The 288,358-nt window shown below is 39.9% G+C and overlaps 1 protein-coding gene across 2 annotated transcripts; it reads right to left on the bottom strand.

Annotated features, from left to right (window-relative positions):
• Positions 1-52,845: 52,845 nt before the first annotated feature.
• Positions 52,846-170,578, bottom strand: mdy (midway). 2 transcript variants are annotated; one of them, XM_067150644.2, is made up of 12 exons: positions 170,392-170,578; positions 152,478-152,606; positions 149,978-150,072; positions 125,385-125,437; positions 119,053-119,161; positions 117,542-117,691; positions 101,977-102,148; positions 101,773-101,881; positions 99,106-99,150; positions 98,847-99,025; positions 78,149-78,299; positions 52,846-54,232 (listed from the first exon to the last, which is right to left on the bottom strand). In XM_067150644.2, exons 1-12 carry the CDS (start codon positions 170,514-170,516, stop codon positions 54,056-54,058), a joined length of 1,494 nt encoding a protein of 497 aa, XP_067006745.2. In that variant the 5' UTR covers positions 170,517-170,578; the 3' UTR covers positions 52,846-54,055. The 2 variants fall into 2 exon arrangements, with proteins under 2 accessions (XP_067006745.2, XP_068084665.1); XM_068228564.1 differs by lacking the exon at positions 101,773-101,881 and having other exon boundaries at positions 99,106-99,121.
• Positions 170,579-288,358: the final 117,780 nt, after the last annotated feature.

The following is a 288,358-nucleotide window of genomic DNA, read 5'->3' as shown; positions in this document are numbered from 1 at the left end:
ATATATTCTAGGATTAACTTCAGAAGATGGTAATGAATATCCTATAGGATACCTCGTAGGTATGCCAATTTCCTACATTCTACTGTTGTTAGAAATTCTCGTTCAACATAGCCTTTCATTAGCTCTTCTTCATTAGACTTTTGAGCTGTCTATGGATTACGAGGTATTCTCCTATGAAGCCACAATTCAAATCCTTCTATTCGGCTTGTTGTCTCTAATTTTAATGTATAGCTTCAAATTTAGATGTGCATTACACAACCAAACCAATGCCAAACCCCATGGCGCAAGAGCCCCGAAGGGCCATGGCCTACCAAGCGACCACTGCTCAGCCCGAAGGCCTGCAGATTATGAGCTGTTGTGTGGTCAGCACGACGAAACCTCACGGCTGCCATTCTTGGCTTTCTAGACCGGGGCTGCCAACTCACCGTCAGATAGCTCCTCAATTCTAATCACGTAGGCTGAGTGGACCTCGAACCAGCCCTCAGGTCCAGGTAATAATCCCTGACCTGGACGGGAATCGAACCCGGGGCCTCCGGATAAGAGGCAGGGAGGCTACCTCTACAACGCGGGCCGGCACCCACATTACACAACACTGATTTTATTTTAAGAAAATTTGCTCCTGCTATCTCTATTCTTTGTTTAATTTACTTGTCAGAATCTGGTTGGTTGGCGAAACAGCAGTCCAAGTATATATATTCATTCGTCTCCTTTAAAGTGCAATACACTAGCTGATGTACCCGTGCTTCGCTACGGAATTCTTCACTGTATACAGAATTCTAGGTTAGGTAGTGTACATGTTGTGAGTAGGATTGTATTAAACTGCATAGCTCTTAACTTCACCTTAGAAACGCGACGGGGAAGTCACCAAACTTCTTTTCTTATGTGAAGACTGGGTTAGGGAATTTTCATTGTAATGGTAGGCCCTCTTGCGTACCATCAGTCACAATCAAGTTGGGGAGTTTTCAATATAATGGCAGACACTCACTCTCCACCTGCCTTTTTACGTACTCAGAAAGACTGTATTTGTGGTTTTCCCAACTGAAATCAACATAGGTCATTACAATGATACCAGTAGGAATGTCGCGATTAAAAGCAATGCTCTCATATGAAATACTCGATCAAATGAAAAACCACACATTTTCTCGGTTTTAACGAACAGTACTACGCTGCCAGTCTAACAGCCCAAAGTTCCAGAGCTGGGATGACCAGGCAAAAGACAGCCGTGAACCGTGAACACTCTTTAATTTAGGGGGATGGGGGAAGGGAGGAGAATAATGTAGAGTCCCTGGGCAAAAAATATGCCATTTTAATCATCCGTTTAATAAAGTACCCGATGATCGGAAAATCTCAATTCACTACACTGGCGGGGAAAGAGCTATCTGACTTCGAGGCAAATGTTTCCTCCAAGCCAGAGGAGAAACCCCACTTCGCTGCTAATTTGGAATAAAAGTAATGCAGAATTTAATAAAAGTCAAGATGAAGAGGCTTTTCTTAAGAACAGCTCTTTTCAGGGTTGAATTTTGAGTTATTTAGTGAATTGTGATGCTATAATTTGGTATAGCCTTAAATTGTCATTCTAGACCAGGTCATAAGTGAGCCTCTGCTATTATTCCGTTAAGTGTGCACACTGATCATTCCAATCAGCCTCAGCGTGTCAGAGTAGGGATCGGAAAGCTGGAATACTACGATGAACCAGTGTGTAACGTACCAGCGGTATCAGAAAATATATGAACCGGAAGAATGACACGCTAAAGGAGAAACTTATCTAACTCCCCAGGTATTCAATCAATCACTACTGATCTGCATTTAGGGCAGTCGCTTAGGTGACAGATTCCCTCTATCCGTTGTTTTCCTAGCCTTTTCTTAAATGATTGCAAAGAAATTGGAAATGTATTGAACATCTCTTGTGGTATTTCCCGCCAGTATTCAGGCAGGCTGTTATACTCGGTACGGAGCAGTAATCCCATCTATCGGAGATGAGTGACAGCATAAGAGACAAAGAATATCACAAATTAGAAATTATAAATAAGTTGAAATTTATCCGACTCCTTGGCTGAATGGCCCTTTAAGGCCTTTCGTTCACAGGGTCCCGTGTTCGATTGCCGGCCGAGTCGTGGATTTTAATCGCGTCTGATTCACTCTTCTATCTCGGAAACCGGGATTTTGTGTTTGTCTCAACACTCGCTTCTTCATATTCAGACAATAAAATAAGCACACAGAAATACGCAATAGTGACTGAATCCTTTTTATTTTTGAAACAGCACATGTCAATAAATCTTAGTTTGGAGATATCCACCTAAAACCTACAGGAACGGTAAACAATATACACGTTGTAAAAACACTATGCTTTATAGGTAGAGGACATTGAAATCTATGTTTTTATTGAAAAATAAAGAAATTAATATTGCAGTAGTTTAGGTTTGTCGGAAATTATATCCCCTTGGCATGTGCTGCTTTACCAAAAAAAAAAAATGGGCGACAAAAATTAATTTTACCGAGGTCGATAGCTGCAGTCGCTTAAGTGCGGCCAGTATCCAATATTCGGGAGATACTAGGTTCGAACCCCACTGTCGGCAGCTCTGAAAATGGTTTCCCGTGCTTTCCCATTTTCACACCTTAATTAAGGCCACGGCCACTTCCTTCCCACTCCTAGCCCTTCCCTGTCCCATCGTCGCCATAAGACCTATCTGTGTCGGTGCGACGTAAAGCAACTTGCAAAAATTAATTTGTTAGAAAATATCTTTATTGTTGCTGTTTTACAAAACTGTTTGGTCAGTATTCATTCTAGTCATCACCGAACACATTATCTTTGGTAACTGGCCAATTAATAATCTCATTGTAGAAATCAAGATGCTCTTCTGGAATATACTGCATTGTTTTCCTTTTATCCTGTATTTTCTTCTCCTGAATAGGCAGTCTTTCTCCTGGATATGCTAACTTTGTAGGGAACGTTATGACACTCATTGAATTCCTGATATCTACATTGAACGTATGTTCCACTAGACCGTCAATGAAATCTCGAGCTTGAACAGTATTCGGCATTTCACTTGAGTGTGTGAAGTGACTGAAGAACGATATCTGGAACGATTGTTTTTGATCTCGTGGAAGTCCGCGATTCATTGATTCCACAGATAGGCATTTCTTTTAAAAGAATGAAGGCCACCAATATTTGAAGTCAATAATATCTTTGGATTCAACCATTTTAACTGTAAACTTTCTTTGACTTGTGGACAGTACAATCATCTCTATATAATCTTTGGGAACGTAAATTCTGTCATTTTTCCTTACCTCCCTTTTTACTTCAGCAACATGCCTGTCATTGGGTAAATAAGTGTCCTCTTTGAGGAAAATACTGATTAATTGTCTGAAATCTGCCCATAGCCACCATAGCTAAGAAAAATCGTATGACCGTGTGGTAACGATTTTTTCCAGGACAAGAGTCTGAAAACACATGGAGGTGTTGTACCGAATTAGGCATTTCATTGTTAATGAAGTCCAAAAGAAAAGAGACAACCTCATTCGGACCTTTATGTCCTTGCCCCTCATATGTATAAAACTTCGTCTAATTAGGACCCAGTGATGTGACGCTAAATACATTCACTGTTAACTGTCGGAAGTAAAAAATATCTTGCACAGGGATATCTGGCAGGGGCAAATTTTGCATATAATCGAATGTAATAGCAGCAATTGAATGGTCTTCCAAGCATTTCTCTTTGACAGATTTCATTTTGGAGTCTTTGCCCTCCTTTTGTGTATAAGTACACTGACTGACAGAGCAAATGCAACACCAAGAAGGAGTGGTCAGTACTTTATGCCAATTGCAGGGTAGACTGACGTCACTGAGGTATGCTCATGATGTGAAATGCGCCGCTGTGCTGCGCACGTAGCGAACGATAAATGGGACACGGCGTTGGCGAATGGCCCACTTCGTACCGTGATTTATCAGCCGACAGTCATTGTAGAACGTGTTGTCGTGTGCCACAGGACACGTGTATAGCTAAGAATGCCAGGCCGCCGTCAACGGAGGCATTTCCAGCAGACAGACGACTTTACGAGGGGTATGGTGATCGGGCTGAGAAGGGCAGGTTGGTCGCTTCGTCAAATCGCAGCCGATATCCATAGGGATGTGTCCACGGTGCAGCGCCTGTGGCGAAGATGGTTGGCGCAGGGACATGTAGCACGTGCGAGGGGTCCAGGCGCAGCCCGAGTGACGTCAGCACGCGAGGATCGGCGCATCCGCCGCCAAGCGGTGGCAGCCCCGCACGCCACGTCAACCGCCATTCTTCAGCATGTGCAAGACACCCTGGCTGTTCCAATATCGACCAGAACAATTTCCCGTCGATTGGTTGAAGGAGGCCTGCACTCCCGGCGTCCGCTCAGAAGACTACCATTAACTCCACATCATAGACGTGCACGCCTGGCATGGTGCCGGGCTAGAGCGACTTGGATGAGGGAATGGCGGAACGTCGTGTTCTCCGATGAGTCACGCTTCTGTTCTGTCAGTGATAGTCACCGCAGACGAGTGTGGCGTCGGCGTGGAGAAAGGTCAAATCCGCCAGTAACTGTGGAGCGCCCTACCGCTAGACAACGCGACATCATGGTTTGGGGCGCTATTGCGTATGATTCCACGTCACCTATAGTGCGTATTCAAGGCACGTTAAATGCCCACCGCTACGTGCAGCATGTGCTGCGGCCGGTGACACTCCCGTACCTTCAGGGGCTGCCCAATGCTCTGTTTCAGCAGGACAATGCCCGCCCACACACTGCTCGCTTCTCCCAACAGGCTCTACGAGGTGTACAGATGCTTCCGTGGCCAGCGTACTCTCCGGATCTCTCACCAATCGAACACGTGTGGGATCTCATTGGACGCCGTTTGCAAACTCTGCCCCAGCCTCGTACGGACGACCAACTGTGGCAAATGGTTGACAGAGAATGGAGAACCATCCCTCAGGACACCATCCGCACTCTTATTGACTCTGTACCTCGACGTGTTTCTGCGTGCATCGCCGCTCGCGGTGGTCCTACATCCTACTGAGTCGATGCCGTGCGCATTGTGTAACCTGCATATCGGTTTGAAATAAACATCAATTATTCTTCCGTGCCGACTCTGTTTTTTCCCCAACTTTCATCCCTTTCGAACCACTCCTCCTTGGTGTTGCATTTGCTCTGTCAGTCAGTGTAATTTCGCTACTGCAACTTTCTTTGCTTTGTCATTTAAAGATGCGTTGTTGATTTTTACTGAGAGAGTTTTTCACAACGGGAACATGTATCCACTTACGGACGACCAAAGGACAGGGTGAATCTTTCCATAAAAACATTTCTGTATAAGCTATAAGATACATTCATGCTAGGATGTTTTTTCTTCAAAACGTTTGTGCATCAATACTAGTGTAAGTTCAGTTTATGATTAAGATATTTCACTTCTTTGCTTGTATAATGCGCTATTTTTGTAGGAAAACTCTTGATATGGTCAATTATTGCTTGTATAACATCACCTGGTTTAGCATTGGCTGGAGTAGACTTTCCTCTTCGATCAATGCCTGAGTTGAGAGGGCAACATGGCTACAAATCCTACGTAGTCGTCCAGCGGTGACAGCTAAAATATGCATAAGTGCCTTTTTTGTATACCTGAATTCTACCATGAGAAGTAGTTACACTATATACAAACGTGTGTCCTTTTGGTTTCTCCCTGTCCCCATGTCTTGGATGTTTACTTTTAACGTTCATTCTTGCAACAAGCCCCAGCAGAAATGCGTCTTGTTCATCCTTTGTTTGGAACTGCCGGAACTGGGTATGGATCTGTTTCCTGTCTTCAGGAGTTGTACGCTGGAAACACATCCCACGGCACCTATTTGAGAACAGTAACATAATGTATTAGATGGCTATAAAGGCATTTAACACGTTATTTATGTTGTACAAAGAATATACCCTTAAAAGTCTTACCTGCAATCTCCTCCTAGTTTTCTTTCAGGTACAATGTTGCATCGATAATTAGCATATTCTTCTCCAGAAATCCTAGCCTTTTTAATTACTTCTCATTTATATATCTTCCTCTTTCTTTTCACATTCATTTCAACGATTTCCGCATCTGCACTGCACTCCACGTCTGTATACTGCACGTTCCCGCTCATTTCAATAATAGGTGCAATGTCTGCCAGCTGGATGCGTGGAACTGCCGATTGGATACAGCAAGCCAGTGCTGTTTCTCCAACAAACTATTATTACCAGGCAGAGCTACCGGATAAAGCAATGCAGTGACGTGTGTAGTTTCTACAGAAAACGATAGATCTATACTAAAAGGCTGTATTACTTGCCTTAACTCAATTGTGGCAAAATCTTGACATGTGTCGTTTAAAAAAAAAAGATTCGATTATATTTTTTCACAAAGAGTTGACGTCACGAAGGGCATCCGGCCGTAAAACTGGACCAAATCACCATGTGCAACCCAATTTGCAATTTTTACATCGCTTTATTAATTCATTTAAATTTTTATTTGCACAATAGTTAGCAATTATCAACATTTTATTGAATAACGGTGTGAGAAGTAAGAGATGTGTGATACGCACTTGTCTAACTTGTCACTTGTTTTTTACGAGAACCCAACACTGCAAGGTGACGTTTGCGACGATCCTGTAGTCGTCTCATTCGTCCGCAGATGTACCTTTGGTCTTATTCGATCACTTATTGAGTTTAGTTCTTTTACCCGCTTATTAGTCTTATATTTAGACATTTTAGTCGAGTATGCTAAAATTCTTTTTCATTCACAAAACCTTTAATACAGTATTTCCTTTCTTTGTGGTCACATTTAAATTTTCTGGTGTTTTCGGATAGATCTTGACGAGATAAATTAAATGTCACCTCACTCGCCTCTGTACGATGTCTATAGTTGGGCCCACGAGAGTTGAAGTCTGACATTTGAGCGGCGGAAAGCAGTAACTAAGAAGTTCGCTGCGTTGTCGTAGTTACCTCAAGCTGCGGCATATCACACGTTCATACAGGCTGAATATTTAATCAATTATGTTGGCCTAATGCAATTCAATAAAAGTTAACCCGTTCCTAAGCTCGTGCTAATAATTCAGGCATTTAAGACAGAACACGTCTTTTCCGATAAATATGAGATTTCATATTCACTAAACTGACAATAACCTCAACCAATGCACGTCATGTTAAATAGTGAATATAAATGCACAACTAGCAACTGATTAACTTACAAAAAAGTAAACTAACGGCGAAAATAATATTCAGGAAAAAAAACACGTGAATAATTACATAAACCAGCAATAATTAACACAGCTAACACAGTACCACTCCGAATAATATCACAAAAACGACTGAGGGCAAGCCAACGTACGTGGCGATAGCTTCCTTAAATGTGGCATCTCTGTTGTCGCTGCCATAGCAACAGACCATTTTGGAGCAGCGTTAGTCAACTTTTTCTCGGCGGTGGCGTTAAACGTCAGACTTCAACTCTCGTGGGACCAACTATACACTCCAAGTTACACCACGCAGTAAGTGACTTTCGACTGCCAAAAATCATACCTTAATTTGGCGGCCATCTTGTGAAGGCGCCATGCGTATTACATTATCTACCATGGTCTTCTACTTTAAAGTAATATACAATCCATTCCTGTAAATGTAATACTTTTTGAGCTGAGATATTTTGAAAAGCGATACATCGATTTTTCGACTGAGACAAATTTGAAAGATTTTTCACTTTACAATATGAAAGCTGTTAGTTTCATAGTTTCTAGGATAACAGACAGTGACAGACTTCAAGGTGTCATTATAGAATACTTCACAGTGCTCGATTTCTAGAAATAGAGGTGCCGGAACTGTAACATTCTGCAGAGTGTGGAGGGTATTCCAAATTATTGGCCTGAAAAAAAAGAATTTTTGGTTACACAAAAGTTTGAACATTTTATTTAATTCCAGATTTCATTTTGCAAAACAAGTACAAAAATGTGTTATATTAAAGTAATAAAAGCAGTAAAAGAAGCACAGTTTCACGATTGTTAAAGTTGTCTGCCAATCCTAAAAGATTGTCCAAAACTTCAACGTGTTTATATCATACGTTTTGTCTCTTGACCTCTCCTCACTCTTGACGACTAATGCTGAATGGTGTCCAGACAAAGTCAACATACTTTAGCTGGGTTAAAGAGCCGAAGAGGAGGTCCATTGATCTTTACATACAACAGACCAGAGATTGCAATATTCAATGATGATCTCGTTAGAAACCTCTTTCACATTCACGCGACGATATGGCTATCGAATTGATTGACTGTGTCAATGGGGTAAGACTTCCCGGGAACACTATGGAGCGGAGATACTCTCGGAATCCTGTAATTAGTTGACTTTCATTGAGTTTGAATTTGGAGGCAAGTTTCCTGATTTCATTTTCCCCAAACGTTGTTGGGTCATTTTGTGGCCAGTTTCTTCATCCATTACTTCCATGGTGTCAGAAAGCTCAAAGTCTTCTTCACTGAGCAGTCTTGTTTCAATAGACTTTTTAAGCGCCTCGTAAAACTTTTCGGGGTTCAAAGGCTAGTTGTCTTTCCTACCTTCTTTCTCGCGGAGAGGAACTCCGAAAACAGACAAGTTGTTTACTGTTTCTTGAGCCATCGACGAATAAAATCCTGGAAGTGATTTTCTTTCCCCAAACAAAATAACTGTAATGTTTAACCTTTTGTTGATCAACGTTGCGATGTTTCAAAGCTTCACTTAACTCTGAGAGCTCTTGCAATGCATCAGCCATCAAGCCAAAGTCTAGCATGAAATTAGTTTCAGTAATCTTTTCGGGGAGGCCTTCAAGCCACACTACCACCCGCTACTAGTCGAAGTTCGCAGCACTCAGCAGTAACGCAGTACAAACTACCCCAGCCACACATCATAATCGATCGTTACGATCTGCGAATGGTTCTTTTAAGTGAAGTGTAGCAACTATTAGGCCAGGCCCAATCACTAACAACAGAGCAATGCGTGATTAAATAAATGTTTTTAACAGTGGCGTGTGGTGAACATATTCAATACTCCAGCTGCAAAAAAAAAAAAAAAAGTATAAATCGTAGCCCCACTACACTTTCTAAAGTCAACATTACTATTTTATAAGGCTGCATTTTTCATGGAAAGGTCTACCTGAGAAAGATCTTTCAAGAATATTTTCAGCCACACGCTCGCACATATTTCCAAATAGATATTCACGGCAGTGACGACACCATCGTAACTTAATCTATAGCAGATTTTAAACAATGTACTTACAATTTCATCCGGTGACGCTTCGCGATAGTACAGTCATGGTTATCAGAAAAAAACATTGGGACTAAGTATATGTTTTTACTTAAAAAGCCTAATCTAAACTAATCACCAAAATGTAACTGGTATTTTACCGTCGTTGAAGTTTTATAGTTCACTCGCTTACTGAGTGTACGTGCATCAACGACAAACGAGGGGAAACATTTGTCACGACGTATAACACGCGTTATATTCATGAAGAATGCCACAGAACTCGCGAAACCTTCACCTATAATCCTAGAGGAACACTACAAAAATTCACTACACACCACCATCACAGACAACCATTCGCGCTTAACTCTGTGTTCATGCTGGACAATCTAAATATTTTTCTGCACCTATCGGAACACATACTCTGGACGTGCCATCAATGAATTGCTCGAAAAAACGGTATACATCCCGAAACCCAAGACTAAAATATATTCTTCTATATTACAATTGATTTCATATAATGGCCCTTTTTCTTTTTTTTTCTTTTTTTTTTTTTTTTTTTTTTTGCTATTTGCTTTACGTCGCACCGACACAGATAGGTCTTATGGCGACGATGGGACAGGAAAGGTCTAGGAACGGGAAGAAAACATCCGTGGCCTTAATTAATCTACAGCCCCAACATTTGCATGGTGTGAAAATGGGAAACCATGGAAAACCATCTTCAGGGCTGCCGACAGTGAGATTCGAACCCACTATCTCCCGCATGCGAGCTTACAGTTGCGCGCCCCTAATCGCACGGCCAATTCGCCCGGTCTCTACTTTTTTTATTAGCAACACGATGTGCAAGTGGCTATACTGTTAAGATGTTGATATTTTTCTTGCAGTCTCTAGTGTGTGGTGCTGAAGACTTCAAGAGTCAAGTATTAAAACTAACACCCCTTACCTAAGCTAGCTGGCCTGTCGCCGTAAATTGCTGTCGGGGGAGGGGCCGAGGAAGCTTCAAGTGCATGCGTCACACAAGGGACCTTCACCTTCGCTGAACCGGGCAAGTTGGCCGTGCAGTTAGAGGCGCGCGGCTGTGAGCTTGCATTCGGGAGATAGTGGGTTCGAATCTCACTGTTGGCAGCCCTGAAGATGGCTTTCCGTGGTTTCCCATTTTACACAAGGCAAATGCTGGGGCTGTACCTTAATTAAGGCCACGGCCACTTCCTTCCAACTCCTAGGCCTTTCCTATCCCATCGTCTCCAGAAGACCTATCTGTATCGGTGCGACGTAAACCCACTAGCATTTTCGCTGGGGGTAGCTCTCTATCGCGCCGGCAAAGAAACCCAGCTCGCTGGAGAAGCTGAACTGCAGTAGTGCGAGCGGATTGTCGAGACAGCTGTACCTGGCGTGGCTTAGAGATGTTCGCATTTTTTTAAACATTATAAAAAGCGTTCTAAGGAATAATTAGAAAATGTTAATACAAAGTTATTTACCCCAGCAGCGCTGAGGTAAATGGGGTTCAGTGCACGCCACTGGTTTTTAACTATCATGTGTTTTCTTCTCTAAAGGGAAATATCGGAACGCTCTTCCGGCGCGTTCCGCCTCAAATGGAGTCCTGGTTCTTCATAGGATCACTGCTCTCTGGAAAGATGAAAAAAAACTATGTTATTCTCATTATGTTTACATGGGGCTTTTAGTCCTGATTAAGGTTCGGAAGGTAAGTAAAAGTCGTATTCCTTTCCTGAGCTCATTTTACCCGAAATCTTAAAAATAAGTTTGAATGGCGGGTCTCTGGCCACGTTTAAAACAATTTGATGTTGCATATAAGTGCATATTTCGGCCATTGTCATTATTTTGGTCAGATTTTGCTCATTTCAATATTTTTGTTTAAATTGCGGCGTCGTTAACAAGTTGCGTGTTATTGCATGTTATAAGTCTCATTCCGTAGTGACGGCTATCACTTTACAAGAGAATAATCTTTATGTTATCCTCCTTTTCAATACAAAAGTGTCCATCTGTGTTAGATTTTGTAAAACGATACGTGTTTTCTGCGTCGAGTTTCAAACACAGGATTTCCAAATAGTGCAGTAGATATATTTGTATTCATTTTCCCGGAACAGACATGTAGCGGGTTAAGAAGAACTGATTCTAAGAAGGAGCTGTTGTACGGACGTCTTTTAACACATCTTTCTGGACAGGTTAGCTTGAGACACTATACGCATGAGCACACGGAACGTGACATATTGCTTCCGCCTTTCAACAGGATGTCACTGCAGTAGATATGCAGCGTTGCCAACTTAGGGGTTTTACCCCTAAATTTAGGGGGATTTAATCGTCCCAGAGGGAAAGTTGGGGGATAGAAGAGTTAGGGGGACTTTTAGAAGGAAATTTATTTCTTGAGGAATTTTGAGAGCCTGTGGGAGTCCCATAATTATTTATTTCATTGCAATAGCATGCTTAGTTCCGCCAGTGTGTTGGATTTATCTTGATGTTTATGTTTTAGACACTGCAATCAACGTCATAATTTTCTTTTCTAGAAGGTCTTAACGTACAATTCCTTCACGTGCCTTGGGATTCCCTCTTCTCGTCTTTTTTTATGAACGCAGCAGTCTCCTTATTCTTACATCTTGTATTGACTACGAGCAAATAGGTGTATTTATATAAAATCGAGCGAATTTTTAAATTAATAATATAATATATTAAAACCCTGAGACATGCAAATCTCTTGCCTTCTCTCTCTGTCCATTCTTCTGCTCGGTAACCGCAGCAGCATATGTTATTTTTGGTAGATGCTGAGGAGAATCACCCACTTCAGGTCTCGTACATTCTTCATTGGTCCATTTGTAGAGTAAATGTTACTAGTTGTCAACGTCAGATCCCCGCAGTAGATGAATGTAGCGGTCTAATCGCGTAACTTGATGCATTTTTCACTCTGACTGTACAGTTCATGCAGTTGTAAGGCTATTTGCGTGATAGGTTAACAAAGTAAGGCGATAGCTGTGATGTGTGAATAATTATGTAGAGTGATTTATTGTTTTTTAAACAATGGCAATGCTATTATTATTATTATTATTATTATTATTATTATTATTATTATTATTATTATTATTATTTGGGGGTCATTGCCTTATTTAGAGGGATTTCTGAAGCGATCTGGAGGAATTTTAACTTAGGAGTTAGCGACACTGTAGATATGTTTAGCTGAGAAGCAATTAGCAAACAAGGAAATGCCATGCTATCTCTCGTCCAGTTCTTCCTTGACGGGCCAGTTACAGCAGCCTTCCCCTTTCACCACCAATGAATTAGTCACACTTGTACTGCAGTGAATCCCATCATGCCGAAAGTGAAGTTCAATGAAGGTGTAAAATTAAGAAATTATATGAAATAGTTCGGTGAAGTGATCTTCAGTACTAACGGAACAGTTACTGTTTGTAAAGCGTGTAAACAGTAGCGGCGATTGGGAATTAAAAGTGCGAGGGCCAAAAAACACAGACAACAAACAGTACCCGGGTTTGCGGGATATAGCGCTTGGTTGGAGGGGGGGGGGGGGTATTTCATCAAGAAGCTAAAAAGTGGTAAGCTTTTTGATGCTCTCTGAGCGAATTTCGGCAGAGAGGTAGAGGTTGACAGTTTACCAATTTAAGTGCGGTAATAACAGTTTTGTGAGATTTTGATTCAATACTATACAATAACACTTTCACCAAAGAAACAATATTAATACAATAACACTTTCACCAAAGGAACAATATTACACATTTATTACAATTAAATAAAAGTACGGCGTGATTATAGAATTAAAATTAATTAGTATTTGACTACACACTAAGAAACTAACAGACACTAAAGAGACTTGCAAACTGGCGAATGCGCGCGTTAAGCGGGTGAATCATACCTCAGTGTCCATGACCTTGGTAAAAAATGTACCCTGCTACCATTTCTAAGTGCAAATGCGAAGTGTCCACTACGGTACTTACTACGGCGCTATACAAATCGGTTATCCGGGACGAACGACATTTTGTGCGTATTTCTCCTAATAATTTTGTTAATAATTAAAGAAAATAAAGGAAAGAATAGGCTGATAAGACAACACGGCTTGTACAAATTGCTTTTTTTAATAATACCTAGTTTAAGCTGGCTGGAATTGAATCAAAATGTAATATTTTCTTCACAAAGTGGGGGGCAGCTGCCCCCCTCGCTCCCCACCCCTAATCGCTGCTACTCCGTGTGAAGTTAACCCATTTGTTCCCGCTGTTCCAAAAATGGAACATTTCTTAAAAGCTGTTGTGTAGGTGTATTTCATAATTTTGAGGGAATATTTACTTCACATCGTTTAGAGTTGGCAAGACTGTGTTGCTTAGAGTGATAATCAATTGTTTCTCAGCTGTTTGTTTACAGATGTGTGCTTTTAAACATGGCTTCCCCATCAGCAGCATGCAAAGGGTAAGTTTTTTTTGTTTGTTTCATAAACATGAAATGCATTCTCATCAACGTAGTTATGGAAATAGAAAGACTAGAGTTGTAGTTAACCGAACATAGCATTAAAACTCTATTACTCGAGTTAATAATAACCTTCCTGAGCTGCTATAATGCCACGTTCCATTTTTGGAACATTCCGAAAAACGTACTACGAATATTCGTAAGATAATTTTAACTACATTACTGTAGTTTTGGGACCCTCTATGTGCAAAAGCGTAATAAATTTTCAAACAAATAAAAAATAAAATAATTTGGGAACAAATGGGTTAAGGTAGCGGCGGTAAAGCGTTATAATGTGCAACAGCACTCCGCTACGGCTAAGCATAAAAGCTGCGCGAATCGAAAGTCTTCCGAAGCCAGGCTCTTTTGTTTAACACACTGAAATCTTCCTTTACCAAACGTTCCGATTTCTCAAAAGACCAGTGGAAAATATCGGTATCTACCAATACTCCGCTTAAACAAGTGAACAACGATAATTCTTAACTAAATACACGACGCAGTTGATCCCGAACGAGGCAACATTGCGAAAAATTTATTTGCCCTCCTGTTATGACAACGTACTTCCAAAAATTAGAATGAGTACAGGCAACAATAGCGTCTGGGTATCCGTTGATGAAACTACGTACGCTTGTGGGAGGTATGTTGCGAATGTTATAATAGGCACGATTCTCTTGGATCGTCCAGGCGATGTATACTGTATTTACTTCATTCAGAGGTTCCAGATGCAGCTAACCATTCCACAACTGTAGTATATTTTGACAATGCCATGAAGCTTTTGTGGGAGCGAGAACGAATCTTGTTATTAGTAACCAATGTTGCACCATACATGGTGAAAGCAGCAAGGGGACTTAAGGTACTCCACCCAAAATTCGTCCATTTAACGTGTCTTGTTCACGGGTTGCACAGAGTTGCTGAAGAAATACGGCAGAATTTTCTTGATGTTAACCGGTTAATATCAAACCATGACGAATAGAATACCAAGTGCGATCACTCCGCTTTCTTAACATTGCAGTTGGTGGTCCTGTCGGAGTGTGGCGCTGCAGTCTCAACGATCCAACTGCAACGACACTTGCGTCCAATTGCCGGCAAAGGTGTAGCGAGCGTGTGTGAAGTCGTGGTGATAATGTTAACGCCTATTTGTTTGTTTTAATATTTTCTGAAAGTCCGTGTTAGTATCCGTGCAGTGCTTTGTGTGTGCAATCAACTAGTTTTCTAGTATTTCGAGAAAATGTCGTACTGTTTCGTTCCTGGTTGTAAATCGGGTTACGGAAGGAAGCCTGATGGTAGACGATATTTTACACCGCCAAAGGGAAATAATCTGTTAGCGAAATGGGCTAGAGTTATTCCGCGGAAAGATAAGCAATTGTCGGCCAAAAGCAGAATATGTGACCTGCATTTTTCGGCAGATTTAATTATAAAGGCGGACTGTTTCGTTGTGAATGGTGAAAACGTTGAACTTCCTAGTGTGAAGTGGAAAATAAAACCAGGAGCGGTGCCTCATATATTTTCAGATTTACCGAAATACCTATCCACTGAGGTAAAATCGCGAAAGGCACCCAGTAGCAAAAGGAGTGAGGACAGTATCAAGAGGATAAGGAACGAGAATCACGAAGTGAGTGAAGCAGTGATAACAGTAGGCGCTGAAATTCAAGTTGTAGTCAAATTCAGGGTCAGTCTATTCTCTTACCGATGCCTAAAATATAATAATATCTCTCAGAAAGCAACTAAAGAATGCAACTCGTAATTTAATGCGAGCTAAATGCAGTCTTTCCTCCGCCAAAGCTAGGATGAATTTCCTACAAGGCAGATTAAGGCCACCGAATTTCAATTTATAGATTGTAAATTTCTTAGTAAGAAGCAGGAAATTATTACACTGTGTTAAAGAAATGTCAAGTAAAATCTCCCAATGGTATGAGATACAATAGTGATTTTCTTTTAGAGAGTTTATTACTTAGAATAATATCACCTAGAGGATAGGATATAGGCATAATTTGTTACCCCTTCCCCCACAAAGCCATTTGAGGAAACTCTGCAAAGGACTTAAATGCCCCTATGGTGTAAATCCTCATTGCTTAAGTGCTATTTCAGATTATTTTAAGGATGAAATGGACGAGAATAAACGGTACGCGATACTTATATTCGATGAGGTTAAACTAAGAGAAGAGATTCAATTTAATGTGGGGCGATACTTTTTACGAGTGTCTTGACTAGATTGAGGCGATTTCAGTTGTGCCATCAGGAGCTGGCTGTTGTACTGAACACTCTTTGGACATTATTCCAAAACTGGTCTCCCACTATAGTGCCGATTCTTCTTCAGAGAGGAAGAAATCCGCAGAGAAATGCAGGCTCGACAATCTGCTAAGTCTACTCGTAAACTATCGAAAGCGGCCTCAAACTAGTTTTGGTGAGTAATTTACTTCATTTAATTTATTTGAGAAATGTGTCAGTGTTATTCAAAAAGGATTCTTTAAGTATGCAAAGCACAATATTGCTTTCGCTTTTCGTAATGTTTCATTTTATTTCGTGTGTTCTCTTATTAAAGTTCAAATATATTTCTTCGTGCGGACTGATAATATTATTTATAACTCTCTGACAGTGTTATTCATGTGTTGTATTTGATTATTTGCGTATCAATGTAATTTCCATTAAATCAGCTGACCGTGTAGCGTTGGTGTTAGGCTCTACTAGCGCCGCTCTGCGGGAGAGCGCTTGAACTCGGTGAGTGATCTCACTTGGTATTCTATTCGTCATGATCAAACGTTAAGAATGCTACGAACACGACACTACCAACTGATTTTATTAAAAATAGAACAATTACACTCTTCAAAAAAGGAAATGCATGCGATTGTTCGAATTATAGAACATTTGTGATCCTTTCTCACGTTTCTAAGATTGTATTTATCATCATTAAAAACAGAATTAGAAAGAAAAAAGAACAACAATTTATTGGGTAACGATCAATATGGCTTTAGAACACAGAAAGGAACTAGGGAGGCTATATTAGCATTACGTACAATTTTAGAAAGGAGGAAAGAAGTTATCAGGAAAACTTATATATCTTTTACTGACTTGGAAAAAGCCTTCGATAACGTTGAGTGGAAATTGCTTTTTCAAGTAATGGGGTATATGGGACTGGACTGGAGAGACAAGTGCCTTATTCTGTATCTATATAAAGCTCAAACCACGGAAATCAATATTAATGTTACTACAAGAGAAGCAAAAATCAGAAGAGGAATACGACAAGGCTGCCCACTGTCAACATATCTCTTCAACCTGTTCATGGAAAATGTAGTTAGAGGAATGAAAGAATATACTAAGAGGCAGTGGCGGCTGGTGCAGAAAATTAGTTGTGTCCTGTAACCCAACCCCACTCCAAAAAAATAAAAATTTTTAGAAACATACCGGTATGTGGGTTACAAGAGGCTCTCCACTGAGTTTTCCGCACTGAACAAACACGCAAACATCCCCAACACATATACATATTCCTCATAAAAAATAAAACTATGTAATTAAACACACAATAACACCTGCAATGGCAAAATATTCACGATCTCAAACACTTGACGTGAGCGCGCAATAACAGAACTTTCCAATGTTACCAACATCATTGAAATAAAACGAGCAACGTCGTAATGTAAAATTATATGTTATGTTTTTATAGTGACATTTATAAACTAGACATTAATTACAGAAAATCACAATATCATGTCCTTATTTTGACAACATAAAAAGTACAATTCTTATAGTTCATCGATTTACAAATGTGGCTATGGAATAGGCAAGTTGGTAGTATTCTATCCTCTTTGGTGTTAAAAGACCTGGTGCGAACAGCTCTATAGTATTTTGTTTTCCAGTTTGCTTTGAGCGATCCCCTCTTAAATACTACCGCTGAGTCAAGAGGGTGCCACCTACCACGTTCTCATATCGGTCGTAATGCAAGTGTGACTAGTACAAGTGCTGCCTCTCTGTGGTCGAACGAAGAATCGCTGTGAAGTGATGTCTTGGCTGTTGTTTCCACAGCCTATCGGAACACATTCTCTTTGTACCGGAAAAGTTCGGCACGCATGCGCAAAAGACAGAGTTCCTGGTTTCTGGCTAAAAGCTCGCTGAGCTGTGATCATACAGCACCCGGCTTGGAGCGCACCAGTAGTTACCTGGTTATGAGGGGAGTTGAATAATTTCCTATTCTTTGGCTGACGTCTTTTTCAATGCACTGTATTTGATTGTAGATAAAACTAATTTATTTTCCCAATAGGCAATGTGCTGCAGCACTTCAGCACATAAGGTGCGGCCGCTCCTGCTAAGAGGGTGAATTTTAATGGTTTTTAGTATGCCTTTGCTGGCAGGATGTAATGTTTACAGTGCACTATGTCTTCCGGTATGGGCTAGAATAAATTTGTTACTTTCATTGACCTGTCTCAGCCACATCCTTGGCTTTGACAATATGAAAGTGACCGAGGTTTGAGCGATGCCCGGTATTCCATTCCTTATGCAGCCAGTCCCTGTTATGAATGGTGTGAAAATATCGCTCATAGGGTCGGTTGGGGCATGCATTTCAGTGGTCATGGCAGACTGATATGTAATAGAAACTTCTGACTCAGTGAGGAAAGCAACGGGAATCTACCTCACTCCTCATTTCCCTAGTATATCTCTTCAGTGACACCTAGGCTATTTATGACAGCTGTTGGTGGGGCTGTAGAGGATCAAACCAGCCTTTGGGCTGAATACCCAACATACATACACAGGTGCACAGTATCCGCTTTGCAGATGATATTGCTATCTTAGCTCATTCTGAAAAGGATATCAGTAAGATGCTAAGAACATTGAACAAATCTTTAGAAAAATTTAAACTAAAAATAAATATAAACATACAAAATTCATTATAGTAGACAAAGGAAGCCTACAGGTAGAAAAAAAAACTAAAATTAAATAACACGCTGATAGAACAAATCACAGATTTCTCCTATGTTGGTAGTGTCAATTACCTCTGATAACAGGTCCCTTTCGGAAATCAAAAAAATAATAGTGGTAGCAAAACAAACCTTCCAAAATAAGGAAAATTTATTGCTAAACAACTGTCTCAGTTTGGAGACCAGAAAATCAATTTGTTAGGAGTGTGCAACTGTATGGATGGGAAATCTTAACATTAGGGAAACAAGAAGAAACAAAACTTGAGGCTTAAGAAATGTTGTTTAGGAGAAGAATTTTTAAAAAACGTTAGATGGATAAAAAATGAATGACCTTGTTTCAAAGAACGTAGAAGAGGATCGGTGTTTATTAAATACGATAAAGAATAGGAAAACAAATTCCTTGGACACGTACTGAGGTATGAATCTCTTCTCTAAACCATCATTGAAGGTAAAGTACTGGGCGGGGAAAGAGACGCATGGGACGATCAAAGATGTCATGCACCAGGAACTCCGTCGGTGAACTAGCATGTGGTTCATGTAGCAACATGAAGAGACTAGCAGACGATCGTCAGATGTGAGTACAGTGACAAGGCATTCTATTTACTATTTTTTTTTTTTTGCTAGGGGCTTTACGTCGCACCGACACAGGTAGGTCTTATGGCGACGATGGGATGGGAAAGGCCTAGGAGTTGGAAGGAAGCGGCCGTGGCCTTAATTTACTAGATAATGATGATGAAATTATTTGTGAAGGCTCCAGTGAGGATGGCAAAATTGAAAGATCGCACGCCTTCACTTCCTCTTCCTCCTCAGCCAGTGCTCACGGGGAACGTAGTTGATGCAGTGGAGTATACTGTAAAAACTACAAAACTGTGCGATAAATTGTTTCTGCTTTTGACAGTACTGTAGTATAATAATAATAATAATAATAATAATAATAATAATAATAATAATAATAATAATAATAATAATAATAATAATAATAATAATAAACAGTCTTTGCTGAGCTGAGCTAGTGAGCAGACGTGCGTGGTAACGGTGCGGAAGTGCAGGAAAAGCAATATGGGCGTAACAGTGCAGCAGTATAGGAGTGTGATAGGGCGATGGCACAACCGGGTCAAGTGGATCAAGACGGACTGTAAATCAGGATTTAATAAAGAAATAGGACTGACAGAACTGTTGATGGCGGCAGCTATAGTGGCTACTCTATTAGTCATCGGGGGCGTCGAGATGAACCCAGGCCCATTGACATGGGAGGACATTGAGAAAATCAAGGAAGTTGTCCGCGATGCTTCTCAGGCTGACCAGACCAAAGAAATGTTCGAAGCACAGTTCGAACAAATCAACGATATGAAGGAAAGCATAACCAAGGATCTAACAGAAATAAAGGCGAAGATAAGAGAAGACAAGGAAGAAAGAGCTATAATAAATCAGAGGATACAGGAGCTAGAAGAACAAGTACAGGTACTTCAATGGCGAGATAGCAGAAGAACGGAGGAGGAGAAGAGAAGAAATATTATTATTTACGGACTAGATGAAACGGAAGGAGAATCTAAGATGGAATTGATGAGCTCAGTCCTTAAGCTAATGAGAGAGAAATTAGGCATTGAGTGTACCGAAAGGGAGATAGATGATGTGTATAGGATGGGAAAGAATAGAGGAAGAAGACCGGTTAGAATTAAGTTTGTTTCCTCATTAATGGCAAGCCGAATTTTGAATAGTGCTAGGAATTTGAAGGGCAGCAGAATTTGGATAAAAAGGGATATGGACAGAAACAGCCTCCAAGAGCAAAGTTCTACAATTCCATTTACGACAAGCAAGAAAATCGAATCTACGAGCATTTATAAGAGGAAACCGCTTGCATGTGATGGGAGATACCTGGGCGAGAACGTGGACGGTCAGTGATCTGGGTGATATGTTTAAGGAACGAAGTAAGCAGTTTGGGTCATCAGCGGAAGTGCATGGTGAAGGAGTGATGACACAAGAGATTCCAGAGTATACGTGCGATGCTCGGGTTGATAACCCCGGGCAGGTGATTCAACAGCCTACGTCAGATCTTCCAGCGGAGTTAAATAACAGTGGGAGGAACGACCAGGCGAGCCGGATGTCAACAGCGGCGCCGCGTGGAGGAGCTGAGGATACTTCCAGGCGTAGGTCAGTGAGTCTAAAAGACTTTTTTCAGAAGAAGGGGATGGGTTCAGGTAGTAGATTAAAACTCACAGAAGAACTATCTGAGAAGGACGTTATTTGTTCTCCGGAGGGAAGTATAATGGAAGTGGAAAGATCTAGAATAACTAGAAGTAAGTCAGGAAGTTTAGAACATAGAAGTAAAAAATAACTAGAGTTAAAGGTATCATGTGTTAACATTGAAGGAGTATGGAGCAAAATAGGTAACGAAGACTTTAAAGAGCTACTGGAAGAAATGGACATCCTTGGGCTTGTAGAAACTTGGGCTGATTACAAGAAAAACTTAAAGATAGAAGGGTGTATCGTATGGAGTCAATATGGATCAAGGAGATCCAATAGAGGAAGGATATCGGGCGGAATTTCAGTGGTTATCAAAAACAACTTAAAAGATAGAATACAGCTGTTAGAATCTGAGTTTAAGGAATTAATCTGGATAAGAATATTAGATAGGGTCAACTGGAGGAATGAAATATGTATAGCTTTTATATATAATCCACCTTTGAGCTCCCCATTTGCGCAGAATGATTTTTTTGAGAATTTAGCGACAGAAATTAGACGAATGAGAAGTACGTATGATCAGGCAAGCATTATTATTATGGGCGATCTTAACGCGAGGATAGGGGACAAGAAACCAGTTTATAGTCAACTTGAGGACGGGGTATTACTAGTTAATAGAAATAGCCAGGATAAAGAATGTAACAGAAATGGAGAAAAACTACTAGAGTTATGCGCGGTAGAGGAGCTTTATATATTGAATGGGTGGTGGTTTGGAGATGAGAGTGGAAAACTAACCTATATAGTAGAAATTGGGGGCAGTACAATTGACCTAGTTGTATGCTGTAGGGATAGTTTGCAAATTATCAAAGAGATAAGCATTAAGGATTGGGCAGATGCAAATCATATGCCAGTATCTATAAAATTAATTATTCAAGAGATAGGAGCGCAAGAGATCGTTTACGATAGCGTACAGGAGAGGAAAATAGCTAGGTATCGTTGGAGAGAAGAATTAGGAAATGAATTCAGAGAGTACTTCAATGGAGAAAATTTTGAGATTTGGAAAATAGGTATTGTAAAATTGATAGAAGAGAATAGAGTGGAGGAAGCCCTAACCAGGATAGAAAATTTAATAGGAATGGCAGGAAAAGGTATGAGGCAAAATCTAAGTAAAACGCAGATAAGAGGTGGATGGTATAATCCAGAATGTGTAAAGAAAAAGTCACAAGTTATGAAGGCACTTAGGAGATACAGGGTGGATGGTGGTCAAGTAGCTAGAAACGAATTTTGTAAAAAAAGGAAAGAATACAGAGAATTGTTAAGAAAGACGAAGTTGGAATGGCAACAAAAGATGGCTGCAGACATAAATAAAAAGTGTAAGGAAAATGACAGTAGGAAAGTATGGGATAAAATAAATCAAATAACAAAGAAGAAGTCGGGCTCTGGAGGGACCAATATAAGTTATAGTACATGGGTCCAGTATTTCGAGAAATTATTAAATAAAGAAGACAAATGGAGAGCTCAGCATGAGGGGATTACTGTTTCGAGAGGTTTGAGTGTCACTCTGCCTGAATTAGATGAGGCTATCTCGACTCATGAAATAAGGAACCTGTTACAAGGAGCCAAAAAGGGAAGATCAGGAGCTATTTCAGGTATCACATATGAATTTTGGAAAGAGGTGGGAGAACGAAGCGGCATGTTGGAAATTTTGACAAAGATATTCAATAAGATATTCGAGAAAGGGATATTTCCAAAAGCTTGGAAAGAGGGGATTATATGCCCTATATACAAAAATAAAGGGGATAGATTAAATCCAGGAAACTATAGGGGAATAACCTTATTAGATACATTGGGGAAAGTATATACGGGTATACTAGCAAATAGACTAAGGAACTGGGCAGAGAGACATTCAATCCTCTCGAAATTTCAAAGTGGCTTCAGAAGAGGGAGAACAACACCAGATAATGTTTTTATTGTGGGAACTCTTATTGACAAATATGTAAAGAAAAAACGTGGAAAGCTCTATATTACATCAATAGATTTAGAAAAAGCATTCGATACTGTGAACAGGGGGGCAGTCGTTACTAGATTGAGACAAGTAGGAGTGTCATGTAAAATGATAAGGGCTATAGAAAAGATATATGCTGAAGTAAAGTGTACTGTGAGAGTCAAAGAAGGAGTAGTAGTAGGAGATATTATTTCTAAAATGGGTTTGAAACAGGGATGTAAATTGTCACCGATTTTATTTTTATTGTTCATTAATGATATACTAGAATTTGAAGTTGAGGAAAGATTAGCACTGCCGTGTTTAGAAAATCAGGATATTCCTGGTCTTGTCTTTGCTGACGACATACTCCTGTTCACACTAACGCCAGTTGCAATGCAAAAAAGTATTGATGGTATCGAGAAGTACTGTAAAGAGTGGAATATGAAAATTAACGCACAGAAAACTAGAGTAATGGTGTGCAAAAACGGGAACAAATTAGCAAAAAAGGAAAAATGGTATCTTGAAGAAGTAAATCTGGAAGTAGTTAATAAGTTAGAATATTTAGGAATTATCATATCAGGAAATGGAAATTGGTCTGAACACGTCAAGAGAGCAAAACTGATTGGTACAGCAGCCCTAGCTAGTATAAGAATATTAGATAACAGGATGCCTAATATTGATTTTAGGGTACAAAGAAATGTATACAATGCTGTGATTAAATCTAAAATGACATACGGTTCAGAAGTATGGGGCACAGAAAAGGAAATAGTAATGCTCGATTCAGTCACTAGTAGATTTATTAAAATAATTACAGGCTTACCAATATGTACAGCGAATAGTGGAGCAAGATTAATGCGTACTGACATTAATATAAAAGTGGATATAATTAAGAGATTAATAAAATATTGGTTTAGGTTAAAAAGGGGAGGAGGGGGAGAAATTCTAGATATAGCTTACCGACACCAAATGAGGTATCAGGATGGGTACTGGGCGGGCAACTTAAAGAAAATACTAGAAGGAATTGGGGTGGGGAACTATTGGGACAACGATTTAGAAGAAAGAAAAGTCTGTGGGAGAGTGGCACAGAGGGTAGCAGATATAGAAATACAAAGGCTAAGAGCTGAGGGTAATAATAGGAGAACTCTGGAGGAATTCATGAATATATACCCAGGTATGAAAATAATACATGATAAATTAACCAAAAGAGAATACAGGGGAATGATATGGTGGTTGATGGGAGTTTATAAAAATAAGGCATTTACAGAGGTTGCAAATACAAGTTTATTGTGTGAAAAGGAGTTAGGAAATGCACATTTCTTGAGACAGTGTGAAAGTACAAGAGCATTACGGGTTAAATACTTGGAAGCGGAAGAGATAAATAAAATGGAATGAGAATCTGAGTACTATACTCTTGTCAAATTAATAAACAGGGAATGGAGAAGGCCAGGGAAACTATCAAAACTATTCACAATTATAAAAAGCTTGTGGGAGAAAAAAATGAAATTAGTGCATGAGGGAAGGGGCACATGCTGCTAGAAAAAAAAATGAAACAGCGAAATTAGCACGAGTACACATGGTTGAAAGGATATTATGGGACACTTAAGCTACACATACAGGAATGCATGCTAGTATTTCAGGATGAACCAAGTCTCGGCTCTCCTACTTCGGACGACCGAAGTTGGAAGAGGGAGACTCCAAATCGACCAGTTACCCGTACACTGAATAAGAAGTTTAAAATCATTATAGTCAGTAGAAGAAAACATACGGAAAGTAGTTATCTCTGAAGTATCATCTCTGTATGGGTTAATAATAACGAAGTTTTGTAATCATGTATGTACATAAAACAACTTTGATTCACAGATATGGAACATTATGAGCCGAGTTATGGAATCCGTCTCGGCAGTGAAATATAGGTGTGACAGCCTACATGTAGAGCTAGGCAATCCGCACACAAGTGAGTTGTTACAGGAAGGAGTGGTGAGGAAATAACATTGACAGCTTAAAGGGTCTATGAGGTATCGGTTTCCGAGCCTCATGAGACATGTCTGGTCGTGACATCCCAGGGAAGGGTGGTAGCAGTTCCTCACCAGGGGTGATGTCGCGACCAGACAGATTTAGGATAGATTTAGTATATATCCATGTAGTAAAGTAGTGAGTTTAGTTAGGTGGTGTGTTGCATGTGGAGCCGGCGATCCGCCCATGTGCAAGATGCTACAAAGTAGATTTAGAAGTAGTTAAGTAGTAAGTAGTTAGTGTCTAGCTATAGTCTGTGAGTGTTTATTTTATTGGAACATTGTAACTGGGCGAAAGCCCGTTATGTTCAGTTCAATAATAATAATAATAATAATAATAATAATAATAATAATAATAATAATAATAATAATAATAATAATAATTTCGTGTGGCTATTTCTAGCCGAGTGCAGCCCTTGTAAAGCAGACCCTCCGGTGAGGGTGGACGGCATCTGCCATGTGTAGGTAACTGCGTGTTATTGTGGTGGAGGATAGTGCTATGTGTGGTGTGTGAGTTGCAGGGATGTTGGGGACAGCACATACACCCAGCCCCCGGTTCATTGGAATTAACCAATGAAGGTTAAAATCCCCGACCCGGTCGGGAATCGAACCCGGGACCCTCTGAACCGAAGTTCAGTACGCTGACCATTCAGTCAACGAATCGGACAGTACTGTAGTGAGGCGTCGTCAATAAAATGTGCACAGATTTGTCGAGAAAATTAATATATATTACTTCAAATTATTGAGATCTGCCGAAAACTATCTCTCGCCAAGAAACTGCTGGTTTAGAATCATGTGAGAGTTTGGGAATAGTAAAGGACATGGTATCCAAAGTAGCACTAGCAAGAGGTATTTATAGTGTCTGTTGCGGTGAAGAACAATCTCAGTAAGGTACTGCGTGCAAGTGAGAGATACGCAACAATGTGCAGAAAAAGTGCCATTTTAGAAGGTAGTTGATCTACTTTAGGCGCAGACGAAATGAAAATACGCTCCTGTGACGTGTTGTGACGTAGAAAGGAGCTTCTCCCAGTACATAAAAATACTGAGCGACCTTCGAAGGAGATTTCTTTTCGACAGCCTGAGAATGCACATGGTCGTAATGTGCAATGCTGGCAGACAAGAAGATTAAGAGGTACGTACGACAATGAACTTGATACACTTCCTGTTAGGCAGTGTCTTCTAATTTACGCCGAAAGTTAACATAAAACATGCTAATACTTAGTTTTTCGTTTTCTTTTAGGAAAATCGAGCCAGAACTGCACCTCAAGGCTCTGACACTGAACGAATGTTGACAGTTTTTATGGACTGTATCTCTCTGTCAGTTTGTATGATTAAATTAGTACTTCAATTAAATTAGTAATATTTGCTACTTATCCCAAACATTAATATCATATTTTAACGCTTCAAGGTCATATTTTATTGTTTTAGGGCATATTTGCTTGCGTATTTGGTACTTCTTTAGGTCATAAACTTCGAACCCCTAGTCATGATAAAGGGCCAAGCACTTTTGACCAGTAAGATCTAAGTTATCATGGGGATGGAAACCAGGCCTATGAAGCAGTATTGACCACTATGTAGCATCTTGTACAGTACCTAGCATCTCTTGCTGTTTGCTGCGCGAGTCCTCTGGGAGTTACCCTGTCAACAGTTCTTAATTAAGTTCCATCCAATCGATTGTAGAACAGCTCGGTGTGTACTCCGAGCGTACAGCGGCCGTCAACATGAGGGACTGCGTCGCAGACCGCAAGGAAACGGGAGAGAAATAATTGATAAGACAGGCAATGGCGTTCCCGTAATATCACGTTTTGTACTACTAGGGCCTATTCCCGGTAAGATATGGAATTACTGAGCATTCGGTATGGGAGGGCGCGGTCAAAAATTGGATTCGAGCAAGTCGCGGATATCAGCATAATTGAATATTCTGTAATGTGATATCTCCCGGCACCCGTTAAACTTTTAAAAATTGCTATCACATCAATCCATCAACAACTGGTGTCACTCTCAAACATTCATCTAAGAACGATACAGTATTTTAAAGACTTTTAATTACATTTATTCACACATATTTTTAATTTTTGTAACATTTAATATGTAGGCTACTCATCACCATAAAATGCCGATTTAAAGACTAAATATTTTGCAAACATTTCAAGAACAATCGTATTTTGCTATCTTAAGATGGTCCAATTCGAGCCGAAACATGTCTTAGTTATTACAATGACTGACTGAATATGAAAAGTATTGAATAGGTGGATCCGGAAGTGTTTATTCTATTAAGGAATAAAGTTGTTTATACTAGTGTCAATACGAAACCCAAAGATGTTTAAGTTTATCAGTTGTAATGTCACTACTGACTTAAACCGTTCCCTACGTGATATACAAGGCCTGGAAGAACGGGCGATTTTCCGCCAGAATAGCGGGACACTTTAGGTTTGTAGTCTTACCGGTAGATGTCAGGGTTATGAGCTGTTGTCAGTGAATTTAGTGCCGTAACTTGGTATAAGATTCGTATTACATGTGTAATAAGTTTGCAGTTTATCAGTGGTTTTCGCGGTATCTTTTAGCGTGCTATAGCTGTACGAATAATAGAACGCTTATAGATACATCCTGTTATCGTATTTCCTTCATTAATTACAACTTAAATAATGTTAAATATTATTCCGTCTATAAGTTAGTTTCATTCTGCTTGGTTATATTGTAGTTTGATGATGATTCTTGTTGTTTAAAGGGACCTAACATCTAGGTTATTGATACCTATTTATTTTGTAGTTTATTCATATAATTCATATTGACTGTGAAGAGTAGCCTTCAGCTCAACAGCGGCTAGCCTTGCAGCTCTGCAGTCGGGAGGCAGAATGTCTGGTTCCCACCGTCGGCTAACATTAGAATGGTTCTCCGTGGTGTTCCATCCTCCTGCACTAAAGCAAATTTTGGGACATACATTTTTATAGGCCACGGGCGCCACTCACCGTCTCCACCCCTTAAATCACGGCTTCAAATGTCCTTGGCCTGAGAGAGTGCGTAACCCCCTAGGAGGCCCGCCTTACTCCATCAGGGTACAGAATTAATAGCAGTAAAAATTTACAGGTTGTTTCTTCGACTACTTCTGTACCAATAGCGGTAAATAGTGTGGTGTTACCGTCAATACTGTGATAATTATTGTAGGGCCAAGTCATGTAATGTTCATTTCTTACACAATATGGGAATGGGAGTAAAGTATAAAAATGGTGCATTGCTTTGATCCAAGTTGTACTTCAAACGGTACAATGAAAGAAAAAATGTGATGTTCCATCTGTTTCTTACTGATCCAACCTTACTAGAGAAGTGGAAAATTACAATTTCGAGGTGAGATAAAAACAAAGTTTTCTTATGGTTACCAACAAACCCATCGAAAGTGTATAGCAAGCTTTTCCTTGAATCTGATTTTAGTGTTAGCCCCACAGAGAAGAGGCTTATTCCAAATAAAATATGATCCATATTCAGTGGTTATCCCACTCATAAACAAATATGTGTCAAATGCAGAAGTGATTCTACCCCGGATTAGATTTATCTAACCAGAAATAGTTCAATCAATGGCAGCTACGGGAAAACTCTTCAAAATCCTATGACAAAAGTCACAATTTCTAGTATCCACCCCAACTCCAAAAGCATCCCGAAGAGCTAAATTTTGTAGAAATAGAAGGAAATATATCTTGATGAGGGAGTCAATTGATAGATATAAGAAAGTAATTTACCGAGCGAGTTGGCCGTGCGGTTCGGGGCGCGCAGCTGTGAGCTTGCATCCGGGAGCCCTGAAGATGGTTTTCTGCGAATTCCCCATTTTCACGCCAGGTTAATGCTGGGACTGTACCTTAATTAAGCCCACGGTCGCTTCCTTCACATTCCTAGCCCTTTCCTATCCCATCGTCCCCATAAGACCTAGTTGTGTCGGTGCGACGTAAAGCAACTTATAGAAAAAACAAAAAAGATATAAATAAATGTATAAGCTTCGAAATAACTGAAAGAATTAAAGTCTGAGAAGAAGGTGAAAACAACAGAATTACAGAAGAAAGATCAGCTAGACCCGTACGAAAAGAAAAAACATCAAATTTGGTGAGACTAATTTGAAAAAAAATCTGTTTTGCGGCATACAAAAGCACCTAATGGTTACATTTAAATTAGATGGTTGCTTAAAACTTCTGTACAGGAATACATACAAAAATACCTTGGCTACACTAATGGAGAGGCTGGAACATTTTAAAAATTTAAACGTTTCTTCGAAATGTTATAGACTCTCAGGTACGGAATAAGTATTATGTGATTTAAGCAGATTAATTTTTTGTAAATGTTCCCCTTCCTTATAGTATTTTTACGAATGTATCAAGTGAATGTCAGCATCAGAAGGAAGTAGCTTCTGCAGCCGTCAGGAAAGATAGGACTGACCAGGAGGGGAGGGGATCAAAAGAGGTGGGTAGGGTTGAGGCTCTGGTCATGGGGGATTCTATCATTAGACATGTCGGGAAAATGTGTGGAGGAAAGGGTACCATGGTAGAGTGTTATCCAGGAATTAGGTTAAGGCAGATGTTGAGGAAAGTAGAAGAGTGGGAGGAGGGAAAGGAGAAGGTGGTAGTGTTTCACGTTGGTACTGACAACGTAAGACAAACATCGTTGGGGATGTGTGGGACCTGGTAAATGCAGCACGGGTGAAGTTTAAGGAAGCGGAGATTGTTATCAGTGGAATACTGTGTAGGAGGGATACTGACTGGAAGGTGATTGGGGATTAAAATGAGACTATGGAGTGGGTATGTGGGAAACAGGGAGTGAGATATCTAGATCCTAATGGGTGAGTAGGATATAAGGATCTGCGCTCAGATGGCCTTCACTTAAACCGCAGTGGTACATATAAGTTAGGAAATTTGTTTAGAAGGGTAATAGGGAGGTACATTCAGGGAAACAGGGTGGCCTAGGGAGCGGTGTTAAGGGAACAGGAAACTGGAAATCAAGTAGGGATGACATAAAACTGTTAGTGTTCAACTGTAGAAGTATTATAAAGAAAGGAATAGAATTAAGAAATTTAATAGATATATACTTACCAGATATTGTAATAGGAGTTGAATCATGGCTGAGAAATGATATAATGGATGCAGAAATTTTCTCACGGAACTGGAGGGTGTATCGTAGAGATGGGATAGAAATGGTAGGGCCTAGTTGTGTCGGTGCGAAAGAAATAAGAATTTGTAAGCTACGAACAAGTTAAAGATGAAGAACACGAAATTCTAGGTGTAAGGCTCATCTCTAAAGATAATAGGCAACTTGATGTCTTTGGAGTGTACAGACCAGGAAAGGGTAGCGCAGATGCTGATACAGAATTATTTGATAAGATAATCAGCTATGTGGGAAATGATAAGGAAAGGAACGTGATTGTAGCGGGTGACCTCAATTTACCAAATGTCAATTGGGAAGGTAATGCGAACGACAGGAAGCATGACCATCAAATGGCAAATAAGTTAATATGGGAAGGGAACCTGATTCAGAAAGTGATGGAACCAACTAGAGGGAAGAATATTCTGGACGTGGTGCTGGTAAAACCAGATGAGCTCTATAGAGAAACCGAAGTAATAGATGGTATTAGTGATCACGATGCTGTTTTTGTGGTAACTAAAAGTAAATGTGAAAGAAAGAAAGGAAGAGATTAAAATTAGGACTATTAGGCAGTACCATATGGCTGATAAAACAGGCATGAGGGAGTTTTTAATAAGTAACTATGATCGGTGGAAAACGGTAAATAAAAATGTAAACAGACTCTGGGATGGGTTTAAAGCAATTGTTGAAGAATGTGAAAATAGGTTTGTATCTTTAAAGGTGGTAAGGAATGGTAAAGATCCACTATATTATAACAGGGAAGTAAAGAGACTAAGGAGGAGGTGCAGGATGGAAAGAAATAGAGTTAGAAATGGCTGTGGAAGTAAGGAGGAATTGAAGGAACTTACTAGAAAATTGAATCTAGCAAAAAAGTCAGCTAAGGATAACATGATGACAAGCATAATTGGCGGCTATACAAATTTTAGTGAAAAATGAAAGAGTATGTATAGATACTTTAAGGCAGAAACAGGTTCCAAGAAGGACATTCCAGGAATAATTAATGAACAAGGGGAGTGTGTATGCGAGGATCTTCAAAAGGCTGAAGTATTCAGTTAGCAGTATGTAAAGATTGTTGGTTACAAGGATAATGTCCAGATACAGGAGGTGACTAATACTAAAGAAGTATTAAAATTTACCTATGACAGCAATGACATTTACAGTAAGATACAAAGTTGAAAACTAGAAAAGCAGCTGGAATTGATAAGGTTTCGGAGGATATACTAAAGACAGTAAGTTGGGACATAGTACCATATCTGAAGTACTTGTTTGATTATTGTTTGCATGAAGGAATTTTACCAAATGAATGGAGAGTTGCTATAGTAGCCCCTGTGTATAAAGGAAAGGGTGATAGACATAAAGCTGAAAATTACAGGCCAGTCAGTTTGATATGCATTGCATGTAAGCTCTGGGAAAGCATTCTTTCTGATTATACAAGACAAGTTTGCAAAATTAATAACTGGCTTGATAGAAGGCAGTTTGGGTTTAGGAAAGGTTATTCCACTGAAGCCCAACTTGTAGGATTCCAGCAAGATATAGCAGATATCCTGGATTCAGGAGGTCAATTGGACTGTATCGCGATTGACCTGTCTAAGGCATTTGATAGGGTAGATCATGGGAGAATACTGGCAAAAATGAGTGCAACTGGACTTGACAAAAGAGTGACTGAGTGGGTGGCTCTGTTTCTAAAAAATAGAACTCAGAGAATCAGAGCAGACGAAGCTTTATCTGTCCCTGTAATAATTAGGAGGGGAATTCCTCAAGGCAGTATTATTGGACCTTTATGTTTTCTTATATATATATCAATGATATGTGTAAAGAAGTGGAATCAGAGATTAGGCTTTTCGCAGATGATGTTATTGTGTACAAAGTAATAAGTTACAAGATTATGAGCAACTGAAAAATGACCTCGATAATGTTGTGAGATGGACATTAGGCAATGGTATGATGATAAACGGGGATAAAAGTCAGGTTGTGAGTTTCACAAATAGGAAAAGTCCTCTCAGTTTTAATTACTGTGTTGATGGGGTGAAAGTTCCTTTTGGGAATCATTGTAAATACCCAGGTATTAATATAAAGAAAGATCTTTTTTGGCGTAATCACATAAATATGATTGTAAATAAAGGGTACATATCTCTGCACATGGTTATGAGGGTATTTAGGGATTGTAGTAAGGATGTAAAGGAGAGAGCATATTTGTCTTTGGTGAGACCCCAACTAGAGTATGGTTGCAGTGTATGGAGCCCTCACCAGGATTACTTGATTCAGGAACTGGAAAAAAATCCAAAGAAAAGCAGCTTGATTTGTTCTGGGCGATTTCCGACAAAAGAGTAGCGTTACAAAAATGTTGCAAAGTTTGGGCTGAGAAGACTTGGGAGAAAGGAGACGAGCTGCTTGACTAAGTGGTATGTTCCGAGCTGTCATTGGAGAGATGGCGTGGGAGGACATTAGCAGACGTATAAGTTTGAGTGATGTCTTTAAAAGTAGGAAAGATCACAATATGAAGATAAAGTTGGAATTCAAGGGGGAAAATTGGGGCAAATATTCGTTTATAGGAAGGGGAGATAAGGATTGGAATAACTTATCAAGGTAGATGTTCAATAAATATCCCATTTCTATGCAATCATTTAAGAAAAGTTTAGGAAAACAACAGATAGGGAATCTGCCGCCTGGGCGACTGCCCTAAATGCAGATCAGTAGTGACTGATTGATACTTGTCTTCTTTCCCATTTAAAAACATTGTGTAGGTCAGCCCATAAAGATGACATCTAGCGGCGTATTTTGAATCTCTCCGCGACCCCATCAGCTGGCCAGCATTTCTAGGCCTTGTATATCACGTAGGCAACGGTTAAACAGGAGCGAATGCTGAAGCTGGGGTGGTACAATGCGATCCTAGCAGTGACTGGCGGAACTTGAAGGAGCATCATTTTAAGCCCAGAACTAATTGCACTTCCCACTAGAGCGATGACAGTGACCATATACTTCCCCATGTACTTGTAGTCTATCTTCGGTGGTTTGGACAGCATAAGACAAAAGAATGCATGGTTGACCGTGGTTTCTTTTATCTTCCCTCACTAAAATCGCCACTGCTCAGCTCCCCTTTCTTGTACATTAATGCTCCATAAACCTAAACCTCCTCCATTGTATGCTCTATACATCGGTCAAGTGGTCTTAAGAGGAAGTATGACTGGGCAAGCAGCCTCTATTAACACTAAGCAGAGGGAAAGAATTGAAGAGATCCGACACTTCGAAAAGAACGTTTCAGCAAAAGAACGAGAAGGGCCGCGAAGGGCGTGGAAATGAAAGACTTCCTAGCCCTCGTAAACCTACCACCGTCGGGGTCGGAAAAGAACAAGAGGTCGGATAAGAGTGATGACGGTGAGAAGCCTGACACAAGTGGAGGGAATGTAAGACTCAGCCAAAGTAACTATGGTCACCAACTCACACTCTCAAGTTGAGAGACCCTGCTCCCCTTTTGTCACCTCTTACGACAGGCAGGGGATATCGTGAATCAGTTGTAATCGAGCTAGCGAAGCGAGAGGTTGTATTGTGCAGTGAGTGCTGAGTGAGAAGTATGAATATTGCTTTAGAGCAATATCGCGCGGCCATAGGTCGATGGCACGGGCGAGTGAAGTGTGTGTGTACGCCAAGTGATAAGGTGCATTTAAGAAAATCTGGGCTTGAGGGAACTATGATGGTAGCAGCAGTGGTGGCAATTCTTCTGATAATAGGGGGCATAGAAATGAACCCTGGACCAACGGGTTCATTGAGCTGGGAGGACATAGATAAGATTAGGGAAATAGTCAGAGATGCTTGCCAGTTTGAGCAAACGAGGGAGTTAATTCGCGAGCTGAGAAATGACATGACAGAAATGAAAGACTGCATAAAAGAAGAGAGAAGAATTATGACAGAAAAGGTGGTGGAAAACTCTAGGGAAATAGAATTATTGAAGTCGAATATGAAGGAGATTGAAGGAGAAACTGATAAATTAAAGTGGCAACTGAAAATGACTATCCAGGACGCAAAGAGGAAAAATATTTTCATATACGGCATTCCAGAGAAGGAAAAGGAGGATTCGAATGATCTAACGAATAAAGTGTTGGATATTATAAATAACCATATCAAGATAAATTGTAAAGAAGAAGATATTGATGAAATATATAGGCTGGGGAGAGTCAAAGGGAAAAGACCTATTAAGGTTAAGTTGATTTCTGCTTTGAAGGCGAACAAAATTATCCTCAATGGGATATCGTGAATAGTATTTTACTGCTCCCTCCCACAGGAGGAAGAATGTCGGCGTAAACAAATACTATACATACATCTAAATAATGCTGGGAGTATTTGCGTACATTAGAAAAAGCTCGTTCATCTATTAGGCTGAAGGGAACGCTGACAGGTTCACATTATGTGGACATTGTTTCACACCATCTCCATCCCTTTCTGGTCCTATTGTAGCCTGGTGCAGATACCATATTTCAAGAGGACTGCGCCATGTCACCGCTCTGTGGTGGCACGCAGGTGGTTGGAGGAGCACTCCACTGAAGTTACGATCATGGATTGGCCCTCCAGATCCCCGGATCTTAATCCAATGGAGCATCTATGGGATGTTGTCGATGCTGGTGTACGTTCCATGAATCCCGCACGAACTACACAAGACCAATTGTGGGTAGGAGTGCAAGACGCGTGAGTCCAGAGCCCTCCAGAACGATTCCAACACATTGCAGCGTCGATGCCTCGCAGTATTGCTGCCGTGTTGAGGACTCCCGGAGGGGCAACTCGTTATTAACATCAGATATCACATTCAGTGTCTTCCAATGATGTCTGGCCACTCAGTGTAAATGAGACAGACTTCAATAGAAGCCACATTTTGGTCTGATCTGGACCAAGAGGTAAATTAAAATATACACCATACATCAACAAACAGCAACACAAATAGCTATGGAATATTAAAATCCGAGCTTAATCCCTTAGTAGTAGAAACTAAAACGAGTGAGTAAAGTTACATAACAACATTTTATAAATGAAAAGATACACGGCAATAGTGTTGGCTACTGAATGCATGATTCGAAGCAGTGTATCGTTTCATTCAAGTGTCCGAGTGAATCGATTCACAAGAACGGCGAGCTCACGGCACACGATTCAGCTTACTCCCAGCGGACAGTGCTGAGTGGCGCACTCACTGGACGTTGACGGGGAGCCGAGCTTCCGCTGCAGCGAGACAGTGAATCATGGCACATCGAATCGTGAACGAGCGCGGCTCAGTGAGACACAAGGTACACACGGCTCCTTATCGGCTCACTGGACACTGGCGGTGGCGGAGAGCCGAGCTTCCGCTGCAGCGAGACAGTGAATCTTGGCACATCGAAAGAATCGTGAACGAGCGCGGCTCAGTGAGACACATGATACACACGGCTCCTTATCGGCTCACTGGACACGCGGAGAGCCGAGCTTCCGCTGCAGCGAGACAGTGAATCTTGGCTCATCGAAAGAATCGTGAACGAGCGCGGCTCAGTGAGACACAAGGTACACACGGCTCCTTATCGGCTCACTGGACACTGGCGGTGGCGGAGAGCCGAGCTTCCGCTGCAGCGAGACAGTGAATCATGGAACATCGAAAGAATCGTGAACGAGCGCGGCTCAGTGAGACACATGATACACACGGCTCCTTATCGGCTCACTGGACACGCGGAGAGCCGAGCTTCCGCTGCAGCGAGACATACAATGAGCAATGCTACACTAAAAGAATCGTATCCTATAATGGACTCTCGAGCTCAGCTCATTTGAAAATAATACCCATTTGCACTCACTGTCCTCTTCTTACAGGGAGGTTTCAATAATAGATGGATTTATTTGCAGTGTTAAAAAGGTAGTCACAACATAATTCTGAAATAGCTAGTAAGTAGGTAGGCTATTAGGTTATACTATTTATTAGTTTAATGAATCTTAGTATTATAACTTGGTTGACATTTGACAATTAAACTCGACTCTAGCCTGCCGTATGACTATGAGTCATGCTCATGACCACTCAAAAGTACCTGTTTTATATTGGGAAGAACGGCTCAGTATTCTCTCAGTTCACATGTCACATCGTTGCACAAGACTTCAATCATATGTGGACAGACGCAATAACAGTATGTTGAATCAGAAAACCAGCGGGCTACTGTACATCTCAGGTAGCCTATACAAAATATTACGATTAAAAAAAATCCTCAGCTGATAGAAAAATACTTTTTTTTGAAATGACTGAGCGAGTTGTCGTGCGGTTAATATCGCGTGGCTATGCGCTTGCATTCGGGGAATGGTGGGTTTGAATCCCACCGTCGGCAGCCGTTAAGATGGTTTTTCCGTAGTTTCCCCATTTTCACACCAGGAAATGCTGGGACTGTACCTTAATTCAGGCCATAGCTGCTACCTTCCTAACCTTTCCCACCCTGCGTCGCCGGAAACCTTCGATGTATTAGAGTAACTAGCATTTTTTCTAAGAAAGGAGTTCACAGTATGAAGACCAGATGGCAGCTGCGAGCAATGAATGCTGTTGCTGCTGTCTTACCAACATACTACACAGATGCAGTAGGAGCGGTGACCAATGAGCCGTGAATCGGATCACTGTATCGATTCAGTAACGTGAACGGAATCAAATGAATCGATTCAGTAAAATGAATCGAATGTCCCATCACTACACGGCAATGTATAATTTCATTATTACAAAAAATATTCTATCCATGACGTTTTCGGGATCTCGGCCAACCAAGGATGGGCAAGGTCGCCGTAATTAAGGGAAATGGAAAATCACAGAGCCATATTCAGGGTTACCACAGTACGGATCGAACCCACTATTTCTCGAATGCAAGCGAATAGCTACATGATCCGAACCGCGTACCTATCTCGCTCATTTGATATTTTTATCTTCGAACCTTATTAAATAACAGGCTCAAGGATGGAGGTCTGTGGGCGAATTCTAGAGGCACCTAAAGAGCTAACTCCACACTACAAGGACATCCTGTTTTTACAAGGAAAGGGCGCATACCGAGGAATCGCCGATCTTACGTACATTTTGCACACACGTTAAATGACCCAAGAATAATACAACGGCCAAAATACTTCTTTCGGAATTTAACTCGTGCGACCTTAGCTCTGCTGAAGTATTTTGCTTCTTTTGAATACACAATACAGTGGGTGTGCTTTGAGGCATCTCTTCAAAATAATTCCAGATCCTTCATCGTACTGAACGCGTCTTCTGGCAACTGTCAGAACTACGTTTGTTTTCAGTCTAACGAACACTCTTACGCCATAATCTGTCACGGTGGTTCATAACTACTTCAGAACGTGGTCAGCCAGGCGGACCGAGTAGGGTTTCGCGAAATTTCACCTCCGAACTTTACATCATATCTCCTTGCCTCGTTTCGAGGTTCAAAACTCAATTTCTTCTTGGAGTCTGGCAGTATCCCCCTCATTTCGAGGTTCGAAATCCTATTTCTTCTTGGGTTATTTCACCTCACATCGAGGGCAGGATTGCCGGTGACGTTCCCCCTCATCTGCTCCCCTTTCTACAGGTACCATCATGTACTCGTATTCACACTACACCCCAGTCACTACCACCACGTCCAGCCGTGGTCAATCGAGCAACGGCTGTAGCTTATCATACGGCATTAATGCCGTCTTATGACCAAACATCTTCCCGTGCCCACTGTCCCTCAGTACACTCCAGACGGACAGTATAAGCGCCCAGCATCTCGCACCCCTCCTGAAGCTGCACCAGCCTCTCGCTGTATTGCTACAGATCTACCACCGCAGCAAACCTCAACTCAGGAAGAACAACTCGGTATGGAATTGACACACGACAACTAAGGCACCTTCGGATTCAGAACATCCACCCTTTCCTCCAGTCCAGCGCTCAATCACTTCCATTCACTCCATACAACTTCGCCCACAAGGCTCCCAAGCATTTCTTCTAGTGAATCCCACTCAATTCCGCTGCGCTCGAAAGATTCTCGCCATACTGCTCCAGTTCAACATGAAGAAAGAAGAGATAGTGAAGATTCGACCATTAGGGAATGGCATCGTAATCAAAGTGAACGGCGAAGAAGCAGCACATAAACTATCAAATACAATTGGCAAAGCACAACTAGGTCTTTCTGCACCCTTTCAACCTCTCAAACAGCCCGCATTCAAGAATCAACCTCAATCATTTCGCCGTCGTCTACTCATCTGTGTGGTCAGAAGTGTTGACGCTACCATTACGGAAGAAGTCATCGTACAAGAATGAAACGCAGATCGAATTCCCGTCCGAAAGGCATTCCGATTAAAGAACTCCTCCGAACCGACCATCATGATCTGACTACTGCTCCCGACCATCGAAGACGTCGATCGCCTGCTATCGGAAGGGGTTTACATCTACCAGCAGCACTATCGTGTGGAGCCATCACATGCTCCACCACCTCAGCCCCAATGAAGTGAACACTACTTGCAGTACAACAATCATAGCACCAAACACTGTCGTGCAGAGCGCCCATACTACGGACACTGCAGCCAAGCACACTCCACACCCAGCTGCCCCAAAAGTCAGGCACCACCTCTATGCACATTCGCGGCCAGGCTCACGCTACCAACTCAAGAAAATGCAAAGCTCGCCCTGCATCACCGATGGAGGGTAATTGACACCTCCACGCCCACAACAGACTCTTTACCCACCGCATACCATTGAAGAGAAATCATGCTCACCACTCTTTCGCTCATGGACATTTTTCCCTGTCATCGTCCATTTATTTAAAGTCACCTCCAAGCTGCAGCCAACCAAGCACTAAATTTTCACTTTCAGACAATACACTCTCGTCTGCGTACCCATTTTCTATTTCATCGTTTAGAAACCCTGGTTTAATCCATTGTATATAAGTTGTTTTTGAAAATGACAGAAGGATCAGCACCATAGTACTACAAGACGTTAAATAACAGCTCATCAAGAAGAATTATCCCTCCATTCATATCCTCCTCTAATCATTCATTCAATCATATATCATCCTATCGCCCCTTTCTTGCAGTTATACATGCATCCTCTTTTATCTCCACATGATCTCATTCTTCCATTTATGAATTCATTCGTACATCCATACCGTAACTCATCAGCCAAATTAAAATAAATAAATAAATAAATAAATAAATAAATAAATAAATAAATAAATAAATAAATAAATAAATAAATAAATAAATATATCAAGCTTCCAGTTATTGACTCAATCAAGCCTAGCCAAGAGCCCAACAACGTTCCTACCACCTTTAATATTCACACCGCTCCCAATCACCTCCTTCAACCCTTCACTTTTCCATCTAACATGCCGAATCTCTTGGTGGGAGAGAGGGCGTTACCATCTGAGTAGCCTGCCTCCCTCTCCAGGGGAGAAATGAAAACTCTTATGATGATGATCACGAATAATCTCACGTCCTCGACTTAGGTGCGTTTCGGGCATGGTCTTAATGTTGCCGCGAGCAGTTAGACACAATTACACATTATTCCGTCATATACCGAAGTACCTAATTATGACGCGAATGTCCGGCTCCGTGGCTAAATGGTTAGCGTGCTGACCTTTGGTCACACAGCTTCCGGGTTCGATTCCCGCCAGGGTCGGGAATTTTAACCATCATTAGTTAATTTCGCTGGCACGGGGGCTGGGTGTATATGTCATCTTCATCATCCATTAATCGCCATCACGATGCACAGGTTTCCTACGGGCGTCAAATCGAAATACCTGCACCTGGCGAGCCGAGTATGTCCTCGGACACTCCCGGCACTAAAAGCCATATACCATTTCACTTCATGAATGCTCTAACATTGTAAGGAATTATTTCCTTCATAATGTCAGTAAACACAAGTACTGGTCAAGTGGATATTGAATGTGGGGTCTAATAAATTGAAGAGGTGGATTCCAAAACGCACTAACAAGGGACATCTTTGACTTCGAACGCTCGGAACCGCACATAACCATGCTTAAAATAACAAGCAATCATAAGTAAAACAGTGGCGTGCGTCATTTCCATACAAAACGTTGCATTCTACCCAAGTAACATTTGAACAGAGAGAAACAAAGTAACAAGGTATCAATACCATAGGAATTTATTGGCGTCAGTGTATCATTACATTTTCAATCATCAGCACTAAAAAACTCTCTGCTTAAAGTACTTATAATAGCGCAAGACACACATATGCAGCAGTACCACACACCTGAAAGTGCTTATATTAGTCCTCAAAGTGCAGGTGCGGGATTTCGATGAAGTGGTTAAAACAAAGTGGGAGAGAACAATGTGCACACCTCACTAAAGCCACGTTACCACATTCCAAATCACTTTCGCATTCACGCAGTCCAATATCAAAAGCCACACGAATTACATTTTCAAATGATGATGTTGGTATGTCAATGTAATAACCTGGCTTTCGCCAAGCATACTGCAACATAGGCTTATACGTAGGTGCAGCAAACTGACTGTAAATCGCAGAGTGAATTTTCACGATGAAATAACTTGTGGTTTGGCACCTTGTAGTCTTACAAAATCAGTAATCCTTCTGATATAGAGTTCATATTATCGAAAGAAATATACATCAAGGGGTTGGCAATATTTTGTTGTTTTCGGTGGTAATATCTTCAGCGTAACATCTTTGGAAAACTTGCACCTAGAAGGGTACGATCTGTATGACCTGCCCAGGAATCACACAACAATAAGCTCTTTTCATTTATTACATGTTCGCCAAGGACTGAAGTTTGAAAACATTCCAGGTGTTCTTTAGTCATTTTTCCACTTTTGCTTGCCTCCACATGAATGTTTCGTGGACAGGTTGTTTCACGTTTCTTTAAAATATTTGGACCGAAAGTGCCTTGTGTCTCTTGAAAACAGATGCACAACTTGTTTGCGAGCCTGCCTACCATTGATAAAACCACATCAATTGTGTAGCTGTGGGAAGAGCTATGTACAGACTGCAACACACTACCTGTAGTTTTCTCTCCTCTGTAGGACAGTGTTGATGATGAAGACATTTCATACTGGAATTGACTCTGGTCACTGTTCCAAACATTACCTTTCTCCACACCCTCCTCTGTTATAAATATGTTCACTTCTTCCACAAACTGTTGTGCCTTCTGACGTATAACATTATCGTCTTCTATGTCCTTACGTGTGACAAATGTAATGAAATGCCTGGATGAAATGCCATATTCAGCCTTGAGATGGTCCATAAAGGAAATGGAAGCTTTGAAATTGACCAAGCCAACCATTTTGGCCCCTTCTAGTGTCTACATCTGCAGATGCCAATAGTGAACTGTAGATCCATACCTCCTGGCATAATCAAACTACGATATTACATACTCTTTTACAGTTTGTAATTGCGACAGTCTGTTTCCTTTGAAACGAGCACCTGCTCCCCGTTTCCTAGACACATAATTTAGAATCAATGTGCAATTTTATTTACTTTGGATGCACTTATAGAGCTTCATTAGTTTGCTATAGGAATTGAAACTACGATTGTAGTAGTCATAAATATTCTCTAGTACGCTGTCATCAATATCTTTTAGTACACTGTACCTCGTCTTTTTGGGTGGAGAGAGTTCGTACTCACTTTGAATTGACTGTTCCTATTGCTCTGGAGATGAATGTCGTGTACTGCTTGAAGAGCCACCTTCAGGTTCAGGTTCCTCCTGTCCTTCAAAATCCGTATATCTATCCAGCGTAACGTCGTGTATTTCTGTATCATCGCCATTATATTTCGGAATTATTATGTTATAGTATATATCCGCGAAGAGGCTGCCTGGCCGAGGCGGTAAAGGCGTGCTCGGTTCGCCCGGAAGTACGTGGGTCTTAAAATTTAAGAAACGAGATTTCCCTTCCGGAGGTGCATATGGCCCTGAGGTTCATTCAGCCTATACCAAAAATGAGTACCAGGTTAATTCCTGGGGGCAAAGGTGGCCGGGCGTAGAGCTACCACTCTACCCCATCACGTGCCGACGTTAACAATGGTGGATGCCTTTACCTTCCACTCCTCCAAGGGCCTTCATGGCCTGTACGGAGGTGACTTTGCTTTGCTATATATCCGCGAACTCTATATCCTCGGCCCCGATATCATTTCCATATTCAGCACGTCACAACTTGGTCCCTAATATTTGGACCACATGCGTACCACAACTGCACACAGTTTACTCAGTAACTCGCTTGCGAACACTCCAAGAGACAAGTACGTACTGCAGCTATACCACTCGCGCAACTGGAGCACTGGTTAGTGCAGCTACACTATGCCACCGTCTAGTGGCGCTAGCAGACAAGTGAGGAGTTTTGCATGGAAATGAAGCACACCACTGTTTTGTTTATGACTGTTTGTTATTCTAAGCATGGTTTCGTGCGGTTCCGAGCGTTCGAGGTCAATTTTCTGTTATTTTGCATTTTGCGTTTGATATTGTTTAGAGGCATAGATTTATCATTTGAGAGAATAATATTTGCCAAGCAGTTCTTAGTCACGTAGATGATCAGGTGGAAAAATGGAGATTTTTCCAAACTGTGCTAAGGCAGTTGATGTAATATTCCAATAATGTTCTTAGTCACAGTCTCCTATATTTCGCATGAGCAGTAGAACACGCACTAGTAATATTTTACCACAACATTTCTTGTGGAACTGTGAAACAATATGTGATTTTGATTTAGAGTGCACAGAAAAATGAGAAGAGTAGGAAGAGAAAACAATCCAGAAAATTGGGACAAAAGCAAACGCAAGTATGCTCGGAATAGTAGTAGCGCCCAGGGCGTTCCTAGCAAAGACTGGAATCATTATATAGCGAAGCAATGCATTGCAGGGGATTTGAATAAAGAAGACATTGTTGATTTTCACAGCAAGTTGTATGGTTTAAAAGCCAAACCTGAGCAAGACAATTTTCTTATCACCTACACCAGGCTCTTTGTGGAGATCCTGCTCAGAAATCGAAGAGAAGGTAAGATAGGTGAGTTAAAGAAGAAGGATGTGGAGAAACTATTAACATTTGTGCAGCTCAATCCAAAGGACAAAGCCTTTTATGATAAAGCTCTGGGCCACTGTACATCACTAGCTAACGACAATAACGATGTTCACTGGGATGAAGAAGAAACTTTTCTGTAATATAACCCTGATGTCAAGCTGTAAGATTACTTTAGTTGTGTTCCAATGAAAGTGGCACTCAGCAATGGTTAGGTTTTTATAATGTATGTACTTAACCAGTAATTTTTTTCCAAGTCATGACTTAATGCATTTTGGAAAAACCCAGTACTTTTCCGGGAATGGATGTTTATATTATAAGAATAATAATCATTCTACCTTTAAAAGCCAATTAAGAAAGGCCGTGGCACAAACATTATGAATAATACCTAAATATATTTAAAAATGCTTCTCCTGAAAAATACTATTTTTTTTTTACTTACTGCTTTTTGGAATCCACCTCTTCAATTATGAGTGATAATAATGTACACCTAGAGTAGCCGTCCTTTAATGAACGGTCTATTCACTTGTTGACACATATTTAGGGTATGGAGAAGGCCCGTGGTTGGCTATTCGCATACTCGGCAAAAAAACAGCATTCAACTCCGTCTACCTGCAGACCTATAACACGACGCGGAGACAACGCTCTCGAGATTTCTGGACATTTCTCGCGAGAAACAGACGCTTGCACTAGTCTCGAGAAATCTCGACACCCCATCTCAGATCGTCAATTACTTTTTATTTTATTTTTTGCTAGTTGCTTTACGTCGCACCGACACAGATAGGTCTTATGGCGACGATAGGACAGGGAAGGATTAGGAGTGGGAAGGAAGCGGCCGTGGCCTTCATTAAGGTACAGCCCCAGCATTTGCCTGGTTTGAAAATGGGAAACCACGGAAAACCATTTTCAGAGCTGCCGACAGTGGGGTTCGAACCTACTATCTCCCGAATACTGGATACTGGCCGCACTTAAGCGACTGCAGCTATCGAGCTCGGTGATTGTCCATTACTAACAACAGAGTTTGTGCGTACATCAGCATCAAAGTAGTAGGAGACCAAGACAAACTGTGGGCACCACATAAGGCTTGTAGGACCTGCATACAGCATTTACGGCAGTGTGTGAACGGTGAGCAAACAGAGTTACCATTCAGAATTCCAATGGCGTAGTGACAACCTACAGACTACAGTCCGCAAGGCGCACTGCTACTTCCACGTATGTGAAAGGAACAGAAGTAAGACTCTGTATCCAAGCAATATGTGGGAAGCATGGCGGCAGAGTAAGAGTGGTGTGATGATCGGCTCCTGAACATTGTGTAATATCGTGTGTAACATAAAGGTACATATCCTGTGCAATCAGTGTAAATGTGAAATACTGCAAGCGAGAACGTATAAACGTAACTAGAACTAGTTAAGAACGGCAATTTCATTTATTATTAAGAATTTCTTTGTGGAGCCAACGAAACACAAGAACATGGCAACCTGCGCTGTGTGTGATAAGGAGCTCGGCAAGAAGAAGAAAGTACAGTGTGGACTATGTGAAAAAATGGGCTCACGGTAAATGTAGTGAAATGAACAATGGCAAGTGTTGTGGGGCAAGTACGAGTCAAAAGCAGTGCTATTCTATTGAGGGCGTGGTAAAGTTGCTACTAGAGCTGCAAGGTGAAATAAGGGAACTCAAATCTGAGCAAATGAGGAGAGAGTGTGAGCTAGGGAAGTCTATAGCAGTGATGGGCAACGTTCTCGCTCGAGACTCTCGTCGCAGATCTCGAGACTCTTGCGAGAATCTCGAGACCGATCTCCTGTAGTGCAAGCTGTGCGACGTACCAGTAACTACGACTGTAGACTAGATAGCATATCATTGGCAGCCATTGCGTGGAATAACGTTCCCATATGAAAACGTGTGAGCCAATACATTTTATCAAAAGCTTGGAAAAGTACTGCATGTTCAACTATGAACCCCTTAATACTATTAACGAAAGTGAAAACAGAATGTCAGTATCTTAAACTGTTCACGGCTTATTTGTGGTGGACATCTTAGCTAAATAACCATGCATAATTTGTGAATAACTGTAGATAGGATGTACACTTACTTGGATACTAAAGGCGTGCATTATTCGAACCTGAGTGCCTGTTGCCATTTTATTGATGGATGCAGTATTTTTGTATCCGTCTCTTGGCACAGGCCAGAGCAAAGTGTAGCTTCCACCGAAGTCCCAGTCTCACCCATGGCTGTGACAATATGAAAGCTGCTGGGGTATGAGTGGTGCTGAGTAATGAAATTTGGAGCACAAATAGTGTCCGAGTGTTATGAAAGGTGTTGCTCATAGGATCAGTCGTGCTGCAGTAGCACCTTCTGGTCCAGTGAGGAAAGCAATGGCAAACTACCTCACTCCTCATCTTGCCTAGCACGCCTCATTTGGGCTCTGCCATTGGTTTTTGTGGTTTTCATATAACTGCATAGCCTTTGGTGGTGCTAGCTGAGGATCCAACCAGCCTCTGGGCTGATGACCTAACAGAACAGACGGGGAAGATGTGCTTTGCTTTATATGCAACCCCCATTACACATGAGTGGAACGTGTAATCTAAAATGCCCGACTTTGCTCCAATTCTTTCAGCAGGGGTGATGGGCAACGCTCTCGAGACCGATTCTCGTGTGCTGTGAGCTGTGTGACGTCCCAGTAACTATGAGTGTAAGCTTGATAGTTATCATCAGCAGTTCTCATATGGAAACGTGTGTGACGATAAATTTTGTCAAAAGCCTAAGAAAGCACTGCATGTTCAATTATGAGCTCCTTAATACCATTAACAAAAGTGAAGACAGAATGCCAGTATCTTAAACTGTTCACGAGTGTTGTCAGGTGGAATTCTTAGCTGAATAACCCGTATAATGTGTTAATAACTGTTATTAGGATGTAAACCTACCTGGATGCATCACAATCGTTGTCGACAGGGTAGTTACTTGTGATTCAGATCGGGCCGGAGGTGTTCTGTGCCTATTCCTCTTCATTGATATTATGCGTTTGTAAGTGCCGGATCATCCCAGAAGTATTTCTGCCGACGTATTTTACTTCTGTTGAATAAACAACACATCGGGCTGTGGTATGTGACATCTCTTCAAAATAACCCACATCCAAGACTTACATTGCGTTTCGGACATCGTCTTCAAGTTGTCGCGTACAACTATAGACAATTTCACATTGCACCGTCATATATCGAAGTACCTAATTATGACGCAAATACTCTATAACATTGTAAGGAAAAAAGTCCATTCGACACTCCATGTCGTACGATGTCGGCATGTAAAAGATCTCTGGTGACACATTCTCAGCCATAGACGCCCAAGAGAGTTTCGGTTTACTCGGTCTGCCACCTAGTGGGGGCTTAGAGTAAAACGGAACGTCGAAATTGTCGAGCAGACAGCCAGATGGCGTCAAATTGAAATGTCTGCACACGGTAGCTGAGGCCATACGATTATTATTATTATTATTATTATTATTATTATTATTATTATTACCAAAATATCGGTAAACACAAGCAGTGGTCACGTGTTATTGAATGTGGGGTCTGATAACGATGTACCAGTACCGTACATCTACCTGTCGAAAGAATTGGAGCAAAATGAAGCAATTTAGATTACACATTCCACTCGTGTGTAATGGCGGTTGCATACGCAGCAAGGTGCATCTTGCCTTGTTTCGAGTTCGAATAATGCACGCCTCTAGTATCCAGGTACGTGTACCTGCAGTAGTCGCAAGGTTCTGTATTTAACCCACTCGTTTACCTACCAGTGTATACAATGCCAGAATGCGTATCCTTTATAATTATGTTATAGTGCGTCAAAATATGTACCTGTGCGATTGAATTGGATGAAAAGAGAATGAAACAATGTTCCTAAAAATAATGTTACGCGCTCAAGCGACCGTCAGCCTTGTCGCAGCCCCTTCGGTATTGCCTGAAAGGGAATGTCAAAGCCAGCTCGGGAACTTCCCAGCCCGCCCGAGGACATGCCATGGCCCTTCCTCTATTGTTCCCTTCATCTAGTTTCTCCATGGGATTTCTGGAAGATACATCAGGAAAGTTTGATCTCCAGCCGAATCCTGAATGTTCTAGTGGTCCAACATCAAGGTATATACAAGGCCCTGCGAGCAAGCTGCTGTTGTGGTGCCAGAGAGCAGCGAGTGGGGTGGAGACAGAACGGAAGACTGTACAGTGGGTTTGTGTATTTCTGTGGACTGAGGCTCAGCGAGGGAAGCCGCTATCACGAGTGTGAAGGTAAGTGGACCTGTGTTAATGTTAGCTCTTGTGAGTATTGTCCTGCTGTTGAATACTGTTGAGCTGTTCAGTTATTCGCTGCATGTGACTGAATTACTGGACCTTCTGTGGAGTCGAACCAATGACCAGTAGTCTTGTGTCGAGTGGCCCATAGCCCTGTGTTCAGATCCAGTGGTCAACACACAGCTGCTGTATGAGGTGACTGGACTTGGGGAAGTGAAAGTAAAGATTAAGTGTCCCCAGTCCGCAGGTAGAGCAACTGGCTCTACTGCTGCGCCATAAGGAAGAGCAATTTGTAAATAGACAGTAATTAGTAAGTGTGGCCATTCACAGCTGGTTAGAATTTGTGTGTGCGTGAGTATGCGTGTGCGTGCATGCGCGCACTTATTAGATCATCCTGAAATAAATTAAGAGTAATGAAACAGATGGAGTTTTATTCGTAAGAAAAAGTACCTGAACAATTTTGTCTAAACACCAGCACTACCACTGCCTGTTACTAAGATACATTGATCTTGCACTTTGTCCATTCATTTTTGCACCTATTCTTTTCAAGGACCATATCAATCATTGGATTATCTAATTTGTTAATTTCATTTCATGTACTCTGATAAGGATAAAGCACTAAGCATTACAATTCCACTGAGTTACCTTGCCTCTTTCAGATTAAACGTCTATGCAACAAAACCTTTGCAACTCCAAAATGCTGCATTACATGACACTGTTTCTTCTCTGGGCCTGCTCGAGATAAGCGAGATGTGTTTTTATCAACAAGATGCAACAGAGTGTGGCACATCACTTTCTGTCTAATACCTACAAATATGGAACCCTTTAATATCTTCAAAAGTACTCATCTGATTTTCAAAGTAAGCACATCACTGAGCTTGTGTCTCAATTCTTAGTAGTTCCACTGGGTGAAAATAGTATAGTCCCACTTTAAAAAACAAAGTTGCTACCAATTCCTGGTTATTTACACATGTGGTGGAGACAAAATGAACAGTATTTTATGAGCTCCTTAATGCAATTTAAGAATTTGAGAACAGAATGTCTATATCTTTAATGAATCTTAAGACATTAAGGTGGACAACTTAACTGAATAGCCCTCTGTGAAAAAGGTGTTTTCTTCCATGTCAGATGTTCAACTGCAAATGTCAGAAATCAGTGCACAGTATCAGACTCCAAACACTCAAAAACTCCAACAAAAATAATGCAAAATATCTGGAAGTCCCCCTGAATAAATGTGAAATCTGTCTGTATTTAAACTGCAAGCTGTTTTGAGTTTTCTTTTGACTTGTAACAGACCCATCAAATTTGTTGAATACATATTCCTCATTTTTAAAATGTTCAATGTATTGTTGAAATGCTCAGTGCATCTGTTATTCACATGAATTTGTCACTATAAATTTGTCACCAAGTTCAACCTGAATGGATTGCCATGATCTTTCAACCCAGTATCCTAAATCGCAAATGTAACTTCTCCAGTTCTTTTGCACCAAATCGCAGCTCATGTGCAAACTTGCATTTTAGAAATATTTTTACGGCATGCACACAAATGAAACAGTTGTTCAACTGCACTACCTCCTGCCAGTTGATTAACTATGGCAGGGAGAGACTAGCTGCTCGACTAAGTGGTATGAGATTTATAACTTGTAATAAGTGGTATGATCCGAGCTGTCAGTGGAAAGATGGCATGGAATGACAGACAAATAAGTTTGAGTGGTATCTTTAAAAGTAGGAAAGATCACAATATGAAGAAAAAGTTGGAATTCAAGGACAAATTGGGGCAAATATTAGTTTATAGGAAGGGGCGTTAGAGATTGGAATAACTTACCAAGGGTGATGTTCAATACATTTCCAATTTCTTTGCAATTATTTAAGAAAAGGCTAGGGAAAAACAGATAGGGAATCTGCCACATGGGCAACAGACCTAAATGCAGATCAGTAGTGACTGATTGGTATCCTGAGTTTCCTTCATGAACTTAGCATATGTTAACTTGTGCAGTGTGGCCTGGATGGCAAGCATGGTCCACTATTATCCAGATATGCAGGCCTGCCTTACAGAGTGAATTTCCAAGAAATGCTCCTTAGTAGGTGCCTAAATAAGGAAAAAATGTCGAAATTTCATTTTCTAGGTTTATTCATTCAGACTGGGATTTGATGAGTCAGTCAGGAATCTTTAATGTATTGCACATAAAGAAGACAATTATTTGGCACTACATAAATATAATAAAATTCACAAAAAGAAACAAAGGTAAGAACAACATTAACAACTGTGACATTTACTTTCATAACATGAGAAATTTAGTTTGAAACATACAAAATGTAGTAATTAGCAATAATGCTAAACCTTCTGACTACGGCGGTCAAAACAACCAACATGCTACGTCATGATAAAACACACAATATTGATCAACAAAGTATATTAATGTCAATATACCTACATAAATAGAAGTTTCTTCTTGTACACTGTATGTACTTGAGCAAATGAGAACAGCCAACGATCTCTATTACCCGAATGTTACCATGGGATAATACCATTAAGATAACTTAAGTATCGAACAGGGAACTATACTAGGGTAACTGGAAAGACTTCTGGGTTGGTGAGAAGTGAAACCTCTTATCGACTAGTCACATCTGATGCTGCACGGCAGAAACTTGCAAAATGGGAGACCCATTGCAAACACTTCTACAGTCAATGGTATTTTTATAACAATTTAAGAAAAGGTAAACCAACATTCACTAAACTTTAAGATCATATTTAATTTATGTAGATGCCTTATTTTCATCTTACGGACAAGAATAAACTTTGTGCACAAGGAAATTAATTTTATTCTAAGATGGTTGTTGAAAAGTTCAAAATAGACAAATAGGGAGGAAATTATTATGATTTCTGCTTTTAGCTCTAATATTTAAATAAAAGTTTTGCCAAAGCAGCTTAGAATGAGCAAATTCCAGTCAGAGTTCAGAGCACGACAATTTATACTATCATCTTGAGAACTTTACTTTAGAGTATTTCACATTGAAATCTTCAAAATATAATCATCATCACCATCATCATGTACACATAATATGCTAATATATAGAAAAATATAACAAAGCATATTATATAAATTTTCCCCTTGTGTCCCATGAAATATTACTGTGATGGAGAGACTTGTGTTTCCAATAAAGCAGACAGCCAAGTTATCTGAAAAGCCTGTCTTAAGCTAGAAATTTGCCCACATCAGACAGATATCCTTTTAGATCAAGATATTTCTATGAAGTTTGGTACTGCATGGAAGTGAACTGTTGACTGTAACAGGTGCAGAAATGAAGAAATTGTAAGCCTCTGAAATGAGATGCTAGAGTAGGAAAGTTGGATCACATGGAGAGATACAGTGCTGAAACAAGTTGATGTTAGAACACACTGAAAAGTCTGACACGACAAAGAGCTAGATTGATTCGAGGTATCATAAGACACCAAAGACATGTTCAGTTCGTTTTAGGAGATGTAGGGAGTAAGAATGGTAGAGGGAGGTCAAGACATGACAATATCTAATATAGTCTATGTAGGATGGAACAGTTTTGCAGAAATAGGTTAACACAGGATGGGCTGGCATGATCAACTGTAACAAACTAGACCAATAACATGAAAGAAACAATGTTATAAATATATCTTATGTGAAAAGAGACTACAGATTGCATGTTTCTCCAATACCTGGAGTAAATATTAAGGAAAATTAAATATATCAATAAATGACTTGCATAAGCAGAAATGTATCAGGAAGAAGAAATACCGTACATCAAGAACAGCATTATCTAAGTACAGGGTTATCTCTACATAAATAACTACCAAGTTGGTTTTGAATTATTTCTTAAAGTTTCTGTCCTCTTCCTTAAAATATCAAGGCACTGAAAGAAATATATAACACTAATAGCATCATCACCACCAGTATGCACTTTTTACTATGCGATATCATGCTTAAGTTTTCCCTTAAAATAATTCACAAGAATTTGATGAGTGAAAGTGATAAGTAAACCTCAACTCTATTAAAATATTCAAGTTGGAATGCACGTGATATAAAAGTAGAATGAATATTGAATGTATAACTTGTGGAAATTAATTCTCATACTATTACAATCTTCAGTTTCTTTCTACATCCCGTTGCAGTCCTAAGCACGATATTGTCACTTTCATTTGCAAGAGATGAAGTTATTAATACACAATGTTTTTACTCATTTAACATTATTATTTCAAGTTAGTGGTAAGGTGGATAACGTTCATAAACAACTGTGACATCTGCTTCACCAGACATAACTAGTCTCACAGCAAGGCTTCACTTTTTGGAGCAACTTTTAACTACAGATGCTGTTGCAGTACACTAGTATTTAGTAGTATCAAACTGTTCTTAGTTTAAATTAACTTCTGTTTTCCCTTGTCAGTCATATTAATTTACATTTATTTGGAATGACTGCTCCACACCGCTTCCCAAAATTCTAGTAACCTCGTTTAAAAAGGTTACTACAATTTTTAAAATGGCAATATTCATGTTGAAATATTACTGTATTACTATAACCTACTATACAACTAGAACTGCTTAAAACTACTGTATATCAGTCATGTAATTTAATGGATTACAAGATTAAAATGCATATAAATAACTACCATGTTACAGAACTCTCCTACTACTAATATAATTTTAAGAATGAACTATAACAACTTTCTCAAAGGGAAATTAAAAATTCCCAGCTATGTACAATGATTCTTAATTACAGTAGGTACTGTACATATGTCTGAGCAAACCAGCATACCATAGGCCTTTACAGCATTATTATCCAAAACACACACACATGCATACATATGCCCACATACATCTTCATATATTTTTATCAACAAAGACAGAGCTTACAAGGAGTGTAAAAAAAAAAAAAAAATCTGAAAAAAAAAAAAAAAAAAATTCAGAATATTCACCTAAGTTACTGATATTTCCACAGTGACAATCAGTGAGATCAGAAGTAAGAATGAATTACCAGCTCTGAAATAGTTCATTCCAACAAATGTGGAGAGTTTACATTCAAAGTTCCTTTTTTTTGTTTTTGTTTTTAACAAGTAAGCCTCCATATGAAAGAATTTGATCTTCGCCTCATCTGTTTGGTTGCCTGCTATCCAATTATTGGAGACAGGAGGTTTCTGCATTAAATTTAAAGTTTATGTGAATGCTTGAAAAGTTTAAGATTCCTATTAATAAAAATATATACAAAAAATTTTAATCATAGGAGAAATGGAATGTGCCAGTGTAGTGGCAATAAATATATCTAAACTGATAAAAGTTGAGGAAAATTCCTTTTACAGTCTGTTGGTTGATTTTATGACAATTTTTCTACCAAATACTACTTTTGTGGAAATAAGAAAAGTTTTTCTTCATTTTAAAATCCTCAGGAATATTACAGGAAGGCTCGCTTTAAAAATATTGTCTCACATATGGTTTGTAATAAAAGAAACAGATTTCCTTGAAACACATTGTCAAAAATGTAGGTAAAGAAACAAAAATGAATATTTTGTAGCCTTTTGAAGTTACTTTCGTTACAGATTCCAGGCATTATATGTTACCAAATGTTTACTAAATATACAATAACATGCAGCCAGTATATTTTGCCATATTCTGGAGAAAAAGCAAATTTTTCAAAATCAGGATATTTACGATGGTTCATGGTAGGAATCACTTGTGTACATGCTGTCAAGGTGTGAAATACGAGAGAAAAAGTAATGTATGTTATGACAAATTCTTTCATATTTGTAAATCATGAATCAAACCAGTGCAACGTACTTCACAGTCTGCATAATTCTGGGGCAAAGTGCCATCTGTTTCATAGTATGAACTAACTAGTTTACTGAACTTCCGATGGAGATTTTTTTTTAAATACTGAAAATGACTGGAAGATTTTTAAGTAGCCTGAACAAGTATCAGATGGTTTTAATTCATAACAGTAAAGCCAACTGTAATTTGTAAAATCTGCAACTAAACTTCATGTTGAAGGAACTATTTGCTACAGAATGTGCCAGTACTTTGTGAATTAACTCCATGGTAAGTTCATGCACATTAGCAATATCCACATTCAGGTGACTAGAGTCTTAAAAATAGCAATTCTAACCTTTCTTCCACTATTGCTATTACTGTTAATATGAAAACCCGCAGTGTCTTACAGTGACATTTGATTTTTAACAAAATATCTTTAACAATATCACCATTCAAATATGCACCCACAGCAAGGCTAGCATCACTGTACCTCATAAATACATGTAAAATAGACTAAAACCGATTCTTCCACCACCATAACCACAAGACAGTGTTTCATAAACATTATATCAAAATACAATAAAGATTTTAGCAAACATGCTTCATAGCATACACCCTGTCATGGATCTCACACAATACAAAAATAAAATTAATAAGTTATTATCTTCACATACTTAGCACAAATATTTCAAAAAGTATAACTAGAAGACTTCTCTTCATGAAGTACTTTCTTTTTTACAAAATGTATACTTCTCAAAAATAAATGTGAGGTATAGGACATCGGTTTAGGTACACTTGGCCTCCGTGATGAAAGAATTGTGATGATATTCAGATGAAATGTGATAGGCAAAGTTCAAAGCTACAGTCTAGGTGATGGAGCTAACAAATCTACAGCAGATTACACTTTAAGTAACACTATGCCCCAATAGTGACCTTAATTCACCACTCTGAACACCAACCAGATGAAGAAAATGAGGCCTTTGATTTCATACTCTTGTCAATAGAAGATTGGCAGGTACAACACCAAGTCTTATAGATAATGTACCAGATAATGGAAAAACATCTTCTGGCAAAGCTCAGGGAAGACCTTTTTACACTTATTCAAACAGAATACTTTTCTTCATTGAAGAACAAGGCAAATCTCAGACATGACCATAGCTGTCTAGCAGCTCTGCACCGTAGTGGGTGATAACATAATCATGGTAATACATCATTATACACAATGGCTGGCCCAGGATGAGTGATGACCACACAACCATGTTACCCCAGCGAGGTCCCCAGTGAGTCTCTATGTAGCGGCTGAACTTCGACAAGGGTATCTACAAGAAAAAGAAATTTAATTATTGTAATGAAAACATTCTTATACTTCAACAAGAAATAAGTCTCTGGGATGATTGAGTAAATTATACTATCATTGAGAGTTCAAATGCAGACTGCTAAAGTAAAGTAACACACATCTGTTCCTGCACATACATGCATGTACACACTTTTGTGAATGTCATTTATCTAATTGTTCAGAACAGAAAGACTGCCTAGTAGCCAATTTTCATTACTGTTCAGAGGATGCCCAAGAGTTCATTGCATTGTCGAAGTGGGAGGCTGCGCGGCTTGTAAGAATGTTAAGCTGTAACCATGGAGAAATGTGATCCGTTGAGCATGTGAACAGCTATTATTTCCAAGTTCTATTCATGTAACCTAGTTTTGGAAGATTGAATAAAAATCAGTATTACTTATACAAGTCCTGTCAAAACAAACTGAACTTTTACACCCATGTGAATATGGAAAATCTTAGCAGTTTCAGTAAGTGGCGATGTACAGTGGTATCCTTTCTATGTTATTAGCTGCTGCCACCCATTTCATCGAGATGTCTTCATACTTGCTTCTGCTTCAAACTGGGGAAAACATTTACAGGGATATAACCTTGTTTAACATTTATATTGAGAACATATGTTATGCATTGGAAGATTAAGAACTGAAAGGTGCAAGCATAGAAGGCCAGAAGATAACTTCCATCACATTTGCAAATGATGACAGCCTCAGAAAAGGCTAGGGAGTTCCCCAGAAGCAAAGCAAGTTCTGATGTTGTGGGGACTGAAAGAAGTGAGCTACCAGCAGAGAGCATTATGAAAATTGCAATACAACCTCATGATAACACAGGAAAGTAAGAAGAGGCAATTGATTTCATGGAGAAGGAGAACATAGCTACGGTAGGATTGAGCAAGGTTAAGTGGAGAGGAAAAGAAAAGAAGTTTAAGAAAGTATACAATCTCTAATGGAGTGAAAGACATCAGACAAAGAATGGAGTAGGGATAATAACCACCAAGATCTTAGACGAGTATGTGGATAAGATGGACTACACAAGTGATATAATAAGGATACATTTAAGGACAGAGAATGGAGTAAAGGATTTCATCCAACTGTATGTGGTTCAGGAAGAATAATAGTAGAAAGATTATAAGATATACATGGAGAAATAGAAAAACAAAAGACAGTAACTTATTACTTCCTGGTGGAATGAGCAAATCTTAGACGGTTGTTAGATGTAACACCTATGGTGGAGACCATAAAGTAGTGGTAGAAAAAATAAAAGTAGGAAAACATAGCAAAAATAAAAGAAATAAATTAGAAGAAATAAAATATAAAATAAGAAAATAAAATATTTATTACTCAAAATAATTAAATAAAAGTAAATAGAATAAGGAACAAGCATGAAAATAATATTGGTTTATACCTCCCACTAACCACTTTTATGGTTTTCAGAGACACTAAAATGCCTGAATTTTATCCTACAGGAGTTCTTTTACGTGTCGGTAAATCTGTACTGTACACTCGCTATTGGAGCGGAAGTCTTAAGACAAAAAATGAAGTAGGGAGGCTGATGTATTTGAGCATCTTCAAATACCACTGGACTGAGCCAGAACTGAACCTGATAAGTTGCGCTCAGAAGGCCAGCACTCTACCGTCTGAGCTACGAAGTATGAAATTAAAAGATATGGAAGTAAAGATAAATTCCAGTCTAAATTGAAACAAAACTTAACCAGACCTGAGGTGGAAAGAGTGGAAGTGGAATGGGACATATTCAAGAACTCATTTGTAAGCAGTGAAGTGTGTGCTGTGGCCGAGTAGCAGAAACAGTGAAAGTTGAAGACACTCCATTGTGGACTGAGATGGTCAAAGAAGCAATGAGAAATAAGAAAAATAATAAAGCATGGCAAGTATGGGACAGGGATAAAACTGAAGAAAGTTCTGAACTAACAACGGAGAGATTGCATGGAATGACATAAATAAATGAGAAATTTTGAGCGGTGGTGTTAAAAGTAGGGAAGATAGCAATATGAAGGTAAAGTTGGAACTGAACAGGACAAATTGGGGTTAGGGAAGAGGGGTTAGGGACTGGAATAATTTACCAAGGAAGATAAAGAAATATGCGAACTGGATTAAAGCCACATATATACGGTATTTAACAAAGCCGAGCTTTCTGCCAAATTACATTGGCCTTATCAGGGCATGTGAAGGTCTGCCACCAACAGCGAGTTATGGCGTTTTATCTTAACACATGGTGTGAATGGATGGTTAAAGATTTTTAATGATCATATTTCAATATGTATCCACAATAGTTTTGATTATGTCGTTACTTATATATTTGTGATTCATTTTATGGCTGATGACATTTTATGTGTCAAAACCAGTCCCAAGTTGAATAAAAGTTATTAGTAACATCAACACGTGATTAGTATTGAATAGGTGGAACCTAATAGATCTCATCTCTGATCTCAGTTCAATCTGGAAACATCAATGAAGCTCATAAAATGTCTACATTAACAACTGATAGCAAATCTGCCACCTGGCTGACCACCCTAAATGCAGATCAGTGGTGACTGACGAAAGTATCAGGAAATTAAAAGAAGACGCGAAATGTAAGTGAAGAAAAGCTGGGAACGATTTACATGAGAGTTGGAAGGATGCTACATGGACTTTGTAGAAGGAAGAGAAAGGAAAGTCTACACAAATTAGATGAAAGAAGAAAAAAAAAAAAAAAAAGGAGACAAGGTGAAATGGAAGGATTACTATGATTAACTCCTTAACGTCAGAAGGAATATAGGCGAGATGATAGAGCTAGAGTGTGAGGAGACAGAATCCGAGAGTGAAGTCACAATGGAAGATTAAAACTACTTTCAAATGAATGAAAGTGGAGAAAAGCAGGAGTGAAAGTGTGTGTGGATATGAACCCATGACCTTTGTGCCCGAAGAGTATTATGCAAAAATTGTCAATTTAATAAGAAGTTTGATTCTTGATAGCATGGATCTGACACGTGACGAGGGGGCGATTACCTTCAGTCCCACGCTCTGGGATACGTGACGTCAGTCGCACGTGTCAACGGCGGAAGAATCTTAAGTCATTTTTGTGAACTATTTCAAAGCGCGTGTATATGGCGTGCCCCAAGCCAAGTCAAAAATATAGTGCCTATCAAAGGAGGTCATTTATCCCACAAATCGAACACGTATAAATGTTAAATGTCCATGAACAGTACCGCCAGAAATGTAGTGAGTATGTAGTCACCTTCAAAACTCTTGTAATTACAGTTTAGTTAAGTCAGAAAATTTATAGAAATTTTCTTGGCGACAAAGGAAGATGCCCGAAGAGAGGGGGTAACTGGTATAAATATGAAGGGACGCCATGACGAAGTCTCCTTCTCCTGCATTTATGGTACGAAGCAGACGATAAAGTGTTGAGCTGCTCTGTGAAATCAAACAACAAAAGTAGACTAAGTTCAACCAACATATTTCGGCCGATGTGGCTGGGGTCTTGACTCCATGTGGAGATAGTTTTCTGGAGTGGAAATAATTGTACCAGATAGGACGGTCAAAGTACTGAATAAATTCTCCTTGATAATTAAAGGGTTTCGAAGTGATATCACGTCCAATGTAGATCGTCATTTCCGTGTGTTTACTGCCTATATTTTGTGATGTCAAATTAAGATGTTCATTCGACGTAAAATTTTTCTGTCTGTAATTTTGACGTAAATAATATAAGAAATCCATGGTTACTCATTTTCAATCAAGTGGAAGCGTGCTGTCGGGTGAGAGTCTAGTGTGATGAATATGGTCACTGAGTGAAACGTTTTTCTAGGCCCATTTTAAACTGTGTCTGACTGGCAATAAAAGATCTAGTAGAATGTTTCAGTCATTTTTCATGAAAATCAAGTTATTAAAAATACGATATAATTTTATGCGAAGTTGTTCATTATTAATGCATTGTGCGTATTAGACGTCATGAATTCTAGTAAGGATTTTTATTCCAGTTCTTTGTCGGTGATAGTTGCGAGTGGGGAAACAGAGGTTAGTTGTCGTGTGAGTTGAGATGAGATTTGTGAATCAGGTTAGAGACCTGTCAAATGAAGCCGGGACATGGAAGCCCGAGGAATATTTTATAAGGTTGGGAATGGAAAGCAATATATAGAAATCCATGGCGGTATTAATTTGCGACGCGTATAATTACTGGGGGCATCTTGAAGCATGATCTGTGCATTTTGTTGGTTAGAATATCATATTTGTTTAATTATGTCGGCAGAGTTTAAAGATTCAAAGAGAGAGGCCAGTTAGGTAGAACGACAGATGTTTCGTGTAACTGCCAAGCGAACTTGGGGGTGAGAGGCCTCAGCTGATGGAGTAACACACAGCGGGTATATAACGGGACACGCGTGGAATTGAGATTGTATTTCTCGGCCGGGGAGAACGTTAAGGTTGGATTTCGTTGAAATTTTCATACGGTAATAACCTGAGTGTTGTGGAATACTGTAAATTTGCTTAATTGAGGACATAATGTGCATTTGATATGACGAACGTACAGTACAAAGAGTACGATTAGCCAAATTCAGGGTTGTCCAAAATATAGAGTGATGATTGATTGTCTGTGAGGGGTGCGCAAACTTTAAAAATGTTATGACGAGATATGACATCATAATTATATGGTGATTTGCTTTTGGTTTGTACGTAGATTATTAGGGTATCCAAGTGTTAATAATGGCTAGGGTTAGATTAGATATAAAGTGCGAGGTCATGAAACGAGATATATAAACTGGACATGAATGATGTAGTTCTTTTCCAGACAATAGGAAGCAACAGATAAACATCGACAGGATATTAAAATTGTGAGAACACAATTGCGTAGGAATTTGTGAAGAAACCAGAGTCCACGGAGATAGATTGTTGTCCTTTAAGATTTCATTAAATCATTTAAATTTATTTAATTATTAAATTCAGTGAACCCGCATTTGGAAATAACTTTAATCAAGCAAATAACTTGGAGATGCATTCTAGAAATCTTAGTTTGTTTTCTGGGGAATATGTAAATGGTGATGTAATGATTAAGGGGACATATCCAAAGGAAATGGATTTTACTGCCACAAAGCTTGTGAGCATTGCTGTTGTTGTATTATTTGACTTTGATTGATTGAGCAGTGAATGTGCTGGGGATAGTAAAGTGGAAACTTTGGTCGTCAACCGAGGTAATTTAATTGTGTTTAGCCTTCAGCCTAGAAACTTGAATGGTCAGGGGGTCATCAACCTCAGTGACTTAGATGCCACTGTAGCATCATTTTCCTTGTGGTCATCATCCACAATGACTTTAAAGTAACTTAGAAGTTTAGATGTCGGTCCATGACAGACGCAGGTCACATCGATTCAATTAAGGGTCCATGTCGTATAACCACTGTATGGCACACACCGATTGGACGGCCTTAATTATACCCAGAGTCCAGAGTTCGTGTTACGAGGGTTGGACCATAACGAATCACTATGATGGTACATATGGTCTCACATGGAAGCCGAATTTAAGGATTTCCAGACCTTCCTTTCTTTAATAAAAAAATAAGACAATGGTTTCTAGTAAGAATGCCCATCAGGCAGACACATCAAAGGCTCACCAGAGTTCTAACCTTCTATGTAACAAAATGATTGTAGTGTCCAGTGGACACGTGTAATTTCAGTGATACCGTTGACATATCAGAATGCTTCAGAATTTCCTGAATAAATAGAAATCTTTTAAACAGACCTTTCATTCAAGTAGATAGATTAGAATTACTGAACCCTACCTTTACCTCAGCAAGTGACGAAGAACCCGATACGACCCAAGAGACAGATCTCATGAACTTTGCTGATAGGTAAGAAAGGTAGGTATCCCTCAATATGGACCAAAAAGGGTTCAGATTAGTATGATTAACTCCTTAATGTCAGAAGGGATATAGGCGAGATGATAGAGCTAGAGTGTGAGGAGACAGAATCCGAGAGTGAAGTCATAATGGTAGATTAAAACTACTTTCAAATGAATGAAAGTGGAGAAAAGCAGGAGTGGAAGTGTGTGTGGAAATGATAAAAGCAACAGGACCAATTTGTCTATAATGGTTTTATAGGATTTAAATGTACTTCAAAATAAAAATCTGTCCCAAATGACAGAAGTAGTATGGTAATATGTATACTGTATTTAAAAGGGGGAAACAGGAATACAATAATTATAGAGAAATTGTACTCATATCTCAAGTAGCAAAAATAGTTGAAAAGAGAATGAGAAGAAAAGTAAAAGGACAATTACAAGAAGAGCAATATGGCTTTTTAAATGAAAGATCAACACGAGTCTGCAGGAGTCTGCTAACAGAAAAACATTGAGAATATGGAAGAAATCACATTTCTCAATTTAGAAAAGGTTTACAATAGTATCCTTATAGCAAAAACATGGGAAGTAATGCAATGGAAAAGATTTGGAAAACAAATTATTGATGCAAGCAAAGTAAGAGAAATGTTGCAGCAGTGTCCAGACATGTGGAAAGTGGTTCTGGAAAGAAACTGGACTATTTTTTCAGGTATTTTTTAGTGTTTCTAAGAGTTACTCTTAAACTGTAACAAGGAAATGTACTGTCACCACTGTTATTCACAATGGTTATGGACAAACTTGTGAAGGAGGGTGGTGGTGGTGGTGGTGGTGGTAGTGGCTAAAATTGTTTTTAAAAGGCAGTACAACTAGGCAATTATCTTCTATTGATACTATTAAGGTAAAACTGGAAGGTATCCGACACTTCAAGAAATGAAATAAAGAAGAGGTTGGGACGAAGGGGCGTGAAAATGAAAGACTCCCCAGGTCTTGTAAATCTAATACTGTCAGGGCTGCAAATGAACAAGAGTTTACCAAGGGAGGTCTGCGAGGACAAATGAAAGTGAGGACCCTGCAACAAGTAAGTAGAAACAATGCTGGTACTTGCCTAATGGCCCCGGAGCCACCAACCCACGCTCCCAAATTAAGAGCCCCTGGGGCTCTACCGTGCAATACCGTGGATGTTATTTTACTGCCTCCACCCACAGGGGGATTGTAAAAGAGACAAAGGAAAGATATTGGAACAAGTAACTGGAGCTATTGCTACTTGCAGATTATATTATTGTACGAGGCATCATTGGTTGTGGCATCATACACAACCATTAACCCGGCTCAAGGGAGACAGGGTATCTTCCCTATCCTTCACTCGAGTAATTCTTGTCTGGTGCATCCACGTTGTGAGAGTGGGAATCCTTCACATCAGTGGACTGGTGTGAATGAGAGCTAAGTTCAGGCAGCAACCCAGTCTCGCAGGGTATAACATGGAACCCATGCCCAGTGTTACCTTAACATCTTATGCAGAGAAGGAGATCTTCAGAATGGCGAAGATGGTGGATGAGGCAACCCCATCCCCTCTGGGAAAAATTAGAAGAGGAAACCACTGCCTTGTGGAGAACAGGGACCTTCAAAGGCTAAGGGAGTAAACCCCAAAAGAATATCCTCAGACGGGTTAGGCTTAGCAGGTCAGCAGATGAGTAAATTTGTACTTGCTTTCCACTATAATACAAGTCTCAAATGGAACTTTAAAAATGGAAATGGAATTGACAAGTCTCTGACTACGGTTTCAGAGTATGATGGTAATGCTGATGTTCGTGCAAGTGTTACGTCAGAGAACAAAACCAGATTTGGAACACTAAATATTTTAACAATGAATGGGAAGGAAAATGAATTGATTGACCTAATTGATCCCTTCCATTTTTCTGTTTGATTAGTGTTATATAGAGGATGGTTGCCTAGTTTTACTTCCTTTTAAAACAATAATCATCACTACCATCACTCAGTTTTTTATATCCTCCTCTGTCTCCATCAGCCAGAAGGTGAATAGGCGATTGGTCAGTCTGTTGGGAGAAAATCTTGCCACATGACCATCAAACACTACCCCTGTTCTGAGAGTAGAGCTCTGAATTCATGGCGTCTCCAGTATCTCCCATTTCCAGTAAAAGACTTATGATCTCTCTCTCTCCCCCCACCAGTTTTTCAGTCAAGCCTTTTCTGTTTAGTGACACACACTTCATGGCATAGAGGGCTTCTGAGAAAATGACTAGTACAGTGCTTCAGATTAGGGGATGAGCTGGTGTTCTGAGTCAGTCAATAGGCTAGGGCTGCTTTCTCTGATAAGTTGGGCTCAATCTAGCCACCAAGGTAGGCCTACTTAATTTTCTCCACCAACATGATTTTACCCTGTTCTCTTAGTCTTAGTTAAGTGACACTTTGAGTCCCACTTTGGCTTTCAGTAGGTCCATCGAGTGACAAGACTATTTAGATTTCCAAAACTCGGATAATGCTATCAGCTCGGATAACGCTCACTTCTGTATTCACTACAGAATGTATTATCTTGGTTTACCAACACTACTAAGTTTTCATTTCAATGTGAATTTGAACCTTAAATTTTTCATACTAACACACAGAAAACAAATGACTACGTGCTGCCACCACTGTCGAAATGTAAACAAGTTTTGGTTTCATTCAACGTTCGCAAATAATTTACCGTACTAGAGTTGGGGAATCTGATTCATTTAGAAGAACCAATTCGTTTGAAACAATTCACCAAAATGATTTGTTCATTCAATTACCACGTGATATTTTATATTAAAAAAGGTTTCAAGCAAGGATGTGCAGTTGCCATTATTGTTTATTATTGATAGATGAAATCATAAAATGTGTAGAACAGAGTATCAGTAGTGACTAAGTGAATGCTTTGGTATTTGCAGATGATGTGTTGATTTGGGGAAAGGGAGAAAAAGGAAGTACAAAGGAAATTGGACATTTGGAATGAAAATCTGAAAGGGTTTGGAGTGGTAATTAGTGTTTTTAAAAAACTGTAGCCATGCACTGTGGAAAAGAGAGAAAGAGAAGGCAAGTGAACATAGACTGAAAACGGTTAGAGGATGTCGAACAGTTGACATCTGGGTAGCATTATTAATGGAAGTAATGAAATCAACCCTGAAATTAATGGAATAAGTAAAGGTACAACATTTTATCAAGTCAGAGAGCTTTTATGGGATGACAAAGTGCCCAAGAGAATGAAATTAACATTCCAAACAATAGAAATGAAATTTTTAAGAATATCAGTTGAAAAGACAACAAGAAATAGAATTCAAAATATTAAAATCAGAGAAGAGCTAAATATAGAACCGTTAGTACAGAAGATACAGAAAGCAAGACAGAGATGGTTTGGACATTTAAAAAGAATGGGAAAGGAATGGATAGCAAGAAGGGACTCTGAAAGAGAACTTAAAGGAAAAAGACCAGTTGAAAGACTGAGAAGAAGGTGGCTGGATCAGATCTGAAAGGACATTAGAGAAGCTGGATTGGATGTGGTGGAAGAAACTGAGCAGAAAAAGTGGAAGGACAGAAAGGAGTGGAGGAGGCTTGTTAACCACACCTGGGTGACTGGAGTGGGACATTGATGATGATATCATATCATTATTGTGTGTGGAACAAACAAAGAAGTACAAGGGCTACTCTACGTGTTAAGAGAGATTACTGAAAAATTACAGAATGAAAATCAGCACAGGAAAGAGTAAGACAATGGTACTGACTAGAGGAGAAAAGGAATTGTAAACTGTTTCTTGTTTCATTTCAGCCAACGTCATTTCAACTGTTTCCTTTGAGCTTTAATGTTGGGCCCAGTATTCCTTCATTCATAGACTGTTGCTCCTTTTGCTCTTTCATCCAAGCCTTTCCAGTTTTCAGCTTTGCCTTTGGTTGGAAACTCTGATGTTCTTGGAGATTTTTCTTAATTGGGTCACACTCCTAAATATCTTCAAATGAGATCCCAATCACCTGCAGATTTTTCTGTACCTCACTGAACCATGTCCCCTTTGCCTTTTTCTCTTGGAGAAAGTGAAAATGCAGTTGGTTAACTATGTCGACTTCATTCGGGCCATGTGTCCATAAAAAGTAATCCTTTTCTGCATCACGTCTCTTTCTCCACATGCGAGTACAACTCCTGGCTGTACCGCCTCTTAAACTCGCCATTGTCTTTGACTGGACCCATGATTTTCCTTAAAATTCCTCCTTTCCTTAGCCTCTGATTTCTCCATCATGTCTCTTTTGTTCATGGCGAGACATTCCGCTGCATATAGAGCCTCTGGCCGGAATTTTAAATAATATACATAAATTTCTCTGCTACATGGTAAAGCATAGAATCATGGGTATGTTTCTGGGCTTAAGAGACAAGAGAGTGAGTACAGCTTCTTTGGTTATTCCCTCTTAGTAGCCCCTTATGACATGCACTCCACCCACACAGCAGATAAATCAAAACAAATTATCATAAAAATAATTTATTATATTATCACCACCTATTCAATACAAGCCACGTGCTACATGGGTGAAATCTACATAATACTATATACTGTACACTTCTCAGGGACATGTTTCACCCCTTATTAAGGGCAGGTTACCTACAGGATGATGATGCCCTTAACAAGGAGTGAAACATGTCCCTGAGAAGTGTACAGTATATAGTATTATGTAGATTTCTCCCATGTAGAATGTGGCGTGTATTGAAAAGGTGGTGATAATATAATAAATTATTTTTGTGATAATTTGCTTATAGTCAGCTTCAATACGGACCAATCATGAGAACTGTCTCTTGCAAGATAAATCAAAGCCAGTGGAAAGTTCTTTGAAACACTGCTCCATTTTTACCTAATCTATATACACACTGCTGGAAAAAGGAAAATGCAACATCCTCAAGGAGTGTGTTCAGTGGCACCAGGGGATAATATATGCATACCGAGGGATTGTTTGTTAGCAATTTATTTGTCAGGACATCGGCGATCAGATGGCGCTCAGGAGGCCTGTCCGTGCCCACTCTGTTTTGACTCTTCAGGCAGCAACTGTGCCAAGCTTAAAGGTGAACAGTGAACTTTCATTCTAGGGTATAACCATGCCCAACATGTCTGAGAAAGAAGCCTTTATGTCACACATGAATAAAATGGAAATGGTATACCATCTAATCAACTGTGTATACAACAAAAGATCAATATCCTCAAATGCCAAGTTCAGACACTAACCATACAGACATTCATATGGAGGCCCTCTATGCAGCGGAGGGCCTTGCAATGAACAAAAAAGGCCTTACTGAGAAACTTGAGATCAAAGAAAGAAAGAAAGAAAGAAAGAAAGAAAGAAAGAAAGAAAGAAAGAAAGAAAAAAAGATTTTGAGGAAGATCTTCAGCCCCATCAAAGACAAAGAGCATCACATGATATCTTGGAGCGCACCCCACTTAAGAAGAAATTTCAGGACCACTAGAGTTTCCAATGGTTCATGTTTGTGGGTTACTGTAGTCACGTCCTAGTTCGTGAACCATGGGCAACGGCTGAGTGGCCTAGTAAGTGGTCCTGAGAGTCGGGATACCAGTTGCTATGGAATGGGAGTGGGCATCTCTGACATATTCTGAGTCGTGGCCCTCCTTGTGCTCAGGCGGCTAGGACTATACAATTCACCGGTGGTCCATAACCCGTTAGAGGAGAGATCCTCACTTGGACAATGTGCAAGTAGGGCAGCATCCTGCTTCATGAATTTACCGAGCTCAGAACACTTTAAGCAAGCCTCGGACCTATGGGAGTAATGGAGTCCCACTCCCATTTGACAGGCGAGGGACTCCTTGGAAACAACTTGGCGAACGAAATGGAATTCGATGGGGAGCTATCAATATTAATGGGGCTTATGGAAGAAAGAAGGTAGAACTGGCTGAGTCAGCAAAGAGGATGCATCTGGATGTGCTAGGAGTAAGTGATATTCGGGTAAGGGGAGATAATGAGGAAGAGATAGGAGATTATAAGGTGTACTTGACGGGTGTTAGAAAGGGAAGGGCAGAGTCTGGGGTAGGGTTCTTTATCAGGAATACCATTGCACGCAACATAGTTTCTGTTAGGCACGTAAATGAGCGAATGATGTGGGTAGATTTGTCAGTGGGAGGAATTAAGACAAGAATTGTGTCCCTGTATTCACCATGTGAGGGTGCAGATGAGGATGAAGTGGACAAGTTTTATGAAGCATTGAGTGACATCGTGGTCAGGGTCAACAGCAAGGAGAGAATAGTGCTAATGTGCGATTTTAATGCGAGAGTTGGGAATAGAACTGAAGGATACGAAAGGGTGATTGGTAAATGTGGGGAAGATATGGAAGCTAATGGGAATGGGAAGCATTTGCTCGACTTCTGTGCTAGTATGGGTTTAGCTGTTACGAATACATTCTTCAAGCATAAGGCTATTCACCGCTACACATGGGAGGCTAGGGGTACCAGATCCATAATAGATTATATCTTAACAGACTTTGAATTCAGGAAATCTGTTAGGAATGTACGAGTTTTTCGGGGATTTTTCGATGATACAGACCACTATCTGATCTGTAGTGAACTAAGTATCTCTAGGCCTAGGGTAGAGAAAATGAAATCTGTCTGCAAACGAATAAGGGTAGAAAATCTCCAGGACGAGGAAATTAGACAGAAGTACATGGATATGATTAGTGAGAAGTTTCAAACAGTAGACAGTAAGCAGGTTCAGGATATAGAAAGTGAATGGGTGGCATACAGGGATGCTGTAGTAGAAACAGCAAGGGAATGCCTAGGAACAACTGTGTGTAAAGATGGGAAAAGGCGAACATCTTGGTGGAATGATGAAGTGAGAGCAGCCTGTAAACGTAAAAAGAAGGCTTATCAGAAATGGCTCCAAACACGGGCCGAGGCAGACAGGGATTTGTACGTAGATGAAAGAAACAGAGCGAAACAAATAGTTGTTGAATCCAAAAAGAAGTCATGGGAAGATTTTGGTAATAACCTGGAAAGGCTAGGTCAAACAGCAGGGAAACCTTTCTGGACAGTAATAAAAAATCTTAGGAAGGGTGGGAAAAAGGAAATGAACAGTGTTTCGAGTAATTCAGGTGAACTCATAATAGACCCCAGGGAATCACTGGAGAGGTGGAGGGAATATTTTGAACATCATCTCATTGTAAAAGGAAATCATCATGGTAGTGTTGCAAACAGCCAAGCTCATGGGGAGGAGGAAAATGATGTTGGTGAAATTATGCTTGAGGAAGTGGAAAGGATAGTAAATAAACTCCATTGTCATAAGGCAGCAGGAATAGATGAAATTAGACCTGAAATGGTGAAGTATAGTGGGAAGGCAGGGATGAAATGGCTTCATAGACTAGTAAAATTAGCGTGGAGTGTCGGTAAGGTACCTTCAGATTGGACAAAAGCAGTAATTGCACCTATCTACAAGCAAGGAAACAGGAAGGATTGCAACAACTATCGAGGTATCTCATTGATTAGTATACCAGGCAAAGTATTCACTGGCATCTTGGAAGGGAGGGTGCGATCAGTCGTTGAGAGGAAGTTGGATGAAAGCCAGTGTGGTTTCAGACCACAGAGAGGCTGTCAGGATCAGATTTTCAGTATGCGCCAGGTAATTGAAAAATGCTACGAGAGGAATAGGCAGTTGTGTTTATGTTTCGTAGATCTAGAGAAAGCATATGACAGGGTACCGAGGGAAAAGATGTTTGCTATACTGGGGGACTATGGAATTAAAGGTAGATTATTAAAATCAATCAAAGGCATTTATGTTGACAATTGGGCTTCAGTGAGAATTGATGGTAGAATGAGTTCTTGGTTCAGGGTACTTACAGGAGTTAGACAAGGCTGTAATCTTTCACCTTTGCTGTTCATAGTTTACATGGATCATCTGCTGAAAGGTATAAAATGGCAGGGAGGGATTCAGTTAGGTGGAAATGTAGTAAGCAATTTGGCCTATGCTGACGACTTGGTCTTAATGGCAGACTGTGCCGAAAGCCTGCAGTCTAATATCTTGGAACTTGAAAATAGGTGCAATGAGTATGGTATGAAAATTAGCCTCTCGAAGACTAAATTGATGTCAGTAGGTAAGAAATTCAACAGAATTGAATGTCAGATTGGTGATACAAAGCTAGAACAGGTCGATAATTTCAAGTATTTAGGTTGTGTGTTCTCCCAGGATGGTAATATAGTAAGTGAGACTGAATCAAGGTGTAGTAAAGCTAATGCAGTGAGCTCGCAGTTGCGATCAGCAGTATTCTGTAAGAAGGAAGTCAGCTCCCAGACGAAACTATCTTTACATCGGTCTGTTTTCAGACCAACTTTGCTTTACGGGAGCGAAAGCTGGGTGGACTCAGGATATCTTATTCATAAGTTGGAAGTAACGAACAGGTGGGAACAATGGCAGGAGGGTACTCGAAATGAGGAGATAAAGGCTAATTTAGGAATGAACTCGATGGATGAAGCTGTATGCATAAACCGGCTTCGGTGGTGGGGTCATGTGAGGCGAATGGAGGAGGATAGGTTACCTAGGAGAATAATGAACTCTGTTATGGAGGGTAAGAGAAGTAGAGGGAGACCAAGACGACGATGGTTAGATTCGGTTTCTAACGATTTAAAGATAAGAGGTATAGAACTAAATGAGGCCACAACACTAGTTGCAAATCGAGGATTGTGGCGACGTTTAGTAAATTCTCAGAGGCTTGCAGACTGAACGCTGAAAGGCATAACAGTCTATAATGATAATGTAATGTATGTATGTAATGTAGAGTTTCCAAGAAAAGCCAAAACTGAAAACAGGAAAGGCATGGACCAAAGGAGGAAAGAAACAAACAAATAACACCGGCAATGAATGCAGGAGTAGTGGACAAATTTTAAAGCCTGGGGAAGGAGATAGTTGAAATGACATGGCTCCTAGTTGGCCAAACTGACATGAAATAATAAAATTGGAATTGCTACAACAAGAGAGTCATATCACATAATGGAAAATAAAGACATTTCAAGACTGCTGTTTTGCCAGAAGCTTTATATGCCTCAGAAACCATATCCCTTGAGACAAAGTCTATCATCGTGCATTGGCACTGCTGGTGGCTTCAAGTAGTCTATGCAGTGGCCTCCACGGTATGCACTAGCCATGCGTCTTGGTGGGTGTGCTAAGCACCAACTGATGGGCCCAACTTAGCACATAGCGGTGAAACGCAGGCAACCAAGAATGAGTTAGCTGGAAAATGTATAATGTCCAATAACGGACCATTAAATTTGTATTATAGGTTCACTGATGCCGTACTCAAGAGAAGCCTGAAATTCTATGGCCATATCTAATAGAATGGATAGTGAGAGACTCACCAAAAGATTATTTAAAGTTATCAACTCAAAGAAGCTCCAAATAAACTGGCTAGAAGAAACTAAGGTTGACCCCCAAGAAATGAACATCACGGGTGACAATCATAGAAGATCGTTGAGCTTTTAGCACAATAGTAGCCAAGCTCAAATTCATGGAGAAATCTAACGAGAAAACTAGTAGGAAGTGGTCCACTGCACACAAGATTCAACACAGTGCATTCACAAAGATTTTGGGAGGGTAAGAGGGCAAAAACGATCAGGCCAACAAAAAAGTAAAAATGTGCTCATTGATTGGGAAACATTAAGAAAGAAGAACAATAATAAAATAATCGTATGTCCTCAGCTACCATGGTGCAGACCTAAAGTGGTGCCATCTAGGTGGCCTGCTTACCAATTTAGACTTCATAACTGTGCTGCTACCTAGCAGTGAAAGCTGAAATTTTAATGGAACAGATACTATGGCCAAGTTAATTTAAATTTTGTCGGGCAACACAACATCTTTCACATGCCAAGGAGAGCGAGTGTCAAGATTTTTGACCTTCCTTCAAAAACTGACTACCTCAGCTGGGATCAAACCCACAAAAGTGGGATCCCAAGTTGGGCAGCTAATTCTTTAAGTAATGATACAGTATGAACTACCTGCAAGAAAATATATGGTAACAGTATTATACCTGAAAAAGAAACAAATTTAGAATATCGAGTTTCATTCTTAAAAGATAAGATTCTATAAAATCACCCTTATCAAAAATCAAAATTTTACTAATACAATATGAGGTTTAACTATTTCAAGCACAATTTTACAAACCTCTAAAAGCATTACAAAAGAATATTTAAATGATCCAGTGTAAGAAGCTTCATCATTTGAAAGGTTTGTTTCATCATTATCCTCCTCCTCCTCATCCCTTGCCTCATTACCTTGTCCCACATTAGCAACAACAATCCCTTTACCAGCTGAAAGGTTTAATTGTTTTCCTTGGCAGGTCCACTGTTTGGTTCCCCATTGTATACATTTCTACAACCCTGCAATAAGATCTTTTCCTTCATTTGAATTCAAAATTGTTGAGGCACAGCTTTCAGCTTCTATTTATTTCTCAGTTTATCATTCAGCATTGTGTATGGCACACCATAAGCTAACAATGCTTTACGTATAGAAAGTTTACCGCTTCTCACTGAAGCTATAACATTAGTCATGCACTCAGATTTTTATTTACACCTTCCCATCGGTGGTGGTAACTTCTGGTAGGTTCTACCCATGATCAGCGTTGCCCTATGATATTTCCACTATTTAACTATCATGCCTGTTACTAAAATGCTAATGCAGGTAACACACATACATCTGAAAATGCCTTGTTGCTAATATTTTTATAATATATCTCACAAATAACTGTTTACCTTCCATAGATGGCCAACTTTACTGCGCAATAGAAGTTGCCTGAGAATGACTTGTTTCTGCCAATTGCTGTTTACTTTTACTGTGCAATTGCTCCAAGATATTCAATTAATAGTTTGAAAGAGCCAAACAATTAAGCAATAAACTGATTTGTCTTGTCCATTTCATAATAATGCTGAATGATAAGTTTTTTTTTTTCATTTATTGGAACAAGTTAGCTATTGCTGTTGCCACACTATATCGGTGTTACCCCATTTTACAGGTATACCATTTTGCAAACAGTTCCAGGAATAAATTATCACTATTAAAGCAGGCCTACATCAGCTCAGACAAGTTTTCTAGTCCGCAACAGTCGCAAACAATTGTCAAGTATGCCTGTCTTTCCAGTAACTCCATCTTCCTTATTGAAATACAGAACCATAACTGACTAGAAACAGACTGTTAAATGCTACTCACTGTGTTCTAGCTACCCTCCAAAGCCATGTCCAGTAATTTACAGATATACTTACAGGGACTGTGCCAGCTGTATCTCAATGTTAAATTAGCTTTATTAGCTGTAAAAGTTTCAGAAACTTCAATTTTCAGAAATGTAAAATGCAGTTGGAAGAAGCTTAGGCCTACTACACACTGAAAAAATATACCTTCAAAGTAGTGACAAAACAGCCAACCAGCAGCCATTAGCCTGTAACTGAAATACTGTAAAATTCTCTTGGGATTGCTCCAAACAATAATTCCAAAAATATTTAGTTTTGAAGCATGTATTTCAAAATGTTGAATGCAGACATATTCTTTTAAAAATAGAAATGAAGTAGTTCTAAATCTATTCATATAGTAAATTTGATATTTCAATCAGAAAAGTGAAAAATAATTTAATCCTAGAACTGCAAACCATCTTTCTGGAAGATTGCATTGTTTTGTCAGGTGCAATCATTTTTCTGAGAGATGGTGTCTTTCTTCCACCATAGGTTTATAATTGGACACCAGATGGCATAATATAAATACCAGCTGAATACTGATACTTTTACCTTAACTTTTGAAAGTCTTTGAAAAACAATGGGTTGGAGAAGTTTATTTAGCTACAGAAGCGAAAGCAATTTCACATGTTCTTATAATCAAGATGGCAGTCTGCTTTTTTGAAGATTCTGAAATAGAGCACTTGATTTTCTTAGGGACAATACTGATAGTAACAGTGATTGTGTTAATTCATACAAGGAAATTATTCCTTAAAGTAGTGAAAGTGACAGTGAAGTACAAGGTGCCTCAGAAGTAGTGGAAAATTCTGATAACCCTAATGATCAAGTCTGTGCAGGTGATATTATTGGCAGTACATCAATATTTGAAAAAACCCATAAAGGGGTAAGTGTGAACTGGACTGACATAGAACTGCAAGGAAGTGATTATCCAGGTCATTCATTCATTCATTAGACTGAGACTATGAACTTGCCTCCCCATAATGCAGTGTTCATTATTTGAAAAGAACTCAAAATCAGTTTTGTTAAAAGATTGTGTTTTACTTAGCATTTGAAATGAGAAGTGGAGAACGGTGCAGGAATATGTAAGAACATACTTTGTGTTTCAGAATACCGTACCATGTTTCAGGAATAAATTATCTATCAGAAATTATTTTTTCTAGAGCATAATATCTGAACAATATTTTTTGTTTAAAAGGATGTTTAATTGCATTATATGATAGCAATCTTAACAATTTTCTTTTTGTTATTTCTGTCATCTTCATGTAGATCAGTCTTTCAGCTTTCCATTGGTGTATAATATGGATTTATTAGGATTAATGTGTGATTACAGGTAAGGTTTTATTTTCATGGCATATATTTAGGAAAATTACTGCAGTGTTTGACAGATAAACCTGCAACAATTTTAGGATTAAAGGGTACTTTTCAGAAAATGTATTATTAGAAAGAATAAGAAGAAAGATTGAAGAAGAGTTACAAGAGTGATAAAAGAAAAAAGAAATGAATTAGGAATGACTGTTCACCTTTGCGTAGGTTTTATGAAACAAATCTCAGCATATAGGTATGAGACTATGTTAAGTAATACGTGAACGAGGTTAACAATAAGTCGAAGAGCATTAAACATCCAAAGAGTTCTCATTAGATACATTACAAATAACTAACTTCCATAGAAGTTATATCATCACATTCACCCCCTCCTCAGAATTGAACAAAGTCCTTCAGATAAGCTGGAGGATGCGACTGCTGCGACGTAGTGGCGTTTCGTCTTGAGTACGAATCGGGGTTCGAAGTGGACTATCAGGAGTTACAGGGATATTGATCTGAGTTGCAGGGCTCCCTTCATTGGAAATCTCATGACCCGCGGTGGATTCACTAGGGAGTGGCGCTGGTCCATCATTCGCTGTGGGAGTGTCTTCTCTCGGTGCCAGGTGCCTAGTAGATACTGTAGACTCTCGGCCGTCAGGATACCGGATTAGGGCATAATCATGATTACCATTTAGGAGGGTAACTTCTTCAACCAGTGGTTCAAATTTAGATTGGCGATTGAAGCAACGGAGTAGCACAGTTCCAGGTTTCAGTAGCCATGTAGGAGTGGAGTAGCCATTGCTACTGCGTCGTGGGTGGCCAAACATGCGCTCATGAGGAGTAGCATTTGTGGCTGTGCAGAGTAGAGACCGAATGGCGTGAAGCACTTCTTGAAGTACGGATTCCCACTCTGTGATTGACAAACTTTTATCTTTAAGGGCAAGTTGAATTGTTCTCCAGATTGTCCCATTAAAGCGTTCAACCTGGCCGTTACCCTGTGGATTGTAGGGTGTAGTGCGGCTGGTGGCCACTCCAAACGAAGCGAGAAAGTTCTTGAGATCCTGAGACATAAATGATGAGCCTTGATCCGTATGTATGTAGGATGGGGCTCCAAATATGCTGAAAAGTTGAGTTAGGCAGGAGATGACTGTCGAGGAACTCGTGTCACGACAAGCGAAAGCAAAGGGGAAACGAGAAAATTTGTCAATTACGGTGAGAATGTAGCGATTTCGAGTCTTAGTAGGCAATGGTCCTTTGAAGTCCAGATTTAAACGTTCAAAAGGGGCTGTGGCCTTGATAAGAGAGCCTTGATGTCTGAAAAACTGAGGTTTTACTTCCGCGCACGTCCTGCATGCAGATGTGACACTCCGGATATCTTCTATTGAGAAGGGAAGATTTTTAATTCGTATCCAATGACCCATTCTTGTGATGCCTGGGTGACAAAGAGATTGATGAAGAGACAGTAGTTTTTCATAATCTGTATTATGATTGATGGAACCGACTCTCGAGAGTGCATCAGCAGCTTGGTTATGGTTGCCTGGTCGATATACAATGTCATACGAATAAGGGGATAGTTCCAAACGCCAGCACATTATCTTCTCATTCTTTATTTTCCCGGGATGTTTTGAATCAAACATGAAAGTTACAGAGCGCTGGTCAGTGATAAGGTGGAAATGACGGCCCATGAGGAAGTGTCTCCATTTACGAATGGCTTCCACAATAGCATAGGCTTCCTTTTCGATTGCTGAATGGTGGCGCTCAGAACTTGAGAGCGTTCGAGAGAAAAATGCAACAAGGCGTTTATTTTGGGAGAGGGTAGCAGCAATAGTAGAATCTGATGCATCAGTCTCGACTGTGAACGGGGCATTGTTGTCTATGCTACCAAGAGCGGCATTTTCTATAGCAGACTTGATATCTTCAAAAGCTTTAACAGCAGTGGCAGATAGAGGTAGTGAGGCTTGACACAGAGGTTGAATTTTTGCTGAAAAATTGGACACGAAGGGCAAATAATGTGAGAACATGCCAAGCGCTCTCCTAAGAGACTGGTGGTCACATGGAATTGGATAATCTCTGAGCGGCTTCAATCGATCAGGATCAGGCCTAATAGTCTTGTTACTGATTGTATATCCCAAGAGTCTGATGCATTTTTGTGAGAAGTAGCTTTTCTCAGAGTTGATTGTTAGATTATACTTGAAGGCCGCTTTAAGGAATTTATCGAGGTTCACATCGTGTTCATCTTGGTTTGCTCCACATATTGTGACATCATCTAGGTAAGCGTAGGTATCTGTAAGACCTTCAGTTTGAATGATCTCATCAATTACTCGCTGGAATGCTGATACTCCATTTGTCACACCGAATGGTATTCTGGTGAACTGGAACAATTTTCCACAAGCCTCGAAAGCGGTAAAGGGGCGATCGTGCTCAGGGATGGGTACCTGATGGTAAGCACTGCGTAAATCAACGGTACTGAAAACTTCGTATCTTGCCACCTGTGTAATTATATCGTTGATTTGTGGCAAGAGGTATGCATCCAAAAGGGTGAACTTATTAATAGTCCGAGAATAATCGACTACCATGCGACGTTTGTGATTAGATGTCGATACGACATGAACCTGAGCTCTCCAAGGAGAAATACTACTCTCAATTACACCTTCCTTCAGTAGTTTTTCAATTTCAGCTGCAATGAACTGCGAATCACTATCAGAATAGCAACGAGATTTAACAACTATAGGTTTACAATCAGGCGATAAGTTAGAAAATAGTACAGCAGGCTTAACTTTGGCTGCCGCTAGTCCACAAATATGGAGAGGGGCTTTAGAACCTCCAAAATCGAACTGGACAGAGGAGTGCATCTTCATTAAGTCATGACCAATTATCAGATCACAACAGAGGTTAGGCAGGACTGACAATACTATTTTTGAATAATGGTGTCCACACATTTTAATATCTACAGTACATTGACCAATGATTTTAGCTTTATGTGTGGTAGAAGCAAGACCCACTTCTACAGAGGTAGGATGAATTTTTAAATTCAGTTCTCGAGCAATGCGATTGTCTATAAAGCTCAGATCACTACCAGAGTCGAGCATGCCCGAAATAGAATGTCCGTTAATTATCACGCCTGTCTTAACCTTAGATATTTGAGAAGATATGGAGCACGAAGTGATGACTGACAATGGGGCAGATTGTTTTAATTTGCTAGTTTTAACCAAGGTAGACCTGCAAACTGCAGCCCAGTGTCCACGTTTTCCACAGGAATTGCAAACGGAATCTTTGGCAGGGCATTTGCTCCTGTGATGCCTATGTAAACCACAAAAGTTGCATTTAGGGAGCGATGTTGCCGCTGTGGAATCAGGAGTAATGTCATTTTCCTCAACTAGAGAGTGATTATTTACCTTTCAACACATGTCATCTGTATTTCCAATACTGTTAATTGCGGGTGAAGCATTGTCGTATAAGTGAGAATGCAATTGGGCCTGTTCTAAAGACCGTGCCTGAGTGTAAGCATCCGAAAGGGTAAGAGTCGTGTTCTCTAATAAGCGTTGGCGAATAACAGGACTGACTAATCCTCTGATAAACGCATCTCGTATGCAATCGTCACAATTAGTTTCAGCAGTCACAGCTTTAAACTGGCAATCTCTGCTGAGAATTCTTAGCGATTCTAGATAGCGGTCGATTGATTCATTAGGTTGTTGCCGCCGAGTAAATAGTTGATGTCTAGCAAATATTTTGTTTACCGGCTTGACATATAAGTTCTTAAGAATAGATATTGCATCATTATAAGAACGGCAACGACTTACGTGTTCGTAGACTGCAGGAGATATATAGTTTATTAGCAGATGGAGCTTTTGCTCTTCTGTAGCATCCGGAAATTCTCTTAGGAAGTTTTGAAATGTTTGGGACCAATGATTCCAGCGAGTTGTGGCTGTTGACGAATCTGGATCCAAGTCGAGTATAGTTGGTTTCAGGTGGTGTTGCATTAGATTTGTTTAATAAATTGATAAAAGAAATGAATTCGGAATGACTGTTCACCTTTGCGTAGGTTTTATTAAACAAATCTCAGCATATAGGTATGAGACTATGTTACGTAATACGTGAACGAGGTTAACAATAAGTCAAAGAGCATTAAACATCCAAAGAGTTCTCATTAGATACATTACGTATAACTAACTTCCATAGAAGTTATATCATCACAAAGAGGAATAATATAGCTTCAGAAGTGAAAGATCTATAGTGGACCCAATATTCAGCATGAGACAGCTGATGGAAAAGAACTGGGAATATGGAAAGGATCTGGTCATGACTTTCATAGATCTAGAAAAGGCATATGATAGTGTCCCCAGAAAGAAGGTTTGGGAAATCATGGTTAAAAATAGACTTGGAAGAGAAATGTTAGAAATGGTGCAAGCAATGTGCAACAACTGTATTAGCAGGGTACTGACCCCAGTTGGAAAGACAGAATGGTTTAGGAATAAGACTGGACTAAGACAGGGGAGTGTACTGTTACCTCTATGGTCAAGGACAAAATTGTAAAGGAAACAAAAGAAGCCTATGGAGATAAAGATACTGCTATTTGCAGATGATGCTATGATCTGGGGAAAGAACAGCAAAGAAGTGCAACAACTAGATGTACTGAACAAAAAAACTGAGGCTTATGGCATGAAAATCAGTACAGAGAAAAGCAAGACTATGGTGATGTCAAGAGAGGAAAGGCAAGGAAAGGGCACTGTGAAAATTGGAAGTCAGAGTCTGGAAATCGTGGACCACCTTAAATACCTAGGAAGTGAATTGATGCAAGATGCTGGGATGGACATTGAGATTAGCAGGAGGGTACAGCAGGGCAATGCATTCTACCAAACTGTAAGAAAACTTGTTTGAAGCAAAGAAGTACAAAGGAAAAGTAGAGATAATGTACAAAATGTACTATGTACCCATAGTGACTTACGTGGCTGAGACTTGGACTGACTCGCAGGCAAGAGTAGAATTCAAGCCAGTGAGCTGAAATTCCTAAGAATTATGACAGGAAAGACAAGAGTGAGAAATGAATATGTTAGGAAGAAAGTTGGGATAGGAAAGCTAAATGAGAGAATTGAAAAGAATAAACTAAGGTGGTTTGGACATTTAAAGAAGATGGAGGAGAATAGAATTCCAAGAGAGATGCTGGAGGAAAGTGTGAGGACAAGAGAAAGACCTAGAACAAGGTGGACTGAATCAGTGAAGAGCAGCATAAGACTAAATTTAGACTGGGACAAGATTGTAGAAGAAGAATGGTGGAAGGAAAGAGGAAGATGGAGAAGTGCCTTAAGTACCCCAACCTGACAGGAGCTGGATAAGGGGAAATTATTATGATTATATTATGTTTAATAGATCCATCAAGGAAAGAGACTGAAAACCACCTTGTTTCTCATTTTCCTAGTATGCCTCTTCAGTGATGCCTGATAGAGGAGCTGTTGAGGTCCAAAACAGCCCCTGGACTGAGCAGTCAACACACATACACACAAGGTTCCGTTAATAGCTTTTTATTAAACCAAGTAGTTCTGAAATGGCTATCAAATACATACCTGTGCCATCATGGCCATGAACGCCCATGTTTTGAATGTCCGTAATGGTATACTGACGAGATATTCGTGGAAGAACGCACTGAAGAAGAAGACCGCAATGCTTGAAGCAGTCCTCCCATAGCCCATGTCAACAAGAGGAACATACAAATGCCTGTCAACAGAAATAAAATACATGACGATGCTTGTTGAAAGAGGCCTAACATCTAGGTTATCGGCCCACATAAGATATACTTCATTCCCAACAAACAGGATTGGAAAGGAACAAACAAGAGTCATATCAATTCCCAATAAGATTACAAACATGTGACAAACACTTGCATGAAAGAGTAAAGCAGTCCTATTCACAGTATGAAGAATTACGGGGCTTCAAATAAAGGGGTGAGAACATAGTCCAGGCACTCGCAGGAGATCGGATATAGGAGTGGTCAGGTGGCGCTGTTGTCGATGTGTAGTGTGCACCTGATGGGCATCCAGTTACTGTGTGGTGCTCAAGTGAAGTAAAACAAAAGCTAAAGGTTTCCACCTATTCAATACTATTTACTGTAACCTTAAAAAGTTACATATATTTGATGAAACTTTAGTTTCGGTCTTGCTAGAGACCATCATCAGTAAAAATCAATAAAAGTTAAGGCAAGATATGAATTAGATAAAATTTATGAAGCAAATGTGTGTTGTTGAAATTCAGTGCAAGACAAGTTAAAACACTCATCATATTCACATGTCTTGTGTCAGTTCTCAGTTTTCTTCTAATTTGAAAAATGCACTTCACAGAAGACCAGGTGAAACACTTGAAATACTTTAAGAATCTTCTAGAACTCAGTTCAGCTGAAACAAGTGTGAACAGAACGTTTTCGATGGGAAAGTGTTGAGATGTTCATTTGTTTCCAATATGGATCATTTAAGAAGTTGAAAGAGCAAAAGCAAAGAAATAGAACTGAGCTGAGTTGTAGATGGGAGGTAGTGTATAGTGTGGTCTAAGGTGGGGCTGAGGGATGTGGGATGGTAGGTGATTGCTGGAGGGAATTTGGAGAAAAATAAACGGGGTTTGGAGTACTTAATTTCTTTTTATTGAAAATAGGTATTAAGAGATCAAATAAAGGGTTTGCTTTTCTGATCTCATTGAGATTGAAATTGGGATTAAAGAATTGATCCACGTTGATGAAACAATTTCCAAAGATATTGATACTGAAATTTATTACCCATGAGCTGAAGTGGAAGAGTAATACTAATATAATGGGTCCATTATTGATCATTCTAAATTTTCAGATTAACTCATTCTTGTTGCCAGCATTTTGCACCAGTGTGCTAATTTGGGCTAGTCAGTTGGCAACTAGCACACTGGGGTGAAATGCTGGCAAAAGGAATGAGTTAGCCCTAAAATTTGTTATGTTCAATAATGGATCCATTATGTTCATTATTATCAATGTACAGTTCTAGTACCCTGGGTACTGTTAATGAGCCTCTTCCACTTCTTCCTGTCCATATACAACTTGTCATGGAGAACATCAACCACGGTCCATCCTCTGGCAACTAGATCAATCTTGATCATGTCCAACTATCAGGTTTTACATCTTCCTGCAAGACTTTCCCCATCCACCTGCCTTTCCAAATTTATTCTGACTGTTCTTGTAGGCTCCATACTCATCACATACTCATACCACCACAGTCTGGATGTGCCAATTCGGTCTAATAGAAATGTCTATTCTAAGCTTCTTTCCTCACCTCCTCATTTCTTAACTTGTCCATCTTGGTCTTCTGGATGGTGGATCTATGAAATTTCACCTCTGATGCTTGCAGTCTTGATGAATCTCTTTTTGTGAGGGTGCACATTTCAATACCATAGGTCAATATTGGTATGAAATACCTGTTTGGCCAGTTTTGGAATCACATAATCTCATAAATTTTCTGACATGTTGGTAGAATTCTGATCCCTTTTGCACTCTGTTCATAATTTCCTTTCTGACCAAATTGAGGAGCATTTTTTCAAAACTCTACATTTGCAGCAAAACGTCATTTGTCAGGAAATGTGTTTTTTTGTTTTGTTTTTTTTTTTTACTTAGAAGCATATGCATGAAACATTTCAAACTTTTGTTGATATTAGTTTCATTAGAAACAAGCATGGTACCTAAATAGAACTTGTTGAAACTTAAGGTGGATGAGGTAAGATTAGAAGATAATACTCAAGTTTTTCAAAAGTCGATATATGGAAATGAAAATGAAACTTCACATTAATACTCTAACTGAATGATATACTTTTGTTTATGGACTTATTTACTTAATTTTATTTACGTTATTTTGTGAATATTTTTTTAATATTTATTGATTCTTGAGCTCCTTTGGATACATTTTATAATATAAGCTACTTGGTATTTTAAGATTACATAATATTATTAGATTCTAATGTACTTAGCATGAAGCAATGTAACATAAAACAAAATAAGGTATTAATCGATATTATCAATCCTATTGTAATGAATAAACACATTAATATTGCACAGGTTAAATTAAAATTAAATCTTACAAAATGAAGTGTACTCAATATTTAAGAATGCACCAAAACACATAGCCATCAGAAGCCTGTTACTTGCCTTTTAACACGATCCTGTAGAAATTTACAGCATCATCCGGTATTTCAAAAAATACCAACAGAGCTTGAACATCCTCCTTTTCTTTGCTCACCATATTTTTCTTTTGCATAACAGAGGATTTCACCAATGCTTCATGGCTGGATTTCATTCTAAGAACTTCAACTTCCACAGGGTATGCAAAGTAGGTATCCTGTACTGATACGGAGACACTCTTATGTCTCTTATTGAAAATGAAAGCCTACAACCTGTTTTCCAGTCATTGAGTGGGTCAGGGATGTAATGAATGAAAGATATATAGGCTGTTATTACAATGGGGTCACCACTCCCAAGGTGATTTATTAATGAGTGATAAATGCTATGAAATGATAATGGAGAATGTTGCTGGAATGAAAGTGACAGGGAAAACCGGAGTACCCGGAGAAAAACCTGTCCCGCCTCCGCTTTGTCCAGCACAAATTTCACATGGAGTGACCGGGATTTGATCACGGTATCCAGCGGTGAGAGGCCGACGCGCTGCCGTCTGACTCAAGGAGGCTTCTATGTCTCTCATTACAACTACAAAATATGATATTGAAATTAGACACCTTGTAACTTGTCTTGATCAATTTTGTTTAAAGAAGTCACACAATGATGGAATTCTGCGATATCTTCATAGCAGCTTTGCATTCTTTCATCCTTTTAGTTTCTGTACTTGTGGGCAAGTCTTTTGAGTCCATGAATGTATTTAATATTAGGTTCGATTTTAGTTCTAGCCGGCTTTCCAGGAACTCTCTTCTTCCATCGAAACATTCCTGAACTGGCACGCCACTTTTGGAATCTTCAGATTCATTAGTCATACTGTTGTAGAGTGAAATAGTTCCTCACACAGTAACTTGTTTAAAACTTCTCAAGAAGTGAGTTTCATTTTGTTGATGACAATGAGGGCTAATCGCGGGAACATGTGCCATGCACCTTCAAGAATACATCCTTTCAATAAAGGAGTCCGGCGTTCCATTGTTCCACAGAATAACACTTCCGATTTTCCATGAGAATGCCACGTGATTAATAGTTAACTGCATTTATCGAGTTTTGCTTTAACTTTCCGAGAGCATATATCGACTTTTGCAAAAACGTAGTGATTTCAACGGCTTCTATACACAGCTAATATCAACTTATGCAAAGGATGATTGCACAGGATGGTGAGCAAGGTCAAACTGATAACTTTAACATGCATAAGTCAATTTTGAAAATATTTTCATTTATCGAGTTTCGAAAAAACCGCTCCTCAATTATCACTGGGGGTTACACTTCCAAGGTAAGGAAAACTATCCACACACACACACACACACACACACACACACACACACACACACACACACACACACTAGCGGGTGGTCTCCTAGTTTTACACTTGCTGGATGCCCATCTCTGTTGACTGCCAACACCACTGTCTGTCTTGCTGATGTTGGGGTTATATTCCTGGAACTGGGATTTCCATATGTTGAGTCTGGTCTGTACTTCCTCTTCTGTTTCACCCCAAATGATATCATGATATCATCAGCAAAGGCCACTGCATTCAGTTCACCTAACTTTTCCTTGACTTTCATTATATTGTCCGTAACAGTGATGAACAGTAGTGGTAACAGTGCACTTCCTTGCTGAACTCCACTCTTGGTCTGAAACCATGATGATTGACCTTTCAAAATTTGTACAGTGTGGCAGTATAATTTAAAGGGGATTAGTATAACTACTGCCATCTACGACTGTTTGAATGTGTGTAGTTTAAAATGTGGCATTTAACTATGCCCCATGAACTGCTAGACAGCAATTGGCTGTAATTTGTTGTGGTACATCTGATATCTTGATTGGATGATGGAGTAATTTCAACAACTTTTATTCCTCGACTCCGCTGAATGTTTGTCAACTCTAGACGTGCGTTGACTTGTGGACCTACTCTGTGAACTGAGAGTTGGCAGCTGATCATCTTCTAGATGGCTGTATTTGAAGAGACGCTCTGCCTAGCCATTATGGCTAAGGGAAATAATTACCGTCCACCTTAGTTAAGGGACTGAAGTGGCTGTGGAGCCTCTTGCTTATTAGAACAGACCATAAGTGATTTGCTTGCTTTAATTTACTCTTAAGGTGGCAGATTAGTACTGTGTAATATCAATTTTCTGTAAACTAACAGTGTGTGGTAATACTATTTTATAAAATGTGCTGGAAAGGATTATTGTGGACTTCGTCTGTAAGTTTTGTAAACTTCATACTTTGGACAAGGTAGCTCATCTACAGTGACTGCTAGCACAAGGAGTTCCCACAAATTAAAACATATCTGACAAATATTTGCTATACAGCGCAAAGGCGATGCGTTGATTGTTTCTGTGGTATTGAGTGAAAATGCCTCAAATTTTGTACTCATCGGTTGAAATTATATTTGAAGTAGTTCAAAAGTATTCCCCTATAAATTTCAAGGTGATATCCGGTATGTACTTTGATGGCCTTAAAACCAAAACAAACCTGTAGTCTCTAAGTAAGTGTTCTTATAGTATTATATTTAAAGACTGTTCTAGGCACAGCTAAGGCCTAATAGCATATTACTGTCATTGTTAAAATTTAAATCTGTCATTCTCAGATGTGATCTACATAATTTTTATTATTATTATTAATTATTATTATTATTATTATTATTATTATTATTATTATTATTATTATTATTATTATTATTATTATTATTATTATTTTGTTGGTAGCCAACTCATTCATTTTCTATAGAATATTGAGGGTGCTATTGTGCTTTTGGAGCTTTATTTGCTTTAACATTACGGATTTATTCTGTTTCTTGTAACTTTTATTCTTGCTATTGTTGTTGCATCATCTTACAACAGTTGTGTCATTGTTGCGTAAAGATAATGGGTATTGATATGATTAGATATGCATTGCGTCACCTTTAGAAGTTCCTTGTCTTTTGAGAAGCGCTATGGATCAGACGCTTGTGTGGTGTAGTGGTCAAGATCTGATTTAACATGACTGTGGTTTACTGCACCTCATTAAGTAATATTGCCGATGTGATTTAAGGAATGTGATCTCTATGATATTTCTTCAGTTTAACTGGTGATGTGATTTGGTGAAATTAAGTATTTTGGGTGTGAATATGTCAAGTTTTGACATGTTGCCAACTTGTAAAATTTCCAGTTTCCTTTTTCGCCTTCTGCCATTTGTGGTATTTTGAATTTGTTGGTTGAGATGTGTGTCCTTCCCTTCAAGTTTATTTTGTTTATTTATTGTGTGACCTTTAAAAAGGTGTTTTTAATGCACTTCAATATTCTAGCAGAAAAATTTTGTCTACTGAAACAGGTACCCCATTCTTTTAAAAAAGAAAATTGAAAGCTCTCAAACTAGTATAGTCATATGACTATTGATTAACTGTTTTCTTTTTAAAAAATGAACTGCAGTTTGTGTGAAAAATATTTTTTAAAGATATTAAATGATTTGTGATTTTAAATGGTTTCAGTGAATGAATGTATTTCTTATTCATTTGTTTAGTTAAATGAAGTTTTTTTAATTTTATGATTTCTTAATGGGGGTTACTCCTCTTCTTTTAAATACTCTTATTTATTGAGTTTTTATGTGGTTAAAACTATTTAGTGTTTCATGGTGTTTCACATGAATGGTTCTACCCTATTCTCCTGGATACACCCTCTGTTGTGGTTCTTTTGACCTTTAGTTCTACCCAGATTCCATCGCTTCCCAGTCCTGTGTCAGAGTTTTTATCGAGGCCTACCTTAAGTAGTTTACATGTTTTTGCACTGGAATGATCTCTTGTGTTTTGTGCTAGTACTGGCAATCGAAACCGAGCATTTGCAGTGTTGTGCCTTCAGTTGTTTCGTCATTGTGTTCAATTGTCTGTACGTCACAACAGCTAGTACAGTCTTAGTACAACATCTGAATTTTCCTTACCAGTCCTCCAGACACATCTCTTTTCCTCAGGCACTCCCAGATCTTATCTCTTATAACACTATATAGCCCTTTTCTATATCCAGGAATACAATGACCAGATTCTTGCCTTTCTCCCAATACTTTTCCATCAGCATGCAGGTGCTAAAAATTAGATACATTGTTGATATGTTACTTGTGAATCCATATTGCTCTTCCTCTAACCATGGTTCACCGTGCTCGATAGCTGCAGGCGCTTAAGTGCGGCCAGTATCCAGTATTCGGGAGATAGTAGGTTCGAACCTCAGTGTGGGCAGCCCTGAAAATGGTTTTCCGTGGTTTCCCATTTTCACACCAGGCAAATGCTGGGGCTGTACCTTAATTAAGGCCACGGCTGCTTCCTTCCCACTCCTAGCCCTCCCCTGTTCCATCGTCGCCATAAGACCTATCTGTGCCGGTGTGACGTAAAGCAACTAGCAAAAAAAAAAAAAAAAAAAAAAAAAAACTATGGTTCAATGATGGTTCTCAATATCCTTTCTAAGATCTTCTCTAGAATTTTTAGCCCGAGACAGCAAGGTTATTCCTGTATAGTTGGTAGGTTTCTGTCTGCTGTTTTTCTTAACCCGTGAAGAGTCACGTCCGGTCGTTTCAACCATTTCTGTTTATTTTGATCAATCCTTCTGCGAACACTATTTATTATACTTCCTACTCAGTACCTTTCAATGGACCCTTCCACACTGGTCACACCACTGTTATCACTCTCCACTCCTTCAGTGGGTGACAAGCTGGCTATCTGGTAATTTTGTTTGCATGCAACTCCTCAAGTTCCCTGTCTCTGCTCTATTCAACCATACGCGACTCATGGTGAAGAATTATTTATAATGCGAAAAGTGTACCGTTACCATTCATTGTTGAGTAGAGGGAGAAGGAGCATTGTCTAGATGTGTGTTAAATGAAATGAAATATAATTTTAAAAGTATTTTCCGTAAACAGAACTTTAATTTTTATTTTTATTTTATCAGCAAAAGGCTATCATTATTATAATGTTAAAAAGTATTTGTCTGTGTTTAAGTAGTATTATAATATTGTAACAATAAATAGCATATTAAGTAAGCATTTGGTATTTTATTGAATTCCGGTCGAAACAACTGTATGCGACTCCTGACGTTACACTCTGCACGCGACCCCTCACGGGTTGAACAGGGGAATTACCGTATAATGCCCTTGCTCCAATCTGCAGGTATTTTGTTGTCTGTCCATATGGCACTTAGTACTCTGCAGCCATTGTATGCCCTGGATGCCTGCTGCCCTTATGTCTGCATTCACTTCATCTGCACCTGAAGATTTTCCTTTAGGCATAGATTTTAAGGCTGTCTCAGTTTTTGTCCAGGTGATGGGAGGTTCCTCACCGTAGGCTTGGATTTCCAGTTCTGTATTTTGTTCTTTAACTTATCTAATCAGTAGGCGGTCAAAATGGTTTTTCAGAACTTCTCTCATGTCACTTTCTGTCCTAACAAGATTTCCATTTTTATCTTCAAATTCCTTTATGGTATTCATTGGTTTCCCTTTACCTCTGATAACACTATACAGTAGTTTTATTTAGTCTGCTGTCCTTTAGTTTCTGAGTGAAAATCTTCCATGTCTGTCTTTTCTTCTATAACTCTTACCGTATAATCCCGAATACCACCCACACTTTTTTCCCCAAAATATTGGTTCTAATTCTTGAGTGCGGGTCGTATTCAAGCCATTCATTCTCATAAATATTTACAACGTTTACTTTGAGTATTGAAATAAATTTTAATATGGTTACCACACTCAATATACCACATGTAAACAGGCATTCAGGTCTTATTGCTTTTTAGTTGTGTTCTAGAAAACAAAATAGATTTCCTCTCAATACGATTACAGTGGCATGTAAACGCAAAATGTAAGGTAATGAAATACAGTAAATCAAAGAATATGGATAAATAAGCGGTAAATATGAAAGCCACTGCTGCGGATGCTCGATTGTCATTTATTTCACAAGTGTTGCTGGCATACTGGGTGCGTGAATAGCTGATCTCATGGGTTAATGTACTTTGTGAAACTCGATGCTGTTGGTTACGGAAGTCTACCTCGCTCACATACGAGTTCCATATCTGTCCCATGAAAGTGCTCTGTCGATAGTAAGTGATGAATTCAAAACAGCATCTGCGATCATTTACTGTGCATGAGAAACTTAAAGTTGTAAGCGGAGCTGAAATATATGGAAATCGTGCTGTTGGCAGAAAGTACGATATTGATGAATCGCGTATTCGTGATTGTGGAAGAAGGAAAAAATTCTAAAAAGTAACTGCGATAGCAGAGCGTTCCGCGGGCGGAGTGCAATGTTTCGGAAATTGAAGAAAGACTTTACAATTTTTTGATAGAAAAATGTGAGTTAGGATATGGTGTTTCTAGTGAAATGTGTCAATTGAAAGCACTAGAGATCTCAAAAGAACTCAAAACACAGGGTTTTACTGCAAGCCACGGATGAACCCGAAACTTTTATCAGAGGAAGGGATTGTGCATTTGGAGACTCACGTCTATTTCATAATGTCTCCCTGGGGCATATGAAGAAAAATTAATGGCCTTTCAGCATCATATTATTCATTTGAAGAAGTAAAATTCTTATTTGCTATCGCAAATTGGGAACGCTGACCAGACACCTGTCTATTTTGAAAAGCCGTTGGAAGATACAGTGGCCGCGAGTCTATTAGGAAGTCGTGGATAGATGTTACTCTTCCTGAAATCAAAGCATTTTTAGGCATAATCCTAAATATGGCAATGAACAGTAAGCCTAAATTATGACGCGAGACTGTTTTTCAGCAATACTTGCAGAAAAAAGCCTGGATTACATCCCGGCAAGTGTTTTGGGAAGTTCCACACAATGCACTATTACAGACAAAAAGTGACTGTCTGAGATAATTTCAGGTTTGAAAATGCTGAACATTGCACCCGAATACTGTATTGTACTTGTATTATATTTACTTTGTGTTTACTGTAGTTGATTTTTATAAATATGCCGTCAATATGTTTGTGCTGTCTTATCCCTCTGCAAGCAGATTCTTAAATGGAGCTGGAGAGGCAGCCAATTATGTCCCCGTCTCCCAGATTTTATGGCAAATGATATTTGTTTCATGAGGAAAGACCTCAATTTTGAGAGAAAAACTATCTTGGTTAATATTAATGAAATTCCCATGTCAAGAACAATCCGGCTCTATGGCATGCTGGCCTTTGGTCCAAGAGGTCCCGGGTTCGATTTCTGGTAGGGTCAAGGATTTTAACCTTAATTGGTTAATTCCAATGGCTCGGGGACTGGTGTGTGTGTTATCTTGAGCATTAAATCATCCTAAGTAGGGCCCCGTCCTCATTATGTCAATAACAATGTCAGTGAGTGAAGTTCTTTTTCAGCAGTAATTCAATTTACTTACAATGGAATTTTTAACTAAACTAACTACTTGAAAAAGTATGTTGCTGAAGGGGTGAAGAATGTAGTGATCTCTAACTACAGCCAATCAATGATTGGTGAAGTGCTCAACCATTATTACAGACACAAACCTCAGACTAACCTGAAACCTCTTAGTGAATAGAACTTAGTTTTTCAGAGACAAACTTAAGATTAAATAGTGCAGACAATGGTTGTATTAAACAGTATATGTTGGTCTAACCTATGAAAAGTTGTATTAATAAATTAAATAGAGCTCCTATATTTTACAGAAATATACAACAGTGATAATGTTAAATGAAGCTGAACTAAATATATTCAACCAGAATGTCACCTGTGTTCTATACGATCAAACTTTTTGATAATATGAATAAAATATTAACACTCTATAAGAAAAGAATTTTGGTAGGACTTTTTGTGTAATAACATAAGTAAGTATGTAGTACTTTATTTGCTCACTTAACCACAAAATACTGTGCCTCCCACTTTTTTCTCTCAACAAGTTCCTCCTTTTCCATGTAACATTAGGTCCATATTAAATGGAATAATGCAACTTGGGCGGCCTCTACATCCGCCATTTCAATCTCTGACTTTGGGCAGGGCCAGTGTGGTAAGCAGTGACGTCACCAATGCACCCGTCTGCCCCTCCAAGCCGCACCACTCATGGTCGAGCGTAGGGGCAGAGCCGGCCCCCCCGCTGTATTCGCCCATGGCGGCGCAGCAGCCAAATTGCAAATGCACGAACGATTAACCTTGAGCCTTATCTCGCAAGGTTTCTGGATGTGTCCAACCTCCGGACTGTTCTGGAATGACTGGCCCAGGCATAGAAGTCAGGTGAGACCTGAGAGTTTGGTCAGTTGGTGTTGTGGGTTCAGTGAGAGTTAGCTGAGCTTGGTCAGCAAGTTGAAGTGTCTACAGTGTGTCCTGCTCCGCATGTCTGATACTGTGTGTAGAGCCTCTTGGGCCAGCCGTTGTGTAGCGAATGTTGAGTGCTGAAGCGGCATGGAAGAGAATGCTGGATATTACCAGGCGACAGGGAACGGAGTTTCTACTGGAGTGAAAGGGCAGTATATGTCATCCTGAACTGTGAGATATATGGCAGGCTGTGAACTTAGACAAAGCAGCAAAAGCAACTGTGTGAGCTAGACTCTGAATGTTAGTGGACAGAGAGAATCGAGAGAGAATGCGAACTATATAAATGTTGATCTGTACTGTGACATGAAAGTTGTTGTCCTCAAATGTCTGTGTGTTGATGTGTAGAGTAATTAGATAAAAAAATCTTAGAAGTTTAATGCTACAAGTTTGTGTTCATTTATTTACTCTGCCAGCATACTAGAATATTGTTTGTTTGAAAACTGCATATTCAATTGGTCATGCATTTTGTACATTTATACAAAAAGCGAGCATCCCATAAAGTTTAGTACATTCATGTAAATCAGTAGTTAGTGAGATTTTCAGCACTCTTCTTTCATGGCACACAGTTCTTCACAAAGACCTGTTACATACACTGATCTTTGACAACTTTGTAGAGGGAGAGTGATGTATAAAAGGGGGGCACAGTTTAATAAAATAGACCATGATGAAGTAGAAAATCAAGAAAATAATTCATAGCTGTCAACTTTTAGAAAACAAAAATAGGAAGATTTTATTAATTCTTGGATTTCATCACATATATTATACCACGGTCTAACAAAGGAACGCTGGCAATGGTTAAGTCACCGATTGCGATGAAACATGGAAAACACATTGAGGTACATGTTAAAAAGATATCCGCATCAATTTTGGGTGCTGACATTCATTAGGGCGTTAACTAAGGAGCCTAAAAGTTGCAACATTTCAAGTTCTGCGCGAACAGCAATGAATACCTACTGGCCAATGCTTAGCCGGCACACTGTCGGCCTTGTGCCACACCTCTGCACCTCCTCCCTCCTCCTGGTTTGCCACCACACGTTTCCCTTCTCCCCGCACCTGGCCCATCTGCTTACCTGTCATAGAACCGGTGCTACACTTTGCGTACTCTATCAGCCTTCCTCATAGCTCTTCTTTGTAATTTGCACGTTGTATTAGTTTACATTTTCTGAAATGTTTATGAAAACGTTTGCAATGATTCCTTAAGTGCAATGTCTTTGAGCATGTCAAAAATTACTTTTCATCATCAAGCAAATCACGGAAGTCACGGTGAAGGCCCGCTGAACATTCAGGAGCTGTAGCTTTATGACGCAATTAAGGGCGAGTGTTAAGCAGTCAACTGTTTTCAAACAGATTTTAACGCTCACGGGGTGATGTCACACTTCATGACATAGGCTGTAATAACTTAGATTGAAGCAAGGTCTTTTGCGCAGCATGTGAAATTTTAGGTTTCAGTTTTCAGCAGCACTGGACTGTCTTAATATGTAGATACCGATAACTCATTTGTTTTTTTAAACAAACATTTGTGTACTCCATTGTTTATGTCAAATATACATATAACATGTATTTTATTCTTTTTTATTTTATTTTTTAGAGCTTATAAGTTACTGTCTTGAAAGTGACAGTCTATTTGGAGGACGTTACAAGTGTGACATGCAGGTCTGATCAGTCGGAGGAAAACTAAAAGGATATTGAATATAGCAAGCCAGAACCGAGACAAAGCCAAGACAGTGCCAATTCGACGGACACCAAAAAACTTACAGCACAAAACAAGAGCAGTCAACTACTGGAGGAGTGGAAAACTGAAAAATCTGAAATTTTGCAACTGTCGTTTGCATAGTGAGGCACAATCTCCGCCTGGAAAAAAGTAGTGGATGAAGGAGGCTCTCTCCGAGACAAATTTGGTCTTATTGCGATGGATTACAGGGGAAAATTTGAAGCGGAGTACTGAGCGTCCACCATCCATGATGTTGCAATCAAACAGTGGGCAATGCAAAGTGTCCGCTCTCGAGTGATCCACGACTTTAAAGTGTCCTCAGGCAGGTTGTACCACTTCAAAATCACATCTTGAAAAATGACTGTCGTGACAACGAAAAAACTTGATAGGGAAACTGACGTTATGGTGGAAGCTAAAATGTTTGTGGAAAACTTAAGAGAAAAAACACAGTTACACAGCCCATCACATGTTTTTAACAGCGACCACAGCGGCTTTAATTCGAAAATGTACACCGGCAGAATGTTAGCGCGCCGAGGAGAAAAGTTGATTAGCACGGTGGTCCAATCAATTCCCTCTACTATGCACAGCTACACGATTATGCCTACTGTGACAGCAGAAGGTGAGTTACTCTCCCTGTTGCTAATAGTTTTAAAGGAAAGAAATTGTGTTTTTAGTTCCCTTGTTAAGAAAAGAATATTTTCACACTAAAATATTCTGTTCACAACATCCAGAAAGATGGGCAGAGCAGAAGTTCAGAGCTAGTATAATGACATCTTGAAACCAAGTTTACCTGATGGACAAAACATCTTATTGTTAGATTCTGTCTCTGGCCACAATGCGCTCGTTCATGGCACGGAAGTAGAAGTTATGACGATTCCAGCCGGCGCTACAGCAGTTTGTCAGCCATTTGACGTGTATGGGTTTCGGATTTGGAAAACATATACAAGACTTATGCGACTTATGAATACCGGCATCGTGCTGCACCATCGTAACACTATCTTAAAGTTGCATTTCCAGCTGACATCTCCATTCAAAAACATGTGGAAGTACTTGTGGTACTGCAGTGGGTACCTTGATGATCATCCTGGACAATTTGAACACCCAGTAGTGTATTCCCTTGACCGTGTTGGCTTGGTATGTTCTTTGTGCTCAAATATTGGTTTTGTCAAGTGTGTTTGGTGTACGAAGGACTTGTGCGTCAAACACTTCTACGAGGAACACTACTATTGTAAAGCATACGTCCCGTAATAAAAGTATGGTGCCTGTTAATTGTGTTTTGTTTCAGTTTTCTTTTCACTATTTTTTAATGTTTCAAATAGAACAAAGATTGTTGTTCTTTACTATCAGTTATTGACGGGGAGTTTGCTCAATGTAATGTATACGGAGTCATCTTTTTGCTAGTGGCTTTACATCGCACCGACACAGATAGGTTTTATGGTGATGAGATAGGAAAGGTCTAGGGGTTGGAAGGAAGCAGCCATGGCCCTAAGGTACAGCCCCAGCATTTGCCTGGTGGGAAAATGGGAAAATGCAGAAAACCATCTTCAGGGCTGCTGACAATGGGATTCAAATCCACTATCTCCTGAATGCAAGCTCACAGCCACGTGCCCCTAACCGCACACCCAACTTGCCTGGTACGGTGTCATTTATTGTGTTGCCTTTTAATATTTTTTTCTTGTTGTACCAGTTCGTAAAATAGCCTTTTAAATCTTTACGTATATAATTGCCATTGTACCCAGAAGACTGTAGTGTGATACTTTAATATAATTACTCGAATACATAGACCTTCGCCAGCTATAATGCAAAAGTACCAGAAAAGTAAGACTACAGATCTGCCTGTGATTACTGTATATCTATTGCATATATAAATGCACACCTTTTTTATTTTTCAAGGCTTTTCTTATTACGTCAAACTTTACTACATTCCATTTCATACTCGTATCAAAATTGTCTATGCATTAAATTGATTTATATTCGCCAACCATTCCTGCAATTGAAATGGGTTGTGTCTGTCGCTGCAAATCGTTCAGTACAAGCACAAATAAAAACATTCTACCTATATTCCACACACCAGAGTATGCAATACAGAAAATACCAGTAGTTTCAAACACATAGTTTATAATTGTTGTTGTCGTCTGCAATTTTGTTTCGTTACAACAACTGAACATACACAAAATGGGAACGGGGGCATGAAAAGAAGGTCTGGACCTGTAACCAGGTTTTGATATCCCAAGGTACCAAATCTCATAACATTCATTGAGAACCTCTACCCGGCCACGTAATTTCTCGGACCCTCCATCTGTGGACGAAGTCACGAGAATCATGAAGACCTTAAAGAACAACAAAAGCACCTGGAGAAGATGGGATTGTTGCAGAACTTTGGAAATATGCTGACAACAGAGCGATCGTTGAACTGACAAGAATCCTACACAATATCCGGGAAGAAGAGAAGCTGCCAGATGGATGGACATCAACGTTAATACACCCTCTTCGCAAGAAAGGAGATAATGCAGACAACAATTACAGGGGAATATTGCTACTACCAGAGACATATAAGGTCTTTTCAAAGGCACTGCTAGATAGAGTAAAAAAAAAAAAAATTGGAAATTGGAAATTCGTGCTCACATTTGCGGACTTCCAAGAGGGCCTACGATTCGATAGATAGAGAAACACTGATCTGTATCCTGGAAGAAATGGGTCTAGATTGAAAGACCAGAGAGATCATTAAACAGACTGACTGACAACATCCAAGGTCACATTCAGGGGGATACTATCAGAATCCTTTAGGATTAAAACAGGGGTCAGACAGGGGAATGGGCTTTCTCCCCTTCTATTCAACTGTGTTCTTGACAAGGTGATTAGAAACTGGCGCAAGAAAATGCAAGGAATAGGTGGTATACGAATGGGATATAAGAATAGAGGGACTGTAGTCGACTGCTTAGCCTTTGCAGACGACATTGTGATTCTGTCAGAGTCAATAAAGGAGCAAGGCAGGCTTACGGACCTCCTTCGAGAAGACACGGTACATGACCAACATCGAAACAGCACCCAGAGAGATGACAGTGGAGGGAGGGAGGGAGGGAGGATTCGGAAAGTAGAGAAATTTAAATATCTGGGAAAGTGGATAGATAACAACCCGTCAGAGAAAGAGGCACTGTTACGGAGAATGAACAAAATGATCTTGGCATACAAGCTAAGTATGAACACCTATAACAAGAAAATCTCGATCAATGCAAAACTCGGACATAATATGCAGGTGAATGTTTGAATCTGATAAAGGTACGATTGGTCAAGAAGTTAGAACTGGTGGAGCGAAAAATTCTAAGGAAGATACTAGGAGCCCAAAGAACAGAAGATGGATCATACAAAAAGAAAGCAAACCAAGAACTGTACAGGAAGAGAGTAAAGATCTCAGACACCATCCGGAAGAGGAGAGCCATGTTCTTTGGACACATCTACAGAATGGACCTGGGAAGACTGACCAAGCAGATAGTAAGGTTTTTTGAGACCAGGAAAACTGTGGTACGCTGGCCTCAGGAAGTGAAGTAGGATATAACAAATGGGAATAGAAGGATCAGAAATAAGCAAGAGGAAAACTTACAAGTCAAAAATAAAGAACACAAAGAGTTTCCAAGAAAAAGGTAGTTTGCAGACCCAAACACCATGAACGGAATAGAGAAGAGGTTGCAGAGTGAAAGAATGAAGGATCCCTGGGTGCAAATCAAAGCCCAGAAGCAGCTGAAATCAAATTAACTTGGTCCACAGTTCGCCAAAACTAAAGATAGAAAAGGAAAAAGATATTTAACGTTGTTTAAAGGTAGGCGATTTATTTAATGGTGGGTGATTTAATTTAATTTCATATGTATGTCCACTCTAAACTACACTACCAACAGTTTTAAGGCATTTTAGAAATAATTTATTTTTCCTATCTAACGTCGCACCGACACAGATAGGTCTTATGGTGATGATGGGACAGGATAAGCCTAGGAATTGGAAGGAAGCGGCCGTGGCCTTAATTAAGGTGCAGCCCCGGCATTTGCCTGGTGTGAAAATGGGAAACCACGGAAAACCATCTTCAGGGCTGCCGACAGTGGGGCTCGAACCCACTATCTCCCGATTACTGGATACTGGCCACACTTAAGCGACTGCAGCTATCGAGCTCGGTTAAATAACAATTTAAGCGTAGGTCAGACTCAGTACCCCACCCCATGTTTGACCACGCCCGATGGTACTTAACTCAGGGTTGTACCCACGAATGTGACAACTCAACGGAATTAGCAGGAAAGAAAACATAAAATTTGAAAAAAATATGGGTATATTAGCTTAGGTTACATGTGTGAAACAAAGTTATTTAAAGGATTTCAATAATTACAGTATGAAAAGAAGCAAAGTATAGTGCCAGTTCTGTTCAACAGCTAAGCAGCCAGCAAGCGCGAGGAGAAAGAAAACGTGCAGCGGCGAACCAGTTGGAGGAGGGGAGGAGGCACAGAGGTGTGTCTCCAGGCAGGCATTGTGCCAGCTTAGCATTGGCCAGCAGGTATTCATCACTGATCGCGCGGAACTTGAAATGTGCAACTTTTAGGCCCCTTAATTAATGCCCTAATGAATGTTGGCACCCAAAATTGATGCCGACATCTTTTTTACGTGTACCTCAACGTGTTTTCCAGAATTGAACATGATCAGCGGCTTTACCATTGCCAATGTTCCCTTGTAAGTGAAAAAAGGATAGCATAAAAGGCATACATATCTATAGTTACAATGTGAATCGACCATTAAATTTAAAATCTTAAAAAAAAAAAAAGGTTAAATGAAAATGTACCTAATCACTCATTTATGACACATGCATACGAATAATAACACAGTCGAACCTCAATATCTCAAAGCTCCATTACTCGAATTTTCAGCATCTCTAAATAACTTAAATTTTCCGGCCGTTTATTCCGTCTTCAAGAGTATTTATTTCTCCATTTTCTCAAAATTCGGTTACACGATTCTCTTGATTTCTTGAAGCAAACATTTCCTCTCTGGAAGCAAAAATTACTCTGCAACTCATATTTTGTGCATCATTAACTGTGCAATATGGCAGTTGTGATTTGTGAGGAAAAGTTAACAAGTAAAGAAAGGGTTACAGGGAAGCTGGGAACTAAAATGACTAGAACCAAAAAAATTTAACTTCTAGTGATTGGAAAATTGGCAAAGCCTTGTTGTTTCTCAGGTGTCAACTACCAGTCATGTACGAAAACAAGTCCAGAAGTCGCGGAAGACAAGCTCCATTTACGAAACTCAGCTGTGTGGTATTGACGAGAAGTTTCAAAGTGAAGGGAGGAAAGGTTAACCGCAACAAACAGAAGAGACTAACGGATTCTTTTCCAAAGGTGTTAATGGAGCTGTGTTTCAGTTTCACTACTGTATGTACTGTATCCTGTCTTCTAAAAAGTTACTATAATAAGTGTTATAATTAAAGTGATGCCATAAAATAGAGTTTCTCTGTATATATTGAAGTACTGTTAAAAATAATGTATTCGGCAAAAGTACATAATTATGATTCAATTATATGCTATACATGCTCAAAAACGGTGTTCTCTATATCTCAAAATTTCGATAACATGAAATAAAATTTATCTCCCAAGGTGATTCGAGATATCCATGTTCCACTGTATTTATATTACACTGACACATGCAACAAAACTCATAATAGTTTCCTTTATTAGACTGTAAAATGAACAGAAATTTAATTTTATAGGTACGGTATCTCTGAACACAGATAACGTTTATGATTTTTGGCCATAACGTGAAGAGAAAATACCACAAACTGTCACAGACACAACTCCCCGAAATACATTCAACTCATGAAAATTATGAAGTAAGAATGAACAAAAAGGCACTGAAATACGCAAAACTACCACATACAAAACAGATCGGTATGTCTCATTAACATACGACTGACACAGGGAAAAGCACAGAACCGCTAGAAAAAAACACGTGGCCTACAACTCCAACTAAATTACGCACAGAAATGATGTTAATAGTGTGCGAAACACACAATTAGAAACTACTCCTTTCGTCACGATTAAGTGAATCGCTAGTGCGCGCTAGCCTCTCTTGCTTGTAGGACGACTGCCGTCCTGAATCCCCAGCCCTAAAGTGCACATGCTGCTGCAGCGAGCAGGAAACATGATGCACGTAGGCAACAGACAATACGCTCTTGAAATAAAGCATCAAGTACACTTCAAACTGGGATTGGGTAAATTACACAAGCATGTAAGAATTTATCCTTTATCCTAGGGGAAGAGTATTGACCATACTGAATGTTATATTGATCAAAAATAGGAAGAATTAAAAATAAATCTGAAAGTCAGAGGAAGAGTTAAAAACAGAAAGTTTCTGGGTAAATCTGAAGGTTTGGCAGGTATGATGATTGAATATTACATCTTCCTGAGCCTGATGGGAGAAGAGACTCGTGCAAGGCAAATATCCCAGGGTGCTCCACGAAAGATGCAGAAAAAAAAGGAAAGAATGGGCAAGGCAGTGTTCTAATAAAGAGTAAAAATACAAGGTGTCTGGTGTTAAAGGTATAATAATATAAAATTGAATAACTTTAAAAGTAGTGGAGATATTTACTTGCAGTTTGTTTCTACCAGTAGGGTAACTCAAAATGTTTGTTTACATACCCAATAAACCTCTATATGTGTACCAATAGTGGTGCGACAGACATCTCGTCGGTATTCCACTTCTCTCCAAGTATTCTGCAGCATTGTAGGCGTAACATTTGCGATAGCTACACTAATGCGATGACGCAGATCTGGTAGATCACAAACTGGTGTCTGGTACACTTTATTCTTGACAAACCCCCTCAGGGAAAAAGTCAAGTGGCGTAATGTCGGGGCTTCTAGGGGGCCAAGCAATTGATGGGCTACCTCTCCCAATACAGCGATCTGGGAACTCTCAATTTCCACATAATGGGATGGTGCACTATCTTGCTGAAAGATCGCGTCACAAGGAAGTTGTGGCACAACATACTGCTGAAACATGTCTAGGTAACGTGTTCCATTAACTGTAGGTTCCACGAAGAATGGGCCAATAACCCTGTCCTTCAACAATCCACACCACACATTCACTTTCGGAGAGTCCCGTTCCAACTCTATCACCGTTCAGATCCCCATATGCAGCAATTGTTTTTGTTTACTGTGCCGGAAATATGGAATGTAGCCTCATCTGAGAATCAGACCGAATCGAGGAATGCCTCGTTTCCATCAATTTTTGCTAGAATTGACTCCGCGAATGCCTTCCGCAGCAGCCTGTCTTGAGGTTTGATTTTCTGACGAAGCTGCAGTTTGTATGCCCGTAGGTGTAACTTTTATAGACACCATGTGCTGTCAAACGAGGTAACTAACTGCCTACTTGCTTGTCAAACTGACTTACGAGGGCTCCGGTTGAAGGACTCTCGGATTAAAGCAACAGTAGCCTCTGAAACTGCGTGCTTGGCATGGCAGCCCGACATCCACAGCAAGATCCCAGATTCTCAAAGGAACACCATCAGTTGGTAACAGTCCATACTCACGCCGAAAGCTACGTTGTACTAGTTTAACAGATTTTATCTCGGCGAGCGAAAGCACACAGAACACCTTCTGCTGTGGAGTCCACATGGTTACTAGCGCGCTTCTCGTGAACAATGCAGTTACGCGCATGTGCATGTGGTACCACCGCCATCGCAAGCGAACACAGAAAACATTCTGAGTTACCCAAGTTGTAGAAACAAACCGCCAATAAAGATCTCCATTATTTCTCAAGTTATTAAATGTTATATTATTATACCTTTAATCAGGACATCTTTTATTTAAAACAACTTCAATATAAGTTGCGCCTCTTAAAGTGAACAACAACTTAAGGCACTTTTGATTATCACAGCCCAGAATACCTTGAACTTTAACTCTCATGTACTGAAGCAGTTTATTAAATGTTTAGGATCCAGAATCCTTGTGCACAAGAAATAATGTAAGAATACCAAAGACTTAGAACGTTGTGTTAGACTGTTTTCATTCGAGCCAAGTTGAAAATAGCTTTCACGTTGAGTCTTTTAAATCATTACAACCAAATATCACTCACCTCAATGCCCAACGATGAACGGGCATGTTCCACGATCTCCAGAAGGTATCTATATTCTCTGCATTCCACCAATCACAGTAGAAATTTCGGTCAGCAAAATGTAGCAATTCTCCAATTAGATTTAAGAAGGAATGGAACATTAAATAAAAGAATATCATCCAGAGCAAATGATTTGGTATCTGGAAGAAAAGTGTTCAATAATTTAATAATAGAATTAGTCAAACCAAATATCAGAGCCATTACAGAAGTGAGTACTTACAGCTAGTTTCAGTAATCTCTCAATGGCCTTTGCTACATCCATGTTCTGAAAAAAGGAGAACATTCCAAAGATAGAAATTAAAACCATATTATACCAAGACATCTCTTCACAAAATTACTGACAGAGTAATACCAATATAGTTTTAATTTTCATACCCTTAATAGATTTGAGTTAATGAGGCACATTGAGGAATCTTAAAAACCTAAAAATCGCTACCACAGAAGCTGATTATCTCAGGATCCCTAGAAAAATCAAAAATTCCCAAAATTCCCTGGGCATTCCAGGGTGGGGGGGAGGGGGGTAAAATTAGGGCAGAGCATAAGAATGCAAGTGTAAGCATTTATTTCACCCAGTGGGATATATCTTTCCAAAGCAAATGATTTACAGTTTTCATGGGCTTAAAATGTTTTCTGAAAGTCTTCATCCCCCCTCAAGATGGCGGACAAAATCTGCCAGATGAGCCAGAAGATTGAAATTTGGCAAAATTTATCCTGTAACCAATGGAAAAATTCCAAGATGTTCAAATTTAACTTTTTACCCCCCAAAAAATATAGAAATATGGAAACAATTTTAATGACTTGAGACCTCCATTTCATGGTATTTGGTGGCTAAAGAGCAAGTCATATCACAAAATGGATAGCACAATCGCAATCCAATTTGGAGAAATCTACAACTTTGATCCTATGATTTTAGTCATATCTCAATCTCTTATACGTTAGATAGAACTGCTTTTCTTGATTTTAAGTCAATTTTGTACATTCTGCACAGGTGTTTTATAGTTTGACACATAAGAAATAATCATCAAATTCATCACACATATTGGCATGACCAATGGACATGTGGAGGCCAAATTTTATGATTCTAGCTGCCACGTAAGAATGCAAAAAATAAAGCAATGTATGAAAACTGTACACAAATTTGCACTATTCAAACCTTCTAACACATAAATAGAGAAGATATGATTAGGACTAACCATGTAGACCACTAAAAAAGGAGTCTAATAGCAAAATCAATTTGTTGATATGATGTTCCATTTAGCACCCGTTAATCTTGGAATGAAGGTCTGCAATTATAAACATGTACATACTTCTGTATATCCGTACGTATAAATGGAAGTCTACTTGGTAGTGATCTATAAAGGAGGCCAGCCATTATAATCAAAACTCCCCAAATTGATAGGGACTGCCAGGAGAGGGAGGCCTGCAATTGTAATAAAAACTCCCCAACTCAACTGTGATTGGCAGTAGGCAAGGGTGCCCACTATTATAAAACAAAATTCCCAACTAGATTGTGACCGGCAGTACAAAAGACGACCTGCCATAATAATGAGAACTCCTAACCTGACTCTACCAGACAAATATTATGTGATGATACAGTAAGCACGTATCCTTAATTATAACATTTTAACTGAAGTCATAAAAACTTCTTGGCATATAATCGCAATTCAGTTTTCAGAATTTGAAAGTGACCGTTTGTAGTACAGTGCAACTCAGACTAAGATGAATTAAAAGACCATAATCAAGTAGTCTTATTCTTGTTATTTCAAGTCTGTTTCCAAATCATATTTATATATTTTAAATTTTGTAAAAATGAATTTCTCAAGTTGTTTCATATAGGTACCGGTAATTCTTCTAATGCTTTTGTAGACTTCAATCTCACAAATAGTCTTATTATTTCAAGTTCTCTTCAAACTATTTCTTTTTCAATCAATATTCATTGTACTGTGTATTCTTTGTCTTTGAGCAGCCTCTAAATAAAAGAGGTATATTATGTACTTTGTAAGTTCATGTCTAACCTATTAATTTCTGTAGTTTTTTCTTTTTTCCTATTAGCTTTATGTCTCAACACAGATAGGTCTTATGGCAACAATGGGATAGGAGAGGTCTAGGAATGGGAAGGAAGCAGCCATGGCTTTAATTAAGGTACAGCCCCAGCCATTTGCCTGGTGTGAAAATGATAAACCACGGGAAAACCATTTTCAGGGCTGCCGACAGTGGGGTTCAAACCCACTATCTTCAAGGTGCAAGCTCACAGCTGCGTGCCAGTAACCACATGGCCAACTCTCCCGGTCTGTAGTATTTTTAAACAAACATTATATTTATCATTATATAAAGCATTTTCTTAACTTTAAGTCATTTAATAAAATCATTTTTAAGTGCATGTTTTAATATTCTTTAAGTCCATGCCTTATAATTTACTAGGACTAAGTTTAGGAGAAAAGCAGCCATAGGACCGAGAATGGTTCCATCCTAGCATTTTCCCAGATATGAAATTGAGCCAACCACTAGAAACCTTATTGGGTGTAGTATTAAGAATAACATCCCACCAACTACTTTTATGATTTTTGCAGGTGCCAAGGTGACAATTTTGCCCTGCAGGATTTCTTTTACATGCTGGTAATAACCTACTCCTGAATTTCATGCCTCTAAAATTACTTCATTATCTATCAAACATTTTACCCTAGCCACTTTCAAGTTCAAAAAATATAGTAATAAAGTTTGTTTAGTTAAGGATATGAATGACAGTTATTACACACTCCACGGCCTACAAAAAGAAATCCTAGGAATATTCCTATTTCTGCCTTGCTCCCCATCAACAGAAATAATTTTACAACATACATTTGTGTTAAACACAAGACTGCACAAAAAATGTTTTGTAAGAACTCACCGAAAATGGAATAAGCGAATTCTTCACAGATGGTATAATCCACTGTTGAAATAGACACAAACTAACTTGGAAACCAATCACTACTTCCAAAATGCGTTTGATTAAGAACCTGTTAAAAACATATATATATAAATGCAAGAGAATGTGAACAATTTCAAAATTCACAGGAAAAACTCTTGTGGAATAATTTCAAATTGATCGTACCTCTTTCTTATCCTGTTGGTTCTTGGGAAGTTCAGCTCATAGCACAATGTTGGAGCTAATATGAAGTAGAATATATCATTCAAATTAAGATTATCAGGATACTGAACTATCTCTTGGGTTAACTGTTTCTCTTTCATCTCCACTTCCCCATTTGATGCATCATTATGAGAGGCTGGAAAAAATACATTCTTTAAATATTTTGGTAGAATAAAGGCTGACTATAGGTACCATATTTTTCAGGTTTCTCCCAGGTATTTTACCATTATGTTCCATTATATAGACAGATTGAAGAGATGTCTTGCTATTTTATACAACAGGAAACAAATGCTTCTAATCTCAGCCTGCAACCTCCAGGAAGAGCACAACCAGTCCCAACCCTCACCCCCTTGTAGCTAGCACCACTAATTGTCTTGCAGACCTTCAAATTGTAATAAAAATAAGGAATGTTGCACCATGGCTCTGTCCATTGGCAGATCTGTTACAAAGGCTTGAAGGAATATCCCGTAGATGGTAGCACCACGCAGACAAACACCACTGAAGCACCAATGCAACAATGGCAGACCCACTTCAAACATGTATGATAGAAGAACAATGGTCTGTTTTTTTATTTTGAGTAGTGAAGGTCAAACCTATCTAAATTAGAATAGGGACGATTCAGTATGACAAAGCATGCTTGTCAAAGTACCAGCATTACAATGCTTGAGCCCATGCTGCCCGTACAACAGTTGCTACCATCCAGAACCTGCATTATAAGTGTTCAACATCCACCTATTCATCACACTTCTCCCTTTAAGTTTGCCACATGCTCGGGTCACTCAAAGAGGAACTAAGAGAAAAAGACTATCCGCTCAGATGAAGAAACAAGTGGCTGCACAGACAAGCAAATTTCATTTGTTTAATTTGTTTTGTTTTTCTTTTCTGGAGGAATTCCATGCATATTTTTAAGCACTGGAAAATTTGCATTGATCATTACAGAGTATGTTGGAAAAAAAAAAAAGAAATAAAAATAAAAAGACAGTTGTGTACCACATCTAAATAAAATTAAAACAAGAATTCAGGTGGTTTTCTTTTGAATACCTTTCATATGATATTCATTAGTTTTACATGTTTCTGGCCTGTGAAAAGCTAAGTTGATGATGATTAAGCATGTTTAAAGGGGCCTAACATCTAGGTCATTGGCCCCTAATGGTACGAAATGAGATGAAATGTTATGACAATTTAAAAGTTCAAAATCATCCACTGACCAGAATAAAAAACATGAAGAATGAATGAATGGATATGAATTTAAAACCATCAGTGGATCCAACCCAGAAACTATCATAAACAATAGTATTACTGACCAAGGGACTGCTTCTAAAGCACATCCTGAATTGAGGATGCTTGTCTAAAGGGGTCCAAAATCCAGGTCAATGGCCCCTCATAATGGTACTTATCACCAATAAAGTAGAATCATGGTATTGTCATGTTGCAGTACTAATCAAAAGTAGCATAGACTCACCGTGTTCCACACATTGTGGTACTACTCACAAGTATTGTACTTCTCACCGATAACGCAGACCTTTGGTGTTTCTCACATAATGGCACCACTCATACGCAACGCAAACCCACGGTGTTCCTCACCTAGGTGTATTAATCACGGGCACCGGTATTCCCGTGGTGCTCCTCATATAGTGGGTATTAATCACAGGCAATGCAGACGCATGGTGTCCCTGATATAGTGGTACTAATCACAGGCCACATCCAGACCAATGGCGTTTCTCACAATGATACTAATAATGGGTACTGGAAAACCCATACAGACTCTCCTTCCGTTGCTAATCACAAACCTACTGTCTACCTAACATAGTGGTACTATATTAAAAGTCATTAATCTCATTTTTGATCTGTATTGACGATAGTGATTACATACAATTTACAAAATATACATTTAATGTTAACCTAGTCAATACTTACAATACCACATTTTGTGGTTAAATAATTATAAATGATAGAAAGGTTGTGAACATGTTTCGCCCTTCCAACTTAAAACCTTAAAACAAATAATTACAATTAAGAACGTTTACAATTATTGGTCATATAAAATTGGAATGAGATGTTGTGATGTTAAAAGGTATTTCGATATCATGATTAGAAAGTTTGATGCGAATGTTACAAACACAAGTTAAAACTATTGTTGTACATTTTTACAATATTGTCTAAAAAATATATCTGCATTCGTCTGGAATTGAAATGGATCCTCTTCTTTTAATTTTTGGTGAAAGTCAATGTTATTGTGTTCACCACCAAGCAGATTTGAAGAAAAAGATATGTATAAAACATATGTTCGTATTGTAGAAATTAGGTCAGGAATGAACAATCGTGTTATTTCTTGAGTTAAATTGGTTAAAACACTTTCAGGTGAGAATACGTTGAAATGGAATATACGTTGAAAATGTATCCGATGTACAAGTTGGAATGGTTAACGCTATAACAGTAGTCTTCCAGGTTGTTGTGTAAATCTCAATGGTACCGAGCTCGATAGCTGCAGTCGCTTAAGTGTGGCCAGTATCCAGTATTCGGGAGATAGTAGGTTCTAACCCCACTATCGGCACCCCTAAAAATGGTTTTCCGTGGTTTCCCATTTTCACACCAGGCAAATGCTGGAGCTGTACCTTAATTAAGGCCACGGCCACTTCCTCACCACTCCTAGCCCTTCCTTGTCCCATCGTCGCCATAAGACCTATCTGTGCTGGTGCGACGTAAAGCAACTAGCAAAAAAGAAAAATTCTCAATGGTTAGAACTGCAAAGAAATAAAAAAACGTATTTAATGTGTATGTATAAATAATGTATGTGATTGTATAGTGTTATGGGTTACGTAAAAATGGATACTTACTCGAATGCCCTGGAGTGTATCTTCTTCTGTTATTAGCGTTGGTCTGACTGGCGTTCCTGCTACGCGTATTGTATGGGTGTGGAGGAGGGAGGGGAGAATTGGGCGGAGTAATATGTATTGGTATTGGTACGGGAGGGGGAGTATTTGGAGGGGGAATTGTAGGTTTAGTATTCGGGGGGGATAAGTGGAGTTGTTGAATTGACAACTTTTAATGTATGCAGAATTATCTTTTGATTTGGAATAACTGTTTTCAATAACTTAGGTATTAATGTGTATAAAGAACTCTTAATCTCCATGTCGTCATTAAGGTTGCAATCTTTATTAAATGTTTTGTCCAGATAAATATTTTCTAATTCATTTAGTAGTTTTCCCTTGTTAGTATTCCTTATTATTGTCAGATCTTTTTCTATTGAGGTAAAATGGTGGCCTGTTTCCTTCATGTGTGTACTTATAGCGGAATATTTGTTATGTTTGTCGGCATTGAAGTGTACCATATATCTTGTAATAAAACTTCGTCCAGTCTGGCCAATGTATGAATAACCACACTGCGAGCATGTCAACCTGTATACCCCTGAACCTGAATATTTGCCATTATTATTATTATTTATTTTATTATAATTGAAAAATATGTTCTGTGTAGTATTGGTTGTTCTGTAAGCTACGTTTATATTATACTTGTTGAAGGTATTAGTAATTTGGTGGATAGTTGGGCTATTATTCGTGAAAACGGCATGTTTATTTCTGTTATGCCTATCTGGTTTGAGGTGAGTGGATAGCTTGTTTTTGATCTTATATATCAGACGGTTTATCATTTCAATCTTATATCCATTGGTTACTGCAAGATTTCTTATATAATTTAATTCAGTTCTCAAATTTATAGGAGATAAGGGGATTCTTAAGGCTCGATATATCAGGCTGTAAAAAGATGCCTGTTTTTGTGATCCAGGATGTAATGAAGAATTATTTATTGTAATTGACGAGTGTGTAGGTTTTCTGTGAATTTGATATTCAAAGGAGTTGTTAGATCGGGTAACTTTTATATCAAAAAAATTTAAAGAGCCTCATCTTCATCTTTTGTAAAATTTACGTTGGAGTTGATCTTGTTTAATTTATCTAATATTTCATTACTACTGGTGACATTCTTGTCAAAAAATAAGATTACAGACTGAACTTCATGTTCAAGAATTAGCTGCTTTCGACGTTATCGCCTTAAGTGAAACTTGGTTGACGGATTTTGTGTTAGACTCTGAAATCCCACTCTCAAAAGAGTTTTCCTTATTGAGGGCCAATCGTAGAACAGGATCCCGGGGAGGGAGTGTTTTAATTGCTGTCAAATCTAAATGGCATGCGACCCTACGCTCCGACCTGATGAATGACTGTGAAGCTGTTTGGGTTGAAGTTACATTTGTGCCGCACCAAGTTTCCCTTGGTGGCGCACTCCTCTGTACGTAATACATTCTACTGAAATCAACTTTTCGGTCGATTTATCCCTAGACGTGACGTATGACTCGTTTTCTCCTTGACAGAGTGCGCTTCCGGCCATCAGCCGAAGTCTCTTCAGTCAGTCTTGTGTCCGCCTTCTTTGAAACAAGTTCGCAGGACGGTTGTAGCCGACATAGCGGTCGATACAACAATGTACATTTTGAGATACGAGATCTTTACTTTTAATGCAGTGGATTTATCTACTTGAATGCCCGACTCTTTATCTCTGTCGCTATTTTGTGACTACCTAATGCTCTGAGCAACGCCCGACTATCAAGGTAACTTTTTTTGGCTTGCTATGGTTGCGTGGGCGTATTAGTTATGTACATTTAACTGTTAATGCTGCATTTTGCCTTATTGGTAGTTTTCTCTGATCTTGTGTGTTCTTTTTTTTGTGTGACTTAAACCTGTAAGGATGGAGGATGGTTTTAGTCAGTGGTGTGTTTGGCGTGTATGTGATGTGAAGTTCGAGACCTATTGCCCCTTTTTTTTTTTTTTTTTTTTATTCGTCGATTTTCTCATGGCCGAGCTCGTGATGCGTGACGACGTGTTTTGACGCTATGACTGGTATTCATATTCGTCCGTGGTGAGGAGATATGAATATGTTGCAAGCGTGATGGTTACGATGAAGCTACTGTGAATTATGTGGGGATATGCCTTGCCTTGATGCGGCAATCCTTTGTTATTTTACGCGTCTTGTATTGAGCTCATGAGTCCATGAAAGCACTTGTCTTGCTATGCGGATCTCCCTGTGTTCGTTATGTGTCTGGACAAAACTGATTATTCTACCCGTATACATTTCTTTTGGGTCTCTATGGTGAGTGTATACGTGTGGTTGTGCTGTATGCCTGCCCGATTAACAGCATTCTCCTTTTCTTACAGTGTTTTTTTTTTTTTTAAGTTTTATTTACATTTTCTTATTTTCATTCCTCAGGCTATTTGCTGGCCTAATTATATATTTACGTTTGTTGCTTTCATTTGAATGAGTCTTCTTTCATTGTTAGCATTGTTTACTCGCCTCGTAACTATGGCAGCCATATTTATTCTTTGATTTTTTTTTTCTTTCTGGGATGCTGTGCTTTTCAAATGGGGGATTGTTGCGTGATGGATCTCTTCTCTGGGATGCTGGTCCATATACCTGGAGATGTGTGAGATGTAACGTGTATGTCTTTATTTGATGTGCGTGTAAGTTCTTTCGATGTATGTCCACTGATATTAGTTCATTGCGAGGACGAATGTGTCATACGTCGCGTGTATGAAGTTATGTGGAGGAAGTAAATCGTATGTTACAAGTTTGTGATTGAAAGAAGCTTGTGTGGCCATGTTTGATATGTTTTCAATCTGCCTCTTGATATGATTGGATGAATAACCTACACGATAAGTTTCTACGCATATCTCCGTGAGTAATGTTTCAAACTTGAATATTTTTTTTATTGCCTTATCTTGCTTTATTTTCATTAATAAACCCCCATGTATTTTGACCCCATTCTTTCATTTATCAGGAAGGGTTCTGGGTTCTTTCCGTCTCCCGTTCCTCCCTTTAGTCTAATTTGGTTCAAGTCCAGCTCCAGACTGTTTTAGTCTGTTCCAGCCCGTCCACGGCCTCGTCTCATGAGGTAAGTTGGTAAGTATTCACGGACCTGTTGGTGTGTGTATGCGTGCGTGTGTGCGTATGTGCATGTGCGTGTCTACGGTAGCAGAGTGTGTGTAAGGCATGAGTGAGTGTGTGTATGCGGCAGTGTGTGCTGCGGGTGTGTCAAATCTAAATGGCATGCGACCCTACGCTCCGACCTGATGAATGACTGTGAAGCTGTTTGGGTTGAAGTTACATTTCATAACATAAAATATCTATTTGCATGTTTCTATAGACCACCTCATTCTTATCTCAGCTATTCTGAAGTTTTTCTTTCCTCTGTGCTTAAAGCCGTTCATTCCAAAGATAACATTGTCATACTAGGAGACTAATCTGTCTGTCTCCTGGATTTCCCCTTCATTAGGTCAGCCTTCTAATAGCCTTGACAAATGGTATATGGACCACTATATTACTGGACTGAACTTCAAACAGCATGTCTTGGAAAACACCTGCGGAAATAGTCTTCTTGACTACTTGCTTTCCTATAACGAGCCCTCATCTGTGTCTGTGGGACGAAATATTTTTAACTCCAACCACAAGTCCTTTGAAGCAACTTTCACTCTCACCCCTCCCCGTGCTCCGAGATGTCATCGACCTGTCCTTAGGAGCTCTGTGCCTGTGTAGCGTAAAGTTGACTGGCAGACTGTGAATCGTACCCTGCCCTGTTACCATGGCATTTGTTGCATGTGGGTGAAGTTCAAGATGTGGACTTATTTTATGATTGGACGCTTGCTGTGATTCGGGACCTCATTATTACTCGTTCGATGTCCAGAAAATTCCCTCCATGGAAGAAAAGTGATACTAAAAGTGCTGAACTGCAAAAATCGGTAGCCTGGAGACAATGGAAGAATGCGCCTTCCAAGAGTAATTATAAAATATTCTCGGACCTTCGCAAACACCACAAGTACTTATTAAGGCGGGATTACTCTGATTATATTAATGGAGCCTGCATTGAAGTAAGACAACAGTGAAAGGTTCTGGTCACTTATAAATAACAGAAGAGACAAACGAATACCGGAAGTAGTAACCTGGGACCAGTCTGTAGCCAGTGGAGCAGATCTGAATTATTCAATGAATATTTTACCCCTGATTTTGTTAAACCTGTACAGTATGCTGATTTTCCTAAAATCAAACTTGTTACTTTCCATAGCCTCAGTAATATTTCCACCATTGAATCTGAAGTGTACTCCCTACTTTCATCTTTGTCAGAAAATAAACCCACTGGTCCTGATGGTCTTAGTCCTATCTTTCTTAAGAACACAGCAGTAACTCTTTCATACCCTATTAGTGTGATATTCAATCGGTGCTTCTCAGTCTGCTACTTTCCGAGCTCCTGGAAACATGCGTATATCACACCCGTTCTTAAAGGTGGACAGAGGTCGGATATTGCAAATTATCGCCCGGTCTCTATATTACCTGCTTTATCAATCATTTGTGAAAGGATCATCCATCAGCATTTGCTTGCGTTTACAAATCCATATATATCCCCTCAGCAGCATGGTTTCCTTCCTGGAAGCTCCTGCGTAACTAACTTGGCTATCCTCTCCATCATGCCACGTCTGCCATCCACGCGGGCTCTCAACTTGATGTATGCTATATCGACATTGCAAAGGCCTTCGATATCGTGGATCACACCCTTCTTGCGCACAAACTTTCTAAACGGTTTAACGTGCATGGGAGACTCCTAGCTCTAATTAATAGCTTTCTGAGCGAAAGAATACAGCGCGTTGTTCTTGATGTATGCAGTTCTTTCACCACCACCCTCTCCGGTGTCCCGCAGGGTAGTGTCCTTGGTCCACTTCTTTTTGCCCTGTTTATTGATGACCTTATCGATACTGTTTCCCACCATTCATGTGAAATACTGCTCTTTGCTGATGATTGTAAAATCTTCAAGCAGATCGATTCTCCTACAGATACAATCCAATTGCAAAATGCACTTTATTCACTGTCAGGTTGGTGTACTACATGGCGTCTTAAACCTCATCCCTCCAAGTGTTCCACCATTTCGTTCACACTTCGTAAATCTCCCGTTCTACAAGAATATCACCTACTGAACCAACCAATTGCTCTTGTTGACAATCAAAAAGACTTTGGAGTGCATTTTGACAGTAAATTGTTGTTTGTCTCCCACATAAACAGGGTTACATCACATGCTATGTCACTCCTTGGTTTACTGTACAGGTTTTCTGACATCACAGATGTAAATGCCCTCAGAGCATTCTATGTCTCCTGTATCTTGCCTATTGTTGAATATGCCTCTCCAGTCTGGTCCATTTCTGCTTCTTCAAACCTCAGCCTCCTTGACCGTGTACAATCTTTTTTCTGTGCTATCGTCAGAGCCAGGGTCCCTGCATGTCGCAATCTAAGCACTATCCAAGTGCTTGGGAAACTGAACCTCAAGACTCTTTCTGCTCAGAGGAAAGTAGCCGACCTAAAGCTGCTATACAAAGCAGTTAATGGTCTGTTTAGGTCTCCAGATTTAGCTTCCTTATTCCCCCTCCACGTCCCATCCCGTAATACCAGAATGAAGACCCTATTCCATACTCCTTACTCCCAGCTTTCTCTCACCCAAAGGTCCCCTTTCGGTACGTATTCCAGCAATGTTTAATACATTATCTGTCAACAACCTAGATCTCTTCGTAACGTTCCCTTCCTTCTGTCATGATATTTATCATATAACTTAATTTTCCTTCTTGTTCTTTCCCGTTCTGCTCCTGTATTTACTGTAAATGTATTTTTCTTTGTTAATAATGTTTATGTAAATATGTATTATATAGAATTTTACAGTTTTCATTGTGTATATTTGTGTCCTTTTTAAATATTTATATATCTTTAATTTTAGATTCATATCTAATGTACATAGCTCAGATTGTAACTCGGCGTTATGCTGTTGCTGATAATAAATAAATAAATAAATAAATAAATAAATAAATACATAAATAAATTATGACAAATGTGTCATCCACAAAAATTAACCATAAAATAATTCCTTTTATGTTAGTTTTAATTTTTGTGTGCTCAATCGTATCCATATGGATATCGGCTAGGATACCCGAAATAGGGTCTCCCATCGCCAAACCATTCTGTTTATATTGTTTACACAACAATCTGGAAGACTACTGTTATAGCATTAACCATTCCAACTTTTACATGGGATAAATTTTCAACATATATTCCATTTTAACGTATTCTCACCTGAAAGTGTTTTAACCAATTTAACTCAAGAAATAACACCAATTGTTCATTCCTGACCTAATTTCTACAATAGGAACATATGTTTTATACATATCTTTTTCTTCAAATCTGCTTGGTGGCGAACACAACAATAACAATGATTTTCACCAAAAATTAAAAGAAGAGGATCCATTTCAATTCCAGACGAATGCCTATATACATTTTTTAGACAATATTGTAAAAATAAACTACAATAGTTTTAACTTGTGTTTGTAACATTCGCATCAAACTTTTCTAATCATGATATCGAAAATAACTTAACATCACAACATCTCATTCCAATTTTATATAACCAATAATTGTAAACGTTCTTAATTGTAATTATTTGTTTTAAGGTTATCCATTGTGCCGATGATGCCCATTAAGAAGGGCGAAACATGTTCACAACCTTGTTACCATTTATAATTATTTAACCACAAAATGTGGTATTGTAAGTATTGACTAGGTTAACATTAAATGTATATTTTGTAAATTGTATGTAATAGTGGTACTAGTCGCAAGTAAAAGTGACCCCTGGTGTTCCCTGCGTGATGGTACTAATCACAAGTAGTTTCATGGTTCTGATACAAACATCCCTCGGTTGCCCCTTTTAGTTGCCTCTTACGACAGGCAGGAGATACCGTGGGTGTATTCTTCGTCTGCATCTCCCACCAACAGGAGGTAAAAGCTTCTAAAATTCATAAAGAGAATCTATGAGAATCAAATTGGAAGACATCGCTTTTTTGGGAATAAGAAACAGCATACTTAAGCCACGCAAGGAAAATAAACAAGGAGAGTGACTTATCTGTGAAATGTACATACAATAGTAGGACTGCATAACAAGAATATTATTGGAATGCAAGAAAAGTAGTCAAATGGGAAGAGAGAAATTCTGTAGTTGGCAATCAGTTAAAAAAAAAATGAGCCAAGAAGCAAAGGTGGGAGGAGTCTGATTGACAGAACTGTGACTAAGATAAAGTAAGGGCTGTTAGAAATAAACTGTGGTGAAATCATGACAGGCCCAGCAAGCTGGTGGTGGTGTTTTTAAGAAAAGGAACATCAAGCCAGACAGATGTATCAGAAGACTACCTTGGAGAGACAACAGACTGATTTGGAACACTGAACATTATGACATTAACGAACAAAGTGGAGGAAAGGAGAATAGATAAATTAGGTTGGGCAGAGACAAGGTTGAAAAGAGAAGGTAACATAGAACTAAGGAAAGGTTTCCAGCCGTACTGGAGTGGAAATAAAGACGGGAGGGATAGTAGAGTGGGAGGAGTAGTGAGAAAGTGATTGACAGTGGAAGTTAATGGAATAAGTGACCAAATTATGAAAATAAAAATATTCGTAAAAAAGGAAAGAGAGCTTGGAAGTACTTCAGCTGCATGACCCTCAGGTAGGCTGCACTCAGCAAGAAAAGGAAGATTTTGAGGATCAGTTGCAGAAACGGCTAAATGGCCAGCACATCATAGTCATGGGTAATTTAAATGCCCACCTAGGTATGGACAGGAGGCGCTACAAAAATATGCTGGGACCAGAAAGTTGAGGAAAGAGGAGTGACAAAGGAAAGAAATTGTTAGAGTTTTGCAAGAGGAATGGGTTGATGGTAGGAATCTCAAGGTTTACGAGGGAGAACCACAAGATAACACGGTACAGCAGGGATTGGTCACTGAAATCAGTTGTGGACTATATGCTCTTCAACTTTCAGATGGATAGGAACATCATAAATGTTAAGGTAATACCATCAGAGGCTACCGGCTGTTGGTAATTATTCTCCGAATACTGAAAGAAAAAAATACAGAAGACCGAGGAAGGAAAATAAAAGTTTGGAAACTGAAAGAAGGAAACCAAGGAAGAGTATCAAGAACTAATATAGAATAAATTACCAACAGACAAACTAAGGACAGGAGAGGAGGAATGGGAAAGATTCAAAAATACTTTGGTAAAAGCTGCAGAAACAACATGTGAAAGGACCTGCAGAAAGAAGAAATGGAAGGAGTCAGCATGGTAGCCTTTCGGGTATGGTTTCAACAAAGAACCGCAGAGACAAGAGAAGACTATAAGAACAAATGTATGGAAGCTAAAAAGATGGTTACAGAGAAGGAAGTAGATGGGGAAGTGGACACAGATGATGAAGGAAGATATCATAGGAAACTGAAAGTACTGTATGGAATGGTGAGAAATAAAAGGGTAGACAGAGTGAAGTGGAGAGAATAGAGGATAAAAATGTTAACCTCCTCCTTCTGTAAGTAATTCAGTCTAATGGCTGGTTTGCCCCTGTGATGAGTCTTGTCCAATTGGGTTGATCCTGTGCAGTACATTTTGTGTCTGCATAATTCCTGCATCCTGAGTTCACATGAAAAATCATGAATGTCTTTCTTGGTCTTCCACAAGGGTGTTTCACTGGTATTTTACCTTCCAAAATTTCTATCAACACATTACTATAATTTATAATACCATGGTACTATAAATTTACCTATTCAGGACAAATATTTCAGATTCCCTATGGGAATCAACATCTATATCAACACATTACTATGTCGAAGCCTATGTCTCATCCAAGAATGTTGTCTCTTTCTAATCCGACTCAACAGCTGTCTGTTCAATATCTCAATGTTGTTGTTCTCCACCCAACTTATGCGTTGCAGCTGACGCCAACACCACATCTCCAAGGCTTCTAGCCTCTCGATATCACTCTTGGTGAACGTCCAGGTCTCAGCGCAACAGACGGAACACAAGGTTTCGATACTGTTTTACGTAAGGTGAGGGACATTGTTTTCTGACATAGAAGGAACTGATTATCTTCTGAAGGCTTGTTTTGCTATTTGTGTTTTTATTTCAGTGTGACACTCAAGGTTTTCTGCTGTGATCTGACCAAGGTACAATTGAACTGTGCTACGTGTTGTTTAGGCTCACCACTATCATCACGTGCAATGGACATGGGTTTCTACTAAACATCATGACTTGTTTTAATAATATTCATTTTCATACTGAATTGCTCAGCTTTTTCATTCCAGCTTTAGCAACATTTTGGATAAAGTTGTGGGACTACCTGCAACTATAGCTTGATCAGCAAATTTGATGGTGTGCATTAGTCTCCCTCCTATTTTCATCCCAAGATTTGTTTTTGTTCGAGATTCATTGATGATTATACAGGAATGGTGAGAGTAGCCAGCCTTGTCTCACTCTTTCAGTATCTGTACAGGGGCTTTTAGTTTGTTGCCAAACCTGATTACTGCATTTTTATTTTTATATAAACTGTATAACACCTCAAGAAAATGGAGCAAGGAATACTCTTTAGGACCTCCTGAATGCGGTAGGATTAACTGAAGATCATATTGAGGAATTCTATACAGGTGTGAACATAACATGGAGAAGTTAACCTAAGCAGAAGTGGAAAAAGCTGTGAAGAGGATGAAAATGGGAAAAGCACCAGGAGTGGATGAGTTAGGCCATTGGATGGTATAGATCTGCAAGGAAAGCAGGTACAAAGTGGCTATACAGAATGATGCAGGTAGTACGGAATGAGAAAAAAAGTACAAGGAGATTGGAAGAAGGGTGTAATAGTACCCATCTTTAAGAAAGGAGTCAGAAGGAAATTTCAGAATTATCGCGGTATAATCCTGATGCATCACTGTGCCAAGATCTGCAAAAAAGTACTTGAAAAGTGAATAAGAAAGTCAACAGGAAAAGAATTCAGAGCAGAAGAGTATAGCTTTAGACAAGGAAGGTTAACTACTGAAACAATATAATTGGTCCATTGGAAATTACAAATTTTTCATCTACTGTAATTCATTTTTGCTTGCCACCATTTTGCCCCAGTATACCAAAATCTGGGCTCATCAGTTGATAACTAGGACACCTTGTTCATGTAGTGAAGGCCACTGCACATGCTACTTGGAGCCACAATTCTCCTGAACAAAAATTATGCCTGCTAGGCTATTGGATGGTATAGATTTAGGCTCCTATATGGAAACTGAAATATTTGTTCTGGCAACCAAGAATAAGTTAGCTGGAAAATTTGTAAGTTCCAATAATGGACCAACTGTGTTGGAATTATGAACTTATTGTTATCATTTCTGTAAATTTCAGTAACAACAACCACAAAAACTTGAAAACATTATGCAACAAAAGTAATGATTTTATTCAAAAAAATAAAGATAAATTATTCATAGTTCAATTTCGTACGTCAATTCTGAAAACAGTACACAGCCCAACATTGCATTCCTTGAACTACCATCTGTTCTCTTTCCAATTCTTCATCCTGGACATCTGTTTTTCTCCATCTTTATAGTTTTCATAGAAGAAAAAAGTAGAATAAAATTTCTGCAGAATAACAACTTCTACTATTCACTGTCAGAATAAAAAAAATGTATTTGAAATAATGACATAATGAATAAAACTCTAACCTGAATTATCAAGTGATGTGCTGTTATCCGATTCAAAGGAAAGGTGCTCCTCAACCACCACCTACCTCTGAACCTGCATCCGCAAGTAAAATATAGAAAATATCACTATTGTTAAGTCTGTGTGATGACATGTTTATACACTAACACAGCCGACGCCGTGTCTTGAACAAAGCCCGCTTAAGCAGAAGTCAAGGCAAGGAGAGCAGTTTCACAAACCATCCGTACTTCTACACAGACATCCTGATAACTGCTGTATTCTAATGGAAACTAAATGGACTAACAATCAAGCTGTGAACGGGAATCATATGACATTCGCACAACTATATTTAAATGAAGGGTATGTAATACGGGCGCCATCCACATTGGAAAAGGCAACAATGCCCAAATCATGTACGGGCAAAATGCGCTAAGTGTTTATACAGCCAATGGCCAAAGTTTCGCATGAAACTATTGAGGCATTATTCCTCGTGATATCTGAATACTTGACTTTGCAGTATGGTATCTTTGACCAAATTATGAGAATAATAGTAGTTAAAAAAACACACACAATGTCAATATCATAATATACATACATTATGCTAGAATCCATGAATGGCAGAACACTTCGTTAGATATCACAGCATATTTACAGAATAGTAACAACAACAACAAAACTGTTAGTCCACAAAAGTAATGATTTTATTTTTTTTAAATACAGAAGATAAATTATTCATGGTTCAATTTTGTATGTCAATTCTGTAAACATTCCCCGTTGAGCATAATTTTTGTGCGAAAGAAATCCTTCCATTTTCACCTCTTTTAATGCAGCTTTCTCAGGAAACTCACAAAATTCCCTGTAATTGGTAGCAAAAAAGTATGGCATATACGTTCAACAGCACACGGCTCTCAGGTTAGTATGTATGTCAACTTTTAAGTAGTATATTTTGAACAGCACAGCACAATGTGTTCTATCGTTACTTTGTTAATGTGCAGACTCTAGACTTTCTATAGCATGACAAGTTTAAGTAAGAACCTGGAAACCAAGTGATATAAGTGCTAGTTCCATCTGCTGGTATGACAGAGAGAGCAGACTAGTATGACAGTAGACAGAGTAGCTATCTCTCTCCCTTCGCTATGAACAACTTGAGTGCTTGTCATTACTTAACACACTTAACATATTTCTGATAGGATAATATACCGTATTCCAACAGTCTTCAATAAAAATCGCAACACAGTGCAACAATCAGCATATGAAAGCCAGCAGCACTGGCTATTTAGGCCTGGATCTTGCTAGACCACAACTCCATGTTGCCACGCCATGCACAATGACAAAGCACTGAGCTAGGGTACTATGACTTAACGGAAACTTCTTCCATCAGAGCACTGACTTGCATTCAGTATTCAGCAACATTGGGAGATCGTTCATTTTGATTGGCTCATGGCAGGACACTCCTCATACTGATCAGAAAGCCATTGATCTTGCACGACTAGGAACAGAAGGGCAGGAGGGAATTATTTCAAGTTCACACTTCTTGGAGGGTTTCACTTTGAGTTGCCAAGCTCTAGTCAACAGTAAATTAAATTGCCAGCTCACTTAAAAGTGGAAGGGACAACATTAGCATGCTGTAACCAACCAAATCACTTACCGCACTAATAACTGGTCTATTGTATGAAGTGATGGATGAGTTTTTACTCAGAAATAAAAGGGAGAAGAAAAAGCTGAGGTATATTTTGTATAATCTGGTATACAGCACAAGCTTTTAGCACAAGTAAGCTATAATTTTTAAAGCCATCCATTTTCAAACAATTTATTTTCTAACTTAAAGCCTGGTTCAAGCTTCACATTTGCCATTTCCCTTGTTCACCAGAAAAACCAAGAAACAAATGTGAACACTAAGAGGCAAACAAACCAAGTCTCTTTTTTTTTTTTTTTTTTTTTTTCAAGTTTAAGGATATGACCAGTAAAAACTTACACAGGTTACTGAAGGACAGACTCTGCCGTCTGATATGACCATTGCTAGAAGAGTGATTTCGAGCTAGACGGCACCACATATTCACTTGAATGTATGACCAGAGTTTCAAGAATAGTACAGAATATATCATGCACACAGTGGTAGCTCCAACTGAAACAGAACAATTGCCTTATTAGCAACAAGCACAAAACATGGATCAACTTTGGCTTAGTAATAACAATACAAACAACCCATTAGTCCTGTTTCCAGATACAGTGTCAAGGAGGGCACCGAGTGTGATGTTCCTAACAACTTAAAACCATTAATTTATGAGCTATTCTCAGACACTGAAATTCAAATTGAAGTCCATCCTAATAAGACTAGAAAATCACTAATTAAAGGAATGCCACAAGGTAGACCACTTTTGTCCATACTCTTAATATAACAATCGATGGGGTATTGAAAGACCTGATCAATTCTGAAGTGGTGAGCAGTTATGGCTTGTTCGTGTGCACTGACTTCAATAACCTGTCTTCAGTTCCATTTCTTGATCTAGCCCTGATTGAACGAGTGAAATCTGTATTAGAGATCTTATATACAGTCAAAACAGTTTACTGCAACATTCCTTTTAACGACGTATTCAATATAATGGCAGAATCTAATGGTCCCATCTAAATCCTACATAAACACTGATTTTTAATTGCTTAATACATCATTTATTAAGACCTATATCATAAAATAGTGTATTTTGATTGCATTTTTGGAGAAATGCATCTATTATAACATCCAATGTTGATGTATGTTACGCATTTGGGGATTGCTCACAACAATGTAAAGCTTATTTTCAAACTCTTGTTTTCAGTAGATTGTATAATTCAAATCAGTCTGTCAAATAGTCAAAGCAAGCATCGTTCTGAAGATGTTGCAAAAGAAAGGGAAAAGGGTTTGATGTTGAAAAGTCACAAATAATACGGCAATTACAAAATGTGGAAGCTAAAGTCAGGGTTATAAGTATTCAAAGTCCAAGTTCAACGTGCATTACCGGTGGACACAAAAACCTGCCATTCAAGTGCCCAACAAGTGTCAAAGCATTCAGCGGCCCAAAAAGTGCCAAGTTTCCGTAAAGAGGAGGATCTACGGAAATGTGTGATTTTGCTATGCGTATCTAGGTAAAAATACCTGACCTCCCTAGAAATACAAGCCCGGGCCTCTTGTTAAGAAGCAGGCCCTCTACCCCTAGACTGTTTGGAAGACTTATAACAATAACGGTAACAACCACAACAATAATAATAATTTATTTTTAAACACTAGTGCTAATACTTGACAATATTCGCAGATCATCATAGCACTATTCTTAATTCAGTTTCCATTGAAATTTATGGGTCTGGAATTGTGCTACAAGAACTGTTTTATACCATACAATAAATAAATAAATAAATAAATAAATAAATGGTACACTTTATAGTGTCTCACCTTATCAATAAATATTCAATTTACAACACAAATATGTTTAAGCTGCTATTAATACTCACTTAAACTGAAGCCAGCACTCTTGACATTTATTACCACCATCGGAATCAACACCATCTCAAAAATGTTCAAAATGTGAGCAATCATTCCTAGACGATGTGGAATAATTTCCTAAAACAAGATTTCTTAATATTACTCATTAGTAACACAGCACCAACAAATCTATTACAATATTTATACAAAAATGCTCTTTCTTTAACTTTTTTCGTTAAGTTGATGGGCTATTTTTATTCAACCTATGTCAACAGAGGGAAATACCTCAGCACTGCAGAAGCTAGTCTTGGGATGTCTAACTTTCAGTACTGTTCATTGTTCTAACCCTCTTTACCTTTCCTTCAACCCCGACATGTCCCTCTTCTAGGTACCAATCTGTATAACTCCCACTGAAAATTAAGAAAATGCTTTAAGAACATAAGAACATACATATACAACTGCTATATCTGCATGGGAGCTGTTGTCATTACTGTAAGCACATACTGTAGCAAAGTACCAATATACCAGATCTGAAAGTTCCATATTCATGTTCAAATGAAACGTAAGGGTAGAACTTCAGTTTTTTCCCATGAGCTAGCATCGCATGAGCATGCTGCACTGCTCAGTGGTCTGTACTCTTGTTAACACCTAACTTAATTGCTCGAACAATGCTACCAACTGTTATTGAAGCGCTCTTTTTCAGTCTGTGCACGTCCTTCTTCCTCAACTTTTCCCATGCTCAGATGGGGTTACAGGCATGAATAATGTATCGCAATTTGTCCTGGGCCTTGTTTTATAGCCAGATGTTCAAGACGCCAACTCTATGCCGAGAGATGTATTCACTATTTCTCATTTTCTTGGTGGTTGGCAGTGTGATGTGTTGGGACGAACAAAAGCACCCAGTCAGAGGAATCAACCAGACATGACTGAAAAACCTAACCCATACCAGAATCAAACCCAGGGTCTCTGAACCGATGGCTTCAGAACGCCTCATTTAGAAGGAGCCGATCTGGTCTGCGCACATCCTGGCTAGTGACAAATCAGTAACATGTATTGGGTGATTAGCAAAGAGCCTCTTGAAATGAATGATGCCCCACTTACAGTTTCATGACAGACCATTGGTCTAGTGAATAATAAGAACAATAATAATTGGGTACAACTTACAATCATTCATAAGTATTGCTTATAACTTTTTATGGTTTCACAGTTGGTAATGAAAAATCTGTGTTGAATTCTTACAGCAATTCCATGCTGAATTCATATCTGCCACTAGTTGTGTTCTTTCAGCCAACTTCTCAGAAAACTGTATGTATTTTAAGATATTTTACTATAAAATAATTCCTTCTTAGTGCAGGTTGGTGGATCCTCAACAGTGACAATGAACACTTCTCTCTCCTACAAGTCACACAAGATAAAATTTACAAGATTCCACATACTAAGTTATATATTACAACCACTGGGACAATAATGAAGTCCTATAAAACAGTGAAAATACCACAATTCTGTCACACATACTTTGCCCAATGTTTGTGAGAAGTCAAAATCCTACTTCTTTCACTTATAAATTTCTTCCTCTGTTGAACATCCCAATTAACAAGAACTCTTGCAATAAATTATTCAAGAAAGGCCACTTCACACTATCTAAACATTCATTTAATACACAGAGATATGTTTTTTTAAGTCATCGTAACCATGTTATATCTTTCGTGCCAAGGAGTAAGAGTGCAAGTCATGTTATAATGGGTCCTCATTGTACAAGTTAATGATTTAATTTTCAACAGTTAAGTAAACTATTACCAGTATTAAAACACGAAAATACAGTTTTCTGAAATATGTTGATGTAGGCCTATTCATTCCAAACCCTCTGCAATTAATACTGCCTCTGTTTTTAAAAACTTCAAACTTATGTCCTTAAAATGCATCTACTTTTGACATGCTCTTAACACGGAAGATATAGTACACTGACTGAGCAAATGTCATGGGATAGCAAAGCACTGATGCACAGGTGGGTTGTCTGCGCACCACATGCCCCCTGTGCCAGCGGCAGTTGTATAGGAGACCTTGTGGGCAGTGGCTGTGCATGTAACACTTCCAACATGAACATCGTCTTGAGCTGACACCGTTCAAACGGGGTATGATGGTCGGTGCCCGACGGATGGGAAGTGCGATTTTGGAAGTGGTGCAGGAATTCGGCTTCACATGATCAACCATGTCCAGGGTGAATCGTGTCACTGTCCATAGCAGATGAATGACCAGCCATCCAGCCACCATCGATGACCATGACCGGCGACATCTGAGACAGATTGTCAATAGTGACAGACGGGCAACCGTGCAACAAATCACAGCTCAATTCAACACAGGCCGTGCTAGACATGTCTCCCAGTGGACAATTCGTAGGAACATTGGTTCTATGGGGTATGGGAGCTGGCGCCGCACACGGGTGCCACTGTTAACCCAACGCCATCGGGCACAACGACTCGCATTTGTCGCCAGTCACCAGGGATGGAAACTGGAACAATAGCGAAACATGATATGGTCAGACAAATCAAGATTTCAACTGCACCATGCCGATGGGAGGTACCGTGTATGACGCAGATCACATGAAGCGATGGATCCCGCCTGCCTCAAAGGTGTGGTCCAGGGTGCTGGTGTCTTATGGTCTGCAGTGCATTTTCCTGGTATGGAATGGGCCCCTAGTTGTTCTGGAAGAGACTTTGAATGGTATATGGTATGTTGAGCTGCTCGGAGTCCATCTCCACCCATTTTTGGCCTTCCAGCGCCCAGACGGTTCTGCGGTGTTTCAAGATGATAACGCGCTGCCACATCGCTCCCACGTCGGGCAGAAATGGTTCCAGGAACATGCAACGGAGGTCCAACGACTGCCATGGCCACCCAGGAGCCCCAATGTGAACCCTATCGAGCATATCTGGGATGTCCTGGAATACAGGCTCCGTGCAGTGGATCCTGCACCCATGAACAGACCAGCATTGGCGGCCGCTCTGCAAACGATTTGGTATCAGCTGCGTCCAGAGGACTACCACGGGACTTGTCGACTCACTTCCACGGTGTCTCACTGCAGATCGCAGGGCCAGAGGAGGCCCCACACGCTATTAAGTGACTATCCCATGACATTTGCGAAGTCAGTGTACATTCCTAATATGTGGGAGCACAGAATATACAGTGCGAAAACCTTAGTCACACTACTGAGTTCTGCTGACATTTGTCAGTTTCTGTCTGCTTTGGAGGCAGTTCAATAAAAATTCTGTACACTGCCAGGTGTGCCGAAAGATGTACGTAAATTTAAACAGCAGTCTCATTGTAGAAATGCACATCGGTGTCCTGCAGAACTAACAGAAGCACTGGGTGATATACCTTTACCATATTAAACTGTCCGCGAAATACCCACCAGTTACCATTTGGTCAAGGTGAACTTTATCTTTCCTCCAATCACGTGCCGTATTGCAACTCTTCTCCTCATCAAACTTTCTTCTCACAGCACAAGTAAAAATTTGCTTTGGCTCTTCAATAATGTGGAGCTTTTCTTTAGCCATGAACGATCTATAACAAGAATCACGCGAGCCATCCTAAACACGTGCTACTACTAAACTGACACTATGCAAATGACGCGATGTATGTACTCAGCACACTTCTTTGTTGTGGTGGGATTGGATTTGCCAACAGACCTGGCAGTAGAATACCAACTTCCAGATTTCTGAATGTTAAGAACACTGTACCAACCTTGATGCAAATAATACCTGCTACTGAACATTTTGCCACCAGAATTTGAAAAACTATAGGGGGCATTATTTACATATAAATGGTTCTTAAACTGTCTGTACTAATATTGATACATACTGGAAATTACCTCTAACACCATTCAAACACTTCTGCACACATCTTGAGAGGTTTATATACTACATGTCCCTTCCTCCATGGTTATGCTGCAGACTATTGCTGATGTTACCCCAGAGTTCCTCCACAGTATCAGGAATCTGCATGTACACCTTTTCCCCTTGAAGTATTCTCATGAAATGTCGTATGGCTTTTAGTGCCGGGATATCCCAGGAAGGGTTCGGCTCGCCAAAGTGCAGGTCTTTCTTTTTGACTCCCGTAGGCGACCTGCGCATCATGATGAGGATGAAATGATGAAGACAACACATACACCGAGCCCCCGTGCCGTAGGAGTTAACCAATTAAGGTTAAAATCCCTGACCCGGCCAGGAATCGAACCCAGGACCCTCTGAACCGAAGGCCAGTACGCTGACCATTCAGCCAATGAGTCGGACAAGTATTCTCATAAAAAACATAAAACGGTCACAAGCCTCAGCTCACAGTCCATTAAACAGTGAAATCTTCATGAACAAGGACAAGTGACCTTTCAGAAATGAGGCATGTTGCCCCATCTTGCTTAAACAGCAAGTACACTCGTCCTCTGTTAATTTGGGGATAAAATTCATCCAAGAAGGCCAAGCAGACATCCGTGTTGACTATGGAATCAAAGAATACAGGCCCAGTAATGAACTTTGTAAGTCATAGCACGCCACACACAGATCATGTGGTCATGTAGGGGTTGCTCGTGCAGAAGGATAGGACCATCACTGAACTCCTGTTCTTTTGGGAGTTTTCATGTCCCTACTGAAGAATCCATAGATAAACAGTAACATGTCCAAAGGACCATCTGAAACCACATTCAATAACCCATAGCAACTTTTTACAAATATACCTCTTATCCTTTCACAACCTTGTTGTACATCTGTCGCTTACATATTTTTTCAAGATCTTCGAGGTTTTTACAATATTGCTGAAAACAACTTCTGTACTTTTTTCTGAAGATCCGAGGTTTGTACAATATTGGTCCATGCATTGCTCAGTATGGTTTGGCTTTCAAACCCTTCAATACACGTTTGAAAGATTTCCCACTCATGTGGACTTGTTGGGTCAGTCTCAAAGTGGACTTCTAAAGACTCCTAGTTGTTATTTCATTACTTCTTGCCATAATTTGGTGTCCAGACAGAAGGCGCTTTGTTCTTTGGTCCATTTGCAATGGATCCAGTTGCACACCATTTTAGTACCAAATCTTGAATGCTGCTTTACATTTGCATTGGTCAAAGACGAAATTATTTCAAAAATAATTTCTGCATTTCCTTGAGAGAACTGGTACGTATGTATGTCTACTTCCTCTTTTTTCCTCGAATTAGTGTTATATAAAGGATTGTTGCCCAATTGTATTTCCTCTAATAACAATAACCACCACCACCACCCTCTAATAAACGTTCCCCACCCCCTTTCTCTATCATTTCTTTATCAATTACTACGGCAAGTTGTTTTGAGTTGAACCTCGTATTTCTTTCATTATTTCTTCCTATTTTTTAATATATTTTTATTTGGCTTTATTCTTTTTTAACGTTTTAAATTATTTTAAAACCTATATATCCACTTTGAATTTGACAAAATTAAATCCTACACTGTTTTCCTAAGACTTCATTCACGTCACCTTTTACTCTTCGGCTGGTGAAACAAATGTCTACAAGACCTGCCTAGCAACGACTTTACATAAGTGCATACTTGATCTGCTTATGAACTTCAACTATATTTGTTTTCGGCGCAAGATAGTGATGTTTTGTTTACTCTCTTGACTGTGATTATTGTGTTTTGAACATTAACTGAATTGCTACGATATGATACAATGTTAATTTTTTGCCTGTGTTCAATATATTAGTTGTTTTAAGATCTTCGCTAATTGGCTGATGATGACACTTGAAATGTGTTGAAACCGGTCCCAATAAACAGGTTGTAACTACTTTTTAGTTCAACTTACTACGGAGTATTGAAAGGTGGATCCTTCCCTATAATATTGTACATCTTCTTACTTTGAATATGTCGTGCTTGTTCACAACTCACCAGTCTTACTTGACAACAATAAATCATGCAAAAGAAAGTAATAACTAAAAGTGGAGGGAAGTATCTGGCAAGATGAGACAGGATGAGCTAGTTATTTGACGACAATCCTCTAGAATATTTATAACCGATGAAATTAAATTGGAGTTCCTTTCAATAAAAACTTCAAGTCTTCTCACGAGACATACATATCATACCTTTTCCTTCCTACTTTCCTTTTTTTTTTCTTTCTTTTTTTTTCACATGGATAACCAAAGTGATAGCCCTCAACTCCTTATGAAAAGTTTCTATTGGTGCACGGTTAATGATACACTGGACTGCACATGTTTAAACAAATTAAACCCAAAGAAACTCCATGCTCAACTTCTATTAACAAAATTTTATGAAATTAACTCCATAATAAATAAATAAATAAATAAATAAATAAATAAATAAATAAATAAATACTAAAAATTAAACATACCACAGCAAGTCCTTTCTCGATAACAAGAGCCACAACAACATGCACCACAGCATCTAAAAAATCAAACAAAAGGAAAAATTTAGTGGTGAAACTAACCAGAGAAAAATACAAATCATTAAAGTTAAAAACTGTGAGGATAATTTTTCCGAAAAAGAGAAAAATATGTCATTGAATTTACGTCCCACTAACTACTAATTTTAGGTTTTTGAAGGTGCCGAGGTGCTGAATTTAGTCCCATAGGAATTCTTTTACATGCCAGAAAATCCACCAACATGAGGCTGACAATATTTGAGCACCTTCAAATACTACCAGACTTAGCCAGAATTGAACCTGCTATGTTGGGGTCAGAAGGCCACTCAGCCCAGCAGTCAAAAGAAAGGGTAATAATAATAATAATAATAATAATAATAATAATAATAATAATAATATACATAATCATTTAGACCGTTATGCCTTTCAGTGTTCAATCTGCAAGCTTCTGTGAATTTACAAAACATCGCCACGATCCTCTACTTGCAACTAGTGGTGTGGCCTCATTTACTTCTATACCTCTAATCTTTAAATAGTTAGAAACAAAGTCAAGCCATCATCGTCTTGGTCTCCCTCTATTTCTCTTACCCTCCATAACAGAGTCCATTACTTCTCTTTTCCTTAACTTATCTTTCCAATTCCCTTCTTGCTACCCGTTCCTTTCCCATTCTTTTTACATGTCCAAACCATCTCAGTCTTGCTTTCTGTATCTTCTGTATTAACGGTTCTATATTTAGCTCTTCTCTGATTTTAATATTTTGAATTCTATCTCTTGTCTTTTTAACTGATTTTCTTCAAAATTTCATTTCTACTGCTTGGATCTTACTATCTTGTCTCTTATTAGTTACCAGCATTTCTAGTCCATATGTTACAATTGGTATGAAATACTGTTTAGATAATGTTAATTTCATTCTCTTGGGCACTTTGTCATCCCATAAAAGCTCTGACTTGATAAAATGTTGTACCTTTACTTAGTCTTAATTTCAGGGCTGATTTCATTACTTCCAATAATAATGCTGCCCAGATATGTAAACTGTTCTACATTTTCTAACAGTTCTCCATTTATGTTCACTTGACTTCTCTTTTCCCTTTTCCACAGTGCATGACTTCAGTTTTCCTTTTACTAATTACTAGGGACCTGAAAAATTAGCATGTATTTGTTTCAAAATTAGCATCTATTTTTTCCAAAATTAGCATCTATTTACAAAGTTAAAATAATCACATGGTATTATTAATGTTAACGATTCCAAGTTTATGAAGTGCAATTATTGTCCTTGGTTCACACACAGTACAAATTCATTGTTCAAACGAAAGCATTGTCAGTACTTCGGCATTGCTTTTTTTCAAATTGCACCGTCTCTCTTTAACCACTGTTGTAATGAGACAACATGCACTCGCTATCTACGTTGTTCGTTGGGGTTCACAACTCAAGACAGTATTTAGCAAATATGCTGAACTCTGAACTGCAGTTAATGCAAGCATGACATCACATTTTTCACTTTCTTTCAAACCCAGATGAATTGCACGTTTCAAAGAACAGTAACCAGACCAGATATTGTTTCGTAAGAGATATGTTACTCCAAACAATTTCTCAAGCTCATCTAATTTGTAAGTGTTATTCAAAATTATATTTTTTTGATACAAAGCTTGAGAAATTGACACAAAATGCTTATGGTTGGGGTCTTTAGCTTTCAATGTGGCTAGCTTGCACTGTGAAGAATGAGCAGCTTTGACAAATGTGTCAACATGCAGCCTGCTGTAGAGGAGTGAGCTTAATCAAAACATCAGTTGCCGCAAAAAAATTCCCCTCACAAATTAAGGTAAAACTGGTGTCAAAGTTATGCAGTTTGGGGTAAAGGAGATTAGAGGTAGGATAGAGAGACCCTTCAAGTTCAGTAAGGAGGTCAACCAATCCAGCTGCATGATGTGACAAAAACCATGTGGAGTGAAGCCTATTCACTTCTCAGTCACTCAGATCAGTCAGGTACTTAATACCACAGCTGTTGATGTCTTTCATATCAGACATGTCCGACTCGTTGGCTGAACGGTCAGCGTACTAGCCTTCGGTTCAGAGGGTCCCGGGTTCGATTCCCGGCCGGGTCGGGGATTTTAACCTTAATTGGTTAATTCCAATGGCACGGAGGCTGGGTGTATGTGCTGTCTTCATCATCATTTCATCCTCATCACGACGCGCAGGTCACCTACGGGTGTCGAATAGAAAGACCTGCACCTGGCGAGCCGAACTTGTCTTCAGACACTCCCGGCACTAAAAGCCATACGCCATTTCATTTCATATCAGACATCTTGAAAAATGTAACATCAGTAAAGTAAGCACTCCAACCGAAGACAACCTGAAACCAACTATTCCACTGTGTTATGACAGGTGCAGGAAAAAGCTTTGCTTCCTTTGAAGCACCATACTATTATGTTAAGAATTTTAAATAATTATATTTTCGCTTTCTTGTGTTCAAAAATGCAGACTTGCCATCGCAACCACATGATTTAAATCTGTCATCTCTGCAACCGAACTATTGCCAACCAAGTTGATCTTACGTGCCCAGCACTGTACATGCATAAAATGATACCCTATGACCACACTTAATGTTTCATAACACCGGGTCATGTACGGGGCACTGTCACTTAAACACTTTAACTGCATCATATGGTACACTATAACTGCGCAGAGCTTCTAAAACAGCATGAGAGCAGTTTGTAGCATTTCCTGCATCAAGATAGTTCACAGAAACAACATGCAGCTCTCTTTTCGATCCGGCTGGGACTTTGAATATGATGTTAAAAACACAACATCCCATTCTATCTGTAATTTCATCACAGAGTATGTTGATGTTCTTCCCCACTAGAGCCTCTGCTGTTCTTTTCTGGTGGTCAGATGCAACTTCTAGAAAGGAAGAAAGACTTAAAATTATAACAAAATAATTTAAAATTACTGGATCAATTGGGTAAGGGTAAGATAGTTCGATATGGAAATCGCACTCAAATTCGGTATCCTTCAATTTTGCGCGTGGTTTCGATGTCGTAATACCTAAACCGTACCCGATCAATGAAATCGAAACTTACCCGGTAAATATACTTCACGTCGAGTTCTCACACATGGCAGCTCTTCATTTGAAAACTCAGTTATCCAGGCTCTTACCTCTTTGCTTCCCAGCTTTTCCAGAGGTATATTTGCTTTTCAAATACTCCAACTGTGCGTTTCAAGAAGTTATCTCTGGAAATTTTTCGTCTTTTACAACTATCTAACTGTAAGCACAGAAAACTGCTTTCTTTGAGACGTACTGGCAGCAGGGACTGAACTTTCGTTATCGCATCGCTTACCCACGTTTTTCAGATTTAACACGTTTCACAATGCTATCCTTTTTTTCCCCACCCAACTCTGCAATTACAGTACTTGCAAAACACTGTAGCTGAATCTGTGGCACATAAACCATCCTTTGCATATTGCTGAGCCCTTTCGTGTACAGTTTTTGTCGTCCACCCCATAACCTAAATAATAGCTCGACTTTCTACTCTTCACCAAAGAGAATGCTCTTCACTAGTTTCAATTTTGAACAACAGGAAAACAATGCTGCATCTATCTCGTTATTTCTGTGATACTCAATTTACATTTCAATAATTGATACAGATCTTATTCCCCTTGCTATTCCAAAGCCTACTAGATACTAGAAGGACTGGACAGAAAGCCAATTTCTTGCATTAAAAGTGGGGAAATAGTTTTTCTCTTTTCCACCACTAGGTTCGCGTTTATGTTCTGTTTGCCGCGAATTCTATGATTACGTGTGTTACTGCAACATGATTTATGAGAATAAATCACATATTAAACCTTTTATAAGGTAAAACCTTGTCTAACATGATGGAATATATGAAGAGTTTTGTCGTTTTTAAATTTATTTGGTCTCACGATTTGCAATATATGGATAGTTGCCGAGATGCATTTAACGTTTGTTTAGTTATGTGCTTCCAAATTACTGTCAAGGTGGTGGTGGTGATTATTGTTTTAAGAGGAAGTACAACTAGGCAACCATCCTCTATATAACACTAATCAGAGAGAAAAACTGGAAGGGACCCAACACTTCAAAAAATGAAAGTATTGGCCAAAGGAAGACAAGGGCCACGAAGGGCGTGATAATGAAAGACTCCGAAGCCTTCGGAAACCTAATACCGTCGGGGTTGGCAAAGAACTAGAGTTGACCAAGGAAGGTCAGATAGGATAGATGAAAGTGAGGAGCCTGGCACAAGTGGAAGAAATGCCAGGACTCAGCTAAGGGCCCCGTGGTCGCCAACCCACACTCCAAAATTCAGAGCCCCTGAGGCCAATTACCGTTAAGTTTCTCTTTCCATTCTGTAGGCTAAGATGGTTTATTTTTGCGTGCCTAACTGCACATCTGACACAGCGAAGAAATATACACAAATATAAATTTTCATACTTTTCCTAAGGATCCGAGTTTACAGGAGAAATGGAGGCTTGCTATTTCTCGACAGGGCAGCAGAAAAGGATCTCTTTGGGCTCCTAATGATAAATATCAAGTCTACTGTTGATCTATTCGGTCTAAAGCCATATTGTTCTTCCTTAACTGTGTTTCTATTATATCCCCTCAGTCTTTTGTCTATGACTTTCTCCATTATTTTTAGCTCATGATAATAGGGTTATACCACTATAATTTTCACATTTCTTCCCATTTCCTTTTTTGAACAGTGGTACAATGCTTCCTTGTTACCAATCTTCAAGTATCATTTCATCCCTCCATATGGCATTGAGGGTTCTGTATAGCCACTATAGTCCAATACTTCCTGCTGCCTTAATCATATCAGCATTGAATTCATCTTTTCCACTTGCTTTACCTTTGGTCTTTGCTTTCACTGCCCTTTCAAGTTCCAAGCATGTTATCAGGTTCTCTTCCTTTTCTCTGTCTATTTCCATTTCTTTATCTCCTTCCTCCGAGCAGTCATCCTCATCATAAACACAACCTAAATGCTTAAAATTATCTACCTATTCCAGCTTTGTATCACCAATCTGACTTTTTTTTTTTTTTTTTTTTTTTTTTTTTTTTTCCGTCACACCGACACAGATAGGTCTTACGGCGATGATGGGACAGAAAAGGGCTAGAAGTGGGAAGGAAACGGCCGTGGCCTTAAGGTACAGCCCCAGCATTTGCCTGGTGTGAAAATGGGAAACCACGGAAAACCATTTTCAGGGCTGCCGACAGTGGGGTTTGAACCTACTATCTCCCAAATACTGGATACTGGCCACACTTAAGCGACTGCACCTATTGAGCTCTGTGAATATGACATTCAATCCTGTTGAATTTTTTACCTACTGACATCAATTTAATCTTTGAAAGGCTAATTTTCATATCATACTCATTGCACCTATTTTCAAGTTCCAAGATATTAGACTGCAGGCTTTCGGCACAATCTGCCATTAAGACCAAGTTGTCAGCATAGGCCAGATTGCTTACTACATTTCCACCTAACTGAATCCCTCCATGCCACTTCATACCTTTCAGCAGATCCATGTAAACTACGAACAGCAAAGGTGAAAGATTACAGCTTTGTCTAACCCCTGTAAGTACCCTGAACCATGAACTCATTCTACCATCAATTCTCACTGTAGCCCAATTGTCAACATAAATGCCTGTGATTGATTTTAACAATCCACGCCCTTAATTCCATAGCCCCCAGGATCGCAAACATCTATTCCCTCTGTATCCTGTCATATGCTTTTTCTAGATCTATGAAACAAACAACTGTCTATTCCTTTCATAAAATTTTTCAATTACCTGGCGCATACAGAAAATGCGATCTTGACCAGCCCCTCTGTGGTCTGGGGCCACACTGGCGTTCAACTTCCTCTCAACCCCTGATCATACCCTCCCTTCCAAGCTACCAGTAATAACTTTGCCTGGTATACTAATCAATGAGATACCTCCATAGTTGTTGCAATCCTTCCTGTTCTAATGTTTATAGATGGATATAATTACTGCTTTTGTCCAATCTGAAGGTACCTTACCAACACTCCATGCTAATATTACTACTCTATCAAGCCATTTCATCCCTGCCTTCCCACTATATGTCACAATTTCAGGTCTAATTTCATCTATTCCTGCTGCCTTATGACAATGGAGTATTTACCATCCTTTCCACTTCCTCAAGCATAATTTCACCAACATAATTTTCCTCCTCCCCATGAGCTTGGCTGTTTGCAACACCACCAGGATGATTTCCTTTTACATTGAGATGATGTTCAAAATATTCCCTCCACCTCTCCAGTGATTCCCTGGGATCTATTATGAGTTCACCTGAATTACTCAAAACACTGTTCATTTCCTTTTTCCCCTCCCTTCCTAAGATTCTTTATTACTGTCCAGAAAGGTTTCCCTGTTGCTTGACCTAGCCTTTCCAGGTTATTACCAAAATCTTCCCATGACTTCTTTTTGGATTCAACAACTATTTGTTTCGCTCTGTTTCTTTCATCTACGTACAAATCCCTGTCTGCCTCGGCCCTTGTTTGGAGCCATTTCTAATAAGCCTTCTTTTTACGTTTACAGGCTGCTCTCACTTCATCATTCCACCAAGATGTTCACCTTTTCCCATCTTTACACACAGTTGTTCCTAGGCATTCCCTTGCTGTTTCTACTACAGCATTGCTGTATGCCACCCATTCTCTTTCTATATCCTGAACCTGCTTACTGTCCACTGTTCAAAACTTCTCACTAATCGTATCCATGTACTAATTTCCTCGTCCTGAAGATTTTCTACCCTTATTCGTTTGCAGACAGATTTCACTTTCTCTATCCTAGGCCTAGAAATACATAGTTCACTACAGTTCAGTTAGTGGTCTCTATCATCGAAAAATCCCAAAAAATCCTGTATATTCCTAACAGACTTCCTGAATTCAAAGTCTGTTAAGATTTAGCCTATTATGGATCTGGTACCCCTAGCCTCCCATGTGTAGCAGTTAATAGCCTTATGCTTGAATGTATTCGTAACTGCTAAACCCATACTAGCACAGAAGCCCAGCAAACGCTTACCATTCCGTTTAGCTTCCATATCTTCCCCACATTTACCAATCACCCTTTCATATCTTTCAGTTCTATTTCCAACTCTCGCATTGAAATCACCCATTAACACTATCCTATCCTTGCTGTTGACCCTGACTATGATGTCACTCAATGCTTCATAAAACTTGTCAATTTCATCCTCAACTGCACCCTAATGTTTCATAAAACTTGTCAATTTCATCCTCAACTGCACCCTAATGGTGAATACACTGGGACAATTCTTGTCCTAATTCCTCCAACTGCCAAATCTACCCACATCATTCGCTTATTTACATGCCTAACAGAAACTATGTTGCATGCAATAGTATTCCTGATGAACAGCCCTACCCCACATTTACTCCTAGCACATCCATATGCATCCTCTTTGCTGACTCAGCCAGTTCTACTTTCTTCCATAAGCCCCATTAATATTGATAGCTCCTGACTGAATTACATTTTGTTCGCCAAGTTGTTTCCAAGGAGTCCCTCACCTGTCAAATGGGAGCGGGACTCTGTTACTCCCATAGATCTGAGGCTTGCTTAAAAAGTTTTGAGCTTGGTAAATCCATGAAGCAGGATGCTATCCTACTTACATAGTCCAAATGAGGCCTACTTACACACAGTCCAAGTGAGGATCTCTCCTCTAACGGGTTAGAGACCACTGGTGGATTGTATAGTCCTAGCCGCTCAAGCACAAGGAGGGCCATAACTCTAGAATATGTCAGATGCCCACTTCCATTCCTAGAATATGTCAGATGCCCACTTCCATTCCATAGCAACTAGAATCCCGACTCACAAGACCAATTACTAGGCCACTCGGCCATGCCCGTGGTTCTCACACTAGGCCATGACTAGAGTAACCCACACCATGAACAATAATAATAATAATAATAATAATAATAATAATAATAATAATAATAATAATAATAATAATATCTCCATGACACAAACTCTAATTGGCCTTGGCCTACCAAGCAACGGCTGCTCAACCCGAAGGCCAGCAGATTGTCAGGCAACACATGGTCAGCGTAACGTATACTCCTGACCAGTATTATTGTATTTCCAGACCATGTCGGCTATCCCACCATCAGTCAGCTCCTCATTTGTTCTCACATAGGCCGAAAGCACCTCCAACCAGCACTCAGATGAGATAAAGCCTTCCAACATGACCAAGAATCAACTACAGGGCTCCCCGATAAGAAGCAGACACGCTGTTCCTAGACCATGATGCCGTGACTGCTCAAAGAAAAAATTTGTTCAGAAATTGAGATGTCCCTAGCTACATTGTACAAGTGTATAGTGGGATGGGGATTGGACTATTATGTCAATAACACATCCTGTTTGCATAAAACAAAGGGCTTCGCTCTCTGGGATTTTTGGGAAGTGTGTCTCTTAAAAGGTACAAGTGCCTCAACTCAAAGTGTTGCGAAATTTGGCAAGTGTGGAATGTAGTGTTTACCAAGTCATTTTAAGCAAGCCTCGGATCTATGGGAGTACCAGAGTCCCGCTCCCATTTGACAGGTGAGGGACTCCTTGGAAACAATTTGGCGAACAAAATGTAATTCAGTCGGGAGCTATCAATATTAATGGGGCTTATGGAAGAAAGTAGAACTGGCTGATCAAGCAAACAGATAGGTAACAGTCATTGAAAGAAGCCACTCTCGCACTTAACACTGCATCAAGAAGGCTACTCAGAAGTACTTGTTTGATGCCAGAATGCTAAGGTTTACTCAGAATACAATTTAGTATACGTGGAAATGTCTCCGCCGGCCCCCTGGTGTGGGGTAGCATGCCTGCCTCTTACCCGGAGGCCCCGGGTTCGATTCCCGGCCAGGTCAGGGATTTTTACCAGGACCTGAGGGCTGGTTCGAGGTCCACTTAGCCTACGTGATTAGAATTGAGGAGCTATCTGATGGTGAGATAGCAGCCCCGGTCTAGAAAGCCAAGAATAACGGCCGAGAGGATTCATCGTGCTGACCACACGATACCTCGTAATCTGCAGGCCTTCAGGCTGAGCAGCGGTCGCTTGGTAGGCCAAGGCCCTTCAAGGGCTGTAGTGCCATGGTGTTTGGTTTGGAAATGTCTCCAGGAGACTGGAAATGATGTCAGGAGACTTAATGTATAACAACCCTAAAGCAGGATTGTTTTCTGTGTCTACAAGCTCTACAGAACCACCAAATTAGAGCACAAGCACTACATGTGGACCTCCACAAGGTTTCTACAGTATGAGTTTATAACCACACGGTCAGAAACAGGCTTGAAGATTCCAATTTAAGATCCTGACAACCCGCTAAGTACCCGCACTGGCAGGAGACTACAGTTTGCTAGAGATCATCAGCATTCACAGCTAAGTCACTGACGTGCTGTTTTCGGATGAATGCTGTTTTGCATTACATCTTTCAGTGGATGTCTGCAAGTATGGAGAAGACTTGAGGAGGAATGTTATGTGACAGTTGTACAATCTACTGTTGCTTATGGAGGTGGATCTGTTATGATGTACGCAGGCACAAGTCTCAACACCAAATTGTATTCATGCTTGATATTACATTTTGCTTTTATGACACAGTGACACAGATAGGTCTTAAGGTGATGTTAGAATAGGAAAGGACTATGAGTGGGAAGGAAAAGACAGTAGTAGGAGAAAAGGGAGGAGGAAGTAGCTTCTGCAGCTATCAGGAAAGATAGGGCTGACCAGGAGTGGAGGGGATCAAATGAGGTGGGTAGGGTTGAGGCTCTGGCCATGGGGGATTCCATCGTTAGACACATGGGGAAAGTGTGTGGAGGAAAGGGTACCAGGGTAGAGTGTTATCCAGGAATTAGGTTGAGGCAGATGTTGAGGAAAGTAGAAGAGAGGGAGGAGGGGAAGGAGAAGGTGGTAGTGTTTCACGTTGGTACCAACAACGTAAGGCAAGCTGATATAAGTACCAACATAGTTGGAGATGTGTGAGATCTGGTAAATGCAGCACGGGTGAAGTTTAAGAAAGCAGAGATTGTTATTAGTGGAATACTGTGTAGAAGGGACACTGACTGGAGGGTGATTGGGGATTTAAATGAGACTATGGAGTGGGAAACTGGGAGTGAAATTTCTAGATCCTAATGGGTGGGTAGGAGATAGGGATCTGCGCTCAGATGGCCTTCATTTAAACCGCAGTGGTACGTATAAGTTGGGAAATTTGTTTGGAAGGGTAATAGGGAGGTACATTCAGGGAAACGGGATGGCCTAGGGAGTGGTGATAAGGGAACAGGAACTGGAAATCAAGTAGGGATGACATAAAATTGTTAGTGTTGAACTGTAGAAGTATTGTAAGGAAAGGAATAGAATTAAGTAATTTAATAGATATATATTTACCAGATATTTTAATAGGAGTTGAATCATGGCTGAGAAATGATATAATGGATGCAGAAATTTTCTCACGGCACTGGAGTGTGTTTAAAGATAAAAATTTCATTGTTCCGTATTGAAATTATTGATGTTAAAAATTAAATAACTGGAAAGGAGGTTCAACCTATTCAATACTCAAAAGAAAGAAACATAGCAATCACATTTCTATTTAAATGCGACCGGTTTCGACCTTAGTCTAGGTCATCAGCCATAAAAAACATGTAAAATGTTTATGAATGTTGGAGGTCAGTTTTTCATTCTGTTAGGCACAAAGACACGACACCACCGATCTTGATCTTAAGGCCCATGTAACAGAAGGCTTTTTGTTTAGCTTGGTTAGCTTGTGCATTTAAAGATAAAAATTTCATTGTTCCGTATTGAAATTATTGATGTTAAAAATTAAATAACTGGAAAGGAGGTTCAACCTATTCAATACTCAAAAGAAAGAAACGTAGCAATCACATTTCTATTTAAATGGGACCAGTTTCGACCTTAGTCTAGGTCATCATCAGCCAATACGGAACAATGAAATTTTTATCTTTAAATGCACAAGCTAACCAAGCTAAACAAAAAGCCTTCTCTTACATGGGCCTTAAGATCAAGATCGGTGGTGTCGTGTCTTTGTGCCTAACAAAGTGAAAAACTGACCTCCAACATTCATAAACATTTTACATGTTTTTTATGGCTGATGATGACCTAGACTAAGGTCGAAACCGGTCCCATTTAAATAGAAATGTGATTGCTACGTTTCTTTCTTTTAAGTATTGAATAGGTTGAACCTCCTTTCCAGTTATTTAATTTTTAACTGGAGTGTGTATCGTAGAGATAGGATAGGAAGGGTGGGAGGGGGAGTGTTCATTCTGGTGAAAGAATAATTTCTAAGCTACGAAAAAGTTAAAGATGAGACACATGAAATTCTAGGTGTAAGACTCATTTCTAAAGATAATAGGCAACTTGATATATTTGGAGTGTACAGATCAGGAAAGGGTAGCACTGGCGCGGATTCGGAATTATTTGATAGGATAGTCAGCTATGTGGGAAACGACATGGAAAGAAATGCGATTGTAGCGGGAGATCTGAATTTGCCAGATGTCAATTGGGAAGGAAATGCGAACAACAGGAAGCATGACCAACAAATGGCAAATAAGTTAATATGGGAAGGACAGCTGATTCAGAAAGTGATGGAACCAACTAGAGGGAAAAATATCCTGGATGTCGTGCTGACAAAACCAGATGAGCTCTAAAGGGAAACTGGAGTAATAGATGGTATTAGTGATCATGAAGCTGTTTTTGTGATAGTTAAAAATAAATGTGATAGAAAGGAAGGTCTTAAAAGTAGGACTGTTAGGCAGTACCATATGGCTAATAAAGCAGGCATGAGGCAGTTTCTAAAAAGTAACTATGATCGGTGGAAAACGGTAAATAAAAATGTAAACAGACTCTGGGATGGGTTTAAAGAAATTGTTGAGGAATGCAAAAACAGGTTTGTACCATTAAGGATGGTAAGGAATGGTAAAGGCCCACCTTATTATAATAGAGAAATAAAGAGACTAAGAAGGAGGTGCAGACTGGAAAGAAATAAGAGTTAGAAATGGCTGTGGAAGTAAGGAGAAATTGAAGGAACTTACTAGAACATTGAATCTAGCAAAGAAGGCAGCTAAGGACAAGATGATGGCAAGCATAATTGGCAGTCATACAAATTTTAGTGAAAAATGGAAGGGTATGTATAGGTATTTTAAGGCAGAAACAGGTTCCAAGAAGGACATTCCAGGAATAATTAATGAACAAGGGGAGTGTGTATGCGAGGATCTTCAAAAGGCAGAAGTATTCAGTCAGCAGTATGTAAAGATTGTTGGTTACAAGGATAATGTTGAGATAGAGGAGGAGACTAAGGCCAAAGAAGAAATAAAATTTACATATGATAACAATGACATTTACAATAAGATACAAAATTTGAAAACTAGAAAAGCGGCTGGAATTGATCAGATTTCTGGAGATATACTAAAGACAATGGGTTGGGATATAGTACCCTATCTGAAGTACTTATTTGATTATTGTTTGGTCGGGGGAGCTATACCAGATGAATGGAGAGTTGCTATAGTATATGATTTTTCACGAGAGTTTAATCCTGATGTAAACAAATAGGCGGAGCACCTTAGCTTTGCACGTGGACACAGACGTAGTTGATTGGAGAAGCAATCGTCGCACTCACTGGACTGTATGCGAGCTCGAAGAAAATTAGTACGTGGCATTAATTTAATTTTATCTTAGTTTATTACATTTAGATAGTCTGAAAGAGTACGTAATCAAATTAAAATATGGTTGTCATATATACCGGTGTGTATCTATATTTTTTAAAAATAAAACAGTGATTAAATAACGAGATATGAAGGCAGAAGGCGTGGTGTAATGCAGGAAGTCTTCTCATAGCGAGGGAAAGTCCCAAGCTGTACAGTGTGGAGATAAGGTGTTGCATCTTGCAGCAGCTGTCAGTGTCAGTATTCACAGTGAGAGAAATGGAGCAAGAGGTGCTCTAGCCTACGATAGCTTTCTTTAATATTCAGAAATGAATAAATAAATAACGTAGGCCCTAATCTTCAGCAGTAGATCTCCCTTTAGACCCCTCTGTTTAGTTTCGCACAGCTCAAAAACTGTTCCTCGTCTATTTTAGGTAAAATGCGCAGCACTGTATGTCCGAACACGAGACGTTGACGGGGCGGAGGTCAATACTACACGCTCAGCGAATCACAACTCTTTCTTTGGCTGAGGCGTGGACATGCCTTGTTTACATCAGGATTAAACTCTCGTGAAAAATCATATAGCCCCTGTGTATAAAGCAAAGGGTGACAGACAAAGCTGAAAATTACAGGCCAGTAAGTTTGACATGCATTGTATGTAAGCTTTGGGAAGGCATTCTTTCTGATTAAATTAGACATGTTTGTAAAATTAATAACTGGTTCAATAGAAGGCAATTCAGTTTTAGGGAAGGTTATTCCACTGAAGCTCTACTTGTAGGATTCCAGCAAGATATAGCAGATATCTTGGATTCTGGAGGTCAAATGGACTGTATCGCGATTGACCTGTCTAAAGCATTTGATAGGGTGGATCATGGGAGACTACTGGCAAAAATTAGTGCAATTGGACTAGATACAAGAGTGACTGAATGGGTTGCTATATTTCTAGAAAATAGATCTCAGAGAATTAGAGTAGGTGAAGCTTTATCTGACCCTGTAATAATTAAGAGGGGAATTCCTCAAGGCAGTATTATCGGACCTTTATGTTTTCGTATATATATAAATGATATGAGTAAAGGAGTGGAATCTGAGGTAAGGCTTTTTGCAGATGTTATTCTCTATAGAGTGATAAATAAGTTATAAGATTGTGAGCAACTGCAGCGTGACCTTGAAAATGTTGTGAGATGGACAGCAGGCAATGGTATGTTGATAAACGGGGTTAAAAGTCAGGTTGTGAGTTTCACAAATAGGAAAAGTGCTCTCAGTTTTAATTACTGCGTTGATGGGGTGAAAGTTCCTTATGGGGATCACTGGAAGTATCTAGGTGTTAATATAAGGAAAGTTCTTCATTGGGTTAATCACATAAATGGGATTGTAAATAAAGGGTACAGATCTCTGCACAGGGCTATGAGGGTGTTTAGGGGTTGTAGTAAGGATGTAAAGGAGAGGGCATGTAAGTCTCTGGTAAGACCCCAACTAGAGTATGGTTCCTGTGTATGGGACCCTCACCAGGATTACCTGATTCAAGAACTGGAAAAAATCCAAAGAAAAGCAGCTCGATTTGTTCTGGGTGATTTCCGACAAAAGAGTAGTGTTACAAAAATGTTGCAATGTTTGGGTTGGGAAGAATTGAGAGAAAGAAGAAGAGCTGCTCGACTAAGTGGTATGTTCCGAGCTGTCAGCGGAGAGACGGCGTGGAATGACATCAGTAGACGAATAAGTTTGAATGGCGTTTATAAAAGTAGGAAAGATCACAATATGAAGATAAAGTTGGAATTCAAGAGGACAAACTGGGGCAAATATTCATTTATAGGAAGGGGAGTTAGGGTTTGGAATAACTTACCAAGGGAGATGTTCAATAAATTTCCAATTTCTTTGAAATCATTTAGGAAAAGGCCAGGAAAGCAACATACATGGAATCTGCCACCTGGGCGACTGCCCTAAATGCAGATCAGTATTGACTGATTGATAAGGTACAACCCCAGCATTTGCCTGGTGTGAAAATGGGAAACCATCTTCAGGGCTGCCAATGGTGTGATTCAAACCCACCATCTACCAAACGCAAGCTCACAGCTGCGCTACCCTAACCGCACAGGCAATTCACTCAGCGTCTAACGAAGTGATAATGAACCTGCATTAGAATATTTAAAATGTAATAACTGGAATTCCCAAAGATGCCAGATAAAACAGCTTCTACTGTACCTATAGTGATAGAAATTGTAGTATGAAGTATACTGAAGTTCAACATCTAATAATAATAATAATAATAATAATAATAATAATAATAATAATAATAATAATAATAATAGCTTTACGTCCCGCTAACTACTTTTACAGTTTTTGGAGACACCCAGGTGCGGAAATTTAGTCCCGCAAGAATTCTTTTACATGCCAGTAAGTGTACCAACACGAGGCTGACGTACTTGAGCACCTTCAAATACCACCAGACTGAGCCAGGATCAAACATGCCAAGTTGGGGTTAGAAGGCCGGCTCCTCAACCGTCCGAGCCACTCAGCCAGCAGTTCAACATCTAAGCAGCTCTTCATCACATAAACTTTGTGTAATAGAATTAATAACTGGGAGGCAACTAGGGTGGTTCATGCGCCCATGAACGTATGATTTATTGGCAATTCTCACTATTTTCGGTACTTTTCTACTTGTTTGAATTTAAGTTTGATGTTGCGCTTACCTTTAATTATGTTACGTCTAGTTATTTTTAGTTGATTTATAACAAGTTCCCCTTGGCGTGCAATGATGTCACAGGTCATACGAACACTGTTTGCTTATTTTATTCCTCTCGCTTCGCTAACTTAAGTCATTTTTACGTTGCCTGTTGATTGGTCACATTACCTTCAAATGACTGCTTGTGTCACCAGTAACTTGTCTCCTTCTGGTACCGAGAATGTATTCTTCCACGTCTATTTTTTCATTGGTTATTTCTGGGTTTTTTTTTTCCTTGCCTTTATTATATTATTAATTGTGTGGAAATTATGAATATTCTTTCTGGACTTCTGTTTTTTCATTATTTTGAATTTTATGATAAGGTTTCTCACGTACTTTTCAGTAATTACTACTGTTAGTCTTGCAGCACTACTTTTTGTTGAATCTGGAATCTTCGGCAGTGCTTCTTAAGGACTGCCACTCAACACGTTCATCTGGACTCCGCTCCTCACTTTGCTTCGGGCAGCTCACTAGAATTGCCAATTCTCAGCAATGTCCATGCGGACTACGCATCCAGCCTGTTAGCCTCGCCACGTGTTTAGAAGCGACATTTTTCACGACATGTATTCACTTCGCCCTGCTTGGGGCCATTGACATGGGCTTGCCCTCTTGTATAAATGAAAGTATGTCGAGCCGAGTACCTTCTACTCTGCACCAGCTGGCCTGTTCAGGTGGTGGTGGTGGTGGTGGTGGTGGTGATTTTAGTTTTAAGAAGAAGTACAACGAGGTAATCATCCTCTGCTGGCCTGTTCAGCAGTTCTATTTTATTAAATTTCATTAATGCCAGCCTGGAGTTAGCATTCTGCTTTACTTTTATGAACATTTTAAATCTACGTTTGTCAGCATGTTTGATCTAGAAGATGACATTTTCTACTGAACTGGTTTGCCTAAAAGGATTTGTCTTTTACACTGCAGTGTTGGACTATTAATCTGAAAGCTTAATGTTTTCATCATTTTTCATTTTACCTCCCCGGTGGAGAATTTAATGCTGCAAGTCTGTCTCAAGTTCGTTGTTAAATTTCCAGTCCTTTTCAATCTATTGTTAAGGCAACCCCCTTTTTTTTTTTTTTTTTTTTTTTTTTTTTTTTTTAAGCTTCGTCATTTGATGTTTTTGAATATTCATTTATTACTCTGTTAAATTTCAATACTGGTTTGGCTTGTGCCAGCCTTCCACATTAATGTAAATTTCAGATATTCTGAATGTTATCAGTTTCAATTTATATTCACTATTATGTGCACAGCCGGTGGTCAGTCCGGCTCAAGGCTAGGTGTACATTACTTGAATTTCGGATTTAATCATTGATCAAATTATTCAAATTATCTATCGTTTTGTTTTTTTTTTCTAAAGATTATAATAAATGTTGTTGACTGCTGATCCTTTATCTTTCATTCCCGTAAAACTTGGGAATTACTATTTGTCCTTTCCTGGTTTTACCATATGGTGCCGTGACCAGGATCAGCAGATTTCGGTTTCTTACTATTTTGTATTCATTTTGAATTGTTATTGTTTCAGAAGGTGATTTTGTAATTACTTCATTGCGTTCCTGATGCAGCCTGCAGTTGCCCCAGTTAACCCGGAAGCCAGCATGCTGCCCGAGGACAAGCTGATACATGCTCGCGCAGCCTACAAGGGACAGCTAAGCCTGTTTCGTAAGTTCCTTACCAGCTGGGAAGACGAAACTTTTAATGTTGACAATCTTGTTCAAAGGTTGAAAAATTATGAGGTGGCTTACAGTCGTTATGATGAAGCACAAACGAATTTAGAAATTCAATGTCCGGAGCAGTCAGTTGATAGGGAGGAGGTTGAGAATCTCTATTATGAAGGACACGCTCAAGCCGTTCAAATTATTAGACGTCTTACTCATTCCTTAAAGTACGAAGAACTTTCAAATTCTACTCCCCGGTCAGGATTGTTGAAAACTCCTGACAGTCCTGCTCAGGCCTCTTTGCCTAAAATTCAGCTTCCTCTGTTTCGCGGTAATGAAGACGCATGGGATTCCTTTTTTGAATTGTTTGACTCTTTAGTCAACCAGAATGAGTCGCTTCCTGACATTCAAAAATTTCACTACCTTCGTTCTTCGTTACAGGGTTCGACGTTGAAACTCGTTGAGTCTCTTTCTCTTACTAATGATAATTATAAGGTTGCTCTAGGGTTATTGAAGGAACGTTATGCTAATCCCCGTCTGAGGATACATCGGCATATGCAAGCCCTATTTAATTTACCTGCTACAAGAGTAGATAAGGTTCAAACATTTAGATCATTATTAGACACTGTTGAACTCCATGTTAAGGCTTTGGCGATTTTAAACCACCAGTTGAACACTGGGATACTTTTTTAGTACATTTGGTTTCTTCTAAATTTGATCAGGTACTTTAAAAATCTGGGAGTCTGAGGTTTCCAATTCTCAAACAGTTACTTATAAAAATGTAATTCTATTTCTAAAGCAGAGATGTCAGATTCTTTCAGCTGTTGATTTTCAAATGAATGGTCAACCTTCAAAATTGATTAATAAACTTCCGTTGCCTACAACGGTCTCTAAATTCAAATCATTTTCAAAACCTCAGGTGTTGAATGTTCAGAATAAAAATGCCAAATGCGGGTGTGGTTCGGAAGGTCATTTATTATATTTGTGCCCTAAATTTAAATTGCTGTCCATAGATGACAGGTTATTTCTTCAGGCAAACAAGCGTTGCTTTAATTGCCTATCCAGCAATCATTTGCTAAACAAATGCAACTCTACTAATTCTTGTAAGCATTGTGGCTCTAAACATCATTCTTTAATACACCGTCATATCAAAACTGGAGTTAATGCTTCATCGGCAGACTCTGTTCAAGACAGTATTCCATCTGCTAGTGCACAAACCTTTACTCAAGGCTCATCCACTTTGCGAGGTTCTCAAGTACTGCTTTCCACAGCGGTTGTTCAGATAAAGGATTCCGAAGGTCAGTGGAACTCTGTTCGATGTCTGTTGGATAATGCAGCCACCCACGACTTTATTAGTGAAAATCTGATTGAAAGGTTAGGATTACAAAAAATTCCCACCGATGTGGAGGTCACAGGCATCAATAACAACAAAACATGTTCTACTAGCTTTGTTAGGATCTGTATAATATAAACTTTATTGCGCACAAGTTGTGCAGTATTAGGATAATTAATCAATACAGAGGTCTATGATTGATTTCACACGATTTTTACACGACAGTACGTGATATCGGTCACAATGTTTATCACAGAGTTCACATATGCACATCGAGTCCAGGTCGTGGTATGTCTTCGACTTACAGATTTTGTGATGGTAGCCATGGACTGCCATAGAATTTACAAAATGTCTAAGCTCTTGGTTTGTGCCGGTCCATGCTCTGTTCATCATGGCCTCTGAAGAGTAGAACTCTGGCCATATCTCCTTTTTCTTCTCCCCCTCTAACTGCAGTTTCTTCCAGTTTTCTGTACAGGGACTCTATTCAAAGCAATGTATTTTTTAATTTGAATTGTTTAGCTATGAAAGTTATCAGTAGTAACACACCTCATCTTTCCTTCGATATTAAAGACTGGGCCATTCCCCCTCAAGTTGAATTAGCAGACCCTGGTTTCTTTGAGAGTGCACCTATAGATCTTTTATTAAGTGCTGATATTTTTTGGCAAGTATTATTGCCTGAGAAGGTGCAAATCATGCCTAATGTGTTTGCCCGTAAAACTAAGCTGGGTTGGATTCTCACCGGGCGCCTCCCTAAGAATCCTATAGCTATTAAACCTCAATGTCATTTCATCTCCCCTCAGGATCAACATAATCTGGAAAGATTTTGGAAATTGGAAGAATGTTCTTTAGATTCACTTCAGCTCTCTGAGCAGGAGCATATTTGTGAACAACTTTATAAACAAACTACTTTTCATAATTGTGATGATAGATTCGTAGTTCAACTTCCTCGTGTCTCCAATCCCCCTCCTTTAAGTAATACTAAGCCTCGTGCTCTTAGGGCCCTGATAGCTATTGAATCGAAATTTAGGAATGATCCCTGTCTTAAAATTCAATATGCTCAATTCATGCAAGAGTGAAGCTTTAAATCACATGGAAGTAGTAAGGAAATTTGAAGACACTATTATTACTGATTCTGTCTATCTTAATCATCATTCGGTTTGGAAGAGTGGGAATGAAAAATTTAAGAAAATACGAGTAGTATTTAATGGTTCAGCCCTGGATGATCAAGGAACTTCTTGAAATGATACTCTTCTGGCTGGTCCTTCTATTCAAGTTGATTTATCTATTATTTTGTTAAATTTTAGATTATTCCCAGTTGCCGTGATGGCTGACATTCAACAAATGTATCGGCAAATTCTGATTGATCCCGCTCAACATGACCTGCAAAGAATTCTCTGGCGTGATGATCCTAAGAAACCGCTAAAGGTCTTCAGGTTAAAAACTAACTTGTGGATTGAAACCTTCCTCCCTTTTGGCGATCAGAACTCTTCATCATCTTGCTGAATTAGATGGTCATCTCTTTCCTCCTGAGGTAAGTCAGGCTCTAACTACATCCTTTTATATGGACGATTTCTTGTCCTCTTTCTATTCAATCTCAGAAGCTGCCCAGTTTGCTAAGGGTTTGATTCAATTGCTTGAAGGTGGTGGATTCGTCTTACACAAGTGGTGCTCCAATCACGACCTATTTTTAAAAGCCTTTAAGGATAGAGATCTGATTAATGATTGCGTAGAATTGTTTAAGGAAGAAACTACCATTAAGGCTCTTGGGATATATTGGAGTCCTAAGCAGGATATATTCACTTATAAATTGACACTCTCTTCAGAGCCGCCTATCACTAAATGTCAAATCCTTTCTGAAACTGCAAAAATCTACGACCCTTTGCAATATTTAGCTCCTATTGTTGTCCTGGCTGAACTTTTCATGCAGGAGTTGTGGACATTGAAAACTACTTGGGATGAAGTTGTCCCCCCTAGTTATCTTCAAAAATGGATTAAATATAGACACAGCCTTCTTGAGGTTTCTACTATTTTTATACCTAGAGTTCTCATTTAGCATCCCTCTGCTGATATTCTGGAACTCCATTTGTTTTCTGATAGTTCTGAAAAGGCATACGGGTGTTGTGCTTACCTTGTCTCGAGAAACGAACCATTTTTTTCCAATCTTTTATCTTCGAAATCCAAGGTAGCCCCTTTGAAGGTCGTTTCATTGCCTCGGTTAGAACTTTGTGCAGCCCTACTCGCTGTGGAATTAAACTACTTCAAAATTTAAAGGTTCACATCTCTCAAACCTTTTTCTGGACTGATTCGACTATCGTTCTGTCTTGGCTTGCTAAGCCTTCATATCATTGGCAACCCTTTGTCTCTCACAGGGTTGCTAAAATTCAGGAACAAACTTCAGTAGACTCCTGGCGGTATGTTCCTACTCGCGAGAACCCTGCTGACGGGATTTTGAGAGGGTGTAGTCCTAGGCGTTTAGCTAACCTTGCCTTATATTGGCACGGTCCTATTTGGCTTGTTCAACCTACCTCTCCATGGCCTAGCCATCCTAATTTAAAGTCTGTTGAGCAAATTGAAGTTTGCACGACTTTAATTTCTGCGCATGTTGCTATTGCAACTTATCCATTGCTTCACAAATTTTCCACTTTTCATAAGCTCGTAAGAGTTATGGCTTATATTCTCAGATGGAAATTTTTTGTATTAGATCAGCCTTTAAGGTCTCAAGACTTTTTAACTGCCTTGGAAATAAGAACAGCTACTAATAAAACATGGTCTTTAGTGCAGCAAACTTCTGTCGTTGTCCCCTTATCTTGATCGAGATAATCTCTTACGAGTAGGTGGTCGGTTGTCTTCTATTCTATCAGAGGATAAGAAGCATCCCGTCATCTTACCTTCTAAGCATCACGTTACTGAATTGATAAGACAATTTGCATGCCGGTGCTCGCACTTTGCTATACCTTATTCGTGAACATTATTGGATTATTAACGGGATTCATGAGGTTAATTCTGTGATACGTAAATGTGTAAAATGTTTTCGTGCTAATCCCATACCTTCATCTCAGTTCATGAGTGACCTGCCCTCTTTTAGATCTCAACCCTGTCTCCCTTTTGAGTACACCGGTGTTGATTATGCTGGTCCATTTCCTTATAAAACTAATCCTCTAAGGCCTGCCTCTAAGACTTTAGGTAAGGCTTATGTTGTTCTGTTTGTTTGTATGGTCACTGGGGCTATACATCTTGAGCTTGTTACCAATGCTTCCTATTTTTTAGCTGCTTTCTCTAGATTCTTTTCTAGTAGAGAGTTCCCCTCAGAAGTTTTTTCTGACAATGCTAAAACATTTTGTGGAGCTTCCGAAGAATTAAGGCAAGCTATTGCTTCTTCAGCTCAGCAGGAAACTCAAAATTTTGCATATTTAAAGGGATTTAAGTGGAATTTTATTCCCCCATATGGTCCCCATCATGGAGGCAGATGGGAATCTTGTGTTAAACTTCTTAAGCAGCATTTAAAGAGAACTTTGAATTAATCTTTTCTTTCCTATGAAGAATTTAATTCGCTACTTATTTTGATTGAAGCTGTGATAAATTCTAGGCCACTCACCCCTTTATCTCAGGACCCTCAAGATCTTCTTCCCCTTACGTCTTTGCATTTTTTGATAGGGCAATCTATGGTCTCCTCTCCTCCGGCACTGCTCCGAAGACTAGATTTACCTTTGCCTTTTTTTTTTTTTTGCTATTGTTTTACGTCGCACCGACACAGATAGGTCTTATGGCGACGATGGGATAGGGAAGGGCTAGGACTGGGAAGGAAGCGGCCGTGGCCTTAATTAAGGTACAGCCCCAGCATTTGCCTGGTGTAAAAATGGGAAACCACGGAAAACCTTTGCCGATTTTGTGGAGAAAAGTAGAGGCTGCTCGTGAAAGATTCCGGCAGCGCTGGCGCCTGCAATACCTGGGGCAGCTTCAGGTAAGGAGCAAATGGAAATTTGAGCAACCCAACATTAAGGAAGGCGATTTGGTTCTCTTGCGGGATCCAAGTCCTCCTTTAGTATGGCCGTTGGGCAGAATTGTTCAAGTTTTTTCTGCTCAGGATAAAAGGATTAGGGTGGTAAAGATCCGCACTAGTAATGGAATCTCTGTTAGACCCATTACGTCATTGTGCCCTCTCCCTCTTGACGTATATGGATGAAGTTATTGTAAGTCCCGAAAGAATATCTTTTTTCTTTTCGCCCTCCCCCCAGTATGGTTCATGCGCCCATGAACGTATGATTTATTGGCAATTCTCACTATTTTCAGTACTTTGCTACTTGTTTGAATTTAAGTTTGATGTTGCGCTTACCTTTAATTACGTTACGTCTAGTTATTTTTAGTTGATTTATAACAAGTTCCCCTTGGCGTGCAATCATGTCAAACACTGTTTGCTTATTTTCTTCCTCTTGCTTCGCTAACTTACATAATTTTTACGTCACCTGTTGATTGGTCACATTACCTTCACATGACTGCTTGCGTCACCGGTAACTTGTCTCCTTCTGGTACCGAGAATGTATTCTTCCACGTCTTTCTATTTTTTCATTGGTTATTTCTGTTTTTTCCCTTGCCTTTATTATATTATTAATTGTGTGGAAATTATGAATATTCTTTCTGGACTTCTCTTTTTTCATTATTTTGAATTTTATGATAAGGTTTCTCAAGTACCTTTTAGTAATTACTAACTGTTAGTCTTGCAGCACTACTTTTTGTTGAATCTGGAATCTTCGGCAGTGCTTCTGAAGGACTGCCACGCAACATGTTCATCTGGACTCCGCTCCAGGACTCGGCGCGAGGACTCTGCTCCTCACTTTGCTTCGGGCAACTCACTACAAATGCCAATTCTCAGCAATGTCCATGCAGACTACTCATCCAGCCTGTTAGCCTCGCCGCATGTTTAGAAGCGGCATTTCTCACGACATGCATTTACTTCGCCCTGCTTGGGGCCGTTGACATGGGCTTGCCCTCTTGTATAAATGAAAGTATGTCAAGCCGAGTAGCTTCTACTCCGCACCAGCTGGCCTTTTCAGCAGTTCTATTTTATTAAATTTCATTAATGCCAGCCTGGAGTTAGCATTCTGCTTTACTTTTATGGACTTTTTAAATCTACGTTTGTCAGCATGTTTGATCTAGAAGATGACATTTTCTACTGAACTGGTTTGCCTAAAAGGATTTGTCTTTTACACTGCAGTGTTGGACTATTAATCTGAAAGCTTAATGTTTTCATTATTTTTCATTTTACCTCCCCGGTGGAGAATTTAATGCTGCAAGTCTGTCTCAAGTTCGTTGTTAAATTTCCAGTCCTTTTCAATCTATTGTTAAGGCAACCCTTCTGTTTTTTTTTTTTTCTATTTAGCTTCGTCATTTGATGTTTTTGAATATTCATTTATTACTCTGTTAAATGTCAATACTGGTTTGGCTTGTGCCAGCCTTCCACATTAATGTCAATTTCAGATATCCTGAATTTTGTCAGTTTCAATTTATATTCACTATTATGTGCACAGCCGGTGGTCAGCCCGGCTCAAGGCTAGGTGTACGTTACTTGAATTTCAGATTTAATCATTGATCAAATTATTCAAATTATTTGTTTTTTTTTTTTTTTTTTCTTCTAAAGATTATAATAAATGTTGTTGACTGCTGATCCTTTATCTTTCATTCCCGTAAAACTTGGGAATTACTCTTTGTCCTTTCCTGGTTTTAATATAGGGCAAGAAAAACACCTATGCAGCTCAGCTGGCAGCAGGCCGGCCTTTCACCGCTGGGTTCCGTAATTGAAATCCCGGTTACTCCATATAAGATACATGCTGGACACAGCGGAAATGGGACAGGTTTTTCTGTGGTACCGGTACTCCAGTTCTCTCTCTCATTCCAGCAACATTCCCAATATCATTTCATTCCATCTGTCAGTCATTAATCATTGCCCCAGAGGAATGCAACAGGCTTCGACAGCCAGCACAGTTCCCATCCTCGCCGCTAGATGGGGCTTCATTCATTCCATTCCTGACCCGAATGGAACTGGAAACTGGCAATGGATTTCATTTTTCATTTAAGGTGAGGAAAGACAAGCATACTAATACCCTGTAACATTATTTTTAAAATCTGAGCTTCAAAATTCAAAAAGTTTTTTTTTTTCAATTATATATATGAGAAAAGAAGAATTTACTCACAACAGAGCAGGATTATGGAGGGATATTCTCCATTTCCCTCCTGATAACCTGTTAGAACAATGATCCATTGATGAGGATCTACCCGAATCCCATACCTGGAAAACAGTTTTACAATTATTTCACAAAATGCACTTATCCAGTTTTATACTGCAAAAGTTTTGTTAAGTAAACAAATTAAATTTTCACAAAGGACAATTTTTCATATTTCAAGCAAAATTAAAGCAAACAAATTGTGCTTATTACAATCACAACTGAACTATATACTTCAACACCAAATTTGTTGGAACAATAATAATCAATTCTCTCTAAACAAGAAACAAATCGATTGGTAAAATAAGGGCCAGTTGCATAAAGAATGATCTTGGATCAATGTTTATACAACATACATTTGAGGATCAACGTGATCTAGAATCAGTTTTACTAATATGATATCAACTGCTTTATACAATTGGGCCTTATTGTTATACCATACCAGGTATCTCACCTAAGATTCAACAGGTGTGTCTTCTCTGGCGTTTCAGAAAACATTTTCAATTTTGTTTTTGTAATATGTAGGTAGAGTCAGCCCAAACAAAGACTGCTCATCAGATATGGGCAACTAGGTTTGGAACCAGCTGTTGTAATGAGACTTGTTCACACTTTGCAACAGGACAGCTTTTGTTTATTTTGATAGGTATTTGACCACTTTACCATTAGAGAATTAGAGATGTTGGGACAAAATGTTATTGAAGTCATGGGAACAGTAACAGTAAATCACATGAAAGATGCAAAACTGAAAGAAAAAATCCAGGAGGAAGGGGCGGGGGAGGGGGAAAATATCATGAACATATGCGTTCTGACAATCCATTGTGGTTGTGGGATGGCAAGACTCTCCAAGAGTTGTTGTTGCTTCTATTTTTGCCAGAATTGAACCCCTAGCCAAGGTGGTGCAAAAAAAAAAAAGACAGCACAAATATACTGAAGTCAACTGCCCTTTTTTTTTTTTTATTAAGAATTACAATGATTACACAGGGGGAGTAGATATTTGTAATTTACAACTGGAATGCTACTGAACATGGTTAGAACAAAGAAATGGACTCTGAAAAGGATTCTCTATGGGAGGACTGTCAAGCAAACAAACTTCTCAAAAATAAGATTCTAGATCTTCAATTTTCGAATGGCAGCAAGGCAAGTAATGGTAGCAACTGCAGACAGAGAGAGAAGAGAAAAAGTTGAGAATGAAGAAGTTGATGCTCAACCTTCAAGAAAGAAATTAAGATTTACACCATCTCCTAAGCCTGTCTATGAATAGAGATAAGACTGATACAACCACTGGCCCAATGTTGATGACCTGGCTTTACCATGCACTTGTCAGTACGAAGTTTGTAAAAGTAGGACCAGAACCTGCTGCCTTAAATGTCATTTATTTTTCTGCATTTCAAAAGGATAAAAGTTGTTTTTGACTCCTTCATGCACAATAAAATGTTGTTGAATGTTAGATTTTTTTCCTCTTGGTTGGTGGTGGTGGTGGTGGTGGTGGTGGTGGCAGCAGCAGTGGTGGTATTAATCATAACCAGTGCTGCTTATTTTCCACGCGAGTTTTGGTTTTTGATCATTTCTATACTTTGTGTAATGTTCTTGCTTATATTTTGACTATCAACTTTGTAAATATGATATAACACGTAACTAGGTTAAGTAGTATTAAATAAAAACTAATTAGCACAAACGCCGCAAGTTAATTTTTGAAACAAACTCAATTTTTGAATTTTTAAAATAATTTTCCCTGATTCTACATGTCAAACAATGGATAGAGCCCTGCACGGATGTGGATATCTGCGGATTTATCCGCGAAGTTAGTGTCTTGGCGGATATGAACTGTATGGCAGTGTGGATAATTTCGCTGATAATTTCTAAATGACATTTATTGATTTTCACTCAGGTATTGTCTTGTTTTTGCTTGTGGTTAGGTGATCCTTGACATTGGTATGAGAGAATAGTGATATATAAAGAGCCTTGAAACCATAAAGAAGTAAATCTGACCTAAGCCTAACTGGCTCCTGCCTGCTATTGATGGAAGGAAGGAACGAACAAAGGTCAATACGTCGGTAGTTGCCATAAGAGAAAATCCCTCAAACCTATGACTAAGTGTTCTGGTGCCAGGTGTCAGGCCAATTGCATTATGTTAACAGATCTATCCGATTCAATATATACTATGGGTGTAATATACTATAGTTAAATATTTAAATTATCTGTGGATAACCATTTTGCGGATGCGGATAACCATTTGCGGATGCAGATGAAGGAAGTGCGATGCGGATATTATTTTGTATATCTGAGCAGGGCTCTAACAATGGGTATTAACATGCGTTGCACAAAGGAATTAAGAAAAACAGGACTGAAAAGGCAGGGGGACAGGAGAGGAATCAGCAAAAAATGGTGGTATTTATTTATGAGATAAAACTCCTAGCAAAGTTAATTCAAACTGAAATGGTATTATTACAATCAAAACCAAACTATATACTTTATCAAGTTCTCCAGCAACAAACGAACGCCACCCATAGTCATCAGAAGGAAACACCAGTTCATGAACCCCGCCATGTTGTCGAACCCAGACGACCATGATAGTAAGGAGTCCCTTGGTCTGTGACATCTGAAATAAAAATTTAAAAAGATTCAATCACATTCCAAAATTTCACAGTTTGACACAAATTACAGAAGACTTGTTAAGCAACAAATGTTATGTCACAAGAAAGATTTATTCCTTAAATAAAAATATTTTGAGTTTGCATTAAGCAGTTAAGAGTCGTTTACAGAACCAGGACATGGTCAATAGGCAAAAAAGGCTAGATATTCCGAGCAACAAACAAAAACCTTTATTATAACATAGAAAGGAATGTAAAATAGTTTTACAGAAAGTAAAAACAATTTCATGTAATAACTAGGGTAACACCAAAAAAGCAATTTTTCAATTTAATTTTTTCATTTAACATTGAACTTTTCTCTTTACAACAGTGCAAAACTTTTGTTAATATCTCCAATACTTTCGAAGTTATGACCATAAACTTGAAGCTCTATCACCCAAGCAAGCCCTTTATTGGTAAGTTTGATGCTCGTTTTCCGTAACCTTTGTTTTTCAGAACTGCCGGGCTGAGTGGCTCAGGCAGTTGAGGTGCTGGCCTTCTGAATCAAACTTGGCAGGTTCAATCCTGGCTCAGTCCAGTAGTATTTGATAAGGTGCTCAAATACGTCAGCCTCGTCTCTGTAGATTTACTGGCATGTAAAAGAACTCCTGCGAGACTAAATTCTGCACCTTGGTGTCTCCGAAAACCATGAAAGTAGTTAGTGGGACTTAAAGCAAATAACATTATTTTTCAGAACAGTTTCCCTGATAACTAAGTTTCCAAGATGTTAAGATGAAATTTTACATGCATGTATATTTCATAAAAAAATACACTAGAATTATTGAGCTAGCTTCATTGGTTAAGCTTAAAAAAATATTTTCAAGTGAAAATTAATGAAAAATTGACTACTAGAAAATAACTTCATGAAAAAAATATTTATACTTGTTGGACTTCACCGATTCTAGTACTAGTTCTAGCTATAACCTTACTAATCATAATAAAACAGAATCATAGAAATATATTCATAACTTTTGAAATTACCAGAGAAATAGCAAAATGGCCATCATACATCACCATTTTGAATACAAATATAAATGGTCTGTTATTGGACATTATCAATTTTCCAGCTAACTCATTCCTGTACATATCATTTTGAATACAGTGATTAATTATATATAACGGCATAGATTTATATGATTTTAAATAGGTAGGCATATTATTAATAATTATTTGTTTGTCAAACTAAGTTTCCTTTTAGTATTCATTTCCATTGCTGCAGAAAATGTTTAATGCACCCCATTTTTCTTTGTTCAAAGGTGTACGTCTCCCCTTAAAATGTTCTATTTCTTTTACATATTTTTACTTCAATGTCCTTCCTATTTTTCCAGTCCTTAAATGTTGCAATACCTACTATTAGCTCTTGAGGTAGTTACTGCCACTGTCCAGCTACTAATTTCTGTATACATATTGAACCCCGTGAACCTCTGAGTCATAAGAAGCCAGAATCCTAAATTAATTACATGAAACCCCATACAAATTACAAGTCATTAGGAGCTCTAGCTGCATTTTTTTATCTCTGACCAGAGATGGCACGTGGAGAACAGGTGGCGATTCTCATTCTCATGCTAGAGAAATTATGTCACCCACATGTGTAGAATGTGCAAGAATACGAAGTAACTTAGTGAACTACTTTTAGTAAAAGTACATTTTAAGAATTGGCAACAAAACTGCTGTAGAAATGTTAGGAAATTGTAAGTGAAACAATTTGGTTGTTAATGGTAAAGACTTTAGACCGCTAAATAGCTCCAGAAGGAAAACTGTCGAAAGACGTGCCTATTCGTTTAAACTTTGTTACATCAACCAAAATATAGTGCCTAGCTTATGAGTTAATTTAACGACTCGGTTAAGAGAAACCCTAAATATTTATTTATCATGAAAACTGCTACTAAACTAAGCAACTATGTGTTATGTCATAATCAGCCATAATTACATTTGAGTGGGGTGGAAAAAGTGTCAATTTTTGGTGGTAAATGCAGATGGCATGGGAGTAACAGTAAATTTCATAAAAGAACACCGCACCATTTGCAATCTCGCATTGTTTTCCGTGAACCTGAGGCAACTGCACGTTATTCAGACTAACATTAAAAAGCAGTTGTGGAGGCTGAGTCCCCAGAAGGGAAGGCTATATAACGTAGTCTCCAAGTGGAGAGAGATTATCACTCAAATTAACAATATTCCCATGTGGAACCATCATATAAATTCACATCAGGGCAACAGATGGTCATTATAATGCCGAAGTCATGTACTTTAATTAGCTAATATTATCATTTGACTTTATTGCATGTATGGATTGGTGACTCAATGAAGATGTTCATGAGAAAGAACGTTTGAAGGGCATTTTTTTTTTTTTTTTGTTTACGTCATTTTCAGGTGAATGATAGCAAAGACAAAAACAAGATAAATAAGTTTTGTAAAGCCACTACCTGTCGAGATGGCTAGATAAAGAACGAAAGAGGCTGGTGGGCCTGTTAAGATGTGAAACCACGTACGACTACAGGCATGTAGACTACCTTCTCATGAAGTGCATTTTATTTATTTCATGATGTCACCATTTTATTTGTGTATCTGCGACGCATTTTGTTCACCCTTTTATTTCGTAGAAATGTCAGAGGGATATGACGAAAGGTAATATTTTCTTTAATGTTTCTGGGATAATTGGAAAATAGTGAAAGCAGCGTGTGAAATGTTGTATAGTGGTAGATTTGATGGCTGTAAAACTAATATAATGTCTAGAGCGAAGATTCATTTCCGTAAATTTATTTTTCTATATTTGTTGTTTGCCAAAGTTAAGATATTAATCGATCACAAAATTTTGTTCAGTGTAAAGATAAAATTCCTGTAATTGTAATACATGGTTTACCATTTAGAGAGAGTGCATGATAATGATTGAATATCAGCCGTTGTGGAAGGCATACCATTGTGTTCTGTGCTGTAAATTTTGTCAAGGGAAGTTATGAGGCAAGATCGGTGTGATTTGTGGAAGGGGAGTGCTATTCCAAAAGTCTTAAAATCTGTAGAATTGATGAGAGGAAAATAGCAGTAAAAATGTTTGTAAGTCAAGTTGTGAGTTTCGGTTTTGGAAATACTGTGTTGTCAAACCCAGATATGTGAGGAGAGATGGTTAGTTTGTCACAGATTGTTTTATGTAACAACATAGTGGGTCACCCAAGAGAAAGATTCCATATTATAGTCATGTAGAGAATTTGTGATAGCAAGTGGTACAAGTCTTGCAAAGATGGGAAGGAATGTGGATCAGGTTGTTGAAATCCTGTAACACTGAAGAGACTTCATGCTGGATTTTCAATGTAGAAAACCTGAGGATTTATTTTGTGTAATTTAATTATATGGGAATAGGGTCATTCCATAGTTAGGATCCCATGTGAAACCATAGGACCATGACAGATAAGAATATTTCAAGTGATTTTTTAAATTAAATCTCTTTGCATGGTCTATGTGGGTCAAGAATTATATTCCATGTGAATTGTAAGAGAGGTGAGGTTTTCATTTGATACAGGTCAAGATAACATGTGTTTTTTTAAGAGCTAGCAAGGAGGGGTCACATTCCCGTTATTAAGCCAGCTGTTGGGCAGTCGAACCAGTTTATTGTTAGAAAGAAACTGTAACCGAAATTCTGCATTTGTAGTAAATGTTTGGAACTAGATTTCATTACTTGAAAAGATAGTAGTTTAGTAGAGACTTGAGATTCATTATCAAAGCGACGGAAATAACACGATGGTATGTTATGTTGGAAATAACCATTTTCAGGGATGTCAAAATTTGAGAATTTGTAATGATGATGATGATGATTCGTGTGGTTGAGGATTGGCCAAAGTTTTGCAATTATTTTATTTGAATGGCGCGATAGCTGTCAATCCATAGAGTTCGTGATGGATGATTGTGTTCTTGTTGTTGGTGGTGGTGGTGGTGGTGGTGGTTTCCAAGGTACAAACGCGGGTTCATGTGATATGAAGTCATGCTTGTGGAGCACATGGAGTGCAGTAGTCCATCCACCCTAGAGTTGGGTGAGGTGCTTTACAACACTCTAGTCTCATCGACCTGAAATTGATATTGAAGGAGGTGCCGGAATTAGTCCGAGGGATAACCATAGGCATTATAAGCAATTTGACATGGGTTATTTTATTTTGTGTTGGTGTATATTTATGCATATTAATATAGGATTTAGGATTATCCAAGCTAGTTTCTTAATAATTATTAATGTTATAATGTAAATTTGTTGAGTGACATCACGAAATAAGTAAATGGTACTGGTAGTTATGACAAAGTATTTCGTTATACTAGTACTGAATAGGTGGTTTCAATAAATTAATTGTTTAATATTTAATATTTTAATTTCAATACAGTCAAAATGAAAGTATTCACTTGTAAAGTATTTCGTTTCCAGCTGAAAAAAAAAACAGCACAAACAATATCATATCAATATTTTTCGTCAAAGAAATGTTTCTGGCAAACAGGTCCAAGTGATAACAAAAATGTAACAGTTAGGCAGTTTAAAGAAACCACTTTGTCCAGAATAGATAAAACTTCTTGTTAATTAGGATTATGAGATTACTTCATTTATTAATTTATTAAATTCAGTGGAACTGTATTTTGAGAATTAGCTAAAAATCAAGTGACTAACTTGAAAATGTTTCTAGAAACCTTAGTTTTATTTGCTGGGAAATTTTAACTTATTAACGCAACGATTAAGGGGACATGTCCGATGGCAAGGGACTTTACTGCCGCAAGTGTTGTGAGTGTTTGTTGTTATTTTGAATTGTTGAGCATCAGATGTGCTGGATTTTTATTAATGTGGAAAACTTTGTCCAACTACTGTAACTTAACTGTGTTCAGCCTTCAGCTTAGAAGTTTGGATGGTCATGGGGTCATCAACCTCAGTGGCTTAAGATTAGGGCCATCTGCCAGTATAGCATAATTTTTCTTGTGGTCATCACCCACAATGACTAACGTAAATCACAAAGTTAGATGTCGGTCCATGACATAGTCACAGATCACATCAATTCAATTAAGGGTCCATGCCGTACAACCACTATGTGGCACATACTAATTGGACTGCCTTAAGAGTCCAGAGCTTGTGTTACGGGGGTTGGATCATCACGAATCATTATGATGGTACATGCAATCTCACACGGAAACCGATCTTAGGGATCTCTAGACCATTTCATTCTTAAATTAAGACTATGGTTTCTAGAAAGGATGCCCTTTAGGAAATTGGATTAAGGTCTCCAAAGCCAGCCTCTCTCATAGTTTGTTGTTATATTATTATTTCTTTTAAACCGACAAGACTCACTTTGTTGATTTGAGGTGGTGTAATGTCACAAGTTTATTGATCATATGCAATAAAGTCTAAACATCCATTTCCTTTGACTCTAATATTCTCATTGTAGACAGTTTAAATTACTGAAACCCGCTTTTTAACTAAGCAAGTGACCAAGAACCTATCAACGACCCAAAAGAAAGATCTCATGCCAACTTGCTGATAGGTACGGAAGGTAGGTATCCTTCGAAGGACCTTAAAGGTTTTGGTATAACATTTTTGTTTTTCTGAAGTGGCCATTGTTACCTTGTTAACAACAGTTCAAAACACACAGTCCATCACACTGAAGTACACTGGTCACCTGTCAATAGCTCACTATTTATTATTTTGTTTTGAAAGGAAAACAATGAGCAGGAATTAGTCATGTTAAGATAAGTGTAGTAGGTGGATAGTCAGATAGCCAGATAAATGGTCAAGATACGAAAGAGTCGACTGTATAATATTTTATTTCTTGTTTCTTAGAAATACTGCCTATTTCCTATAACCATCATTTCATTACAATTCATATTTACATAAGTAATGTTTCTAAATGTTTCAAGTTTTTATACATTAAAGACTTCAGAAAGAATTAGGTAAGATAACTGATATGCTCATTAAATTTGTTCATTCTTTTAGTATACATTAGATCAAAAGACATACCGGTACCTTTTCTAAGTTTAAATTCTTTTTATTTTTTTGCAATTGGTTTTACATTGCACTCACATAGGTAGGTCTTATCGTGACGATGGGACAGAATGCCAAGAGCAAATAAGCTGAACATCTTGAAGGATTATGGTGGTGGTATTATTATTATTATTATTATTATTATTATTATTATTATTATTATTATTATTATTATTATGAGAGGCCTGGCGCAGGTCTATCGACCTGATGCCCTATAGGCAACCTACGTGTCTGAGGATGGGGCCCTATTCCATCCTCGCAGCAGATGTGCACATTATCCATGGGCTTAAATCATCTGATATAGATGTTGATTCCCCCATCTGATGGCCAGGCAGGCATCAATTTTTGGAAATTAGACAAAGTCTGTCATAGTGCATTGGCACTACCGATGGCTCCAAGTTGCCTACACAGTGGCCTCCACAGTATGCACTAGCCATGCATCTTGGTAGGTGTGCTATTTACCAACTGATGAGCCCAACTTAGCACACTGGGGCAAAACACTGGCAACCAGGAATGAGTTAGCTGGGAAATTTATAATGTCCAATAACGGACCAACAACATTGGTACTTAAATCATCTGTAATAAATTTCATACTATTCCGTATTGAAGAGCAATTTAATGTAAAAGAAGAGCAAAACTGTTTCCACCTATTCAATACTATTTATTGCAAAATGCATTCTTCAAATTGGAAGAAAACTGAGAACATGCACAAGACATGATTGTGATGAGTGTTTATCATTTAACTCCTTACTTGTTTTGCACCAAATATCAACACCACACGCTTGTGTCATAAATTTTAAAATTTATTTTTTTTGATGATGATGATGCTACTGCTTCTCGTTTACAGGGGCCTAACATCTACGTCATTGGCCCTTAATCGTATGAAATGAGACTAAATGTAATGACATTTAAAAGTTCAAAATCATCCACTGAAAAGAATAAAAAATGTGATGATGAATGGATGGGTATGAATTCAAAACAATCAGAGGATCCAACCCAGTAACTATCATAAATAATAGTAATTCTGAGTAAGGGACAGCTTCTAAAGCACATCCTGAATCGAGGATGCTTGTTGTCTAAAGGGGTCCAAAATCCAGGTCAATGGCTGCTCGTTACGGTACTTATCACTAGTAAAGTAGAACCATGGTATTTGTCATGTTGCAGTACTAATCAAAGGTAGCGCAGACTCATGGTGTTCCACACATTATGGTACTACTCACAAGTATTATACTTTGCATACGTAACGCAGACATATGGTGTTCCTCACCTAGGTGTACTAATTACAGGCGCTGGTATTCCCGTGGTGTTCCACATATAGTGGGTACTAATGACAGGCAATGCAGACCCACAGTGTTGCTCATATAGTGGTACTAATCACAGACAATGCCCAGACCCATGGTGTTTCTCACAATGGTAGTAATCATGGGTACTGGAAATCCACAGTGAACCGCTCTCTGCTGCTACTAATCACAAACCTATTGTGCACCTACCATAGTGGTACTATTCACAAGTAAAGGTAACCCATGGTGTTCCTCACGTCATGGTACTAATCACAAGTAGTTTCATGGTTCTAACACAATCACCCCCCACCCCCCACCCACCCTTGGTCGCCCCTTTTAGTTTCCTCATATGACAGGCAGGGGATACCGTGGGTGTATTCTTCGTCTGCATCTGCCACCCACAGGGGTTTCTTTGACCTTTTATAACTCATATCTTGTCTTAACTTTAATGATTTTGACTGATGAGGTTTCTAGTAAGACAAACTAGTTTCAAATATAAGTGCATGTAATAAACTTCATGGTTGATCCGTATTGAAAATTGTAAATAAATATGATACAAGTAAGTTTATTGAAGTGGTCAGCCTATTCAATACAATACATTCGTGTGACGTTTATAACTTAAGTATGACACTTAAATTTCGACATGTTTCGCCCTTGTTGTGGGTATTGTCAGCCTATCTCTCAGCCACAAAATCAATTGACATCAGGATCGCGATACATTCATATTAAAACCAACATATAACTAAAATAATAGTGATTGATTGATGTTTGTTGTTTAAAGGGGCCTAACATCAAGGTCATCGGCCCCTAATGGTACGAAATGAGACAAAATGAAATGACAACTTAAAATTCCAAAATCCTCCACTGACCAGAATTCAAAGCATGAGAACGAAGAATGAATGGATGGACGGATATGAATTAAAAACGATCAGTGGATCCGACCCACAGTGCCTCACATGCACAGAAGCTGGCACAAAACAATAGTATTACTGACCAAAGGACTGCTTCTATAGCATGATGTGGAATCGATTATTTGTATAGTCGAAACGGGTCCAAAATCCAGGTCATCAGCCACTCATAATGGTATTTATCACTAGGAAAGTAGAACTATGATATGTGCAATGTTGCGGTACTAAACATAAGTAGTAGAAACTCGCGGTATTCCACACATTATGGTACTATTCACAGGTAGTGTAATGCGCACATGTAACAGACCTACAGTGTCTTGCACACTGCGGTGCCACATACAGGCAATGCCAACCTATAAAGGCAACGCAAACCTAAGGCGCTCCTCACATAAGTGGACTAACCACAGGGACTCGTACTATCCCGTGGAAATACTCACATAGTGGGAACAGAGCTTAGGTAGGGCAGAACCATGGTGCTGCTCATCCCATTGTGTTGCTCATATAGGGGTACGAATCACATGTACTGTAGGACCCTCCTCCTGATTCACACACTGTCGCCATTTATTACAAACCTATTGCGTACCTAACATAGTGGTACTACGCGCAAGTTAATGCGACCCATGGTGTTCCCTGCGTGATTGTACTAATTACAAGTAGTCTCATGGTTCTAAATGGATCATCCCTTGGTCGCCCCTTTTAGTCGCCTCTTACAACAGGCAGGGGATAACGTGGGTGTATTCTTCGTCTGCATCCCCCACCCACAGGGGGTTGTGTGTTTGGTCTGCAAGAGGCATTTTATTTCCCTCAAGTCCGCCGGCAAGCCAGTTAGGACCCCCCTATCCGCCACCTGGGATGCGCCACGTGGGAGTATCACCTCTCCTCCTACTATGCCAGCATAGTAGGTTCGTGGTAAAATAGTAGTATGGGTTAAAAAATACAATGAGATAGTCCTTTACTGACAAATTTTTCTGCCTGACTACCAAATACTTTTAAGACAACATGGATACATCAATGCTTCAAGCAGCAGAATATCCTTTACTACGACGCCAAGCAAGAACTGTACAGACCAACTGGCTGTTCATTAAGAACTCTGAACAGTTGTCATTACAAACAGCCACTGGAAGAAATATGTATGTAAGCATGTACACTGCCAGCCAAAAGTTTCCAGACCAGCACTGAACTGTTAAGGAATGGACTGAGAATAAAAGAAAATAACATACCTATGCAAGGAATTACAAATATATATTCTAAAACTAATATTTCACAATAAAACTATGTTTCTACACTACATCTCAGCAAGAAATGGACAATATGTACACATTTACTCCCACAAATCACCAGAACATAAACTCTCTTAAAGAAACCCTGCTTTGCTGCAAGTACACTTAACTATTCTCAGAACAAGTTTCTCTAACACTGATGCAGGTATACTTTGCCAAACATTCTGCAAAATGTCCCACAGCTTTTCTGATGAAGGATACGCGTTTCAGACTTGCTGATCCAACTCCTCCCACAGCATCTCAATTGGATTTAAGTCTGGGGATTTGGCGGCGGGGGGTGCATTCCATTAAAAACAATTCCCCAGAGTTTTGTTTGTTTTGCAGATAATTCATGCAATAGTGAGACATGTGTCTGGGGTCATTGTCTTGTTTGAGGACAAACCCACGTTGCTGTCCAGACAGAAAAGCATAACGAGATAGAATGGAATGGCAGCCTCTTTTGTCCAGTGTTCCTTGAATTCGGTGCAGTCTACCAACACCACTGAATGTGAAACAACCCCAAACCATTACAGAGCCCCTTAACCCTTTCAGACCATATACGCACAATTGTGCGGGTTCGTATTTTATTTATCCCTGACCGTATGTGATGTTTTTTTTTGGCGCTAGACTGGACTGCAGTGATTGTGGAGGACACGTGGCTTGTATTTCAATTGTTTTTAGTATGCACGTGACCGTCAGGGCGAAGGAAGAAGAGTTTAAAAAGCACAGTTGATCGGCGAGATGGCGGGAAGCAGTAGTGCCAAAAGTAAGTATTTATTTATTGCGTTTATATTAATCTAGAAGCTTTACTGAATACTGGAATATATTCAATGAAGTGTGTACATCAGTTAGTGAACGTAAATTTTGAAGATACATCATCGTATGTGATACGAGGTTTTGAATTTTGATACGCACAATTGTGTGGGTACTTTTTTTCAGATGTTAGTTTTTATTTTGTAAAATAAATTATCAATATGTGTATTGAGGAGCATTTTAGTTAAGTTTTTGACATACAAACAAAAATTCACACCTCCAGTTTTCTTTCAGGTCTGAAAGGGTTAATGTTTCACTGTCGGTGTTATACAGTAGGCATTTTTTCCGATGCTGAATGTGAGGAAGCTTCCCATTGCTTTCCTCAACAAGCTGGAACATGCTACATCATATCCATCTGCCAATCACACTGAAATGTACACACAAGCTGATCCTATGAATAAACTTTCACCCTATTCATCACAGGAATCAACAGCTTTACTAGCATCACTCATACCTCAATAACTTTCATACCCAAAGATGTGACTAGGTCAGAGAGTCCTACTGACAATTAAGATTTCTGCATGATCTCAACAAGTACAACCATGAAAATGAGCCTCTGAAAACAAGTTTGTCTAAAGAAGTTTTAAAAACTTTTTTTTTGCAAGCACTTTAACATTTTATTAACATAATACAAGATTTTGAAAGCAATTTCAATTACTCTCCAACTGACTTGCTACGACTAATGTTACAGAAGATTTTCTGTCAGGTTTATCTCCCTTAGCCTTTAGCAGTACCCTAACACATCTGCAAGGCAGCAGCTTCCTGTTAAATTCATGTCTCATTTCCTACACAAAAGCTTCAACACACCCCCTAAGGTTGAACTCCTCTGCCCATAGGCGTTGGCTCTCTCTTAGTTTGTCAGGTTTGGTAACGGTCATGTCTCCAAAAGACAAGGAGAGACAAAATAAGGAATGAAAGTATCCGGCAACAACTTGGATTGGACAGGAGCCTGTTGGAAACCTTAGAATTAAGCAGATTATGATAGTATGGGCAGAAGGATGGCTCCAATTAGGATCCCAAGAGCATACTATGAAAGGTATGTTGTTGGTGAGAGGCCCAGAGGGACACCTCGTAATAGTTGGGAAAAGCAAATTTTCCAAGACCTTGCCAAACGTGATGTAAATTGGCAGCAAAGGGTACCTCAGCTGTGGATGGACAGGACGAACTGGAAGAAGCTCTTAGACATCCACACCCAGCTTGCTGGAGTGGAAAATTTATGATGATGATGATGATGAATACAAGATTTTGGTGATCATAGGATGGTGAAAGGCTAGGACTGGAAAGATTGCGGCCATGGCCAAAGTACAGGTTCAGCAGCAGCATTTGTCTGGTGTGAGAATAAAGGCTTCCAACAGAGTTTATACTTTACAGTCTCCCAAATGGAAAGTTGTGAGGTACACAACCCCAACTGTGAAACCAGCTTGCTCAGTTAAAACCTATCTTTTCCAATATAAGATGAAACAAACAAGTCTCCACTTCACAGTACTATCAACCAACAGAAAATACAATATGAATTCTTCTGAAGTATAACACAATAAAATGTCATTTTGTGAAATGTATAGGCTGTTCACTCACAAGTGACAGCCCTAGCAATTTTATCTCATTCTGTTATGGTCTAAGGCTGTGTGTGTTATGAAAGTGAGAAGGCGTTCTTCAGAGACACGATACAAGATACAGTGAATTTTCTGGTTGGTATGGAGGAAGCACAAATGAGAGAAAAACTCACAATTTTCAAGCAGAAACTTTATGAAAGCCTTAAACAAGTCCACACAGCAAACAAGGGTGTAGCTAACAACAGAACTAAGTACCTATACCAAAGAGAGAGAACAAAAGACTTTCTGTCAACACTAAAACCTACCTATGTCTGATTTGAAGCTAACATTAGAGTGCGCAGAACTTAGGATACATCCTTAGTGAGATCTATTTAACAATATTCTGTTATCGAAACAGACTTTCAACGTTTTAGGTCGTGTTACGTACATGTAGTACGTGTTGAAGAGATGTTAAGTACAGAACAAAAATGGCCAGCCGGACACCAGTGGGAGGTTGTGGGTTCGGATTCCACTGGTGTCCGGCTGGCTATTTTTGTTCTGTACTTAACATCTCTTCAACACGTACTACATGTACATAAAACGACCTAAAACGTTGAAAGTCTGTTTTGATTACAATGCGGTCGTGAAAATCCTGTTGTCACTGGTTGGTATATCCTTTGCAAGTTCAATCCTATATCTCTTAATTACAGACCTCATAATACTGTATACATTCATCAAATACAAAAGTAGAGTTTCTAGCGTTGTTACATTTGTCCCTTGGCACACATCAGTGGAGCATTTTCCAAACAGAATTGGAAAAGCCATTTCAATTTTCTCCCTAGATATCTTTCATGATTATGTTCTATCTGTTCCTTTTTCCTTTAAAAGGTCAATAAAAACATCCAGTTCAAAAGAAGCATTGGTTAACAAGACTTATGTCCAACTCTAAACATGGTGTATGTGTAATAGGATTTTGAAATCCCCTTCTTTGAAAAAGTAAAACTTCACGAACTGCACTCCACATGCAGGCTCCCACTGTACCACTACAGATGCTCTATTATTAATAGGGACATAAGAATTGCTACCAAATAAGGTTGATTTCATAGTCTCCATCATCAATTTGCATTTAGGGCCATCGCCCAGGTGGCAGATTCCCTATCAATTGTTTACTTAACTTTTTCTTAAAAGTTTTCAAAGAATATGGAAATTTATTTGCATTTCCCTTGATAATGCATTCCATTCCCTTATTCCTAGTCCTGTAAACTAGTATTTGCCCAAATGTCCTCTTTAATTCCAACTTTAACTTCATATTATGATCTTTCTTACTTGTAAAGCTTTGCTCAAGCTTATTTGTCTACTAATGTCACTGCACGCCATCTCTCCATTGACAGTTCGAGACATACCACATAGAGAGTTACAATAATGGAAAAAATCTTCCACCTTTTTGATAACTTTTTATTTGCTTTTTAGCAAATTATTAATTATAAACAGTACATGTTTCGTTCTCACTTGAGAACATCTTCAGCTGTTGTTAAGCTTAGGTAAATCGCTAAGTTTCTGAATACATTATGTTCAGGTACATTGTTCCTCTTAAAGACTATTTGAATATAAAATAAATCAAAAATGATGTTAAAACAATGTGAGGGTTAATGGGTTGATGGAATGAGACAGGATGAATACATAGTTAGCCTGCTTGAAAACTATATTCATTAGAACAGTTGTTAAGAGTTTCAATTCTGTTACACTAAAAATATATATTTGTCTTCCAGCTAAAAGGTTTTTTGTAAAATGAATGGCCTCTTGACACTGTTCTTATTACTGCTGAATGCTCATTTCATTCACTCCTTCCAGGTAGGCTGTTATTTATTTTGAGCTTGCTTAATGTGCCCTAAATCTAGTCTAATGCAGAACTTTGAAGCTGATTGCCGGTCACTTTTTGAGAAGGGAGCTTCGTCTCAATTTCTTACTGTTGTTAGACCCCAATTCTACTGTGACCCTGGAGGGTGAACGTTTGAAGCTTGTTGCTTGTTTCAAGGGGCCTAACATCGAAGGTCATCGGCCCGAACATTTGAAGCTGCTTTACGTCTAGTATAATAATGGTGTGCTAGTATAGTCAAGAACTTGGGTGGTCATGTTACTAGAGTGGAATCATGAGTTATTTTCATGTGGAGACCATGGGATGTTAATAATTCTCATAGCAACCGTGTAAATGATACACCAAACGTTGCTACTAGCGTACTAGTGATTGTAGTTCAGCCCACAATATAGGAAGAAGTGCACCAAGAAGGCCATTTATAGGAACAGTGAATAAAAAGTCTCAGCAAATAACTTTTTTTAAATAGTGGATTAATGTCGCACTAACACATCGAAGGCTTTTGGCTACACGATGATAGGAAAGTGCTACGATTGGGAAGGAAATAACCGTGGCCTTAATTAAAGTACAACCCAGCATTTGCCTGGTGTAAAATTGGCAAACCACAGAAAAACCATTTCCATGCCTGCTGAATTACATCTATGGTTGACAGTTATTTTGTAACAGTTTCACAAGACAGTTGTCTGTGCACAATTGTTGTGTAAAAGCAACAGTTTTGCCCAGCATCAGTTTAAATAGATAAATTGTCACCATTAATGTTGTGCAGAAAGGTCAAAAAAGAAAATATATGAAGTAGCAGCAACTTGAAACAAATTAACACTGCACTTCCCATCCCACACTTCTAGGCAGCCCTTTGAGCAGTGGCGGCTGGTGCAGAAAATCAGTTTTGTGCTGTAACCCATCCTTCCTTCAGAAACATGTGGTTTTCATGAGGCTCTCCAGCGAGTTTTCCATACTGAATAAACACGCAAGCAACCCCAACACATATATACATTCCTCATACAAAACAAATTAAACACATAATTAACACCTGCAACGACAAAACATTCACGATCTCAAAACACGTAAGTGTGAATGGGCAAAAACAGAACTTCTCAATGTTACCAAAATCATTGAAATAAAACCAACAATGTCGTAATGCAAAATTACATGCTATGTTGTTATAGTGAAATTTATAAACTAGACATTTTGTAATTAAAGAAAATCACAATGTCATGTCCATATTTTGACAACATGAAAAGTACAATTTTTATAGTTCATTGATTTACAAATGTTGCTATGGAATAGGCAAGTTGGGAATATTAAAATACCTGGCAGGAACAGCTGATGGCTTCCTCTACAGTATTTGCTTAGAACGATCCCCTCAAATACTACCGCTGAGTGAAGAGGGTGCCACCTGCCACGTTCTCATTTCGGTCAAAATGAAAGTGTGACTTTTTTTTTTTTTTTTTTTTTTTTTTTTTTTTTTTTTTTTTTTTTTTTTTTTTTGCTAGGGGCTTTACGTCGCACCGACACAGATAGGTCTTATGGCGACGATGGGATAGGAAAGGCCTAGGAATTGGAAGGAAGCGGCCGTGGCCTTAATTAAGGTACAGCCCCAGCATTTGCCTGGTGTGAAAATGGGAAACCACGGAAAACCATCTTCAGGGCTGCCGATAGTGGGATTCGAACCTACTATCTCCCGGATGCAAGAAAGTGTGACTAGTGCTGCCTCTCTGAGATTGAACGAAGACTCGCTGTGAAGTGATGTCTTGGCTGTTTCCACAGCACATCGAAAAGTTGAGCACGCATATGCAAAGGCACGGTTCCTGCTTTCTGACAAAAAGCTTAGAAATTCTCACTGAGCTGCGAGCTGCACAACACCCGACGTGGAGCGCACAACTAGTTACATGGTTGTGAGGGGAGTTTAATGATTTCCTATTCTTTGGCTGACGTCTTTTTCAATGCACTGCATTTGACCGGAGATAATATTTTTAAAGTAATTTATTTTTCAAATAGACAATGTGCTGCAGCACTTCAGCACATAAGGTAGGCCACCCCTGCCTTTAAGGTGCCAGTTGTTAACCTATAGAGAAGTAGAATAGTACAGGCATGGTAGTTTGCCACTTCTTTCCTGGCTGGGCCACAAAGTGCTGTTATAGCACTTCTTTTCTACCCTATTTCAATCCACTGCTGGATATAGGTCTCTTCCATATGCTTCCATCGTCTTCGGTCTTGAGCCACTTGGAACCAGCATGTTCCAGCCAACAGCTTTATGTCATCGAGCCATCTCTTCTGGGATCTTCCAATGCCTCTTGTGTTCCCATGGTCTCCAGTGAACAATCCTAGATGTCCACCTGTTGTAGTCTCATCAAGCTAAAGTACCACATTCCTTAAAATCCAGACACACTAGTTAAAGCTTCTATACTGCCACAGCAATAAATGAAATGGCTGTGGAAGCTATATTTTGTTCTGGCCAGTGCCAAAAGACATCCTTCAAGATATAGCATGCAGCATGGCTATAAATGAGACACAAGACAAATTTCTCTAGTCTGCCAATGAACATATGCCAATAATTTTAAGTCTGTGACCGAGCGAGTTGGACACGCGGTTCGCATTCGGAAGATTCGAACCCCACTGTCGGCAGCCCTGAAGATGGTCTCCCCATGTTCACAATATAGACAAATGACGCGGCTGTACCTTAATTAAGGCCACAGTCGCTTCTTTCCTATTCCTAGCCCTTTCATATCCCTTGTCAGTGCGACGTAAAACGGATAGTGGGAGAGGAAAGGAAGACTCTCCATCAAGAGGTGGCAATTATGTAGTACGGTATTTCTTTGTATTCTGACGGTAAGTAATCTGCGACTCAACGGCTAACAACTTCTGAGAATTTCGGTTCTAGTGAATGATTATTCAAATTAGTGGCTTGAGGCATTATGGTCATTAGTCCCAATTGCGTAATCAGTGATTGCCTGTACGTTACCGGTATGCAATTTGTAACATGGGCCTAGTGCTGATAATGGTGCTCTAGGACTTGAAATAAAGTACTATCGTTCCCCAGAATTTCCCGACGAGGAGTTTCGAAAATCGCTTACAATGTAGCCGGTATCAACGCCGCGATTCCAACCAGCGCAAGGTCCAGCTAGCAACAATCCTTAATGAATCAGCCTGAAGTTATTTTAAAGCTATAGAATAATAGCTTTGTAATGTACGGTACTGAAGAATAGTTCCGTTAATTTACCCCAACATTGTAAAGTACGGTACCAATCAAGTATGGTACGCGGCAAGAGCCGTATGGCTACATCGGAGATAGTGGGTTCGACTCCCATCGTCGGCAGCCCTGAAGATAGATATCCGAGATTTGCCCAATTTCACACCAGGCAAATGTTCTTCCCTACTGATGCCGAAAACCTTTCCGAATTAGTGCAACGTTAAAATACTGGCCAAAAAAAAAGTGATAGCCTATACAGAAAGTATACTATTTGCCAGTTTCACAACAGTCTAAATGAGCAAGTTATATTTTCTGTTGCGAAGAACTAACTCCAATTAATGACCATCATTTCATGACAGTCTACACATGTGTCACAATATTACAGCTTCAATTTAACATGTTTTAATGGACATTATTGGCAGCAGTTCTATGCAAGTCGTGAAGTAAGAAATTTACACAATTTTCCACTTATAGATTCGTGTGACTTCGTCGTCTTCAAAGAAAATACCCGTACTTCATTTGTGCAGCACCGATTGCCGCATTTATTTTTCTATATTAGCCTTCAACTTTGCCCCTCACACAGTGCCTCATCATTCAGACCACTCATCATGAGCATGCACGAGACCTGCAGCAAATCATTTTAACGAACAAATATTGTGTTAACTATCAAAATGTCATTAGTACGTGCAAATGACCAAAGTCAACAAATATTAATGGGAAGCTGTGTATGTAATTTAGAGCTAAAGCAACAAACGTCTAGATGGTACTCATTAAACCAAACTGTGGGCAGGTTTGAAAACTGCGCTACCAAACACGCGTATGTCATCAGCTGAGTTGCTCCAATTGCCCCTCCCCATTAAACAACAAAACACCATCCATTAAATAACAAAACAATACTGACGGCTTATCCGGTTGTGATCGGCGGATTTTCGCCTCTTCTTTCTGGATTTCTTCAGCTCGAGTAACACTTTTGGTACGCCGATAACGTACATGTACTCCATTTCCCAGTCTGTCTTCATTAGTCATATTTACACACTGGCACACACTAGCTCAACCACTCTCACTTTCGACCTCAGCAGAACTGCTGAATACGTGCGTGAGACTGACGGTACGTCACCGGAGCGATGTAGACAATCTGCTTGCAGGGAAAGGGGAGAAGCTCGCTTACAGCGATATCTACCGGAACTTCCAGAGCAAGCCGCGGAGAATCCAAATCCGATTGAATGAATGAATGAAGGTTTGTGCGGGAAAAAGTGTGAAAAATATCACGCCATGAAATGTACCAACAGAACAGCATCACGAACACAGTTCCGTCTAGAATAAGTTGTAATGTACTCTTATGCCCATTGGATGCACCTTCCTTATTATTATTATTATTATTATTATTATTATTATTATTATTATTATTATTATTATTATTATTATTAATGAATAGAATACTCTTCTCTCCCAGTCACGGATGACCACCAACTGGGAAGTATTCATTTATAATGAAATAATACATGCAGTTAGTTTATTTTTAACAATATACACTATTTTTAAAAAGTTACAGCATTGTTACAACCATTCTTACATTCCTACCACACATGAACGGACAATGACAACGAACAGATACTCCCCTCTGCAATCTCGGATGACCACCAACAGGGATAGAGAATATCCGCCCATAGCAAATATCACAATCACATGCAATTAGTCTTGTTAGTAATAAAAAATATCAAACTTGTTCCAGCTAAAAAATTTTAAAAACACTGTTCCAACACATGATTACACTATAATTTACTGCTACAGTACATTTTTATAAACTTAACATTTGAGGTACTGCCTAGACTTTAACACCGTCATAGAGTCTAGGATAACTCCACATACATGTTCTTACTCAGGTTAGCGTGCTGGCCTTTGGTCACAGGGGTCCCGCAGGTCGCCTACGGGTGTCAAGTGGAAAGACCTGCACCTAGCAAGCCGACTTGTCTTCGGACACTCGCGGCACTAAAGCCATACGCCATTTCATTTACTACATGAATTTTCTCTGCGTTCATCCTCTTTTAATTATTTTTTTCCCACATTCCTCTTATAATATTACAAAGTTTTGCTGTTTTTCCTGGTACCTTCAATTCTTTGTTTATGACTTAGCAATAGTGTAAAGTTCAGGTTCATTTTCGATTTTACCTACTGTATCTCATTTCCATCTATATATTTCTCTCTTACCTTTCTTCTTTCCTTACAGTATTTTCCACATCCGATTGATATGAAAGCAGGGAACAAGCCTAGGTTTCGGGTGTTAGTCCCTCCTTAACATTATAAGGGAAGTCTACAGGATAGTAATAAAATATGACGTTTTTAAGGATTAAGTGTAGCTGATTAGAGTAGCGTAGCCAGGATCGGACGATGGGGGGAGTTGCAAAATTATGGCAGAACACAATGAAGGTGCTTGCATGACTTGTCATTACAAGGACACTGACACGAGTGATGTGTTAGTTCTACAATTATGTCTCCGAATGTTTAATTAGTTTATTATTTATTGTTAGTTTCTGTTCATTTTCTTTTTTGTAAAAATTCAATGGGGTGGTTCTAACCCCAGTAACCCCCCCCCCCCCCCAGTACAAAATTGGCATCTGTAACGTTAGAATATGAAGTGAACTGTTAAAACATATTGATTTGTATATGTTAATAATGTAATAGCCTACGTGAAACCATTTTGTTAAGAAGGAAGCCGTACTTGTTAGTGTGGACTCAGTTTAAATATAAACCTAAAAGCTCTTCGGTCTGCCGAACACACAATTTCAATGTTCTCACGGGGAGGTATTGAGAAATTCCCGCCATCATTCAATACGACACATGATCGCGAACTCGCTGAGAGATCACGGCTTCAGAGTGCACGAAGAGGTTTCTGGCCTAGCTACCGATGGGAGTAACAGGCTTATTGACATGGGCCAGGCCGAAGAAGTGGACGCCGAGAAGAAGTCGATTTACCAGCCAACCTAAACTACTATAAAGACAAGTATCACCTAGACAACATCTCCATCCACGGACTCATGATCGGAGCTCGAGGCGCAATCCCTAAATTTCTTGTACAGCTATGGGATTCTCGGTCTCAACCGCACGCGACTTCACGACATCGCTATCGCCGCAATACGAGGTTCAATAACCATACTGCGCAATCATCTATATAACATTTGAAGAACATAAAAATATATCATGGCGCATTCGAAATTTATTCCTGAGCCTTGTGATGGCACACTAGCAAACTCACCAGTAACTTAGAAGACAAAATACTGTATAGTCGAAATACTTTGTCCTCGTGGCAGCCTCCTCATGGGGGAAGTTGTATTAATTAAATAACATACCTGTAAAAAAAAAACACATTATTAAGCAAGGAATGGCAGACTGGAAAGCTTTTAAGTTTACATTTACTACATAAAATCATTAATTATAACTTGAATATTTAATATACACATTGCCTAAATATTTAGCCTCCGTGGCTCAGGCGGCAGCGCGTCGGTCTTTCACCGCTGGGTTCCATGGTTCAAATCCCGGTCACTCCATGTGAGATTTGTGCTGGACAAAGCGGAGGCGGGACAAGTTATTCTCCGGGTACCCCGATTTTCCCTGTCATCTTTAATTCCAGCAACACTCTCCATTATAATTTTATTTCATCTGTCAGTCATTAATCATTTGCCCCAGAGGAGTGCGACAGGCCTCGGCAGCCGGTACAATTCCTATCCTCACCGCAAGATGGGGCTTCATTCATTCTATCCCTGACCCGGTCAATAACTGGAAAACAGGTTGTAGGTTTTCATTTGTCATTGCCTAAATATTTAATTATCAATTTCAATTTAGAAGTAAATGCATTTACATTAAAATTCATAGAACAGTAATAATAAATTGCCATACTTTGCACCCCTAAAAATTGGCACATGGTTCTAGGCCCAATAAGCCCGTTTGTAAACAAGCAATTGCCGGGGATTGCATAAGACGGAATTTTGTCAAAATATCCGAAGAATACAAATAGAAACAAGAATCATTCCGTAGTAGAATTTGAATAACCATGGTCAGATGTATTATCTGCTCCCCAGAGGCATGCCACACAGTTAGTAAAATTCTACCTTACTTTGATATGACTTACTCAGAGACCTACTTTCTATTAATATTGTTTACTTGTGATTTCAACTTTCTCCCCTAATGATTTCAAGTGCTTATTATGCCCTTGATGGCGAGATCTAATGTTTACAGTGCATTATGTCTTCTGGTATGGGATAGAACAAATATCTTACTTTCATTGATCTGTCTCAGTCTCATCCTTAGCGTTGACGATATGAAAGTGGGTCCGCCTCTGTGGTGTAGTGGTTAGTGTGATTAGCTGCCACCCCCCCCGAAGGCCCGGGTTCGATTCCCGGCTTTGCCACGAAATTTGAAACGTGGTACGAGGGCTGGAACGGGATCCACTCAGCCTTGGGAGGTCATCTGAGTAGAGGTTGGTTCGATTCCCACCTCAGCCATCCTGGAAGTGGTTTTCTGTGGTTTCTCACTTCTCAAGCAAATGCCAGGATGGTACCTAACTTAACTCAAGGTCACGGCCGCTTCCTTCCCTCTTCCTTGTCTATTCCTTCCAATCCCCCCCTCCCCCCGCAAGGCCCCTGTTTGTGAGGCCGCGTGGGCGAGGTACTGGTCATTCTCCCCAGTTGTATCCCCCGACCCAGAGTCTGAAGTTCCAGGACACTGCCCTTGAGGCGGTAGAGGTGGGATCCCTCGCTGAGTCCGAGGGAAAACCCGACTCTGGAGGGTTAACAGGCAAAGAAGTGATTGAGGTATGAATGATGTTAGTAATACCATTCCTTATGCAGCTAGCGCCTATTATGAATGGTGTGTAAATGTGGTCGGTTGGTACGTGCACTTCATTGAACTTAGGATGCTGACATGAAATAGCAGCTTCTGGTCCGGTGAGGAAAGCAACGAGAAACAACCTCACTCTTCATTTCTCTAATATGCCTCTTCAGTGACACCTAGGCCGTCAATGACAGGTGATGGCGGAGCTGTTGAGGATGAAATGAGCCTTCGGGCTGAATACTCAACATACACCGGACGAGTTGGCCGTGCGGTTAAGGGCGCGCAGCTGTGAGCTTGCATCCGGGAGATAGTGGTTCGAGCCCCACTGTCGACAGGCCTGAAGATGGTTTTCCGTGGTTTCCCATTTTCACACCAGGAAAATGCAGGGCCTGTACCTTAATTAAGGCTACGACCACTTCCTTCCCATTCCTAGGCCTTTCTATCCCATCATCGTCGCCATAAGACCTATCTGTGTTGGTGGGATGTAAAGCCAATTCTAAAAGGAAAACTATCGTCGCCATAAGACCTATCTGTGTCGGTGCGACGTAAAGCCCCTAGCAAAAAAAAAAAAAAAAAAAAAAAAAGGAAAACTTACCATACAAGAGCATGTTCACTCTTAAATTTATCACCTTCTGTCATTGCCTTGCATGCGACCAAGGCCCCTGTCCGGCTCCATGGCTAAATGGTTTGGCCCAGCGGGTCCCGGGTTCGATTCCCGACCGGCTCAGGGATTTTAACCTTAATTGGTTAATTTCGATGATTCGGGGCTGGGTGTGTGTGCAGTCTTCATCATCATAGGTAGGGCCTCATCCTCATAGACACGTAGGTCGCCTATACGGCGTCAACTCGAAAGACCTGCACCAGGCCTCTTCGGAGCCCACACGCCGTTATTATTATTATTATTACCAAGGTCCCTCATTTCTCACGACTATCTTGAATCCAGGTAGAGGTGGACGAGGAGCAGGGTGCGAATTAACGAGGAGTAAGTCGGGAGTAAGTAGTGCGACAGGCTTCGACAGCCGGCACAATTTCTATCCTCGCCGCTAGTTGACTCCATTCCTGACTCGGTCGAATCACTGGAAACAGGCTGAGGATTTTCATAAGTGGGAATCCCCTCCGCTGGTAAAATTATTTCCCTGGTGATGATAGCAATATTTTTCCCTGCCAGAGAAAATGATATTCCTCTTCTCTTGCCGTAACCTGCTGGTAGTTGTTACCAGGGTCCGTGGTGTTTCAGGCCAGCTGGGTAACCAAATCAAGATTAAAATCACGAAGGCTCTCCTATTTAGAAACTAACGAATTCCCTTTGTTCAAGGAAGTAAAAAATTATGGTTTGGACAGGTGAGGGACTGTTCGTCTGGGTTTGTGTAACTACGTCGTTCTGACTTATTATATTATAGGCCTACGTTAAATTGTCACTTACAGACTTTTCTTTTTAACAATTTGCTTTACGTCGCACTGACACAGATAGGTCTTATGACGAAGATGAAACAGGAACATTTGCCTGATGTGAAAATGCGAAACCACGGAAAACCATCTTCAGGGCTACCGACAGTGGGGTTCGAACCCACTGCGTCCCGAATGCAAGCTGACAGTTAAGTGACCCAAACCGTCCAGGCACTCACTCGTAACAATTTTACTTCCTAGTGGTCGATGATAAATACAATAAGGGACGAATAGTATCGTAGAGGACATTACTGTGAAGTTTTTAAATTAATATTTATTTTTTCTCTGGTGGTTTAACACATCGAAGGTCTTCGGCGACGCAAGGATGGGAAAAGGCTAGGATTGGGAAGCTAGCGGCCGTGGCCTCAATTGAGGTGTGAAAACGGGAAACCACGGCAAACCATCTTCAGGGCTGCCTATGGTGGGATTAGAATCCATCATCTCCTGAGTGCAAGCTCACGGCTATGCGACCCTAAGCGCACAGCCAATTCGTTCGGTAAATAAATAAATAAATAAATAAATAAATAAATAAATAAATAAATCAGTAAAACCGATTACCGGTGTTATCCTTACATTCATGAACTAACTTATCTAACTGGTCATAAAATGAGATGAAATTTCGTAGCGAGTTTTATGACCGGATTCCCTTCCTGACGTCAACATCATCAGAGGAGTTAATGAGATGAAATGAATGACGTGATACCCATGATAGTAGGAAGGGTGAGGGTGAAATTTATTCCTGTCGAATAGTACCAAGGGGTCTGTTCAAGGATTTAGATCCCTATCCTACCGACGATTCGCCGTCAATGGCGTCATACGCCCTCACTCCGTATTATGACAACTGCGGAGAGGTTTGTAATTAAAACTAGGCTTTTGGTACGCAATCTAGTGGTCATAAACGGAATAGGCCTACTACCACCTTTCCTAGCCTGGCGGCATTGCTTTTAAGAGGAAGTACAATTGGGCAACCATCCTCTATAAACACTAATCAGAGAAGAACTGTGGGGGCCGTACAGAAGGGGGATTCTGCTTTGAGGACCTGCCTCATCGCCTTCCTCCGATCCACGCGGTAGAGTCGTTGAATTTTGGCGAACCTGTGCGGAACTCGTCGAGGCCGTTCGTAGCAAGAAAACTGAACGCAAGAGGTCCGACACTTCAAAAATGAAGGTATCGGAAAAGCCACGAAAGACATGAAAACGAAAGACTATTTAGGCCTCGCAAACCTTATACCGTCGGTAAAGAACAAGAGTTGACCAAGAGAGGTCGGACAGGAAAGAGAACAAGCGAGGAGCCTGACGCAAGTAAGTGGAAATAATGCTAGACTCTGCTAGGTCACCGACCTACGTTCCAAAATTCAGAGCCCCCGTTCTCTCTTTCAATCGCCTTTTACGACAGGCAGGGAATACCGTGGGTGTATTCTACCACTCCCACCCATAGGGGTACATCACGATTAATGCCTCGAAGGCTAAGTGCAAGGTGACCGATTCTAAAATTTGGTAGGGAAGTAACAAAACAAAGCCATGGTTCAACAGCCCATTAGGGCCTTAGGGTCAAGACGACTGCTGCCATCCAGATACCCTGCAGATACTCGAGGGCCTTGTGGTCAGAGGCTTTCTTGAACGGGTTCGCTGCCTCTCATATCAGACAACATCTCAGTTGGTCTCAAGACGCTGAATGGTTACGTCTCAAAACTCACGAGTTTCAAAACTCACGGGCTAAAATTAGTTACAAATAGTATCAAAACTCACGACTACAAACTGGTAGCTAAAGTAAACATTCTAATTAGTCTCAAAATTCACGAATCCGGTCAGCAGGTGCATGCGATGACCGCAGGAGGGATGAGGTGCCCGGTGACTCACGCTTCCCTTACGACAGCCAGGAGATACTGTGGATGTTATTCTGCCACCCCCACCCACAGGGGAAAAACAATGGTTGGTGAATGAAAGAGACTGAGGTGTATTATTATTATTATTATTATTATTATTATTATTATTATTATTATTATTATGCTGTTGACTTAAAGCTAATATAATGCGTTTTTTACCTTTCACATAAACATATAATAATGACGTGTGGCCCCCAGGGAGGTCTGGTGGAAGTCTTTAGAGTTGACGCCGTATAGCTGACTTGCACGTCTGTGAGGTTGAGGCCCTACCTAAGATGAAGTCTAATGCTGAATACGGCACGAACATCCAGTCCCCGAGCCATAGGAATTAACTAATGAAAGTTAAAATCTCCGACTCGACCATAAAACGAACCCGGGACCTCCAGGACCCCCTGGACCCCTTCGACCAAAGGCCAGTATGCTGCCACTTTATGTATGCAGCCGGACGACATAAAATTAAAGTATGTATATTGCCCGCTGCTAGTTAAAAGAAAATGTCAGTTGGGGCTTAGTTCCATTATGTGGCCAGAAGGCGGCATTTACTTGAATAAGGAATTTTATTTAGAGATATTAAAGATCAAGAAAGTTGATTCACTCATTTAGTTTCAACACTTGGTGATTCATTTGGGAAAAAGGCATATTCCTATTTTTCGTAAGAGTACATCTATTCGCTTATCTCAATAGACTGTCTACCCGACACACTTAAACCGAAAAAATATTCATGACGCACCCGATTATTCTGCGCGATATAACTGAATGATATTTGAAACTCATTCGATTATTTAAATTGATTATTCATTCCATTATTTAAATAATCGGATGGAACTTATTCGATTATTAAAAGTATTCCATTATCGCATCACTAATAAGGTGGACATTTATCCTTTCAAAGAAGAACTTGCTCTGCTCGTGAGTTTTAAGACTGGCCCAGGTAGAGAAACCTGTTCTTACTAATCCTATTCCTGGAATTCGTGAGTTTTGGGACTCGTGAGTTTTGAGACTCGTGAGTTTTGGGACGACACGCGCTGAATGAACCCCATCCCAGCCCCAGTCCAGATTTAAAAATCCCTGGACTGGCCGGGATGTGTGTGGCACACTATTCCTATACCACTAGGCTAGCAACTTGATTTTCGATTGTTATACATGCGAAGAGAAAACTTGGAGCTCTTGTGTGAACGTGTAAACAGCAGGACAGCTAGTAATGAGCTCGGGATTTGAACCTTTTTTTTTTTTTTTTTTTTTTTAATGCTTGCAGGGAGTGAGACTTGCACGGAATGGTCATTGTCCCGGGAAATGCGAGATTTGGATGATGAAGACCGAGGCACTTTGTTTGGGAGGAAAAGTGGAGGGGTGGGGTTGTCCTTATTGGCATTGGCATTCGGAATAATGCGAAAATCCTTTCGACTATGAAATGGAAATGGCGTATGGCTTTTAGTGCCGGGAGGTGTCCGAGGACTTCGGCTCACCAGGTGCAGGTCTTTTGATTTGACTCCCATAGGCGACCTGCGTGTCATGATGAGGATGAAATGATGATGAAGACGACACGTACGCCCAGTCCCCGTGCCAGGGGAATTAAACAATTATGGTTAAAATTCGCGACCCTGCCGGGAATCGAACCCGGGACCCCTGTGGCCAAAGGCCAGCACGCTAACCATGTAGCCATGGAGCCGGACCTTGTGACTATGAAACCGCCAAATAGAAGGGGAAGGGTAGATAAACATTTCAATTAATATTACTGTTTGTTCACTGTGACCTAATCTAATTAATGTAAACTGTAAAGATTCTATATAAGAATTCGTGGCTGTACATGGCTTCCCTTCTGTAAACAAATATCTGGTATTTGCTCTGACCACACTGACCCACGTTATAACGAGCAAGTGTCACAATCTGATCTGTGTCTGCCAAGGTCGCTCATATGGAAATTATTTCCGGGCAAGTGTCACTCCATGCAAGTATTCCGAACCCATTTGAACGCAGAACCTCCTAGCCAGCGTTGCCAACGGTACGATCTGGATTGTACATGTACGATAATTCGATGCTGTGTACTATCGTACGATCCAACCCTCGGATCGTACGCTTATTGTACGATCCTATGACGTATTGTAAATGTTGTCTTCTTTTCTTTTTAAAATGAGTAGATTATTGTTCCTTCTTTTATTCGAGCTAGTTATGTTCTGTCATAGATGGCAATTTGGACAGAGAAGGAGAGGCTTTTCGAATACTGTAATGAGATTCCCAAAGGGAATGTATAGTTGGGCGATCAGAAGAATGCACATGCCAGGTGAGGCACGGGACGAAGGGGTTTTCACCAGCAGAGCCAGTGACACAATGGTTACCATAGCAACTGCGCTACTACCCAGGCGACTTTATATTATCTTCTACTGGCAGCTCTTCGCTCGTGTCAGTTTTAGTCCAGCAAACTGCAAAGTGTGAGTCAATGTTCTCGTGTAGCAGATAAGAGCAGATAAGAGCCGATCTGTCTGGGTAGAACAAAAAGTTCGTGCTTGCAGACCACATTCCTCATTCTTGCATTCTTCTCATCTCTACACAGTACCAAGAGTGGGCTCTCTCCTTTCTGAGTAATTTCACGGTCTCGCGCCTGTAGATCATAGCATTCGCCTTCAGCAGACTGACGATGTCTCGGGGAAATTACCCTTCGTCAACATCAACGATGATATTAAGGTCTGCTCTGAAGTAAATGAACTTTGGGCTAAGTTACAGAAGGTGAAGAGCACGTTTGGTGAATGTGAGTTTCCCGCACTTCTAGAATTTTCATTCTGTTTTGTCACCTTCTCACTCGAATGCTGATTGTGAAAGAATATTCAGCGAAATGAATCTCAATAAAGTCAAAAACAGGAATAGGCGAATTAATTCTACAGTGGATGGATGCTTGCTGGCCAGTCAGTGTGTTCGAGTAAGTGGTAAAACCGTTGGAGAACATGCTCAGAAGGATGTCTAAAGCACAGTGGTATAGGCTAATCAACCAGCAAGCTCAAGTAGCGGTACCGGTACTACAGAACCTTCTGCTGCCAATGTGCCTTGATGTTCCACAGAAGAAGATGATGACGATTTCCAGCTATGAAATTACTTCATACATCATGTTGACTTCTTCTTTACAAATTATCCTAGGCCGGGCTGAGTGGCTCAGACGGTTAAGGCGCTGGCCTTCTGACCCCAACTTGGCAGGTTCGATCGTGGCTCAGTCCGGTGGTATTTGAAAGTGCTCAAATACGTCAGCCTCGTGTCGGTAGATTTACTGGCACGTAAAAGAACTCCTGCTGGACTAAATTCCGGCACCTCGGCGTCTCCGAAAACCGTAAAAGAGTAGTTAGTGGGATGTAAAACAAATAACATTATTATTATTAATTATCCTAGAGTAATCTAAATAACATTTATTTTCGTAACCTTGATACTGAACCTTACATATCAACACAATTACGTATATTTATATTCCATCCTAACCTGTTTAAATGTGGAGTTGCGTCAGTGGGACACCTAGCTATTGTGTTATACGCCATCCGCGGAACGTAGAGTTTTACGTGCGGTCCGAACCAGAGGTACTCGACTTTTCGAAAATCTCATATTATTAATCAAGAATTGTACCAGTCAGCTTCCTGAGAAGCAAACTGCTGCGTAAGTGAGCTATTGCATCTGTAAAGAGACGTATAGTGAATATATTAATGGTTATTTTAAGTTGTTGATGGATACAGTACTTTTGCATCCACCTCTTGGCACAGGCCAGAGTAAAGTGTAGCTTCCACCGGAGTCCCAGTCAACATCCATGGCTGTGACAATATGGAAGTTGCTGTGGTATGGGTAGTGCTGAGTAATGACATTCAGAGCATGACTAGTGTATCTGGGTGTTATGAAAGGTGCTGCTCATAGGGTCAGTCGTGCTGCAATAGTTTTTTCTGACCCAGTGAGGAAAGCAATGGCAAACTACCTCACTCCTCATCTTGCCTAGTACGCCTCATTTTGGTGCTGCCATTGGTTTTTTGAGTTTCCTTATAACCTCATAACCTTTGGTGCTGCTATTTGAGGATCCAACCAGCCTCTGGGCTGATGACCTAACAGACAGACAGATTTTAAGTTGCCCGATCCCTTTTGAAAAAATACGATCTTTTTGGAGGTTATTGTACGATCAGATGTTGCCAACGCTACTCCGAGCGAATTGCGGGTAACTTAACTAAATCTGAAAGTTTTCATTCCGTATCTTGAAGGGGTAAGGCGGGCCTCTCTCAGGCCAAAGAGATTTCAAGCGGTGAAGGTGATGAATGGAGAACGTGAGGCCGTTGGCAGCCGTGGCCTATACTAGGAACTGCCCCTGTTTTCGCCTTAATGCAGGAGAGTGGAAACCCACGGAAAAGCTTTCTCAGGGCAGCCGAAGGTGGAGACCAGCCCCTCTCCGTCTGCTGAATACAGAGGCGTAGAGCGTGGCCACCGCTCCTCCGCTCGGTTGGTCGGATCACGGACCAGCCATCGCCACTTGTAATCCGAAACCTGCCCTGCTTCCACTTAACTTGCTCGGCTACAAAGTACGTCACTCCGAGAAGTGCAGCTGCGTAACCATCCTCTTCTAACACTAATCAGAAGAGAAAATGGAATATGTATCGGAAAAAGAAAGGGAAGGGCAGTGAAGGGCGTGAAAATGGAAAACCGCGGAAAACCACCTTCAGGGCTGCCGACAGTGGGGTTCGAACCCTCTATCTCCCGAATACTGGACACTGGCCGCAGCTATCGAGCTCGGTAAACGTAATAAAAGGAACAAGAATTGACCGAGGACAGATAGGAAATATGAAAGCGAGGAGCCTGTAAAGCTGGGCGCACATCGAGAAGTAGTTGCCTGTAGAGCAGAGGACAGCGAAGTTCATGTGAGCGCACATAGCCACGCACTGTCTCATCGGTTTTCAGAAAGAAGGAAGGAATGGGTTTTCTTCAGACTGTGTGATATTGGGGCATCCAGTGCAAAGGGGCTCGTTTAATGACTCTCTCTTTTCTTATTCATCAAGCGTTCGTGTTTTTTCTCGCGTTGATAGTCATCTTCACAATTTTCCTTGTGCAGATGACCACGCGCTTTTTCACATTAAGACAATCCCGACAAAAGCCACCACCATCGCCAGTTTACAAGATTTAACATTTCCATGTTAGCGACGTTCGGTGTCCATATGGGCTATGCAACGAAAGTCTAAATTTATTAGTACCGGTACCTATCTCCGTTAAAGCCGGTACGGTAAAACAGTAGAAGACATCAATGATCGGAAATTGTGTTCTCTTTAACTTTTGCTACGGTACGTATTATTCATTAATAGTATCAGAGAAACGGGCAGCCACAAAACATTTCTTTACAAATGTACTTCTAGATTTGTATCTAGTTACCACAAGACACAGTATACTAAAATCAATCAACATTGACAATCTGTTGTGAACACGTTTTCATTTATATTTGACAAGATGGATGGCGGCCACGAAGTCGGCGATGATGCTCGCCACAATCAACATTAAAGCTTGTGATGATGATGCTTGTTGTTTAAAGGGGCCTAACATGGAAGGTCATCGGCCCACATTAGATCTTGATGTGAAATACTTAATGTTGTGAGAACTTGCGCCACGGATTGTTGCATAGATATTTGAGAATTACATTTTAGGCGTTCGTTTGAACTACCATTTTACCCAGCGTAAATAAAATTATTTATAGTCTAGACTGTAGTAGGCCTACCTTATTCATGGACTTTATATACCGATATTCATTAAATTCTGTTCAGCCATATTTATTTATTTATTTATTTAGTTATTTATTTTTTGCTATTTGCTTTACGTCGTACCGACACAGATAGGTCTTATGGCGACGATGGGACAGGAAAGGCCTAGGAATCGGAAGGAAGCGGCCGTGGTCTTAATTAAGATACAGCCCCAGCATTTTCCTGGTGTGAAAATGCGAAACCACAGAAAACAATCTTCAGGGCTGCCGACAATGCGAGTTCACAGCTGCGCGCCCCTATAACCCCACGGCCAATTCGCCCGGTCAGCCATTTTCTCGCAGTGCGTGTACAAGCATACCGCATATATTATACATACACTCAGTAAAATTAAAATTAAAAATTGCGTTGTAGTCCACATGGTTTACGTAGTATAAAACATTGTGAGACCGAACGGCTGTAATAATTTTCCGCTCTATTTCTCAGGAAATTACAGTACCTGACACGTGCGCAGGAAACTGCGTTCCGAACACTCCGTGCGGTAGGCGGAAGTAGGTGCGGAAATGTCCTGTCCTGCTCTGCTCTGCCTCTTAACGTGCGATGATCCAGTATAATTTCGTATGGCTATTTCTAGCCGAGTGCAGCTCTTGTAAGGCAGACCCTCCGATGAGGGTGAGCGGCATCTGCCATGTGTAGGTAACTGCGTGTTATTGTAGTGGAGGATAGTATTATATGCGGTGTGTGAGTTGCAGGGATGTTGGGGACACCACAAAAACCCAGTCACCGAACCGCTGGAATTAACCAATTAAGGTTAAAACCCCCGACCCGGCCGGAATCGAACCCGGGACCCTCTGAACTGAAGGCCAGTACGCTGACCATTCAGCCAACGAGTCGGACGATGATGCAGTGAATTGCGTGGATTACAAAAAGCTGCTCTGCTCTCGGCCGAACGAGCTGCTGGATGGCCTCTTGTAAAAAGAAAACGACGGAACAAAAGTGCATAGTATAGCATAAACATCTTGCTTCTCACATATTTCACCATCATTTAAAAGTATTGATAATTGGAAATTGGAAAAAAATCCACGTGGAAATTTCAACTTCTTTATTATTCTTAATTGCAATCCACAATAAACTTTTCATATAAATAACCTCGCACTTTTAATAATTCATAATAAATAAAATATAAACTAACGAAAAACATCTATAACAAGAAAATGCATCTCATGGAATGCCAAAAGAAGGCATTACAACACTGTAGTAAAAACCGAACGCCTGTATGCCAGCGAATGCTTCTCGATCAATTACAATTTGTAGAAGCTGGAGATCATAGAAAGAATAATACTACGGAAAATCTTGGGCCCAATCCAAACTGAAACCGGCTGAAAACTTTGGAACAACAATGAAGTCTACAAAAATGTGGAGAAAATTTCGGAGACCGTGAAAAAGAGGAGGTTATCATTTCTCGGACATTTGTACAGTATGGACGAAACCAGACTAACCAAAAAGTTATTCGACTACCTGAGAAACAAGACAACGACGGCATGGATTGAGGAAGTTCATAAAAATCTAGAGAAAATTGCAACATCCAGGAAGTTCAGATGTTAGTTAGGAAAACATTTCGAACCATGATTCAAAATTTGGAAGGGTTTCAAGTCGAAAGAACTGCAAAGACGGGAAGAGCCTGGACGAATGATCAGAAGAAACATCATAGCGTCCTTCTGAAGGAGTACTGGAGGAAGAGAGAACTTCAGATAAAGAAGAAATGAATTGTAGCGTGATCCTAAGGGGTCAGTTCGCAAATTAAAAAATGAATAATCGTAAAGTATTTCGTATGCAAATGTAGCGTATGTATGAGATGTAATTTAGATAGTACTTGTACAAAATGTGTTTCTTTTTTGTTGCTAGTTGCTTTACGTCGCACCGACACAGATAGGTCTTATGGCGACGATGGGACAGGAAAGGGCTAGGAGTGGGAAGGAAGCGGCCGTGGCCTTAATTAAGGTACAGCCCCAGCATTTGCCTGGTATGAAAATGGGAAAGCACGGAAGACCATTTTCAGGGCTGCCGACAGTGGGGTTCGAACCTACTATCTCCCGAATTACAAAATGTGTGGTAGGCCTACTGTGTAGGTTCATAAATATCCTTTTTTTATCCTTGTCGGCCTCTGCCGGTTGAGTAGTTGAAATTTCTAGGGTCAATAATTTCCGCTTTTCCAAATTAAAATTTACAAAAATGAACTTTGAAAGACTATGCATCCGATAAATGAAATGAAATGAAATGAAATGAAATGAAATGGCGTATGGCTTTTAGTGCCGGGAGTGTCCGACGACATGTTGGGCTCACCAGCGCGTCGTGATGGGGGTGAAATGATTATGAAGACAACACATACACCCAACCCCCGTGCCAGAGAGATTTTCAGAGACCCTGCCGGGAATCGAACCCGGGAACCCTGTGACCAAAGGCCAGCATGCTAACCATTTAGCATGGAGCCAGACTGCATCCGAGAAAGCTTTATTCTTTATTCTGATGAGTACAGAAAATACCATTTCAAGCTATGTGGATTTTGACGACCTGATACGTGAATTTCCTCACCTGACAATACGGAAAAATTATATCATTAGCTCTACAATATTGTGAATAAAGATTTTCATATATATTATGTTATGCCGGTCGCGCAATTTAGGGGTAGCGTGGCTTCCTCTCACCCAGAAGCCCCGGGATCGATTCCCCTCCTGGTCAGGGATTTTTACCTCTACCTGAGGGTTGGTTAGAGGGCATCTAAACATATGTGATTACAATTGAGGAGCTATGTCACAGTGAGATAGCGACCCCGGTTTAGAAAACCAAGAATAACGGCCCAGAGGATGTTTCACATTGACCACGCGTAACCTCGTAATCTGCAGGCCTTCGAGTTGACAAGTGGTCGCTTAGTAGACCAAGGCCAATCAGGGCTTTAGTACCATGGGTTTTTAAATGTAGGTATTTTGTTATTCATTTTAACATTTTTTTAAACATTATTTAAAAATATTACCCCTTATGTACACATTTATAAAACTGTGTAAAGAGTACCTATATAATTTTAAGTTCAGCGGCCCCGTAGGTTAGGCCTGTACGCTCTGTCTCCATAGTTGTAATAATTCGTGACATTGTTTGGAGCGAGGTTGGGCTTGCTGCAAGATTTGCCTGGTAGTCCGTAAATTGCTATACTCAAGACTTAATCAGTTAGTTTCTTAGGGAAATATAGGCGGTAAGAACGGCAGGGGTAGATTACGGTATGATGATGATGATTATTATTACTATTATTATTATTATTATTATTATTATTATTATTATTATTATTATTATTATTATTATTATTATTATTATTATTATTATTATTATTATTATGCCTTTGCTGGCAGGACGTAGTGTTTACAGTTGACTATGTCTTCTGGTATGGGCTAGAGCAATTTTGTTACTTTCATTGATCTGTCTCTGTCTTATCCTTGGCTTTGACAATATGAAAGTGACTGAGGTATAAGCGATGCTAGTAATGCCATTCCTTCTGCAGCCAGTCCCTGTTATGAATGGTGTGGAAATGTTGCTCATAGGGTCGGTTGGTGCACGCATTTCAGTGGGCTTGGCAGACTGATATGTAATAGCAACGGCTGGCTCGGTGAGGAAAGCAACGGGAAACTACCTCACTTCTCATTTCCTTAGTACGCCTCTTCAGTGATGCCTAGACCATATATGATAGATGATGGCAGAGCTGTTGAGGATCCAACCAGCCTTAGAGCTGAAAAGTAAACATATATTATAATTATTATTATTATTATTATTATTATTATTATTATTATTATTAACAAATACAGTACGTCGCAGTTGGGAAATATCCCGGTGGCAATGATCACTTAGAGTAGTGTGACAATAAATTAAAGTTAAAACATTATTATCAACAACAACAAAAACAAAAACAACTACAACAAGAGTACAACAAGCAATTCCATGGAAATAAAATATTACAGGAAATACTACTAGTTTAACATTCTAAATCCAGCGTCATCATATACAAATTTACACATACCTTAAATAATTCAGATGGCGTAATACTACAATTTACAGAGCATTAAAATATGACACCATTACATAGAAATTTACACACAGTTTACAGAATGCTGGAGTCTATTCTTGAAGCATCTTACATTTTTGGGAAAAGGCTCTAAGGCAGGTAATGGTTTTCCGCGGATAATTTAAATATTTAACTACAGTACTGTATATTTCACCCAAGGTATTGAGACGGATAGATCTGTTAACATAATACAATACGCCTGACACCTGGCAGGTTTATAAGGGATTTTCTCTTGCGATAACTGCCGATTTGTTCCTTCCTTCCATTAATTGCGGACAGGAGCCAGTTACGTTTAGGTCAGATTTACGGCTTTATGGTCTCAAGGCTCTTTATAAATATCACTGTTTTCCCATACCACTGTCAAGGGTCGCCTAACCACAAACAAAAACAAGAGTATACCTGAGTGAAAATCAATAACCGTCATTATTTAGAAATTATCAGCAAAATCATCCGCACTGCCATACAGTTTGTATCCGCCAAGACACTAACATAGCGGATATCCGCATCCGTGCAGGGCTCTACCTGTTTGGTATGGATCCCATACGGTTGCTCCATATTCCAGGACTGGCCTAATGAGATAGCCCTGCGCCTTCGCCTGGGAACTGCTGCCCTTTAGCACTCTCATCACGAAGTGTGTCCGGCTCCATGGCTAAATGGTTAGCGTGCTGGCCTTTGGTCACAGGGATCCCGGGTTTGATTCCCGGCAGGGTCGGGAATTTTAACCATAATTGGTTAATTACCCTGGCACGGGGCTGGGTGTATGTGTCGTCTTCATCATCATTTCATCTTCATCACGACGCGCAGGTCGCCTACGGGAGTCAAATCAAAAGACCTGCACCTGGCGAGCCGAAGTTCTCGGACAGATCCCGGCACTAAAAGCCATACGCCATTTCATTTCATCACGAAGTGTAAGGACTTGTACGCGTTGCTAATTACATTTTTTACGTGCGTGATCCATTTTAGATCTCTCTTTACGTGGATTCCTAGGTACTTGCATGAGTCACTCTCAACCAGAGCGTCCGATCCAAGACAATATTGAAGGTCCCCTTGCCTATGTTTCTTTCCCATTCTTATGAGACTGCACTTTCGAATATGTATTTTCGTTTTGTTATCGAATGCCCACTTAAGGAGTATATTTATCTCGGCTTGTAATAACCTGTTATCGCTATTATTCTGTATTTTTCTGTATATTATGCAGTCGTCCGCAAACAATCTCCATTCACTTCAAATTTCGTTCGGCAGATCGTTGATAAATGCCGTAAACAGGTGTGACCCTATAACACTACCATGTACTACTCCCGACGTTATAGGACGGAGTATGTACTGTACTTTCCACTATCCTCTGCGTGCGGCCTGTCAAAAATTCCCAGGTCCACAGAACCTCCCTTTTATTAATGTTTGTTTCCACCAATTTTCGGATCAGAATACCATGTGGTACTACATAAAATGCTTTAGCAAAATCAATTACAATTGCATCAACTTGAACACCTTCGCCTAATGACTCGCTAATAACTTGAAAGGGCGACAACGTCTGGCTCTCGAAGAAGAAACCTTTTCTAAAACCGTGTTGACCGCCATTAATCTATGAATTTTCTCCCATTGTTCTCTTAGATATTCTGAAATGAGGCAGATGTAGGATGTAGTTGTTATGTAGAAATGAAAAGGTTAGCACAGGACAGGGTGGCATGGAAAGGTGCATAAAACCAGTCTACGGACTGATGACCCAAAACAATAACAACTTTAAAATATTCGGCAAGTACGGAAATATTATTATGAAGGGAAGTCGCTAATGATAACTGTTAAGGAATACTGCGGCTCGCTGTGAACGGAAGTGAATCTGGTTTATCGCGCTTCGGCTATTAAAAGAGATAGGCCACGAATGCTGAAGTCCGTTCTGTTTATGCTCCATTTCTAGTGATAAGTTTGGGTTGGATTACAAATGCTGTTATCTTATCTCACTTCTGGAAGTTCGATACTGTATTTTTATAAAGTGGTCCCTCAGCGAATATGGACGTATGAATACAGTCACTGTAGTACCGTGTACAACACAATGTTCTAAAATGAGTTTTGAAATATTAGTTTGCTTTGCATGAAGTAGTTCACCTCCATCACATACTTCCGAAACAATAACAGTCAAGCGCGACCGAGCGAGTTGGCCGTGAGGTTAGGGCCGCACAGCTGTGAGCATGTTTGGGTTCGAACCCCACTGTCGGCAGCTCTGAACATGCTATCCCATTTGCACACCAGGAAAATGCTGAGGCTGTACCTTAATTAAGGCCACGGCCGCTTCCTTCCCACTCCTAGCACTTCCCTACCCTATCGTCGCCATATCGGTGCTACGTAAAGCAACTTGTAAAAAAAAAATGTTTATTAACTAGCCTGGTGCAGCCCGTGTAAGGCAGACCCTCCGACGAGGGTGGGGATATCTGCCGTGCATAGGATACTGCGTGTTAGTGTGGAGGAGGGTAGTGTTGTTTAAGATCATCATCATCATCATCATCATCATCATCGAACCCCTACAGTGTGCCGGGTAGGGTGGTGTTCAACGAGTCTTCGTCATCGTTATTTGTCCAGAAATGCCTCTTCTCTAACCACTGACTCCCAGTTCCCTCCTCTTCTCTCAACATCCTCTCTTAGCTGGCGTAGGCAGCCATCTTTCCTAGGTCTTCCCACTGGTCTTCTTCCTCCAACCCTTCTTTCTAGGCATGTGTTCTTGTGCCAGGCATTCGCATGACATGTCCATACCGTGTTAGCCTTAGCGCCTCCCCTATCGAGTCCACTCCCAGTTCCATTCTGATGTCATCATTGCTTACTCGATTCTGGCGTGTATTTTGAAGGATAGTTCGTAGAAACTTCATTTCACGTGTCTGCAGTTTACAAACTTATCTCTCTTTCAGTTATTTAATATGGCTTATTAAAATTAACCGTTTAAGATGAAAAACTCCCCGACTCGGTCGGGAAGCAAACCCAGAGCTCCAAGGACAGATGATCAAGTCGCTGACCATTCGGTCATGGAGCCGGACCTTCGGGAGATGGTGGGTTCGATCCCCACTGATGACAGCTCAAAATATAGTTTTCCGTGGCTTCCTATTCTCACATCAGGAAAACTAAACCTTAACCATGGCCACGGTCGTTTCTTTCCCAGTTTAGTCCTGCCCTATCCCAATACTTAAACTGGTCAGAGCAAGTGGAAAATGTAGTCAAGCAATCCTGGAGATCATTACATTTTATTGTGCAAAATCTCAAGAAAGCTAATTCTGGTGCCAAAAATAAAGCTTATAAATGTTTGGTAAGACCTATTCTCGAATGTGGATCTGCGTGCTGGGATCAGAACAGGGTAGGTTTAATAAATTTTCTAGAAAAAGTTCAAAGAACGGGAATAGGACGACCACCATTAATTGGGAAAGTCTTGAATCTAGAATAACTAGAGCTCGCCTGTGTGGTCTTTATAAGAGCTACACGGAAAGGGTTGCCTGGAGCACTATTAGGAATAGGTTGGAACCTCTCTCGTACTTATCGAGTAATTATCACAAGCATAAAATTAGGACCAGAAACCAGCATACGGATGTGGGCAAGTTTTCCTTCGTAAACAGGACCATAAGGGATTGGAATAAATTACCTGCAGCAGTCCGGGATCAAGACATTTAAGAAGATCATTAGTGCCAGTATAAAGCGAAAAGTAAAAGTTGTAAATGATGGACACTGACTTTGTAATTTCCTGCTGGATTTAGAATGTTAAACTATTACAGTAGTATTTCTGGCAAAATTTTCTCTCCGTGGAATTGCTTGTTGTATTCTTGTTCCAAAACACCCGGCAGTTAAATTTTATGAGATAAGGCGGAGAAAAAAGTTACTTAATAATCAACGTAAATTTACGCAATCAAGCAATCCAGAAAGGGCGACCAAGAGAGATAGAGTAAAGCGCCGTGAGAAGTATGAATACCAAAAAACGCAATTCCTATTCTACAACCAGAGACGAAAAGCAGTACTTGCGACAATCAGTGACACCAACGAGGTCTATAAGTAGATATAAATAAAATACACAACTACTTTTCCTCTCGTGTTTCAATCCCTAATGATTTGGAAAGACCAACATATACTTCACACACATCTGAAGCAGAATTTGTAGAATTAGAAGATACGATGAATACGGCCATTTCTAAACAAGAAGTAGAGTATGCAATCAACAAAATAGCCGTCGACACATCCTCTGGCCCCAGACCATATATTGATGAGGGCACTTAAACATGGCACGTGTTACGAAATTATAGCATTGATTGCAACAACTATATTAACAAGAACACTGGTGCCCGAGATTCTTAAGAGAGCTAGAACCGTGTTTATCCATAAGGGAGGAGACCCCATGGATCTAGATAAATGGAGACCAATAACCATCTATTCACTAGTGAGAAGAGTAATAGAGCGCATAGATTCACGACTACGTAGCTTCGTGAGCTGTAATAAAAATCAACGTGGTTTCACAAACTCTACCGGCACTCATATCAACACTTCCATCCTGGAATCTACTTTGACATCAGCTAAACACTAAGAGGCCGACTGTAAAATGGTTTTCCTGGATATCACTAAGGCCTTTGACAACGTAGGTCATACACACTTGAAGAATGCCCTCTCCTCCCTCGCCCTACCATCAAAACTATCTGATCTAATAATGGCACTACAAACTAATAATACTACTCAAATAGAATCCCATCACAAGAAGACCAAACCAATTGTTCTCAATAAAGGTATAATGCAGGGTTCTCCCTTATCGCCGGCGCTTTACAACATTGCAATTGACCACATTTTAGAAGAACTTTCATCAACAGAGTTCCAGGAAGAACATGGATATTGTATAATGCCGGGCCTTTCTAACGTAACCATTCTAGGTTTTGCTGATGATACATTGATTGTAGCGAAAAACGAGACTTCAGCTAGAACGATCACTGAAATGGCTATCAAGAGATTCGAAGAAATTGGCCTAACGATCAATGTCAACAAATCTAAATCCATAACTATAACTCCTGCAGAGACAATCCGCTACCTCGGAGTAAACTATCACAATGCTACCATATTTGATGCTAAATTAACGATGGAAAAACTTAAGAGTAAACTAGACGCATTAGCATCAACTCCACTACTGCAACCACACCAGAAATTCAATGTGCTATTAACCTACATATGCCCATCTTTGATCTACAAATTCCACACTACACCTTTACATCGTATACCTGCGAGTTTCCTAATTGATACTGACAAACTTATCAAAAGCACCTTGAAAGAAGTTCTTCAACTTCCAGTAGATACACCAGACAGCATGTAATACTCCGATAAAAAGTATAAAGGACTCGATCTTTTCAAGTGTGGTTGGGAGGCTTTCTACAGCACATAAATGCATGCCAAGTTCTCCATCGATCCAACAATATACACATCAACCATGCCAGAGACCTCCTTACAAAAACAAGGAAGTCCTTCGAAAAACTTGGCCTGCTTCTGAATACTGAATACTGAATACGAATTAGTCAAAGTCTCGCTCCTGCGACAACTCCGTGAGAAAGAATTCGATACCTGGTGTGCCTTACCACAAAGAAGGAAAGGGTGTTATACTGTATAAGGAATACACTCCAGCCAATCAGTGGGTAAGAAAACCCGAAGGTTTAACCAGCAGCGACTGGAGAAATGCCATAAAACTGACAGCAAATGTAGTTCCAGTTCATGCATTATCTGGCAGGTCCCAAGACAATGACCACTGTCGGCGTTGCCACAGTGAGATTGAAACACTTGGTCACGTTTTGGGTTCCTGTCCATTTAGTGACGCTCTGAGGAATTCACGACATCATCGTATAAGATCTATGATTGCTGAAGCCCTGAGAGAAAAGCACTATACAGTCTACGAGGAGGTACATGGATTGTCTCAGACAGGATCAAACCGGCGGATTGACATGATAGCTATATCACCGGGCTTAAGTAAAGGGTTCATAACAGACCCCACAATTAGAACCGCAGCATCATCCACTCAACCACATGATGTACACAAGGAGAAATGTGATGTATATGAACCCACAATTCCATACTATGCCGAGAAATATCATCTGGACTCCATAGATGTATTAGGATTGATGATAGGAGCATGAGGCACCATTACTCACACATTTCACAACTTTTGTAAGAAATTTAATTTGCATACCCAATTCATTAAGGACATTGGGTTAGCAGCCCTGAAAGGATCGTTAGCAATAGTAAAAAATAATTTGTACACTTCGCTATATCTTTATCATATGAGGAATTTCTCATGGATTTCAAATCAAATCAAATCATATCAAATCAAATCAAATCAAATCAAATCAAATCAAATCAAAATCTCTTTATTTGCAAATGAGGTGTCTACCTCAGTGGCAAATGGTACACTAAAATACATTATTCTCAAGCACTAAATTTTAAATTAACAAGAGAAGATTTTTTTTTCTAGAATACAATAATATACAATGTATGCTAACAATTTTTTTCTATTAAACAAACAGATCATCCTTAATAAATTTATATTGTTTACAAAATTCTACTTATAATATCTCCTATACTTACAAACATAGTCAACTCATATACAGTATGTGGAATTACTTCAAATAATACTATGCAACTGGTATAAGATTAAAATTTACATTGCATTTATTTTCTTTTTACCCATTTTGGAACCTAAGTAGCATAACGACCTGCTGCGTCTTAACCAGAGCCCGCTTTTGCCACAACTGTTCAGAGTTCCTAAAGGGCCTTCACAGCTACCGTAGCGGTCCCAGGGCCCTCGAAGTCCCCACTGTACTTCACCCCTACAGGCAGTACCCTACTTTGGCTGTCCAAACTCCATGGACCAGGGGATGGAATTAATTTTTTTTAACACACATTTTTTATTTAAAATAGCCTGCACTGGTCGAATGCCCTCTAACATTTCATTTATTTTCCCTGTTGCTGTTAATTCTCTTCTTGAATACCTGCACAGATTTTGGAAAAGGATCAAACACTACCCCTGGTAAACTGTTCCACTCCTTCACGCCCTTCCCAATGAATGAAAATTTACCCCAATCGCTTCTGCTAAAATTCCTTCTAATTTTATACTTGTGGTCAGTTCTGCCAATATAATTATTTTCCAACTGAAGCCTCTCACGGATTTCTCCCCATGCTTCTTCTCCTGTATAGGCTCTATATAATCCTATAAGGCTAGTTTTCTCCCTTCTCTTATTTAAAGTTTCCCACCCAAGTTCCTCTAACATTTCTGATACACTACTGTTTCTCCTGAAATCCCCTGTTACAAATCTTGCTGTTTTCCTCTGCACACTATCTATTTCTTTTATTAGGTATTCTTGGTGAGGATCCCAAACACTGTTTGCATATTCCAATAATCAGTCTAGCTCGAGCGGTCGAGGAGAGAGGTTGCGTAGTGTAGTGAGTGCTGTGAACATGATCGGTATTGAGCAGTACCGGGCCGCTATTGGCAAATGGCAGGCGAAGCAGAAGAAGGAGAACAGAAATGGATTGGTGATAAGTAAGGAAGGATTAAAAATGAGTGAAGCGGTGCTGGTAGTGGCAGTGATAGCGGTGCTACTGGTTATTGTGGGGGTGGAATTAAACCCAGGCCCAAATACCAGTGGAAAATATAGCACGGAGGATTTGTCCGCACTCAGGGTGGTTGTGAGTGAAGTCATGCAGGAAAAATGCCAGGTGGAGAAAGTGCAGGAAATAAAGGACATGATGGAGGAGCAGAGAAAGGAGATAGGGAACATGAGGAAATGGCTGGAAACGAGGACGGAGGAATCAAGCAGGAGAGTGGATAATAATGAGAAAGAAATCGAGTTATTGAGAGGGAAAGTGAAACATTTGAAAGAGGTGATGATGAGAATGAAGAAAGAAGCGGAGGAGTACAAGCAGGAGAGATGGAAGAAAGCCATATTTATATATGGAGTTGAGGAAGGTGTGAGGGAGGGCAAGATTGAACTGATAGACAAGGTGATCGAAGTCATACGTGATACAATGATGATAAACTTCAGTAATGAAGACATAGACGATGTACAGAGAATTGGTAAAACTAAAGGTCGGAGGCCAATTAGTGTAAAAATTCTATCTACCTTAATGGCAGAAATTGTGTTAGGTAACAGTAATAATTTACAGAGACAGAAAATAAGGGTGAAAAGAGACATGGGAAGAGAAGGAAGTGAAAATATGAGGATCTTGAATAGGCACCAATGGAGAGCGAGGAACCAGGGGCTAAAGGCCCGAATAAGAGGTCTGAGGTTGGAGGTGACAAACTGGCGATGGGTTAGAGTGCACTCAGTGGCGAAGCTAAAGGAGATGGACGAAAACGAGAAGGTTGAGGGTGGTGAGATGACAAGGCAAGATGGGAAGAAGAAAGAAGAAAAGGAGAGGAGGAGAGACGTGGAAGGAGCGGAGAGCATCTCAGAAGAGAACGGGCAGTGCAGTCAGGATACAGAAGATCAAGATAGTGAAGTGGACAGTGAGAGTGAGCAGCAAGAAACTGGGAGAGCAGAGTGTAGTGTTGCAGTGAGCAAGAAAGGACAAGGGAAGGTGGATGCAGAAGACCAAAATAGTGAAGGGGTGAGTGGGGGTGAGCAGCAAGAATCGGTGAGAGCAGAGTGCAGTGGTGTAGTGAACAAGAAAGGACACGAGGAGACAGATCGACAGGAAGGTAAAAAAATTATGAGTAAAATAAGAAGTAGGAGCTTAAAAGACATATGGGGAAAAGTACGTAAAGGGATGGAAGATACAGAGGACATGGAACGGAATAGGTTGGTTAAAAAAGGAGGAATGGAGATAAGGGATGAGAGGTCGATAACTACAAGAAGTAAGAATAGAGGGGGAGACCTAGAAGGGAGGGAGGGAAAGTTATAACTATATTGGAAAATAGGATGTGTAAATATTGAGGGACTAAGGAACAAATTAGGAAATAAGAAAGTTCGGGAAGTAATAGAAAGTTTCGATGTTGTGGCACTCTTGGAGACGTGGCTGGAAACAGGGAGGGAGATTTCATGGAAGGGGTTTGTGATAAAATATAAATATAGAAGAAAAGAGAGGAATAAGGGACGAGCACCAGGAGGGATGATAGTTCTAATTAGGGAAGAAATTAGTGAAAGGGTAGAAGATATAGAGACCGATATGAAATAAACCATATGGTTGAGATTGAATATAGGAGGGGTTGAGGGAAGGAGGAAGAAAATAAATCTAGCTTTTGTTTACTGCCATCCTAGTAATTCAGCATATGCAAATAAATATTTTTTGAAGAGTTATTGGTAGATATTGGTAGGATAAGAGGAATGTTTCCAGGTGAAGAGGATATGTTGTTATTCGGGGATTGGAACGCGAGAATAGGGGAACAGAGTCCAGTATATAGTAGGGAGGATGGAATGTGTATGTTGAAAAGTAGAAGGAGTGAGGACAAAATTATAAACAGTTATGGAGAGAAGCTCCTAGAGATGTGTGCTGTGGGAAATTTGTATGTTCTGAATAGGTGGATAGAGGGTGACAGGACGGAGAAATTGACATATGTTACTGAGAAGGGTGGTAGTGTGATAGATATGGTTTTAAGTTCGGAAGGGGTGATTGAGGATATTGTAAGAATGGTAATAAAAGACTGGATTGAATCACTCCATTTCCCGGTGAGGGTTATGCTGAAAAGAGGGGAAGAGAAGTGTACAAGGAAGGAGGATGAGACAAATGATAAACGAGGGAGTGGTTATAATAAGTATAAATGGTCAGAGAAGGTGGGCCGGGTTTGGAATAGGGTAGTAAAAGAGGAGTTACAACTTCTGAAATATGGGTGGGAAGGGGCGTTAGAAGAGAATAATACTGATAAAGCCTTGGAATTGCTGCTACATCCAATAAAGATAATAGCGCAGAAGGCGAAAGCTAGAAAGGGAAATAAGAAAGAGGGAGAGAATGCTTTAATAGGGAGTGTGAAGGAATGCGGAGGAAGGTGATGAACGCGTTAGGAGAATATAGAAGGAAAGGTGGGGCCAAGAAAGGGAGATTTTCTGTAGATTGAGGAAGGAGTATAAAAAGAAGACAAAAAAGCCATAAATAATGATTGCAAGACAAATAATTTTGAGAGAGTTTGGGTCAAGATTAATAAAATTATTAAGGGTGGAAGGGATATAAAGAAAACGAGTATTGAGGAAGTGCAATGGGTCAGACACTTTGATGAATTACTAGGTGAAAAGGGGGAAGAAGGATGGAGAGGGATGGGGTTAGAGGTAATTTGGAGGAATAGGAGAGTGGCAATTTATGACCTGGATAAAGAAATCACAGGGAGGAAATCCTGAGAGTGATAAGCAGAGTCAGAGCGAAGTCGGCCGGGGGATGTAATGGTATAAATAATAAGTTTTGGAAGGAAATTAGCAAAAATGAGATAATGATAGAGGGCATAGTTAAACTATTCAGTAAGATATTTGAGGGAGGGAAGTACCCGAAGGAATGGGAAACAGGAATTATATGCCCTATATACAAGGGGAAGGGTAGTAGGAACAGTGTGAACAGTTATAGAGGTATATCTATGTTGCATTCCTTGAGTAAAATATATACTGGGGTGTTAGCGAACAGAATAAGCGGGTGGGCGGAAGAAAATGAAATTTTGACAGATTACCAAGGGGGATTTAGGAAAAAAAAAGAACAGTGGATAATATAATGATAGTATAGACTATTCTAGAAAAGTATAAGAATATGGCTAGAAGTACGGTTTATGTAGCAGCAATAGATTTTGAGAAAGCTTTTGACAAGGTGAATAGAGAGGCCCTATTAGAGAAATTAGGCAGGCTAGGGATTTCGGAGAAGATGTTGAGGGCAGTGGAGGGAATATATAGGGTCGTCAGGTTTTGTGTAAAATTGGGAGAAGAGAGACTGAGTGGACCCTTTGAGTCCAAGGTGGGTTTAAAACAAGGGTGCAAGTTATCGCCAATACTGTTTATTCTATTTATCAACGATATTTTAGAGGGGTTTGGGGCAGAAAATTGGGCTGTGCCGGTGATTAATGGTTTAGAGGTACCAGGACTGATATTTGCGTATGATGTGTTATTGATGACGCTAACTTCAGGGGGGGGATGAATAGGGCGTTCAAGTCAGTGACGCTATTTGCGAGGAAATGGGGATTGAGAATTAATGGAAATAAGTCTAAAATATTAGTAGTCCAGGTAGACAAAAGAAGAAAGATAGAAGGTAAATGGGTAATTCAGGGAGAAAGATTGGAACAGGTAAGGAAGTTGGTATATCTAGGAGTTATTTTTAATGATAAAGGAACGTGGAATGACCAGATTAAAAGGGTGAAAAATAGAGGATTGGCAGCCCTAGCCTCAGTCAGAAATTTGCTAGCCAAATACCCGGGTATCAGTTATAAAACACTGAGGCTAGTGTTAAGGTCGGTAATTTTTGGGAGGGTATTATACAGCGCAGAAGTTTGGGGGCTGGATGAGAAAAGAGAGGAACTAAGAAGGATTGTTAGTAGTTTTGCTAAGTTAGTAATGGGCTTACCGAGGTGCACAGCAAATGTAGGGGCGGAATTAATGTGTGGGGAGGATTTGGAATCAGAGGGTGTGAAAATAATAGTTAGATACTGGATGAATTTAAAAAGACAGGAAGGTGGGAGGGTATTACAGGCAGCGTATGAACAGCAATGTAGGAGCATGTATAGGGGTGGATGGCTAGAAAAAATAAAGGGATGTTTGGAGAGGATAGGATTAGGACACCTGTGGGGGAGGACTGGTCGAAGACAGAAGTGAGAGGGATGAAGATACTGGAAAGGAGAATTAGAGATATCCATAGGCAGAAATTATTGGGGGAAAGCAGACTGAGAAACTCGCTGACTGTTTTGACGAAAATAGAGGAGATAGCAGGGTTGAATATGAAATACGTTGATAGGTCAAAATGGTATGGGATGATGTGGTGGCTGTTAGGATTGCAAAGGAATACAGGGTGGCTGCAGGGGTGGGATAAGACAAGGTGTATACTTTGTGGAGATGTGAATGATGAATTTCACTTGCTAAGAGACTGTAAGGTAACGAGGGAGATAAGACATGGATTATTGAGTGCCAAGCATCGGAAAATATTGGGGAGAGGGGATGAGAAAGCAATCCTGAGATGGATTATTAAACAGTGGGAAAAAGGGGGTGAATTGAACAGGTATTTATGTGCGACAAAAAAGGCCTGCGAGAATAAAATGGAGGAGGGTGAGTTAGAGGGTGGACAAGGGAGTAGGGGGTGGAATAGTTGTGTATATAAGGGAAGGGGATAGTATGATAAAATTCTAATGGGTTAGAGAATATAGGAGTCGAGTACTTAGTTAAGTATGTGGAGTTGGGTAATGATATGGGATTGCATGAAGGCAAGGTCTTTCTGTTTGTGTTAGAGTTGGTTGGAATGCAAGTGCTGAAATGCTGAGTGTTGTTGTTGGAGTATTGATTAGGTGTAGGTCAGGAACAATAATGTGACGCAAGTACAGAGCGCAATAAGGACACTTGATGAGCATGTTTGAACATTGAGTAAGTGACTGCTACAGCTAATGACTGCTAGGAATAATACTATCATATTTATATTCTTCTTATTATTATTATCTTTATCATTATATCTCTCTGGATTCTGGGGTTTTAATTCAACGGAATGAGGGGCATGGCACGAGGTTCTGAGGATGACTGATACGTTTCTGGAGTGCCCAACGAACCTCATGGCATGCCCAGGGGATATATGAGTTGTCCATTATTATTATTTTTATTATTATTATTATTATTATTATTATTATTATTATTATTATTATTCTCTATTATTTATTTTACTCTGTATGTGAACATGTATAGGGGCGAAGTCGCCTGTTATGTTCAATAAATGTTCTAGTTCTAGTTTGGAGCATATTCCAAGAAAAGATGAACCATAATTAAGTCATTTTTTCTTTTAATTCTTTGTTGCATCCTTTAAGTAGCCTCATTATGACATGTAACAATCTGTATGCTTTCCCAACAATGTCATCAACATGACCCTTCCAGTGCAAATTACTTTCAAATCTCACACCTAAGTATTTGCACTTGCCATCTTTTGGGATAACTACCTCATCCAAAGTATATTCAAATTCAGTTTTAAAGCTCCTGTTTGTAAATGTTGTAACAGTTGATTTGCCTCCATTAACCTTCATATTATTTTCTTCAACCCACTGTTGGATACTTTCAAGGTTCCTTTGTAGTTCTGAACAATCCTCAATGTTATTTATTTCCCTATAAACAATGATATCATCTGCATACAATCTTATTTTTGATGTTATATTGTTCCCTAAATCATTTGTGTATATTAAGAAAAGTAACGGACCGATTATACTACCCTGTGCGATTCCCTTCCAAACTTTCTCTTCCTGTGATATATTATTTCTTACTTTGACTTTCTGAACCCTTGAATTTAGAAATGTTTTTATCCAACGTATAACCCTTAAGTCCAATCCTATTCCCTCCAATTTCTTTAATAATATTCCATGTTCCACTCTATCAAAAGCTTTGGAAAGATCTATGGCTATGCAATCTAACTGGCCTCCTGAATCCAACTGACCTGATATGTCCTGCTGAAATCCCACCAGTTGTGCCTCACAAGAAAATTTCTTTCTAAATCCATACTGGCTCCTCATGAACCACTTTTTATCATCACATATCCCTCTGATGTACTTTGCTATTAAACTCTCCAGTATTTTACAAACTATACTGGTCAGGCTGATTGGTCTGTAGTTCTCTGGTTTCCTTTTATCACCCTTTCCTTTATAAATTGGTATTATTATAGATTCCTTCCATTCCTTTGGTATTACACCATTATTTATGACATAGTCAAAGAGAAAATTCAAATAAGGCACTGTGTACCACCCCATTGTCTTTAATACCTCCCCAGTAATTTGATCACTTCCTGCTGCTTTTCCTTGCTGAAGCAGTTGGATTTCTCTGAAAATATCTTCATTTGTGAATGAGAAGCTTCTTGTTTCCCTGTGTGTCTCTCCCTCTCTATCTTCTGTTACTGTTTCCAACTCCTGACAATCTTCTACTGAATCTCTGAATTCCCTACTAAATAGATTTGCTTTCTCAGTATCTGTTGAATAGCGTTCACCCCCTTCTCCCACCATTGTAGGAATTTGGATTCCTTTTCCTTTTTCATTCCTAATATATGAATACATCTTTTTCCATTTCCCTTTGTGGTCATTACCCTCTTGAAGTATGCCATTCATATATTTCTCTTTTGCTTCCTTTTTCACTCTATTCAGTTCCCTCATTAGCTGTTTTCTAGTTTCTCTATTCTCCCTACCCTCTTTGATTTTCCTGTTTACTATTCTACATTTTCTTTTTAATGTTCTTATTTCCCTTGTATAATAAACAGGGTCTGAGGTCATTTTACCCTTCTTAACAGGTACAACTCTCCTTCCCAAATGATTCCTTTAAATTTAGCCCAAAGTGTATCCACATTACTCCCTTCACTTATCCAACAACTGAATTGTGATTTAAGGTAAGTCCCAAATTTATCAACTTTAGTTTTTCTGTATAATTTCTTGTCTTGAGTGACCCTCTTATTAAGCATTTTTGGTACAAGTTCTACATCCATTATTACAGCCTTATGATCACCTATTCCTTCAATTACCTCAGTTTTATCAACAATTTCCCATGGTTTAACCAAGAATACATCTAGCAAGTTGTTGAGATGAGTCGGTTCTTGTACTACTTGTGTACATCCTCCCTCCCAAATTAACTTATTTGCCAGTTTCTGTTCATGGGCTTCACTTGCAGCTCCATTCCATTCAACTTCAGGCAAGTTTAGATCTCCCCCAATTATTACCATATCATTATTATTTTAATGAGTATAATCTATTATTTTCTCAAATATTTCCATGTCTCTTTCCTCTCTTCCAGGCCTATATGTTCCTATAATTCCCACCTTCTTCATATTATCACAAACTAATTTTATCCCTAATATTTCATCCCTTTCATCGGTAAACCATTTCCTTCACCAGAATAAACCCCCCTCCACCCTTTTTATCTCCTCGGTCTCTACGATAGACTGTATACCCTTCTGGAAATACTTCTATATTACCCACCCCTTCTCTCAACCATGATTCTACTCCTATCACCACATCAGTCTCATAAGATTCCATCAATGTACTAAATTTTATTTGTTTATTTACTACACTCTGACAGTTTATCAAGAGCAATCTCAGACCCCCTTCCTCCCTAAAACTTGACTGTTGTAATTGGGTAACATTTGTCTCATGAATTGAGAACGTCCTTGGAACCCAGATCTTTGTAGATAAAACTTGATTTAATGATCTGGGTTTTCTGGCAAGTTTCCCTGTATATGCCAATTTAGTGGTATGGGTTTTCTTAAGTGCATATTAGTTTGCAAATCTCTGTTGATAATTGTATCAATTTGTCTACAGAGAGTTGCTTTTCCATTACCATTCAGATGTAACTCATGCCTAGTGAACATTTGCCTGCCAAGACCTAAAGTATCTACTACATAGACATTTCTAAAACTCTTACTTAATCTCTTGATTTTATATTTACATCATGTACAGCTTTGTACACACACGAGTCTTCTATAAGGTCATACCTGGGTGGCACATTAACTACAATTATTTTGAGTCAGGTAATTTCGAAATCTTACCTCTGAGGGTCGTAATTAGTTCCTCGCCTTCATTTGCAGCAATGTCATTTGTACCACTCACAATCACCACGTAGTCGTCCTTCTCTAACACAGGATCACAACTTGAAAGGACGTCTTCAGTTTTGGCACCTGGTTTTATTAGTCCTAAAACCTCAGTTTCTGGATTATGCAGCTCATCCTTGATGCCTTCTGCCATACCCCGCACTTGACTGTCTGCGTAGAGATGAATTTTTGGCGATCTTGACTTCCGGTTGGTTTTCTTCTTCTGTAGGTTACCTCCACTGGATTTAAAATTATTCGTAAAACTTGATGTGTCTTCTTCTGGAACTTGTTGCAATGACTGAAATCTATTTTGGCACTGCAAAGAGTTTTTTCCTGGTTTTAAGTTGTACGTAGTTTCTCCCATATGTTTAACATTAGGCCTAAAATGGCTACGCGTCACTTTCCGTCCACGGCGATCTTTCTTCTCCACTGTCTTCTTTATCTTCCAGTTTCTTTATTCTGTCCGTTAAGCTTTCATTTTCAAGTTTCAGAGCACATAAGTCTTCTTGTAGCACTCCTAAAATCTTAAGCATAGATTCGTAAGTCTCTCTTTCTTGTTGTTCTACCTCACTATCAGTTTGTTTACACTCGGGACACAGCCACACACTTTCTTCAATATCAGACCTATTTACAACATTTGCACAACGAAAATGGTGCCATTCATCACACTTACGACACAGAATCCCATTTTTAACTACTCTTCTGCATTTGCCACATTTTTCACTGCATCTTACACCATTATCCACCACGGATATCATAGACTCACACACAGTAGTCGCCATCTTGAATCGGACTTCAACACTATTGACTGATACATTTTTTTTATTATTTAGGCTTTACTATAGTATACCTATAATTTATAGACACATTTTAAACGGCCCTTGTAATTATTAATCAATTTTTTATGTAAGCTTCGTCTTTTTGGCAGCCTCCAAATAAGAGAGCAGAAATAAATGCATTTCTCAATAAAATATTTTAAGCCGTAACCGTAATGTTAAGCACTGGAAATACTTAAGTTGTGAGTGAATCTGTATATACTGATGAGGGATTTAGAATGTTAAACTAGTAGTATTTCTTGTAATATTTTCTTTCCATGGAATTGCTTGTTGTACTCTTGTAGTTGTTATTGTTGTTGTTGTTGTTGTTGTTGTAAGGTCATTATGTTTTAACTTTACTTTATTATCACTTCTTCTTCTCCTTCTTCTTTCCCTTTGTGCCGTTAGGCGTCGGGACGCTTTATTATCACTTGTAATGTTAAGCTAGTAGTAAGATCGAGCTCGATAGCTGCAGTCGCTTAACACTAGAACGGCCGCAGCGGTCAATTTGACCGATGGAGACCTTTAATACTTTGCCATGTCCGCAATTTTTATTCCTATGACCAGAGGTTTATGAAATGCTCATGTGGTGAGCTGTTCTTCTCGTTGACGTTTTATTTAGACTGAAAACTTCAAGCAGTGGCGTAAAAATCATCGACCTACCTAGAACGGCCGGAGCGGTCAAACTGACCGGGAATATTTTATAGTATTACATTCTCATGTTAGGTCCGTATTGAAATGTACGTAAATACAAAGTATGTTACAAGTGTTATTATTTTTTATATCCACCTATTCAATACAAAGAGATCTTTTTACAAATTAAATATTATTATATTATTATAAAATGTTAATGTTTTATAGATCGATGGATTCGTGTTTGAGCTACGATATTGTTATAGAATAATACAGATTTATACACAATAATGGAGCACTGCACTTTGTTAGAACTGTACAAATAAATAAGTCCGTTACGACAATGGTCTTGATCCTGCTCAAGATAAACACATCCAACCCATTCTTTTCGCGCACTGGTGGTTGTGTACTGGGAGTAGTATGTCTCGCCGTTCATGTGGGTTCAGTGAGCAGGAGATACTCCGTAGACTGCAAAATATTGCAGAAAATGAATCTGGTCCTGAAGAATCCGATAAGTCAGCAGACAGTGATGATCTGGAATACATTCCACGTACAGTTCACAGTGATTCCGAGAGTGAAAGTGCGGATAGTGATGATGTCATGAATGAATATACAGGAAAATCAGGTTAGTAAAAATCATGATGTAATATGACGTGATTTATTGTTAGCGCACTTATATGATTATTTTGTTCTAGTTGTAGGGTTTCATATACGGCTTTCGTTGTTCTATTAGTTATATAACCTTATTTTCAGTAATATGGGGGAATTATCAAATTGCTAGAATAGTTCTTTCCCTTTTTCCAGTTGAAAGTGCACTTCAGCAATTGTCAGCTCTTCCTGAAGCTAGTAGTACACTCCCTGTGAACAATGTCAACAATCAGTTGATTGCTCGTGATGGTTTACCATGGGATGTTATTGAAGTTGGTGCTTCTTCAACATCAAAACGTACTGGGCAGAATATCTTACGTGAAGCTAGTGGTCCTACTGCATTTGCTAAACGCAGTGTTTTTGATAATGTAGCGAGTGCTTTTCGGCTGTTGACTGACGAATCAATTCTTCGTCATATAAAAAAATGTACTGAGACAGAGGCTAGGAGGAGACTTCAAGAGAATATCTGGACCATTTCACTGGAAGAGTTGGATGCATTTATTGCATTACTTTACGCTCGTGGTGTATATGGTGTGAAGGGAAAATCTGTCGACTTTCTTTGGTCGAAAGACTAGGGCCCAGCTTTCTTTAGTGAGACAATATCACGGCAGGAGTTCAAAAGTATTATGCGTTACCTGCGTTTTGACATGAAATCTACAAGGTCAATGATAAATTTGCGCTTATGTCAGAGGTCTGGAATAAGTTCATAGATAACTGTCAACTATGCTACAAGCCAGATGCAAACATGTGCATTGATGAACAACTATTTCCTACTAAAAGCAGATGTAGATTCACCCAATTCATGGGAAACAAACCTGACAAGTTTGGCATCAAATTCTGGGTCAACGTGGATGTAAATTCGAAATATATCTTGAATGCGTTTCCTTACTTCGGAAAGGACGAATTACGACCAGTTGGCCAGACATTATCTGAGAATGTAGTTCTACGTCTTGTTGCTCCATTCATGGACAAGGGAAGAATTGTAACAACTGAAAGTTTTTTCTTGCGGAAAAACTGAAAGAGAGGAGAACATGTATTGTGGGTACAGTGAATAAATCGCGGCGAGAAGTTCCTGAGGCAGTGCGAAATTCGAATGCAGATTTATATAGCACCTTAGTGTTGAAGCGTGGTGACACTACACTCACTGTGTATCAAGGGAAGAAATGAAAGAATGTTATCCTTTTGAGTACGGTGCATCCAAATGTAAGTGTAGACAGCAGTCACCAAAAGAAGTTGCCTGAAACAAATAAGTATTACAATGCAACAAAATACGGAGTGGGCGTAGTAGATCAAACGGCACGCTTTTACACAACAAAAGCACCATCCCGATGTTGGCCGGTTCAGATTTTCCACAATATGCTAGATTTTGCAGGGATAAATGCCCGAGTACTCTATACAGGTGTCACTGGAAATAAAATTAGTCGAAGAACATTTTTGCTTCAGTTGGCTCAGGAACTAAGAGACTCATAGTAAGGAAGAAACCACAAAAGGCAGCAAGCCATGATCCAGAAATGTCACGAGGCAGCAAGGAAGAACCTACTACAATGAAAATGCGTCAGTGTCAGATAGCACGTTGTAATGGCAACAAAACAATGGATGTGTGCTCATTGTGTAACAAAGCTGTGTGCAGAAAATGCACAGACAAGGTCAAGAAAGAGTTTGTGTGCGTGAATTGTAATGTCAAGTAGCTAATCACAGCAAGAAAGACTTGTAGGCCTACCCTGTAGGATGAAAGGATTTAATTCATACCAATAATGTTAAGTTCTATATTGTTATATTGTTGTATAATAACAGTAAATAAAGCATAGTGATGGCATAGTTTGGAAATATTTCCTGAGAAATTGTGCTATTAAGATATGCCGTATAATCTTTCCAAACACTAAATTTCAACACAGCGGCCGTTTTAGGAGTGTCAGAGTGTCGGCCGTTCTAGTGTTAAGTGCGGCCAGTGTCCAGTATCCGGGAGAGAGTGGGTTCGAACCCCACTGTCGGCAGCCCTGGTTTTCCGTGGTTTCCAATTTTCACACCAGGCAAATGCTGGGGCTGTACCTTAATTAAGACCACGGCCGCTTCCTTCCCACTCCTAGCCCATTCCTGTCCCATCGTCGCCATAAGACCTATCTGTGTCAGTGCGACGTAAAGCAAGTTAAAAAAAAAGGCTAGTAGTAAGCTCAGCCTATAGTATTGTGAGCCGTAATGTTAAGCACTGGAAACACTTAAACTGAGTGTGAATTTGTACATGATGATGCTGGATTTAAATGTTAAATTAACAGTATTTCTTTTAATATTTTCTTTCGATGGAATTGCTTGTTGTTCTCTTGTTGTTGTTGTTGTTGTTGTTGTAGTAAAATGAAATGGCGTATGGTTTTTAGTGCCAGGAGTGTCCGAGGACATGTTCAGTAGTAGTATTAGTAGTAGTAGTGGTGGTGGTGGTGGTAGTAGTAGTAGTAGTTGTTGTTGTTGGGTAATTATGTTTTTACTTTACTTTATTATTATATTACTGTAAGTGACCATTGCCACCGGAATATTTCCCAGTTGCGATGTATTTAATAATAATAATAATAATAATAATAATAATAATAATAATAATAATAATAATAATAATCGCCGCCATAAAACTACTACAAAAGATAAGCCTCTAGTTTGAGAACTGGTTTTCATCTTAATACAGATTGATGGGAGAAGTACAAGAAAAACCGAACTTGGCTGTATTGCAGTTACATGAGAAATATTTTGCTCAATTAGGTTACAATTACAAATTACCGGCACTTTTTCAAGAAGTAATCAGTAAAATTATAATTACTTCTCAGAACGCCAGTCTTAAGGAACCACTCATCTTCTTTACGTGTTTTTCCACTTATGTGGGATCTGCCTTGTTGCAATGTTTCCTCCATTTCGGCTGTTCCATAGCGTCCTGGGGGCTGAGTTTGGTGAGCCGCATGTCTGTCCAACTAGCGTGTTTGATGTCGCCCCAGAGGTCGGCGACCCTCCAGGTTCAGTTGAAGGGCAGTCATTACAACTGAGGTTTCGCTGCTACGGAGTACATGCCCGTACCATCGCAGGCGTGATTCACGCATTTTCTCTGTGATTGGGGCAACCTTGAACTTCTTCCAGACGACATCGTTCCTGATATGGTCTAGTCGAGTCAAGCCATTTGACCACCACATGCTGGCCTTTGGTTCAGGCGACGGCTCGATGTGTGTGTGCCGTCTTCAGCATTATATTTCATCACAGGTAGGGCCCCATTCTTACAGACGTGCAGGTCACTATACGGTTTCATGCACGGTATATTGGTATTATTTCTATTGCATGAAGGGCCTGGTCATGTTTTGATTTTGCAGACCAGCATTCAGTTCCATAAAGCACCACGGGTCTGATCCCTGTGCGGTAGACTTAAGATTTGAGATATCTATCTATAAATGCTTTCATTCACCACTCTGAAGGGGTGGGGCGAACCACCTAGAGGGTTACGCCCTCTCTCTGGTCAAGAGTTTGAGATAGAATGGAATTTTCTTAAGGAAACTTCTGACATTTAGTTTTGGCATGGGACTGGACTGATACCAAAGTCTGCGAAGAAAAACATATTACTTCAATACTTTTAGCACAGAGGCACTGAGTGGCTATCATCACTCATCTTCCCATTTTACTGGTGTCGGTACTTGTGGTGGATTTGGCCTAGTTTTACTGCCGAACAGTGGCGTGCGGTGAACATATTCATTACCCCAGCTCCAAAATAGTTTGTTTTTAAATATAAACAATCGTAGCCCCACTCTCTCTAAAGTCAACATAACCATTTTGTAAGGCTGTCTTTTTCGGGGAAAGGTCTACCTGAGAAAGATCTTTCAAGAATATTTTCAACTACACGCTCGCACATACTTCCAAACTGATATCCACGGCAGTGACGACACCATCATAACTTAACTTACAGTTTCATCCAGTGACGCTTCGTGATAGTACAGTCATAGTTTTCGCAAACAAACCCTGGGACTACCTTTTTTGTTTTTTACTTAAAAAGCCTAATCTAAAATAATCAGCAAAATTTAACTGGTATCTTACCGTCGCTGAAGTTGTATAGTTTCCCTCGCATACTGAGTGTACGTGCATCAACGACAAACGAGGGAAAATATGTGTCTCGGCGTATAACACACGTTATATTCATATTCCCGGGTTCGATTCCCGGCCGGGTCGGGGATTTTAACCTTAATTGGTTAATTCCAGTGGCATGGGGGCTGGGTGTATATGTTGTCCTCATCATCATTTCATCCTCATCACGACGCGCAGGTCGCCTGCGGGAGTCAAATAGAAAGTCCTGCACCTGGCGAGCGGAACCCGTCCTGGGATATCCCGGCACTAAAAGCCATACGACATTTCATTTTTTTTTTTTTTGTGGTGGTTATGATGTGTGTATATGAAGAGAAATGTATTAAGGCGAGCATACACATCCAGTGTCCGCTGAAGAATAAATCATACGCAGTTAAAATCCTCGACCCAGCCTGGAATAGAACCGGGGGACTTCCGAACCGAAGGGCAGTACGCTGACCATTCAAGCGTCATCACTAATTGGGACTAAACATGATACCTCGGCACTTTCAAAATTATTTTCTTTCCATAGTTTGTATTTTACTTACTGACTTTTAGCATTTCGTTTCAAATCACATACCGTTTAATTTAAAAAATAAAGTAATTTTAAAATTTTCATTGATAAGTCTCAACCTCTTGAAAAGACGCTACAGAGGAACTTGAAGGAATGAAAATGAAAACCTACAACCTGTTTTCCAGTCAATGACCGGATCAGGGATGGGATGAATGAAGCCCCAATCTTGCGGCGAGAATAGAAATTGTGCCGGCTGCCGAGGCCTGTTGCACTCCTCTGACAATGATTAATGACTGACAGAGGAAATGAAATGATTGTAGAGAGTGTTTCTGGAATGAAAGATGACAGGGAAAACCGGCGTACCCGGAGAAAAACCTGTTCCGCCTCCACTTCGTCCAGCACAAATCTCACATGGAGTAACCGGGATTTGAGCCACGGTATCCAGCGGTGAGAGGCCGGCGCGCTGCCGCCTAACCGAGGCTCCGAACTTGAAGGAATACCTGTATTTAATGCTGAGAACATCCCGAGCAATGATGGATATATCAGGGTTCCGATGTCGCGGAAAGTACGGGAGGGGTAAACAAGTACCTCATCCAGCTGCTGGTTCTACAGTAGTAGGAGTGAGAAAGTTACCTTCACCAACACATATTTTTTCACGATTTTGCTTCCATCCGATTTCTAGAATGTAACGAGTACAATTTAATTCCAAGAAGTAAATTACGCTAAAAATTAATTTTGACAACTACACTACCGACCATCAGTAGAGCTTTAGTTGGAAAATATGAATTACCGGTATTCACGTAACGCTTCAGCGTTTTCCAGGTAGGTCACTGGTTCTGTTGTCCGGGAGTTGGGAGCATCTGCTGAACGCCTTCGCGTGTGGCAGTGGATCAAACTCCTGGGGTGTTAGGTTCCATAAGATTAATAAACATTAAGTCTTGTGCGTGTTTTACTATGTCTAATGGGAGTCACAATGTCATTCATTGAGCTGAATCCTTCACAATCTGCTCTGGATACTACAATGCTGACGAAAGGGATAGGTTATCCGGGTTTTATTTTCTGTCTGCAAGCTCTAATTATTTTCCTTCATTCTTGAAATGTTAAGTAGATCACACAAATGCCTGACACGTTCCTCTCCATGAGTCTGACTGAACTGAACGGGCAGGAATGGCACCTCTTAGGCCTTTGATTGAATTGAATTTTGATTTGATTTTCATGTGAATTTGTATGTTTGTATATTATTGGTTTTTGGCGCAGAGGTCGCCAGATCACCAGGGGGCACCCCAAGGAGACACCCGCACCGCATCCTACCATAGTTTCCCCCCGCTATCCCCCGTTTATTGAAATCTTTTATATACAGTACATATTATTTACATATTATTTAGATATTTTACATATTTTATATACAATATATGTATTTATTTGTATTTGTTTTGTATGCCTCCTGTTTGACGTTAGTCTTAGAGTCCGTTCTAGAGGTAGATTTGTATTTTGGCAATTGGTGGTACATACTTCAATAACGTTAACATAGTATTTACATTGTAACATTAACATAGAATTTATAGAATTTACATAATATTGTATACATTTAAACATATACGGTAACTAAGACTTCTGTCCATTCAGATGGATATAACATGTTTAAGTGATTAATAAAGTTATCACAGATATATTTCTGTAAAATGACAGAATTTACTGCTCTGTGAGAAAACGTGTGATCGGTCGTCTCAATTTCGACTTCTGTAGAATGATCCGTTATTGAAAATCCACAGCCTGTTTCCAGTCATTCGACCGGATCAGGAATGGAATGAATGAAGGCCCCATCTTGCGGCGAGGATAGGAATTGTGTCGGCTGCCGAAGCCTGTCGCACTCCTCTGGGGCAATGATTAATAAATGACAGATGAAGTTATATTGAAGAGGGTTACTGGAATGAAATGTGACAGGGGAAAACCGGAGTACTCAGAGAAAAACCTGTCCCGCCTCCGCTTTGTCCAGCACAAATCACACATGGAGTGACCGGGATTTGAACCACGGAACCCCTGCCGTGAGAGGCCGGCGCGCTGCCGCCTGAGCCACGGAGGCTCGTAATGATCCGTCATTAATGGTTGAATTTTGTTGTTATTAGTTAATGGAACAGATTTACTATACATTCACGTGATTTAACAACGTTTTTAGGTGTAGAGCTACCATATTTGTGAGAGAGAAAACGAGGCCAACTTTGACTTTTTAGTAAAGCTTCACCTCCCTTGCCTTAGAAATGTGACTCGTTAGGCGCTAGTTGAAGATGGTGCAGCCATGGCCTCCTTCGTGTATCTTGTACTATATATTTTTCTGAGGATGGAGGATTTCATCACTTCTTTTTTAGTTCACGAAAGTCACTGCAGCTGTAGTGGCAATTACATTTAAATTTTAGCGAAGATTTCATGCTTTCTGCGATCATACTGCCTCTTCATATTCTCTCAAAATTCTTCAAAAGGGAGAGGACTCTTTCTATATATAAGAATGATCCCTCTAAGGTAAATGTATGCATATAACGCATGAAAATCTCCGTATTTTACACACAGTTACACATATGTTTAGATGCACATATTATATATTATTGAGATTTTTTTCTTAAATGTTATAAGGTCGGCGGATGCAGAATGGGCTCCGGCCTACAGGTGACCACAGCCGGTCCGTGGTCTGACAGTTCTGCACTATGACCAGCCAACCGAGCAGCGGACGGATGGTCTTGGCTCTACGTGTCTGCATTCGGGAGACGGAGAGGGTCTGGTCCCCACCGTCGGCTGTCCTGAGAACAGTTTTCCGTGGTATTTCATTCTCCTGCACTAAGGTGAATACCGGGACAGTTCCTAGTATAGGCCATGGCCAACCCCTCACATTCTCCGAACATCTCCATCACCGTAGCAAATCTCCCTGGCCTGAGAGGCGGCGTTACCGTCTAGGAGGCCCGCCGTCCCCTTCAGGGACGGAGGAAAAACGTTTTAGTAGTAGTAGTAGTGGAATGTTATAACGTAAATACAGCACAGAATATACCCATGTATAAATTTAGTTCAGAGGATCATTTTGCCCCGAATTCTGGGGCAATATATTCCCTTTCCTGCGTTAAGATTTATACAATTTATACTCTTTTCCATATGTTTGGAATAATTTATTAAATATGTGGAAACTACAGAGGAACATAAAACTATACATAAAATTAAATAATTCAGAAATTGATATATCCATTTATTTATTAGTTACAAACTGCAAAAATAAAATGTTAGAATATTGTTTTCAAAAACACATTAAATAATACAAGCAGAAGGATCAATTTACACATTTAACTTCGTACGGATTAGTGGGAATCCTTTTCTTTTAGGCCTATCGGAAATTAAATCATCATCATCATCATCCATTCCAGCACATTGTTCCCGAGCTCACGGTTTTCAGATTTGACACATAATCCAACCTTCGCCACGCATAGAAAGTAAAAAGGTATTATAGTAACAAATGCATTCTGGATTATCATTGTCATCCTCTGGATTGGAACTCTCTGACTGTTTCTTCTTCCTACCATTTCTTGTCGTAACTGATTCATCACTTTTGTTCCTCTTCTTTGTTTTCTCTCAAGCTGCTTTTTCTCCTTCTCATCCGTCTTTCTTTTTTCCTCCACTAAGAAAATTTTATAGGGGCTAGTGGTCAAAACTGCAACAACTTTACTTTAGGTCTAGATGTTTCGCTCGATCCTGGTTGGGTAGAATCGTGATCTAGAAGGTCAGTTGCCTCAACAGAGTTGGTGACACAGGCCTTGCCGAACTACCAGACGTGATATTTCACATACAAACTCTCAAATGCATTAATCATGAATCGAACCCGGCCCGTCTTTGTGAGAGGCGAAGCAGCTTGAGCGCTGCACCATGACGCTCTGTACTGGGACTCTACTATAACAACAACAACAATAATAATAATAATAATAATAATAATAATAATAATAATAATAATAATAATAATAATAATAATAATAATATGGGGGCATTATGATTCCCTTGGGGTATAATGACCCCTTTCAGTCACCGTTTCACCCCATTTGCTCCTATCACAGAAAACCCAATGCAACGTCTAAATACCATCAAGTGTGGACGAAATGAAGCGTCAGCAAGCATCTGCATTTAATACTTAAGACACTTATATACTCGTGAATAAATTCTGTTATATACCTTAGATCAATATGACTTGAAACAACGTTTTCATGCATAAACTTTTCAAAACTACTGTACAATACAGCGAATGTGCGGTACTGTAACTCAGAACACAAACGTGACCTCAACTAAAGAATTAACCTTCAAATTCTCCACACGATAGCACCACCAATCAGACAGATATTAACTATGATTGGTTTACCTCGGGGGATCATTTTACCCTGCTATCCCCTACTGTGCTGATGTTTTAGGCAAACACAATACGTATTATACAATTCTGGGGATATTTTGAGTATTGAACAACACATCTTTCAGGAAATTGAAAATTCTGATCCATTTCTCCTCTAAAGCTTGAGTGATTAAAGACATATCTCGTAAAGTTTATTCAAAAGTTTCGATTAATCCATTTTTATCATATTTAAAATTAACAAATGTACTGAATATACTTCATTGAACAAGTGTAATAATAATAAGACCAGGACCGCTTCCTTCCCATTCCTATCCCATCGTCGGCTTAAGACCTGTCTTTGTCGGTGCGACGTAATGCCACTAGCAAAAAAAAAGACCCCAATTCTCTGAAATTATTTACGACTTAGGCCTACTTACTTATCGTGTCCTATTAGTACCTTTTCTTCTTTCTTTGCTAGTTGCTTTACGTCGCACCGACACAGATAGGTGTTATGGCGACGAAGGGACAGGAGAGGGCTAGGAGTGAGAAGGAAACGTCCGTGGCCTTAATTAAGGTACAGCCCCAGCATTTGCCTGGTGTGAAAATGGGAAACCACGGAAAATCATCTTGAGGGCTGCCGACAGTGGGGTTCGAACCCACTATCTCCCGAATACTGGATACTGGCCGCACTTACGCGACTGCAGCTATCGAGCGCGGTCCTATTAGTACCAGGAGTGTCCGAGGACGTGTTCGGCTTGCCTGGTGCAGGTCTTTCTACCTGACTCCCGTGGGCGGCCTGCGCGTCTGGATGTGGGATTATGATAATGAAGCAGGGAGAGATAAAACCCGGTTTCGGCACGTAGCCTACTCCTCTCGAATAATACCAAGGGGTCTGCTCAATGCTTTAAGTCGCCATCCGACGGCCGAATCACCATGAACATCATTTCCCCTCACTCCATTTGAACACTGCGAAAAGGTTTGGATTTGAATCCAGGCTTTTGGCATGCAATCTAGTGAATAGAAACTGTCTACCATCAATTTTCCTACCCTGCCGGCCAACATTCTGATGGTGAATTCATTTTTCAACCAGGCTAAGTGGCTCAGACGGCTCAGATGGTTGAGATGCTGGTCTTCCGACTCCAACTTGGCAGGTTCGATCCTGGCTCAGTCCGGTGGTATTTGAACGTGCTCACATACGTCGGCTTTGTGTCGGTGGATTTACTGGCACGTAAAATAAGTCCTGCGGGACTAAATTCCGGCACCTCGGCGTCTCCTTAAACCATAAAAATAGTTACTGGGACGTAAAGCCAGCAACATTATTATATTTTCCTTTCGACCAACGGCACTCGAACCTGCTAACCACGTGGTCAGACCTTTATTTTAGAAAAGATCAAGTTAGTTACTTATAAGCAATCTGCCACTTGGTGACAGCCCTTAATGCATATCGATTGTAAGTGATTGATGGGTCGCATGCGGCACGATGCTTATCTACTCGGTCGCTATTGGCACGATAATGGCCTGGTCGCATCTGGCACGTAACCTGTTCAACAGCCTGTACTTCCTGGTGTTGAAAGGTTCGCGCTCCTATCCCAGCAGCTGCAACGTCTCCGAAGGCGTTGCCATCGCCTGTGGCTGTTTAAAAATTATCGAAGCCCGCCACGTAAACGCCCGTGTAGACGAAAAGGAAAGTTATCCATTCTTTTAACTAGGGTATGTTTGAATGCTCGGTTTACTAGCGGACACACAGCGGCAAGTAAACATCTCGTGTAGAATGGGCCTTAAATCTACACCAGAAGTGAAAACCGGGTTAATTCCCGGGGACAAGGGCGGCCAAGGTTACCCTCCTTCCTTCATCCAAGGACTTCTTTTTTTGCTAGTGGCTTTACGTCGCACTGACACAGATAGGTCTTATGGCGATGATGGGATAGCAAAGGTCTAGGAGTTGGAAGGAAGCGGCCGTGGCCTTAATTAAGGTACAGCCCTAGCATTTCCCTGGTGTGAAAATGGGAAACCACGGAAAACCATTTTCAGGCCTGCCGACAGTGGGATTCGAACCCACTATCTCCCGGATGCAAGCTCACAGCCGCGCGCCTCTAACCGCACGGCCAACTCGCTCGGTAATCCAAGAACCTCCACAGTCTATATGTAAATGGGTTTTTCTTTTTCGCGTTTAATTTTAAAACTAGATGAAGGGAACAATTACCAGGTTTACATAGGGCTGTACATTTATTTAACTGTCTAATATTCCGCGTTTGAACGATCAACAACTAAGAGCAGTGGCAGTTGATTTACTGGCGCCTTGATGAGCTCTTCAGAGCAAAGTTCCGGCGGTGAAGACCGAGAGCAGGTGAAGGCACGATAGCAGCAGCAGCAGTAGCAGTAAACTTTATGGACCAGTTAGTTTATATATAGCGTTGCCAGATCTCCCGTGTTTCACGGCTTCTTCCGCGTTTTAGCCTTATATGCGAAACTCTCGTTTCCCGTATCCCGTATTGAAAAAAGAAATCTCCGTAAAGTAGATCAACGTTTTCTTAATTACGCGCAGAATGGCTGAACTGCCTATACGAAACAAATTCGATATTTTGTCGATGACACTGGGCAACAAATGTTTACTTGTAACTCAGTTCTTCCTACTTGTGACTGGTTCTCTTTGTCCTAAAATGAAGGAAAATCGATGGTATAATGGCCCTGATTTGCTTTTAAGGTCAGGGTGTTGATTTTTAGCCTGCCCCGTGGTGTAGGTGTAGCGTGCCTGCCTCTTACCCGGAGGCCCCGGGTTCGATTCCCGGCCAGGTCAGGGAATTTTACCTGGACCTGAGGGCTGGTTCGAGGTCTACTCAGCCTACGTGATTAGAATTGAGCAGCTATCTGACGGTGAGATAGCGCCCCTGCTCTAGAAAGGCAAGAATAACGGCCGAGAGGATTCGACGTGCTAACCACACGTCACCTCATAATCTGCAGGCCTTCGGGCTGAGCAGCGACCGCTTGGTAGGCTCTGTAGTGCCATGAGGTTTGGGGGGGTATTGATTTTTATGTTTTTATACGCTTTTCCAGAAAAAACCGAAGTTTGCTCCAGGCGATCAGTAAAAGTTTTCTCCGGCCTAGGAGGCCCGAGGGAGACTTCCTATACTAGAAAAGCATGGTAGAACACAGAACGTCCGCCTCTTTGGTGTAGTGGTTAGTGTGATTAGCTACCACCCCGGAGGCCCGGATTCGATTCCCGGCTCTGCCACGAAATTTGAAAAGTTGTATGAGGGCTGGAACGGGGTCCACTCAGCCTCGGGAGGTCAGCTGAGTAGAGGTGGGTTCGATTCTCACCTCAGCCATCCTGGAAGTGGTTTTTCGTGGTTTCCCACTTCTCCAGGCAATGTCGGGATGGTACCTAACTTACGGCCACGGCCGCTTCCTTTCCTCTTCCTTGTCTATCCCTTCCAATCTTCCCATCCCCCACCAAGGCTCCTGTTCAGCATAGCAGGTGAGGCCACCTTGGCGAGGTACCGGTCATCCTCCCCAATTGTATCCCCGACCCAATATCTCACGCTCTTAATGTTTTGTTCTTCTGTTTTGTTTGTTTTCTCTGCCTTATTTTTTATGTATACGCAAGTAGAATACATGCATGTCGAATTTTACTAATAACTGTCAAAAATTATGTTTTCAACGGTTGTGTAATACGAGTTCTAAAAATAAACTGTGTATTGTAATGAGAAAGACTAGTCCGGTCCATTATTTGAAACTGCAAATATTCTTCAGTTAGAATACATTAATAGTTGTAAATTAAGTTTTATTTCACCATACAATCGCATTTTAAGATAGAAATCTCTTCAGGGAAAACGTAGAAAAATAAAAATAGGCATTTTTTCAAAAGTTATAAACATTTACTTTTCGCTCGAACACTGTTCTGTGTTCTTTCTTTCTTTCTTTCTTTCTTTCTTTCTTTCTTCCTTAATCTGTTTACCCTCCAGGGTTGGTTTTCCCCTCGGACTCAGCGAGGGATTACACCTCTACCGCCTCAGGGGCAGTGTCCTGGAGCTTTAGACTTTGGATCGGGGATACAACTGGGGAGGAGGGCCAGTACCTCACCCAGGCTGCCTCACCTGCTATGCTGAACAGGGGCCTGGTGGGGGGATGGAATGATTGGAAGGGATAGACAAGGAAGAGGGAACGAAGCGGCCGTGGCCTTAAGTTAGGTACCATCCCGGCATTTTCCTGGGGGAAAAGTGGGGAAACCGCGGAAAACCACTTCCAGGATGACTGAGTTGAAAATCGTACACACCTCTACTCAGTTCACCTCCAGAGGCTGAATGGACCCCGTTCCAGCCCTCGTACCAATTTTCAAATTTTCGTGGCAGAGCCGGGAATCGAACCCGGCTCTCTGGGGGTGGCAGCTAATCACACTAACCACTACACCACAGAGGCGGACAGTACATAATAATACAAGGCAAAAATTATCACTTACTAATAACGTGATTTGAAGTCGATCTCGTATAGGCCCTTCTGTAACTATACTAGCGAGCACAGTTTTGTAATAAAAATGCTTGAAAAGATACACACCCATTAAAAAAAAGCAATTGTTCACACAAACAAAGTGATTTTCAGTTTCTAGTTAACTTTTTTTTTCTGTAATAGCCTACTTGTTATATTGGATACTTTATTGAGAATTAATTGGCAGTTGATTAAGAGAAGCACTGAGCAATAGCACACGAGTGAAAATTTGTATATTTTTTGCACGGAACACTCACTGATCATCTTCAAATTCTTCTCTTGGCGAAAGTAAAATATCGTGAGGGAGTCTACTTTTTTTTTTTTTTTTTTTTTTTTTTTGCGTAGCACCGACTCAGGTCTTATGGCGACGATGGGATAGGGCTAGGAGTTGGAAGGAAGCGGCCGTGGCCTTACTTGAGGTCCAGACCCAGCATTTTCCTGGTGTGAAAATGGGAAACCACGGAAAACCATCTTCAGGACTGCCGACAGTGGGGTTCGAACCCACTGTCTTCCGCATACCGGATACTGGCCGCACTTAAGCGACTACATCCGTCGAGCTCGGTGTGTAGAGAAGTAATCGACATTCAAGTTTGAGGGAAGATCTCCTGTTTAGTAGAGGAATACTCCCAGGTACTTCACGGCCTTATCATTGGGAGTCCATGGTATGGTTGTTATTGGTGGCCGGGACGTCGAAAAGTGAGGAGGCAGGCACTAGTAAGCGGAAGCAATGCCAGACTCAGCTAGGGGAACCGCAGTCACCAAACCACGCTCCCAAGTTGAAAGCCGCTGTTCCCCTTTTAGTTGCCTGTTATGACAGGCAGGGGAAACCTTGAATTATCCTACCACCCCCACACACATGGGGTGGCAGGCCGCACCAGCGCAGAGTGCCGGGTTGAGTAGCTCAGTCGGTAGAGCGCTCGTCCTCTGAGCTCAAGTTGACGGGTTCGATCCCGACTCAGTCCGGTGGTCCTCAAATACGTCAGCCTCGTGTCGGTGGATTTACCGGCACGTAAAAGAACAAAATTCCTCAGTTCGACTTCTCGGAAAAGCGTCAAAGCAGTTAGTAGAACGGAAAACCAATAACATTTGAGATTTTAGCGACTTCATATTAACCCATTAGCCACGGAAGGTACAAAAAAAAGAAAAACATAGCGTCCGCTGCTCAGCCCGAAGGACTGCAGATTATGAGGTGAGCAGCACGATGAATCCTCTCGGCCGTTATTCTTAGCCGTTTTCACCGGGGCCGCCACCTCACCGTCAGGTAATTCCTAACCTGTAATGAAGTAGGCTGAGTGGACCTCGAAGCAGCCCTCAAATGCAAGTAAAAATCCCTTACCTGGGCAGGAATCAAACCCAGGGCCTCCGGGCAAGAGGCAGGCACGCTACCCCTACACTGTGGGACCGGCGAACGCACAATAAGTGAGAACCAAATCATCAGTCGTGACTTTCCATTTAAAATACCCCTTGAAAGATCGAGATTCGAACCACTACAGGCTTGGTGTCACTCAGCTAGCACGGCCTGCAGAACTCTACATCTAGTTCACCGTCGAACAGTGCATTGGCTGCCACTGGAAATTTCCTCCCTCCACGCAGAGGGTGGTGTATATCAAGGTCATGGAGACTTCTAGATGTCATTCTGCTCTTTTTTTTTTTTTTTTTTTACTAACCTTTTGGCCTCGTCTCGGCTTTATGTTAATGAAGACGAATCGTCTGGGACTGTTATAGGGAGGGAGAACCAAGCACAACAGCCTCAGCCTCAGCTGCTCAACTCCGCAACGGAATGGTAACATTCTACACGAAGGTGAATTTAAGATCGAACTGAACAGAAAATAACCGACCTAGTCGCGCATCTGTGAGCTTGCATTCGAGATGTAGTGGGTTCGAACCTCACTGTCGGCAGCCATGAAGATGGTTTACCGTGGTTTCCCTCATTTTCACACGAGGCCGCGGCCGCTTCCTTTCCACTCCTAGCCCTTTTTTTTACTCCACCACAAGACCTAGATGTATCGGAACGACGTACAACAAATTGTAACAGAAAATACTTTTTATTCACGACCTCAGATTTTGATATTATACCATATTATTAGATTGAAAATTTTCGGTTCCTTGGCTGAATGGTCAGCGTAGTCGCCTTCGGTTCAGAAGGCCGCGGGTTCGATTCCCGGTCGGGTCGGAGATTTTGACTTTAAATGGTTATTTCCCCTGGCTCGGAGATTAGGTATTTGTAGTGTCCCTAACGTTCCTACAACTCACACCCTCACATACAACACCATTCCCCACTACAATAACACATAGTTTCCATACACGGCAGACGACGCCCACCCTCGTTGGACGGTCTGCCTTTCAAGGGCTGCACCAGGCGAGGTGAACATGTTCTCAGACACTCCCAGCCCTAAACGCCATACTTTAAAAATTAAAGGGAGATCAGTTACAAGACGACATAATTCAATCACCATTCATCTGCATTTAGCACTGTCAGCCAGGTGGCAGATTCCCTAACAGTTCTTTACCTACCCTGATCTTAAATGATTTCAAAAAAGTTAGAAATTTACCAAATATTTCCCTTGATAAATTATTCCAATTCCTAATTCCTCTTCCTATGAACGAATATTTTCCCTCATTTGTTCTTTTGAATTCCAACTTCTTCTTCTTCTTCTTCTTCTTCTTTATCTATTTACTCTCCAGGGCCGGTTTTTCCCTCGGACTCAGCGAAGAATACCACCTCTACCGCCTCAAGGGCAGTGTCTTGGAGTTTCAGACTCTGGATCGGGGGATACAACTGGGGAGGATAACCAATACCTCGCACAGGCGGCAGTAGTATAATACAGGGATTCGGCCGCCACCTCCACCTCTGGCTCTCGGGAGAGGCCTCCACCTCCCGCGGGAAATTTGAATTTTGGCGGGAAATTTGAATTTGTAAACAAAGCCACGTGCTTTTTGACAGCTGTCATCGACAACAACGCATCGCTAACCTCACTGCTGCCATCTTGACGGGCCTAAACCTCAGTGGTACCAACTTAACCTAACTAGCGCGAGATTTGAATCGGTAAACAAATCTACGTGTTTTTTGACAGCCACGTGCTTTTTGACAGACACAAACGCATCGCTAACCTCACTGCTGCAATCTAGATGGACCTAAACCTCAGTAGTACCAACTTAACCTCACTAGCGCGAGATTTGAATTTGTAAACAAATCCACGTGTTTTTGACAGTTGTCATCCGCCATCCTTAAACTACAGAGCACCGTGCTGCACTCTTTATCGCAGTAGCTGCAAATTCGTCACCTGTCATCCGCAGTGCTGCCATCTTAACGGGCCTAAACCTCAGTGCTACCAACTTAACCTCACTAGCGCGAGATTTGAATCGGTAAACGAATCCACGTGTTTTTTTGACAGCTGTCATCCGCCATCTTCAATCTATAGAGCACAGTGCTGCCCTCTTTAGCTACCTACCTTTGAAATGTGGTGGCGGATAATTTGAAAAATGCATTTTGACAGCAGCCATCTTTAATATAGAGAGCACCGTGCTGCCCTCCTTAGCTAGATACCTTTGAAATGTGGTGGTAGACAATTCCACGTGACAGCAGCCATCTTTGAGCACAGTGCTGCCCTCTTTGTGGTGGCGGGAAATTCCACGTACTCTTGTTTGGAAACAAACTCACGTGCTTTTTTCTGACAGCTGTCATCCGCCATCTTGCATCACAAACCTCAGTGCGGCACTCTTTAGCTAGATACCTTTGAAATGTGGTGGCGGCAATTTGAAAAATTCTACATTCTCTTGTTTGGAAACAGAACCTATGCGCTTTTTTGACAGCTATCATCCGCCATCTTTAATCCAGAGAGCACCGTGCTGCCCTCTTTAGCTACTTACATTTGAAATGGGGTGGCGGCAAATTCTACGCGCTCTTGTTTGGAAACAAACCCATGTGCTTTTCTGACAGCTGTCAACCGCCATCTTTAATCCAGAGAGAACAGTGCTGCACTCTTTAGTTGAAATGTGGTGGCGGCAAATTCCACGTGCTCTTGTTTGGAAACAAATTCTACGTGCTCTTCAGCTGTCATCCACCATCTTTAAACAAGAGAGCACCGTGCTGCCCTCTTTGTGGTGGCGGATAATTTGAAAAATCCTTTTTGACAAGCAGCCATCTTTAATCCAGAGAGAGCAGTGCTGCCCTCTTTAGCTACTTACCTTTGAGGCGGTTAATTTGAAAAATTCTATTTGAAAAGCTGCCATCTTTAATGAAAAGAGCATCGTGCTGCTATCTTGCGGGTAATTTTTACGTCACAGCTGTCATCCACAATCTTGCATTGCTAACCTTAGTGCTGCCCTCTTTAGCTACTTACCTTTGAGGCGGACTATTTGAAAAAAAATCTATTTGACAAGCTGCCATCCGCCATCTTGCACCGCAAACCTCAGTGCCGTACTCTTTAGTTGAAATGTGGTAGCGGATAATTTGAAAACATTCTTTTTTGACAAGCAGCCATCTTTAAACTACAGAACACCGTGCTGCTATCTTTATCGTAGTAGCGAGCAATTTAAAATCTAGATGCTTTTTCCTAACAGCTGTCATCCGCCATCTTTAATCTAGAGAGCACCGTGCTGCCCTCTTTGTAGTGGTAGTAAATTCCACGTACTTTACAAACCTACGTGCTTTTTTGACAGCTGTCATCCGCCATCTTTAATCAAGAGAGCGCAGTGCCGCACTCTATGTAGTAGCGGATAATTTGAAAAATTCTTTTTGACAAACAGCCATCTTTATTCAACACAGTTACCGCTATCTTACATCGCTTACCTCGGTGCTACACTCTTTAGTTGAAATGTGGTGGCGGTAAATTCGAACAAGTTTAATCATGCATCGGGGGAGCTAGAGTAAGCACGTGCTGCAGTGATGACGTCAAAATGCATGTTTAGACTTGTCCGTTTTCTTAAGAGTAAGTCGGTGTAAAGGAATGTGGTGGCGGTAAATTCGAACAAGTTTAAACATGCATCGGGAAAGCTAGAGTAAGCACGTGCTGCAGTGATGACGTCATTGTGCATGTTTAGACCTTATAGTTCTTCTTAAGAGTAAGTCGGTGTAAAGCAATGCAATAAGTACAACATTTTTGAATGAGATCAAATATTTATTTACAAATGTACTACAACAGTGTTCGTTTTTGCTGCTGACAAGGATGGTATGCTTCTTAACAACGTATGCTTCTGAAATGCCTCCTGCAACATTCAAATTAAACAAAACATTTAGAAATATATTATACTAAGTATGTTATGCTTTACAGAGAAGATCATATACTTCTTACCTTGTTGTTATTCCTTTTCGGAATCATCATCATCATCATCATCATGAGGTACTAGAGAAAGTTCATTCATACACTGTGTACAGTGTTCAATCCTCGGATTTGGTCCATCCCAGTCATCATCACCATTTTCTCCTCGATGCTTGTAATGTCGTTGACAAGTTCTGCATAAAGCTACTTCGATCGACATCTTACTGTGTAGAGGAAGGATGCCCCAAAAATTATGTACGTAAGAGGCAGCGTACGTAGATAAAAATCCTGGTGGTAAGTATTGAATAAGATGTTTCGGCATCGACGATCTATGTTTATAGAACATCTTAATAGCCTCACTCACTCGTGTAAGATAAATAAGATGTTGCGTATGTGCATGCAAACAGCATGCACATTTGCAGTTTTGTTCCGTAGCGTACGATGTCGAAGCACACACTAATGAAAATGATAAAGAGCTATTCTTATTTATAGTCTCGTAACAATATTCGTTAGCGGATGGTAGGTAACATCACTCATATGAATAATAAGACAATAGGCTGCTGTGTTAGCAGGAATGTTTTCAGATGTTTCAAATTCTAAACGAATATCAACTGGAGATTCTTTTATAGATTCTTCATGATAAGAGCAGTCTATAACTACAATCGGTGCTTTATTTTTAAATTATTGAGGTGTAAATAGCGGACGATCTTCTTTCTGATAATACGATGATTGAAATTTACAAAACATGTCATAGAGCATCCAAAACTTATTTTTCTCAAAGTTAATGTCTATGTTTTCGTAGGGATACGTAATTCCGTTGAGATATAGTCTAACGTGTCTTAATTTACAGTGATCAAACAGTGAGCTATCTTTTTCGTGATTGAATTTACGATTAGTTTGAAATCCAAAAATAATGTACAAGGGCTTCTCAGTAAAACGTGATGTTTTAACAGCCAAGCTATGCTTGTTTGTAGGTGGTAACACAGGATATTCATGCAGCTCCCAACTTCTAAAACGTATAGGTAATGGTGTATCATTTTCTACAATCTTGAGCAATCGAAGTTTTTCACGATCACATAAGGTTACATGTGGAATCCTCCACAGTATACGATGCAGTGTTAGTTTCGATTCTACTGGTGTTTCTACTGCTTTAAGAGAATTGTAATCACTTCGATCACGGATTAGAATAAGCTCTTGTTTTGCGTTGATTTTAATACGTGTAAAGTCTTCTGCGAATCCAAAAATATGTTTCAGTGATAACATACCCGTAAAAGTTCCATCCTCATTAATCATCCAGTTGTTAGTAGCTTTTGGACACCATCCAGCCATCCGCAAAAGATTACTTTCTTCATCACAGAAAGAAGGATAGAGTTTCATTGCACTTGTAATACCAACATTCTTCGTTTGATCTATTTCAACATTATTTACTTCATATCGCGCTTCAGAAAAGAGAAAAGCTAGAGCATGGTTGTTTAGTTGTGAAGTGCTTGGTCCACTTCCATCCGACTTTTCTAGTCGTCCTTCAATATAGAGGTAGCTTTCGTGTGGTAAGGTGTATACATCTTGCTGATTAATAATAAAATGAATTTCATCATTGTTATTTAATCCAAACGTAAAAGGTTGATAGGAATGAAGCTCACTTCGTACTACACCTACACGACTTTCTACTGTATTCGTAATGTCTAGCATTTCTTCCATTCTGTTGTAGTAGTGTATATCCTAAATCTTGGAGTATCTGCTTATGGGTATCTGTTAACTCGATGAGTCTTTGCACACATGTAGATGTCTTCGGAATGTACACCGTGTTTTATAGATGGTTTTCATACTGGTTTAAGATGTAGTTTGTAAGCTACGTACGCGTGCTGATCTAAATGAATAAGCTGATTATGTTTATTTACAAGTCTAAGAGTAATGTTGCTAATGTGTTTTACAGACACAGGATGATAAAGAACTACTGCTGGTTTCTCACAAATAGTATATCCACGTTCCTCTGTAACAATAAAGTCGTGCAGGACGTGCGAAGGTTTAGATTACTATTCAAGTTTGTAATAATATTACAAGTAATGTTCACATTATAATCATCGAAGAGTTTTATAGGTTGATCAGACTCGTAACGTACGTTCGGTAGGAGCTCCCTGGATGAAAATCCAAGCAGTGGTCCAATCGAATCAGGTTGTGATTTGAGGTCAATCTTAAATGATGATTCAATAACACATTTATGTGTAATGTTGCCTATAGTGATTGAGAACTTGTAATTATGATTACTAAAACTATCTTCCCCAAACTGATCAATTAACGTACTTCCAGTATAGTCGTGAATATCGTCTACTGTATAACTACCTGAGGGTAGTGTTAGCACATACTCATCGTAATAGAACATATTTACACCATCACGCACATTATAGATTTTATTGTAGCTTTCAAACGATACTAGTCCAAGACTATGCGGCTGATAACCAAGTTCGATTGGTGGATTAAAATAGACGGTTGTTTCAGGTCCTTCACGTACGGCAAACGTTCTTTCACTGTTCGTCATCACGTAGACACTAATGCACTTTCTCTACTGTCTGGGTTTGATATAAGAACATAAGACATAATCGTCCGCACATGCGTGTATTAAAGTTTTGCACACGGTTTTTATTGTAAACAATGTCTGCACTGCTTCCGAAATAACGTATGAGCTCAAAAGGAGGAGGTAAGTCTCCATAGCTATCAAAATATCATACTTTAGATTTACGTTTTACATAAGCAACGTAATGAGTTCCAGGTCCACGAATGTCGTCCAAGTTAATTACGGCACTTTCACGTTCACGTGGGCGCGCTGGTAGTTGATCGCGCATATACACTCCTCGAAAATAATGAATTCCTAGTTGTTTAGCAAACGTTTTTTGGAGAAATGTAGATACCAAGCCCTTTCTTGTATGGCGCTAGCTTCATGTTCACACCTTTGCCTCGTAACGCAATTGCCTCCATCGTCTTGTTATGACGTTCACTCTCTTTCAACTATTGTTTCGTTTCTTCTACAGCTTTGACAGTTCTCGCTACAGCACTAGCACCACCTAGCAATGACCCTAAAGCTACTAAGCCAGCAAACAGCGCAGGAAGAAATCCTCCTCGTTTTGGTACAGGAATAATTCGTGCACGTTTACTAAATATTGCTCTGCACTTTGGAGAAATTCTCGCTCTTGCTGCGCGTAACGCCTTAGTAATAGCTACACGAGGATTGTATTCCCCTCGAATAGCTTTTTGCACAGCCTTTATAACATCTTTCCATCCAACAGTTTTTACTTTCTTCTTCTTCTTCATGTCGTTTGGATATCGTTGTTTCACCATGCTGTACATGACTTTACTAGTCAAGAGCAAATCATAAACTAACCGTTGCCTCTTGTTTCGTTTAATATATATATATATATATATATATATTACTATTACGTACTTTATGTTTCAGTTATCATGAAGATTATAAAGCAGCAAGAAACACTACCTGTTACCGACATTGTACCACATCTCTTACCTAGTTCTAGTACAACTACAAAGAAACGTCATGGAACGTTGTTTCCTTTTACTGTTCGATGTATTATATCAGGTCCGCCGGGATGCGGGAAAACAAATCTTTTACTCACACTTATTACTTCTGTAAATGGTGTACGCTTCGAGAATATTTACGTTTTCGCAAAGTCACACTATCAGCCGCTATATACTATTCTACAAACTGTAATGCACGATCTAGTTAAAGATGGAATAAGATATTTTAAATTTAATTCGCATGAGCAAGTACCATCACCAGACGATGTGCTTCCTAATTCTCTTATGATCTTTGATGATGTCGCAACAGAACAGCAAAACGTTATTCGTGCATTCTTTAGTATGGGTCGGCATAAATATGTTGATTGCATCTATTTGTGCCAAACCTATTCTCGTGTGCCTAAGCAGTTGATACGCGACAACACAAATGTTATTGTGCTTTTTCGGCAAGATGAGCGCAACATGCGACATGTGTATAACGATCATGTTAACACTGATATGACATTCGATGACTTTAAACGTATGTGTGCTAAATGTTGGTCATTACACCGTTACAGCTTTTTAGTTATTGATAAAGAAAGTGATGTACAGCATGGACGATATCGCATGGGTTTCGATCATTTTATATGCATTAACACAGAATTACAGTAACTACTTGATTAAAAACCATCATCATGTTAACATCTAACAAGGAGATCACAAAACATATCATCCAAGCACGTAATGGCTCGTCAAGAGAAGATCTCACCTGTAAAGGTAAACATCGCACATGAGTTACATAAACCAGCACGTCGCACCTACTGTCGCAGACGCGTTATTACACGAGGAAAAGATGATCTCTGGCAAGCAGACTTAGTAGAAATGATTCCATATGCCTCTACTAATAAGGGGCATAAGTATCTCACTTACTGTTATCGATGTGTACTCAAAGTTTGCTTTTGCACAACCCGTGCGTTCTAAAACAGCAGCTCAAGTTAAAGAAGAATTTAAACATATTGTTGAAGAATCGAAATGCTGCCCAATGCTTCTTCAAACTGATCAAGGTAAAGAGTTTTACAACAAGGATTTTTCTTCTTACCTCAAGTTACTTGGCATTCAACACTACTCTACGTTCAGCAATCTCAAGGCAAGTGTTGTAGAACGCTTTAATCGTACACTCAAAACAATGATGTGGCGAGAATTTACAGCACAAGGTTCATATCGTTGGATAGATCTGCTACCTAGACTTATATCTGCCTACAACGATACACCTCATCGCACTATCGGAACAAAGCCACGTCTTGTTACAAAGAATACACCTCGTATAAATGCTATTCATCTTGTAATTAAAACAGCTGATCCATGTCGCCATCGCTTTAAAGAAGGTAATTTTGTTCGCATCAGCAAACACAAGTCTATCTTTGCAAATGTATACACACCTAACTGGAGCACTGAAATTTTTCAATTCAGAAGTGTTAAGCTTACTAATCCAGTTACGTATTTACTTCGTGATCTCAGAGGACAGCCTATTGAAGGAGGATTCTACATCGAAGACTGCAGAAAACAAAATATCCTGATCACAATTTAGTTGAACGTGTTATTCGACGTCGTGACAATAAACTGTATGATAAATGGCTTGGTTTTAATAACAGCTTTAAGTCATGGATTAATAAAGAGGATGTACTTTAAATCTTATGTGTGTTTTCTTTTAATCCTCTACGTTTCCTTTCTTCTAAGTCACTAGGACATGCTGTAGGATTAAACAACACCTGTAATATGTTTTGACAATTCATATTTATTTTAGAATATATATATATATATATACACTGACTGACAGAGCAAATGCAACACCAAGAAGGAGTGGTCAGAACTTTATGCCAATTGCAGGGTAGACTGACGTCACTGAGGTATGCTCATGATGTGAAATGCGCCGCTGTGCTGCGCACGTAGCGAACGATAAATGGGACACGGCGTTGGCGAATGGCCCACTTCGTACCGTGATTTCTCAGCCGACAGTCATTGTAGAACGTGTTGTCGTGTGCCACAGGACACGTGTATAGCTAAGAATGCCAGGTCGCCGTCAACGGAGGCATTTCCAGCAGACAGACGACTTTACGAGGGGTATGGTGATCGGGCTGAGAAGGGCAGGTTGGTCGCTTCGTCAAATCGCAGCCGATACCCATAGGGATGTGTCCACGGTGCAGCGCCTGTGGCGAAGATGGTTGGCGCAGGGACATATGGCACGTGCGAGGGGTCCAGGCGCAGCCCGAGTGACGTCAGCACGCGAGGATCGGCGCATCCGCCGCCAAGCGGTGGCAGCCCCGCACGCCACGTCAACCGCCATTCTTCAGCATGTGCAAGACACCCTGGCTGTTCCAATATCGACCAGAACAATTTCCCGTCGATTGGTTGAAGGAGGCCTGCACTCCCGGCGTCCGCTCAGAAGACTACCATTGACTCCACAGCATAGACGTGCACGCCTGGCATGGTGCCGGGCTAGAGCGACTTGGATGAGGGAATGGCGGAACGTCGTGTTCTCCGATGAGTCACGCTTCTGTTCTGTCAGTGATAGTCACCGCAGACGAGTGTGGCGTCGGCGTGGAGAAAGGTCCAATCCGGCAGTAACTGTGGAGCGCCCTACTGCTAGACAACGCGGCATCATGGTTTGGGGCGCTATTGCGTATGATTCCACGTCACCTCTAGTGCGTATTCAAGGCACGTTAAATGCCCACCGCTACGTGCAGCATGTGCTGCGGCAGGTGGCACTCCCGTACCTTCAGGGGCTGCCCAATGCTCTGTTTCAGCAGGATAATGCCCGCCCACACACTGCTCGCATCTCCCAACAGGCTCTACGAGGTGTAGGTGTACAGATGCTTCCGTGGCCAGCGTACTTTCCGGATCTCTCACCAATCGAACACGTGTGGGATCTCATTGGACGCCGTTTGCAAACTCTGCCCCAGCCTCGTACGGACTACCAACTGTGGCAAATGGTTGACAGAGAATGGAGAACCATCTCTCAGGACACCATCCGCACTCTTATTGACTCTGTACCTCGACGTGTTTCTGCGTGCATCGCCGCTCGCGGTGGTCCTACATCCTACTGAGTCGATGCCGTGCGCATTGTGTAACCTGCATATCGGTTTGAAATAAACATCAATTATTCGTCCGTGCCGTCTTTGTTTTCCCCAACTTTCATCCCTTTCGAACCACTCCTTCTTGGTGTTGCATTTGCTCTGTCAGTCAGTGTGTATATATATATATATATATATATACATTTTTATCCTTTGTTTCTTTTACGGTCTTTGTCACTCAGTTTTCGTTTTATTGCACCAACAACGACAAGTGCTGCTATATTCTTCTGAGCAGCTAAAGCACTAGGTAATAACACACACACACGCAGCATAACTGAACGAAGCAGATTTTAACAGCTACACGACATACTCTATGCAGGCAGCATGTAACTACGTGTCAGGCGAACGTGTTCTAGGGCCGCAGGGGAGAAGAAGCACGAAGAAAAGAAGATCAATCACTTTATTGATGAGTCCACGCCCAACATGCTTCCTCATCTTTTTCCCCAGCAAGTTTCTTCACCTTTTCCTTGTTTACTCTCTCCACAGCCATGATACGTGTTTATAAGCGAAGACAACTCGTTAGTTTTAGGTCCGTGATACAGTTTAATTAGTTGACATGTACGGCACTGTCTCACAGAAGGTCTTCTACCTAAACTCACGTGTTCATGATGTAAACTACACGTTTGAAGCTCTGACAAATCAGGATCTTGAGTCCACTCACGAGGCACCTTTTCCCAAATCTTCTTTACAGCATTCGCTGCTACATTAACACGTCATCACACGCCCCCTTATTTTTACATGACAGCACGCCCCACGGCAATTTGCTCACACATGTTATATATTGTTGCTCTGATTTTGAAACGAAGAAACCAATCCTCAAACGTTAACAACATTGTAAGAAAGAGAATTTACTTACCAAAACATCATATTTAGGATTGTAAATCATTATTAGTAATTTAAAATATTTTACAACACGAGAACACGCTATGTTAGCAAACTGCCGCAATTCCAAGGCTGTGACCTGACATCAAAGCACGCCCCGTTAGCAAATTGCCGCATACTATATTTTAGGCATTTTCATATAAGTTGCATTAACACAAGTCCAGTTGAATGAGTAAAATATGAAATATAAACAAATATGATTGATTTAAGAAACATCGTAAGCATATTACTTCTGTCCAACAATCAGCCAGTCTAGTCATTTTCAGCTGGATCCTCCTGTTGGGTTGAGCATCTCGAACACGTTGGCACTGTATGTTCTCGGCAGATGGGAATATCACATGCGCAACAAATAACCATTGTTCTGCTATTTTTCCTTCTAGGGCAGATACCACACATAGCATATTGACCTGGTTGCAGGGGCCTCTCATGTGGTTGTTGCTGTCTCACTTTAAGAACAGGCTCACGACGTTCAGGTTCTTGCTGAGCGCCTACTGAAAGGTTCAGTGCCTCTTCGTTGGGCGGTGGGGTGTGATGTTCGTTACCAAGCTCACACGGTTGTATTATTTCTTCTGCAACACTCTCTTCTGAGTCACTATTAACATGCTCTAAAATATCTGTTTCATCAACGTCACTATAACCAGAAGTATCTTCACCTAATTTACTTGAATGACATTCTGGAACACTGTCCACTAAATCTCTCACTTTAGCTTGTTGTAAGTCGTACGGATCCATTTCCAGGTAATGGCGCGAACAATAAAACAGAAATATTGCAACTATATCATATTAAATATACGCGAGAACTCGCCCGTTAGCAATATGCTCACTAATGTTTGTACGCGACAGCACGCACGTTAGCAATCTGCTCACACAACGTAACACCACCAACACAAATGTGAACTGACGTAGAGAGGAGACAGCGACGAACTGGATTAGGCTATGGTCGTTATACATAGATGTGGGGGGAGGAATATCTGACTGCCCGCCCATTCTTGGAGACAACAAAGGAAGATATTAGGATTATTGTTCAAACGCGGCAAACTGCCGCGGGAGCGTGTGATGACGTGTAAATGCCTTTGGTAATGCATTTAACTCTTCTTCAGTAAAAGTGTTTAGTTTCTTTTTGCATGCATAAAACTTTACGATCGCCTTTTCAACTGCGTTACACTTAGTATCTGTTAGAAATGACATGATGTCTTTACTCTACAAATGTTTCTTTTACACTAAGGTTATTTCGACACTGCCGTTTACATATGTTGTTCACTTCCCGGCATGCACTGCAACACAACCAATCAAAGAGCATGCATACATGTTGTAAAGACTGTTTACTTCTTTCTCTACTATGCTCTTTCAGAAGAGTTTTAAATGATGGGCACCCCAATTCATGCATGTCGATAATTTCACACGATGATGGTAGAAAATCACGCAACCATTCTTTCTTTTCACAACCCTTTAAAAGAACAAGATCTGCTCTTGGCAAATGTGCATTCATCATTAAAGGTAGAAAACGATAAGGTATTCCTTTTTCTTCCCACTTCAAACCGAAATTGTTTTCAATCCACTGAGTCTGCTTTTTATCTTCATCTGTTTGCAAACAGTAAGGGAACGGTGAGCTAAATACTAAACTAACAAGTTTTGGTGCCCATAACACACTGCAATCTAACACAGCCACCTCTTTAAACACAAATTTGTATCCGTTTACTTTAAAGCCTTGCACATCAACTATTAATGTTTTCGTCGTGTTTGCACTCCACTCTCTATCACTGTTTCTCGAAGACTAAAGCTTTTAGTCAACGAACGGGTTTAAACATGCGCACCTACAATAACGTCATGGCTGCAGCACATGCAAACTCTTGTTTTTATGATGCATACTTATTGCATTCCTTTACACCGACTTACCCTTAAGGAAACGGACAAGTCTAAACATGCATGATGACGTCATCACTGTAGCACGTGCTTACTCTAGCTCCCCCGATGTATGATTAAACTTGTTCGAATTTACCGCCACCACATTTCATCTAAAGAGTGTAGCACCGAGGTAAGCGATGCAAGATAGTGGTAACTGTGTTGAATAAAGATGGCTGTTTGTCAAAAGGAATTTTTCAAATTATCCGCTACTACATAGAGTGCGGCACTGCGCTCTCTTGATTAAAGATGGCAGATGACAGCTGTCGAAAAAAGCACGTAGGTTTGTAAAGTACGTGGAATTTACTACCACTACAAAGAGGGCAACACGGTGCTCTCTAGATTAAAGATGGCGGATGACAGCTGTTAGAAAAAAGCATCTAGATTTTAAATTGCTCGCTACTACGATAAAGATAGCAGCACGGTGTTCTGTAGTTTAAAGATGGCTGCTTGTCAAAAAAGAATGTTTTCAAATTATCCGCTACCACATTTCAACTAAAGAGTACGGCACTGAGGTTTGCGGTGCAAGATGGCGGATGACAGCTTGTCAAATAGATTTTTTCAAATAGTCCGCCTCAAAGGTAAGTAGCTAAAGAGGGCAGCACTAAGGTTAGCAATGCAAGATTGTGGATGACAGCTGTGACGTAAAAATTACCCGCAAGATAGCAGCACGATGCTCTTTTCATTAAAGATGGCAGCTTGTCAAATAGAATTTTTCAAATTAACCGCCTCAAAGGTAAGTAGCTAAAGAGGGCAGCACTGTTCTCTCTGGATTAAAGGTGGCTGCTTGTCAAAAAGAATTTTTCAAATTATCCGCCACCACAAAGAGGGCAGCACGGTGCTCTCTTGATTAAAGGTGGTGGATGACAGCTGAAGAGCACGTAGAATTTGTTTCCAAACAAGAGCACGTGGAATTTGCCGCCACCACATTTCAACTAAAGAGTGCAGCACTGTTCTCTCTGGATTAAAGATGGCGGTTGACAGCTGTCAGAAAAGCACATGGGTTTGTTTCCAAACAAGAGCGCGTAGAATTTGCCGCCACCACACTTCAAAAGTAAGTAGCTAAAGAGGGCAGCACGGTGCTCTCTGGATTAAAGATGGCGGATGATAGCTGTCAAAAAAGCGCATAGGTTTTGTTTCCAAACAAGAGAATGTAGAATTTTTCAAATTGCCGCCACCACATTTCAAAGGTATCTAGCTAAAGAGTGCCGCACTGAGGTTTGTGATGCAAGATGGCGGATGACAGCTGTCAGAAAAAAGCCCGTGAGTTTGTTTCCAAACAAGAGCACGTGGAATTTCCCGCCACCACAAAGAGGGCAGCATTGTGCTCAAAGATGGCTGCTGTCACGTGGAATTGTCTGCCACCACATTTCAAAGGTATCTAACTAAAGAGGGCAGCACGGTGCTCTCTGGATTAAAGATGGCGGATGATAGCTGTCAAAAAGCGCATAGGATTGTTTCCAAACAAGAGAATGTAGAATTTTTCAAATTGCCGCCACCACATTTCAAAGGTATCTAGCTAAAGAGTGCAGCACTGAGGTTTGTGATGCAAGATGGGGGATGACAGCTGTCAGAAAAAAGCACGTGAGTTTGTGTCCAAACAAGAGCACGTGGAATTTCCCGCCACCACAAAGAGGGCAGCACTGTGCTCAAAGATGGCTGCTGTCACGTGGAATTGTCTGCCACCACATTTCAAAGGTATCTAGCTAAAGAGGGCAGCACGCTGCTCTCTGGATTAAAGATGGCGGATGATAGCTGTCAAAAAAGCGCATAGGTTTGTTTCGAAACAAGAGAATGTAGAATTTTTCAAATTGCCGCCACCACATTTCAAAGGTATCTAGCTAAAGAGTGCAGCACTGAGGTTTGTAATGCAAGATGGCGGATGACAGCTGTCAGAAAAAAGCACGTGAGTTTGTTTCCAAACAAGAGTACGTGGAATTTCCCGCCACCACAAATACGGCAGCACTGTGCTCAAAGATGGCTGCTGTCACGTGGAACTGTCTGCCACCACATTTCAAAGGTATCTAGCTAAAGAGGGCAGCACGGTGCTCTCTATATTAAAGATGGCTGCTGTCAAAAAGCATTTTTCAAATTATCCGCCACCACATTTCAAAGGTAAGTAGCTAAATAGGGCAGCACTGTGCTCTATAGATTGAAGATGGCGGCTGACAGCTGTCAAAAAACACGTGGATTTGTTTACCGATTCACATCTCGCGCTAGTGCGGTTAAGTTGGTAGCACTGAGATTCAGGCCCGTTAAGATGGCAGCACTGCGGATGACAGGTGACGAATTTGCAGCTACTGCGATAAAGAGGGCAGCACGGTGCTCTGTAGTTTAAAGATGGCGGATGACAGCTGTCAAAAAGCACGTGGATTTGTTTACAAATTCAAATCTCGCGCTAGTGAGGTTAAGTTGGTAGCACGGAGGTTTAGGCCCGTCAAGATGGCTGCACTGAGGTTTGCGATACGTTGTTGTCTGTCAAAAAGCACGTGGCTGTCAAAAAACACGTGGATTTGTTTACCGATTCAAATCTCGCGCTAGTTAGGTTAAGTTGGTACTACTGAGGTTTAGGCCCTTCAAGATGGCAGCAGTGAGGTTAGCGGTGCGTTTTTGTCTGTCAAAAAGCACGTGGCTGTCAAAAAACACGTGGATTTGTTTACCGATTCAAATCTCGCGCTAGTTAGGTTAAGTTGGTACTACTGAGGTTTAGGCCCTTCAAGATGGCAGCAGTGAGGTTAGCGGTGCGTTGTTGTCTGTCAAAAAGCACGTGGCTGTCAAAAAACACGTGGTTTTGTTTACCGATTCAAATCTCGCGCTAGTTAGGTTAAGTTGGTACCACTGAGGTTTAGGCCCGTCAAAATGGCAGCAGTGAGGTTAGTGATGCGTTGTTGTCGATGACAGCTGTCAAGAAGCACGAGGCTTTGTTTACAAATTCAAATTTCCCGCCATAATTCAAATTTCCCGCCAAAATTCAAATTTCCCGCGGGAGGTGGAGTCCTCTCCCGAGAGCCAGAGGTGGAGGTGGCGGCCGAATCCCTGTATTATACTACTGGCGGCCTCGCCTGCTATGCTGAACAGGTCTTTGCGGGGAATGGGAAGATTCGAAGGGATAGACAAGGAAGAGGGAAGGAAGCGCCCATGGCGTTAAGTTAGGTACCATCCCGACATTTTCTTGGAGGAGAAGTGGGAAACCACTTCCAGGATGGCTGAGGTGGGATTCGAACCCACCTCTACTCAGTTGACCTCCCGACGCCGAGTGGACCCCGTTCTAGCCCTCATACCACTTTTCAAATTTCGTGACAGAGTCGGGAATCGAACCCGGGCCTCAACTAATCACACTAACCACTGCGCCACAGAGGTGGACGAATTCCAACTTTATCTTCATTTTTTATATTTTCTTCTCTAAAAAACCCCACTCGAGATTATGTGTCTACTAATGTCATTCCAAGCCATCTCATCACTGAAGCTCGAAACATTTCCTATCCCTAATTACAAGTCCCCCCACCCCAAAGTATGCAACATTTTCGTAACAGTACTCTATTTTTTGGAAATCACCCAGAACAAATCGTGCTGCTTTCCTTTGGTTCTTTTCCACGGCTTGTATCAAGTAATCTTGGTGAGGGTCAGCAGAAATATTTTGTGTCAAAATAAGATGATCTTTCATATTAACTGTATAGTTATTTCAGTAACAGGCGCTAACATAAATAACATTTCCAAGAACAGAGTTGTCACACCTAAACCACTCTACGTCAGTCCGTGTTTTCGAATGCTAATTTTTACAAATACATTTCACTACTTTTATTAATTAGCATTGGAAAGAACAAAACTGCTCCCTTAGACCAGGAGCCCCGAGATCGCTTTATGTATCTCACAAATTTGTGAGCCTATGATAGACACTAATTTAGATCCAGACTTCAGACAAATTCGTTAATTCAGAGTGATTATATTATTTTGACATAGGCTATAAATTTGTCTTATTACCTTATTAACGATGGAGTTAGTAACTCTACACTGTATCATTTTAACAATTAAAATGTGTTTTGTTTAATTTAAGTTTTATACGATTCATTCATTTAAAATTAAATTGAATAACTTTCTCACCATCATCATCATCATCATCATCATCATCATCATCATCGGTTTGCCCTTCCAGCGAGCCGTGTAGGGTGTTTGAAAACGAGCGTCTTTCAAAGTTGCCTATTCAAAAGGATTTTATTGTTCATGACAGATTCCCAATTCCATCCTCTTCTCTCCACATCTTCCCTCAGTTGGTCTATCCATCTTCTTCTTGGTCTTCCAACTGGTCTTCTACCTGTTATTCTCCTTCCAAATAAGTACATGGTAACTTGTGTTATTCATTCGTTTAACATGCCCAAACAATTTAAGTCCAGATGACCTAAATCATTCCTCCAACGATTCATTTAGACCTAGGTTAGATCGGATCTCATCATTTTCCACGTGATCAAGTCGTGTCTTTTGGGGGGCAGTTCTAAGAAATTTTACTTCACTGGCGTGAATCCTACTACAATCCTTTGATTGTGCATGTTTCCAGAAAATATGTAAGGATGGGAATGAAATATGTCTTGTACTACAGGATCATTTTTGTTCTTTGTGGGATCTTCTCATCCCATAGTACCGTACCGTAGGTGCCTAACGATACTGCAAAAGTAAAAGCATTTGGTTGCCGGTACTCTGTTTGTTATTTTTATCTCCGCTCTATTATTATTAGCCATTACGCTTCCTAAATATCTGAAATGATGCACTACTTCAACTCGGTGGTCCTGTATTTTCCTGTTGCATTCTGTACTATGCCTGCTGATTTTCAATGCTACAGTTTTTGATGGGTTTAGTTTCATTTCATAATCATCAAACACCATGCATTCAGATCATTTTGCACTCCCTCCTCCGTTTCATCCCACATTGCAACATCGTCCGCAAACACCAGAGCCGGAAGATCTTTATTAACTCATCCTTTTAGTTCCTTTAACATGGTATCCATAACTGCTATGGATAGAAGAGGTGATAAGGCACTTCCCTGTTGTACTCCTTTGGTTGTATTGAACCACTCAGAGTGATCATCTCCAATACTGAAAAAGCTGTTGTAATTAGTATTGTGCCATTCCACTATTCCAGCAATAAAGCTCAATCGAATTAAGACGAACGCGATTACTAGTAATGAAGTTAGACACAATGAATACATTATATAAAATATCAAGAAAATTGAGAGTAATGCAAAATCGAAATGAATAAGATTGCGGTGGCAGTGACCAAGACAAAAGTAGATATTCGAATTGTTAAGACCAACACTGTTTGAAACTCACAACTCAAGGGAATGGACGTGTTACGATCAAGAAGCTGTATAAATCGTACAAAATATAAAAACAAGAAAAGGATCCAAGAAAAGAAAGCTGTTTGCAACGTCTAAATAAGAATATAATAGAAGAATACATAAAAAGTTTAATAAAATACGCGTGAAATAATAAAACACGAAACTTGTAAATGTATTCGCAACGGCATAGAAAAACTACGAAGACAAGGCCGTGACTATAAGAGAGAATATTCAGCATATCCCAATATTTTATTGATAAATGGTAGGGTATGAATAGGTATTTTTAAGGCAGAAACAGGCTCCAAGAAGGGCATTCCAGGATTAATTAATGAACAAGGGAAGTGTGTATGTGAGGATCTTCAAAAGGCAGAAGTATTCAGTCAGCAGTATGCAAAGATTGTTGGATACAAGGATAATGTACAGATAGAGGTGGTGACTAATGCTAAAGCAGTATTAAAATTTACATATGATAACAATGACATTTGAAATAAGATACAAAAGTTGAAAACTAGAAAAGCGGCTGGAATTGATAAGATTTCTGGGGATATACTAAAGACAATGGGTTGGGATATAGTACCATATCTGAAGTACTTATTTGATTATTGTTTGCTCGAAGGAGCTATACCAGATGAATGGAGAGTTGCTATAGTAGCCCCTGTGTATAAAGGAAAGGGTGATAGACATAAAGCTGAAAATTAAAGGCCAGTAAGTTTGACATGCGTTGCATGTAAGCTTTGGGAAGGCATTCTTTCTGATTATATTAGACATGTTTGTGAAATTAATAGCTGGTTCGATAGAAGGCAGTTCGGTTTTAGGAAAGGTTATTCCTCTGAAGCTCAACTTGTAGGATTCAAGCAAGATATAGCAGATATCTTGGATTTAGGAGCTCAAATGGACTGTATTGCGATTGACCTGTCTAAACAACGAGCTAGAAAGAGGACTATAGAGTGGCTAACATGGCTGCTACAGCGCTCTGGGTGGTGCCAAGACGAAATAGCGACTCCATAGTTTAAGCGCCTTTCTTCCGCTTACGATGCGTTACTTTTAATAGATTAGATCGAATAAATTATGCTCTCTACGTGTGTGGCAAGCTAATGCATAAATTGTAGGAAAAACACGACGAATGTAATCATATTTCAAATAAGATTTTTTTTTACTAAAGTACACAGTTATGGGCGATTAGCAGAATTACATTGCCTGTGTAGCACAATCAAGCACGTGTAGGGTAGGCCTACTTTTATTTTCTTGTAGGAACTGACCAGACAGCCAGACATGATAAACTGTATCCTGCCTGGCTGAGTGACTCAGACGGTAGAGCGCTGGATTTCTGAGCTAAGTTGGCATATTTGGTATTTGAAGGTGCTCAGATACGTCACCCTTCTATCAGTAGATTTACTAGCACGTAAGGGAACTCCGGCAGGACATATGTCCGCCACTTCAACGTCTCCGAAAACCGTACTAAGTAGTTGGTAGGACGAAAAACTAATAACACTATTTATTATTACATTGTATCCTACAGAGCACATTTCCCCAGCATTTTGAAAAAGAAGTAATGTGAACAAATACTTATTTTTCGTAAATTATTATTAGTTTTACGTCCTACTAACTACTTTTTCTGATAAGCCGAGTTGCCTGAATGTAGTCCCGCAGGAGTTCTTTTGCGTGCCAGTAAATCTACTGACACGAGGCTGAGGGATTTGAGCACCGTCAGATACCATCGTATTGAGCTAGGCTCGAACCTGCCAAGTTGCTTTGTGTCCGGCTCCTTGGCTGAATGATCAGCGTGCTGGCCTTTGGTTCAGAGGGTCCCGGATTCGACCGAGTTGAGGATTTTTACCGGGTAGTTGACAGTTAATTCCTCTGGATCGGCGACTGGAAAACCTTCTTCATCTACACACAACAGAACATACTACAAACCACCACAGAAACACGTAATAGTAAATACATCACTCCACCTCGGGTTGGCGTCGTCGTCCGGAAGGGTATCCGGTCGTAGAATTAGGCTAAATCCATACAAATGCCAAATCCAGGTAACTGGCAAAAAACCAGGATTTATTATTATTATTATTATTATTATTATTATTATTATTATTATTAAAGTTATAGCAGCCTCCGTGGCTCAGACGGCAGCGCGTCGACCTCTCACTGCTGGATACCGTGGTTCAAATCCCGGTCACACCATGTGAGATTTGTGCTGGACAAAGCGGAGGCGGGACAGGTTTTTCTCCGGGTACTCCGGTTTTCCCTGTCATCTTTCATTCCAGCAACACTCTCCATTCTCATTTCATAGCATCCATCAGTCATTAGTAAATCACTTTGGGAGTGGTAACCCCATCGCACTAACAGCCTACATCTGGTTCATTCATTACATTCCTGACCCGGTCAATGACTGGAAAACAGGTTGTAGGTTTTCATATTCATTAAAGTTATATTAATTATTTCTCGATGTTGTTATATTACTTTGTTCAAGGTTTTCTGTTCTATATTTTCATTCCCTGTATGTAGGTCTAAATTTGTTTAATGGCAATGTACTATTGTGATATGTTTTGTAATTAGGGCTACCGTACTGGAAATGCACTCATTTTCTTTCTTTATACAATATGTAAGACGGAGCTCGATAGCTGCAGTCGCTTAAGTGCGGCCAGTATCCAGTATTCGGGTGATAGTGGGTTAGAACTCCACTATCGGCAGCCCTGAAGATGGTTTCCTGTGGTTTCCCATTTTCACACCAGGCAAATGCTGCGGCTGTACCTTAATTACGGCCACGGCCGATTCCTTCCTATTCGTAGCCCTTTCCTGCCCCATCGTCGCCATAAGACTTATCTGTGTCGATGCGTCGTAAACGTAAAGCCAATAGCAAAAAAAAAAAAAAAAAAAATGTAAGTATGTAGTCTGTACCTTGTATTTTTAATGTCCTTTTAAACAGGCATTATGCACCTTTGAGTGCTTCTCTAATAAAGAAAACTGTGAAACTGTACTTATTCCCGCAGCTTCTGTACTTGCTTCATCACACGCCCACTCGATTTGATCGCTTACAATAGGGTGGACGTGGCTTTCAAGTAGATTCAAATATGGCGGTCCAATAGCCACTCTATAGTCCTCTTTCTAGCTCGTTGTGTCTAAAGCATTTGATAGGGTAGATGGATCATGGGAGACTACTGGCAAAAATGAGTGCAAAGGAGTGACTAAATGGGTTGCTATATTTCTAGAAAATAGATCTCAGAGAATTAGAGTAGGCGAAGCTTTATCTGACCCTGTAATAATTAAGAAGGGAATTCCTCAGGGCAGTATTATTGGACCTTTATGTTTTCTTATATATATAAATGATATGAGTAAAGCAGTTGAATCAGAGGTAAAGCATTTTGCGGATGATATTATTCTGTATAGAGTAATAAATAAGTTACAAGATTGTGAGCAACTGCAACGTGACCTCGATAATGTTGTGAGATGGACAGCAGGCAACGGTATGTTGATAAACGGGGTTAAAAGTCAGGTTGTGAGTTTCACAAATGGGAAAAGTCCTCTCAGTTTTAAATACTGCGTTGATGGGTTGAAAGTTCCTTTTGGGGTTCAATGTAAGTATCTAGGTGTTAATATAAGGAAAGATCTCCATTGGGGTAATCACATAAATGGGATTGATAATAAAGGGTTCAGGTCTATGCACATTATTATGAGAGTGTTTAGGGGTTGTAGTAAGGATTTAAAGGAGAGGGCATATAAGTCTCTGGTAAAACCAACTACAGTATGGTTCCAGTGTATGGGACACTCACCAGGATAACCTGATTCAAGAACTGGAAAAAATCCAAAGAAAAGCAGCTCGATTTGTTCTGGGTGATTTCCGACAAAAGAGTAGCATTACAAAAATGTTGCAAAGTTTGGGTTGGGAAGAATTGAGAGAAAGAAGAAGAGCTGCTCGACTAAGTGGTATGTTCCGAGCTGTCAGCGGAGAGATGGCGTGGAATGACATTAGTAGACGAATAAGTTTGAGTGGCGTCTTTAAAAGTAGGAAAGATCACAATATGAAGATAAAGTTGGAATTCAAGAGGACAAATTGGGGCAAATATTCATTTATAGGAAGGAGAGTTAGGGATTGGAATAACTTACCAAGGGAGATGTTCAATAAATTTCCAATTTCTTTGAAATCATTTCGGAAAAGGCTAGGAAAACAACAGATAGGGAATCTACCACCTGGGCGACTGCCCTAAATGCAGATCAGTATTGATTGATTTTGATTTTATTGAATATAAACGATTAATAACTAATAAAACCGTTCTATACGAGATAAACGTGAAATATTTGCAGACATATTGCAGATCTAATAGCAATTGAGATTATAATAAGTAATATTAGACGGAATCAAGTAGTTAAAGTGTGTTAGAAGGCTGTGACAACGTTGTTGTGCACAGACATACAGATATAGACTGGCAATGAGCAGCACGATTCTGAAGCCCTAGCGTGCGGTCGCCGCCATCTTACGCCACTACACTATCCCGATGCATTAATGTAAAATAGTGTCCGACTCGCTGGCTGAACGGTCAGAGTACTGGCCTTCGGTTCAGAGGGTCCCAGGTTCGATTCCCGGCCGGATCTGGGATTTCAACCTTAATTGATTAGTTCAAATGACACGGGGGCTGGGTGTATGTGTTGTCTTCATCATCATTTCATCCTCATCACGACGCGCAGGTCCTGCACCTGGCGAGCCGAACCCGTCCTGGGATATCCCGGCACTAAAAGCCATACGACATTTCATTTCAATGTAAAATAGTAGGCGAAACGGAAACATTGGTCAGAAGATAATTAAAACAATTGAAAGCACATCGAAATATTAATAATACTGATTAATTAGACCTATTAGATCCATTATATTACTGTTAAAAAAAGAAACATTGGTATATCAATTTCCAAATGCTTACAAATCTCCATCTAATTAAGGCCGATCTGTTATCAGATATGTTTCCATTCAACTCTCTTACAGCATTATTCACACGTATTTTCAATAACAGTGATGAAATTATGCTAATAAGGCAATAAACATGCGTGTCTATTGGGTTTAGATCTAAAGCATGTGAGCTTAACATGGAAAACTTTTTTATTTCATACAAATGAGCTGTGGCTTCCTTAGGTATGTTCCCTTTTATGACTGAACTTAAACCATTACATGTAGTCTCTCCAAAATACATCTCAGTAAGTTTTGACACAAGATCAACATCTTTCGTAGGAACACAGAGATTACCGGTACCCCTATTCCTGAAAGAAACGAATAGGTAAGGATTTTCTTTCTGTTCAGCTGCTTCCTTAAAAGTATCACATTGTATATAATTGATTAACATCTTTACCACAAATCCTGAGAAATATTCAATAATATTTTGTGATAATAAACCTACCACCTGTTAATTTATGCAAGCTTACTAATCCTTCTACTGTAATTTTAACAGTGATTTCAACATCTTTACAATATATCCTTAAAGACTAGAAGAGATTAAGACTACTGTTGTTTAATTACTAATATAACCAAAGCAAAACTCAGCCTATAACCAAGTGTTGCAGTAACATTATTATTATTATTATTATTATTATTATTATTATTATTATTATTATTATTATTATTATTATTATTATTATTATTATTATTATTATTATTATTATTATTTATGAATCTTGGCTTGTGCCGGTAACATAATGGGCTGACTCGGCCTAAGCAAGGAGTCCCCGTCTTGATTATGAAATTATACAGATATCAACAAATATTTACAACAGACTATTATTATTATTATTATTATTATTATTATTATTATTATTATTATTATTATTATTATTATTATTATTCCACACTCCTTCACAAGGGGGCTAACGCCAACAAATATACATCGGAAGGAAGTTATCCCTGTCTCCTACATAATTAGGCATCTTTAATAGTGAATTTAATGTCCGACTCATTAGTTGAACGGTCAGTGCTGAGTCCTTTGGTTCAGAGAGTCCCGGGTTCGATTCCCGGCTGGGTCGGGTATTTAAATCGCGTCTGATTTATTCTACTGACTCGGGGACTGGGTGTTTGTGTGTGTCCCAACACTTTCCTCTTCATATTCACACAACGTACTTCACTACCAACCACAACAAAAACACGCAATAGTGATTATATCCCTGCATACAGGCTTGGCGTCAGGAAGGGCATCTGGCCGTAAAAGCAGGTCCAAATCCACATGTGCGATAAAGTTCGCACCCGCGACCCTGCAAGTGTGGGAAAAACGGCAGAAGAAGGAGAATAGTAAATTTAACAGCATTAATAACTAAACAACAGGTGTACAATGGCACATGTGAGCCACTTACCGGTGTATTGGAACTCATCTGCCTTCGTTCTTCTTCCTTCGCGAATAGGAAAAACTACACTCAAACATTACGCAGTTATTCACCATTCTACCACACAGTAGTTTGGCGAAAATAAAAGTGAAATGTGCATAAAAGCAACATAAACCAAAACTGCACGTAACACAGTAACATATGTTTACAGTGAATCTGTAGTGAAGTAAGATGGCGGCGGCCGCAAGTTTCCGGCTTCACTAGGACCAATGCTACGAGATATAGCGCTGCCAGTCTAATAACTATATGTCTGTGTTATTATGTCACAGCTGATTTCATCAATGTATTTTGTCTTTTCAATCGAGAATTTAAAGGAAACCGTGACATACTAAGAAGATTTGAGACCGATTATCTGGATGATTCCGAGCTGCACCGGTATGGCAGAGATGACCCCTGGTGTCCGATGGCATCACGATGACCAGCCAAGCAGAATGGCCAGACTCCAGAGCTGCGGAGGATGACCAAATGACAGATATCATTCCGGAAAGCGGTGGAAAAAGATAAGTTTCTTTAATAAAATATACAACATCGATAAATGGGAACAAGGTTAGCAATTCTGCAGTTAAAGCCCACTGTAATAGATATGTGTTTTGTGTTTTCAGAATAATTTAAATGATATTAGATTCTCGCGAGTGGTTTATATATATGCCAATGTTATAAGAGAATAGGTAGTCTTCATAAGAAATAAGACAAACCCCAGTTAGGGAAAGTACTAAAGTGATAAAAATGTATCAATGAGAGCAAAGAATCCCAATTCGTCATGCTACACCGTATCATATGTGAAGTGTATAAGAAGAATAATTTTAGGATCTTCGATACGCAATGCCAAGTGATATGTATAGGTTGTATGTAACCATAATAAGTTAGGATATATGTTAGATTTTATGAATATAATGGCAGACTGAAGATATGTAGATGTTATTTAAGAAGATATTGATCAGATACGACGAATATATGAAAATGAGGTTATTTAAGCGTCAAATGAGATATACTGTATTTGCGAAATGTATGAAGGAATATAAAGAGATATGAGATAAAATGAGTTTTGATGAAGATATTATGATGTTATATTAAGAAAATGGAGAATATATTGATGGAATAAGTAATGCTACAACGAAATATGAGATGTAAATGATGTATTTGAAATGTTAGGAAAGAAATATTGACGCACAGTAGGATCATTTATGTTCATTATGCAATGATAATGTATTGTCCGAGAATCCATATCATATGGTAATGGTGACATACATGAAATATTATTATAGATTAAGATCACCAAAAGGAATCCTTATAAGATTGATTAGTTACTCACTTGGATATTTTAACTTGTTACTTCTACTTTGAAGTAACATTTTCCCCAAATAATGATGGCATACGTAGGTTAACATGGATAATTATTAGCATATTATATAATACATATAATTGAGAGTAGATATTACATAGTGTCTTCAAAGAACTTTCCCTAGGCAAGATATTTAGAATAACTAGCATATTAGGTCATTTATTGATATATTTGGGCATATTTGAGAATATATATTACCGAGCTCGATAGTTGCAGTCGCATAAGTGCGGCCAGTATCCAGTATTCGGGAGATAGTGGGTTCTAACCCCAATGTCGGCAGCCCTGAAGATAGTTTTCCGTGGTTTCCCATTTTCACACCAGGCAAATGCTGGGGCTGTACCTTAATTAAGGCTACGGCTGCTTCCTTCCCACTCCTAGTCCTTTCCTCTCCCATCGTCGCCATAAGACCTATCTGTGTCGGTGTGACGTAAAGCAACTTGTAAAAAAATGTATATATATATATATATATATTGTTAAATACGTCCAATGATGATTTGCTTTCAAAGATGAATTCATATCAGATATGATTATGGTTAATACAATAATTTAATTTAATAGAAGCAGAATTGAGCTGCTGGTTGAGAAACTTATCTTTTCCAGAAGCTTATCTTGAAATGCTAACAAACCAAAAATATTATTATTTTCGGAACAAATCCTGTCCTAAGCAAAAATCAACGAGAAATTGTGTAGAGAATAATCTTTCAGATCAATGTAACCAATAACTTCCCATGCTAAAATGCATTTTAGCATTTTCTTTATGAATATTCAATTAAATATAAACAATAACTAATTTCAATTGTGATAACGACATGATCAATGCAAATAACATGAGCAGAGATAATTAGTACATCCCAGAAGAACAAATATTAATTATTTTCCAAACTTATTTTAACAATGTATATTTTTGATCTACGTAATTATTTCTTGAATAAATGTTAATAGTTTAGATTTATATGGTGTATTATTTGAAGTTTTATGCTAAAACGAAGGTCAACGTAGATTTAAGTTGTTGAATTATCGGTTCTCTTGCAGTTTAATGATACGTCAGATGGAGACGTCCATGAATCCTGATGAGAGATAGAACTATTTAGCGTATCAGAGTTGTCTGGATCCCACGTTAAAAATATTAATGAAGATAGAAATAATGAACCTTGAGATCTGGTCGGGATTTATTTACGTCACCTATCCTGGACGCGGGAAGGGCGTAGTATATTGCATTTGGATCTTTCTAATAAGGTACTCCGATACACCGAGTTTTCTAAGACTTTTCCAAATAGTTGATCTAGGAACATTATCATACGCCTTTTCAAGGTCCATAAATACAATAATTAGGTATTTTCCTCTCTCCCAGTGTTTCTTTGCCAACATCATCAAAGCAAATAACAGATTTGTTGTACTTCTTCCAGCTCTAAATCCATGTTGTTCCTCTTCTGAGATAGGCTATGGCTTCAATGATCTTCTCCATAATGTTACGGCCATGTGATAACTTTCTCCCCTCTTATTAATTTTGAATGTATTGTATATTACTTGAAAGAAATTCCGGTAATCACCCCGTACATGTTGTCCAGTTCCGCATGTTTACTTTATTCATATAGTTACTCTGAAAATTGACCTTCATGAAATGTAATTGGTGACCCCGACCTAGGTCATTATGCACAGCACAAGCCAACCCTCTTGTGGAGTGAGTTCTTAATTACTCACCGCAAAACGTCCGTTGTTGTCGTTGTTGTTGTTTTTGCTGTTGCTGTTGTTCTTCTTGATGCTCCTTTATTTACAACCATGTTCTATTTATTTATTTATTTATTTATTTATTTATTTATTTATTTATTTATTTATTTATTTATTTATTTATTTTACAGTTTGCTTTACGTCGCACCGATACAGATAGGTCTTTTTGGCGACGATGGGATAGAAAAGGGCTAGGAGTGGGTTGGAAGCCACCGTAGCCTTAATTAAGGTATTGCCCAAGTATTTGCCTGGTGTGATAATGGGAAACTACGGACAACCATCTTCAGGGCTTCCAAGAATGGGGTTCGAACCCACCATTTCCCGAATGCAAGCGCATAGCTGCGCGACCTAAACGCATGACCAACTCGCTTGGTAATGATTCTCATTTCTTAATATACTCACAAGCAAATCCCAAATCTTGACATTTTTTCAGATGAACTTTCTCATGTGGAAGTAGCAACCGTTTACCTCTACTGCGAGAAATACAACTTTACGGGAAGAAGAAATTGCTGCCAATTCAAAATCGACTGTCACTATAACTATGATCGTAACACTATGATTATAAGAGCAAAACGGGGCTAGTGGGTGGAGGAGATTGTCCTGCGGAATTTCTCGTTATTATTCCACCGGTCGTTGCTTCAGGGGAGCGAGGGCGGGGACAGTGGGTAGCAATTGTCACAAATTTTAAGTTTGTGGTGTAGACATGTATTCTATTAGACACGTTTGCGAAATTACCAGCCGGGTTGACAGAAGGCAGTTCGGGTTTAGAAAAGGTTATTCCAGCGAGACTCAACTTGTAGAATTCCAACACGATAAAGCAGATACATTCGAGCCACGATATCTCGAATCTCCATTGCTCAAAATGTCAGTATTTCGAATTAACTTAAATTTCCCGGTCATTTGTCCTATTCTTCACGTGTATTTATTTCTCTATTACTCGAAATTAGGTTACTCGAATTTCTCGATTTCTCGAAGCAAACATTTCCTCCCTTGAAGCAAAAGAAATACTCTTTAACTCGAATTTTGTGCAACATTAACTGTGAGGAACAGTTAACAAATCAAGAAAGGTTTACAGTGATGCAGGGAGCTAATATGACGGGAACCGAAAAATGTAAACTTCTAGTGATCGGAAAATCGGCGAAGCCTCGGTGTTTCTCGGTTGTGAATTAATTACCGGTCACTTACGAAATCAACACCCGAAGTCGCGGATGACAAGCTTCATTTACGAATCTCGGCTGCGTGGTATTATCTAGAAGTTTCAACGTGAAGGGAGGAAAACACAGAAGAGACTAGCGGATTTTTTCAAAGGTGTAGCGGAGGTATGTTGTTTCACTACTGTATGTACTGTATCCTGTTTCCTAAAAAGTTATTCTAATAAGGGTTATGACTAAAGTGATGCCGCAAATAGAGTTTGTATATGTTTAAGTACTGTTAAAAATAATGAATTCAGTATAAGCCTGTAGATACATATGATTCGATTATGTGTTACACGTGCTCAAAAACTATATTCTCTATATCTCGAAATAAAATTTAGCTCCCGAGGTGATTCCAGATATCGAGGTTTCACTGTATTTTAGATTCGGTACATCAAACGGACAGTATCGCTATTGACCTATCCAAGGGCTTTGACAGTGTAGATCATGGAAGATCATTGATGAAAATCTCATAAGAACTCTCCCTTGTACGATGCCCTACAACACCCACCAACAACTCGTCTGAAATCACGCAAAACACCCTGGACTGATTTTAAAAGTATCAGTTCTTTCGACATGACCTCTGAGTGGCGGCAGTGTTGGCATGAACATCCACCCAACAACGCTCACTTGGTTCAAGATCCAACAAAAAACGTTGAAGGATTCCAACTGCCGCGTCAAACCTGGTCGAAGCTGAACCGAATTAGGACGGGTCAAGGGAGGTGTGGCTACATGTTTCAAATATCCTATTACAATATCTGACTCCATATGCTGAAGAAAGATTGGATGAAGTACAGTGTGGCTTCAGGCGAAATAGGAGCACAGCAGATCAAATATTCGTGGTACGTCAAACGATGGAAAAATGCTATGAGCATAATATAGATCTACATATGTTGTTTGTAGATTTTAGACAAGCATTTGACAGTATATACAAGGATAAGCTATATGAATACATGGAGACAATAGGAATACCACAGAAACTGATTAGGATGTTCAGAATCACTTTAGGAGAAGTAAGGGCAAAGGTGATGGTGGATGGAAGAATTGGAAATGAGTTTGCTCTTAATACAAGAGTCAGACAAGGTGATGCACTCTCAGCTACTTTGTTTAATCTGGCAATTAACCAAGTCCTTGAAAAAATAATGGATACAGGAAATATTGTATATAAATCTAAACAAATTTGTGCATATGCAGATGATGTAGTGTTAATGGCCAGGAATGATAGATATTTGAAGGAAATGTTTCTTGAAATGGAGGAAGCAGGAAAACGGATGGGATTAGAGGTGAATGACAGTAAATCTAAGTATATGCATGTGACTGTTATAGAGGGCAGAAGAAGTCAAGATAATCTGACAATAAATGGACATAATTTTGAGAATGTACGAAGTTTTGAGTATTTGGGAACCATGTTGACAAATAATAATAGAATAAGTGAGGAGATACATCGTAGAATAATAGCTGGAAACAGGGCCTATTATGCTAATCTTACATTATTTAAATCTCGTCTATTGTCTAAACCTACAAAATTCAAAATATATAAGACCCTTATTAGACCTGTAGTGACATATGGCTCAGAAGCCTGGAACCTTTTATCTGATGACGCAAATAAGTTAAAGATATTTGAAAGAAAGATTATTAGACGAATATATGGCCCAATTCAAGACCAGAATGGTTGGAGGATAAGGACGAATGCTGAAATACAAAACATACTAGACCAGGAGGATATAGTTAGATTTATTAAGGCACAGAGACTGCGATGGCTTGGCCATGTGGAAAGAATGGAGGAAGATCGAATGCCAAGAAAGGTAGTTAAATCCCGAGTAGACAAAAGACGGCGACAAGGAAGGCCCCGTAATAGATGGAGTGATGAAGTTGAAGCTGACTTGAGGGCAATGAACATCCGCCCATGGAGACCAGCCGCTCAGGATCGAAGTAGATGGCGGAATATCGTAGAAGAGGCCAAGGCTCACACTGGGCTGTAGCGCCGGATAAGTAAGTAAGTAAGTAAGTAAGTAAGTAAGGGAGGTGTGGCTACATGTTGAAGAAATGGGGTTTCCGTTCTTCTGCTGACTGCGACTGTGGAGCGGAGGAGCAGACAATGGAACACATTGTTAAGGAGTGCCAACTTCGAGCATTTAACGGTGATCTGAGGCTTCTACACCAAGTGACTCCGAGTGCTCTGGACTGGTTGTCAAATTTGGACCTTTCCATTTGATATTACATTTTTTGTGTACTTGTAAAGCCATACGATATATATATATATTGAAGAAAATGAGGGTTATTGAACTAGACAAAAGAGTGTCTGAATGGGTGACTACATTTCTAGAAAACAGAACTTAGAGAATTAGAGTAGTAATGATTAAGAGGAAGTTCTCGCCAGATATGCAGTGGTGCCGGAACGCACCGAAACGGAGTCGGAAACCTACCCGGAAAGGCGGAACGCAGTCTGAAACCTATTCCCCTTTAAATTGACTGAATTTTCTTTGTATTATGGCATGCCAATATTTAAATCTCCCACAGTATTTCAAAGGCCAATAGTGAAGAACTTCTGTATCAAATCACTACTGCCAACTGTATTTCTACTTACACTGCTTCATCAAATATCTGGAATGTGTGATATTGAATATTACCTACTTCAAATTTCTAAACGTGCCAGAACTTTTCATTTTTAAATTAACAGAAAAAAATACTAGCCGTTTCCAGTAGTATCGTTTCTGTCGTTCGTTCTTTCTTTTCTTTTCTTTCTTTTTATTTTATTCCAGGGTGAAAAACTACGTAATGGAATCAGTAGGAGAAAAAAATCGTGGAAGTACAATGCATTAGACAACATGGTTTGATAATAGCAAATATTGAATATTGGGAGTCTGAACCTGAGGATTTACTTGAGAATCACCAACCTGGCGAGATTAAATTGAAAAGAGGTCTTCCCATCATTTCAGTTGGAATTTTTGGCATTCGCGTACAATCTCTTTTGGACACGGGCGCGAGCATTAGTATTGTTTCCAAGGAGCTGTTTTCAGAACTAAAAGGCAAGGCCCAGATTCCTGTAATTCCAATGGCAAACTTGAAGATTAAGGGTATAATCCCAGATAGAACTACTACGGTAGATGTAAGTTCCAAACGTATTTGCCTGTTGAGATTGAGAAGGTCATTATCGAACACCCATTCGTGGTCATGGACAGGGCTCAGTATAATATGATTATTGGAGCCGACTTCATACGCGAAAATGATATTATCATCGATCTGAAGGAGGGAGAAATCAGATTTGAATGCGATGACGAGGAACAACAGTATGTCAGAGCGAAGTTAAAAGAACGCGGGGATTAACGAATCGCAGATGGCAACGAACAAATCCCTGAAAGAAATTATTTACCTCATGGAACAAGTAATGGAAAATTATAGCCCAGAAGTGATTTCGAACGACAAGATAGGTGATAAAGGAATTGGAGGTGCCTGGGAGCAGAAGGGAAAGATTGTGGTTTTGTTAACAAAATATGAGGATGCTTTCAAATCCCAGCCTGGTGCGATACAAAATGTTGAGTATAAGTTATTGGTGAAGGACTGGAGACCTTTCAAAGCCAAATCTTAACCCGTACCGGAAAAATTCGTATCAGAGGCTAAGAAGGTCATACAGAAAATTAAGAAAATGTCATTATCTCTAAGGCTCAATCGCCATATATCAGTCCACTGGTAACTGTAAGGAAGAGCAACGGTTCAATTCGTGTATGTCTGGGTGCTCGTCATTTAAATTCCAAATTGATACCAGAATATCCTTTGATAAAGAACATCATTAGACGATTTAAAGGAATGAGATTCTTCACTATACTGGGTCTGAAGTCGTCATAATAACACATTGTGTTGGAAGGGAAATCCAAACTGCTCACAGGATGTTTATTCAACAACCAGACGTATAGTTTTGGAAGTCTCCCTTTTGCAATTCGAAATGCTGGCGCAGCACTCATTAGAGCACTCGGCAGGAATTTAAAACCCGAGGTCAAAGAGTTCATAACGACATCTGTTGATGATATAGCGTTAGCTACCTCTACGTTCGAAAAACATTTGATTAGGCTGAACCAACTACTATCTAATTTGAATGAAGCGGGCTTCAAGATAACAGAGCCAAATCAAAATTCTATCAACCTGAAATCTTATTTGTTGGACATGTAATCGACAGGGAAGGAATCAAGCGTAACTCGGTTAAAATTCAAGCCATTTGCGATTTTCCTAAGCCGAAAAGGATCAAACACGTCCGGCAATTTTTGGGCATGAATAAGTTCTTTGCTAACCACTGTCCAGGATGTACTGACGTTGTAGTACCATTGTAGGAATTGTTAAAAATTAACAATAGGTGGCATTGGAATAACCGCCACGACCAAGCTTTCGCTGATACGAAGACGCTCATGGCCAGCAATATTAAATTAGAATATCCTGATTTCAATCTCAAATTTATTATTCAGTCAGAAGCCTCATTAATTGGAATTGGGGTTGCTCTTTACCAAGAAGATGAATGCACGGGAAACAAGAAGACACATTTGGCATTTGTAAACAGGAAATTGTGTTCCCATGAACTTAATTATTACAATTACTGGACTGGAGATGTTGGCGATTGTTTATGCATTACAACAATGGAGAAAAGTAGTCAATGGATACCCAATCGTAATTCGAATTGACTACAAAGCACTGTCATTCGCTTTGAAGTCAACGTTATCTAGTGAAAGAGTTCGAGGTACAAACTGAATTCTGTCCAGGGAAATCTAATATTTTGGCAGATGGTCTAAACAGAAATCCTGTGGAGGAAACCCGGGAGGTCAATATGATAGAGATGACTCCTGGTGACGAGGAATGCTTAGGTAAATTGAAGGATCTATCGGAGTTGCAATCCAGGAATCCATCTTTGCAAGCGATTATTGAAAGCTGTGAGGAAGAAACTGAAGATGAGATCTATGTAAACCCAAAGTCTAACCCATTAAAAGCTGATTATATCTACAAGGACAACATCCTATACAAATTAATCGACCAAGAGAAGAAGAGATCAAGAGTTGTAGTCCCACAGTAACTCAGGTGTGAATTGATTGGGCAAATATACCGTATGATTGGTCACGCAGGAGTTGATAAACTAACAGCTACCATTAGAGGAACTTTCACCTGGACTGGACTCCGGAAATATTTCTCTCTTCAACGCATCAAATTTGAAGCGATACTACACTCCAATCGTTAACGAGGAAGAAATCAACGTCATCATGAAAAATAATGATGAAGAAGATGAGATGAGCGAATACGTATCAGAAAAGGAGCGGAGGATTGGTAGCTATGAGACGTGTTACAAGGAGTATTAGGAAATTAAGCAAATTTTCCAAAACATCTTGGAGAAAGCTGTGTAAGAAAAACAAAAGTTGCACCAAAACAAGTCGCGATTTCTGTGAGAGCTTCTGCAGAAAAATCTAATGAAATCGGCTTCTTGAGTGAGTGAAAGGTTATAAATTTGATATATAAGTTCCAAACAAAATTTCTCACTTTGCTCGAAATTTTTTTTCTTAGTAAGGAGATAATATAACCTTTCAACTTATTATGAGCCAAACATGAGGGCATTATTGAAGTTCATGATAACGTAGAAGTCAGTTGAAATCATAAAAGGCATATATCCAGTCAATTTATGTTTTTAGATATCTCGATGATTCGAAGCAACTCGCTCACTTGAGTGTTATGTTTAAGAAATATTTGATATGTGAAAATTTATAAACTCATAACCCCATGGTATCCAATAAATTCGTGTCCTGAATTTCGATAGTTTGAAGTGACGCCAACTACTGTTGACTGAAGATGACCATATTTGACAAGAAAATGAACTGATTACTATTGCGTAATATTCTTTCTCAATGACCGCTTCTATAACGCAGTCTATGGACTGGATTGAATAGTGGGAATTATACAGGTCAGGATTAGCGTCCACTTGCATTTTATTTATATATTATATGTTCACCTATGGACATCTACAATTGATTGAGAGCTCTTTTAGGGAAAGGTGATTAAAATAGAATCGAAGAGACAACAGGATATTAATTATGGGTGCATTCCATTGTCAATCGATTATTCCCTCTCGTGAAATCGTCTTATTTCAAAGAGCAGTGTTACTCGACTCTCTTATGTGCCATGAAAAAAGGTTAAGTCGCGACGAATTACTTTCAGTCAGAAACGCCGATATCCACATCATTGTTACCAATGGAATGGCATATGCTAAAAGAACTATTGATCATCTGGCTGAATTTGTGATTTAATTGTACAAGCTAGGAAAAATCACGTAAAAGTTTAGTTCCTTAAAAAAAAGAAAAACGAGTGTTGTAGAAGAATATTGTTTCGTGTACAGTATTTAGGTGTAACATTGTATTAATATTTGACTGTACAAGTTGCAGGTTAATCCATGAAGGAACGGAGGAAGGATCGTCCTATTGAAGTGTTAACAAATATCAATATGCAGGCCTAAGCCGGGATGGAGTCCCGCCGGGCCTGGAAAATGCGGTGATATCCAAGTAACATCTGGATGTGTCATAATGTCCCGAGGACCAGAGTGTTCAGGTCACATCTTCAAGAATTTACCTGCCAATTTGAGTACAAAACTTTGTCTTTAGCAAAAGTAGAGAGAAATCTGTTTGTGCGCTGGGTAGCTTTATTTCATAGAGCTGCAGAGGCAACCATAAAGAGTTACAAAGCTCTGTATGAACAACTCCCAATGGCATCAGATGATCAGAATCACAGTTCTAAAGAGCGTTCAATGTATAAAGGTCACTTTTATTTGTTCACACGAGTTTGTTTCTAATTTAGAACTACTGTAATTCCCAAAGAGATGCTGCCAGTGCATCAGAGTTCAATGCACTGATTGAACAAATCAAGTAAGCTTCTACATGGCCAGTAGATGTAGATATTCCATGGCTTGAGGGAGAGAACAAATTTGTACAACTATGTGAAAGGTTCTGCATGCAATTCCACATTATTCGTGAAGACTTCAAAGATGTCATAAACAGTAATGGTAAATGTGTGAAATACAATTTAAATAAAGTGGGACTGGCTATATCAGCATTGCCAGTAACTAGCGCTGACTGTGAAAGGAGATTTAGCACTTTGAATGTCATCATAACACCATGCAAGCACCGTCTTGTAATTGAAAATATGCCTAGTTTGATGTTCATCATCATATTCGAGCCACGAGATCTGTGGAATCCAACACCTTCTGTACAAGAATAAGCATAGGGCGGCTGATATCACAAGAATGAGACAGCGTCAGTTTCAAGACAATGAAAGATACAAGACCTTCTATAAGCTCTTGACTGTGAGTGTTTACATTTTATTGCCTTTTGTAAGTAATTTTTCATATGAAGTATTATCAAGACAAATACTGTGCAGCTTTTATGTTATCCTATTATTGTACGTTATGTAGAACTATATTATAGGTCAGTTAAGTTGGCATTGAACTTTAATGTGAATTCAAAGAATACCTTCATTAATGCTTTGCTATTATTTTTATCAATAAATTTTTTATTATTATTATTCATTCATTCGTTTATTCATATAGGCCACTAATGGACCAGGTAAGCTTCTACTTGATGTGAGATTTCCTAAGGCGCCACACTTCTTTCATCTTCTCACTGTGTGCTTTCTTCCTTTCTTCAGACCAAGTTGTTCCAGTCTTCAATTTCTTGACCTTTCGGTCTACTTTGCACTTATGTACTTTTTGTCCGAATATCCGTTTGTCGTGTATGTCCGAGTCTGTGATGCCAGCATCCTTCAAGTCTTCTCTAACTTCGGCGATCCACTTCATGTTCTTTATGCTTTCGGAGTATTCGAAGTCGGCTGTCCGGCATTCCTTTGATGTGACCATAGAATTTCAGTCAACGTTTCATCATCTTGATTAATAAATATGACATACAACGTTTCATCATGTCGTGTACTATGTTGGATATCTGCTCAGTCTCCTGTCTACTTCGCACCCGGTATCCTTCTTGTGTTTTTTTGGGTCCTGGAATTTTTCTGACAATTCTTCTCTCTAGTTTTCTATGTTTTCTAGTTCACCTTTTCGATTCAAGACCAATGTTTCAGATGTGTACAGGGTTTCAGGTTTGATGAGTGTTTAATGTCTCACTTTGGTGTTACGTGATAGACATGATTTATTGTAGATGTTCCCAGTCTTCCGGAATGCTCTGGTCATCTTTTTCATTTATCTGCTCGTAAGCTGATTTCTCCATCCCATTGGTCTGTATCATCTCTTCGAGGCACTTAAATGTGTGAATCTCTTGATATTCCCGTATTTTGTAGTAATTTTCTCCGATGCGTCTTTCAGGTTCGACAGATATTGTGTTTTCTCGAAGGAAATCTGTAATCCCACTTTCCGAGCCATCTCTTTCAGAATTTCGATTTGTTTTGTTGCTGTTTCTATGGTATCTGCAAGTATTGCTAAATCATCGGCAAATGCTAGACAACTGATATCTATTTCCTTGTTCTTTCATTCTAACCTGATGGGTTTGAGAAGTCTTCAGTTTCTTTCTTTTTCCATTCACTGATCACTTTATCCAGTATTATGTTGAAAATAATAGGTGATAGACCATCACCTTGTCTTACTCCCGTCACAGTCTAATATACACAGTCGCGAAGCTCTAATGATATTTTTCATCCGATGCGACTACAGCGCTTCACGTGGCGAACTAGTGGAAACGCTGTTCGCTCACTACAGCTGTACCGGTACTGATTAAAGTGCAGTCAACATATTACGAAAACGCGTGTGGTGCTATTAATTGCTCAAATAACCGGGAGAATCCACCGGGATTGTTTTTCTTTATATTTCCTAAAGATTCAGAGAGGTAAGCCTAAGCAACATTGTCGGCACGTAAAAGAACTCCCGTGGAACATAATTACGGCACCATGAGTCTCATAAAATCGTAAATGTCGTTAGTGGGGCGTAACACAAATAACAATATTATAAAGACAATCACGACGACAACCACCATAGCCAGTTAGTTTGATACTGTGATGCCATAACAATACTTTCTCGTCAGAAATGCTTGGCTGTTGATACACTTTGTAATACACTCTTGAATATCTCCATTATTACAGCTCGTATGGTAAAAAGGTGTCAGATATAAACGAATGGATGAAAATTATATTTTCCATAATGATTGTTATGCGCTAATAGCCGGGCTAAGTAGCAGCTCAGATGGTATAGCACTGGCCTTCTTAGCCCAAATTGGCAGGTTCGATCCTGTCTCAGTCCGGTGGTGAAGGTGCTCAAATACGTAGTTAGTGGGATGTAAAACCAATAACATTAACATTATTATGTGCTAATAACTTATATTTCCGAATATATTTCGAAGCTTGTGAAATAATACAGTGTCCCTGCTCCGATATATAGTAAATACGAAGAAAGGGACAAAAAGGTCGGTCGGTCACTTGCTTTCTTGGCTTACGCTGCCTGAACTGTCAGCGATAGACCACAATTGTAACCGTACGAATTGCAGAGCATAGAACACTCTACAAAAAAAAGTCCGCAAAGGTATATACCTATTTCCAACCGGTTGCCCTCTAGAAGCGATTTTATGTTTTAGTCCGCGGTAAAAAAGTAACTCCTTAAAATTAAATAAATATTTCGATATTATCCTCGAACTCCTCATAAAATACATTGTTTGACCTCCTCCACAATTTCATAAGGATTGCAATAACCTTGTCAGGACATTATTTGCATGAATGGTTCAGAAGTTATGACCATTTTAGACTGTAGTGGTAGAACGTCCCCTACTGTCCGCTAGCAAGTTGCCTCTACCTCGCCGCTAGAGGTGCTAGTGTCGCTCCATCTGTCAAATGGATGAACCTTCCTCTTATTAGATTCTAATAATTAGAGCTACGCGACTGGGTTACTAGACTGTGCTCCCGTTCTAATTCCAAATGAAGGTGATAGTTCCCCTCATGAATTTGATTTAGGATTTAGTGTCCGTTAAGTGTCTGTTCGATAAGGTTTGTCTTCTTCTCGTCAAGGTCTAAACTTTCAAAGTTTTCTGAGATAATATTTCACAAAACTTTGAAAATAGTTCTTGTATCAGCGTTGTCTGTCTACAGATTCGTAAGCCTTATGAAGTCTATTAAAGTACAAACGATCTCTTTGCTTCTCATTGCATGATATCTCAGAATTATTTTCAGATTGAGTATCTGTTCAGCACAAGATCTTCCAAGTCTGAAGCCTGCTTTGTATTATCCTATCGTGTGTCCCAGTTGCGACTGTACTCTATCTAGCAGACGTATGCAGATGATAATAGCAACACTCCTCTGTAGTTACCTACATTAATTCTATCTCCTTTCTTATGAAGAGTGTGTATGACTGCACTCTTCCAGTCTTCAGGCAGCGTTCCAGTTTCCCAAATATCTTGTATTATCTTCATGATTTCACTTATTGTTTTCGGTCCGAATTCTTTTAGTAGTTCGGGTACGATTCTATCTTCTCCTGTAGATTTACCGTTCTTCATTTTAATGATTTGTGCCTTGATCTCTAATTCATCTGGTGCTTCTGTCTTCTCATTTCTGTTGATCTGTTGTATCCTTGGAATCTCTGTGTGGGTTCGGGACAATTCAAGAGTTCATCGAAATGTTTTTCTAGTGTTTCGCAGTTTTCTTTGCTGTTCAATGCCAGTTCTCCATTATCTTTTCTGAAGCACACATGTTGTGGTTGATATCCTGTGATTCTGCATTTGAGTGTCTTGTAGGACTCTCTCTTATTGTGGTTACGAACGTTCTCTTCTGCCCCTCTCAACTGATTCTTTAGATATTCTCTTTTGACCTTTCTCATGTCTCTTGTCGTTTGCTTCCTTGTGTCTGAGTATATTGATAATTTTGTTTCCGTTTTGTCGCTATTCCAATTGTTGAATGCTGCTTTTCTATTCTCAATTGCTTCTTCACATATGTCATTCCACCATGTGTGTAGCTTTGTTTTGGTTATAGGAATTTTCTCTTTAGCTTTCTTAATTATCTTCTCTTTTAATTCTCCCCAGGTCGTTGCTGTCTCCTCTTCCCATTTCTCTTTCATTCCTGATGATTGTAATTTTGTCATATCGAACTTTGTATCCTTGGAGTCTTCTTCTTTATTCTCTTTGGTGTCGGTTTGATTTCGTTTCTAGTGAGGTAGTGATCGGAGTCGATGTTTGCCCCCTTTCTCACTTGAACGTTCTCTGTAGTTTTTGTGTGTTATTGCTAAATGATCAGTCTGGTATTCTCCTAAGGACGTTACTGGTGAACACCAGGTCTTAGTTTTCCTGATATTATTTATGAAGTGCGTCAACATTATCTTCATATTGCGCTGATAACACAACTCCACCAGTCTCTGACCATTCTTGTTAGAGAACTTACGTCCGGGGTAATGTCCTATTGTTTCTCTGAATCTTCTTTCTCTGCCTAATTGCGCATTGATGTCACCGAGTAGAACTTTAACATCTCCTTCAGGAATTTTTTTCATTTTTTTCCCAAGTTGGTCACAGTACCGTTCGACTTCTTCTTTGTCTCTCTTATTATCTTCGTTTACTGGTGCGTTTATGTTGACCATTGTATAGCACTTGTTAGCACATTTGAACCTCATCGTCATCAATCTGTTGTTTACTGGTTTGACTTTCGTTACTGAGTTAGTATGTTCTTGTTGACAGCGAAGACCATTCCCAGGAGCGGCGTTCCTTTACGTACTTTACTTTCTGTTTTGCTCTCGAATAAGCTGTAGTTGCCGAAGTCTGTCGTATTGTCATCTGTCATGCGTCTCTTGGATTCCTAGTATCTGAATCTTCTGTTCGTCTAGCATCTTTTCCAACTCTATTAATTTCCCTGCTCTGATTAGTGTATTGATATTCAATGTCCCTATGTACGTCTTTTTCTTGGGAAGTTTGCCAGAGGTCTCCGACTCCCTCTGTTCTCGTGGTTGGCTAGACTCCCCAACTCCGGTTGCGATGCTACCTTGATCACCGGTGGATTTGTTACCACCTGGGGTATGGAAGTTATTCCTCTCACGATCCATCTCTACGCTTGTTGACACTTGTGTGTCCACCTCTTCTGGGTGGTTAGAACTGGAATGATTAGTTCCTGAGCTTTGTTTGCAGCCGCACCAACTAGGTGAACAGACGCTGACTCCCTGCCACTAGCTTCGAGTACAGATGCAGGAAGATTTGTTTCATTCTGTTCTTCCGCTCTCTCCGCCGTTGGGAAATGGAACTCCTCTTCCGCCTTCGAGACCGTTGACTGTATTACCCCACAGTATTGGGTATAATAACAATAATAAATTATGTCCTAGGCAACGCCGTGAAGAACATACATCGTGCCTGTCTTCATCATGGCATCCATAAGTCTCGACAAATCGATCAATATAGCTGACACTTAGGGCAAAAATTATAAACGTGATACCAAGTTCTTTTCTTCGGAGTGTTATCTATGGATCAAGTTCAGGCTAAAACAAAATGGCTGCCACTTATGACACAATAGTGATGCAAAAAATCACTAAAATCACTATTAAACGCTCATATAAGATAACATTAACACGCCTTCAGTACACATTATATTGGCATGAACACTGCCAGGAAACCATAAATAAAGTATTGTCCTTTCTTATAGATGTAAATAACGACGAAAACGGCATTACATTACAGAGCATGAAACCCACAGAAAATAGTAATATTCTCCGTCATTTGAAGAGTAAGCGAAATTATGTAGGTTACAAAACAAAAGTTGATTAAACTGAAGGTACGTTTCACATATAGTCTACGGACTTTACAGAAAATCAATAGTATAAGAGAAAATTGAAAAACCTGTTTTTATCTTCCTATAAACTCCCAGTCTATTCTGTGATTTTCAAATCATATGCATATCTATATCTGATTCTGGATGAGTACACTCTATATATGAAGTTTGGTCGAGATTTATCCAGCCGTTTCGCGTGATGGTGGAACAGACAGACAAACAGGCGGACAAAATGACACGAAAGCTTATAACCACTGTTAGGGTCTCGAATTGACCTAAAACGGATAAACAACTTAAAAACTGGCAAAATAAACGAAATAACAATCATCGGATCCCCTACAACTTTATTTATATAGATATAGAAAGCAACTGCAACTGACAAAGTTATTTTAAATAACTGATCAACCCCTGAGTTACGGTAACACAGCAAAATAATTCTAATGTTTTGCTATAACTGTAGTGTACAGCTTTCTAGTCCTTCTGATTTTGCATTTTTCAATATATACAGTGGTATATTGAGACATTCAAATACTTACAACTAATTTAATACAATTATTTTCCTGTTTTAATTGGTGAAAAGTCCTGCTAAGTAACCCGTGATACGCTCGTTCATCTTTAATTTGTCATTTCACGAGTGGGGTCTGAAACCTATTTCTGTTACCACAGCAACCCTGGTTCCCGCAATTCAGTATTATGGGACCTCTGTGTTTTCTTATATACAGGGTGGCGCACGATAAGTCACCCGATTGAATTTTGATCCTACAAGTATACTATTGGGGCAATAGCATTCAACTTGTTCGCTCAACGTCGTGCAGTTCATGTGGCTTTGACTCGTAGTCTGAGTAAATCAACAAGAAGAGCCGGTGCCGAGTTGGGAATTTCACGCCGATCTGTACAAAGAATTATTCAATCCGAGCTGCGCTTGTATCCATACAAGATGACTGTGGCGCATAAGCTTACTGCGAGAGATAAGGAGCGGAGACTACAGTTTGCAAGGTGCGCAATCGAGCAAGGCCAAGAGGCAGTGCTACACAACACATGGTTTTCGGACGAAGCTTATTTTCACTGAACGGTGTTGTGAACAAACAGAACGTTCGATTTTGGGCGCGTGAACCTCCGCGAATAATCCACATGAAAGACACCTATGGGGAGAAAGTGTGCGTGTGGGTCGCGATGTCAAGCCATGGAATCATCGGTCCGTTTTTCTTCGATGCTACAGTAACCGGTGAACGCTATTTAGACATGCTGCGAAACCAGTTCTTTCCTCAGCTCATGACCAAGGTCTTCCATTGCAGACACAATGGTTAATGCAGGATGGAGCACGCCCCCATACTGCCAAAGTTGTGCTTGATTTCCTACACGAAAGACTTGGCCTTATGGTATTGTCAAACAGATTTTCAGGACGTTATGAAGGATGAGGAATGTGGCCGCCTCACAGCCCAGACATTAACCCATGTGACTTCTTCTTCTGGGGGTTCCTCAAAAAGAACGTGTACCACAGAAAACCTGAAAATGCAGTGCAACTTAGGGCCATCATTGTGGAGTTATGCCGCGCCATTCCAGAAGATTTCTGTCAGAGAGTCGTCACAAATGCACGTGTGTGACTTAAAGAAGTTGTAAAACAAAACGGCAGTCATATTGAACATGTGATAAATTAGGTTGTATTTTCAAGCTGTATGCTTTACTTCTACATCAATAAATTACAAAATCTTGTCAACAACAAATGTGTTATTCATGAAACAAATCAAGTGACTTATCGTGCGCCACCCTCTATTTATGAACATGAAAAAACCTACAACCTGTTTTCCAGTCATTGACCGGGTCAGGGATGTAATGAATGAAACATATATAGGCTGTTATTACAATGGGGTCGCCACTCCCAAGGTGATTTTTTATTAATGAGTGATAAATGCGATGAAATGATAATGGAGAGTGTTGCTGGAATGAAATATGACAGGGAAAACCGGAGTACCCGGAGAAAAACCTGTCCCACCTCCGCTTTGTCCAGCACAAATCTCACATGGTGTCACCGGGATTTGAACCACGGTATCCATTTCGGTGAGAGGCCGACGCGCTGCCGTCTGAGCCACGGAGGCTCTTCTTATATATTTATATAAGTTATAATATGAGTAAAGAATTGGAATGACAGATGAGGCCTTTTGCGGATGATATTATACTGTAAAGAGCAGGGTCTAACGAATGTGATACGGACCCGCCTGCCAAAATAAAAATGCTGGTCCCCTCAAATAAAATGTTAAACCTATGAATAACTTAATATATATTTAAGGACAGCAGATAGAAGTAATACAATATATTGTTAAGTTGTTATGAACAAAGAAAATATTTGTTATTGTAAGATTATTAGTCTAATAGGATTTTTTGACTGCCTCCGTGGTTTAACCGCTGAGCTGCTGAACTGTAAACCATGCCCTACTTACATGTTGGTTACATTTTTCAGTAACTACTCTGTAAGCGATACCGAAGTGGTTACGTGAACGGATTCGATCCACGAAATGTCTCTGCATTATTTGTCCCAAATGGAAGATAATAATTGCTTGTACTCAAAGAAAGTGTAATATCAGAGGTAAATTAAGAAAATGTACGAAATATTTTACTTGTAGAGAATAATATGGATACATACTTTACTACCTTACAACTATTTTTTGCGCTACGTCGCAGCGCTTCCGTATGTGTTTTGTTTGTCTAACACTTTCGTGTGTGATGTCTTTGCTCACTGAAGTTGTTTGAAATAATTAGGTGTCGTTTTCTTCATGTTGCTCATTCGTTTTGTGTCCTAACTCATACATTATTATTGGTCCAGGGATCATGCTATTTTCCTTTCAACAAACAAGTAATAGTCTATATCTATTGGTACAGGGACCATGTTATTTTGCTGTTTGAAGCCCGCCCTAGTCATATGGACAAAGATAATGCGAATTCACAGACATAACACTCCCATTCGTTGGTGCAAGTCCTGGACCTCAAGAAAGAAACAAAAGACGACACGAGCAGCGGAATGCAACATAAGGGAGTCCTGTCTACAGCTCATAAGTACGTATAGATATTTCTCTAGTAACGACGGTATTTGTTACTTTACCGCAGATTTTACACTTTATTTGACCGAAAGCAATTATTATCTTCCATTTGGGGCAAATATTACAGTGACTTTTAGTGGATCGGATTCGTTCACATAACCACCCAAGTCTCAGTTATAATAATGTATTCGATTACAACACAGACAAATATACGAACAAAATTAAATAAAAACTGTTCAAATAAAGTTTGAAAAATATCTTACTGCACATCTTATAAGCCTATTATTACCTTTGCTCAAAGAGAGCGCGTTCGAAACTGAGCTGAGTGATTGTTACTACAATTTCTTGTTGGTATTATACATTGCTGTAGAATAAATGTGTGATAAATGTTAAATGTTTTGCAAAATGTGTGCATAATACGATCTCAGGTGCAGTACACATCATCATCTACTCTAACTATAATGATATTTTGGTATCAATTTTCACGCTGCAGTCAGTTTAAGATAATTTGCCGTCTATTAAGAAGAGCGTGTCACAGTGTTGCCAGAGATTGTTTACAGCTGTGCTGAGTTAGAATCAATACAAAAAACTGCTGATAGATGCGACCAAGTGGCAACGTACAAATTGTGAAAGAAAAAACAATTTCGACTGATTCTACAAAATCGCCCTGACTATTTCTGCGCGGAGTGACATTAGGCTATATATATTGAAACAGGAACGCCCGTACTTCAGTTTTGCAGAGAGCATGGATAACGCCAAGGCGTGTACGGTTCATGCTTTAGAGAGTACGAGAGAAGGGTAGTGAAATGAGTTCATATTTAAAGTGGAACTTGCAGTTTATTAAAAAAATGCATAGAAATTATATCACCTTTTACAGACGAATAGTTTGAATGTCCTTAAAGATGTGGAGAATGCGTCGTTCTGTGGCGTCGGCGTCGTCTCCCATCGTCGAAGTCGTCCCATATTGTCGGTGTAGACCCATGGCCGTTGTCAGCCCTTGATGTTGAAGGAGACTCGAACCTGGGGCGGTTGTCTGATGACAGTGCAGCGTGGAATAGTTGTTGAGTTTTGTATTCCACTAAGTCCCATGAAAGGAGCAGAGAAAATTAATGCAAAACTTTCGTACAGAATGTCGATGGAATCTGATACGACAATACTCTACCGCTCTGCACTGCAAATTAAGGCGAGACACTGTTTACTGCCCGAATAGGTTCCACTATAAATGGTGTTGGACGCACATTTGAAAAAAAAGATGAATTCAAAGTCACGGTTCTGTGAGAATAATTAATATTGTTCGTGCAATAGTCACTATCGAACTTGAAGTGATAAGCAATGAAAATAATCTGGAACTTTCTGGCATACGATAATTTACCACTTCACTCAATCTCAGTGCAAAAGAAAATAAATTAAGTCCTTCGGACACAGTCTCTGCACTGTTTGTAATGAGTACATGCAATGTCCTAGCACACACACTAGTAGAAATAAATTAAAGTTTCAGCGAAGATAGAAGGAAACAGTTTATGACACAGTCTTGTGAAAGAGAACCAAGTTCTCTTACGACTCAGTCTTAACAAAAATCACGTAATTCCTTACAGGTAAAATTTTCACTGAGGCACAATATTACACGCAAATTTAGACACAGTCTTTATGAGGGGAATTAACATAGTCCCTTGAAAAGAAATAAAGGTACCGTATTCCACGAATCAGCACTGTCCTTGAAAGGAAATATCGGCACAGTTTTATGAAAGTAAATGTTAGCACAGTTCTGTGAAATGGATTGACACAGTCTTTTAAAAATGAAGGTTGGCACAGTTTTATGAAAAGAAAATGTCGACACTGTTTTTCTCACGGAGTGGTTGACACAATCTTTGAAGGAAAAGTAGGCACTGTGCTTTACGAAACAAAGTGACATTGTCCATAAAAGAATTGTTCTTTCACTAGGGCACAATTTTACGAAATAGCCTAACACAGTCTCTTGTAGAGGAAATAATTAAAGCACAGTCTTTATGCCCTAAGTCTTTTAAGCACAGCTTCAGAATATCAAGTGTTTACTGTACAGTCCCTTCAATTACACAATTCACAAAACGAAATGATGTTACTCGGCTCGACAGAGCGATGCTATCCTTGAATAAGGTTTCGATTACACGCGAAGTTAGAGTCCACAGAGAAGGCTTTCAACACCAGTATTACGTACTTTTGAACCCTGGTCCTAAGCCGGACAGAGTAACAAACCGTATCACATAGCGAGGCGACTGGTTCACGACGATGTGCTCGCTCGCACACACACTGGCACATTCAGTGACACACTGACACACTGTAGGCTAGCGACCTCCTTTTATTGCCCAAAGTCGGATGGCGAGACTGAAAATGTGAGCATCTTAAAAAATTCATATCTCGGCCATCCTTCCGCCGATTTTAATGAAATTTTGGGTAGTAGCATTTGTTGACCAGGCCTACAATGTGACGTTCTCGAAATTACGATTTAACCTTCCGTTCGTGCTGAAATGCCATAGAATCGAACAGAACTTTCGGTGTGACGTCACTTGGCCTTGGCTGGCACTCTGTAGCAGCGCTTGCTTGCCTGCTGTCCCCCACAACGCCTGCGCGCTCGGCGCTCATTTTGAATCCATACAGCCGGGTGTTAGCGAGTTCTCCTCAATAAATACATGAACGTGAATGCTCGCAGAGGATTCCCGTTCCAATATACACAGTTCAAAAAATTAGGGGAACATAAAAATAAAATTCAGGAAACTAAATCGTCAAAAATTACCAGTGTTTCGCCCCGAGTGCGGCATGGGCTCATCAGTTGGATACCGCGCCTTTCCAAGACACTGGCTGGCTAGCACGCCGGTAACGACACCACTGCAAGCTATACATGTGATAAGAGCCTGTTCGAGGTCTTGGAGAGTGTGTGGCGGAACAGGACGCCCACGAACATTTCTATCAAGCATATCCTTCGGATGCTCGATGGGATTAAGGTCGGGACTCACTGCTGGCCATTTCATCTCTTGAATATCCAGTTCTCGCAAGACAGCTCTGGTGATGCGCGCTGCATGAGCCCTGGCATTATCGTGCATGAATACGAATTCAGGTCTAACACCGTATGCAGCAATCAACACATGCTGTAACAGTATCTGCTCGATATACCCCGCAGTGGTAAGATTACCACGGACGACGACAAGATCCGTACGGTCATCAATACTGATGCCACCCCACATCATCACAGAACCTGTCCGAATCGGTCGCATTCCTCGACAACATTTGGCATGTACTGCTCACCACGGCGTTTCCATACACGTTGACGTTCATCACGCTGTGTCAGAGGAAATCTGGACTCGTCTGTGAACAATACAGGTGTCCATTGGTGAAGTTGCCAGTTGACGTGGGTACAGGCAAACAGAAGGCGAGCTGCGCGATGTTGCTGCGTTAAACGGGGCTCTCGAACAGGACGTCTTGGTGGTACGGACATTTCTCTTAACCTGTTCCTTACTGTCTGGTCAGACACTGTGACTCCAGTGACTCTCCTTGAGGTCTTGTTGCAGTTCTCTGGCAGTTGCTGAACGACGCCGCAACGCACAGATGGTCAGATATCGGTCATCCTGTAGGGTAGTCATGCATCCACGACCTTGTCCAACCCTCCTTGTGAATTGGCCTGTCTCAATGTAGCAATTCCATAAGCGTTGAATAACTGACAGAGAGACATTGAGATCCACAGCAACACGACGAAAAGTCCATCCTTCCTGGATCAAAGTGACGGCCCTTGCGACCTGAACCTCGTTAAGATGTCTCATGGGATGAGCTGGTTGACGTACAACGTGCTCAGATGTCCGCAATAGTCTGTGTACCTCACAACGACACACGGACGCACCGCTATTCACTTCGTTTTGAGGGGTCACCTGGCAGTTTATTGCATGGCTACTCCTACAGATGGAGTATAATTCGATTTGACATACCCTGAGTAGCTAAAGTTTCAAGGCATGCTGTACGACCATTGGAACCCCATCTACCAAATTAACGTTCACATACCAGACGTTACAAATCATGTTCCCCTATTTTTTTAAACTGTGTATATACTGCCGCTCGCATAAGTATTCGTCCGTCTGCCCTTTTCATATATTGAACACCAAAATTGCATTACACAGCTTAAGGTACATTAAGAAACAAATAAGCAGTGGATATGCAATATATACTTACAATAATAACGGCAGAATATACCCTCTTGCAGGTTAATACTTTTAAATAAAAAGTAATGAGTGTGGTTGGGCTAGGAAATGGTAACGCAAAAGTATTCGTCCGCCTTGTGAACTGTCTTGTATAACGATCACAGCACTGAGGATGTCAGTCACATCACCAAGCTCAGTCAATCAGTGATACGGACAGTGTCAGTGAGTGAACATCTAGTGCATGCCCCGAGTACAATGCGTAAGATAAGGAAACGAGCTGTTGTTGAACACGAACGAATTATCCAACTCCACCAAATTGATGATTCTTGGAGAATAATTGTTGAGAAAACAGGAACACCGCGAACTACAGTCGCATGTTTCATTCAGCGATATAAGACCATTGTAACTGTACTCAATAGAACAAGAACTGGGCGGCCAAGAAAGCTGATAGCACGAGAAGAGCGAAGCATTATACGCACTGTCCAGAAAAATCCCCATGTGTGTGGACCTGTGCTTCGAACAGATGTACAAGTCTACACTGAGAAGAACATCAGCACAAACACCGTACGGGGTGTGTTACAGAGCTGTTTTTTCAGAAGCCCCTGGATGAGTGAAGTGAACAGTAAGAAGAGGCTGGCATTCGCCAAAGAATACGTCAGGAAGCCACCGGCGTTTTGGAAACACGTGTTGTTTACTGAGGAGAGCAAATTATGCTTATATGATTGCTCTGGAAAGCGATGTGTATGGAAAAAGAATAACAACGAACTCCAAAATCAAAGTCTGCAACGAACCGCAAAATATGGAGAAGGTTCCATTATGGTATCGAGGTGTATGTCGGCGGCTGGGATAGTTAACTACCATATAATACCTGAACAAATTGATAAGATGATGCATTTGAATATGCTAAAGCAACACATATCACCGAGCGTAGCAAAATTAGGTCTTGAGTGTAGGTACTTCTTCCAGCAAGATAATGGCCCTAAGCACACTGCTGGTGTTGTTAGGGAATGGCTACTCTACAGTACACCTCATGTGTTGCAGACACCACTCCAGTCACCAGACTTAAACTAAATAGAGCATTTATGGGCGGAATTAAAATGTAAACTGTGCAAGCAGCCTTTTACATATAAAGAAGCTCTGAAGCAATACTTCTTGGACAAATGGCACAAAATAGGCCTAGAAGTGACAGAGAAAAACTTGTGACATCCATGCCGAAAAGCCTTCAAGCCTTGATTGCTTCCAAAGGACGTTCGACGCGCAGGTGATATTTAGAAAATGACTGTACATTCCTCGAGTTCTTACTGTGGACGAATACTTTTGCAACGAGACTTTTCTTCAAGCAATGCGATTGCTTTTTGTTCTTGTTTCCAAATGCCAGTGCTTACAGTGCTTTATGTTCTCAGATGTTAAGATGGCAAATAAAACATTTTTTTGCCATTTGCTTTACGTCGCACCGACACACATAGGTCTTATGGCGACGACGGGATAGGGAAGGTCTAGGAGTGGGAAGGAAGCGGCCGTGGCCTTAATTAAGGTACAGCTCCAGCATTTTCCTGGTGTGAAAGTGGGAAACCACGGTAAACCATCTTCAGGGTTGCCGACAGTGGGCTTCGAACCCAGTCTCTCCCGGATGCAACCTCATAACTGCGCGACTCTAACCGCACGGCCAACTCGCCCGGTGGCAAATAAAACATACTATTATTTGTTTATAATTAACTTCTTTATGATATTGGTGCTATTGGCTATTGTCCTCACATGACGTACCGTACGTGGACGAATACTTATGCGAACAGCTGTATATAATTTCGCGAGGAGCCTGCGGGTTCCCGTAAAGGCTTGGGCCCTGCAGGCCCTAACGTTACGCCCCTGGTAAAGAGTAATACATAAGTTACAGGATTTTGAGCGACTACAAAAGACCTCGACGAGATTGTGAGATGGACAGCAGATGGTGGTAAACGGGATGAAATTTCATGTTGTAAGTTTTACCGAGAGGGGAAATCCCTCTCGTTTATAATTACTGTGTTGATGGGGGTGACAGTAACTCATGGGAATCACTGTAATTAGCTAGAGTTTAATGTAAGAAAAGGTCTTCACTGGGGTAGTCACATAAATGGGATTATAAATAAAGGTTACAAATCTCTTCATATGGTTAGGAGGGCATTTAGGGACTGTAATAAGGATGTAAAGCAGGGCCTCTCAAACGTCCAAAATCTCACGCGTGCAAAACGAGGAGCAGAGGTTCTGTATACCGTGCATCGGTCCTACTCGGCTTAGTTCGGAGCAACGTTCTGTCTCGGTGCGACTCGGCTAAGCTCGGCTCAACTCGGCTCGGATGGCGAGCCCCGCAGGGTAAGGGAGGAAGGGGAAAACAGGCAGAGCGAGCGAGGCAGGCGTAGGGAAATAGAGATACAGCGCTGTTGCTCAAACTCGAAGAGTGGGGAGCCTGCACTCTGATCAACCTAGCAAAGTCGCCCTATGCACCTTGCACGGCGCAATGCACCGGCGCATGCACTCTGAGGGGTCCTGATATAAAGGAGAGGGCGTGTAAGTCACTAGAAAGACCCTAATAGAGTATAGTTCTAGTATTTGGGATCCACAGCAGGATTACTTGATTTGAGAGCTTGAAAAGATCCATAAGAAAGCACCACGATTTGTTCTGTGTGATTTCCGACAAAGGAGTGGAATCTAGTGTTACCAAAATGTTGCAAACTTTGGGCTGGGAAGAACTGGGAATAAGGAGACGAACAGCTTGAATAAGCGGAATATTCCAAGCTGTCAGTGGAAATATGGCCTGGAATGACATTAGTAGTCGAATAAGCTTGAATAAAGTTTCTAAAACTAGGAAAGATCATAATATGAAGATAAGCTGGAATTCAAGAGAACTAACTGGGGCTAAATAATATCCGTTTGTACGAAGAGAAATTGGGGTGGAAATAATTTACCAAGGGAGAATGTTTCAAATTTCCAAGTTCTTTGAAATCTTTTAAGGAAAGACTGCCACTTGAGTGACAGCCCTGTGTGCAAATCCGATTGATTGATTGATTGATTGATTGATTGATTGATTGATTGATTGATTGATTGATTGATTGATTGATTGATTGATTGATTGATTGATTGATTGATTGATTGATTGATTGATTGATTGATTGATTGATTGATTGATTGATTGATTGATTGATTGATTGATTGATTGATTGATTGATTGATTGATTGATTGATTGTGATCCGTCTTGCCAGCTCGTAAGTTAGTAATTTGTAATGTCCATTGTAGCAGCGCAAATATAAGAGTGAAATTTTTGTGAATAGTAAAATTATCATTACCGTATTGTGATGTGTGGATTAAACTGCCCGCCTAAAAAAGGAGGATCCGAGTTGAATTATCCGCTGAGGAAATGGGAGAACAACTAGTATATTAGATATGTTATAGCAGTTACTATTTCATGGTGCCCGTCACATCACTACTGTCTTGTTTTATTGTAGTAACCAAGTGTGAAGCTTGGTTTGATATTAGGATTTTAAATACCAGAGTTGTGGGAAAAAATCAGGTAGATGAGGGAAATTTTAGCAATGTGATGGGAATTTCATCTCTCAACATCTGGCAACACTGAGCACCATAGTGGTGACAGTGGGCACTCTGCCTGTCTTTCCATTCGGTGGACGCCAACCGTTTATCCAGATACTGTCCAACTGATAGTCACTGGCAACGTGTAAAATACGCTTTAGTCAATGGCGGTGCGTTCTCTATGCTCAGTGATTCAGTGAAAACCTTAGAAATAGATAATCCCACTGCCGGCAGCCCTGAAGGTGGTTCTCCGTGGTTTATCCATTTTCACACCAAGCAAATGCTGGTGCTGTACAATACTGAAGGCCACAGCCGCTTCCTTCCCTCTCCTTACACTTTCCTCTCCCATATTCGCCATTAGTCTTATCTGTGTCGGTGCGACGTAAGACAAGTTGTAAAAAAAGTAGATGTCTTAGTAAAATGGTTCATCCAGGGCCTATGCCTGTAATTAGCTTGGCATATTGGCGAACATAACGATAATGCTAACATCAACACTCGGTTGCTCTTCGGAACCAACGAAGAGGTTCAATTTTAGGACTGACGGGCTGTGGGACGTAAGGAGGGGGCGAAAGGTGTGGAGCAAGGAGAACATAGCTGAGGTATAGTGGTCCAACTATAGACGTGAGCAGTCCTGGAAATAGGCGAAACACTGTCTCAGAGCGCGCGGTTAATATTTGCCGTGTGTGTTGGTTTCAAAGGGATTTTAATTTCTAGATTTTGCGGTAACCACAATGAACCAGAATATTTCGGTAAGTACGATTTGTATGACATCAATAGGCGTACGTAGCATAAATGTATAATCAATGTACATTTTAGTTATGTAATAAAGTATTGCGTGTTTTATGAAACGTAAACAGCAAAAGTACGTCAAGATATAAATAACAGCAGTTTGCCTAACACATTCCTAAGCTTGAAGCAACTATACCTTCGCAAGCGACGTCTTCAAAACTCGATTAGTTTAAAGTAATTGCCACTGATTCTCTCTCTTTTTCATTTCTTATTATTTTGGTAACTTCTTCTTCAAGCATCAGCCTTAAAAGCAAACTCGTATTGTTGATCAAGCAGTCACTATTTTACATCTACGTAAACATCAAGCACCAATACATTTGAACGTGTTACTTTCAAAAACAGTGAACCCCCAGACGTTTTATCCACACGCCGCCACTGGCTTTACTTTATGAAAAGGGGAAGAACTGAACAACGTGTTTGAAAGTGGCGCTGCTTGAACTTTAACTTCGCTTGCTGCCGGTTCCAAAGGCTCTTAAGCCACAACAAAGTACAATACGTAACATCTGAACATAGGACTTCACTCTTGCATTCGGAGAAACGCTGTCTTTTAATATGAATTCTGAGATATGTATCTTCAGTGTATAAATGAGTCAAATGATAACACAGGCACATTGGATATTAGACTGGACTGGCAAATAATAACTTTAATGAGGAAACGATCGCCCAGAACAGAATCCAACTCCTTATCAGCGCCAGTGGAAGAAGAAAGTGAGATGCCCATCCCTGTATTCGGAGTAACATAAACGGACCATCTACGATATTTGAAATCCAAAGGATAGACTTCGTTAAAGTGAATCCAAAACAGCGCATGACGAAAGTTCATCCCTTTCAAACTCCTTTATAGAGGTACTTCCACTTATCCCAAGTATCAATTACAAGGGAATTAAGTAGAGGATGGTTACCGGTACCGAGTTGTACTTCGTCTTAAAGGAATAATCACCACCACCAACGGATCAAGCTCGGGTATTATTATTATCATTATTATTATTATTATTATTATTATTATTATTATTATTATTACTAGCGAATGTACCCGTGCTTCGCTACGGTATTCTACATTTTATTCGAATATCGAAGTAAATAGTGTACATGCAGTAAATAAGATTGTTTTAAAATTGCATGTCTCTTAGCGTTATCCGAGAAAGAGCATGGGGAGGTCCCCGTACGTTGTTTCCAATGTAAAGTGTTCGTTATGGATTTGTGATATAACGGCAGGCTCACTTGCCTACTGGCATTCATAATCGAGCTGGGAAATTTACATTATAATTGCAGGCCCCATTGCCTACTACGCGGACAGAATCGATTTGGGGAGTTTTCGTTAAAATGGCAGCCCCCCTTTCCTACTTCCAGACAGATTACAGTTGAGGAATTTCTATTATAATGGTAGGCAATTACCCTACTATCACTCGAAATTGAGTTGTGCAGTTATCATTATAATGCCAGGCCCATTTTCCTACTGCCAGCCAGCTTACTGCCAGTCACACAAAGTTGGTGAGTTTCCATCAAAATAGCAGGCCACTATGCCTAATGCCAGTCACATTTTAGATGAGGACATTTCTTTATAATGGCGAGCACCCTTGTCTACTGCCAAACACAATCGGGTAGGGGAGTTTTAAACAAAACTGCATGCTCACTTGCCTTCTGCAAGTCAAATCGAGAATCGAACTATTCATTACAATTGTAGGCCTTCCTTACTAATGACATTTACAAAGGAGCTGGAGAAGGAACCCTTTCCTACTGCCAGTCAAAGTCTGTGTGGGGAGTACTGATTACAATAGCAGACCCACCCTTTCTCGATTGCTACAAATCGATATCACTGAATATATATAGATCGACATACGAAAGCATATGCGTGTTTACAATATTGAAGACCTTCATTTACAGATTAACTGCTACTAAACGTACGTCATATCGACAAAGGATTATACCATAAGACACGCCGGATTTAGTGGCCTAAATGGCTGGTCCTATGATATGTCATCTATTCTTGGGTCAGATTGAGTTAGAAACGTGGAACAGGGTAAAGGTTTTGTAAGATTATCTCACATTACATAACTTTTCGGGTAATTATGTGACAGCTACATACATAGCATTTGGCTCACATATGGCTACTGGGTCGACCAATTTTCGTGAAGAGTTTGATGATTCTGTATTTCATCTAAGTAACTGAAAGTATGAATTATGCATGTGAAAATTCTAAATTGACTTAACATCGATTAATAGAGAAAAATCAAACCTAAAAGGGATGTAGATACGGAAAAAAGGCATAAGACCAAGGTTGTAGATCATTCCAAATTGAACGGAGATTGTGCAATCCGTTATGTGATAGGAATTTCCGAAGGTCTGCACTATCATTAAAATTGCCTGCATATTTCGATATTCTTCGGGGATAAAAAGTGAAAAATTTAAAGATCTAGGATGTTTTCCGTTCGTTACAGGCTAAAACGTATAATTTTGTCAAATTTCAATTATCTTCTTTTTCTTCTGGCAGATTATGCCGCAACGTGCATTTTGGGCGAGGCGGGTAAAAATTAGGACTTTCAGGAAACTAAACCAAAAATTATGGAGATGGTCATTATTAACCCTTAAACGGAACGCAGTACGAAAATTTCGCCAAAATAGTCAGTGTAGAGGCACACAGTCGTTACGATTTAATTTACATAGATAAGGAATCTGCTCCATCTAAAACGCCTTTTGGGCTATGTCCGCTGGATTTAACCTGCAAAAGTGACCAGTCATGATATCTCCCTTATTAATCCTCCTGACGAAAAAATGCACATGAAAAAAAAAGTTTAGAGGTGAAATTCCATCACGTTTGGTCGATTTCCAGTCGGGTTGGTCTTGTTCTGTATATATTATGAAGAGTAAAATCACCTTTTGTGTTCCCTCTAAACCGCCAGTCCATTCCGGAACATGAAATGTTATTTACGTTTAAAACCTACCTTTGGACAGGTGGATGCTAAATATAAATTTTGGTTCGAATGTCTTCAGTAGTTTTCAAGTTGTAAGGAGTACGCTTTACACGCACCCGCTCGTGAGTTAAGTCCGATGGGACTTGTACAGAAAAACGGTCTGTTAATGATATCTCCCTTATTAATCCTCGTATCGAAATGATGCACATGAGAAAAAAGGTTTAGAAATTAATTGCTACCAAGGTAGGTAGTTTTCCATTAAGTTTGGTTGTGTATATTTTGTGGAAGTGCAAAATCACTGTTTCGGTTTCGTATAAACCCCCAGTCAGTTCAGGGATTTAGAAACAATATTTTCCCTAAAACCTATCAAGGACATGTGTATTCTAAATATGAGTCTTGGTGGAAATACATCCAGTAGTTTGTAGCACTCGCGTAAATACGGTGTAATTAAGGATGAAATATACCGGGCGAGTTGGCCGTGCGCGTAGAGGCGCGTGGCTGTGAGCTTGCATCCGGGAGATAGTAGGTTCGAATCCCACTATCGGCAGCCCTGAAATGGTTTTGCGTGGTTTCCCATTTTCACACCAGGCAAATGCTGGGGCTGTACCTTAATTAAGGCAACGGCCGCTTCCTACCAACTCCTAGGCATTTCCTATCCCATCGTCGCCATAAGACCTATCTGTGTCGCTGCGACGTAAAGCCCATAGCAAAAAAAGGAAGAAATAATACATTTACGAAAGTTGAAAGTAATAGAAAATGCATTATAACTGAGGACAGCCGGATAACGACAAATATGTAAATGCCAAGTGAATGTATTGGAAAATCAAATGCCCCTCAATAAATTATGCTAGTGTGAGTTATGGATATAATAAAGCGGTAACGGGGGAGAAATTTAGGTCCAGTGATTCCTAGGTAAACAAATAATAAGAAGATGACTAATGGTGTTATTACTTAATCTATTCGAGGGCGGTTATAACATCCAAAGATATTCCGCCAATATCCCGCAGATAGGCCGATTGACGCCTCTCTTGCCTTCTACCCAAGGAACAACCACGAATTTAAAAGCACGATGAGGAAAATGGCAATACGTTACTTCCCTGCTGGCATGCAGTCAGAGACGTTGCCATGGTAACCTGTAGGTTCGTTGTCGGTGTGTCGGTCACTCAATGCAGAGCATGATACCAGCGGAAAATTGTAAATTTCTCCGTCATGTGAAGAGTAAGGTAAATTATGAACATAACGAAAGTTGTTTATAATGAAGAGACGTTTAACGTACGGTAAACGAAGTTTACAGGAAATCAATAGTATAAGAGAAAATGGAGGGAAACCTTTCTGGTTTTCCTATAAACCCCCCGTCTGTTCAAAGATTTTAAAATGATATGCATATCGAAACCGTCTTCTGGATGAGTATACTCTAAATATGAAGTTTGGTTGAGATCTATCCAGCCTTTTCGACGTGAGGGTGGAAAAACCATTCAGGTTTTCCTATAAACCACCCGTCTATTCAAAGATTTTAAAATGATATATGCATATCGAAACCTTCCCCGGAGTGGGTGTACTCTAAATATGAAGTTTGGTTGAGATCTATCCAGCCATTTCGACGTGATGGTGGAAAAACCATTCTGGTTTTCCTATAAACTCCCCGTGTATTCAAAGATTTTAAAACGATATGCATATCGGAACCTTCCCCGGGATGAGTATACTCTAAATATGAAATTTGGTTGAGATCTATCCAGCCGTTTCGACGTGATGGTGGAACAGACAAACAGACAAACTGACAAACAGACAATCAAACAGACACGAAACGTAAAAACCACCGATTCGGTCTTGAGTTGACCTAAAACGGATAAATATCTGAAAAATTGGCAAAACAAAAGAAATTACAGACAGCGGACCCCCTACAATTTTATTTATATAGATTATTATGGCCTACACTGGACCAGGGGAAACAACTTGTTTATACTACCGGTTGGTCTTCTCTTCTCTTCTCTTCTCTTCTCTTCTCTTCTCTTCTCTTCTCTTCTTTCTTTCTTTCTTAATCTGTTTACCCTCGAGGGTTGGATTTTCCCTCGAATTCAGCGAGGAATCCCACCTCCATTGTCTCAAAGGCAGTGTCCTGGAGACCTTGGGTCGGGGATAAAACTGGGGTGAAGGACTAGTACCTCACCCATGTGGCCTCACATGCTATGCTGAACAGGAGCCTTGCGGGAGGATAGGAAGATTGGCTTCTTCTTTTTTTAGTTGCTTTACGTCGCACCGACACAGATAGGTCTTATGGCGACGATGGGACAGGAAAGGCCTAGGAATGGGAAGGAAGCGGCCGTGGCCTTAATTAAGGTACAGCCCCAGCATTTGCCTGGTGTGAAAATGGGGAACCACTGAAAACCACCTTCAGGGCTGCCTACAGTGGGGTTAGAACCCACTATCTCCCGGATGCGAGCTCACAGCTGCGCGTTCCTAACCACACGGCCAACTCACCCGGTTGGGAAGATTGGAAGGGATAGGCAAGGAAGAGGGAAAGAAGCAGCCGTAGCTTTAATTTAGGTACCATCCCGGCATTTACCTGGAGAAGAAGTGGGAAACCACGGAAAACCACTTCGAGGATGACTGAGTAGGGAATCGAACCCCCCTCTACTCAGTTGACGTCTCGAGGCTGAGAGACCCCGTTCCAGCCCTCGAACCACTTTTAAAATTTCGTGTCAGAGCCGGGAACCGAACCCATGCTTCCGGAGGTAGCAGCTAATCACACTAACCACTTCACCACAGAGGCGGACATAATACGTTATTATCAATCATTAATCACGTCCGCTTCCATAGCGCAATGGTAAATACTACTAGTTGCCGTCCTCATAGGCCCGGGTTCGAATCCCGGCACTCCCAGAAATGTAAGATGGGAAGGAGAGCTCGCCACCATTAGGGGTGTGCTTGAAAAGAGCTGCACTATCTCGGGAAGAGGTCACGAGTTTGTTTTGCTTTATTACGACCGACACGCTACACCAGATGGCAGAGAAGCGGATACTTGTTGGGCGATCTATGACTGAGGTTTGATTAATTTTGTCGAGTAAACACCAAAATGTGTTGCCAGAGATCCGTTAGTGAGCTGTTCATAATGCTGATATCTCTGCACAGTGCGAGTTCAAGAGAAAGGCTGAGGTAGGTGGGAATCTTCACATTGTTATCTCTAGACGCAGTGGACTGACGTTCATTATCAGTCATAGTTCAGGAAATTAAGACAAATTCTTCCAAGAACGAATATGAGTCAGTCACGTAGTCCTCGTAACGGGGGAACTCATTTAAGAGACCAACACGTTTGAGATTAATGATGTCATTTTAACATTGATATGTTTTTGTGCTGGAGGGGTCTGTTACATCAGACATTCAATGATCTGCACTTAGGGTTGTCGACAGGTGGAATTAGCGTCGTCAGTTTCTCGAAACCATTGTAATCATGGCAACCAGTATCTATGGCTAAATGGTTAGCGTGCTGGCCTTTGGTCACAGGGGTCCCGGGTTCGATTCCCGGCAGGGTCGGGAATTTTATCCACCAGTGGTTAATTTCGCTGAAACGGGGGCTGGGTGTGTGTGTTGTCTTCATCATAATTTCATCCTCATAACGACGCGCAGGTCGCCTACGGGGGTCAAATCAAAAGACCTGCACTTAGCGAGCCGAACATGTCTTCGGACACTCCCGGCACTAAAAGCCATACGCCATTTCATTTCATGGCAACCAGTGTTCGTCTATGCATGCTAGATCAGTGCAGTAGTGTTACGAGTATATTCTCACTGTGCGCTTTACCCCGGGAACTGAGAAAATGAAAATCTACAGCCTGTTTCCTGTGATTCGACCGGGTCAGGAATGGAATGAATGAGCCCCCATCTAGCGGCGAGAATAGGAACTGTGCTGGCTGCCGAAGCCTATCGCACTTCTTTTGGGGTAATGATTAATGACTGACAGATGGAATGATATTGGAGAGTGTCGCTGGAATGGAAGATGACAGGGAAAACCGGAGTACCCGGAGAAAAACCACCGTCTTCTCCAGCACAAATCTCACATGGAGTGACCGTGATTTGAACCACGAAACCCAGCAGTGAGAGGCTGCCGCCCGAGCCACGCAGGCTCCTACAACTAAGAGCTTGAGAAAATCTCGTATCATACGAACCCCGTCCTACTCCTCAGTCCAGAATTAAAATCCTTGAATTGGCCAGAAAACGAACCCAGGTCCTTGAAGTATGAGACAAGCTCGCCACCTCTACACCACAGAGATGGCTAATAATAATAATTGAAAAGTCTGATTATACCAGTGAGTGCGCGGCTAAAAAGAGGGTGTAATATAATAAAGGAGATCTGGATCAGGATACCACGTGTCGGTGAAACAATCGCTGAAAATGTTGTTCAGTATGTTGCACAGAGTATTGACGTGTGTTGTCGGTGTCATTGTTCACCGTCGCTTATACGATTACGACTCATAATAGTAAATAGTAGCGTTTGATTTCCCAGGAATTTATTTCAGTTTTAGATTTGTGTTTAAATGTTAACGTGTTAGGGGAAAACTTTCCAGTCTTTCGTTTGCTTATTATGAAGGATCGTTGATATGTTTGTTGTACGAGTCTGACGAAATGGATCTCCGTGGATTCTGTTATGTTAGAATGTAGTTAGTTTATTCCAAATAATTGTGGAGATTTTATTTGAGGTACATAACCTTGGTGCAGTTCCCACCCGTTATCGTTTTCTGATGACTGCAGTGAAATGTAAGCCTTTCAGATGGAAGAGTTTAGTTCCAGTGCCAAAAAGTACCAAATCCTATTTTTTCTTGAATATTTATTAAACTGAAAAAGTTTTAATATAAATACTTCGTATAACAATGCATTTGTTCTATCTGAACATAATAAAAGTGTTAAAGGTACAGCCCCAGTATTTGCCTGGTTTGAAAATGGGAAACAACGGAAAATCATCTTCAGAGCTGCCGGTAGCGGGGTTCGAACCCATTATCTCCCGAATGCAAGTTCACAGCCGCGCGCCTGTAACCGAACGGCCAACTCCCTCGGAGAAGCGCACTATCATCTGTAACTGACTCACTAACAATGGAACTAGGAGAAAAAATCATGTTCACTGATTTATTTGTTGCTATTTCTAATTCATGCCTTTTTTACCACTTAGATGACAGTACTTAACTTTAATTAATTTCATTTTTCAGTAACCACAGAAATAAACTCTGTAACTGATAGCGAGTTTTTTTTTTGTTTTTTTTTTTTTTACAAGTTTATTAATGTCGCACCGACACAGATAGGTCTTATGGCGACGATGGGATAGGAAATGGTTTGGAGAGGGAAGGAAGTGGCCCTGGCCTTAATTAAGGTACAGCCCCAGCATTTGCCTGGTGTGATAATGCGAAACCACGGAAAACCATCTTCAGGGTTACCGACAGTGGGGTCCGAACCCACTATCTTCCGAATACTGGATACTGGCCGCACTTAAGCGAATACAGCTATCGAGCTCGGTAGAGAGGTTTTGTAAGTTAGTAGCAGCAGTGTTGGATATAAATCCTTGTTTTATTTTAACGCACACTAATTCAAACTGCTGTTACAATATATAACACATATTATCACTTTCCGCGGAGCCTTCGTGGCTCAGGTGGCAGCACGCCAGCCTCTCATCGCTGGATACCGTGGTTCAACTCCCGGTCACTCCATGTGAGATTTGTGCTGGACAAAGCGGAGGCGGTACAGATTTTTCTCTGGATACTCCGGTTTTCGCTGTCATCTTTCGTTCCGCAACACTCTCAATTAACATTTCATTTCATCTGTCAGTCATTAATCATCGCCCCAGAGGAGCGCGATAGGTTTCGACAGCCAGCACATTTCCTATCCTCGCCGCTAGATGGGGGCTTCATTCATTACATTCCTGACCTGGTCGAATGACTGGAAACAGGCTGTGGATTTTCAGTGCTCTATCACTTTCCAGTCCTGACAATGATGACTGTTGTTTTTGCATCTAGGTCATCGGCCCAATTTCCACTCCTTTTAGACAATTGTTCATGAATATATCTTATTGTTAGTCTTCTGTGTCATTCGATAGATCGAATGCCCGTTTGATAAATCTTGATATGAGGTTCTTGATCATGGGCGCTCGCAGGATCTTTTTCAGATCAACTTTCCTGCTATAAAGAAGATATATTATTTCGACTCATTGCCTACCTTGATGAGCCTCCGTGGCTCAGGCGCAGCGCATCGGCCTCTCACCGCTGGGTTCCGTGGTTCAAGTCCCGGTCACTCCATGTGAGATTTGTGCTGAACGAAGCGGAGGCGGGACAGGTTTTTCTCCAGGTACTCCGGTTTTCCCTGTCATCTTTCATTCCAGCAACACTCTCCACTATCATTTCATTTGTCAGTCATTACTCATTGCCCCAGAGGAGTGCGACAGGTTTCGGCAGCCGGCACAATTCCTATCCTCGCCACAAGATGGGGCTTCATTCATTCCATCCCTGACCCGGTCACTGAGTGGAAAACAGGTTGTAGGTTTTCACCTACCTAGATGATGATGATACGCCCCATTTTCGTTGCATTTCTTAGTTTCTTTCTTTAAATGCAGCACTTCGCTGTTCTGAAACTGTTGGCTACTTTATGGCCAGAATGGATGGATATTTAACCTTTAGTGCTGAGATTTTGACCACAAAAGTTTGTTTTGCTCGTCTGTGATTCATTATCGAAAGGTTCAGTTCTTAAAATGGTTAAAAATAATAAAATGATCATGTCGTATTTCCAAAAATCAGAAATCAAGCAATTCATTAAAATGGTCATGCTAACCCAGTTGGCCGATTTTCTAAACAACTGGGTATATTTTGAGATAACCCCAAGTCACTGCTGTATGTTAAATTAAACTGTAGAAATATCCGTAAAACTCAACCAGGCTAATAATTCGAACAGCACACACAACGGAATAATTTGTGAGTTACTTAAAACTAATGTCCGCCTCTGAGGTGTAGTGGTTAGTGTGATTAGCTGCCGCCCCCAGAGGCTCGAGTTCGATTCTCGGCTCTGCCACGAAATTTGAAAAAGTGGTACGAGGGCTGGAACGGGGTCCATTCAGCCTCGGAAGGTCAACTGAGTAGAGGGGGTTCGATTCCCTCCTCAGCCATCCTGGAAGTGGTTTTCCATGGTTTCCCACTTCTCCTCCAGGCAAATACCGGGATGTTACCTAACTTAAGGCCACGGCCGCTTCCTTCCCTCTTCCTTGCCTATCTCTTCCAAACTTCCCATCCCCCCCCCCCCCCACAAGGCCCCTGTTGAGCATAGCAGATGAGGCCGAGGCCGATGTACTGTCATCCTCCCCAGTTGTATCCCCGACCCAGAGTCTGAAGCTTCAGGACACTGCCCATGATGCGGTAGAGGTGGGATCCTCGCTGAGTCCGAGGGAAAAACCGACTCTGGATGGTAAACAGATTACGAACGAACGAACTTAAAACGAATGTTTCCAAATGTTTTAAAAAATCTAGTTTATACTCACCGTTACAGTAAATCGCCACGTTTTTTCTCTTCTTCTCAGCCAATCATGAATATCTTGCTATGCTGAATAATGAAACACTTGTACTAAGTGACAAACTTTGCAATGTTCATTTTATTTCCTCATAGACTTAGTTTCACGGCAGTAGTAAAAAAGCACTGGCTAGGCAAATGTTTTGTCTACTTTAAATGACATACATACATACATACATACATACATACATACATACATACATACATACATACATACATACATACATACATACATACATACATACACACATACATTATAGACTGTTATGCCTTTCAGCGTTCAGTCTGCAAGCCTACTTTAAATGAGAAGAAAAAAATATGTGCGAATGAACAATTGACCTGATTTAGCAGCATTACGAATATAAATGGAACTTAAGGCTTAGTTTTGTAATACGATTTCTAGCACACACATTCATTAAATCAAAACATTTCTAACACTTGGCAACTATTACCCATTATTTTTATATAAATGGACGTAAACCACGCTTAAACCTGGCAAAAATGGTATAAATGTTTTTTAACATAATAATTATGTACCGGGCGAGTTGGCCGTGCGCGTAGAGGCGCGCGGCTGTGAGCTTGCATCCGGGAGATAGTAGGTTCGAATCCCACTATCGGCAGCCCTGAAGATGGTTTTCCGTGGTTTCCCATTTTCACACCAGGCAAATGCTGGGGCTGTACCTTAATTAAGGCCACGGCCGCTTCCTTCCAACTCCTAGGCCTTCCCTATCCCATCGTCGCCATAAGACCTATCTGTGTCGGTGCGACGTAAAGCCCATAGCAAAAAAAAATAAAAAATAAAAAAAAATAATAATTATGTCCTTAAACATCACAATCTGGTAAGAAAAGTGTACTCTTCTAGGATTTGGGTAAAAATCCTTACTTTCTTGTAAAAGTTCTAGGAAATTCATGTCTGGTTTACAGTCTTTCGTTTGCCACACGTCATACTGCAATTCTGAGTCCACCATTAACCTGTCTATTTTGTAGATATTACCTGGACTCTATTACAGGCTGATAAGAAAAGAATAAATTCATTTGAAATGTGGTGCTGGCGTCGAATGTTACGAATTCCCTGGACTCACAGGCTAACAAATGAAGAAGTTCTCAAGAGAGCTGAAGAAACCATCAGTCTAGAGAAAATGATCGCGAAAAGATGTAGTTGGACAGGTCATTTACTCCGGCATTCATCATGGTGCACCACACTGCTTGAAGGGAAACTGGAAGGAAAGACTAGAAGAGAACGACCTAGAGCAGGGTTCCTCGATGGCATTAAAGGGCGACGTCCATATCAACTAATCAAACAGCTGGCTCAGGATAGAAGGTCGTTGGACGAGGACAGTCATGCTACCCACCAACCATCAGGTTGAGAAGAATGAGAGAGAGAGAAACAACCTACATGGAATGCAAACAAGTCGTCCTTTCTTAATGTTTTCATAACAGAAGGATGGAGAGAATTTAGCATCAGTATGGTCTTGTTTTGTTCTCCAAAGCTATTAGAGCTCTCTTTAGCGGATTGACCTGAGAACTACTGATTCTTTCATAAGAGCACGTGTATTTGTATGTGAAGTTTTTGGTGTTTATGCGTTTTCAGTGAGCTGACATAATTAAATAGTAGCGTGTGTCATTCCTCGAAATCTCCTCTCAACATGAGGGGAAAGGTATGTGGTGTGTTTGTCTGCAGTAACTATGGAGCAGAGAAGAATGCGCCGTCTTTCTTTCGCTTCCCTTGTGACAAGAAAATGTAAGCAATATTGTGTTTGCTTATATATTCTTCCAGTGACAAAGAGATTTTTATAGTACTTCATAATCTTCTGACCTGCTCGACCCATATTTTAACTGGCTTAAAATATAATACGCATATTTTATTGTACAGTGCAGCAGTCAACCTTCAATACAGATGTGTTGTTGTAGGTGTGATCTGTGGGTTTTGAAATGTCACAGAAGTGACTTGGATAAGGTGTACAAGACAGAAGGGACGTTACGCTTATATAAGAAGTATAAGATCTGTTCAGATCATTTGCAGGCCAACGACTTTAAAAATCCTCGACTATACAGCCAAGGGTATGTTACATTTTTACTCTAATTGCACGTAAATATTCCTCAAAGCATCAATATCGACAACATGTTCATACATTTCCTTCTTTTATCCCTCTTCTCAGATTAAAGCCGCGATTTTATAGATTTTCTTTCTGTTAGTAGGCTTCATGTTAAGAAGAAAATTGTCCAGCTTTTAAATGTTAATTCATTGCATCATGTGTGTAAAGAATGTGCCGATATTTTTATTGACAGGTGTCTTAATGTGATGATACAATGTTTTTTAAATGAGAAAAAAGACAACTCTAACCGTAAAAGTTCAGTCAGGAATGCTAAAGCAAAACAAGTAATGCATAAATGAAAGATCAACCCATTCCACAGCAGTCCATTTCACATCTTGTTTATATGGTATAATTTCAGTCTTTAAATAATAACCTTTTAAATAATTCTTCATCCATTTATCCAGAATTGCTTTAGCAACTTCGAAGTTAATATCTCAATAACACTTTCTTTCTAGACGTAATTTATTTATCAATTTTCGTATATGCATTTCCATTGATATTTGAATTTAGCGCGACTTTTCAGGTCAAGTCACTAGGAGCGCCACCCTCGAATTGTCTCCCATTTTAACAAGGCTAAATCCGGAAGTGTCGCGTATTGTTTCTACTGTATTTGGTAATACCAATATTCACAAACAAAAAAAAGAAAAAAACAGAACAATAATGGAGCTTGTTTCCTAAATACATTTTTGAATGAGTCTTATGTGCGGAATTTTCAATAATATTCACAAGTAAACACAAAAATAGAACTTGATTCATGAATCCAGTAAATATTTTGAAGGAATGTTTTACGTACGAAGCTATCAAAAATAATCACAAGTAAAAAAAATTAGAGTGCGCCTCTGTGGTGTAGCGTGATTAGCTGCCACCCCCAGAGTCCCGGGTTCGATTCCCGAATCTGCCACGGAATTTGAAAATGGGTACGAGGGCTGGAACTGGGTCCACTCATCCTCGGGAGGTCAAGTGAGTAGAGGAAGGTTCGATTCCCACCTCAGCCATCCTCGAAGTTGTTTCCCACTTCTCCTCCAGACAAATGCAGGGATGGTACTTATAGTAGGGCCCACGAGAGTTGAAGTCTGACAGGTGAGCGGCGAAAGCTGTAACTACGAAGTACGCTGCGTTGTCATAGTTACCTCAATCGCGGTCTACCACCTTTCAGACAGGCTGAGTGTTTAATAAAACATGTTGGCCTAGGCCTAATGCAATTCATTTACCCTTGACCGGTTCCTAAGCTCGTGATAATAATTCCGGCATTCAAGACAGAACACGACATTATCGATATATATAAAAGATTTCATAATCACTAACAAAAACATCAGTTTCTGACAATAACCTCAACAAATGCACATGTTAATTACAGTATAGAACAACACTACCCACATTGATAGTTTTTATTATTTAACGCCGATTGTTAACGGTACTTGTACAATTCGGGAATAAACTACGGTACGGTATAATAAACACAATAGGAAGACGATACTTCATCGAGAAAAGACAGTCAGAATATGAATGACAATGATGGAATTAAGGAGACATTCGGACTTTCCCCAGTAATTGCTCAGAAAATAGCAATAAAATTTACAGACATGCAATGTACACAAAGCACTGAACCGAGATATTTGTAAAAATAAAAAGTACTCACTGCTCTGCCGACAGCAATCAGTCATCTAGAAGGGGCTCTATCCCATCCATATCATCTCCTGTACTATCCTGCTCGTTGTCACTGTCACTGACACAATCATTTCTCTTCCCTGGCTTCGAACAGTCACACCTCGGTCAGTTGTATCTTTTGGCGTTTCTTTTGACTTGGAAGTCATTGTTAAACACTCAAAAGAACCGATCAAATAAAACTACACGGATTCTTTACGAATAATGGAGTACTTCACACTAACACTATAATCCCACTACAAGATCGCTAACATCTACAGACGAACAAAACTAGGAAAACTGAACAACTAGCCACCGATAAACTTAAAGAAATACACTAACACCTACAGGTAACATAATATTCTGAAAACATACACATTAAGCAGCAACGGCTAGCACAGCTAACACAGTACCATTCGGAATACTATCACAAAAGCGACTGAGAGCAAGCCAACCCACGTGGTGATAGCGTCCTAAAATGTTGCAACTCTGTTATCGTTGCCATAGCAACAGGCCATTTTCGAACAGCGTTAGTCAACTTTTTCTCGCCGGTGGCGCTAAACGT

The sequence above is a fragment of the Anabrus simplex genome, chromosome 7 (assembly GCF_040414725.1).
Source record: "Anabrus simplex isolate iqAnaSimp1 chromosome 7, ASM4041472v1, whole genome shotgun sequence".
Classification (NCBI taxonomy): domain Eukaryota; kingdom Metazoa; phylum Arthropoda; class Insecta; order Orthoptera; family Tettigoniidae; genus Anabrus; species Anabrus simplex.
This window is presented reverse-complemented; position numbering and strand designations above follow the sequence as displayed.

Excerpts from the sequence above, each read along its gene's own strand:
- mdy (XM_067150644.2), bottom strand. The coding sequence starts at position 170,516 with ATGACTAATGAAGACAGACTGGGAAATGGAGTACATGTACGTTATCGG. Across the intron at positions 102,149-117,541 it reads TCTGTCCTTCAGTAACCTGT|CCTCTCATAATGATGCATCA; the intron begins GTAAGTTTTTAC and ends TATTTTTTCCAG. Across the intron at positions 99,026-99,105 it reads AGAGATTACTGAAACTAGCT|ATACCAAATCATTTGCTCTG; the intron begins GTAAGTACTCAC and ends CTTTTCTTCCAG.